The sequence below is a fragment of the Oncorhynchus kisutch genome, linkage group LG7 (genome assembly GCF_002021735.2).
Source record: "Oncorhynchus kisutch isolate 150728-3 linkage group LG7, Okis_V2, whole genome shotgun sequence".
Classification (NCBI taxonomy): Eukaryota; Metazoa; Chordata; class Actinopteri; order Salmoniformes; family Salmonidae; genus Oncorhynchus; species Oncorhynchus kisutch.
In genome coordinates, this window is record NC_034180.2 from 44,855,477 (window position 1) to 45,143,834 (window position 288,358).

The window sequence follows — 288,358 nt, forward strand, 5'->3', positions numbered from 1 at the left end:
TACCCCACTCTTCCCTAGTGCTTACCCCACTCTTCCCTAGTGCTTACCCCACTCTTCCCTAGTGCTTACCCCCTCTTCCCTAGTGCTTACCCCACTCTTCCCTAGTGCTTACCCCCTCTTCCCTAGTGCTTACCCCCTCTTCCCTAGTGCTTACCCCACTCTTCCCTAGTGCTTATCCCACTCTTCCCTAGTGCTTACCCCACTCTTCCCTAGTGCTTACCCCCTCTTCCCTAGTGCTTACCCCACTCTTCCCTAGTGCTTACCCCCTCTTCCCTAGTGCTTACCCCACTCTTCCCTAGTGCTTACCCCCTCTTCCCTAGTGCTTACTCCCTCTTCCCTGGTGCTTACCCCACTCTTCCCTAGTGCTTACCCCACTCTTCCCTAGTGCTTACCCCACTCTTCCCTAGTGCTTACCCCACTCTTCCCTAGTGCTTACCCCCTCTTCCCTAGTGCTTACCCCCTCTTCCCTAGTGCTTACCCCACTCTTCTCTAGTGCTTACCCCACTCTTCCCTAGTGCTTACCCCACTCTTCCCTAGTGCTTACCCCACTCTTCCCTAGTGCTTACCCCCTCTTCCCTAGTGCTTACCCCACTCTTCCCTAGTGCTTACCCCCTCTTCCCTAGTGCTTACCCCCTCTTCCCTAGTGCTTACCCCACTCTTCCCTAGTGCTTATCCCACTCTTCCCTAGTGCTTACCCCACTCTTCCCTAGTGCTTACCCCCTCTTCCCTAGTGCTTACCCCACTCTTCCCTAGTGCTTACCCCCTCTTCCCTAGTGCTTACTCCCTCTTCCCTAGTGCTTACCCCACTCTTCCCTAGTGCTTACCCCACTCTTCCCTAGTGCTTACCCCACTCTTCCCTAGTGCCTACCCCACTCTTCCCTAGTGCTTACCCCCTCTTCCCTAGTGCTTACCTCCTCTTCCCTAGTGCTTACCCCCTCTTCCCTAGTGCTTACCCCACTCTTCCCTAGTGCTTACCCCACTCTTCCCTAGTGCTTACCCCACTCTTCCCTAGTGCTTACCCCACTCTTCCCTAGTGCTTACCCCACTCTTCCCTAGTGCTTAAAGTTGCTGTCCAACCATTGAATAAGCTACATTTAATTAGTGTTGCACATTTGTCAGGCTAAATAGATTATACAGCTCTATAACGTTTGTTGTTGTACCAAGTATATTAAATTATGCAAAAGATAGTCACAAGTGGTCAAGTCTGAGTCCCCACTGATATAGTCCAAGTCGAGTCACTAGTCATGAGTCCGAGCCAAGTCCGAGTCCTGTACTAGAATACTACAACACTGCTTTGAGATATTATATTTTATTAATCAGTGGTTTTATCCATCTGGAGTGGGCTTACTTCCTAGTTACTTCTGACTAATGTACTCTTTAATCAACCTTTTTCAGAGAGGGGCAGACGCTCAATGTGTATCTTGCCATCTAGTAGAGGATGAGTGTAATTGGATTGCAAACTACTTATCTTGAACAGATGCTGTTAATGTCCCCCATGCACTGTTTTTCATGAATATGAGTACATCAAGCCCTACCATACCTGACCCTTCGAGAGGGGAAACTAAATGGGTAGTGTATTTCTCACAGTAATTTCTCAATGCATCCAAGGGCCTTTTAGACTTCATTTTTAAGTATCCCACTATTATACATATTATTTAAAAAAATTATAAGATTCCCCATAAATTACAGCAAAGAGCCGGAGTGGGGTAGGTATCCAGATGGATTCCCTGAAATCTGTCTTCAATTGCTCTCAACTAATTTCGTATTCCAGTCGAATTCTGATTAGCTGATCTAGCAATTTAGTGAGCTGCATGGTGCAACAGAGCACTTGTTCCCTCTCTTGAGTGCAACCTCAAATCAAAATCAAATAGAATTGTATTTCTCACATGCTTCAAAAACAACAGGTGTAGACTAACAGTGAAATTCTTACGGCCCTTCCCAACAATTCAGAGAAAATGTAAATAAATACTAGAACAATTATAATAGGAGGAATAAATGCACAATGAGTAACGATAACGTGGCTGTATATACAGGGTACCAGTGCCGAGTTGATGTGCTGTGGTACTAGGTAATTGAGGTAGATACACAATATGTGGACACCTGCTCGTTAAACATCTCATTCCCAAATCATGGGCATTAAGATGGAGTTGATCCACCTATGTTGCTATAACAGCGTCCACTCTTCTGGGAAGGCTTTCCACTAGATGTTGGAACATTGCTGCAGGGGCTTGCTTCCATTCAGCCACAAGAGCATTAGTGAGGTTGGGCACGGATGTTGGGCAATTAGGCTTGGCTCAGAGTAGGCATTCTAATTCATTCCAAAGGTTTTTGATGAGTTTGGGTTCAGGGCTCTGTGCAGGCCAGTCAAGTTCTTCCACACTGACCTGGACAAACCATTTCTGTATGGACCTCACTTTGTACACGAAAAGAGGAAAGTACATGCTGAAACAGGAAAGGGCCTTCACCAAACTGTTGCTGCAATGTTGGAAGCACTGAATCATCTATAACGTCAATGTATGCTTTAGCATTAAGATTTTCCTTCGGTTGAACTAAGGGGCCTAGTTTGAACCATAAAAAATACCCCCAAACCATTATCCCTCCTCTACCAAACTTTACAGTTGGCACTATGCATTGGGGCAGGCAGTGTTCTCCTGGCATCCGACAAAACCAGATTTGTCCATCAGACTGCCATATGGTGCTCGTCTGTGGAGATTGAATTGCTGTGTACATTGCTTATATACCTGTTTGCAACAGGTGTGGCTGAAATCGGTGAATACACTAATTTGAAGGGGCACCCACATATTTTTGTATGTACAGTTGAAGTCGGAAGTTTACATACACCTTAGCCAAATACATTTAAACTCAGTTTTTCACAATTCCTGACAATTAATCCTAGATCACCACTTCATTTTAAGAATGTGAAATGTGGGAATAATAGTAGATAAAATTATTTATTTCAGCTTGTATTTCTTTCATCACATTCCCAGTGGGTCAGAAGTTTACATACACTCAAGTAGTATTTGGTAGCATAGCCTTTAAATTGTTTAACTTGGGTCAAACATTTTGTTAGCCTTCCACAAGCTGTCCACAATAAGTTGGGTGAATTTTGTCCCATTCCTCTTGACAGAGCTGGTGTAACTGAGTCTGGTTTGTAGACCTCCTTGCTCGCACACACTTTTTCAGTTCTGCCCACAAATGTTCTATAGGATTGAGGTCAGGGCTTTGTGATGGCCACTCTAATACCTTGACCTTGTTGTCCTTATGCCATTTCGCCACAATTTTGGAAGTATGCTTGGGGTCATTGTCCATTTGGACCCATTTGTGACCAAGCTTTAACTTCCTGACTGATGTCTTGAGATGTTGCTTCAATATATCCACATAATTGTCTTTCCTCATGTTGCCATCTATTTTGTGAAGTACACCAAACCCTCCTGCAGCAAAGCACCCCCACAACATGATGCTGCCACCCCTGTGCATCACGGTTGGGACAGTGTTATTTGGCTTGCAATCCTCCCTGTGTCACGTTTCTTCAAAATCGAACCCAGAAGCAGACCAGGACAAGGAGAGTAGGAAGAAGGTGAGTATTTATTTACAAGTGAATGTGAGTGGGTAGATAAATCCAGGTGGCGTAGCGGGCAGCGGTGGTGAGTTGATGGGAGTAAATAGTTGGATCCAATGGGGAAGCGGAATCCTCTGATGACCAGGCGGGAATGGGGTAAATGATCCGGGTGAGTAACTGAAGACAGAACAAACGGAGGTAAGTTGAAGGCAAGCAAGACGTACAAAACAACAAAACAAATTCTATCCAACTTGAGGCTGATACTATGGCACAACATACTGTTCATGGCTAACGATCCGGCAGGGAATGGATGTCAGGTCAGAGCTTTTGAAGGGGAGAGGTGATGATCAGGACAGGTGTGCAGATTACTGATGGGATACAGGTGCGGGTGAACATCGATCTCCCAACAAGCTAATCTGCCCGGCAACCAGACAGGGTGCGTTCCAGGACACCGGAAACACACTCCAGGACAGAAACACAGGCAAACACAGACTCAGGAAGCGGGGTTCGTGACAGTACCCCCCCTCCGACGAACGCCACCGGGCGGACTACCTAGAGCGCCAGGGTGGAGGCGGTAGAAGTCACGAAGCAGGTCGTCATCAAGGATCTGACGCCGAGGAATCCAACTCCTCTCCTCTGGACCATATCCTTCCCAATCCACGAGATATTGGAAACCTCGACCCCGCCGTCTGGAATCCATTATGCGGCGCACCGTGTAGGCAGGACCACCTCCGATCATCCGAGGAGGAGGAGGACGAGGAGGAGGGGGCAACAGAGGACTGATGAGAACCGGCTTGAGGCAGGAGACATGAAAAGTGGGGTGTACTCGAAGCGTTGCCGGCAATTTGAGTCGGACCACAACAGGGTTAATGATTCTCTCCACCACAAACGGACCAATGAACTTCGGTGACAGTTTCCTCGACTCAGTCCGTAGAGGAAGATCCCGTGTAGCCAACCAAACCTTATCTCCGATGGTGTAAGCGGGAGCAGGAATACGGCAACGATTCGCCTGGATCTGATACCGGTCAGAAACTCTAAGGAGAACCTTCCTGGCCCGATGCCAGGTCCGGTGGCAACGACGAATGTGGGCCTGGACAGAAGGAACCGAAAGATCCCTCTCCTGAGAAGGAAACAAGGGAGGTTGGTATCCGTACAGGCATTGGAAGGGGGACATCCCAGTGGCAGATGAAGGAAGGGTATTATGGGCATACTCGACCCAGGGTAATTGAGATGACCAAGAGGTGGGATCAGAGGAGACAAGACAACGCAGCGTGGACTCCATCTTCTGGTTGGCTCTCTCCGCCTGACCATTAGATTGTGGGTGAAATCCAGAAGTGAGACTGACTGTAGCTCCAATGGCCAAACAGAAGGATTTCCAGACAGCAGAGGTAAATTGAGGACCACGGTCAGAAACAATGTCACTGGGCAATCCGTGGACCCTGAAAACCTCCCTAACAAGGATCTCGGACGTCTCCGTGGCAGATGGAAGCTTGGAGAGAGGGACAAAATGAGCAAACTTGCTGAATCTGTCCACAATGGTCAGAATGACCGTGTTCCCAACAGAAGGGGGCAATCCCGTGACAAAATCCAGGGCCAGATGCGACCAAGGTCGCCGAGGAATAGGTAGGGGGTGAAGAAGCCCAGAGCTGGGCCGATTGGTACTTTTGTTCTGAGCACAAACAGGACATGCGGCAACAAACCCCATGGCAGGCCACCAAAATCGTCTGCGCAGTAGCGCCATAGTCCGAGCAACGCCAGGGTGACAAGCTATCTTGCTGACATGGGACCACTGAAGAACAGCAGAACGGACCGACTCAGGCACGAACAACCGACCGGGTGGACCGTTACCGGGGCCGGGCTGCGTCCGAAGGGCCGCCATCACATCCTCCTCAATCTTCCATGTAACGGCTCCCACGACAAGGTTCTGGGGAAGAATCGTCTCAGTCTTGGCCCCACTCTCATCCGTCTTGGAGAACATCCGGGACAAGGCGTCCGCTTTGCCGTTCTTCGACCCAGGTCGGAACGTCAGGGAAAAATTGAAGCGTCCAAAAAACAAAGCCCACCTGGCCTGACGGGAGTTGAGACGTTTAGCCGATTGCACGTAAGCCAGATTCTTGTGGTCAGTCCAGACCACAAACGGTTGCTCCGCTCCCTCCAACCAGTGACGCCACTCCTCCAAGGCAAGCTTCACAGCGAGAAGCTCCCGGTTACCCACATCGTAGTTTCTCTCAGCTGGTGAAAGACGACAAGAGTAGAAGGCGCAGGGATGGAGTTTACCGTCAGTGGAGCTACGCTGGGACAGGATGGCGCCCACCCCCACATCAGACGCGTCCACCTCAACAACAAACTGACGGGAAGTGTCAGGTTGAGATAGAATCGGCGCGTTGGTGAATCGGCTCTTCAAGTTCAGAAATGCTCGGTCTGCCTCAGGAGTCCAACAGAATATTCTGGTGCAAGACGTCAGAGCAGTTAAAGGGGCGGCCACCCGGCTGTAATCACGGATAAACCTCCGATAGAAGTTCGCAAATCCCAGGAATCTCTGGAGCTGCAATCTCGTACCGGGCCGGGCCCAATCCCGAACCGCCCGAACCTTCTCTTGGTCCATCTTGATCTCACCCCTGGAGATGATGTACCCGAGGAAGGATGTAGTGTGGGCGTGAAAATCACACTTCTCTGCCTTCACAAACAGACGGTTCTCCAATAACCGCTGCAGAACCTGTTTAACATGCTGGATGTGGCTGGAAAGCTCCTTGGAGAAAATCAGGATGTCATCCAGGTAAACGAACACAAACAGACCGATCATATCCCTCAGCACGTCATTCACCAAACTTTGGAACACTGCTGGAGCGTTGGAAAGTCCAAACGGCATCACCTGGTACTCGAAATGTCCCATAGGTGTATTGAATCCAGTCAACCACTCGTCCCCCTCTTTGATCCGAACCAGATGATACGCATTGCGTAGATCAAGCTTCGTAAACACAGTAGCACCCTGTAAAGAATCGAAAGCGGAGCTCATCAAGGGCAAGGGGTACTTGTTTTTGACCGTAATATCATTCAACCCCCGATAATCAATACACGGTCGAAGAGAGCCATCCTTCTTACTCACAAAAAAAATCCAGCTCCCAGGGGTGATGATGAGGGACGAATGAGACCTGCAGCAAGAGACTCCTTTATGTAGGTCTCCATGGCTTCCCGCTCAGGTCGAGAAATACTGTATAACCGTCCCTTGGGAAAGGCAGCTCCAGGGAACAGCTTAATTGTACAATCATAAGGTCGGTGGGGAGGAAGTGACTGAGCTTTCTGCTTACTGAACACCTCACCCAACTCATGATATGTTTCAGGAACCAGGGACAAATCAGGAGGAGCAGACTCACTGACCCGACTGGGGACAGCATGAGAACAGGCAGTCCTGAGGCAGTTAGCATGGCACTCAATGCTCCAACTAGTCACCTTACCAGTCACCCAATCGAACGAAGGATTGTGTTCTCTTAGCCAGGGGTATCCAAGAACCAGAGGAACATGGGGGGAAGGCAAAATGAAAAAAGAAATAACCTCTGAATGATTCCCCGACAACAACATCTTAACCGGTTCGGTCCTCATAGTGATCCGTGCCAGACTACTGCCGTTCAGAGTGGTTGCTTCAATGGCTTCCGGTAGTTGCTCCTTGGAAAGCCCCAGCTGTTCCACTAAGTCGGCATCAATGAAGCTGTCATCGGCACCTGAATCGATGAAAGCGTTAATCGCTAAACTCTGATTCTTATTTATGAGGGTAGCAGGAAAACGAGGTCTGACAGGGCTCTTGAGAGGTTGAAACTGGCTCGCTAACAAACCTCCCAAACTTAACGAGCCGAGCAGTTTAACGGGCGCTGAGGACAAACGGAGATGTAATGTCCCGAGCTACCACTTCCTGACCCGAATGGTAACCGAGTCTCAGATTGATTAGATGGACACCACTGCTTCTCCCTCCTTCTCTCTCGGACTCTATTATCTACCCGAATAGCTAAGGTAACCAAACTATCTAGGTCACTAGGCTCTGGATAGGAGATCAGCTCGTCCTTGAGTTGCTCCGACAACCCCTGGTAAAAAAACGCTTGTAGTGATTCCTCATTCCAACCACTCTCCACAGCCAATGTTCTGAATTCTATCACAAAGTCTGCCACACTGCAAGCTCCTTGGCGAAGAGTGAACAAACGTTTAGCTGCGTCCTTACCTCGGACTGGATGGTCAAAAAGCCTTCTCATCTCTCCCGTGAATTCCTGGTATGAAGCCATGCAGGTCTCCTGTCGTTCCCAAACGGCTGAAGCCCATTCCAGAGCTCTTCCACGCAGCAGTTCAATAACAAAGGCTATCCTAGCCTTGTCAGTGGCGTAAGAATGGGGCTGCAGATCAAACACTAACCCACACTGCATAAGAAACGAACGGCATCTTCCCAAATCCCCTTCATATTTATCAGGCGTCGGTACCTTGAGATGGGTGAAACAGGTGGTGAATGAATCGCCGGCAAACTGAGCTGATCCTGGATTTGTGTCAAGCTAGCAGATAAATTCTGGATTGCACCCGCTATCTCCTGTAGCGTCGTCTTGTGTTGTCCCAGTGTCTTCCCCTGCTGGGTAATGGCATGGCAAACGGAATCCAGGTCCGCTGGGTTCATCCTTGGCCGGATCGTTCTGTCACGTTTCTTCAAAATCGAACCCAGAAGCAGACCAGGACAAGGAGAGTAGGAAGAAGGTGAGTATTTATTTACAAGTGAATGTGAGTGGGTAGATAAATCCAGGTGGCGTAGCGGGCAGCGGTGGTGAGTTGATGGGAGTAAATAGGTGGATCCAATGGGGAAGCGGAATCCTCTGATGACCAGGCGGGAATGGGGTAAATGATCCGGGTGAGTAACTGAAGACAGAACAAACGGAGGTAAGTTGAAGGCAAGCAAGACGTACAAAACAACAAAACAAATTCTATCCAACTTGAGGCTGATACTATGGCACAACATACTGTTCATGGCTAACGATCCGGCAGGGAATGGATGTCAGGTCAGAGCTTTTGAAGGGGAGAGGTGATGATCAGGACAGGTGTGCAGATTACTGATGGGATACAGGTGCGGGTGAACATCGATCTCCCAACAAGCTAATCTGCCCGGCAACCAGACAGGGTGCGTTCCAGGACACCGGAAACACACTCCAGGACAGAAACACAGGCAAACACAGACTCAGGAAGCGGGGTTCGTGACACCCTGTTGTTCCACCAACCATAACAATGGTCATTATGGCCAAACAGTTCTATTTTTGTTCCATCAGACCAGAGGAGATTTCTCCAAAAAGCATGAACTTTGTCCCCATGTGCAGTTGCAAACCGTAGTCTGGCTTTTTATGGCAGTTTTGCAGCAGTGGCTTCTTCCTTGCTGAGCGGCCTTTCAGGTTATGTCAAAGTAGGACTCGTTTTACTGTGAATATAGATACTTTTGTACCTGTTTCCTCCAGCATCTTCACAAGGTCCTTTGCTGTTGTTCTGGGATTGATTTGTACTTTTCACACCAAAGTATGTTATTATTGTATGTTATTACTATTGTTTGTTATTACTATTGTGGAGGTCTACAGTTTTTTTTCTGAGGTCTTGGCTGATTTCTTTTGATTTTCCCATGATGTCAAGCAAAGAGGCACTGAGTTTGAAGGTAGGCCTTGAAATACATCCACAGGTACACCTCCAATTGACTCAAATGATGTCAATTTGCCTATCAGAAGCTTCTAAAGCCATGACATAATTTTCAGGAATTTTCCAAGCTGTTTAAAGGCAAAGTCAACTTAGTGTATGTAAACTTCTGACCCACTGGAACTGTGATACAGTGAATATTAAGTGAAATAATCTATCACACAGTAGATGTCCTAACCGACTTGCCAAAACTATAGTTTGTTAACAAGAAATTTGTGGAGTGATTGAAACACGAGTTTTAATGACTCCAACATAAGTGTTTGTACACTTCCGACTTCAACTGTACATACAGTACCAGTCAAAAGTTTGGACACACCTACTTATTCAAGGGTTTTTCTTTATTTTTACTATTTTCTACATTGTAGAACATCAAAGATATCCAAACTATGAAATAACACATATGGAATCATGCAGTAACCAAAAAAGTGATAAACAAATCCAATTATATTTTAGATTCTACAAAGTAGCCACCCTCTTGCAATTTCTCAACCAGCTTCACCTGGAATGCTTTTCCAACAGTCATGAAGGAGTTCCCACATATGCTGAGCACTTGTTGGCTGCTTTTCCTTCACTCTGCGGTTCAAATCATCCCAAACCATCTCAATTGGGTTGAGGTCGGGTGATTGTGGAGGCCAGGTCATCTGATGTAGCACTCCATCAGTCTCCTTCTTTGTCAAATAGCCCTTACACAGCCTGGAGGTGTGTTGGGTCATTGTCCTGTTCAAAAAACAAATGAGAGTTCCAATAAGCGCAAACCAGATGGGATGGTGTATCGCTGCAGAATGCTGTGGTAGCCATGCTGGTTAAGTGTGCCTTCAATTCTAAATTAATCACTGTCACCAGTAAAGCACCCCGATACCATCACACCTCCTCCTCTATGCTTCACGGTGAGAACTACACATGCAGATATTATACGTTCACCTACTCTGCATCTCACAAAAACACAGCAGTTGCAACCAAAAATTTGAAATTTGGACTCCACCAGTCTAATGTCCATTGCTCGTGGTTCTTGGCCCAAGCAAGTCTCTATTTCTTATTGGTTTCTTTGCAGCAATTCCACCATGAAGGCTTGATTCACGCAGGCTCCTCTGAACAGTTGATGTTGAGATGTGTATGTTACTTGAAGTCTGTGAAGCATTTATTTGGGCTGCAATTTCTGAGGCTGGTAACTCAAATGAACGTGTGGTTTTTGCGACTGCGCTTGAAGAAACGTTCAAAGTTCTTGAAATGTTCCGTATTGACTGACCTTCATGTCTTAAAATAATGATGCGCTGTTGTTTCTCTTTGCTTATTTGAGCTGTTCTTGCCATACTATGGACTTGGTCTTTTACCTTCTGTATACCTCCCCTACCTTGTCACAACACAACTGAATGGCTCAAACACATTAAGACGGAAAGAAATTCCACAAATTAACTTTTAACAAGGCACACCTGTTAATTGAAATGCATTCCAGGTGAATACCTCATGAAGCTGGTTGAGAGAATGCCAAGAGTGTGCAAAGCTGGCATCAAGGCAAAGGGTGTCTACTTTGAAGAATCTCATTTTGATTTGTTTAATGTAGACAATAGTAAAAAAAAAACTGGTACTGTAGGTAGGGATAAAGTAGGGATAAAGTGACTAGGCAACAGGATAGCTAAACAGTAGCAGCAGTGTATGTGATGAGTGAAAAGAGTTAGTGCAAAAAAGGTTATACCTGAGTAATGTGAAACTTTGATCAGGATCCTTATTACCTATAAAAGCCCAGTCCATTCAGTGTTGCATTGCCTTTTTCCATCTATAGTGCTTTCCCCCATCTATATTAGACATGATAGACTTAAAGGAGACACACAAAAAAACTCAGTAATCATAAAGAGAAGTGAAATGAATGATAATGTATTTCTTCATCTGTAACCCCTTGGTGGGCTGCTTTGTCTGGCCTTGGCCCATCCTCTGTGTTGCTACTCCCCTCTAGTGGTCACTCTCCAATCCATGCTGTGTGTGTGTGCCAAATTTTCTGCTTAGGTCAACATGTTGAATGTTGGTCAGGCACTTTGTAAAGCATTAAAAATGAAGTCTTAATGTTTATATTACATTAGCTCTACAAACTCTCACAAGAGACACACAGACCACTAAGCAGTCTCTCTTCTTCCTCTCTCTCTCTCTCCATAGAATGTATAGCACCAGGGAACTCTAACCCTCATCACCATTAACATATAGAGTCTTTATTTAAATCCCATTTTATTTCCCATCCATTTAGAAGAGTGATGCCGGTGGGCTGCAGAGATTGCGAGGAGCGCGAGCCTGATTGAGCTTCAATTTGATCGTTTAATCTGATTGCGGGGTAAACAGTGGCCTGATGGATACGATCTCATTACAATTGGAAAGTGAGGGTTTAATTTCCTGTTCTATCTTTGTTAACGTCAGGGACAGCAGGTCGTCAATTGCATTAAGCAATTAAATGTAACTAAATGTAATCTAAAAATGTAATCTACGTAATCTCCAAAATATTTATTTATCATGAGAGGGCCATAAACAATAACTAGTAATTCTGCCTACTTCAAGAAAGGTTCAAATCTCCACTTTCTGGTAAAAATAGTTATTAATTGCTGAGGTGTAGTCACTTTTGAGGACACAAGCTCAAACACAGTACAAATATGATACAGATATGAAAATATGAATATTCCTATTCAACAAAACTGTATAAATAAGGTTTGAAATTATATGCTTTCTAAATATAGTATAATCAAACTATAAAACAATTTCACCTTCCATATAACTATGTTTAGAGTTAGAGACAATCTGCATATTTGCTAAAGGTCTCTTTTGACACTGGCAATTTCTCGGGACCCCCGCAAAGTTTGGACCCCCCCATCCCCCTCCTTCCCCGCCATGAAAAAATGTGTATTTAATGCATCAGCCACTCACAAAGTGTCCATGGTTCTGAAATCAGATCATGTGGTTCTAGTGCTTGTAGAAGCCTTTATCTTTGCTTTATTGGATATATTATTTATTGTATTTATTATTATTATAATTATAATTATTATTATGGATCCCTATTAGTTCCTGCCAAGGCAGCAGCTACTCTTCCTGGGTTTATTATGGATCCCTATTAGTTCCTGCCAAGGCAGCAGCTACTCTTCCTGGGTTTATTATGGATACCTATTAGTTCCTGCCAAGGCAGCAGCTACTCTTCCTGGGGTTTATTATGGATACCTATTAAATCCTGCCAAGGCAGCAGCTACTCTTCCTGGGGTTTATTATGGATCCTTATTAGATCCTGCCAAGGCAGCAGCTACCTATTAAATCCTGCCAAGGCAGCAGCTACTCTTCCTGGGGTTTATTATGGATCCCTATTAGATCCTGCCAAGGCAGCAGCTACTCTTCCTGGGGTTTATTATGGATCCCTATTAGATCCTGCCAAGGCAGCAGCTACTCTTCCTGGGGTCCAGCAAAAATTAAGGCAGTAATATACACTATAATAAACATTTGAAACATTTCACAACACATTAAGTGTGTTCCCTCCATCCACTACTACAACACAGAATCCAGGCGTGCGTGTGTATAATGTGTATGTTACAGCATTTTGATTTGACAACGCGAAACGTTCTGGATCTTTGAACTAAGTGCCAGGTCTAAATTAGGGAATGTATTGTTCTCCGTTCCTGTAACAGATATGTGGTTGATTTTGATCTTCTCCATTTTTTTTGGTAGCAAGTTTAGTAACATGAGTTCATGTGTAAATAGTTTGTGTTTTCCTTTTATGATATAGCATTTTCATTATGCCACATTTGTCTCGATTATCTTTGCATCTTGCATGGTTGTTTTTTGTGTTTTTCCCCCAAGTTTTTTCCTTTATCAATTACATATGGTAATGATTTGAGTCACTTCCTGTGAGAGTTGGGATTGACACCTGTTTGTCCACTATTCTTTGTTGTCACCATGATGAAGGCTGTTGTAGCCGCAACTCTTCTGTGTTTTTGTTATACTTGCCATGCATAAGTCATAAAACAATAAAGGATTTTTCATTTTTCAACTACATGAGAGTTCCTTGATTACTTCTGGAAGTGTGTTTTGCACAAAGGCTTTTCCAGCATTGTTCACTATCCAGTATCAACACATTTTTGTTCTATAGAAGTTCATCCCAAGATCAAAGAGCACCTCATGGATTAACTACAAACCAAATAAGTGCTCTTCTTGTCATGGTAAGTATGGTTCCCAATCAGAGACAACGATAGACAGCTGTCCCTGATTGAGAACCATAACCGGCCAAAACATAGAAATACAAAATCATAGAAAACATAGAATGCCCACCCCAAATCACACCCTGACCAAACCAAATAGAGACATAAAAAGGCTCTTTAAGGTCAGGGCGTGACACTTCTTCTGTGTCTCTGGGAAATTCAAACATTGCAGATTGTAAAATGAATTTTCAATGCAACAGCATACTACTCAGTAACCAATAACCTTTTATTATATATACAGTATACGGTGCATTCGGAAAGTATTCAGACCCCTTGACGTTTTCCACATTTTGTTACATTACTGCATTAATCTAAAATGAACTAAATAGTTTTCCCCCCTCATCAATCTACACACAATACCCCATAATGACAAAGCAAAAACAGGTTTTCAGATTTTTTTAAACGGAAATATTGCATTTACATAAGTATTCAGACCCTTTACACCTTTGGCAGCAATAACAGCATAGAGTCTTCTTGGGTACAAGCTTGGCACACCTGTATTTGGGGAGTTTCTCCCATTTCTCTCTGCAGATCCTCTCAAGCTCTGTCAGGATGGATGGGGTTGTGTGCTTAGGGTTCTTGTCCTGTTGGAAGGTGAACCTTTGCCCCAGTCTGAGGTCCAGAGCGCTCTGAAGCAGGTTTTCATCAAGGATCTCTCTATACTTTGCTCCGTTCATCTTTCCCTCAATCCTGGCTAGTCTCCCAGTCCCTGCTGCTGAAAAACATCCCCACAGCATGATGCTGCCACCACCATGCTTCACCGTAGGGATGGTGCCAGATTTCCTCTAGACATGAGGCTTGGTATTCAGGCCAAAGACGTCAATCTTGGTTTCATCAGACCATAGAATCTTGTTTCTCATGGTCTAGGAGTCCTTTTGCCAAACTCCAAGCGAACTGTCATGTGCCTTTTACTGAGGAGTAGATTCCGCCCGGCCACTCTACCATAAAGGCCTGATTGGTGGAGTGCTGCAGAGATGGTTGTCCTTCTGGAAGATTCTCCCAACTCCACAGAGGAACTCTGGAGCTCTGTCAGAGTGACCATCGGGTTCTTGGTCACCTCCCTGACCAAGGCCCTTCTCCCCCGATTGCTCAGTTTGGCCAGGCGGCCAGTTCTAGTCTTGGTGGTTCCAAACTTCTTCGATTTAAGAATGATGGATGGCACTGTGTTCTTGGGGACCTTCAATAATGCAGAAATGTTTTGGTACCCTTCCACAGATCTGTGCCTCGACACAATCCTGTATCGGAGCTCTACGGACAATTCCATCAACTTCAAGGCTTGTTTTTTTTTTTAAATAAAGTGGTGATCCTAACTGACCTAAAACAGGGAATTTTTACTGGGGTTAAATGTCAGGAAGTGTGAAAAACTGAGTTTGAATGTATTTGGCTACGGTGTATGTAAACTTCCGACTTCAAAGGTATTTCTATTTTTATGTTTTAATAAATGTTTTAATGTCTAAAAACCTGCTTTCACTTTGTCATTATGGTGTATTGTGTGTAGATTGATGAGGATTTTATTTTAGTTCATACATTTTAGAATAAGGCTGTAACAAAATGTTGAAAAGGTCAAAGGGTCTCAATTTTCCGAATGCACTGTACAACTGTACTGTAGGCCTATAGCCTACCTTAGCAGGCTTAGCAGTCCTCACGCTCTCTCAAGCTTGGGAAAAAACAGTCTATTAATGCCAAATAATACAACCAGTCCACCATCAAAACAACAGCTCACTAGGGATTATTTAATAATGCAGACAATGCAGATAGCCTACTAGCCTATCTATAGCTATATACAGTATTTAGCTGGTAGCCTATTTATGTTACATATTGAAACTCGGACTCCACGCTGTAAGGGCAATTCGTCTCATCTCTCTATGTTTACCAGTGTTCACAGAAGGGGGGGTCGCTCTCATGAGCGCCGCTGGGTATCTGGCATTCGGCAGCTTGGTTTTCTGGGAGAGGAGGAGGAGTGGAAGGAGGGCCGAAAATCTCACTAGAGCAACTATCTCTATTCTCAAGGGGAGGAAGAAGAGGAGGAGCAAGGACACTGTCATTGCCGGGCCTGGTAGTGAGGTCTCTGTCAGGACTGTAAGGCTGCTAGAGCCAGCTTCTGCATAAGGCCTACTAGCTTCCAGCTGCCATGGTGTTTTATCAGTCGAGGACGATGTAGTAGCTTTGCTGATGTTGAAATCTTCAGTAATTTGACACGAGCTTGATCAGATAAAACATTTGGAGGGCGTTTTTGTGCACCACTTGGTCTTGCCTTTTGTTTATCGATCTTGAACAACTCACTCACTCTCCATCCCAGTCCCAGATGATTAAAAACAAATTCAATTGATAGCCAATTAGGTGAGGAGGCCGAGGCGAGCTACTGCCGGCACCGCTGAGTAATAGACTAACTAGATGCATGCCAACTATATCATCTGTCTGAGTTACCTACTACCATGTAGATTGGACAACACAAACACTTTGCTTGCTACATGTGAAAAAAAGTGCTTTTTGTTTAAAATCGATGATATATTTTAGATTACTTTGATAAAGTTGGCAATAAATTGATCACTGATTGTGCTAGAGGGATGAAACCACTCTCACCTGCTGCACTTCAAAGTAAGGATTCCAGTTATGTGCTTGGTCAGGGGCTCTGACATATGATTCAGCCAGGAGTTGATGGACAGTTGGAAAGACAAATTAAATGGAGGGACATACCAGCTTCCAGCTTCAAGTGGTGTCAGATTTCACATCCTACTTCAGACAGGTGGAAGAGATATACAGTGTCCATGAGAACCAAGGCTACCGCTCAAACCAAGCCTTTTCTACGGTGTCTACAGACAATTTTAAAGCTGAAATGTTGGTCGGAACCGGTACCAGAACCACGTAAGGGGACTTTGCATGTAAGAGGTTTTAAGGGCCTTCGCTTCCTGGCTAGGCATTCGGCCTTTGGCTCACGGAATTAGTCTTGACACAAATCGGAATTAGTCTTGACACAAATCTGCAGCCAATTTGGGTTCTTGGGGGCTGTAAATGTGCCTAGCCATTGTAAATGTACACTGACTTAATGGTTAATGGATATGAAGTAGATTCGAATGAGGCAGGGGTTGTAACACAACTAGCTAACTACTAACGTAATTCACTTATCTTCTTGTGTCGTTATCGAAATAAATGAATCCACTAGGAAAATTTGCCAAATGATTCACAGAATAGAACAGCAGATGTTTGTGATGTGTTGGTATCCATCATGTATGAAATATGGAAAAACACTGAGGCTTCCATGTTCTGACTACATATCCATCCATACTAAGAAACCCACAATAATAAACCTGTCAACACTGGCGACTGAACCCAGGAGCCACTGCTGTCTCTCTCTCACACACACACACTGAGTGATAGTCATCACAGTCCATCTCCTCAGAGACCGCACCTCATCTGTCCATCACTCAGACACATGCGCACGCACAAACACACACACGCACAAACACACACACACACACACACACACACACACACACACACACACACACACACACACACACACACACACACACACACACCTTGACTTTGTCCCATTTACATGCTTAACACGAGCTAATATCCCCTTCTCTAGGTCTAAGGAGGAACACATTTACAGGCACTTCCATTTACAAATGGTGCTGTCTCTAGACAGCCTTGTTTGTCTGTGTGTGCTCCGTTTGTAATCCCCAGTAGAGGCATATAGTGGAGCAGAACAGAGCCCTAAACCCTGAAAAAAGGTGCTATCTTAGAACCTTAAAGGGTTATTTGGCTGTCCCCATAGGAGAACCCTTTTGAAGAACCCTTTTTGGTTCAAGGTAGAACCTTTTCTACAGAGGGTTCTAAACTCAGCAAAAAAAGAAACCTCCCTTTTCAGGACCATGTCTTTCAAAGATCATTCATAAAAAGACTAACTAAGACTAATAACTTCACAGATCTTCATTGTAAAGGGTTTAAACACTGTTTCCCATGCTTGTTTAATTAACCATAAACAATTAATGAACATGCACCTGTGGAACAGTCGTTAAGACACTAACAGCTTACAAACGGTAGGCATTTAAGGTCACAGTTAAGAAAACTTAGGACACTAAAAAGTCCTTTCTACTGACTCTGAAAAACACCAAAAGAAAGATGCCCAGTGTCCCTGCTCATCTGTGTGAACGTGCCTCAGGCATACTGCAAGGAGGCATGAGGACTACAGATGTGGCCAGGGCAATAAACTGCAATGTCCGTACTGTGAGACGCCTAAGACAGCGCTACAGGGAGACAGGATGGACAGCTGATCGTCCTCGCAGTGGCAGACCACATGTAACAACACCTGCACAGGATCGGTACATCACTTGCGGGACAGGTACAGGATGGCAACAACAACTGCCCGAGTTACACCAGGAACACAGAATCCCTCCATCAGTGCTCAGACTGTCCACAATAGGCTGAGAGAGGCTGGACTGAGGGCTTGTAGGCCTGTTGTAAGGCAGGTCCTCACCAGACATCATAGGCAACAACTTCGCCTATGGGCACCGTCGCCCTATGTCCACCGTTGCTGGACCAGACAGGACTTGCAAAAAGTGCTCTTCACTGACGAGTCGCGGTTTTGTCTCACCAGGGGTGATGGTCGGATTCCCGTTTATCGTCGAAGGAATGAGCATTACACTGAGGCCTGTAGTCTGGAGCGGGATCGATTAGGAGGTGGAGGGTCAGTCATGGTCTGGGGCGGTGTGTCCCAGCATCATCGGACTGAGCTTGTTGTCATTGCGGGCAATCTCAACGCTGTGTGTTACAGGGAAGACATCCTCCTCCCTCATGTGGTACCCTTCCTGCAGGCTCACCCTGACATGACCCTCCAGCATGACAAAGCCACCAGCCATACTGCTCGTTCTGTGTTTGACTTCCTGCAAAACAGGAATGTCAGTGTTCTGTCATGGCCAGCGAAGAGCCCGGATCTCAATCCCATTGTGCACGTCTGGGACCTGTTGGATCGGAGGGTGAGGGCTAGGGCCATTCCCTCCAGAAATGTCCGGGAACTTGCAGGTGCCTTGGTGGAAGAGTGGGGTAACATCTCACAGAAAGAACTGGCAAACCTGGTGCAGTCCACGAGGAGGAGATGCACTGCAGTACTTAATGCAGCTGGTGGCCACACCAGATGCTGACTGGTACTTTTTGATTTGGACCCCCCTTTGTTCAGGGACACATTACATTTCTGTTAGTCACAAGTCTGTGGAACTTAAGTTTATGTCTCAGTTGTTGAATATTGTTATGTTCATACAAATATTTACATATTTTCCTGAAAATAAGCGCAGTTGACAGTGAGAGGACATTTCTTTTTTTTGCTGAGTTTACATGTAACCCAGAAGGGAATCAAAAAGGTTTCTCCTATGGGTGACAGCTGAAGAACCATGTTTGAAACCTTTTTCTTAAGATGTGAAGTTGTGTGTGTCCCTCAGACACAGGAATGGTATCTTTAATACAACAAATAAAAAAAGAACTCCTCTTCAAGACGATGGATGGAGACACTCAGTCCAAAAATGTGCCATTTTGTATAGCTAATCTCGTGCTATTCTACACGTTTTGCAATGAGGCTGAGGGAATTGAGCATTTTTAAAGCAAATTTCATGCTATTCTACATATTTTCCAATGAGGCTGAGAGAATTTAGTATTTTTAAAGCTAATTTCATGCTATTCTACATATTTTGCTGTGAGGCTGAGAGAAAATGTTGCAGTTTTACAGCTAATTTCCTGTCATTCTAAACATTTTTGGTATTGGAATATGCTATCTGTGGAGGTTGGTGACACATTTTTGGGGTTTGTGGTATGTCAGTGCCTCTGAGCCTGTTGGGATTGTGTAGTCTCCTGCCGCATCAGTTTGTACCAGGAGAAGAGGCAGGGCACTGGAGAGTTATACCCCCAGTGCATGATCATTACCATGCTAAATTTATATTGATTGCTGTAGCTTAAGAGCTAAACGTGAGTTATTCCCCGGGCGCTGTGGCCGTGTACATGTACAATACCGCGGTAGAGCTGGTAATCCAACTGCCAAATGTCCAACGCGTTTGGCATAGATATGGGTGTAGATATGGGTGTATTATACAGTACCGGTATGAACCTGTTCCCCCCACCCATCCCCCACCGTGGCCTTCCAGCAGTGATTGTAAGTGGATGATTTGCCATAGTACATAATCCTCACACATGAGAGTGGTAGTACAGTAGCAGAGTGGAGAAGGGAGGGAGGTGGTGGAGAATGGGGTAGGAGGAGGTGGAGAAGGGGTAGGTAGAGGAGGTGGGGGTGGGGGTGGAGAAAGGGGTTGGAGGAGCTGGAGGAGTTAATACAAGATGTTTCCAAGCTTGTCCCAGTATGCGCTCGCTGGGCTCCCCTATCCTCCTGCGGGCAACTCTCATCACACATATGCATATTTGCTTGCCCTTGACATTATCATCAGCAGATGTGCTGAGGCCCCGAGGTAAGGTTGAAATACTGCTGAGGCTTTAGAGACTGAGTGGCCTGCTTCAGAGAGTGTCCGAGGGCTAAATACTCGCTGAGAGACGGAGGAGAGGGAAGAGAAGAAGAGGGAAACCTCCGAAACCGAACCCAGCTGAGCTCCTCCGGGGATGGCAGTAATTAAACAGTGATTAAATGAAGGTGCGATGCGGGCAAAACGCTGGTTGATTGACAGACAGCCTGCCTCTACTCTCTCTCTGTAGTCTAGTCAATGGTCTAGGTTCTGTGGTCTAGGGTCTGTGGTCTAGGGTTCTGTGGTCCAGGGTCTATGGTCTAGGGTCTGTGGTCTATGTTTCTGTGGTCTAGGATTCTGTGGTCTAGGATTCTGTGGTCTAGGGTTCTGTGGTCTAGGGTTCTGTGGTCTAAGCTTCTGTGGTCTAGGGTTCTGTGGTCTAGGGTTCTGTGGTCTAGGGTCTGTGGTCTAGGGTTCTGTGGTCTAGGGTCTGTGGTCTAGGGTTCCGGGGTCTAGGAACTATGATCTGTGGTCTAGGGTTCTGTGTTCTAGGGTATGTGGTCTATGGTCTGTGGTTCTGTGGTCTAGGGATCGGTGGTCTAGTGTCTGTGATATAAGGTTCTGCGGTCTAGGGTTCTGTAGTCTAGGTTCTGTGGTCTATGGTTCTGTGGTCTAGGGTCTGTGGTCTAGGGTTCTGTGGTCTAGGGTTCTGTGGTCTAGGCTTCTGTGGTCTAGGGTTCTGTGGTCTAGGGTTCTGTGGTCTAGGGTTCTGTGGTCTAGGGTTCTGTGGTGGAGGCAGAGCAACTCACCAATGACTATTGGAGCATTCGTTTCCAATGATCTCCAATTACTCTTCCATTCAGATTTAAACGATCTATTCTGGAAAACAGTTTTCTTTAACTGTGTCGGGTCGACGGATCAGTGAACACCTGATACTGCAGAGACCGCTGTGTTGTAGGGAACTGAGAGTACATTGAAAACCAAATATTCATTTAAACAGAATGTATACAGGCCTTGTGTCTCCAATGCTATCAGTGCTCTTTCAGATAAACTCACAAACTACACAGAACAATCACTTGGAAGAATGCCTTTACAGAATTCGCCTTGAGAATACGATCAGTGGTTACTTCAGATAAACTCACAGAGTACAATCACAAGCCATTGCCAGTGATGTTGGAGTGCAGTACACTCACTCTGAATCCAAAACGACCACTGGACTCGTTGCTTTCTCTGCAGTCTGGAGTAGGTCAGTTTTAGAAACGCCTTATAAACACTCTCCTCCATGAGGAAAATGCCAGAAATGATTGTCGACTCCTTAAACCCAAAACAAATAGACAGACAGGAGCTGGAGAAAAACACCAATAAAAAACACTTTTACAAAACAATCAGAAAAATCGAGACACTGAAATTGCCTTTGGGTGGGAGGACTAGGTGCGAGAACTAGGATTCTCCACACGTCCTCTTTCCTCTGTCACCAGGCTGCCTCAGGACCTCAGGCAGTGTATGGATTTTTATAAAGCAGGTCTGGTGCTTATGAAACTACATACTGAAGGTCCTTAAACAATCCTTTAAGTTGTCTGATGGTAAAGAAGGTCCTCTTAACGTGTAATACAAATTCAAATAGCTCTATATGGAGACGGATTATGGGGCAGGCTGAGAACGGGGTCTACTTTGAAGGATGACTTGGAGATGACAGCTATTGATTAAGTGTCCAATGAGAGGCACGCATAGGAATGGCTAGCCAGCACACAGCTCATGAAAGAATCCTATGCAGGCTCAGTAAACAGATAAAGCCTGGCTCGAGCAGCTACCTTATGAAAAGATGCCAGCATGTTTATGTGCAATAGTGAGGATAAACACTTCTTCAGGTTTTTCTGTATCCTTTCTTTGAAAGTAACTTGTAGTTTTATGTTTACTGACAGCACAATTTAGATCATGTTGAAGTTGCACAATATTATATGCAACTCTAGGTCCATTGTTTAGAAGATAGTGCCATAGCTGCCACACGAACTTGAAAAACAAAGAAAGTGTATTTTCTGAATGTTTTGTCGAGTCCATCGTTTCAGAAGCCCTCATCTAGCCACAAAGTAAAACGTTTTGCACAACATTCTAAAGCCTGAGTCCATTTCTAATTGCTTTAACAGCAGCAGCACAGTGGGGCACCTGACCCTTACCTACTCTGACGCTGCCATCAGGGTGATGAGGGAGGATGTTCTCAAAGATAACATGCAAATCTAATTTCCAGGTGAAACATAGCGGGACTCGGAGAGGAGCAAGTCTCTGAAGCATGCATTATTGGGTCTCAATGCGGTTCTCAGAGTTTGTGATGATGCCATGCGAGGCCAACTGCTGTCTTAATAGCAACAGCGCTGCCAGCCTGAATGACCTCATCATTCTTGACATTTACCACAGTGCTGAGCTGCACACCCTCTCTCTCTGTCTCTTTGTGTCTCGCTTTCTCTGCCTCTCTCTCTCTTTTCACAGTCAACAAACACTTTTGCCCGGATTCCTATCAGTTGTGTAACAGCGCCCCAGAAGAAGAACCTAAGAGCTGAGGGGGACTTTCTTTCAGGAAAAAAAAAACAGATCTGTGCAGACTGCCGTCTAACAAAGGTATCTGAGACTAATCTCAAAGGAAATCTGTCAAGTCCTTGCACATAATCACCGGATGAAAGCTTTCATAGATATGCAATTGCTGGGGCTAATAGCCATTGCTAAAACCTGGCTCAGCTCTCATTATCCATAGGATCCGCTGGCAAGCTGTTGCGTGAAAAGAGTGCAGGGGAGTAAGTCAAATCCGTACATTACCTTCCGAAGACTACAGCCCTTCTGAGAGCACTATCTTTGATGAGGTGGTCGTGAAATCAGTGGGATATTCAAAACATGGGTTAAGCTATGTGCTGGGTAAATCTTTAATCAAGAGATGTTCATCTCAGTTCATCCTATTTAATCTCAAATGTGCATCTCGTGTTTAGCTCAGGTGAAATGTACTTAAAAAAACATGAATGAAAAATAGTGTAATAATCTACACAGACTAGCTAGCTACATGATGGATAACAAGGATTGATGCAAAGAAACCTTGAGCAAAAGGAAAACGGGAAATGCTTTGAATACGCAGTTTCTCATATGGGAATAGCATTGTTAAAGGTGCTATTTGACTTGATTAGTTCTTGATATTTCTATTCATGAGTGAAACCGGTGCTAGATAACCACATTGACACAATGTAAATATAGAAATATGTATAAATATGCTTATTTATCCCTGGGCTCAGATAAATATATATGGGCAGAGGAAATGCCTGAATGGACAATGTCTCCACACAGGGCACAGCCTGCTGGTAAGAACCTGACAGCAACATCAACATAACCTTCATTATCGCTGAGAAATGCTCATCACAACGGCTCCATAAAACCCAAAGTCTCACACAGAATGAGAACTGGGGGGAGATGAGGTGCGGGAGACCATTTCTCTTGACATTCACGACGGAAAACTCATCAGTCATGCTGTCAGAGGCAGTGGACTGGGCTACTTTGGGATTTATGAGGAATAATGATAGGTTGGACATGGCTGTAAGCCTGCGCCTTTACCTTTGGTACAGAGCTATTGGGAGAGTTGTGTATTGAGGCACACGGTCTGGGTAAAACCCCATTTCTTTTGTCAGTGACCCTTGCACTGATTTCTCATCCAACCTCTCTCCACGTTTTGGTGTTTGGATGTTCTCTGTTGGAGTTGTAGCTGAAAAAAAAAAAGGATATTTCCGCCTCACATGATAAAGTAGTAAAGTGCTGATAAGTATATTCAAAATAGAAGGGGGGGTGACTTTATCCTTTCTTTTGATGCATGTTCAGGTTTTGCATTTATTTTTTAATCTTACATTTATTGTCTACAAAACAGATGATCAATGTTGGTAACCATTGGCGCCAATCTCTTCTTTTTTACAACAGAAAAACCAACAGCATTTCACAAACTCTGATAAGAGCTTTTTTCAAAATTTCCTTCAAGGACGTGACTGTCAATGAGAGATGGCTCTAGTGAAATTGGAAACATTGTTACCATTTTCGGACAAACTACCATCCATGTAACGAGTAACCATTGTGATAATATGAATACGGTCAAGATAAAATACCAACTCCAATGTCATTTGAAAGTGGATTTCAATATTGTTGTGTTAGGGATAACATGGCCAAACTGTACAAAAGGCACAACTATATGTTAAGGATTTATTGAAGAAGGCCCTCACGGGGTCCCTATGGAACCCTAATGCAGGGATGTCCTCCAGCACCACATTATTAGTCAATTTCAGGATACTCTGGATTATCAGGTTTGTTAATTACTATTCTTAATATATCTTCCAAGTGTGCCAGAACATATAGCCTAACTACCTAGTTCATCCTAATGAAATGTTCGACATACATTTGCATCCTATATATAACTGTTTTATTGGATTGTCTGAGTGCAGGGTTGGGGTTTTATGTGGTATTTTACAGTGGCTACAGGTACTTCTAAGTGTTGTGAAATTAGTGGGCAGAGAGGTTGGGGCAATTTCAAATCAAGTGCATCAGTGAGGCCCCTTGAAGCTCAAGGGTGCTTTTATCAGAGGAGAAATTAAGCCATAGACTTGTTACATAGGAGAGAAAATGGTGGCTAGACAGTGACATTATTACCTTAAAACGCAGATGAACACTTGATCACTTCTGTCTCATTCTGCTCTGGGAAATAGAAAGGCAGAAACAGCCAATTTCTCATTTTGACCAGAGGGAAAAGCAGAGTTATTGTCAAGTATAGGCTAATTTAAGGAGATACTTTTGAGATGGGGTTTAGTCAAATAAAAATAAGTGCCTCTGTAGTGTTTTGGTTAACGGGTAGCTACTCAAACCAATATTATTTAAGACACTGAGCATATTCATAGTCTTATTTTACATGCCAATGATTTAAAAAATAAAATACTTTTCCTCATTATATTATCATGTTTTGTCTAAATGTACCCCTCATACTTTGACTAACTTTAATAATGTCACTTTACTTGTATGTATATACTGTATTCTATACTATTCTACTGTATCTTAATCTATGCCGCTCTGACATTGCTCGTCCATATATTTATATATTCTTAATTCCATTCCTTTACTTAGATTTGTGTGTATATGTTGTGAAATTGTTAGATATTACTTGTTACCGATATTGCTCCACTGTCAGAACTACAAGCACAAGCATTTCGCTACACCATCTGGTACATTACATTACAGGTACATTACTTGCTGTGCTATAAATGCAAAAGTTGGAGCAATTTTAAAACAAATAATAGGCTAGGCCTTTTCCTTAAGTTGACAATTCATTGCTCAATTGTACCTGTATGCACTGCTGTGAGAACCCTGTCCTCTAAAAGCCCATATGTTGTTTTTGTTGTTGTTTTCCTCTTGTTGTTTTGAGCCAGGGTTCAGTGACACCATATTGCTTTGGCCCAGTGCTAACTTTGAGCAAAGTCAGCAAATTTCAGCACTGCGAGCACGTACACACACACACACACACACACACAACCAACCCATTGCTTTTTCAGCTGGAAGTACACAGGAGAGCAAGGCATTTTTCAATGCATTTAGATGAGACCTTTAACAAAGGTCTCTAATGCAGATATGAGTGATCCCGGGGAGAAGCTATTGGGGCGAAACTGGCTGATGGGAGGATGTCACTCTGTGCATGAAAAATGATGGATCCCATTTGTAAAGCTGTTCTTCTCCAGCCCCCGTCGCTGGGCTTTCACAGAACTGTGCCAGTGGTCATTAAAACAGGAAGCACCCCAATAACTTTGCTGGCGAATAACAAGTGAACTGGTTAAATTGGCACTTTGTCATTTCATCTGCGAATTCACAGAGGACAGATAATTCAATGACGACAACACAGATTAATATCGTGGCCTTTTCTGTTTCATCTATCATTCATTTGTTTTATTCCCCAAAGGAGAAAAAAGAATATATGCAACCAATATCAGACAAGACTGCAGCCTTTCAAGGATATTTGACAATATGGTGTGCATAGATCTGTCGGTTTAGGGGCGCCATTGATGCTACTGTAGTGTTTGTCCTTGTTACGATGACTGTAGAATAAAAATCCTAAAACACACAGAAATTCACTACACTCGCCAAAGGGCCAGAAGACATCAGTATTACATTACAGAACTCCTGCAGTAGCTACAGTATATAGAACTAGCCTGAGCTCCAACTTGTGCTGCAGTTCTTAGGTTTGTTATCGGTTATTTGGTTGATATAACACATTCATCACAGGGTTAAGCTGTTGGGAATAGAGAACAAAACAAAGAGCTGTAGCTACATGTCCAAAACAATATTGCCGAGACCTTAGGAAATGTTCCTAAAACTTCAGGTCCAATGTCCAGCAACAGCTCTTATACACAGATGCAGGATCCTAATTTGAGGCAGTTTGTTACAACAGGAAAATAATCCTGCAGCAACTGGAAATGGGGAATTATTATGTGGACTCAAATGTATATATATTTTTTGTAGTAGTTGATACCTTTTTCATTAGGGCAAATCAATTCTGACATTTTAAAGTGGAAATTACAAACTTTAGAAGCCTTTTTAAACCTTGAATACACTCCAAGTTTGTATTTCCTGCTGTGTAGGAAAATGTTCAGCAACAAAATATTGATCAAATTAAAGTCCTACAGTACATCTGTAGCCCTACATGCTGACACTGTGGTGTGTAGGATGGAGTGGATTTTGGGACGCCTCTTGGTCTGCTACTGTTTAACGCTGTGCCCTTGAGGAGAAGAGGTACATTTTCTAAGTTAATTACATAATGAGGCCAATTAAACATTAGAGGGCTCAGGTGAAATAAGGGCCACCTCAGAGCTTGCAGCTAAATTAGCCTGATTTCCCCCTCTGGCCAGGGAGACTGCCCAATCTCAGCTGCCTGTTACAACCTCCACTAATCACTGCGAAGCTAAAACTGTCAAATATGCCTGTATGGATACTGACATACTGTTGATCTTATTAATGTATGTATCCTGGAATATAAATGCTGTTGCCGTGGTTTATAGGTGTAAATGTAAAGATTATTATCAGGGCTGATCCGGATTAACGCCTGTTATGTTTTAGAACCATCTTAAAAACCTCGACCATGTCTTTGACCATGGTCATAACCAACGCTTAAATCCATAATAGTTTTAGACACTTTAACAAGACGTGTCATAAACAACCACTTGACTGAATAATTATCCCAAGAGGCACCTATTTTTTAAAGAAACCCCTTCAAGGGTATAGCCTCCTCATATCATTTGGGGTGTTTGCTGACAAGAGTGGCTCTCTGGTAGAGTGCACTCGGAGGGCCTACAGGTGCATAAATCACTTCAGCTGCACTTATGGACAACCCCCTAACGAGAAGGACTGGAAGGGCCAAGGTGAGAGATGGTCAGGGTTACACACTGAAGGAGAGGACCATGGGTAGGATATGTAATATATCCATATTGTCCTGCTGTCAACCACTCCTCTTGGATAAAGGAGCACTAAAACAGACTGGATGGATAAAGTGGGAGGCCACTATTTTGAAAACACTTCTGTTCTATCCTGTCCTTATCATTTGACAACAACCCCCTAAGAGGCAAATAAGGATGCGAGCACAGCATTACATTAAAATATGAATACACCAAAGAGATATAGGGCTGTAAAGAAAGGATATTTCATCAAAATCATCAGGGCTTTATAAAAGGTCCATTGCCCACTTTGTGTATCCGTTAATCTGGATATTATGGATTTATGAAGAGTAAGATGGACAAGGAAAATGACAGAGGACACATTTTACCAGATCATATTGCAATGATTTGTTAATCAAATGCACGGAGACAGTGGGAAATATAACGCAGGGACAAAACCATCACTGTGATTTACACTTAATCCTTCATTATCGCGCCTTTGAAGTGACCTCGCCGGGCATGTTCCCACAGTGACCCAGAAGCACTCTCGCCGTTTGCTCATTAAACAGGATGAAATAGAGCCGGCGCGTGGAGTGCTGCACGACTTTGATGTCTCCACACGTCCAGCACCCAGCCAAGGCGAAAACATTGTGGTTTTTAATCAATTATGGCATTCACCTTTGGGGCAATACATTCATTAGATCTGTTAGGAATAGCTAAGGGACGATATTCCGATTGCATGCTGAGATTGAAATGAAGGTAATGGTGGTAGTGGTTGGGGGTAGGCATTCTAGACAAAGATGGCAATTTCACAGAGCATAGCATATCATATGACCGCCTGGGGCTGGCTAAATTTACATATGCACCCCACAAAGGAAATATAGCTGGGGACTTGGGATATCATTTATATATGCTGTGTGATTTATAGGCCTTAGATCATCGCCGAAAATCTAGCGTAGATCTCCTAAAGAGGTCTACACATGCTGCAGGTAAATGATAGCTGTTATAAAAGTTTATCACAGTGATTCAATGAAATGAATCTATCAAAAACACATTATGCAAAATGGTAGCCAATCAGAGGTATTATTGGGAGGGAGTGAAAATGTTAACAGCATGCTGAGCAAGGCAACAGTCTAACCCTTATGGTGAAAATCAGTCAAAATGCTCACAGAATTAAGAGGGTATCATGCAACATTCTACATATTGTCAACACCAAATAGAATATGTAAACATGTGTTATATAGCATAACAAGTACAGTTCATAGTACTAGTGGTTTTAAATCAATCCATTTGTCTCAGCATTTTAAATCCACCTCTCAACCTGCATTTTGCACAATAACTTTTCTATTGAATGTGTAAGAGAATCCATCAGTGAACTATCATGTGTTTGAGCACTGTATGTCCTATACAGCCTACTATAGCCAACTCTACTATCTCCCCCCAAAAGGAGTGACCACTCCTGCAGTTAGTTACTAACACTCCACAGATGCAATGATGTGGTAGACTAAGGCTACTGTAATGTCCCCCAGGCCCAGCAATGTCAATCAGCTCTGACAAGCAGGCTGGATGTTAATATAGTCTATGTGTGTACTGGATGACACACAGAGGAACAATAATGACCATCTACCCTTGGAACACCGGCATCAATGCATTTTACTAAGGACAGTAACTCTGAGATAGCCTGCCCTGCGTTGAGAAAAAGGAAGGAAGAAGAGGAGAGAGAGAGAGAAAGATAGAGAGGGAGAGGGAGGGAGGTCATTTGGACCAGTGGCTCCCTCTGCAGACTTTAATTGTCCCTCACAATGAAATAGGGGAGGGGACTATGGATCTTTCTTCGTCCGTTCGTATGTACATTTGTTCATACGCTTGTTCGTACGTTTGTTCGTACGTTAGTCACATGATATCGTAGACAGAACTGATAAACTAAATGTCAAGATTCAACATATAGACTGGTTGGTTGTATAGCAACAAAACCGATGCAAGCACAACTATGGGGCAAAACAGACGAGGTTGTATTAGATTATTGACAACATGTAAACTATATTTAGTCTCCAATGTTTATTGAAAACATAAATATATTTGCACAATGAGCACTTGTCTCTCAAATACATTGAGACAGTTGTTGGTTAGCTAACTAGCTAGTTTTAGCCATATACAGAACCAGTCAAATGATTGGACACCTACTCATTCAAGGTTTTTATTTTAATTTTAAATTGGACTATTTTCTACATTGTAGACTAATAGTGAAGACATCAAAACTATGAAAAAACAAATATGGAATCATGTAGAAATCAAAAAGTGATACAAATATATTTGAGATTATTCAAAGTAACCACCCTTGCCTTGATGACAGCTTTGCACACTCTTGGCATTCTCTCAACCAGCTTCATGAGGTAGTCACCTGGAATGCACTTTATTTAACAGGTGTGCCTTTTTAAAAGTTAATTTGTGAAATGTCTTTCCTTCTTAATGCATTTGAGACAATCAGTTGTGTTGTGACAAGGTAGGGGTGGTATACAACAATAGCCGTATTTGGTAAAAGACCAAGTCCATATTATGGCAAGAACAGCTCAAATAAGCAAAGCGAAATGACAGTCCATCACTGCTTTAAGACATGAAGGTCAGTCAATATGGAAAATGTCAAGAACTTTGAAAGTTTCTTCAAGTGCAGTCACAAAAACCATCAAGTGCTATGATGAAACTGGCTCTCATGTGGACCATCACAGGAAAGGAAGACGCAGAGTTACCTCTGCTGCAGAGGATAAGTTCATTAGTTACCAGCCTCAAAAATTACAGCCCAAATAAATGCTTCACAAGGGTTCAAGTAACAGACACATCTCAACATCAACTGCTCAGAGGAGACTGTGTGAATCAGGCCTTCATGGTCAAATTGCTGCAAAGAAACCACTACTAAAAGGCACCAAAAATAAATAGAGACTTGCTTGGGCCAAGAACCACGAACAATGGACATTAGACTGGTGGAAATCTGTCCTTTGGTCTGATGAGTCCAAATTTCTGTTACGGCTTTCTAGTTGTGATGAAGGAGAGTCGGACCAAACTGCAGCGTGTCGATTGCGATCCATGTTTATTTAAACAAACGTAAACACGACTAAACACGAACACTACAAAACAATAAACGAAAACTGAAAACAGCCTATACTTGTGCAAACTAACAGAGAGTACAGATAGGACAATCACCCACGACAAACTCAAAGAATATGGCTGCCTAAATATGGTTCCCAATCAGAGACAACGATAAACACCTGCCTCTAATTGAGAACCATTCCAGACAGCCATAGACTTTGCTAGATAACCCACTACGCTACAATCCCAATACTAACACCAAAACCCCAAGACAAAACACACCCCAATACAAAAACCCCATGCCACACCCTGGCCTGACCAAATACATAAAGATAAACACAAAATACTTTGACCAGGGCGTGACAATTTCAGATTTTTTGTTCCAACCGACATGTCTTTGTGAGACGCAGAGTAGGTGAACGGATGATCTCCGCATGCGTGGTTCCCACCGTGAAGCATGGAGGAGTTGTGATGGTGTGGGGGTACTTTGCTGGTGACACTGTCAGTGATTCATTTAGAATTCAGCCCAATTGACATGGTTTGGACCGCAGAGTGAAGGAAAAGCAGCCAACAAGTGCTCAGCATATGTGGGAACTCCTTCAAGACTGTTGGAAAAGCATTCCTCATGAAGCTGGTTGAGAGAATGCCAAGAGTGTGCAAAGCTGTCATCAAGGCAAATGGTGGCTACTTTGAAGAATTTGTTGAACACTTTTTTGCTTACTACATGATTCCATCTGTGTTATTTCATAGTTTTGATGTCTTCACTATTATTCTACAATGTAGAAAATAGTAGAATAAATAAAGATAAACCCTTGAATGAGTAGGTGTGTCCAAACTTTTGACTGGTACTATAAGAATTGACAAGAAATCAGTCAAAACAAGACATGGTACCAAGAACAAGATGAAACCATATAGCTGAAACGAGTCACTTACGATTCCCCACATTTCCGTTTTTTGTCATTGTTGGTAGCTATCTGGCCATCAGGTGTATCTCACTGATCATCCCTAAAGCCAACACCTCATTTGGCCGCCTTTCGTTCCAGTTCTCTGCTGCCTGTGACTGGAACGAATTGCAAAAATCGCTGAAGTTGGAGACTTTTATCGCCCTCACCAACTTCAAACATCTGCTATCTGAGCAGCTAACCGATCGCTGCAGCTGTACATAGTCTATCGGTAAACAGCCCACCCAATTTTACCTACCTCATCCCCATACTGTTTATATTTATTTACTTTTCTGCTCTTTTGCACACCAATATCTCTACCTGTACATGACCATCTGATCATTTATCACTCCAGTGTTAATCTGCAAAATGTTAATTATTCGCCTACATCCTCATGCCTTTTGCACACCATGTATATAGGCTCTCTTTTTTTCTACTGTGTTATTGACTTGTTAATTGTTTACTCCAACTCTGTGCTGTCTGTTCACACTGCTATGCTTTATCTTGGCCAGGTCGCAGTTGCAAATGAGAACTTGTTCTCAACTAGCCTACCTGGTTAAATAAAGGTGTTCTCAACTAGCCTACCTGGTTAAATAAAGGTGTTCTCAACTGGCCTACCTGGTTAAATAAAGGTGTTCTCAACTGGCCTACCTGGTTAAATAAAGGTGTTCTCAACTAGCCTACCTGGTTAAATAAAGGTGTTCTCAACCTGCCTACCTGGTTAAATAAAGGTGTTCTCAACTAGCCTACCTGGTTAAATAAAGGTGTTCTCAACTAGCCTACCTGGTTAAATAAAGGTGTTCTCAACTAGCCTACCTGGTTAAATAAAGGTGTTCTCAACTAGCCTACCTGGTTAAATAAAGGTGTTCTCAACTAGCCTACCTGGTTAAATAAAGGTGTTCTCAACTAGCCTACCTGGTTAAATAAAGGTGTTCTCAACTAGCCTACCTGGTTAAATAAAGGTGTTCTCAACTAGCCTACCTGGTTAAATAAAGGTGTTCTCAACTAGCCTACCTGGTTAAATAAAGGTGTTCTCAACTAGCCTACCTGGTTAAATAAAAGGTGAAATAAAAAAATAATACAAATAAAAATCACAACAACTGCCCCATTGAAGCGTGCTCATAATGTTCGTGACGTTGTCAGCAAACCAACAGTGGCACTATAACAGGCATATGTTTATATCTCTTGATCTGTTTGACTCAGAGCGCTGAAATATGACACAAATGCTCAGGGATATGAGTCTAGCTTATCCACATAACATCTCAAACACCACTGGCCTGATTCTGATGAAACTTGGTTCAATAATAGGTCTTCTGATAGAGATGCAGCGTTTACAAAACTACACTGATTGGCCAAAGGGGGACGCTGTATTATTCGTAGGGGAATACATATTTACTGTTGCCTTGTTAGGACCAGTGTCTCCCTCTGCAGACATCAGTAGAAGCTGAGCAAGTCAAACGGTGGTAGTATGCCTGTGAATATCTATGTCTTCAAGACCACCACTCTCCTGGCAAAATGCACCGTCTAGGAACCCTAAAGGCAAACGTTTATCGAGCCTCACCTGTTTGAACTTGATGGCCAATTAGGAGGTGCACGCGGCCCACCACCCACATTCATTGGACCACATACTTTGGTGGCATTCAGCAGGACACAATGTTTTGGAACGTTCAGATATAATTGTGCTATTTAGAACAAACATGCATCTCTGACATGTAGAATAAGGAATCACGTTGGCTCTATTTGTGGTATTTCTATCTGCAATGTCAAGAATGTTTTCATACTGAACATGGCCCTGGTTTGCTACAGGTGGAACTTCAAAAGGATCATCATATATTTAGGAGGGTTACTGTCTCATGTATATATTGTGATGTATATTTGTCGCCTATCCACTTTCTATGGATAGGTGGAATGTCCTTGAAAGATCTAATTATATTTATTACAATACTACCTCCCATGATTCCCAATGCTACTAACTAGCCATACTAACACCAGTTTTAACTTCTACCATAAGGTAAAGTTATTTGAGGAAGCAGAGAAGTCGCCGTCTCCCCACACACCCCTCCCTCTCTCCCGTCGCTGTACTCCGCAATCTGGGGATGATATCATCTAGCCTTTTTCCATTTGGGTTTATTTATAGACCATTTCCTCATCACAGAATAATCAGTACATACTGTAGCTGGCCCAATGATACTGTCTCTCTCTCAGACTCACATCTTATCACACTGGGGGCTTTTAGCTGAGCCTCCAGCCATTAGCAGTAGCTCGCCGGATGAAAGAGAGCGATGGAAAAAAGAAGTGGCTCCTGGTGGCTCTGGATGATGTCAGTTGACTGGGACTGTAAGACCGTACGACCGCCTGCTAGGACCACTTTAGGCCCTTCAGAGAGCTACTGTAAGACCGTACGACCGCCTGCTAGGAGGACCACTTTAGGCCCTTCAGAGAGCTACTGTAAGACCACCTGCTAGGAGGACCACTTTAGGCCCTTTAGAGAGCTACTGTAAGACCGTACGACCGCCTGCTGGGAGGACCACTTTAGGCCCTTCAGAGAGCTACTGTAAGACCGTACGACCGCCTGCTAGGAGGACCACTTTAGGCCCTTCAGAGAGCTACTGTAAGACCGCATGCTAGGAGGACCACTTTAGGCCCTTCGGAGAGCTACTGTAAGACCGCCTGCTAAGAGGACCACTTTAGGCCCTTCGGAGAGCTACTGTAAGACCGCCTGCTAGGAGGACCACTTTAGGCCCTTCAGAGAGCTACTGTAAGACCGCATGCTAGGAGGACCACTTTAGGCCCTTCGGAGAGCTACTGTAAGACCGCCTGCTAGGAGGACCACTTTAGGCCCTTCAGAGAGCCACTGTAAGACCGCACGCTAGGAGGACCACTTTAAGCCCTTCGGAGAGCTACTGTAAGACCGCATGCTAGGAGGACCACTTTAGGCCCTTCAGAGAGCCACTGTAAGACCGCACGCTAGGAGGACCACTTTAAGCCCTTCGGAGAGCTACTGTAAGACCGCCTGCTAGGAGGACCACTTTAAGCCCTTCAGAGAGCTACTGTAAGACCGCATGCTAGGAGGACCACTTTAGGCCCTTCAGAGAGCTACTGTAAGACTGTAAGACCACATGCTAGGAGGACCACGTTAGGCCCTTCAGAGAGCTACTGTAAGACCGCATGCTAGGAGGACCACTTTAGGCCCTTCAGAGAGCTACTGTAAGACTGTAAGAGTGCCTGCTAGGAGGACCACTTTAGGCCCTTCAGAGAGCCACAGTAAGACTGTAAGACCACATGCTAGGAGGACCACGTTAGGCCCTTCAGAGAGCTACTGTATGACCGCATGCTAGGAGGACCACTTTAGGCCCTTCAGAGAGCTACTGTAAGACCGCACGCTAGGAGGACCACTTTAAGCCCTTCAGAGAGCTACTGTAAGACCGCATGCTAGGAGGACCACTTTAGGCCCTTCAGAGAGCTACTGTAAGACCACATGCTAGGAGGACCATGTTAGGCCCTTCAGAGAGCTACTGTAAGACTGTAAGAGTGCCTGCTAGGAGGACCACTTTAGGCCCTTCAGAGAGCCACAGTAAGACTGTAAGACCACATGCTAGGAGGACCACGTTAGGCCCTTCAGAGAGCTACTGTAAGACTGCATGCTAGGAGGACCACTTTAGGCCCTTCAGAGAGCTACTGTAAGACCACCTGCTAGGAGGACCACTTTAGGCCCTTTAGAGAGCTACTGTAAGACCGTACGACCGCCTGCTGGGAGGACCACTTTAGGCCCTTCAGAGAGCTACTGTAAGACCGTACGACCGCCTGCTAGGAGGACCACTTTAGGCCCTTCAGAGAGCTACTGTAAGACCGCATGCTAGGAGGACCACTTTAGGCCCTTCGGAGAGCTACTGTAAGACCGCCTGCTAAGAGGACCACTTTAGGCCCTTCGGAGAGCTACTGTAAGACCGCCTGCTAGGAGGACCACTTTAGGCCCTTCAGAGAGCTACTGTAAGACCGCATGCTAGGAGGACCACTTTAGGCCCTTCGGAGAGCTACTGTAAGACCGCCTGCTAGGAGGACCACTTTAGGCCCTTCAGAGAGCCACTGTAAGACCGCACGCTAGGAGGACCACTTTAAGCCCTTCGGAGAGCTACTGTAAGACCGCATGCTAGGAGGACCACTTTAGGCCCTTCAGAGAGCCACTGTAAGACCGCACGCTAGGAGGACCACTTTAAGCCCTTCGGAGAGCTACTGTAAGACCGCCTGCTAGGAGGACCACTTTAAGCCCTTCAGAGAGCTACTGTAAGACCGCATGCTAGGAGGACCACTTTAGGCCCTTCAGAGAGCTACTGTAAGACTGTAAGACCACATGCTAGGAGGACCACGTTAGGCCCTTCAGAGAGCTACTGTAAGACCGCATGCTAGGAGGACCACTTTAGGCCCTTCAGAGAGCTACTGTAAGACTGTAAGAGTGCCTGCTAGGAGGACCACTTTAGGCCCTTCAGAGAGCCACAGTAAGACTGTAAGACCACATGCTAGGAGGACCACGTTAGGCCCTTCAGAGAGCTACTGTATGACCGCATGCTAGGAGGACCACTTTAGGCCCTTCAGAGAGCTACTGTAAGACCGCACGCTAGGAGGACCACTTTAAGCCCTTCAGAGAGCTACTGTAAGACCGCATGCTAGGAGGACCACTTTAGGCCCTTCAGAGAGCTACTGTAAGACCACATGCTAGGAGGACCATGTTAGGCCCTTCAGAGAGCTACTGTAAGACTGTAAGAGTGCCTGCTAGGAGGACCACTTTAGGCCCTTCAGAGAGCCACAGTAAGACTGTAAGACCACATGCTAGGAGGACCACGTTAGGCCCTTCAGAGAGCTACTGTAAGACTGCATGCTAGGAGGACCACTTTAGGCCCTTCAGAGAGCTACTGTAAGACTGTAAGACCACATGCTAGGAGGACCACGTTAGGCCCTTCAGAGAGCTACTGTAAGACCGCATGCTAGGAGGACCACTTTAAGCCCTTCAGAGAGCTACTGTAAGACCACATGCTAGGAGGACCACGTTAGGCCCTTCAGAGAGATACTGTAAGACTGTAAGAGTGCCTGCTAGGAGGACCACTTTAGGCCCTTCAGAGAGCTACTGTAAGAGTGCCTGCTAGGAGGACAAGTTTAGGCCCTTCAGAGAGCCACTGTAAAACCGTGACTGTAAGACAGCCTGCTAGGAGGACCACTTTAGGCCCTTCAGAGAGCTACTGTAAAACTGTAAGAGCGCCTGCTAGGAGGACCACTTTAGGCCCTTCAGAGAGCTACTGTAAAACGCATGCGCGTGTCACAAACACACACGCGTGCACTCACACAATGCAGGTTTCTTTCTAAATGTAATCCCTTACAGTTACTAGTTACTTGTCCAAAATTGTAATCAGTAAGGTAATTTTTGGATTACCCAAACTCAGTAAAGTAATCTGATTAATTTATGATTACTTTCCCCTTAAGAGGTATTAGAAGAAGACTCGCTCAGGTGGAACAAACTTAAACTTGTGCTTTTTTTCAATGCTGAATTGAATGTCATTGAGAAAACTGAAATGTTTCATAATGTATTTTTTTCTAAACATCCTTTCTGAATTTTAAAGTGATCCAAGAAGTAATCGTCCAGTTTTTCAAAAGTACCTGTAATCTGCTGGTAACGTAACTGATTCCAGTTATATTTTGTGTGGAATTGATTAAATGTAATAATTTACTCCCCAACCATGCACGCAAGTACTACAACTATATCTTGATCCATCATTTTTTTCAATCTTGATACTGGTTTATCCTTTGTTGCTTTCTAAAATGTCACTGCTGCTAGTTAGTGGACCTACACATTGACTGAAGCCAGAGAGAGTAGGATATTGATGCATAGCTACGGGAAATAGGGGTGCTGAAGCACCCCCTGACAATTAAATAAATTATAAATAAATTAAAAAACATATTTATATATACGTAATTATAAACTGGGTGGTTCCAGCCCTGAATGCTGATTGGCTGATGACAGCTGTGGTATATCAGATCGTATACCACAGGTTGTAAGGTTCTGTATTTATTTTCTTAGTCAACCTTGTGTTCTGTTTCGTTGTGTTCTTGAACGTAGCCCTGTCTTTCCTTTTTGTTCATTGATTTCACCTGTGTTTGTTACTCACCTGGTCTCATCAGCTCCTTATTTAGTTCAGTTCATTCTGTTTGTGCCTTTGTAAGGTATTGTCGGTTTTGACTCTACTAAGCCTTATCCTAGCTCGTTCGTGAGAACCCGTTGTAGCCTTCAGTCCTAGTTTTGAGTCACCTGTCTGTTTGCCTACCTGTGTATGAACATTGCCTGCGACCATGATTCCGGCCTTCTGTGAAGGTGAAATAAACACCTGCCGCACTCTGAGCGTGAATCTATAACTTTTTCTCCCTGAGTATTCATTACACGGGTATGTCAAAAGAATTATTTGTACTGCTCTAATTCTGTTGGAACCAGTTTATAACAGCAATAAGGCACCTCGGGAGTTTGATATATGGCCAATATAGCACAGCTAAGGGCTGTACCCAGGCACTCCGCATTAGGTAGTTGGGGAACTGTTAGATTACTTGTTAGATATAACTGCACTGTCAACTAGAAGAACAAGCATTTCACTACACTCGCATTAACATCTGCTAACCATGTGTATGTAACCAATAAAACTTGATTTGATTGTCGTGCCTAAGAACAGCCCTTAGCCGTGGTATATTGGCGATATACCACACCTCCTCGTGCCTTATTGCTTAACTATATATACAAAACAACCCACAAAATGAGAGAACTAGGCCTTTATTACTCCTGTATGAGCGGAGAAAAGAACTCGACGAAAGCACGACCAATCCAAAATATCTTCCCGCGGGCGGCCATGTATTACTGAGTGAATCAGTCACCCAGTGATCTGTTTAAGTAAATGCCTTGGTTAGATGTTGACTCTAACAAATGTGTTGCCCTTAGTTTTTTGTCACGATTCTATTTCTTGTTATCCTGCTCCAAAATCCCTTTCATTTCAAACTTGAACAACCAAACATTCTGTCAGGATGTCTTCAAACTGTTCCCTACGGAGCAGTTCCTTGACTTACTGGATCAACTCAAACAAGGCCTTGAACCCTGTCACAGAATAGTTGGTTGTCCAAAAACACACAAAGGAAGTGGATAGCTACAGTAGGTAGCATGTCTAGGTACAGTAGGTAGCATGTCTAGGTACCCTGTAGACTATAAGAAGACTGACACGTCATTGACAGACAGGGTATAGGAGAGTTAGCCACACCACACACTGCTTGACACTCAAAGTAATCCTCCCATTGATCCTGATCAATTATTCATTTATTTGTGCTGGTCTTGCAAAAAGAAGCTTGACTGGAGTGCGAGACTGCAATGCATTTTGCAGGAGCTCTTTGATCCATTACTCAGAGTTTGAAGCTATTGTAGTGTTCACAGTGCCGTAGCTTGTTGTGGATAGACTGTGTGGCACTGAGTATTACGGGTCAGCTGTCAACATGATTCTTATTTTATAGTCATAGGAGATATGCTTTAAAGTTGCAACATGAGCTAACTGTGAAAAAAGGGGCTCTCAAAACAGCTGTTGTCTCAAATTTGACCTCCATTATAGTTCAATGTGGCGTCTATTTATTTTGTATTTGATGACAGTGAAAAGGCTAATGGATGCTCAAATGGGACTTTAGATGGGCTCTTCCAGCTCACAAAAAAGTGAAAAGACTTGAAAAGAAGTAATGCCTTACCTCCAACCACTGAGGACATAAGGAATAGAACAACCCATGCACAGCATGTTATTCATTTGGGGCGGGAAATAGTGTAAGTCAGTACAAAATACAAAATTACCACAGGAGTCTTCATTTGATGTGTAGATATAATCTATAGCTTTTTCCACATTGGTGTTGGAAAACTGCTCTAAGGTGGTTTCCTTTCTCTGTCCGCTAAGTATTGCTCAGGACAGTGTCAGGAAATACATATTTACAACATACACAGGGGTGTACAAAATATTATGAACACCTGCTCACTCCATGACATAGCATTCACCTGGATTCACCTGGTCAGTCTATGATCCCTTGATGATGTCACTAATTACATCCACCATCAGTCAGTGTAGATGAAGGGGAGGAAACATATTGAACAGTTTTGTTTAAGCCTTGAGACATGGATTATGTATATGTGCCATTCAGAGGGTGAACTGCCAAGACAAAAGATTTAAGTGCCTTTGAACGGGGTATGGTAGTAGGTGCCAGGAGTGTCAAGAATGGTCCAACCAAAGGACATCCAGCCAACTTGACCCAACTGTGGGAAGCACTGGAGTCCACATGGGCCAGCATGCCTGTGGAACGATTTCGACACCTTGTAGAGTCCATTTGCCCCGACAAATTGAGGCTGTTCTGAGGTCAAAAGGGGAAGTGCTACTCAATATTAGGAAGGTGTTCTTAATGTTTTGTGCACTCAGTGTAGGTTACTCTGCACTCAGGCAAACACCACCGTTTCTATCTCCCTCTCATGTTACATGGACAAATTAAACCAGTGCCCTGAGGGTCAATACCAGCAGCTCTTATTCTCCCCATCAAGGTGCCTCTGTATTTTACTAGCCTTGACTGAGAGGAATGAAATTTGCTTGATCCCCTCGACCACTTCAATATCATTAGTTTTTAGTTGATTCCACCGGATTTTAATCAGCATAGTAATTCCTCTTCACAGGAGGCTAAGTCTCTCTCAAGAGCGGTTACACTGTCCACTAGGCCTGCTGAGGCACCAGCCCAAAAATAATTAATCAGAAAAAACACCAAAAATAATTGATCAAAAGTGCTTCTGTGTAACCCGCCAAGGACCTTTGCTTCTTAATAATTAAACTCTGCAATTAGGCATTTTACCATGCGCTCAGTGTGAGGCGTCATGCAATATTCATAGACCATACATAATTATGCAATACAGTCTGTGGAATAAGAGGCCTTATATATCCACGGTGGGGCTGTCAAGACACAAACATTTTTATTTGGTTTAAAACACTTTTTAATCTCGTACGTGGGGGTCTCGTAAGGGGTACGCTGTCCTCGACCGCTCCTGTTACTACAGGACTTTCTGATTCTGGCTCTTAGAATTCTGTATAGGGCAAGAGAAAACAGAGAACTGATACATTCAGAACCACAGGATCCACCCACATCAAAGTGCATCCAAAAACACAACCAAGCCATACGTTGTTACAATAGGTTTACCACAGTCTGTCAACAGGAGAAAAAAAATAAAATGGCATTCAATTAAAATGAAGGAACAGAGATGGGGCTGACGTCGGAGATTCATTGTATGATACATGATACATAATGCTCATCGCAGCATGGTAGCTAAAGTCTTGAAGGCCCTTGATGGCACCTGGAGACCATTTATTTATTTATTTTTATGTTATTGAATCTTTATTTAACTAGGCAAGTCAGTTAAGAACAAATTCTTATTTACAATGATGGCTTACCAAAAGGCAAAAAGCCTCCTGCGGGAACGAGGGCCAGCTCTTTTGCAATAAAGAGCTATAACAGTAGACACAATGGATGGACACACTGGACAAGGTTGGCTTTCATCTTGAGATGCGGTTCAAAGCGGACCGCGAACAGAGCAAACTGGCAATCAAGGTTAACGTGTAACTGGCCAGTGGTGCACTTCACAGGGACCCGTCATCACAATGGTAGCTAAGGTCACACGCAGACATCCCCTCTCTCCTCCTCACATCACAATGGTAGCTGAGGTCACACGCAGACATCCCCTCTCTCCTCCTCACATCACAATGGTAGCTGAGGTCACACGCAGACATCCCCTCTCTCCTCCTCACATCACAATGGTAGCTGAGGTCACACGCAGACATCCCCTCTCTCCTCCTCACATCACAATGGTAGCTGAGGTCACACGCAGACATCCCCTCTCTCCTCCTCACATCACAATGGTAGCTGAGGTCACACGCAGACATCCCCTCTCTCCTCCTCACATCACAACGGCAAATTCTCCACACACGGTTTTTGGAACTTTTTATTTTTCCATGTTGAAAACATACTGCTAGTGGAGCTGCATTGAAGGGCCTTTCATGCCATGTATATGATGAATGGGAAGAAGTATTCAATTCCATAGGGATATTATTTGCTCTGACCAGTACTCAACTTGGATGAATGAGCATGTTGTGAAATGGACTGTGTGTTCAAATACCCATGGAACATGCAATTACCAGTGTGTCACAAATAACATGAACTCTTTTGTGGAATGGCTTCACAACAATTTGATATAGTCGCTGGATATTTTACATATGAATGGCACCAACAATGTCTGTAAATGTAATGCAGACTGGAATTAATAACATATAAAATGCCAACATAAGCACACAACCTACCTCTGACTGAATAAATGGCATTTTGGTCTGGAAACTGGTCACTTTTTTCTTTTTTCTGTAGAAAAATAAAGGGAAAAGGACTGTTACAATCATTGGAGAATTAACAGAAAACCAGTTTTTATACTGTAAAATGTTATACTGTAAAAAACTACATGTTTTTGTCTCAAATAAACAGTACCATCATGACCTTCGATGAATATGACACCCTGAACACCGATGTGATTTACATAAATACGAGTAAAAGTGAAATAGGCGTAAAGGTCGTCATTCGAGACTACTCACGGGTCCAGACAAATGATTTACTACACATTCATTTGGTTGTGTGGAATAACTTATGTGACACACAACTGCATGTAGTGTGTGCATGCAAGGGAGACAATATACCATGACTGCACACATCTCATATCGTCAATCAATCACAATGCTTTATAACTTCTGTCAGAAGCTCTAATAATCACCATCCATAGACAGACCATTGTTCATGTTGCCAATAACTTTTGAAGGAGAATCTCCAGCAAAATTAACACTGTAGTGTCTACTGTTACACACAGAAACCCAGGACAGAATGCACTAGTAGAGGCCATATACCTAATCCAACCCGGAAGCAAATAAGAAAAAGCACTTTGAAGGTATATTTACATTTGCTGAACTGAATAAAGTTTCCTATTTGGGTCATTCTTTAATTGCGGCGGACTTGCGTCCCTTGACTTTGAAACCATGAAAAACACTTTAAAATTACAAATAGTTCAAATCAAATCTTATTAGTCACATGCGCCGAATACAACAGGTGTAGACCTTATAGTGTCACGGTCGTCGTATAGAGGAGACCAAGGCGCAGTGTGGTAAGCATACATAACTCTTTTAAGAAAAGAACGAACACTGAACAAAACTATACAAAACGAACCGTGAAGCTATATGGCTAGTGCAGACAGGCAACTAAACATAGAATAACAACCCACAAAATACCAAAGGAATATGGCTACCTAAATATGGTCCCCAATCAGAGACAACGATAAACAGCTGCCTCTGATTGAGAACCAATCTAGGCAACCATAGACATAAACACCTAGACATACGATAAACCCTAGACAATACAAAAACTAAACAAACCACCTTGTCACATCCTGACCTAACCAAAATAAAGAAAACAAAGATAACTAAGGTCAGGGCGTGACATACAGTGAAATGCTTACTTACGAGCCTCTAAACAACAGTGCAGTTTTTTTTTAAATACGGATAAGAATAAGAGATAAAAGTAACAAGTAATTAAATAGCAGCAGCAAAAAAGAACAATATATACAGGGGGGTGCCGGTACAGAGTTACACATCGTACATGTTTTGGCTTATATTGATAAAACATAATGTAAGTCCTTTATACTGCAAAATTGTATGCTTATGCATTGTTTAAAGTACTTGGGGTAAGCAAATTGGCTTGTCCCTGTAGTGATGTGTAAAGACATGTTTTAGGCATTTAGAGATATCTATATATTATTTTTTATATTAGAAATGGAACAAAATAATGTAATAATAATTTTAAAAAATACAAAATAAACAATGTTTTAAGTGAGAAGAAGTAGCTATTTGACTGAAGCCAAAAAAGATAGGAAATTCACATGAACAACCCAATGCCTAATCCGCTAATACTTAAAGTTTTCCAGCACACAGCTTTGACCTACTACAGTAGCTATGCTGGTCTATTACTTAAAACAATGGGTATGCAGGTTGCTTAGGAGTCAAACATTCTCAAACAGCCGAAATCAGACTCTTAGAGGAAGTGCACCCACATATTCTTCACGCACCATACCAATCTCATTCCGCTACCTTTTTCAATATATATATCTTTTTTATTACAGTGGGGCAAAAAAGCCACGAATTGTGCAAGTTCTCCCACTTAAAAAGATGAGAGAGGCCTGTAATTTTCATCATAGGTACACTTCAACTATGACAAACAAAATGAGGAAAAACAATCCAGAAAATCACATTGTGGGATTTTTTATGAATTTATTTGTAAATTATGGTGGAAAATAAGTATTTGGTCACCTAGAAACAAGCAAGATTTCTGGCTCTCACAGACCTGTAACTTCTTCTTTAAGAGGCTCCTCTGTCCTCCACTGTATTAATGGCACCTGTTTGAACTTGTTATCAGTATAAAAGACACCTGTCCACATCCTCAAACAGTCACACTCCAAACTCCACTATGGCCAAGACCAAAGAGCTGTCAAAGGACACCAGAAACAAAATTGTAGACCTGCACCAGGCTGGGAAGACTGAATCTGCAATAGGTAAGCAGCTTGGTTAGAAGAAATCAACTGTGGGAGCAATTATTAGGAAATGGAAGACATACAAGACTACTGATAATCTCCCTCGATTATTGAAATGTACCTATGATGAAAATTACAGGCCTCTCATCTTTTTAAGTGGGAGAACTTGCACAATTGGTGGCTGACTAAATACTTTTTTGCCCCACTATATATGAAAACAAGCTTTACCTTCATACTTATAAGGCCATCATGTTTTTTAATATTGTAGTAATGTAGTGCCTGCCTTTATTTCCTTAAACCTTTTGATTTAGCAATACATGTCAGTATATTTGATATTTTTTGGGTCAGTAGGTGCCCAACATAACACCAGGTGTTGGTGGGTTGGACACAGTCACTCTTATATAGAGGTATATAGAGCCTGTCTGCATTCCTGATTTCTGTAACCGTTAGCTTACCCATGTAATATTTACATAAGCTCAGAAACACTTGGTCTGTAAACATGTTCCTGTTTTATCAATTGCTGTGCTGATCAATGGGCAGTTTATTAACTCTGTTAAATTAATATGTAGCTTACAGGTGAGTGTACTTGTATTTATTTTTGCAATAAAGATGGTGAGGCTACAATAATACTTATTTACAATAGGCTTTTATGTAAAAATACATACAGCCTAATGATATATACAGTATACACATGATTTTAATAGCAGGACAATGTAGTCCATTATTCCACTGAAGCGTATGAATGAGGCTGTTTGAATACTAAGCAAACTGCATACACATTGTTGTAATAGTCCAACATAGCTACTGTAATAGGTCAGAGATGTGTGCTGGAAAAACTTGGTAGAGCATGGGCATACTTTTTGTTTTTAATTTCCATGGTTTTTACAGGGGTAGGTGATTATGCAACATTATTATACAACATAACACAGCAATACTGTCACGTTCTGACCTTAGTTCCTTTGTTTTGTCTTTGTATGGTCAGGGCGTGAGTTGAGGTGGGCAGTCTGTTTGTTTTTCTATGTTGGTTTTTGTGTTCGGCCTAGTATGGTTCTCAATCAGAGGCAGGTGTCGTTAGTTGTCTCTGATTGAGAATCATACTTAGGTAGCCTTTTTCCACCTGGGTTTTGTGGGTGCTTATTTTCTGTCTTTGTGTTACGTGTGTATGTCACCAGACAGGACTGTTTCGTTCATTCATTTAGTTATTTTTGTATTGATTCAGTGTTCAGTGCTTTCTTAAAATGAAACTTATGAACACTTACCACGCTGCACCTTGGTCCTCCTCTCTATCTCCAGATGACATCCGTTACAAATACAAGTAAAGTAAAAAAACAAACACAATGACAAATGACAACAGAAATAATGTCGTTGCTAGTAATTAATAACAGCTGATTTTCTAGAGAGAAGCGAAAAACCTGAATTTAAGCCAATATGGAGTAAACTGGAAAACATTTCCCTGATCTCTTTAAAAATAAAAACTCCTGAAAAACACACAAATAATCAACATGTAGCCTACCCATTAACTATTTACATAGGGTTATGTTTTTTAAAGAACAAACACTTGTTCCCTGTTGAGTCTGACGTTTATCTCAACGAGTAGCATCTCAAAATACGGAAATAGAACCATCAAATCACAAAGTAATTTCCGATAAAAAACATATCAATAAAATATAATGTCCAATCGATGACACTAATCGTGGATACTATGACTTGCCTAGTTAAATAAAGGTTAAATAAATACAAATCAGTGCTTAACACAACACATACAGTGCATTTGGAAAGTATTCAGACCCCTTGTCTTTTTCCATATTTTGTTACATTAAAAAGCCTTACTATAAAATTTATTAAATACATTTCTCATCAATCTACACACAATACCCCATAATGAGAAAGCGAAAACATTGTAATGTATTAAAAATAAAAACAGTAACACCTTATTTACATAAGTATTCAGAACCTTTGCTCTGAGCTCAGGTGCATCCTGTTTCCATTGATCATCCTTGAGATGTTTCTACAACTTCATTGGAGTCTAACTGTGGTCAACTCAATTTATTTGGACATGATTTGGCACACACCTGTTTATATAAGGTCCTACAGTTGACAGTGCATGTCAGAGCAAAAACCAAGCCAAATCAAAAACCACCGAGACAGGATTGCGTTGAGGCACAGATCTTGTGAAGGGTACCAAACCATTTCTGCATCATTGAAGGTCCCCAAGAACACAATGGCCTCCATCATTCTTAAATGGAAGAAGTTTAGAACCACCAAGACTCTTTCTAGAGCTGGCAGCCCGGCCAAACTGAGCAATCGGGGGAGAAGGGCCTTGGTCAAGGAGGTGACCAAGAACCCGATGGTCACTCTGACAGAGCACAAAAGTCCCTCTGTGGAGATGGGAGAACCAACTCTGCAGCACTCCAGCAATCAGGCCTTTATGGTAGAGTGGCCAAACGGAAGCTACTCCTCAGTAAAAGGCACATGACAGTCCGCTTGGAGTTTGCCAAAAGGCACCTAAAGACTCTCAGACCATGAGAAACAAGATTCTCTGGTCTAATGAAACCAAGATTGAACTCTTTGGCCTGAATGCCAAACGTCACGTCTGGAGGAAACATGGTACCATTCCTACGGTGAAGCATGGTGGTGGCAGCAACATGCTGTGAGGATGTTTTTCAAAGAAAGATGAACGGAGCAAAGTACAGAGAGATCCTTGATGAAAACCTGCTTTAGAGTGCTCAAGACCTCAGACTGGGGGGCGAAGGTTCACTTTCCAACAGGACATCGACCCTAAGCACACAGCCAAGACTCTGAATGTCCTTGAGTGGCCCAGCCAGAGCCCGGGACTTGAACCCGATCAAATATCTCCTAGAGATGTAAAAATAGCTGTGCAAAGACTCTCTCCATCCAACCTGACAAAGCTTGAGAGGATCTGCAGAGAAGAATGAGAGAAACTCCCCTGTGCCAAGCTTGTAGTGTCATACACAAGAAGACTCAAGGCTGTAATCGCTGCCAAAGGTGCTTCAACAAATTACTGAGTAAAGGGTCTGAATACTTATGTAAATGTGATATTTCAGTTATTTTTACAAAATAACCCTTTTTTTAAGTTTTTGCTTTGTCATTATGGGGTATTAAGTGTAGATTGATGAGGGGGGAAATTAAATGATCAATTTTCGAATAAGGCTGTAACGTAACGTGGAATAAGTCAAGGGGTCTGAATACTTTACGAATGCACTGACTGCCACATTAGGTGGTTTGGAGAGCAAGGCATAAAGTGACACAAACTGCTCGGTTACTTGGGATACACTAAGGGGACAGCACTGGTGCAGCAGATGCGAGGATGTTTCCCGGGACAACGGTCTTCTCTGATATCGCGCAGAGGAGTAGCTGGATGTTCCAGTGTGTTGAGAAGATAAGTGCATAGAGAGGGCCCGGCGCTCTCTGTCAATCAGTTGGTTTATGCATATCAGGGAACACAATCCGCCACCCTGTCATTAAGCATTGTGTCCATGGGATGGACCATAGGGGTGGAATGCATCAGACGGATGAGGGCAAAGACGTATTCCTTGAAAGTTGGTCTCTCCTGTCTCCACTGTTCTCTCCTCCGTAGTAGCAAGTTGGAGAAGGGCACTGGGTAAACAAATGTGCGCATAAAATCTGAGAGAAATACGATTTTTGTGCATATGGAACATTTCAGGGATCTTTTATTTCAGCTCATTAAACATGGGACCAACACTTAACAAAGAAGGCTATATTTTCTATTTACAGTGCCTTGCGAAAGTATTCGGCCCCCTTGAACTTTGCGACCTTTTGCCACATTTCAGGCTTCAAACATAAAGATATAAAACTGTATTTTTTTGTGAAGAATCAACAACAAGTGGGACACAATCATGAAGTGGAACGACATTTATTGGATATTTCAAACTTTTTTAACAAATCAAAAACTGAAAAATTGGGCGTGCAAAATTATTCAGCCCCTTTACTTTCAGTGCAGCAAACTCTCTCCAGAAGTTCAGTGAGGATCTCTGAATGATCCAATGTTGACCTAAATGACTAATGATGATAAATACAATCCACCTGTGTGTAATCAAGTCTCCGTATAAATGCACCTGCACTGTGATAGTCTCAGAGGTCCGTTAAAAGCGCAGAGAGCATCATGAAGAACAAGGAACACACCAGGCAGGTCCGAGATACTGTTGTGAAGAAGTTTAAAGCCGGATTTGGATACAAAAGATTTCCCAAGCTTTAAACATCCCAAGGAGCACTGTGCAAGCGATAATATTGAAATGGAAGGAGTATCAGACCACTGCAAATCTACCAAGACCTGGCCGTCCCTCTAAACTTTCAGCTCATACAAGGAGAAGACTGTTCAGAGATGCAGCCAAGAGGCCCATGATCACTCTGGATGAACTGCAGAGATCTACAGCTGAGGTGGGAGACTCTGTCCATAGGACAACAATCAGTCGTATATTGCACAAATCTGGCCTTTATGGAAGAGTGGCAAGAAGAAAGCCATTTCTTAAAGATATCCATAAAAAGTGTTGTTTAAAGTTTGCCACAAGCCACCTGGGAGACACACCAAACATTTGGAAGAAGGTGCTCTGGTCAGATGAAACCAAATTTTAACTTTTTGGCAACAATGCAAAACGTTATGTTTGGCATAAAAGCAACAGCTCATCACCCTGAACACACCATCCCCACGTCAAACATGGTGGTGGCAGCATCATGGTATGGGCCTGCTTTTCTTCAGCAGGGACAGGGAAGATGGTTAAAATTGATGGGAAGATGGATGGAGCCAAATACAGGACCATTCTGGAAGAAAACCTGATGGAGTCTGCAAAAGACCTGAGACTGGGACGGAGATTTGTCTTCCAACAAGACAATGATCCAAAACATAAAGCAACATCTACAATGGAATGGTTCAAAAATAAACATATCCAGGTGTTAGAATGGCCAAGTCAAAGTCCAGACCTGAATCCAATCGAGAATCTGTGGAAAGAACTGAAAACTGCTGTTCACAAATGCTCTCCATCCAACCTCACTGAGCTCGAGCTGTTTTGCAAGGAGGAATGGGAAAAAATGTCGGTCTCTCGATGTGCAAAACTGATAGAGACATACCCCAAGCGACTTACAGCTGTAATCGCAGCAAAAGGTGGCGCTACAAAGTATTAACTTAAGGGGGCTGAATAATTTTGCACGCCCAATTTTTCAGTTTTTGATTTGTTAAAAAAGTTTGAAATATCCAATAAATGTCGTTCCACTTCATGATTGTGTCCCACTTGTTGTTGATTCTTCACAAAAAAATACAGTTTTATATCTTTATGTTTGAAGCCTGAAATGTGGCAAAAGGTCGCAAAGTTCAAGGGGGCCGAATACTTTCGCAAGGCACTGTATTTACTAGTATGTCTGTCCCTCGGTTTTGTCATTGGTGTTACCGACTTGAAAATGACTCATTACAAAGATATACAAGGACCTTAAGCATTCCCTTCAGTGGCAAACTGTTATAGGTATCAAGTATCAAGGTAAGACCCAGATGTAGACACGTCGAATAATCAATGGTTTAATAATCCAACAGGGACAGGTCAAGGCAGGCAGGGTTCAGTAAACAAGAGGTGTGGCAATGGTACCAGACGGCAGGCAGGCTCAGGGTCGGTAGAGGTCAATAATCCAGAGGTGGGGCAAAGGTACAGGTTGGCTGTTAGGCCTGGGGTCAGGGGCAGGCAGAGTGGTCAGGCAGGCGGGCTCAGAGTCAGGACAGGCAAGGGTCAAAACCAGGAGGGCGAGAAAAAGAGAGACTGGGAAAAGCAGGAGCTGAGAACAAAAACGCTGGTTGACTTGACAAACTGGCAACAGACAAACAGACAACACAGGTATAAATACACAGGGGATAATGGGGAAGATGGGCGACACCTGGAGGGGGGTGGAGACAATCACAAAGACAGGTGAAACAGACCAGGGTGTGACAATAGGGGGAAGGAGTCTATATTAAATAAATTATTAGGTAATTACACCCTTTTAGTATGTCATACGTTTGAGGAGTCCATTGACAATTTGGTGTAACTTGCTGTTAGTCCATTTAAATTAACAGAAATTACATTGTGAGCAAAATGATTCATCATATAAATTTAGTAAATAATTTTTAAAGGGTTAATGATTTCAGCATCATTTAAGAAACTCCTCAATAACCAAACATTTCTCAGGTGTTGCCATCATTCGTGTTACACCTACTGGTGGCACAATGTTATCATAATGGTTAACATTATTTAAAGTCATTAAGATGCCATATTAGTTGATGTAGAATGGGAAGATGTACCCAAATACATTTAAATAAAGAAAATGAGAAAAAATATGTATATTTTTCCCAAAATGGCATGCCCAAATGCTACCGCAATTCAAGAACAACCCATTTCTACCAACTGAAAAATTCCCATTGAGGACAAATATTTGCACAGACAGACGTATAGTTTTTGATACAAAGCAGTCAGGCAGTGTTGGATTTCCCTTACTGTTACAGTAGATCCCATGTATTTCCTGTATTTAAAAAAATGACCCTTCACTGCACTTCAGCTCTGAAGTGGTTGTGGCATAGAGCTACTGAACAGATCTGTTGATGTTGTGAATATCGGGCATACAGTAGCCTACAGCTGAACCATTCCATCCCATTGAGAAATAAGGACAATAAACAGCAATGTGCATACGTATAATAAGGACGAGTCTGGAGTTCACAATGCCAATGATGAGAAGTCACGATTCCAAGGACCCCTAACGGGAATATCTCCATTCCAAACAGAGAGACAAACCTAACAGGACATAATTCCCATCTCTCTCATCATGCCAGACCTCCAGTCCAGTCAATATAAAACAAACGTGAATATAAAGAAACCATTTGAGATGAATGGGGATGAGATTGCTTCTGTAAATTGCCTTGTGTGCTGACAGCGCGGCTACATGTGAGTGAGATGGGCGCCTGCTGTTAGCAACACAGGATGTAGTGAAGGTCTTGGTACCCGTGACAACCTGTACTACCTCAGATCAGGGACAGAAAATAACCACATCGAAGGACCCAGACTTTCTCTCTCCCTTTAGCCACTTAAGGAATTCTCACGGGACGGCAAATGCTGGAACACATCTGGACCACTGAACGGTCTTGCTCCTACAGCCTATGTGGCCAAATAGAGAAAGTTATTTTAACTGGGAATGAGGCACATCATCCGACATAGGAGAGTTTCATGTTCTGTCATGGTACCGTTAGGTCTCGTTCTGTCGTGGTATCGTTAGGTCTCGTTCTGCCGTGGTACCGTTAGGTCTCGTTCTGCCGTGGTACCGTTAGGTCTCGTTCGGTTACGGTACCGTTAGGTCTCGTTCTGCCGTGGTACCGTTAGGTCTCGTTCTGTTACGGTACCGTCAGGTCTCGTTCTGCCATACCGTTAGGTTTCCATGACCGAGCAGCCGCACACAAGTCTAAGATTAACATGCGCAATGCCAAGCGTGGTGTAAAGCTTGCCGCCATTGGACTCTGGAGCAGTGGAAATGCGTTCTCTTGTGTGAATCATGCTTCACCATTTGGCAGACCGACGGACAAATCTGGGTTTGGCGGATGCCAGGGGAACGCTACCTGCCCCAATGCATAGTGCCAACTGTAAATATTGGTGGAGGATAAATAATGGTCTAGTGTTTTTTTTTCTTGGTTCGGTATATGCCTCTGAGTTCAAGTGAAGGGAAATCTTAACGCTACAGCATACAATGACATTATAAAAGATTCTGTGCTTCCAACTTTGTGGCAACAGTTTGGAGAAGGCCCTTTCCTGTTTCAGTAGGACAATGCCCCGTGCACAAAGCGAGTTCCATACAGAAATGGTTTGTCGAGATCGGTGTGGAAGAACTTGACTGGCCTGCACGAGCCCTGACATCAATCCCATCGAACACCTTTGGGATAAATTGGATTGCTGACTGCGAGCCAGGCCTAATCGCCCAACATCAGTGCCCGACATCACTAATGCTCTTGTGGCTGAATGGAATTAAGTCCCTGCAGCAACATTCAAACATCTAGTGGAAAGCCTTCCCAGAAGAGTGGAGGCTGTTATAGCAGCAAAGGGGGGACCAACTCCATATTAACGCCCATGATTCTGGAAGATGTTTCGATCAGCACATGTCCACATACACTACATGAGCAAAAGTATGTTCTATGTGTGCTATTTCTATGCTTCCCGTACTTAAGTTTTGTTTTTGCATCTTTTACTTTTGTATACCAGCTTCAAACAGCTGAAACAACAACATTTTTGGTTATGGAAAATATATTTCACAGCAGTTTAGATGATAAAATGATTCTCTGCACAATACTAGCTTATTTTGGCACAAACTGAAATTAGGCAAACTATTAGAGTTTTAGCAAACAGGAATTTGCTGAGCGATTTCTGTAGAGTGCAACTTTAATACTAAAATCAACCTCTCAACCACAAGGTAACCATAAAGTACGGTAGCTCTCCCAGATGTACAGAGCTGCAGTTGAGGATTAGGTGACATGACAACGGGGAAACCGGGTAACTCTGAGAGTATTCGTTGTCTCTCTATGGTTTCTTATGGTCGCATTATGTTCAATTGTGTTGTGGAGGAAACGTGGGGCGATTAGCTTGTGGTGCTACTATGCTTTGATTAACCTACCCTTGAAGAACTTGGACATCCGTGACCGTATTCCGCACAGATTTGAGGACGACACTGCCTCCACCTCCTCTTTAGTCTCCTGGAACACAGGCACATAAATCAGTTCCTCATATCATATCCAGTCAGATTCAATGCATACGGGCCGCATTCACTAAATCTGTCAAGTTACTACTCCAAATCATCTATTTGACTCCTAATACTGCGGTATATCTCTAGCACTCTCTGTTTATTAATCTAACATTCCGAGACTGTAGTGTGGAGGAGAAGTTTAAAACAGACATATCGAGTGGGAATCCCAGAGTGTCTTCTTTGTGCTCCTACAGTATCTCAGAACAGGAAACAAGGATAAACAGCCAGTGTTTTTCCTCCCTGGTTCAATGGCCCTTTGAAGAATAGCAGAACATCTCAGTTTGATTAATGGCTGTACACTGTCTAATGAACAGTAATTGAATGGTAGAATGCAGCGGGCCCTAAGAGCCCCAAAGGAATACCCTGGTTGCTGCAGAAGCCAGTGACATTGTCTGGGGTTGATTATAGTTGACCTTGCATGAGAGGAGAAGCTTTACAAATAGCGAACCTAAGAAGCTAGGGGAATAGTAGGCAGGAAAACAGGACAAGACAAATGAAAAGGAATTGCATTGGTAAAGAATAGTGGAGGTCGATGGCAAGATCGATAACTATTTGATTTCTTATCACAAAATTCTTAAGAGGAAGACGACTGATAAAACATGCCTAGTCCTATTGGCATTTCTAACAATATTAATTAAGAAAGAATGCTTAGCTGACCGGCTGATAAATCAGCCAATATCGTTAAATCAAACAAACGATTGTTAAAAACAGACAATTACACAAGCTCATTCAACTCTACCTTTGTTCAACATGCATGAACATTCAGCGGACCATAACTATTTCTACATCGTTTCTAGGCTAAAGGAAAACTGTATATAAATAAAGAGAACACATTTGACAGTATGTTCAACTGAAGGTGTTCCAAAAGACCCATCAGGAAACAACTCATGTCAATTTAACGCAATGATCATGTTTGAGATCGACTTCATTGCAGTCGGCGTCTGCACAATGACTGATCTACAAATCACCTTGGATTCGAAATAACTGCTCGTTATTATTTGTAGATCAGTCAGTCGGCTCAGTCTGTGATTGGCTCAAGCTCTCAAACACGAACAAACTACTTTAGTAGTTAGGCCGTCATTGTAAATAAGAATTGGTTCTTAACTAATTTGCCTAGTTAAATACAAAAAATAAAAAGAAGATTGTTGCCCTGTTCTGGCCTTCGCATCTGTCTATTGCAGAAGTCTGTTGTCATGCCCAAGAGACATTGTGTGTCACCATTTGGCAGACAGACAAACATGCTGATTCTAATAACACTTTATGTTGTCTAGCGGAGGTCCTTCAAATATTACCTCTACCTTGCCACTGTAACTATTCACTATTTAAATCCAATGCAATGAATCATTTAAACTGAGGGGGAAGAGGTTTTGGCTGAGAATGCAATCATGTAATTGAATTTGGTCATCAATATATATGGCATGAGAGGTATTTCACAAGCGTGGCCAGACTGGGATGTAATCTATTTCAAACTCAGCTCAACTATGAGTCATAGCCATAGTGTTTTATTATCATTCACACTAGATGATGAAGAAGCAGGACAGACTGAAACACTCTGCTTATCTTCATAAGGAGACTGGGAGAGAGAAAGGGAGAGAAGTAAGTAATATGAATGTTGTTTGGCCAGAATATCAGCTCTGAGTTTGACTGCTATCAAAGCTTCCATAAATAATATTGATAATATAATCTCCAATAAAAATCTCAGCCCATAAAATGTAGCTACAAAACACATTAAATATATTCACCAGGGGTGACATTAATATGCTTCGGGTTTTCTCTAATTACGACAATAAACTTCATGAAGTCAAACCTTGCTTTTAAAGCAGCAATTCCCTGTGCTAACACTAATAAAATAAAGTATATTTTTTACTGCTATAGTGAATTTCATCCAACCCTATTTCAAACCACTCACTGTAGATGTATCTATTGAATTTTGGACAGAAGTGTAAATACCCCAATTACAATTAGACTGACTTCGTGTCAGCTGCAGCAAGTCAAGTCAAACGTTGTTTGGTGCAGTGGTGGTGAGATAACGCCACAAATTAGCTGAGTCCAGATATCATTATTCCCCATTATCTAATGGTCATTCCAAGAATCTATAGCCATTCTGATTCAGCAATATTCATTCATGAGTAAATGCGATAAGTAATGAATAAAGCTAGTGATCTTTAACAGGGTCCTTAACAGGGTAATAACTCCCCCGAAGTCAATAATGATTTTGATAAGAATATCTTTATTACAAATGTGCATACCACTGCAAGAATCATCATCACACCAAAACATCTCACTAAAGTGTGATTACAATAGGCTGAAATGATCGTTTTCATTAAACAAAATGTTCACTGTTATTGATTGCCTAAATAAGACTCAATATCTTCTCATTTCCAAAGCTGAATGCAATTACATGGAATAGTAATATCACCCAAGTATTGTGTACGTTCATCACTGTTATGAGGCTCCCCATTTTAATTCCTTTAAAGTTTATAAGACCAGAACACGTGTGTTAAAATGAGTACAATTTCTAGAAACAATACGATACCAGGCCAAGTGTCACGATACCGAGTAGTATCGCAATACCGTGGTCAATTTGTTTTTGTGGCCTAGCATCCTGTTCGCCCTGTTCCCCGGACGTTTGCTCATGTTTTCTAAACACTCTTCAAAATTCACACTTACAGTGGGGCAAAATAGTATTTAGTCAGCCACCAATTGTGCAAATTCTCCCACTTAAAAAGATGAGAGAGGCCTGTAATTTTCATCATAGGTACACTTCAACTATGACAGACAAAATGAGAAGAAAAAAATCCAGAAAATCACATTGTAGGATTTTTTATGAATTTATTTGCAAATTATGGTGGAAAATAAGTATTTGGTCAATAACAAAAGTTTCTCAATACTTTGTTATATACCCTTTTTTGGCAATCACAGAGGTCAAACGTTTTCTGTAAGTCTTCACAAGGTTTTCACACACTGTTGCTGGTATTTTGGCCCATTCCTCCATGCAGATCTCCTCTAGAGCAGTGATGTTTTGGGGCTGTTGCTGGGCAACACAGACATTCAACTCCCTCCAAAGATTTTCTATGGGGTTGAGATCTGGAGACTGGCTAGGCCACTCCAGGACCTTGAAATACTTCTTACGAAGCCACTCATTCATTGCCCGGGCGGTGTGTTTGGGATCATTGTCATGCTGAAAGACCCAACCACGTTTCATCTTCAATGCCCTTGCTGATGGAAGGTTTTCACTCAAAATCTCACAATACATGGCCCCATTCATTCTTTCCTTTACACGGATCGTCCTGGTCCCTTTGCAGAAAAACAGCCCCAAAGCATGATGTTTCCACCCCCATGCTTCATAGTAGGTATGGTGTTCTTTGGATGCAACTCAGCATTCTTTGTCCTTCAAACACGACGAGTTGAGTTTTTACCAAAAAGTTTTATTTTGGTTTCATCTGACCATATGACATTCTCCCAATCTTCTTCTGGATCATCCAAATGCTCTCTAGCAAACTTCAGACGGGCCTGGACATGTACTGGCTTAAGCAGGGGGACACGTCTGGCACTGCAGGATTTGAGTCCCTGGCGGCGTAGTGTGTTACTTTGGTCCCAGCTCTCTGCAGGTCATTCACTAGGTCCACCCGTGTGGTTCTGGGATTTTTGCTCACTGTTCTTGTGATCATTTTGACCCCACGGGGTGAGAAAGCGTGGAGCCCCAGATCGAGGGAGATTATCAGTGGTCTTGTATGTCTTCCATTTCCTAATAATTGCTCCCACAGTTGATTTCTTCAAACCAAGCTGCTTACCTATTGCAGGTTCAGTCTTCCCAGCCTGGTGCAGGTCTACAATTTTGTTTCTGGTGTCCTTTGACAGCTCTTTGGTCTTGGCCATAGTGGAGTTTGGAGTGTGACTGTTTGAGGTTGTGGACAGGTGTCTTTTATACTAATAACAAGTTCAAACAGGTGCCATTAATACAGGTAACGAGTGGAGGACAGAGGAGCCTCTTAAAGAAGAAGTTACAGGTCTGTGAGAGCCAGAAATCTTGCTTGTTTCTAGGTGACCAAATACTTATTTTCCACCATAATTTGCAAATAAATTCATTAAAAATCCTACAATGTGATTTTCTGGATTGTTTTTCCTCATTTTGTTTGTCATAGTTGAAGAGTACCTATGATGAAAATTACAGGCCTCTCTCATATTTTTAAGTGGGAGAACTTGCACAATTGGTGGCTGACTAAATACTTTTTTGCCCCACTGTATACAACACATTGAATTCAACTTCACACTATTCGGTGTATAATGGAATACTGCATATAACGGCTGATTTTCTCATATTTGAAAAGGCCTACCTGTGATTTCACAGCACATTTCAGACATGGAATGCAACACAATGTACTTCATAGGGAAAAAACGAATAAAAACAATGAAAATAAAAACGTAAATATTTAGTACAAAACAAATTTTGTACACATCAGAGGATAAAAAAACAAAAGAATAACAATAAAAACTGAACTACTAAATAACTCCCTAAGGACAATTTGGCTGGAGGATTGGAAGGATCAATATACATGCATAATGATCTGCATATCATTGTCAGTGAGGGGAAAACACTGCATGAAACCTTTACTCTCCAGTCAACATTGACACACTGTCTCCCTCATTCTCATGAAAACACACCAATCTCTCTCTCCCACAAACACACACACTGCTCCCTACTTTTAAAATGTTGGGCACCAAACAGAATTGAAGGAGCAGCAGAATAAATAGATTTTGATATAGTTTAGTCTTACATTAGGCCTATATGAATCCTACCTTTTGAAGCACATCTCATGAGTAGCAGACCCTTTTCCTTTCTTCCTGTGTAAATCAAATGTGCCTAAAACTACTGTCAAGTTACCAGGTTGTTAGCTAGCTAGGTATCATGACTGAACAATGGTGTTTGTTATCAACCAATAATTAGCGACCCAGGATTAGTTTTAAACAGCCTGCGACATGGTTTGTGAAATTATATAAAATGCATGCGACTCCCGATAAAAATAAAAGAAGGCCACTCAGGTAATATGGGTCATGTTTTAACCTCTCTGAGGGGATGCTGAGAGAAGCAGGTGAGTGAGGGCTGGTAGTGGATGCTGAGAGAAGCAGGTGAGTGAGGGCTGGTAGTGGATGCTGAGAGAAGCAGGTGAGTGAGGGCTGGTAGTGGATGCTGAGAGAAGCAGGTGAGTGAGGGCTGGTGTGGATGCTGAGAGAAGCAGGTGAGTGAGGGCTGGTAGTGGATGCTGAGGGAAGCAGGTGAGTAAGGGCTGGTAGGGGATGCTGAGAGAAGAAGGTGAGTGAGGGCTGGTAGGAGATGCTGAGAGAAGCAGGTGAGTGAGGGCTGGTAGGGGATGCTGAGGGAAGCAGGTGAGTAAGGGCTGGTAGGGGATGCTGAGAGAAGCAGGTGAGTGAGGGCTGGTAGGGGATGCTGAGGGAAGCAGGTGAGTGAGGGCTGGTAGGGGATGCTGAGAGAAGCAGGTGAGTGAGGGCTGGTAGGGGATGCTGAGAGAAGCAGGTGAGTGAGGGCTGGTAGGGGATGCTGAGAGAAGCAGGTGAGTGAGGGCTGGTAGGGGATGCTGAGGGAAGCAGGTGAGTGAGGGCTGGGCTGGTAGGGGATGCTGAGGGAAGCAGGTGAGTGAGGGCTGGGCTGGTAGGGGATGCTGAGAGAAGCAGGTGAGTGAGGGCTGGTTGATTACAGTTGCCACGTGATGTGCGCATGAAAGTGAAGTGGATATTATTAGACCTGCTCATACAACAGACTAGTTAGTGGCTGTTGCTTCAATTCAACTGAATCTATAAACAAAACTGACTTCATAAACATTTTCTAACAGGCGCCAGCAGGTTCTTAAATCGGTAGGGCTGAAAAAGTTGGTTGTATATCAAATGAAACGGTACTACGGCATTTAAAAATGTTGGTATCATAATGTTTTGGTACCGTGATATTACCGTGCTACCGGTATACCATGCGACACTAAACCACACATCCATGCAGAAACACAGCGCTCTAACTTTTGTTTATGACCTACATAATAACTAGAATATGCGAGGGACAAGGATCTAACACAAGTTATATAATAAGATGGGCCAACGCTGCATTTCCCCAGTCTAGTAGGCATCACTCTGTTCATTCTGCTAGCAGGAGATAAGCTCAGTGTGTGTTGTGTGTGTACCTGTGGCTCAGGTTCCAGCGGCGACTTTAGTCCTCCGTCTCTGGAGCTGGTCAGACCAGTGCCTCTACCTGACTCCCCGCGACCAGACGAGGGGGCCGAGGCCTGGAACACACACACACACACACAGAAAACTCTTGTTAAACCCCTATCAACACTACCATTCAAAAGTTTGGGGTCACTTAGAAATGTCCTTGTTTCTGAGAGAAAAGCCCATTTTTGGTCCATTAAAACAACATCAAATTGATCAGAAATACAGTGCTAATGTTGTAAATGACTATTGTAGCTGGAAACGGCAGATTTTTTATGGAATATCTACATAGGCGTACAGAGGCCCAATATCAGCAATCATCACTCACTCCTGTGTTCCAAAGGCACATTGTGCTAGCTAATCCAAGTTTATCATTTTAAAAGGCTAATTGATCATTAGGAAGCCCTTTTTGCAATTATGTTAGCACAGCTGAAAACTGTTGTTCTGATCAAGGAAGCAATAAAACTGGCCTTCTTTAGACTAGCTGAGTATCTGGAGCATCAGCATTTGTGGGTTCGATTACAAGCTCAAAATGGCCAGAAACAGAGACTCTTTCTTCTGAAACTCGTCAGCCTATTTTTTCTAAAGAAATTAAGTTCTCGTACAATGCTATGTACTACTACCTGCACAGAACAGCGCAAACTGTCTCTAACCAATAGAAAGAGGAGTGGGAGGCCCCGGTGCACATCTGAGCAAGAGGACAAGTACATTAGAGTGTCTTGTTTGAGAAACAAACGGCTCAAAAGTCCTGAACTGGCAGCTTAAATAGTAACTGCAAAACCATCTCAACGTCAACAGTGAAGAGGCGACTCTGGGATGCTGGCCTTCTAGGCAGAGTTCCTCTGTCCAGTCTCAACGTCAACAGTGAAGAGGCGACTCTGGGATGCTGGCCTTCTAGGCAGAGTTCCTCTGTCCAGTCTCAACGTCAACAGTGAAGAGGCGACTCTGGGATGCTGGCCTTCTAGGCAGAGTTCCTCTGTCCAGTCTCAACGTCAACAGTGAAGAGGCGACTCTGGGATGCTGGCCTTCTAGGCAGAGTTCCTCTGTCCAGTCTCAACGTCAACAGTGAAGAGGCGACTCTGGGATGCTGGCCTTCTAGGCAGTTCCTTCATCCAGTGTCTGTTCTTTTGCCCATTTGAATCTTTCTTTTTATTGGCCAGTCTGAGATATGGCTTTTTCTTTGCAACTCTGCCTAGAAGGCCAGCATCCCGGAGTTGCCTCTTCAATTCCATTCCATGCATTAATTCATGAATTAATTCCCTTCGTTCCAAAATGCCATACACTGTCCACGTGGCAGTCCAGTCCACTGACCTTCCTGGATGCATCAGAGCCTTGGAGGAAGGCTTTGTAGGGACTCTGGGTCTCACCGGCCGGCCTAGAATTCCTCCGGACATACTGCTCTTCCTCCGGGACTACCTTGGCCTCAACCTGGGCAGGGAAAGGAAGGGGAACCATGTCTTAACTAATTACCGCTCAACATACATCTGTATTACTGGTCTTGTCGTCTGTTGATGGTCAGTTACAACTAGCCATACGCATATGCTACAGGTATTGCAGATCATGAAGGTTGTTTTTTACCTGGTCAATTGGCAGGTCCACCATCACTCTGCCATCTTCCTGGACCTCAGCTGCTCCCACAGTTTCACTTCTTTTGTCTTTCGCACGGAACACACTGCCTTCTAAGAAAAGTGATTGATCACAATTACCTCCTCTTTTTCCTTCTCTTTCCCATTTGTCCTTCACATCAGAAGTGATCATGTCAAAAAATTAATTAATTTAGAGTGCAGGCCAAGTGTAAGCCAAGACTTCTCCGCTACAGGTTTGTCCTCCCTGTGTGAGGATATGTTCCTACAGCAGTTTCTGACAGTGACTCTTGATGCATTTGAGTAATGCACACCACATTGTCCTTTGGTAGTAAATAAATATAATTGTGTCTGTGTTTAAAATAACATATGGACCAAGAGCCATTTGAACTTTGTTCAGTAACTGTGTGTTGCCACCAACTACAGTAGGACGTCACCAAATTGAAGCATGTTGCAAGGTGTGACGGTGTTGGATTTCACAGAGTGCAGCGGGGATCAATCCTTCCATATCAAGTTCAGAAAAAAAGCCAGTGATGAAAATCTGCTGCCGAAAGCTTTGCCTCCTCTCTTGCGATTGACAGCGAATGCTTGCCAACAGTGCTCCGAGCCACTGCCTGATAGGCCCTGATTGTCCCTGTGCGGTAAGAGTGATGTGTGTGTGTGTGTTTGCATGCATGCATGCTTTTGTGTGTGAGGCCAGATTGATGTAGTTAAGAGGAAGCCTATGGATTTTATTCAACCATTAGTAATGAGTTAATGAGGAGGAGGGTTCTTGCCCCCAGGGGATGATCAAGTGTCCAAAAAGTGGCCAGAGACGTGTGAGAGGAGCTCTCTCATAACCAGGTCTGCAGGGGATGTAGACAGCCAGTCAGGCGCTAATGCGCTGTCCCAAACGTGATTGGAGGAAAGGAAATTCAACTCCATCACATAGGATACTGCTGGCTCAGCTGTAATGTGTGATGTGAAATGATGGCAGGATGCTAAAACGGTGGCAATTACTCATTGTATGATGTCATGGTATATCTCTGGTCCGGACACTGTAAAGAGACACCGGCATAATAACTATTGAACAGTTGAGCGTCTAAGGCCACTGGTGCAATTACTATGTATCGTATAGCTTACGTATCACAATCAGACTGTGTAATTGCCGCAATGCTAAATACCATCAATCTAACAGAGGATTTTGTCAGCTTTATGATCTCTCCGCTATATTATTGTGATGAATAACTTATGATTGTTTTGATTCCCCCATCAAGAGAAAATACGAAGCATTTTCTTTTCCTAGCATAGTTAACAAGGCTTTTCTGGATCCATTTTCAACAAAATGGCCTGATTGAATGAATCTATGATTTAGAGCACTGGATGGTGTTTGAAGTTTCGTTCGGTTTAATATTCACAGCGTAAAGAGTTACATTCTTCCTAAGGCTGAAAACCTGTTCTGTTCCCCTGATGTACGAAGTCGATTTTGGAGAGCAGGTTGGGAATTCAAAGAAAGCTCTTCACACTTCCACATGCCTCTGCTTTCTCTGTATCCACACATGCACACACCGAGTGCTAAGAAAATCTTCCCTTCAACAAAAACAACAGGTTCAATTGATATCACAGAGAGCGAGGAACAGAGAGGGGGAGCGTAGCGAAACAGTGATACACACATGAAACATTGGAAGACATTTCTATAGGAAATGCTCTACTTACCGCCCGTTGTGTAAAGAAGTGGGAGTCTGGACACCTGCCTCTGTTGTTTGGCTGTCTCTCTCTCCTTCTCTGGCTTGGCGTAGAAGTAAGACTCTGTGGCGTTCTTGGGATGGCCCCTGGCTGTGTGCTCAAGGTCATCTCCAGAGCCTGTGTGAGCAAACTACACAAAGCAAAGACCATGGATCGAATCTGAACCGAAGTCCATAGAAGTTTTTTTTCACACTGAGATGTATCTATTTCTTGTTATTTTCAAAGGCTAAAACATGTTGTGTTACATGTCTAATGTGCTTTAGTACAAAACTTGTACCCCCTTTCCTTTCTTCCCCTCTTTGTTTTTTACATTTTCCATTGACCTCAATGTTTCATGAGCTGATATGCTTTGTGGCTCCCCAGTGACTCCCACTGTATTGAATTCATTTGGTTCCAATACATCCCATGCAGAACCTATCAATCACTGGGGAGCACAGCAAACTAATAATTTATTGATGAAACAGGGCAGCCATGAATTTCTAACGGCATTCATCTTATTTATCAAGCCAGATCAAACAATGAAAATCCCAACAAGCTTAAAGGGAAAGGGAGTTGCAGGGAATAACTTATTCTTAGAGAAGACGGCAGACGGTTATTGATTAAAAAAAAGGGCTGGGGAGCTGGGTGGGAGAGGGAGGGAGGGAAGTACGGGGGGAGGGAGAGAGACAGAGGAGAGAAAGGGGGGGGGTGTGAGTGGGAAGCTGAGTTCAGAGTGATGCTTGAGACAGTAGGCTGCTCAGACTCTTTGTAGGTAGCAAGGTGAGCTCTGTCTCCCTCTGAAAGGAAAAGGAAGAGCAGACATCATTTTTTCAGATTTATTTTTGTTCAGCCTGATCCCAAGGCTGGTTGGAGGGCCAGTGTACTGAGCTCAAGCTTCCACACAACAACACACTCCGGGCAATGGTGTTTGCCATCCTGTTAACATGTGGTTTGGGGAATAGCGCGGCTGTGTTTTTTCTACTTGTTTGCTTTCTTTAATGCAGAGGCCAAGTTTGTGTTGATGTTGTTTTGAATTTATACAGCTGTTGGTGGGCTAGAGACAAAAATAAAACAACATGAGAAGACTGCTGCAGGAAAGTTCAAAGAGTGATGTACTGTAGCTTGTATTGAAAAGACCACAACCAAATCTTACAACCCATCTGAAATATAAAAAAAGGTAAACACTTTAATCTTTAAAGCCTTGTGGAGAAAAATGCTAATTCTTTAAATCAGCAGAAAAAGAGCCCTTCTCAAGGACAGAGAGGAGGGGCACTCCAGTGCAGTTAAGAGCTCTGGGAGTACAGTACAGTACAACTGCAAAATTCAGCCATGTAAAAAGCTGCTGAAGTCATTGCTGCTGCTACTTTTTCCGCTGGCATTACACATCTTCTATGTCCTGTGGGGCGACAGTGTCTATCTGGCCCCGCCGAGACCTGAGTCGTGTGGAATCAATGTTGAGTAGGACCCAAGAGGGCGGCTGGCGTGTAATCTCTGGCCCTCTCAAAAAGCAGAGTGTAGGAGTCAACGGGAGGACAGTACGATATGATAGCGGGGGCCGGCATGAGAGAGTGCCAGCAGCAGCCAACCTCCAACCACCGTATAGGATCAGAGCCAGAGCCACTCCCAGTGGCTGGTCCTCAGTGGGAAGACAAATTAACAGCAGGCGACTAGGGTGTAACGCTTCCCACTGGGCATCACCACTTCCTCAGAATCAGGTCACATGGGATGGGAACGATACAGTTGGAAAGGGGTGACGATGTCACCTGATGATGTCAGCGGAGCACTCTAGCTCCTCTCTCCCTCAGTAGTCCGCTGAGTTCTTCTCATATGGCCAGGTGACTGCGTCTACTGGCGCCGGTGTGACGTCACTTATGTTACTGTGCTCAATGGACCTCAATGCAGGAAATACATTTTTCCAACCAATCCTGTTTTCTGGTCATCATCACACATAGACAACAAGCTCAGCATCTAGGCTGCCAACGGGGACACACTGTACTGCCAATGCCACATGATGCAAGCAGAGTCTTCAGTGCAGACTTCAGTAACTACTCTGCCCCTGTACAGTACTAAATGACTGAGACGCTCTGCTGGCGCAGACAGACACCATGCTCCATGCTCACAAAGCAAGGTTGCAGAGCCCCGAGAAAGGTTACATTTTACACCAGCCTACAACGGGATGTTACAGAGATTTTACAGGCATTTCAAATCAGGTCGCTTGTCGCTTTGTGAGGTCAAACCAAAATGAATGAGGAACACAAAACCTATAAACGTATGTGTATCAGTAAGCTAAACAGCTGACAGATCTAACTACAGTGGACAATTTCTCTGCCATTAATCTTGTTTCTGAAACGTCCTCATTAACTGGTCAAATCATATTTACGAATTCATGAGGGGTAAAGTGATGAGGGAGCATAAAAGTATGGTAGCGTTTCCAGTCAATGAGTAATAATGGATGAGCTGGCTGATGGTCGTCACTAGTTACCACAAACACAAGTCATAATTATGGCTAAACTCTGACTATTTCTAAAATGTATCTTCTTAAAATTAACCGTAACCACGCTGACAACCTTATGCCGAACCTTAAATTAAGACCAAAAAGTATTCATGAAATTTTACAATAGACAAGTTTGACTTTGTGGCTATGGTAACTGGTGACAACCCTGGCTGAGGGATAGAGAGGGCATAACAGTGTCTCTGCTTCCCCCTTCTGGTATATAATAAAAGGACATTCTCCCTCTGTGTAGGTCAATGAAATATGGCAGATAATAACAACAGAATTACACTGGTTGGTGGAATGAACAGTGCAAACTGCTCTTTGTGGATTCCATCCTGCATTGAAAAACTGACACAAGGCCTCCCGAGTGGTGCAGCAGTCTAAAGCACTGCATCAGGGTGCTTGAGGTGTCACTACAGATCCGGGTTCGATTCCAGGCTGTGTCGCAGCCGGTCGCGACTGGGAGACCCATGAAGCAGCGCACAATTATGGGAGGGTTTGGCCTGCTGGGATATTCTTGTCCCATCGCGCTCTAACAACTCCTGTGGCGGGCCGGGCACATGCACGCTGCCTCGGTCGCCAGGTGTACGGTGTAATCTCCGACACATTGGTGCGGCTGGCTTCCAGGTTAAGTGAGAAGTGTGTCAAGAAGAAGTGCGGCTTGGCAGGGTCGTGTTTCTGAGGACTCATGGCTCTCGACCTTCGCCTCTTCCGAGTCCGTAGGGAAGTTGCAGCGATGGGACAAGACTAACTACCAATTGGGGAAAAAATACATAAATTGACACAATTATGCAGGACCACTTATGTTGTTTCCAAAAGCAAAAGGAGCTCTGGTAACTCAATTCACATTTCTGCTGTTACTGACCTTTTTTTTCTTGCCATTTCAATCCCGTTGATAAAGCATTATTATAGTTTGAAAACAAGACAGCACTTCAAGTGTTAAAGCTGCAATGGGATACCTGACCTGACTTTTTGGGAGACCTGACAAAATTCACATAGAAATGTGACTTCTAGATCTGTCATTCTCATTGAAAGCAAGTCCAAGAAGCGGTACAGCTGTTCTATGTGAGCTATTTCTATGCATTCCATTTTTAAGTTTAGTTTTTGAGTCTTTTACTGTCGCTTTTGTTTACCAGCTTCAAACAGCTGAAAATACAATATTTTTGGTTATAGAAAATATATTTCACAGCGGTTCAGATGGTACAATGATTCTCTACACTATACTTGCTTGTTTTGTCATATAAACGGAAATTAGGCAAACTATTAAAAAAATTGCAACCAGGAAATGGCAGAGCGATTTCTGCATAGTGAATCTTTAAAAGAAATGGAGCTTTTTCTATATCAGAAAAAATGTACACATGCCATGCTGTTACTGTCACCTTTCTTAGTTAGAAAAATCAGTTGTCAGATATCTCCCTGTATAGCCTGATCTCGAACTGTCTGCTGAGTGTGCATGTTCTCTTCTTCTTCTTCACTTGTTTGTAAGTACGTGGCGCTCATCTTGGGCCCTGTGCATTTCTCATATCACTGCAATGCGTTTCAACGTCTACTAATCAGCATACAAATTGTCCTGGTTCTAGAGGAATTCCATTTTTTTTTGATTTTTTGTCAGCATGGTCCATTGGTTAATATGTTCAGTCTATGAGACTCGCTGTTACTTGATCAAACGGCCAGGCTCGTTCTGTTACCTATCAAAGTGGAAGGCAATGGTAACTCAATGCCTCCCCCACACGGCAAGGCTCATGAACAACACACGCTGGAAATCTTAATTGAAATGCTGTACGCAACAGAAAACGTTTACATTGTTCACTGTTCTATGCGTGAAGACAATTTCCAGTCACACTGTACAGTATGTCCTTGAAATAAAATTATTGCAGGATAAACTGATCACAGCTTTTTCCTACTTCAGGGTGATAAAACATGATATTTTTCTAATGGAACTCTTTACTGGAGGTCTTTCTTTCTCGCTTCTCCTGGACTGAAACTAATGATTTCATGGGGGGAGTTTAATACAAGCATCTACTGTATGTGGTATATACTAGTATACCTTTGCTGCACAGTAGGCCTACTTACTTTTGCATGTTTGCCTTTCCTTGTGGGAACAGGGACTGGGAGACTGTCATTGTTGATTCTAAGGAAAATCTACTAATTAGTAAGAAGAACACCATAATCTGAATGAAACCAACAGAATGAAACCATAAACTTGAATTCTTTCTTTTTCTGGAGAGGAATACATCGTTTTTCTTACGCATGATGACTGTTGTCCCGAATGATTCCTCTGCTGGGGACCCACTGGAAGTATGGCGAGAAGCGGAACTTCTCAGCTCCCACAGCAACATAGTACTGGTTGTTCTCTAGCTCCTCTGGCCCAAGTAAAGTAGTCCCATCTAATGTGCACAGTCTAGTTATCATAGAAAAATTATCATTAACATGTATTTGTTATGGATCGCAAAGCAGCATCTACTCTTTCTGGTGTCCAGCAAAATTAAGGCAGTTATACATTTTAAAAACATTACAATACATTCATAACAGATTTCACAACATATTAGGTGTGCGCCCTTTCAATATTTAAATGGTACGAAAAGCAACACTAATTATGTGATTATGTAAATCATAAATGAGGTCAATGTTACAAGTTGGATGACTTTTCATTTAATTTAAAAACATTATGATCTATAACATAATAATAACTAATAATATTATTAGTTATTTCCTACCTGTACACAGCACCAGTGCGCAGATGTACCCTCTCGGTCACCATGGCCAAGACACTTTCCCAGTTTGTGAGAGTATACTTTGGTATCAGTATCCGAGCTGGAGGAACCAACACATCTCCATTGGTAAAAACACTACAAAATACAAAAACACATGAAACTCAGTACCATTTTATGGGCTTGCGATTTTAACATGGTTATGATCATTGACATTTTCAACATCAGAAATGTTGTAGGACTAGCCTACATAAATTAATTGAATCTAACAAAGTAGAATAAATAACATCTCCTTAAGTATTATGTGACAAGAAACATTTCGGCCTACTTAGTTTTGGCATTTATAGAATGACAAGACAAGTGAAAAGAGTTAATGTCTATTTTGTATTCCCTACATCCCATTGCAAACAGCACAATATGATTGTAGGACACTTGAAAACACAAACTCACTTGATAGTGCATGACTCGTTTATTATTTTCCTCCAGCGAGCAGAAACAACTATTCTACTGTGAACTACAGGTCGGATCTGTAATTTCAAACAACAAAAATAAAAATGGTTATTGCATTACATGGTTGTGTGAGTGTAACATTGATAGCCTAGGCCTATCTTTCAGAGGTGCTCATGCATTCCTTTACTGACAAAGAAATGGTGTGGCCAGTATGGTATCAAATATCAGTTCCATTGTTAAAGTTAAAGTCGAAAGCAATTAGGCTAATTAGTAATTTGCAACAAACATACACATGGATGATTTTCAAAAAGCTTTGTGATAAAACATTTAAAAAAGCAAAAAGATGAGGGTATAGTTAGTGGCCTTACCTGCTCATTCTTCTTTTTCTGTGGTTTCTTCGTTGTTATATGGTAATAACTAGAATGAAAAACAGTAGATTACATTACAAATTACATGCATTTTGGTTTAGCTAGTCATTAAACATGATTATTTATGGCTGGCTGCACCAGCAACAACAACAAGGCTGTCTAACAATAACATCAGTCTTATAATTCCCGGCTAATTACAGTGTACCTACTCAAGCTTTTTGAAACGCTCTCCTCCGGCTGCAACATATCTCTCCCCGTGCTGCAAGTTGACGAGGTCATGGATTTTGTGCCCTTCCCTTGGAGTGTAAACATTTCGGACCGCTCCAAAAGGAGCCTCAACCCCACGCGTGACAGAGCTCAAAAAGCTGTCAAACGTTGACATCTGTCGTTGATTTATAACAAACTTTCGTCCAGGGAAAAAAGCATCCCCATTCCTGTAGACAACAATAGTTTTTGTTGGAGGTTGAGGGAGCACCGCTCTACCTGAAGTCCCAGACATGTTAATGTGATCACAACCGTGGCAGACAACGGTCCAGAACAGAGGTCAAAATGGCAAGAGTTAGCTAGTAGTTAGCCAGCTAACGTTAGCTAGAGAATTAGATTTTTCTCGCAAAGAAATAGATATCTGAAGATGAGACAGACGTCCACTTGGGTGCGCATCCTATCAAGAAGCCTATCCTTCGTTACAGATGTTTCTGGTCAACAAACGTGCTGTTGTTCCTCGTTAACCGTGTTGTTTCTGTTTTCAAAGCTGTCTAGCTAGCCTTGTGGCTACCACCAATGTAATTTATGTTGTTGGATGTGTTTCCAAGGAAACCTGTGGGGGGAAAGGGCGCGTTCTCCAGAAATGCTTGGTGACCCATGGGCCACATACAATGATACAGTATATCAAGTAGGATCCCGCAAAAGGGACCCCATCAAGCACAACAAGCATATGCTTCAGTATTCATTCATCTATTCATTTTGTTAATCTTAAATTCATTTCTAAAGTTATTCTTTAAAATGCTCAATGACATTTAAAGGAGAGAAGAAACAATGTGTGACAGATAATTTCTCCATAATATGTGCCATCATGGCATGGTTTATTGGGCCCTCAACTTCTGTAGGCACTTGAAACACTCATGTGTGTTCAGTTCATAATGTGGTCAAATGTGGTCAAATGTGGTCATTGCTATTACTTTGGTCTTTCAGATCAACCAAAGTGTTAACTGAATACTACATTTCACCAATCAGATGTAGCAGTAGGACTATCTGCCTGAAATCACAAAATGTCTGACCAAATAGCCTACCAGTTTGAATTGCATTATAGATTACAAACGTATGCAATCTTAACTGTTAAACTTCTTGCAGACTTTTGATTACATTTTTTAAATGACTGCATGTGGATGAAATCCATAATTACATTAATAGGTGGGAGTTTTTCCACAAAGCATCACCCATGGACATGGTTATGACTTTTTCCACCCGAATAACCTGGCAATGTTTCCCTCCCCTCAGTCAGTGCTGTCCAAATTGTTTACTGCAGAGGTAACCAGAGATTTCACCACTACAACAGCAGCTAATTGGTTTTTGCCAGACACTCTCCTGGTCAATGGGATGCATAATTCATCATCTCTGTGTTCATTATTCATAGCTTAAGGGACAACTCATACTGTGCTTTATCAAAGAACTGTGCCATGCATATACAACATTGTACTGAATTTGTGTTTGGTTTACAATATGATTTCATTTTAGATGCCCTGTTGAATCTTTAAAATAGTGTTGAGACAATCTCGAATTAAACAATGATAAACCTTTGCCTGGATTCTAGAAGTTAAATGGATAAGAGTATCAACGTTCAAGACTTCAAGGAGAAATAGAAACTAGGTACAGTTCAAGTCGGAAGTTTACATACAGTTAGGTTGGAGTCAACCATTCCACAAATGTCTTGTTAATTAACAAACTATAGTTTTGGCAAATTGGTTAGGACATCTACTTTGTGCATGACACAAGTAATTATTCCAACAATTGTTTACAGACAGATTATTTCACTTATAATTCACTGTATGACAATTCCAGTGGGTGAGAAATGTACATACATTAAGTTGACTGTGCCTTTAAACAGCTTGGAAAATTCCAGAAAGAAGCTTCTGATAGGCTAATTGACATAATGTGAGTCATTTGGAGGTGTACCTGTTGATGTATTTCAAGGCCTACCTTCAAACTCAGTGCCTCTTTGCTTGACATCATGGGAAAAACAAAATAAATCAGCCAAGACCTCAGAAAAAAAATTGTAGACCATAAGTCTGGTTCATCCTTGGGAGCAATTTTCAAATGCCTGAAGGTACCACGTTCATCTACACAAACAATAGTACGCAAATATAAACACCATGGGACCATGCAGCCGTCATACCGCTCAGGAAGGAGACGCGTTCTTTATCCTAGAGATGAACGTACTTTGGTGCGAAAAGTGCAAATCAATCCCAGAACAACAGCAAAGGATATTGTGAAGATGCTGGAGGAAACAGGTACAACAGTATCTAAACTAAGCAAAAAAGGAAAGGGCCCTTTTTCAGGACCCTGTCTTTCAAAGATCATTCATAAAAATACAAATAACTTCAATTCTAAAAAACACCAAAAGAAAGATGCCCAGGGTCCCTGCTCATCTGTGTGAACGTGCCGTAGGCATGCTGCAAGGAGGCATGAGGACTGCAGATGTGGCCAGGGCAATAAATTGCAACGTCTGTACTGTGAGATGCCTAAGACAGCGCTACAGTGAGACAGGACGAACAGCTGATCGTCCTCGCATTGGCAGACCACTTGTAACAACACCCGCAAATGATCGGTACATCAAAACATCACACCTGCTGGACAGGTACAGGATGGCAACAACTGCCCGAGTTACACCAGGAACACACAATCCCTCCATCAGTGCTCAGACTGTCCGCAATAGGCTGAGAGAAGCTGGACTGAGGGCTTGTAGGCCTGTTGTAAGGCAGGTCCTCACCAGACATCACAGGCAACAACGTCGCCTATGGGCACAACTCCACCATTGCTGGACCAGACAGGACTGGCAAAAAGTGCTCTTCACTGACGAGTCGCGGTTTTGTCTCACTGGGGGTGATGGTTGGATTCACGTTTATCGTCAATGGAATGAGCGTTACACCGAGGCCTGTACTCTGGAGCGGAATCGATTTGGAGGTGGAGAGTCCGTCATGGTCTGGAGCAATGTGTCACAGCATCATCAGACTGAGCTTGTTGTCATTGCAGGCAATCTCAACGCTGTGAGTAACAGGGAAGACATCCTCCTCCCTCATGTGGTACCCTTCCTGCAAGCTCATCCTGACATGACCATCCAGCATGACAATGCCACCAGCCATACTGCTCGTTCTGCAAGACAGGAATGTAAGTGTTCTGCATTGGCCAGCGAAGAGGCCGGATCTCAATCCCATTGAGCACGTCTGGGACCTGTTGGAACAGAGGGTGAGGGCTAGGGCCATTCCCTCCAGAAATGTCCAGGAACTTGCAGGTGCCTTGGTGGATGAGAGGGGTAACATCTCACAGCAAGAATTGGCAAATCTGGTGCAGTCCATGACAAGGATATGCACTGCAGTACTTAATGAGCTGGTGGTCACACCAGACACTGACTGTTACTTTTGATTTTGTCCCTTTGTTCAGGGACATATTATTCCATTTATATTAGTCACATGTCTGTGGAACTTGTTCAGTTTATGTCTCAGTTGCTGAATCTTATGTTCATACAAATATTTACACATGTTAAGTTTGCAGAAAATAAATGCAGTTGACTGTGAGAGGACTTTATATTTTTTTGCTGAGTTTATATCCACAGTAAAACGAGTCCTATATCGATATAACCTGAAAGGCCACTCAGCAAGGAAGAAGCCACTACTCTAAAACCGCCATAAAAAAAAGCCATACTACGGTTTGCAACTGCACATGGGACAAGGATCATACTTTTTGGAAAAATGTCCTCTGGCGTGATGAACAAACATAGAACTGTTGGCCATAATGACCATCGTTATGTTTGGAGGAAAAAGGGGGAGGGCTTGCAAGCTGAAGAACACCATCCCAACCGTGAAGCACGGGGGTGGCAGCATCATGTTGTGGTGGTGCTTTGCTGCAGGAGAGACTGGTGCACTTCACAAAATAGATGGCATCATGAAGAGTAAAATTAAGTGGATATATTGAAGCAATATCTCAAGACATGAGTCAGGAAGTTAAAGCTTGGTCGCAAATGGGTCTTCCAAATGGACAATGACCCAAAGCATACTTCCAAAGTTGTGGCAAAATGCCTTTAAGGACAACAAAGTCAAGGTATTGGAGTGGCCATCACAAAGCCCTGACCTCAATCCTATAGAAAATGTGTGGGCAGAACTGAAAAAGCGTGTGCGAGCAAGGACGCCTACAAACCTGACTCAGTTACACCAGCTTTCTCAGGAGGAATGGGCCAAAATTCACCCAACTTATTGAGGGAAGCTTGTAGAAGGCTACCCGAAACGTTTGATCCAAGTTAAACAATTTAAAGGCAATGCTACCAAATACTAATTGAGTGTATGTAAACTTCTGACCCACTGGGAATGTGATGAAAGAAATAAAATCAAAATAAACCATTCTCTCTACTATTATTATTATTCTTAAAGTAAAGTGTTGATCCTAAGTGACCTAAAACAGGGAATATTTTCTAGGATTAAATGTCAGGAATTGTGAAAAACTGAGTTTAAATGTATTTGCCTAAGGTGTATGTAAACTTCCGATGTCAACTGTATGAGGAGATTACTCAAAGCTGTATTTGGTGACCTTGTCTGAAGTCAGTTCCATCACATATAGTCTGCACTCAGCTCTATTGAGACTGAGTAGCCTACCTGTCAGTCTGAAATCTGGACCTTCCGTGACATTCCGGTAACCTTCCTCCAGTCAGGATCCTTCTGGATAGTGCTATCCGGAATCCTTGAGACATCCCTACACTAAACCTAACCCTTACCCTAAAGCAGCAATCAACAGTAGAAGCAATAACACATACTCCCTGTTTGTTTCAGTAAAAGCTGTGAGATGGGGATGGAGAAATGTAACCACTCAAATAAACAGGGCTATGGATGCAAGGACTGACCATGCATGATATCAAAATTATAGTTTTAACCATGTTTTGAGGCTATATAGTGTTTGTTTATATTTACTTTGTTTATAGACATTGGAGTAAATCAAGCTCATAGTTTGGGTTCTGATGGTGTACGACAGTTGAACTCAGCTCAAGAGGCATTTATAAGTTATATCCTTCAAGAATCAATAGGTGCATATAATCAATTTATAAGTCCAAAAATAGATGTAGCAATTGCTGGTTAAGACACTGCGGCGCAGGCGCAAGATATGGGTTGGAAAACATTAATCAATGCAGGGATGGGATATGCCACTGTACTCCAAATGTTACCTTAATCCTCACTGATACAGTGCCAGTGTAAAAAGTATTCAGACCCCTTGATTTTTTTCTACATTTTGTTACTTTACAGCCTTATTCTAAAATGTATTTTAAAAATCCTCAGCATATACACACACACAATACCCCATAATGACAAAGTAAAAACTGGTTTTTAGAAACATGTTTTTCAGCGGCAGGGACTGGGAGACTAGTCAGGATCGAGGCAAAGATGAACGGAGCAAAGTACAGAGAGAACCTTGATAAAAACCTGCTCCAGAGCAATGTACATCTGCACTGTAAATCGGCACTGTTGTCCTGTGTGGCTCGGATGGTAGAGCATGGCGCTGGCAACGGCAGGTTGTGGGACTGATTACAGTGGGGGACCAGTACGTAAATGTATGCACTGATTACTGTAAATCGCTCTGGATGTAAGAATGGCACCTGGCGGGATGGCTGCAATTTTACGGGCTCCTAACCAACCAATTACTCACCTCAACGAGTCTGATGCGAAGGATATAATGTTGCTCCCAGACAAGGCCCAAATCCCTGTCATTCACACAAAGAAAAAAAGGAAATACAGGGGGCGGAGATCAGGGTGCCTTGTGAGAATTTGTCGGTGAGTGGGTAACCCGCCTCTACCATCCGTTATATTGGACATCGTGCAATCACTGGAAAATAAACTGGATGACCTCCATTCGAGACTATCCTACCAACGGGACATTAAAAACTGTAATATCTTAAGTTTCACCGAGTCGTGGCTGAACGACGACACAGAAAATATACAGTTGGCTGGGTTTTCCGTGCATCGGCAGGACAGAACAGCTAAGTCCGGTAAGACGAGGGATTGGTATGTGTGTCTATTTGTCAATAACAGCTGGTGCGCAATGTCTAATATTACGGTAGTCTCGAGGTATTGCTCGTCTGAGGTGGAGTACCTCATGATAAGCTGTAGACCACACTATGTACCAAGAGAGTTTCTTTATTTTCCATAGCTGTCTAATTACCAGCACAAACTGACGCTGCCACTAAGACCGCACTTAACGAGCTGTATAAGGCCATAAGCAAACGAGAAAATGCTCATCAAGAAGCGGCACTCCCAGGGGCCGTGGACTTTAATGCAGGCAAACGTTTTACCTCATTTCTGCCAGGATGTCATATGCAACCAGAAGGGGAAAAAAAAACTCTATAGCACCTTTACTCCACACACAGAGACGCGTATAAAGCTCTCCCTCGCCTTCCATTTGGAAAATCTGACCATCATTCTATCCTCCTGATTCCTGCATACAAGCAAAAACTAAAGCAGAAAGTACCAGTGACTCGCTCATTACGGAAGTGGTCAGATTTTATTTATTAATTATTTATTTACCTTTATTTAACCAGGTAGGCAAGTTGAGAACAAGTTCTCATTTACAATTGCGACCTGGCCAAGATAAAGCAAAGCAGTTCGACAGATAAAACGACACAGAGTTACACATGAAGTAAAAACAAACATACAGTCAATAATGCAATGGAAGAATGTGCAAAGTAGAAATAAAAATAATGGGGTGCAAAGGAGCAAAATAAAAAAATTAATTAAACAAGTCTATATACAATGTGAGCAAATGAGGTGAGAAGGGAGGTAAAGGCAAAAAAGGCCATGATGGCAAAGTAAATACAATATAGCAAGTAAAATACTGGAATGGTAGTTTTGCAATGGAAGAATGTGCAAAGTAGAAATAAAAATAATGGGGTGCAAAGGAGCAAAATAAATAAATAAATTAAAATTAAATACAGTTGGGAAAGAGGTAGTTGTTTGGGCTAAATTATAGGTGGTCTATGTACAGGTGCAGTAATCTGTGAGCTGCTCTGACAGTTGGTGCTTAAAGCTAGTGAGGGAGATAAGTGTTTCCAGTTTCAGAGATTTTTGTAGTTCGTTCCAGTCATTGGCAGCAGAGAACTGGAAGGAGAGGCGGCCAAAGAAAGAATTGGTTTTGGGGGTGACTAGAGAGATATACCTGCTGGAGCGTGTGCTACAGGTGGGAGATGCTATGGTGACCAGCGAGCTGAGATAAGGGGGGACTTTACCTAGCAGGGTCTTGTAGATGACATGGAGCCAGTGTGTTTGGCGACTAGTATGAAGCGAGGGCCAGCCAACGAGAGCGTACAGGTCGCAATGGTGGGTAGTATATGGGGCTTTGGTGATAAAAACGGATTGCACTGTGATAGACTGCATCCAATTTGTTGAGTAGGTTATTGGAGGCTATTTTGTAAATGACATCGCCAAAGTCGAGGATTGGTAGGATGGTCAGTTTTACAAGGGTATGTTTGGCAGCATGAGTGAAGAATGCTTTGTTGCGAAATAGGAAGCCAATTCTAGATTTAACTTTGGATTGGAGATGTTTGATATGGGTCTGGAAGGAGAGTTTACAGTCTAACCAGACACCTAAGTATTTGTAGTTGTCCACGTATTCTAAGTCAGAGCCGTCCAGAGTAGTGATGTTGGACAGGCGGGTAGGTGCAGGTAGCGATCGGTTGAAGAGCATGCATTTAGTTTTACTTGTATTTAAGAGCAATTGGAGGCCACGGAAGGAGAGTTGTATGGCATTTTTTTTTTTTTTTTTTTTTTTTTTTTCACCTTTATTTAACCAGGTAGGCTAGTTGAGAACAAGTTCTCATTTGCAACTGCGACCTGGCCAAGATAAAGCATAGCAGTGTGAGCATACAACAAAGAGTTACACATGGAGTAAACAATTAACAGGTCAATAACACAGTAGAAAACGAAGGGGGGGTCTATATACAATGTGTGCAAAAGGCATGAGGAGGTAGGCAAATAATTACAATTTTGCAGATTAACACTGGAGTGATAAAAGATCAGATGGTCATGTACAGGTAGAGATATTGGTGTGCAGAAGAGCAGAAAAGTAAATAAATAAAAACAGTACGGGGATGAGGTAGGTGAAAAGGGTGGGCTATTTACCAATAGACTATGTACAGCTGCAGCGATCGGTTAGCTGCTCAGATAGCTGATGTTTGAAGTTGGTGAGGGAGATAAAAGTCTCCAACTTCAGCGATTTTTGCAATTCGTTCCAGTCACAGGCAGCAGAGTACTGGAACGAAAGGCGGCCAAATGAGGTGTTGGCTTTAGGGATGATCAGTGAGATACACCTGCTGGAGCGCGTGCTACGGATGGGTGTTGCCATCGTGACCAGTGAGCTGAGATAAGGCGGAGCTTTACCTAGCATAGACTTGTAGATGACCTGGAGCCAGTGGGTCTGGCGACGAATATGTAGCGAGGGCCAGCCGACTAGAGCATACAAGTCGCAGTGGTGGGTAGTATAAGGTGCTTTAGTGACAAAACGGATGGCACTGTGATAGACTGCATCCAGTTTGCTGAGTAGAGTGTTGGAAGCCATTTTGTAGATGACATCGCCGAAGTCGAGGATCGGTAGGATAGTCAGTTTTACTAGGGTAAGCTTGGCGGCTTGAGTGAAGGAGGCTTTGTTGCGGAATAGAAAGCCGACTCTTGATTTGATTTTCGATTGGAGATGTTTGATATGAGTCTGGAAGGAGAGTTTGCAGTCTAGCCAGACACCTAGGTACTTATAGACGTCCACATATTCTAGGTCGGAACCATCCAGGGTGGTGATGCTAGTCGGGCATGCAGGTGCAGGCAGCGACCGGTTGAAAAGCATGCATTTGGTTTTACTAGCGTTTAAGAGCAGTTGGAGGCCACGGAAGGAGTGTTGTATGGCATTGAAGCTTGTTTGGAGGTTAGATAGCACAGTGTCCAAAGACGGGCCGAAAGTATATAGAATGGTGTCGTCTGCGTAGAGGTGGATCAGGGAATCGCCCGCAGCAAGAGCAACATCATTGATATACACAGAGAAAAGAGTCGGCCCGACAACCCTCCAGCTTGCCTGGAGGGTTGTAACAAAATATATATATATGTCCGATTGTCTATTCAGATAGCAGCCGGTAAGACAGCTAACGGTTAGCAGGCCGCAGATGGGCGTTCAGGTAACGTCGCGACGGAGGAGCCAGCCGAATAACTCCTTCGGGTAGATAACGTCGGCAGTCCAGTTGTGAAGGCCCGGTGGGGCTCCGCGAAGGCAGCAAAACGGGTCCGGATAGGCGACTGCAGCCCAGGTGCGATTGATGGAACTCAGGAGTGATTGACGGACCTTTAAACAGGTCAACATTCACTAGGTCGCGGTGCCAGACGGCTCCGGAACAATTGATGTTTGCTCCGGAATCGACGAAGGCCGATAGTCACACGGATAGCAGCCAGCCAGCTGCGAGATCCGGGCATGAATGTCCAGAGAGCAGTCGAAATCCAGGGACATGGAGAGAAAAATTGGTCCGGTATGCTCCGCTCCGAGCCGCGCCGTACAGAACTGGCGATAGACTTTCGAGCCAAAGGATAGCCGATGACCACAAACCGTGGTTAGCTGAACACCAACGACTTGCCAGTAAAGGAGCCAACTAGCTTCTGAACTAGCTTCTAGATTAGCTACTGGCTAGTTTCAGGCCAGCCTCCTGGAGTTTCTGGCTAGCTTCTTGGAGGATTACAGATCTGAGGTAAATAATACTTTTTTATAAATATATATTGGTGAGGCGGGTTGCAGGAGAGTGTTTTGAAGATGAGTTGATGGAAAATAAAAATAGAATGTATGTGAAAAAGTTGTAAATATATATATATATATATATAGGACACGACAAGACGAGGACAAAAGACGTCTGAACTGCTATGCCACCTTGGAGATGACGCGGATGCTACGCTACAGGACAGTTTTGCTAGCACAGACTGGAATATGTTCCGGGATTCCTCCAATGGCATTGAGGAGTATATCACCTCAGTCACCGGCTTCATCAATAAGTGCATCAACGACATCATCCCGAAAGTGACCGTACGTACATATCCCAACCAAAAGCCATGGATTACAGGTAATATCAGCACTGAGCTAAAAGCTAGAGATGCTGCTTTCAAGGAGTGGGACACTAATCTGGACCCTTATAAAAAAAAAACACTATGCCCTCAGACGAACCATCAAACAGGCAAAAAATCAATAAATAAGACTGACTTACTACAATGGCTCTGATGCTTGTCAGATGTGGCAGGGCTTGCAAACTATTACGAACTACAAAGGGAAAGCCTACTAAGAAGGGCTAAATGCCTTTTATGCTCGCTTCAAGGTAAGTAAAACTGAAGCATGCATGAGAGCACCAGCTGATCCGGATGACTGTGTGATCACGCTCTCCATAGCCAATGTGAGCAAGACCTTTAAACAGGTCAACATTCACTAGGTCGCGGTGCCAGACGGATTACCAGGACGTGTACTCAGAGCATGCGCCGACCAAATGGCTAGTGTCTTCACTGACATTTTCAACTTCTCCCTGACCAAGTTTGTAATACCCACATTTCAAGCAGACCTCCATAGTCCCTGTGCCCAAGAAAGCGAAGGTAATCTGTAGCACTCACATCAGTAGCCATGAAGTGCTTTGAAAGGCTGGTCATGGTTCACATCAACAGCATCATCCCGGAAACCCTAGACCAACTCCAATTTACATACCGCCCCAACAGATCCACAAATGATGCAATCTCAATCGCACACCACATTGCTCTTTCCCACCTGGACAAAAGGAACACCTATGTGATAATGCTGATCCCTGACTACAGCTCAGCGTTCAACACTAGTGCCCACAAAGCTCATCACTAAGCTAAGGTACCTGGGACTAAACAACTCTTTCTGCAACTGGATCCTGGACTTCCTGACGGGCCACCGCCAGGTGGTAAGCATAGGCAACAACACATCTGCCACACTGATCCTCAACACGGGGGCCCCTTAAGGGTGTGTGCTTAGTCCCCTCCTGTACTCCCTGTTCACCCACGACTGAGTGGCCAAGTACGACTCCAACACCGTCATTAAGTTTGCTGACGACACTACGGTGAAACGCCTGATCACCGACAATGATGAGACAGCCTATAGGGAGGTCAGAGACCTGGCAGTGTGGTGCCAGGAGAACAACCTGTCCCTCGACATGAGATTATTGTGGACTACAGGAAAAGCAGGGCCGAGCACGCCCCCATCAACGGAGCTGAAGTGGAGAGGGTCAAGAATTAAGTTCCTTCGTATCCACATCACCAACAAACGATCACGCTCCAAACACACCAAGAAAGTGGTGAAGAGGGCACGACAATGCCTTTTCCCCCTCAGGAGACTGAAAAGATTTGTCATGGGTCCCCAGATCCTCAAAAAGTTCCACAGCTGCACCATTGAGAGAATGGCGGTTGCATGGCAACTACTCGGCATCCGACCGTAAAGCGCTACAGAGGGTAGTGTGTAAAGCCCAGTACATCACTGGGGCCAAGTTTCCTGCCAATTAGGACTTATGTACTAGGCGGTATCTGAGGAAGGCCCAAAAATTATCAAAGACATAGACTGCTTATGCACAGCAAGCAGTTCCCGAGCGTCAAGTCTAGCTCCAAAAGGCTCTACCCCATAAGCATAATACTGCTGAACAATTAATCAAATGGCCACCCGGACTATTTACGGTGGTGGAGAAAGTATCCAATTGTCATACTTGAGTAAAAGTAAAGATACCTTAACAGAAAAGTAAAAGTCACCCAGTAAAACACTAGAGTAAAAGTCTAAGTATTTTGTTGGAAATATACATATATATGTATCAAATGTTAAAGTATAACCAATTTCAAATTCCTTATATTTGTTAAGGTTTTCTACTATCTCCTCCTCTGACGAAGAGGGGTAGCAAGGATCGGACCAAAATGCAGCGTTGTATTCTTGATACATATTTAATGAAGACGAAAAAACATACAATACAAAAACAACGTAACGCAAAAACCTAAACAGTCTATCTTGTGCTAACACACAGACACATGAACAATCACCCATGAAACACTCAAAGAATATGGCTGCCTAAATATGGTTCCCAATCAGAGACAACGAGAATCACCTGCCTCTGATTGAGAACCGCCTCAGGCAACCATAGACTTTGCTAGAACACCCCACTAAGCCACAATCCCAAAACCTACAACAACAAAAAAAACATACACAAACACACCACAAAATAAACCCATGTCACACCCTGGCCTGACCAAATAAAGAAAGAAAACACAATACTAAGACCAGGGCGTGACAATATTAAGCAAACCAGATGGTACCATTTAATTTGTTATTTTTACAGTTAGCCAGGGGCATGCTCAAACACTCAAAGATATTTAAAAATTAAGCATTTGTGTTTAGTGAGTCCGCCAAATCAGAGGCAATAGGGATGACCAGGCATGTTGTCTTGCTAAGCATTAAAAATGTAACAAGTACTTTTGTGTATGGATGTATGGAGTAAAAAGCACATTAGTTTCTGTAGGAATGAAGTGTTGCAAAAGTATAAATAGTCAAATTAAGTACAGATTCCCCAAAAAACTACTTAAGTACAACTTAAATTCTTTACACCACTGAATAGTTGTATTAATACCCCCTCCTCCCCACCTTTGTTTTTACACTGCTGCAACTCGCTGGTTTATCTATGCAGTCACTTTACCCCTACCTACATGTAAAAATTACCTTGACTAACCTGTACAGCCGCTCATTGACTCTGTACCGGTACCCCCGGTATATAGCCTCATTCTGTTTTATTAATTTAAACTTTAGTTTATTTTGTAAATTGTTTAACTGCATTTTGTTGGTTAAGGGCTTGTAAGTAACTCACAGTACGGTCTACAGCTGTTGTATTCAGCACATGTGACAGATTTGGATAAGTGTCTGCTAAACTGACAAAATTGAAATACTGCAAAAAATTCAGAAAACTGCCCTTTTCATCCTCATCCTAGCTAGCAGTAGCCATTATGGCACGTCGCATTGAACTACTAAGGAGCTGATACTGCCATTCCAAAATGGCTGTGGTGACTAGCTTGCTGGAGAACGAAAAGGGCAGTTTTCCAAAACATTTGCTGTATTTCAATCAATGTTTCAGTGTGGATAAAAAGGTAACATTGAGTACAGTGGCATTTTCCAACCCATATCTAGCACCAATTCCACAGTGCCATAATGTAACCATCAGTGTTCAGACCTCAGTGCAGCTCAGTGTAAACAAGCATAAGAGTAGGGTCAGAATCTTCTGGCAACATCTCCCCCAGTGTACCACAGGTATGACCACAACTTTATTTTTCTCAGGCTAGAACACAACAATTAACAGGTGCTGGATTGGCAGAACTCCTAAACCTGTTACTGTCAAAAAGGAATACAAATTATTACCAACAAACTGATCTACTTGTGTACTTACATTACCAACATCACACCACTCCTATTCCACAATCAAATTCTCATAAGGCCTTGGAAAGAACCATGGAGGAACATTCCCCAGTGCCACATATGGCTTGGTTATTAGATCCCCGAGATCCTACTCTGCTACCTTGTTTCCAACTCCCCAGCCCAAAACCCTCTGAGACAGTTACACTTGTAAAGTATCAACAGGCACAGTCTTAAAAGCAATCAGCAATCAAAGCATCCATAATCAATTGACGACCTGATGAAAACCAAACTGTGCTAGCATAAAAACTCTTGATTCAGATAGAACTCAGGTGTAATCATTTAGCAAACAATTTACTACGCCCACAAAATGAGTTCCTGTCAGGCCCATACATGGAGTTCTTGCAAAGACACAATTCCAACATACATTTAGATGAGACAGCTATGCCCATATATGGAGTTCCAGTCAGGGGCACCATTCCAACATGAATATTCCCCTATTAAGACTGTCAGCTCCTGACAGAAGGAGATTACCAATGCTGCTCACTCATAATCTATCACAATAAGGTGATGTGTTGTTAGATGGAACTACAGTATAATAGAATTTGAATCTGGTCCTCATTGCAAACGATTACTGTTACAATTTTCTGATCACATGTCATTTTTGTTTCTTACCTTTCAATTGCTCCTTAAGGTAATGGCATCTTTTCAAATGTTTTCACCAGATTACATCATGTGCAGACAGACCTTTTGCTTCTGTTTCTGGTTGAATTTGGGGCTCACGAGTGGCGCAGCGGTCTAAGGCACTGTGCTAGAGGCTTCACTACAGACCCTGGTTTAATTCCAGGCTGTATCACAGCCAGCCATGATTGGGAGACCCATAGGGCAGCACACAATTGGCTGAGCGTCATCCGGGTTAGGGTTTGGCCGTAATTGTAAATACGAATTTGTTCTGAACTGACCTGCCTAGTTAAATAAAATAAGAGGTATGCCTATAGAGTAACATGTTACATATTTTATAAACATTGGTATGAGAGGAAAAGGTCATTATAAGGACTGGATTTTTAAAATTAAATTGTAGATGATCTGCAAGCATCATAAACCTGTTAGTCTATATAAGTTAATAGGTTCACATGCAAGGTATGCCGGTTGAAATTGAATGTGGTGTCAGTATATTATGTTTTTCTAGAAATAGCCACATCTGGTTTGTGTCTATCTTTCCATTTTAATTTGGTAACATTCCCGATAGCTCTATGTGAGGAGATCAACAGTGAACAGTGGTAGGAGTGTTTCACTATTAGCCACTAGGTGGAGGTAACCTACAAAATACACCAGTAGGACAGTTACATAGCGTTTACTTGTAAATAGAAAAATAAATGAACTACTATTAGTATCAGTGATTATGTTGTACATTACAGGCAAATGAGCAATACCAAATCACATATTTCACCATCTGCATCCCTGAGGACACTGTTCTGTTAAAAGGACATACATTTCCATATTTTAGAATAGATACTGCATTCAGTCGTTGAAAGCCTATTGGTGAAACAGACATTATGATATGTCCCAAAATCTTATTTCTTTCTGTTTTTTTGCTGATGAATATCCCATAACATACCAGAAACCATTAATTATCTGGATAATGTCAGCTACATGAACTCTGCACCATCATTGAAGTCAAGGCACATGGCAGAAGTCAAGACATCTGACAGACCTCACAAACACTTTCAAGCCCATCCCCAACTACTCTATGCCAACCTACATAGCTAGCTTGTCTATTGTTCCTGTAAGTGCACTTTCCAAGAAATTACTTTTATAAAAAGATAACAGACCAACAATATGAACATACTACAAGACATGTTTGTGTATTTTCCAACATGTATTGGGTAATAGTAAATACATTTTGCATCTACAGTTACTCACTACTTTGTTGACTTTGCATGGTCCATATTAAAAGTTGCTGTAGCCATTCAATGCAAAGGTTTATAAAAACAGCATCCATTCAATTCAAACTTTCAAGTCAAAAAAGCAGAATTCTGGAAAAACTGAGAAGAAACCTTGTTTTTACACAACTATATACACAGTATTCTATACACAATATTCTAAACTGTACAATGATATTTAGCACTGGTGGGTGATTAAACAAATGCAGCTGTGTCAAAATAATGTTTCATACTGAACATCATCTGTATAACTATAAAAGGCTTCTCTATAATTATAGCCTCTCTCTGTCATGCAGCTCCAATGAGGCCTTTGCCCTTCCAACTCACTACCACTCTCAAAATTCCCCTCAGACAATGTCCTTGTCAAACTCACACACAAAGTACATGGTGGGATGGCAGGCCACATCTGTCCAGTCCCCCGCCGCCATCATCTCAGCACAGTCCTCGTCCCTGTAGGCATTGTTGGGTTCTCCTTCCCTCCACTTGCTGAATGTGCTCATGGGGGAGCGATCCACGTAGGTGAAATGGCCCTCACGGTCTATGTCATTGATGCCAATGTACACCCGGCTCAGGCCCGCCTCAGTGATGTACCCAGCGATGGCTGCGTTGGCCCCCTCGTCCTTGGGCATGGCCAAGTGTCCACCCCTTCCCTGACAATAGACCTCTGCATCGGTGTAGCGTTTCTCCTCCTTGACCAGTAGATAGACCTTACTGTCGGTCTCTTTGATGCCGGCGACAGCTGCAGGGGAGGGCAGTGCTGAAAAATGAGCACTTGTATTTCTATAATCACACTGACATATATACCCAGCATTCACATTGTGGAATGGAAGCAAACAAAGCCAAATGGTCATAGATGAGAGTGATACGGAAAGGAAACTGATGTCTTTACCTCTGCGTTACTCTTTGGAAATTCCTAATTCAACATTCATATTTTACTATAAACTAGACATCCTAAAAGCGTACCAGTTTTGATGAACTTCATCTCATTGGATAACTGGGCCACTAGGATGTCCATCTCACCAATCATCTTCCTCAGGGGTGTGCATTCACATGGAACACCTGATGAGATAAAAGGAATGCATATTTTCCATACTCTTGGTGGACTTATTGTTAACTAGACCTGTACTGTTTCCCCAAACAAATACATGTTGTACCTGGATCACCATTCAGGCCCATTGGCCCAGGATCCCCCATATCTCCTTTTAAACCTGAGTGTGGAAACATTGTCAAAGTACATGGGAAATATGGTAATGCATCCCAAAACACTGTTGTAAATGCATGATCTTCTGTTTTTTTATTCCTACCTTTGATTCCACAGGGGCCCATTTTCCCATAACGTCCTATAATACCCTTATGTCCTTTAACTCCAGTATGTCCTGCAGGGAAACATGTGTTACTGTAACTAGGTTTTTGTGACTGATTTCAGAATCAAATGAATAATTGGGTTAAATAACAAAGCCTCCATGTGAGAATTTAATCTATCTTCGATGTCAGCCGCATCATTCATCATCAACAGCTGCAGTCAGCACCTGTCAGTGATTCAGGGGATTCTGGGTAACATTTCTCACACAACCTCTGACCTAAAGTAAACATTTTGTTGCTCTGGACTGCCAAGCAGCGAAGTAATCAGATCACAACATCCTGTAGGATAAATTCTTGTCAGTGCATACTGTGATCTTTACCCTAGTTTATAGACAATAACTGTCCAATTAAATAAACTCTAGAATCATGTTCTTAAGGGAAATTGGATTATTTTAAACCATTCTGAACCAAATCTGTATGGTTTCGTCTCTTGTAAAATACATTTGTCCACAAATATAATGAGGCACCACAATGAGAAGCCAAAGGGTTATCCAAATACCTTTTCCAAAGATCAATCAGAAGGGGTGTTTAAACAGATTTTCATGACAACCAAATTCTCAAACTGCCCTCAGCATTCTCTGAAACTGTAAAAATGACCACTCATACATTTAAAATCAATATATTTCTCAAGTTTCCAAAGCCTTCATAGATGAGTCATCAACATTTTGTGATATTGTGAGGGATGAAGCATAGCACCTGTACAGAGAGAATACTGCACATTGTATTTGTTTCTATTTTCAATGATGGATGCTTACCCATCTCCCCTAGTGGACCCAATCTTCCTGGTCTCCCAGGTGCCCCTTTCTCTCCCTTTTCTCCTGGCTCTCCTGTCAAATGGAGAGAAAGCTTCACGGATTAAAAAAAGCTTCATGAATCAACAACCTCACAACTCTGGAATAAGTGTATAGAGTACCACAGTCTGAGTCCTAATACCCATAAAACCAAGCGGTCAAACAGGGAAATGGTTACAATCGTTTTTCCACCATTCATTTTTCCCACAGGGGATTTGAGAAACATTTAAATTAGGGCTGTGTTTCGTGCATGCTTACCCTGGTGTGATGTTTTGATAACCGTGTAAATCTCTCTAGGACAAGGTGACTTATCAATATATTCTCCTATACTTACACCCCAAAAATGAAATGCTCATTAGCTGCTAATGTGGCTATCATAAAGAACTACAAATGCCATGTTGAATCGAGGCAAAGGTAAGAATCTCTGGATTGACTATCTAATGTTAGCTAAATGTAGTAATTAATAAATTGGCTACATTTCTATAAATTGACAATTCTGTGAACTATCTTGTGCAAGTTTGAAATTGATACAATACCTGTTAGCAAAGGTGTCAGCTAGAGATGATGTGCAGGGATTTGTAGTTTTGATGTATACTTTGATGCTAAAAAGTATTTTTGAATCAGTGTAAATAGAGACGAATATATTGATAAAAGTCACCTTGTTTGAGAGAGATTTACACGGATATCAAAACATCACACCGGGGTAAGACTACACAAAACACAGCCCTTATTTTAAGCTTTAAAAAAAATATACACTGTATGGGGAAATGTAACATTGGAAAAACAATTGGAACCATTTCCCTGTTTGACCTCTAGGTTTTATGGGTATTATGACAAGTCTACTGTGGGGCTCTACTGTGTCTACAAAACATTAGGAACTGGATCCCTTATTGATGTCACCTGTTAAATCCACTCCAAACAGTGTAGATGAAGGAGAGGAGACAGGTTAAAGAAGGATTTTTAAGCGTTGAGACAATTAAGACATGTATTGTGCATGTGTGCCATTCAGAGGGTGAATGGGCAAGACCAAATTTTTTATTAAGTGCCTTTGAATGGGGTATGGTAGAAGGTGACAGGGGCACTGGTTTGAGTGTGTCAAGAACTGCAATGCGGCTGGGGTTTTCACACCTAACAGTTTCCTGGGTGTATCAAGAATGGTCCACCAACCAAAAACATCCAGTCAAGTTGAAACAACTGTGGAAAGCATCGAAGTCAACATGGGTCAGCATTCCTGTGAAACGCTTTCGACGCCTTGTAGAGTCCATGCCGAACGAATTGAGGCTGTTCTGAGGGCAAAAGGGGGGTGCAACTCAATATAAGGAAGGTGTTCTTAATGTTTTGTACACTCAGTGTATATGCCTTTGAGTCCTGGGACGAGGATCTGGACGGAGCAGGGTTCATCTGACATGTGCTGTCCATGAGTTGACTCCATCAGGGTCAGCCCCAGCAGAGTGATAAGAACACAAGGCATCAGCTCCTCTGCTCTCATCCTGCAACATGGACGGGTTGATGGACTGAAAGACATTTAATTAGATATTCACTGACTGGCAAACACACACACAAACAGACACCAGGAGAGCCGAGGTAAGACTGATTGGCAGACAATTGAGAAAATACAATGTCATGGTTGGCACCGTGGTACAATTATTGCAGATATGAGCAATGATTCTTCAGGCCTATTTGATCGTTTGCTTTCATACAGTACATCACAACAACTGATTTTAGACCTCAAATCAACTATCACATCACTCAGTACAAAACAATGTGATTGAGAACTTTTCTTGACCTATGACCAAATGTTCTTCCCAGGCTTAAATTCCCTTACAGTGCCTTGGGACATTCCAGATGAAACAAGAAAGTGTTGTGACAGATCGCATACATACAAACAACATTCCCCCCACCCCACAAATTGTTTTTTTTACCAAGCTTGCTTTGTCATGGCATACACAGCAAATCATGTGGGCCTGGAGTCACATCAATAATTCTACATTTAACCTACCTTTTGTGTTGTTTTCCAGATTCCAAAGCAGCAAGTAGCTTCAGTTTGAAGATTTTCCCAAATTGTCCTCGTGAGTTTTAAGAGGCTTGCACACTGGTGGTCTTTTCAAAGGATTTCATTTTTCCTCCTCAGGACCATAGAATGTGTGTGAAAGGCCTTCCATAAACAGTTTCACAGATAAAGCCAGGGGCGGCTGGGGTCTCAGAGATAATTGGATGGGAAAGTGTGGGGGTCACTGACGTCATCCACATCTGGGGTGTATTCATTAGTCCGATTCCGTTGCAAAATGTTTGGTCTGCAGCAAAACGTTTTGCAACGGAAATTGTTTACCGTTTACTCTTGGAACCAAACGGAAGCAAACGGAACAAACGGGGAGCGACCAATATGAATTTGTCCACTAGAAAATATTGTCTTCATTTCAAAACGCGGCTTCTGAAGCATAGAATCAACGTTGAACGTGACTAGATTTGAGTTCATTTTACATGGTCCGGTGCTCCTGATGAGCGGAGTTGGTCGTTATCGACCATGTTATTGGTTCTTAAATGGACTCTCTACCCACGGACAGGTGGTCACAGGTGTTCGTGCGAATCATTTTGGTCATATTCAGCATTGCAGATATGTTCTGGGATGAAAAAAGGCTAGTATTTGCTAGATGAATGAAAGAACAGTCAAAGTTACGTCATCCAGCAATAATATCTGTGAACGTAATGCAACCCAAGTCAAGTTAGCGAGCAAACTGGCTAGCCACGTTTGTCTTAGTCTTAACTAAATGTTTGCATGGTTTGTTAATCCCAATAAAAAAAAATGTTTTGGTTATTGTTTGTGTGTGAAAGTACGTAGTGTGGTGGCTGTAATGGATTTGGATATCCTCAATTTAAGATATGTTTTAATGTCCATCAGTTTCTGTCTGTAGTGCTGACTGACACGACTTTGTGCAAATAGACAGTTGACAATAGGAAATGCCAATTCCCTGCATATTGAGTCTGATGACAAGATGCCATGGTATGTGTTTCTTGCTTTCTCGTTAACAATCTCATGTCAATATGTTTATTTATTTATATACCATCGACAGTGGTGAGTACTTCTTGGTTAGCCAGGTACTCTCTCCAGGAGTGGTTGTCCAAAGCAGAATCTTCCAACATGGATTTGCCTCTGCTGTAGTTTCTCAGAATAATACCCAATGATGAAATATTCCCTTATTTAAAACATAATTATCGGTTTCAAACACACTCTCAAATCTATAATGTATTATAGGAATGACTGTGTGCTACATCTTCAAATGGAGGAATAGCCCAAGGGAAAAAAAATATCTCCTAGAAAATGCAGGTTAATTGCTACTTCACTGTCATTTCAGAAAAAGCCTACTGTAGAGAAAATCTTATCCTTGACATAATGTTTATTGTTTTGACGTAGGTGTGCCTATGCCTTCCCAGGTCCACCAATGGCTGTGCCCCTGCCCAGTCATTTGAAATCCATAGATTAGGGCCTAATACATGTATTTCAATTGACTGATTTCCTTGTATGAACTGTAACTCAGTAAAATCATTGAAAAATAATGTCAAAACACCCTCTTTACCCCAGGGCACACTGGTTCCTGGCAGTCATCTGCTTTCCTGGAATAGATGACCCCCAGCATGAGCCTGTGTCTCCAACTTGACTGGAGGAGGCAGAGAGTGACCTAGACAAGGGGTTCCTGATGAACTACACCTCCACCAACCCCATGTCACTGTTCTTCAGCCCCGCGGGCAGCAGCACCAAGGTTCGGCCAGGCCCAGCGGCTCCAGACTGCGACTTCACCAAAGAGGAGAGGGGAGGAGAGGAGCTGTGGTCGGCCATGAAGAGCTCAGTGTGTGCCCCACCCCCACGGGTCCATGGTCTGAGTCTGATAGAGAATCAGCAGCAGTGTCTCTCAGGTGAGTGAGGAGGAGACTACAGTCTAGTTGATCGTTAACTCGGCATTGTAAATATAGTTTGATTTAGCCACATCAGTGTCTGGTGAAGTTGGGAAGAATGGTAAGCATTTTGTCCTACTGTTGATTTATGTTTTAGATGATTGCAATGAATCTGAAAGGGAAAATGATATATTTTCCTTTTCTCCTGACCAGGATTCAAATTAGTTCAATTTCCAGCATAATTATATATATATATATATATTTTGTTTATTATCTAAATAAATCAAGTAGTTCACTTGGCCTTTACTAGTCCTGTATAAACAGACCAATATAGCCTTCTGTAGCGCATCCCCAAAAAAACTAAAGCACCGCAATACATCTGTTTATTGCAGAAATTGTGCATAGTATACGTTGTATTGTAATGCTGGTGCGTTAAAATAATCTAGTCAAGTTTAATGAATTACAGTGTCCGCTAATCCAAGTGTAGGCTGTGAAACAATGTAAATAGAGAAGACTACAATGTGGTCAGCGGTAGATCAAAATAGCAGCACAAAGTCTCTGGGTGTAAAGAGGAGTTGGCCATGGTGTTGTCATTCAAGGTCCTTTATTTACCCTGTTCATAATGAGCACAGGAAGGTTGCATTTTGGCTTCTGCTCCGATGGATGAAGCCAAGGGGGAACACATGCAGCACACAGACTCCACGGCTACAGACCTACCACAGATCTGATTTGCAGTGGTGTAGTGCTATTTAGATTTCTTTTTTAGATGAGGGGGCGCAAACAATATGTAAATTATGTCATAATTTCCTCAAAGTTTGTGCCGACAGATGTAGCCTATCATTGCAGGGCTCTCCAACCCTGTTCCTGTAGGGTGTAACTCCAACCCCAGTTGTAACTAACCCCATTCATTTTATCAACCAGCTAATTATTAGAATCATGTGTGCTAGATTAGAGTTGCAATGATGGTAGCAAGATTGTAGATCTCCTGGATTAGGTTTCCAGATCCCTGTAATATAAAATGAATCTTCCAATTGCAATGTCTGCCTATGCCCACATATTCTTTTTATATACTCAAACACCAAGTTAGGCATACCTATAGGCCATCATCACTGTCAATCATGAAGTATAATTATTAATGTTTTACCTGTGAAACTGTATCAGTATGCCAATCATTTGATTGGGAATAGCCAATGCATTTGATTGGGAATAGCCTATGCATTTGATTGGGAATAGCCTATGCATTTGAGTGGGAATAGCCTATGCATTTCGATCATCTTGAATAACTGTTTCGTGAGCGAAGTAGAGTAGATGGTGTTAACAAACTATTTGCCTTTTTTGTATTTTGTTTAAATCAAAGCATATATCCTGTCTAGTTGTGTGTGATCTGTTCACCTGTCTTTGTGCCTGTCTCCCATCTCCCATCATTTATCCCCTGTGCATTTACACCTTTGTTCTCTGTATGTTGTCAGTTCGTTTTGATCGTCAAGCATACCAACGGTTTTCCCTTTGCGCTTGTCTGTTTCTAGTTCCTGTTTTGACCTCTGCCTGCCCTCAGACTGCCTGCCGTTCTGTACCTTTTGGACTCTAATCTGGATTACTGACTTCTGCCTGCCCTTGACCTGTTGTTTTGCCTGCCCCTGTTCTAGTAATACACTTTTGTTACTTCGACACTGTCTGCATCTGGGTCTTACAACAGGCCTACATGCCCTCAGTCCAGCCTCTCTAAAATCCCTGAGTGGTTGCCTTCCTCTCCATCAACAGAGTTAGGAAGGACACTTGTATCTTTGTAGGGACTGGGTGTATTGATACACCATTCTCAAAGGGATATTCAATATCTGCTTTTTTTATTTAAACAAATAAATAATCATTTAAACCCATCTGCCAATATGTGCCCTTCTTTGCAAGTCATTGGAAAACCTCCCTGGTCTTCATTGTTGAGTCTGTGCTTGAAATTCACTGCTTGACTGAGGGATCTTACAGATAATTTTATATGTGGGGTACAGAGATGAACACTATTGCACACAGAGTGAGTCCATGCAACTTATCTGACTTGTTAAGCACATTTTTACTCCTGAACCTTTTTATGCTTGCCATAACAAAGGGGTTGAATACTTACTGACTCAAGACATTTCAGATTTTCCTTTTTTTATTAATTTGTGAACATTCCACTGACATTATGGGGTGTAAATCAGTGATACAAAATCAACATGTTTTCAATTCTGTCTGTAACACAACAAAATGTGGAAAATGTCAAGGGGTGTGAATACTTACTGAAGGCACTGTAGCACCTTTAGTTCCTGTGTCTCACTGGATTTCAGTTTTTTATTTTTTATTTCACCTTTTATTTAACCAGGTAGGCAAGTTGAGAACAAGTTCTCATTCACAACTGTGACCTGGCCAAGATAAAGGAAAGCAGTGCGACAAAAATAACAGAGTTACACATAAACAAACGTACAGTCAATAACACAAAAGAAAATAAATATTGAAAAATCTATGTCCAATGTGTGCAAATGTAGGGAGGTAGGCAATACATAGGCTAAAGTAATTATTACAATTCAGCATTAATACTGGAGTGATAGATGTGCAGATGATGAATGTGTAAGTAGAGATACTGGGGTGCAAGAGGGTAAGTAATAATATGGGGATGAGGTAGTCGGGTGTGCTATTTACAGATGGCTGTACCTGTACACAGCCAAATCTGTTCTTGTATATATGCCAACTTTTAAAAATGTATATTAAAGGCATTTTTATATATTTTTTGGGGGGCTGCACTTGTGACTGTTTGTTTATTGGTTGATAGGATGGTGATATGATTCTTCCCTTATTGTCGCATCACAGTAAAATCACTTAGAAGAATTTCAGTGCAGATGGAGCTTTGTTCTAGAAAAGGCTCCGGTGATTCTTACTGTCCTGTTCAAAAATATGTCGGAGACATATGAGTCTGAATTATAACATGTTTTGTACCTTTTCGAACGTCTCTTCAGAGGGAACCTTTTAGCTTGAATTCTTCTAGCACTTGAATTATTTGTGAGGGACACATTGTTGGATTGCCAATCTGTTGAGCAAGAAGCCTAGCATCTGGAGTGAATTAATAATGAATGTTAACTTTAGATGAAATGTCCTAAAAACACTTAAAGATCAGTGAGCATTATTAAAGTGAATGTTTAAGGACCAAGTTTTGTTTAGTGGTCCTTTTATGAAGCAGATGGGCAACAACCTGTTTCCTATGCAAAAACGACTTTTGCTACGTTGAGTTCAAACCACTTTAGGAGGGATATTAATTTAACTGCAGTTTCATCATGTGCTCTGTCTAGTCCCTTGGTCACTCCCATCTCTGGCTGGGGGATTCCCTAGTCTAGCCTGGCTTGCATGACAGTCTGTGGGCTCAACCGAGCCAATGGGAGCTCAGCCTCAGATGTACTGCTCTATTAATCTGATTAAATTGTTCCTCTGGCACAGCCTCCATGTAACAGCTCAGCTCTCCAGTTATGTCACAGTCCCTCCCTGAAAGACGATGCTTCCTTTTCCTTCTATTCTCAGCCTCATTTTGACCTTTTATTTCACCTTTATTTAACCAGGTAGGCCAGTTGAGAACAAGTTCTCATTTACAACTGCGACCTGGCTAAGATAAAGCAAAGCAGTGCGACAGCAACACAGAATTACACATGGGATAAACAAACGTACAGTCAATAATACAACAGAAGATTTGTGTGCAACTGAAGTCAGGAGTTAAGGCCACTCTTCCTTGGGTCGTTGTCAATAAGATGTTCTCACTGACCTCAATCAATTGGACAGAGGTTCATTCCTCCAATGGTTTACCCTTGTGGTCAATTACCCAGAAAATGCGACTTGCAGAAAATATAGGCCTAAACAACTGTTTGGCCAGCATTGTGCTGTATTAGCTGTGCAGTTGTCTTTTATGTGTGAACTGGACACTGAGGACAGGACTATAGCATGAGCAAAGAAAGTAAACATGTAAATGTTGCATGTCATGTTTACACGCGTTCTACCTATGGGAAATGTGATACAATGGGTATCAGATGTCCAAATTAGATTTACAAACCCAGTGTTGACTTTCAATGGGGGATAGGATGTCTTCATAAAGTTTTAAATGACTAGCCTCAAATATTTATGGGTCTGAAGTTCGCATGTTTCAATAAAGGTGTGTAACCATTGATGTTGTATGCCAATTTGCTGCAGTCTCATCTGCCCTCAGTGCTTTAGTTCCATCCTCATCTGGTGAAAAGGGGAAGCATACAATCATTTAAAAGCAATCCTATATAAACATTAAACAATGATATGCATTACTTTTATTGTTATCAAGTGTAAATAAATATCCTTCAATATAAATAATCATCAATCTGCATTCGTATTCAAATACTATCCAGTCATGTTACAACTAATATAACTTATACCTTTTTAATGCTACAGGTATGATGAGGAGAATGACGATGGTTGTTACTGTACATGGCTGCACCTGCACTTGGAAAGTTCGTTCCCCGTGACGTCATCTCTGCCTCCCAGCTGGTCTGGACTGAAGTCTGCTCCGCTCTGGGAGGCTGCCTGCTGCTGTGTTTAAGTGCTGGACGGAGTACCAAGAGAAAAAGCTCGGATATTGTCTCAAGGATATTCTGTATGTGGGAAATTGAACCCGTTTTCGTTGAGCCACATCAAGAACACAGACGTAACATTTGAGAGATACATTGTTGTAAGTCCCTCACTTTTTAGATATCTTCGAAAACAATATAGCTAACTAGTATGCTGCACTTGTTAGCTCGTGGCTAGCTGGGAGGGGGGCTAGCTATATGTTATGATGGAGTGAACACAGTTAGCTAACAGTGAGAGATCGCTAGCTACAGCAACTATTAGTCGAAATAGTGATACAATATGCATTCATTTGTATTTTGCTTTGCATAGGCTAAAACAATTTACAGTTGGTCTAGTGACATGTCGGTAACGTTTGTTCATGATGTCACCGCGACAACTTTCATTCTATTGTCGGCCGAGATCACACTTTGTCGGTGCTCCAAATACCATACAGTAAGGTAATTTGGGGAAAATGTCTTTCAGCGCTCTCCGATCCTGTTCCTGGAGACGAACGTCCTGTAGGTTTTTGCTCCAACCTTAATCTAGCGCACCCGATTCTAATAATTAGCTGGATGATAAATTGAAACAGGTTAGTTACGACTCGGGTTGGAGCGAAAACATCCAGGAGGGTTGCTCTCCAGGAACAGGTATGGAGATCCCTGGTCTATTTACTGACAGAAATAAGCAACGTTTGGTATGGTGTGTGTAATGGCTATCCTTAGGCATTACACTAAGAGAAATAGAGAAATAGGTGGGCAGAATTAATTAATGAAATAGAAAGGGTGTGTTTTGCCCTACTGTCGGGGCAAAACTCACCCTTCTATGGAGCAAAGTGCATTGTATTTACACATTTGAGTAATTGACTCCTAAAAGCTAAAGTGTAGGTATCTTATTTTAAATAAATAAAATATCGGAACCAAAATGACATTGCACATCTCACTGAATATTCTCGCCATGATGAGGTTTTGATGTATGACCCTTTTTTGCTCCACTGGAGGGGGGATGTTTTCCCCAAACATACTCACATGAAATTGTACTACTTTATTAAAAGCAGATTACAATTTTTTCCTCTAAGTGGATATTTTTATTTTAACACAAATAAACCCATCCATTTAAAAGTGAATTTAGTAAATGTTAACCTTGCAAGCCAGGCAACTAAAAGTAACTTTCTAAGCAATGTTTTGGGTCGATGCCAGCTAACTGGCTAGCCAGTTCAAATAATGACGTGTATAGCTGACAATGTCATAACTTTAGATACTTTTTATTCATTATTGCAGATATTATTGTGGGTGTAGCAAAATGGTTATGTTCCTAGCTCCAGCAGTGCAGTAGTATTTAACAATTCACAACGATACACATATCTAAAAGTGAAGGAATGTAATTAAGAAATATAAATATTAAGACGAGCAATGTACAATATAATACTGCTTTACTCATCTCATATGTATAAACTATGTAAACATTATTAAAGTGACTAGTGTTCCATTTATTAAAGTGGCCAGTGATTCCATGTCTATGTACAGTGCCTTCGGAAAGTATTCAGACCCCTTGACTTTTTCCACATTTTGTTACTTTACAACCTTACTTTAAAATGGATTAAATAGTTTCACCCCCCTCTTTAATCTTCTCACACTACCCCATAATGACAAAGCGAAACAGGTTTATAGATTTTTTTTTTGCAAATGTATTAAAAATAACAAATATAACTAATTTACATAAGTATTCAGACCCTTTGCTATGAGACTCGAAATTGAGCTCCGGTGCCAAGCTTGTAATGTCATACCCAAGAAGACTCTGGGCTGTAACCGCTGCCAAAGGTGTTTCAACAAAGTACTGAATAAAGGGTCTGAATACTTATTTAAATGTCATTTTTCCGTTGTATTTTATTTTATAGATAAGGGAAGAAAACAATTTAATACGTTTTATATTAAGGCTGTAACAAAATGTGGAAAAAGTCAAGGGGTCAGAATACTTTCCGAAGGCACTGTATATAGGGCAGCAGCCTCTAAGTTGCAGGGATGAGTAACCGGGTGGAAGCCGGCTAGTGATGGCCATTTAACAGTCTGATGGCCTTGAGCTAGAAGCTGATTTTCAGTCTCTCTGTCCCAGCTTTGATGCACCTGTACTGACCTCGCCTTCTGGATGATAGTGGGGTGGTTGATGTCCTTGATCTTTTTTGCCTTCCTGTGACATCGGGTGCTGTAGGTGTCCTGTAGGGCAGGCATTGTGCCCCTGGTGATGCGTTGGGCAGACCGCACCACCCTCTGGAGAGCCATGCGGTTGTGGGAGGTGCAGTTGCCGTACCAGGCGGTGATACTTCCCGACAGGATGCTCTCAATTATGCATCTGTAAAAGTTTGAGGGTCTTTAGGGGCCAAGCCAAATTTCTTCAGCCTCCTGAGGTTGAAGAGGCGCTGTTGTGCCGACTTCACCACACTTTCTGTGTGGGTGGACCATTTCGTATGGTCAGTGATGTGTACGCCAAGGAACTTGAAGGTTTCCACCTTCTCCACTGCGGTCCCGTCGATGTGGACAACGGTGTGCTCCCTCTGCTGTTTCCTGAAGTCCACGATCAGATCATTCATTTTGTTGACGTTAAGGGAGACGTTATTTTCCTGCCACCATTCCGCCCTCACCACCTTCCTGTAGGCTGTCTCGTCATTTTTGGTAATCAGGCCTACTACTGTTGTCATCTGCAAACTTGATGATTGATTTGGAGGCGTGCGTGGCCACACAATCATGGTGAAAAGGGAATACATGAGGGGTCTGAGGATCAACGGAGAGGTGATGTTTCCTACCTTCACCACCTGGGGGTGGCCCATCAGGAAGTCCAAGACCCAGTTGCATAGGGCAGGGTTCAGACCCAGGGTCCCGTGCTTAATGTTGAGCGTGGAGGGTACTATGGTGTTGAAGGTTGAGCTGTAGTCAATGAATGTAGTGTAGTGTGAGAAAATTAGTGGGTCTAGGGTGTCCGGTAAGGTTCAGGTAATTTGATCCTTAACTAGCCTCTCAAGGCACTTCATGATCCCATAAGTGAGTGCTACGGGGCGAATGTCATTTAGTTCCGTTACCTTTGCTTTCTTGGGTACAGGAACAATGGTGGACATATTGAAGCATGTGGGGACCGCAGACTGGGATAGGGAGAGATTGAATATGTCCGTAAACACTCCAGCCAGCTGGTCTGCACATGCTCTGAGCCGGCAGCCTTGCGAGGGTTAACACGTTGAAATGTCATACGTTGGCCACGGAGAACAAGAGCCCATAGTCCTTGGATTTGGGCTGCGTCGGGGGCACTGTTTTTCTCAAAGTGGGCAAAGAAGGTGTTTAACTTGTCTGGGAGCAAGAAGTCGTTGTTTGCGACATGTCTGGTTTTTCCTTTGTAGTCCGTGATTGTCTGTAGACGCTGCCACATACGTCTTGTCTGAGCCGATGAATTGCGACTCCACTTTGTTTTTGATTGCCTTACGGAGGGAATAACTACACTGTTTGTATTTAACCATATCCCCAGTCACTTTGTCATTGTTAAATGTGGTGTGCGCCACAGTTTTCTGTGAATGCTGCAATCTATCCATGGTTTCTGGTTTGGGTAGGTTTTAATTAGAGGTCGACCGATTATGATTTTTCAACACCGATACCGATTATTGGAGGACCAAATAAAGCCGATACCGATTATTGGAGGACCAAATAAAGCCGATACCGATTATTGGAGGACCAAATAAAGCCGATACCGATTATTGGAGGACCAAATAAAGCCGATACCGATTATTGGAGGACCAAATAAAGCCGATACCGATTATTGGAGGACCAAATAAAGCCGATACTGATTAATCCGCCGTTATCGTTTATTTTTAATGTATTTGTAATAATGACAATTACAACAATACTGAATGAACACTTATTTTAACTATTTTAACATCAATTTCATCTATTTACCCTCAAGTAAGTAATGAAACATGTTCAATTTGGTTTAAATAATGCAAAAACAAAGTGTTGGAGAAGAAAGAAACAGTGCAATATGTGCTATGTAAGAAAGCTAACGTTTCAGTTCCTTGCTCAGAACATGAGAACATATGAAAGCTGGTGGTTCCGTTTAACATGAGTCTTCAATATTCCCAGGTAAGAAGTTTTAGGTTGTAGTTATTATAGGAATTATAGGACTATTTCCCTCTACCATTTGTATTTAATTAACCGTTGACTATTGGATGTTCTTATAGTCACTTTAGTATTGCCAGTGTAAAAGTATAGCTTCCGTCCCTCTCCTCGCTCCTCCCTGGGCTCGAACCAGCAACACAATGACAACAGCCACCACATCGAAGCAGCGTTACCCAAGCAAAGCAAGGGAAACAACCACGCTAAGGCTCAGAGCGAGTAGCGCGCGCTAACTAGCCAGCCATTTCACTTCGGTTACACCAGCCTCATCTCGGGAGTTGATAGGCTTGAAGTCATAAACAGAGCAATGCTTGACGCACAATGAATAGCTGCTGGCAAAACGCACGAGAGTGCTGTTTGAATGAATGTTTACAAGCCTGCTTCTGCCTACCACCGCTCAGTCAGATACTTCGATGCTTGTATGCTCAGTCAGATTATATGCAACGCAGGACACGCTAGATAATGTCTAGTAATATCATTAACCATGTGGAGTTAACTAGTGATTATGATTGATTGTTTTTTTACAAGATAAGTTTAATGCTAGCTAGCAACTTACGCAAATGCAGTAAGCCAAGGTAACAGGCAGTCTCCTTGTGGAGTGCAACGAGAGAGAGGCAGGTCGTTATTGTGTTGGACTAGTTAACTGTAAGGTTGCAAGATTGGATCCCCCGAGGTGGCAAGGTGAAAATCTGTCATTCTGCCCCTGAACGAGGCAGTTAACACACCGTTTCTAGGCAGTCATTGAAAATAAGAATGTGTTCTTAACTGACTTGCCAAGTTAAATAAAGATGTAAAAAAATAAAATATGGCCCCTAAAAATACCGATTTCCGAAAGTTATGAAAACTTGAAATCGGCCCTAATTATTCGGCCATTCCGATTAATTGGTCGACCTCTAGTTTTAATAGTCACAGAACCTCATCCCCTATACACTTCCTGATGAACTCAGTCACCATATCCGTGTAAACGTCAATGTTATTCTCAGAGGCCACATGTAACATATCCTTTCTAGGGCAGGCGTTCCGCTAGCAGAACCCCTTGACAACATTCCGCTGAAAAGGCAGCACAGTGCGTGAAATATGTAACCTTCACACATTAACAAGTCCAATACAGCAAATTAAAGATAAACTTCTTGTTAATCTACCCATCGTGTCCGATTTCAAAAAGGCTTTACAGCGAAAGCACAAAATATGATTATGTTAGGTCAGAGCCAAGTCAAAAAAACACACAGCCATTTTTCCAGCTAAAGATAGGAGTCACAAAAAGCAGAAATATAGATTAAATGAATCACTAACCTTTGATCTTCATCAGATGACACTCATAGAAAATCAGGTTACACAATACATGTATTTTTTGTTCGATAATGTGCATATTTATATCCAAAAATCTCAGTTTACATTGGCGCGTTACGTGCAGTAATGTTTTGATTCCAAAACATCCGGTGATTTTGCAGATAGCCACATCAAATCCCAGAAATACTCATAATAAACATTGATAAAAGATACAAGTGTTATTCACAGAATTAAAGATGGACTACTCCTTTATGCAACCGCTGTGTCAGATTTAAAAAAAAAACTTTATGGAAAAAGCATTATCTGAGTACGGCGCTCAGAGCCCAATCCAGCCAAAGAAATATCCGCCATGTTGGAGTCAACAGCGTTTTCCTCAAATTTGCTCTGTTAAAATCCTCAGCTGCAATAAATGTGTCCTCATGATATGTGGTTTCCAGTTTGCATCATTATTTACAAGGTAATGATGGTGAGTTTACAGAAAATAACTAATGTTATGAGTGTGTCGGAATAAAAGTAGGTAATTCTATCTGAACATTTTAGAACTCCTGCACTGTCTCATCACAGATGGATTTGGTCTTGTTGCTGTAGCAGCCCAGTAACCACGGCAGATATGGATTTTTTAGGGGGGGGCCTCTAACTAAAAAAAAATTTTTTTGGGGGGGTCAAGGAGGCCTATATTCAATATCATTGAATTAGAACATTTTGACATTTCCCCAGAAACCCATGAATGCATTAATGCACACATTTTAAAATCAAACAATACATTTGGGTAAAAACTAAGTAATCTAACTACATAACATAATAGTAATAATTTTGAGTGGTAAATCTCTTGAGAAACTGAGTACATTTTAAGATGGCATAGTCGTCTGTGGTGCTACAGATTTGGGACTTATTTAAAAAATCAAATACAATTTTATTGGTCACATACACATGGTTATTGCGAGTGTAGGGCAGTGCTTGTGCTTCTAGTTCCGACAGTGCAGCAATACCTAACATGTAATCTAAAAATTCCACAAGAACTACCCAATACACACATCTAAGTAAAGTAATGGAATAAGAATATATACATATGAATATACTATGTAAAATGTTTTTATCAATATTTGCATAGAAGCATCACTCCCAGCATGTCGTGACTGTGTGGAAGGACATCATATAGGCACTGCTGTTAGTTTGAGAATATAAAATTATCATCGACATGATTTCTGATCACGGATGCTTCTGAAACTATATTTTTCCTCCTTTTCCGTGATCGAGTGTATATATACTGGACAAAAATATAAAAGCAAAATGCAATAATCTGTTAGATATTACTGTTTGAGTTCATATAAGGAAATCAGTCAACTTAATTGCATTAAGCCCTAATCTATGGATTTTACATTACTGGGCAGGGGTGCATCCACTGGGGAGCCAGGCCCAGCCAATCCAGAAATATTTTTTTTCCCACTAAAGGATTATATTACAGACAGAAATACTCCTCAGCACCACCCACTTCAGACGATCCTGCAGGTGAAGAAGCCGGATCTGGAGGTCCTGGGCTGGCGTGGTTACACGTGGTCTGCAGTTGTGAGGCCGGTTGGACGTACTGCCAAATTCTCTTAAATGATATTTGAGGCAGCTTATGGTAGAGAAATAAATGTTACATTCTCTGGCGACAGCCCTGTAGTCAGTATGTCATTTGCATGCTCCCTCAACTTGAGACATCTGTGGCATTGTGTAGTGTGACAAAGCTGCACATTTTAAAGTGCCCTTTTATTGTCCCCAGCATAAGGTGCACCTTTGTAATATTAATGATTTTTAACCGCTTCTTCATATTCCACACCCGAGGTTTGATGGATTATCTTGTCAAAGGAGAAATGCTTACTAATAGGGATGTGCACAAACTTTGAGAAAAATAGGATATTTGTGCTATAGAACATTTTTATTTATTTTTTGACCTCATGAAACATGGGACACTTCATGTTGCGTTTTTATATTTTTGTTCAGTGTATATTTTTCAGCTGCCAGGACACATCTAAACAATTCAGCTGCAAGGAAGACTCGATTTGCTTATTCAACTATCTGTCAAGAACTGGGTGCTTTGTAACTTGCTTACTGCTATGATTGGATAGAGTGAGGCCGTAACTCTGTTCCTTTTCAGTTCTCCTCACATCTCTCTCCATCACTCATATCACTTTCTGAAGCTACTATGAGAACTAGCTCAAAGGCAATGCACATTTATAGCTTAGTAGAAAATGTCATATCTGACAAGGAGAGCAAGTGCAGAGCAATATTTGCCCGACTTTAATAGCGGCTCGGGTTATTGGTCATTCTCTAGTTGCGACAGTCGCAGAGACGTTAAGTTATTTCATGTCTGCAACAAGGAAACTGACAGTTGCAGAGACTGTCTAAAGACATTTCAACGTAGTAAAAATGAAATGTTTTGACTAGCGATACTTGTCGTATTCTAATTGTCTACAGACATTTCGTTAGACCAAGTATAAACCGACCTAACGTCTCTCACAATGCTATAGCTTGCTTTCTAACTACAGACGCTAGCTGTATAGCTAATGCCTGCCATTTGTATAGCTAGGTTATTATTGGGCTGTTTAGTGATAGTTCAGGGCTAAAGGTAACGTTATCTAACTTGACGTTATCTGCTGTTATTTGGTAAATATAGCTAGTATTGGATTGATAAATGCTCCAAAATTTGACTAAATATCCATCCGTATAATGTCAACATGATTAAAGTTGTCAGGCAAGAATTATGCATGTGTACACATTAAATGTATTAGACATAATAAAGCTAGCTAGTTTCAGCCAATGGCTGTTGGACAAAGCTAGGAAGTAGGAACTAAATGTGCTTGCCATGATGCTTCACTTACCATAAAATAAGCATCACAAAAAGATTGAAGTGGCATAATTCTGGCTTGTTATCAACAGCAGTCTGTGTCTAGAACCATCAAAATGTTTACGCTTGGAGACCTATGTCCTCATGCACCAGGCCAGCATTTACCAAACTCTGTTCTGGGGACCGCAAGGGGGTGCAGGTCTTGGTTTTTGCCCTAGCACTACACCTCTGATTCAAATAATGACCTCATCAAGCTTTGTTGTGAATCAGCTGTGTAGTGCTAGGGCCAAAACCAAAACGTCCACCCCTTGAGTTTGGGAAACGCTGCGCTAGGCTAATTCATAATGTGCTTAATGAATGCTCTCTGTTCTGTACAATAACAGATTTTACTAGTATGCCCCTCGTTCTCTGATGAGCCATGTATGGGCTCCTTTAGGTTGTAATGCTTGCTTGGCCACTGACACACCCGGCACCACTGTACTCCTCCCTACATCCGGTCAGACTGCAGCAGAGCAGATATCCCAATGTATTTTCCATATCCTCTCTTCTATAGAGGGAACAGGAAGCTAGAAGTAGGCAGGAGGTATGTGTGTTCCAGGAAACACACCTTAACCTTTGAACCCTGGTCTCCTCCATGACCGCACTGGTGTCTATGTCTGTGCATCTCTCCTCAGACTGTTTTTTATTTTCAAGGGCTGACTGCTGACCACACCTTATTACACTTCAACAGTCTTCACAAATATCTCACTTCTGTTGGGGCTTAGGAGCCATAAGAGGATTACATGTTCGAGTCGAAGCTAACCACATGGGACCTGTATTAGGTGGCTGGTTTGTTGTGATGATTAATTTGATAAGCAGTGTCTGTTACTTTGGTGTAACAGACACTATCAATATGGCATAAGCAAAGAACACAAAATTATGCACTGATTATATAATGTTATAATGTTATAGCGTAGCATCTCTGAATTTAAACATTGTGCCCATTTTTTTTAAGTAATAATAATTATGATTCATACAAAATGCTCCTCTACTGTACTGTTTGATGTTGAAGTCTGCTTGTGGCTAAAATTTCAGGTTTGTCAATCTTTAAAGAGCACAAAATATGTAGCTTATTTCAGGTGTGGCATATCATACCTCACTAGGGTAGGGGGCACTATTTTCACTTCCGGATGAAAAGCGTTCCCAAAGTAAACTGCCTGCTACTCAGGCCCAGAAGCTAGGATATGCATATAATTGGTCGATTTGGATAGAAAACATTCTAAAGTTTCCAAAACTGTTAAAATAATGTCAGAGTATAACAGATCTGATTTGGCAGGCGAAAACCTGAGAGAAATACATCCAGGAAATGGGATTTTAAAAATGTTTGTAGTTTTCTATCGAATGCTATTACAGTATCCTTTGACTTAGGACTCAAATTGCACTTCCTATGGCTTCCATTAATGTCAACAGTCTTCAGAAATTGTTTCAGGCTTGTATTCTGAAAAATTAGGGAGTAAGACCACTCTGAATGAGTGGACCCTACAGTGTCCCAGAGCTTTTTCATGACCGAGAGCGAGCCTTTCTTGTTTACCTTTTATATTGACAGCGTTATTGTCCGGTTGAAATATTATCGACTATTTAGGCTAAAAACAACCTGAGGATTGATTATAAACATCGTTTGAAATGCTTCTATGAACTTTACGTATACTATTTGGATTTTTCGTCTGCCTGTTGTGACTGCGTTTGAGCCTGTGGATTACTGAACAAAACGCGCAAATAAAACAGAGGTTTTTGGATATAAACAGGGACTTTATCAAACAAAACAAACATTTATTGAGTAAATGGGAGTCTTGTGAGTGCAACCATATGAAGATCATCAAAGGTAAGTGATTAATTTTATCTCTTTCTGACTTGTGTAACTCCTCTACTTGGCTGGTAACTGTTTGTAATGATTTGCCTACTGGGTGCTGTTCTCAGATAATCGCATGGTATGCTTTCACCGTAAAGCCTTTTTGAAATCTGACACCATGGTTGGATTAACATGAAGTTCATCTATAAACCGATGTATAACACTTGTATGTTTTATGTATGCTTATTTATGGTTAAGTATTTGGAGCTCTGTAATTTCACTGGATGTTGGCCAGGTGGGACGCTAGCGTCATTTTGGGGAATATTCAGAGGTGGAAACTTTCTGTGGGAATTAACGGAAATATATGCAAATTAATATCATTTAAATGTAGATGTTTTTTGCATTGGATATATTTACCATATCATATGGAGACAGAAACATAAAGCTTTTACCTTATCATACGTAGACATAATTGCAAATTATTAAATCCTTTCAATGGAAATCATTTAAGTTCAATTTGTAACTAAATAGTTTTTTAAAAATGAGTTGACTCTTCACATGAAGAATGATTTCACTGAACAACAAAAGGGAATATTGAATGATCCCCAATGAGCCATCGCATCTCCCAAAAACATTTTCAACATACATCTGTAAAATGATGGTCTAGAAAATAAAGCTTTGGTTGTCTTCCTCTCAGGCTTCCATGTCTTCTCCCTGGACCTCTTCAATGTCCACCTCTTGAACATCATTGTCAGGCTCAAAAAGCGTCAAATTTGCCCGTATGGCCACCAATTTTTCAACCCTTGTATTGGTCAGCCTGTTGCCTGCTTTGGTGTGTGTGCTCCCAAACAAGCACCAGTTGTGCTCTGAGGCGGCTGATATTCGTGGAATTTGGAAGATGATGGAGGTAACAGGGGAAAGAGCATCTGACCCACAATGTCCCTTCCACCAGGTGGCTGATGAGATTTGTTGGCACGACTGCCATATTGCATCTCCATCCCAAAGCCCTTGCTTGGAAGTGTACTTCGCCAGACTGCCAAAAACCTTGCCCTCATCCAGGCCAAGGTGGTGAGACATGGTAGTGATGACACCATAGGCCTTGTTGATCTCTGCACCAGACCAAGTGCTCTTGCCAGCATACTTGGGGTCCAACATGTACGCTGTGGCATGTATGGGCTTCAGGCAGTCTTCACACTTTTTGATGTATTTCAGAACTGCAGGTTCCTCTGCTTGGACCAATGGTGAAGTGGGCAGGGCAGTACGGATTTCTTCTCTTACTTCTGGCAAGTGGCAAGCAGAGTCTGAACATCAGACAGGGTGGCATCGTCTCTCTCAATCCATGCAATGGCTACTGCTAAAGTTTCAGGCTGCTTACCACTCTCTCCCAAAATACACCGTCCAGGATGATCCCCCTGAACAAGGCAGTTAACCCACTGTTCCCCGGTAGGCCATCATTGTAAATAAGAATTTGTTCTTAACTGACTTGCCTAGTTAAATAAAAACATTAAAAAAGATGGGCCTGTCCATATCGGCAGACTGTGATATGGCCATTTCTTGGAGAGACTCCTTGCCCTCCAGGAGACTGTCAAACATGATGACAACACCACCCCAAAAGGTGTTGCTGGGCAGCTTCAATGGTGCTCTTATTCTTCTCACTTTGCTTGGTGTGGTAGATTGCTGCTATAACTTGCTGATCCTTTACATACCTAACCATTTCTTTGTCTCTTTTGTAGAGTGTATCAATTGTTTTCAGTGCCATGATTTCCTTGAGGAGCAGATTCAATGCATGAGCAGCACAGCCAATGGGTGTGATGTGAGGGTAGGACTCCTCCACTCTAGCCTCTAGTGACTCCCCATCCCGCATGAGGGAGCGTAATCATCGACCGACACTAATTAGCATAACTCAACGGACATAAATATTCCTAGAAAATATTCATTCATGAAAATCACAAGTGGAATATATTGAGACACAGCTTAGCCTTTTGTTAATCAACCTGTCATCTCAGATTTTCAAAATATGCTTTACAGCCAAAGCTAGACAAGCATTTGTGTAAGTTTATCAATAGCCTAGCATAGCATTTTGTCCAGCTAGCAGCAGATTAAATCGTTTACCTTTTGAGCTTCGGATGTTTTCACTCACGAGACTCCCAGTTAGATAGCCAATGTTGCTTTTTTCCAAAAATATTATTTTTGTAGGCGAAATAGCTCCGTTTGTTCTTCACGTTTGGCTGAGAAATCGCCTGGAAATTGCAGTCACGAAAACGCAAAAAATATTCCAAATTAGCTCCACAATATCGACAGAAACATGGCAAACGTAGTTTATAATCAATCCTCAAGGTGTTTTTCAAATATCTATTCGATAATATATCCACCGGGACAATTGGTTTTTCAGTAGGACCGATTGGAATAATGGCTACCTCCTGTATTTTACACGAGAATCACTCAAATCAAATCAAATGTATTTATATAGCCCTTCGTACATCAGCTGATATCTCAAAGTGCTGTACAGAAACCCAGCCTAAAACCCCAAACAGCAAGCAATGCAGGTGTAGAAGCACGGTGGCTAGGAAAAACTCCCTAGAAAGGCCAATACCTAGGAAGAAACCTAGAGAGGAACCAGGCTATGTGGGGTGGCCAGTCCTCTTCTGGCTGTGCCGGGTGGAGATTATAACAGAACATGGCCAAGATGTTCAAATGTTCATAGATGACCAGCATGGTCGAATAATAATAAGGCAGAACAGTTGAAACTGGAGCAGCAGCACAGTCAGGTGGAAGTTGAAACTGGAGCAGCAGCATGGCCAGGTGGACTGGGGACAGCAAGGAGTCATCATGTGACCAGTTGCGCAATGTAGCAGCTTACGGGTATTCTTCAACATAAATGTGTAAAACTATGTCACAATGCTGTAGACACCTTGGGGAATATGGATAAAAAGTAATCTGGTTGATAGCCCATTCAATGCTCAATAGGGACGCATTGGAACGCAGCCCTTTCAAAACATGAGGCACTTCTGGGTTGGATTTTTCTCAGGCTTTCGCCTGCAATATCAGTTCTGTTATACTCACAGACAATATTTTTACAGTTTTGGAAACTTTAGTGTTTTCTATCCTAAGCTGTCAATTATATGCATATTCTAGCATCTTGTCCTGACAAAATATCCCGTTTTACTATGGGAATGTTATTTTTCCAAAAATGAAAATACAAGATGCTAGTCACAAAAGGCTAGACCAAGCCACCTTCATGTTCGCAGCATTGTCTGTCACCAGTGCAAATACCTTCTGTGGTCCAAGGTTACTTCCTTCAGCTCATCTGCAATGTAGAGACTGGTGTGTCTGTTGTTCCTTGTGTCTGTGCTCTTGTAGATTACTGGTTGAGGGGTGGAGAAGATGTAGTTAATTATTCCTTACCCACGAACATTCGAACACCAAACAGAGATGATTGCAATACAGTCTGCTTTCCCTATAATTTGCTTGACTTGCACTTGAACTCTGTTGAACTCTGCATCCAGCAAATGAGTAGATAAAGCATATCTGGTTGGTGGGGTGTATGCTGGGCGAAGAACATTCAGAAATCTCTTCCAATACACATTGCCGGTGAGCCTCAGAGGTGAACCAGTTGCATACACAGGTCGAGCAAGACATTCATCGGCATTTCTCTGACTACGTTCCTCCATTGAATAAAAAACACTTCTGATTTCAGGACGGCCATGAGCTGTTGCTATTGATAAGGTGTCTGATTTATCATTTTCACCTCAAATAGAAGTAGAGGGACTTTTGTCAGAGGTTGTGAGTGCTGAGGGAACTTTATGCACTTGGCCAGATGATTTTGCACCTTTGTTTGTATTCTTCACATATGATTTGGCACAGTATTTGCAAATGTACACAGATTTTCCTTCTACATTAGCTGCAGTGAAATGTCTTCACACATCAGTGCCCGTGGCTTTTTCCTGTAAAGATTAGAAACAAAAGGAGATAAAAAAAACAAATACAATACCATGTACAGGTAAATAGTTAAGCAGTTAAACAACTCATTTTGTAAGATACATGTTTTAAAATTGAACATGTATGGAAACAGGTGAATTAACACTCAGTTAGGCTCAAGCAAGTTAAACACACTTTGCTGTAGGCTACTATTTACTAGTTAACAAAACTTATGTATGTCATATAAAATATATTCACCCACCCAGTATTGTAATCAAAACTTACCAGAAAGCATGTAGTCCTTGGCTCAGACAGTATAGTAGTGTGGGCTCAATAGCATCTCATTAGTGTGCAAGATCTTGAGAATCAGCTGTAAATGTGATGGAAGAATGCACTGCATGCAGAGGGTTGCAATTCCATTGAATTGGGGATAGTTTAACCAAAATATGCCATAAGATCTAGAATTGCTTTATGTATCTCACAAAAAAGGTTAACTGCTATAAGCTAGCTTTTTTGACGAATTTAAGCAAAATTCCCCAAATTCCAGTACTTAACTTCCCATGGAAAATTTACAGAACGATTCCAGAGTTTACTGGAAAGTTTCCGACCCGTTGCAACCTTAATCATGACTTTTTCTGATTCACGCCCCTACATTTTTGTTTTATGTACTGTATCTGTGACCAACAGATACATATCTGTATTTCCATTCATGTGAAATCCATAGAATAGGGCCTAATGAATGTATTTCAATTGACTGATTTCCTAAAATGAACCATAACTCTGTAAAAATCTTTGAAATTCTTGCATGTTGCGTTTATAGTAAGTGTTGGGGTTCGTTTCCATGTTCCTTGTCAATCATTGGCTCTTTGGTGAAATTAGCATTATGACTATCTTTAATTAAATAATTCAAAACCTTTTATAAATGCAATTAAAGACAGGAGTTGACAATCAGGAACATAGCACGCATGTTCTGCAAAATAGAAAAGGTCTCAAGTTGCTTTTATTAAACCGAAGTCCAACCTGTGACTGCCTACATTATTACCGTTTACTCATGAGACCAACACCATGCCTACACATCTATATAAACAAGGCTTTTAGTGTTATCTAAAAGCTTAGCAGTAATTGTCCAAGTTGATTTATAGTGGAATGTCTGACTCGTCTTATCTCCTACACTCCCCTGCAGAGTTCTGTCACACTTTTCTCAGAGTGGAGAGAGGCGGAGAGAGAGTAGAAAGCAACTGTGTAACAATATTAAAACCTCATAATGTATATACATTGTTAATCTATAGTCTAGGAGGGTCTTATAACCCCTCCCCTTCTATTACTACAACATCAATTATTCTAATGCATCAATCATTTGGTACAGCCCCAATCATGACCCCTAGGGGAACTCCTGACATAAGTAATTGGTTTGAAATCCTCTTTGGCCGTTGGCTGACAACAGCAACAGCAGCGAATGGCTTTTTCCTAACTTAAAATATCCATGTGAGAGAAGTTGATGAGTAAACGAGCCGGTTATCTCAGCACTTTGATTGCACCTCAATCCCACAAACTAATTGGATAGCAGAGCCATGGTCTGTTCTGTATGTATACCCTACGCCATAGGATTAGGCCTACCACTTAAAGGCTTGCAAAGTGTACAGTAAAGCTATCAGCACTATCACATGTGTTGGTTGTGCTTGTTGATGTTTTGCATGGAGTATGAATGTGGAGGGCCTTAGCATGTTCATTTTTGCACCAACATTTTATTGGCCTATTTTTTTTTACCTTGTCAGCTCGGGGATTTGTTCTGGCAACCTTTCAGTTACTAGTCCAACGCTCTAATCTCTAGGCTACCTGCCGCCCCGGTATACAGTGCAGTCAGAAAGTATTAATAACCCTTCCCTTTTTCCGCATTTATGTTACAGCCTTATTTGAAAACATTTATAAAATGTATTTTTTCCCCCTCATCAATGACAAAACAAAAACAGGTTTTTAGAAATACCTCATTTAGATAAGTATTTCAGACCCTTAGCTATGAGACTGCAAATTGAGCTAATGATCAATGTTTCCATTGATCATCCTTGATGTTTCTACAACTTGATTGAATATACCACAGGTGGACTCCAATCAATTGGACATGATTTGGAAAGGCACATTCTCATCATGTGAAATCCATAGAATAGGGCCTAATGAATTTATTACAATTTACTGATTTCCTTATATGAAGTGTAACTCAGTAAAATCTTTGAATGTCTTGCATGTTGCGTTTTTATATTTTTATTTGGCATATTACGCCACATCTGGTCAGCTCGTCATTCAGTCAGGTGACAGCCCGCTTGGAGTTTGCCATGGTACCTAAAGGACTGACCATGAGGAACAAGATTCTCTGGTCTGATCAATGCAAAATTGAACTCTTTCACCTGACTGCCAAGCATCAAGCTTGTAGCGTCATACCCAAGAAGACTCAAGGCTATAATCGCTGCCAAATGAGCTTCAGCAAAGTACTTAGTAAAGGGTCTGAATACTTACATAAATGTGACATTTCAGAAATTGCCAAAAAAAAAATGAAACAGTTTTTGCTTTGTCATTATAGGGTATTGTGTGTAGATTGATGAGGAAAAATAATATAAATTTATTTTAGAATAAGGCTGTAAAATAAAATGTGGAAAAAGTTAAATGGTCTGAATACTTTCCGAATGCCCTTCATGGTTCTTATGTAAGAACAATGGTGCAACTTTAATACAAATGTTATTTTATAACAAATGCACTTTCTCCCGCTTTGGATAGCGGTCCCTGTCCACAGTTCTGAAACATCAGTGCACTGTTGAATTTTGTCGCCTTTTTCTTGTTGCTATGTGCGTAATGGCAAAGTTAACCAGCATTTTGGTGTTGAGAACAATGCAGTGGAGGCAGCAGCAAGTTGAGGAGCCGAGAAAACAGCCCTTGCCTAAGAAAAGTGAGGAGCGAGGAAACCCCAACTTAAATAGGTCTGTAATCAACAGCCGAACTTAAATGTGCCTGACTTTATAAATCATCCATGTATATCTACAGAAATAAGACCTGCTTTGGTTGCATGTTTGCGTGTTTGTTTAAAAGCCGACTGATAGCATGTGCTCCAAAGCCTCACATGTTGGATAAAGCATTTTCACAAATTAGTCTATTTTTAATCTTTGCTATGCTGTAATAAAGGCTTTACACACACTATTACTTATAATTTATTTAGTGTTTACATTGTTACAAATGGTCAGAAAAATATTGTAATCTAACAGTACCTGTATCACACAATACGTACTCAGCTCTTGCTCCTATACCCTCCTGTTATTATTATGATCATCATTATAATAAATAATGCCATCATTCATAGGCTTAGTATAGCAGCATTGTATAACCACCATTGAGCTGTAAGCCTAAGAGTGCATCCTGTTTAGCTGTACTAATGGCATAACTTACCTAGGCCTATATGTAAATATATAGGCTACTGTATCAATTAGGGCTGTCCCCCCCCACAAAAAAAGGTGTGTGTGTGTGTATATATATATATATATAATATAATATATATATATATATATGTATATGTATGTATGTGTGTGTGTATATATATATGTATATGTGTAGACCGAAAGTCGTTGGTTCTTTCGATTCAATTGATTGATTAAAACTTTTAAACTTTTATTTTTCTATATATAGACACACCCTGTGTCTTTTAAGAAAATCTAAAATATTGTCTGATGCTGTTTGATGAAATAAGACACAAATTACTCAAGAGGGAGCAAGAGATCATGATAACCAGAAGTGTCAAACCTGACCCAACCATCCTCCTGCTAGCTTTTGCAGATTCTGCCATTACTCTCCTGAAGTTGCCGGTAATAGGCTACATGAGGAGTCGGCAACCTTTCTCATGTGGAATGCTAATTTATCTTCCCATTTCTACCGATCTGCGTACCAGTTATGGTTTTCATATGCACATTTTCATGGAACAGTTACATTTTTAATAACGTCTTCGTATCTCATGTGGTTAATCAAAATTCTATCCAAATGTAAATTAAAATTATACTTTTAAGGTTTAACTTCTATTGCCATTGCCGACTATGTAAAAAATAATCTACATAAAGCCAACAAATATCCTATCACATTGTTGCAGACAGGCCATGTGTAGCCAAACTTGAAACATTGTATCAACTTGGGTCCTGCCCAAAGCTAGCACTAGTGAACTTGCGTTGTATAAAATATTCTTGGTCCTCAAAGTTTCCAGCAACAGTGAGTTTGGGACAGGCACAGCTGTAGGCTATTTTGCGCAAGGGATGAGAGCTCATTGGGCAGGCCTATTTTATGACGCTTCCACTGGATCAGAGCGTTACATTTTTCCCTTTCATGCTGAGTGGTTATTGAAAGGGAGAGAGCTGGAAAGATTTTTCAAATACATTGAGGAAAGATTGTCCTCCTCAATTGATGTAAAAACGGACTGTGTTTGCTTGTGCTATGAGGTGAAGAAAACAACATTATTTTGAGAAGCTCCACAGGTCATTAGTGATGGCGCGTTAAGCCAATCAGAAATACTATCAGATCCCCAAATGGGCTCCCCAAGTAGGTATCCTATAGGCCTACTTCTATGCGTAATCAGGTGCGCCTCCTAACTCATAATTGACAGTAGCGCTCCAAACAAAAGAAAATGACTACACTTACAAAACTCGTAAATGGAATGAAATTAACCAAAACTTGTTTCTCAGAAGTGTAGCATAGGTTGTGTGCTCTGCAAACAACGTGTCCACTCTGACAATGACAGCGGTAAAATACTGGAATAATAATATATTGAATGGATTAACAGAAATTACCAAACAAACATTGTAGATTAGAAATGTATAGGAATTCAAGCTAAATGTAGGCTAGTTCTGGTGATGCATGTAATGGCGAATTGATAGACTAATAATCAAGGCAAACAATTCACACAATGAAGTTATGAAACAATGAATGTGCACAAATTGGCGGGAGAGAGCGCATTCCGGAGGGAGACGTGCATTTTAGCCACACTCCCCTTCTTAGACTGTGCCATCCACATGGCCTCCGCAATGGATTAGACTCAGTCTCCTCAATTGATTAATTCACTGAGCATGAATCAGACAGGTGTCTCCTGTGCCTTAAAATAAATAAATATACATAGTACCAGTCAAAAGTTTGGACACCTACTCATTCAAGGGCTTTTCTTTATTTGTACTATTTTCTACATTGTAGAATAATAGTGAAGACATCTAAACTATGAAATAACACATATGGAATCATGTAGTAGACAAAAAAGGGTTAAACGAATCAAAATATATTTTATATTTGAGGTTCTTCAAAGTAGCCATCCTTTACCTTGACAGCTTTGCACACTCCTGGCATTCTCTCAACCATCTTCATGATGTAGTCACTTGGAATGTATTTCAATTAACAGGTGTGCCTTGTTAAAAGTTCATTTGTGGCATTTATTTTACTTAATGTGTTTTGAGCCAATCAGTTTTAGTAAAACAATTTTAGTAAAACACCAAGTCCATGTTATGGCATGAACAGCTCAAATAAGCAACGAGAAATGACAGTCCATTACTTTAAGACATGAAGGTTAGTCAATCCGGAAAATGTCAAGATCTTTGAAAGTTTCTTCAAGTGCAGTCTCAAAAACCATCATGATGAAACTGTCTCTCATGAGTAGCGCCACAGGAAATGAAGACCCAGCGTTACCTCTGCTGCAGAGGATAAGTTCATTAGAGTTACCAGCCTCAGAAATTGCAGCCCAAATAAATGCTTCAGAGTTCAAGTAACAGACACATCTCATCAACTGTTCAGAGGAGACTACATGAATCAGGCCTTTATGGTCGAATTGCTGCAAGGAAACCACTACTAAAGGACACCAATAATAAGAAGAGACTTGCTTGGGCCAAGAACCACGAGCAATGGATATTAGATTGGAGGAAATCTGTCTGACGATTCCATCCACTGTGTCTTTGTGAGACGCAGAGCAGGTAAATGGATGATCTCCGCATGGGTGGTTCCCACCATGAAGCATGGAGGCAGAGGTGTGATCGTGTGGGGGTGTTTTGCTGGTGATATTGTCAAGAATTTATTTAGAATTCAAAGCACACTTAACCAGCATGACTACAACAGCATTCTGCAGCGATACGCAATCCCATGTGGGGTGTGCTTAGTGGGACTATCGATTTGTTTTTCAACAGGACAATGACCCAACACACCTCCAGACTGTGTAAGGGCTATTTCACAAAGAAGGAGAGTGTTGGAGTGCTGCATCAGATGACCTGGCCTCCACAATCACCTGACCTCAACCCAATCGAGACGGTTTGGGATGTGTTGGACTGCAGAGGGAAGGAAATGCAGCCAACAAGTGCTCCGCATATGTGTGAACTACTTCAAGACTGTTGAAAAAGCATTCCAGGTGAAGCTGGTTGAGAGAATGCCAACAGTGTGCAAAGCTTTTTTCAAGGCAATGGGTGGCTACTTTGAAGAACCACTTCTTTTGGTTACTACATGATTTCATATGTGTTATTTCATAGTTTTGATGTCTTCACTATTATTCTACAATTAAGAAAATAGTAAAAGTAAAGAAAAATCCTTGAATGAATAGGAGTCCAAACTTTTGACTGGTACTTTTTATATCGAAGGCTATGTGTTGTATAACATAATTTGGGATTTTTTGATCTTCGGTACATAACATTTATTTTATTGTAGGGCTCATAAAATGTATTTTATTGTTGGGCTAATTTTGCATCAGTATTTAATTTAAAAACTCTAATCAAATCTAGACATTTATATGCTTTAGAATGAGACTTCCAATTTTTGCAGGAAATACCGGATTAACAAGGAGAGAAGAAATGTAGTGTTGGGATGGAACATTTTTAAAACGCCAGGAAAATATTCAACCCTAGTCCTGTCTTCTCCCATTGGCAAATCCTCATTTTGGAGAGATGTGTAGGTCCTGTCCTTTCCCAATGGAAAATCCCAATTTACAGGAACAGTCATTCATGAAGGGAATAACAAGATAATGGAAAGCAATGCACACTAGGGTTGCACGAACTCACATGGTTGGATGAATTTTGTCATTCATACAATTGTGTTTATAGGCTTCTTGTTTATCTGGAGGAAGTATGGAACATAGCATATTTATTAGATCAGGGATGTACAGAAGGTAGACCTGTCTATAGATGAATAGCTTCGTAATACTTTATTAAACTTGTCCTAACCCACAATGGAAAACTCAGTATTTTGTTGTTGGCATACATGTTATAAGGCTTCTATTTCCTGACTCTTCTCTTCATGTAGTGCAGAGCCCACCAGGTAGCTGTGGTTAGCCATGGAGGATGGTAAGCCAGTGTGGGCGCCCCACCCCACCGATGGGTTCCAGCTGGGCATGATTGTGGATATCGGAGCTGACACCCTCGCCATCGAACCACTCAACCAGAAGGGCAAGGTCAGTTAGATTCGGCACAGTTTAGAACACGTGTCGATCCCATTCCATGGACGGCAGAGGGCCTGCTTTCCCCCCCCCTCTCTCCTCCCTTGTATTTGATTGATCATTAAAGGTCATTAATTAGTTAGGAACTCGTCTAGGTCATAGTTGGACTCCAATTTTAAAGGAAATATCAAAAACCGACACACTCGACTCTGCCCTCCATGGAATGAGTGTCTGTTTTATGTTTTGTATTATAACTTACTCATCACACAACCTTCATTTTGCTCTCTCTCCCCACACACGTTCCAGAGCTATCATTGGGTCAGTAGCTGAATAACATAATATATATTGTAATGCTAACCTCTGAACATTTGGTGCCAGTGTGGGTTAGATTATTGGCTGGCACACTGCAGCCATGAAGGTTCCCCTTTCAGAAAGACCTGAATCAAGACAAAAGATTTAAGTGCCTTTGAACGGGGTATGGTAGTAGGTGACAGGCGCACCAGTTTGAGTGTGTCAAGAGCTGCAACACTGCTGGGTTTTTCATGCTCAACAGTTTCCTGTGTGTTTCAAGAATGGTCAACCACCCACAGGACATCCAGACAACTTGACACAACTGTGGGAAGCATTTTGCGGACAGTGTTTAATTTAAATCAGGACTGGGCTAATCCTACTTAAATGAATTCAGATAAGCAATGTCTCAGAAAGCCATTTTTTTAAACTTCAGATTAATTAGTTCTAGGCTAGAGAGTCCCAGACTAAGGTAAATAGGGACTAACCAGTTAATCTTTTTGAAGCCTGATTAGATTAATGATGTGCACTTGGTGCTGACCTGAGGATGTTAAAAAAAAAAAAAAAACAGGAATGGAATGCTAATACATAAGCATTGTGTGGAATTGGAGCAAGTCACCTAAACCAAACAATGGACAGAGGTAAAATATATTTTTTTAAAGAATTTCAGTGACTTTGAAAAAAGCCTGTGTAAGCGAGTTCTCAAACCACCCAATTATGGAGAACAAACCGCATGATTCAGCAACCCCCCCAAAAAATATATAATAATCCCTGGACTACCATTTGTAATGAATTCAACTCAAATGAAAAAGTAAACAGGACGCTAGAACAACTGCCCACTTTTCTGCCCAAAATTGTTGGCCCACTTTTCAAATCAAATCACATTTTATTAGTCACATGCGCCGAATACGACCGGTGTAGACCTTACAGTGAAATGCTTACTTACAAGCCCTTAACCAACAATGCAGTTTAAAATAATACAGATAAGAATAAGAAATAAGAAATAAAATTAACAAGTAGTTTTAAAGAGCAGCAGTGGAGCAGCAGCAATGTGGAGACTATATACAGGAGGGTATCGGTACAGATTCAATGTGGAGACTATATACAGGAGGGTATCGGTACAGATTCAATGTGGAGACTATATACAGGGGGGTATCGGTACAGATTCAATGTGGAGACTATATACAGGGGGGTATCGGTACAGATTCAATGTGGAGACTATATACAGGGGGGTATCGGTACAGATTCAATGTGGAGACTATATACAGGGGGGTATCGGTACAGATTCAATGTGGAGACTATATGCAGGGGGGTTTCGATACAGATTCAATGTGGAGACTATATACAGGGGGGTATCGGTACAGATTCAATGTGGAGACTATATACAGGAGGGTATCGGTACAGATTCAATGTGGAGACTATATACAGGAGGGTATCGGTACAGATTCAATGTGGAGACTATATACAGGGGTGTATCGGTACAGATTCAATGTGGAGACTATATACAGGGGGGTATCGGTACAGATTCAATGTGGAGACTATATACAGGGGGGTATCGGTACAGATTCAATGTGGAGGCTATATACAGGGGGGTATCGGTACAGATACAATGTGCGGCGGCACCGCTTAGTTGAGGTAATATGTACATGTAGGTAGAGTTATTAAAGTGACTATGCATAGATGGTAACAACAGAGAGTAGCAGTGGCGTAAAAGAGGGGGGCAATGCAAATAGTCTGGGTAGCCATTTGATTAGCCATTTGATTGATGTTCAGGAGTCTTATGGCTTGGGGTAGAAACTGTTTAGTAGCCTCTTGGACCTAGACTTGGCGCTCCGGTACCGCTTGCTGTGCGGTTGCAGAGAGAACAGTCGATGACTAGGGTGGCTGGAGTCTGACCCTTTTTAGGACCTTCCTTTGACACCGCCTGGTGTAGAGGTCCTGGATGGCAGGAAGCTTGGCCCCAGTGATGTACTGGGCCGTTCGCACTACCCTCTGTAGTGTCTTGCGGTCGGAGGCCGAGCAGTTGCCATACCAGGCAGTGATGCAACCACTCTTGATGGTGCAGCTGTAGAACTTTTTGAGGATCTGAGGACCCATGTCAAATCTTCAGTCCCCTGAGGGGATATGGGTTTTGTCGTGCCCTCTTCACGACTGTCTTGGTGTGCTTGGACGATGTTAGTTTGTTGGTGATGTGGACACCAAGGTACTTGAAGCTCTCAACCTGCTCCACTACAGCCCCGTCGATGAGAATGGGGACATGCTCGGTCCTCTTTTACAAATCAGTCACTTTGAAATGTTAGTTTTCTTGTGTAACACAACACAGTGGGGCCTAAATGTATTCGTGTGACAGAAATATAACACAAACATTATCATACGTAATTACTAGTATTTTTCCTATATTGTCTTTTTAATTTCTTGTGGAAAAACATACAAATCTACTTAAAGAAGACAAATGATGTTGCTCGTAAGGAGTGTTTCAAGACTGGTGGCTGTCCCACAGTAAGACCAGAGACAGATGAGCTGGGTTACTTGTTGACCGGGATCATTGATAGCCAGCAACCCCTGGAAGGTATCCCCGATGATGTTCAGATGGGGGACACATTCATTCAACATGTGCCATCTCATGACTGCAGGGAATATGTAATGTTGTCAGTCATCTCTTGCATTCCCATAATAAAAAGTATCTTATGAACTCAACTCTTGAAGAAAATGTTCTCTAATGCAGCCATGTAATCATTTTCTAGAGATAGATCACCATAGCTTTGTCTTAAACAGCCAACTTTCTGGGACATAGACATGTCTTATATGGGCAGAAAGCTTAAATTCTTGTTATTCTAACTGCAGTGTCCAATTAACAGTAGATATTACAGTGAAAAAATAGCATGCTATTATTTGAGGAGAGTGCACAACAACAACACACTTACCACGGCAACTGGTTTTATACGTTCACCTCTGAAGGTAAATAATGTACTTACATTCAGTGATCTTGCTCTGATTTGTCATCCTGAGGGTCCCAGAGATAAAATGTAGTACAGGTTTGTTTGATAAACATTTATTTTATGTGCAAAGGTAGGAACTGTTTGAACCAGTTTGAACCGCTGCTGTCTCTGGCTCCACACCCACACCTCCGGCCATCTAGATGTGTGAAAGTTAATATATAAGCTAATGATTACATTCCTGGGAGTGTGTAAATGTACATTTTTTTTTATTACCATAGCATTTTTGTATGTTCTCTATATTTATGGACTTGAACATGTATCAATTGCCCAATTTGGCAAATTTAGGCCAATTCCTGGCAGACTTCATACAAAATATTGTGCAGTAATGTAATTCTTTACTGGATCAGTCTGAAAATGTGCACGCACACTGCTGCCATCTGGTGGCAAATCTAAATTACACCTACAGTATAGTCCTCTCTGAATGTATGGCCTTTCTCTTGCATTTCAAAGATGGAACAATAAAAATAAACATGTTTTTTTGTTCATATTATCTTTTACCAGATTTAATGTGTTATTCATCTACATTAATTTCACATTTCCACAAACTTCAAAGGGTTTCCTTTCAAATGGTTTCAAGAATATGCATATTCTTGCTTCAGGTCCTGAGCTACAGGCAGTTAGATATGGGTATGTCAAATTGAAAGAGAAAAAAAGGGTTAGATCGTAACAGGATGAAGGTCAACCCGCTACATCTGCAGTAGCTAGGAGGGAAGATTGTGTCACTAACCTGGGCTGGCAACAAAGACAGAGGCTGAGCATGCATGAGAAACTAATGGATTGAAAAGAAGAGATGTATATGGAAAAGCATGTCCTTTTGTGTCGAGTTGGCTATGAAGGATGAGAAGAGAAACATGAAGCAGCAACAGTACCAATGTTCTACTCAAACCAGAACCAATTCTGGGTCCTGATATTTCCATTTTGTGAATTAAAAACGTCTTCTTTTTTTTATATACCTATCCATGGCCATTGTTTGCTTCAATCGCTTGAGCTATCTTTGTTGTGAGAAGTGCAGCATAGCAAAAGCATCTCTGCAGGTTTGTCCATTGCTGTTATTGTCTGCCTCAACCATGGGAAGATCTGGGTCTTCCTCTTCAATGCGAGGATCTGGTCATCCATGCTGTTTGAGGTAATTGTCAAGCACTGCTGTTGCAATTATGACAATACAGCAGCATCTTGGTTGAAAGAGCAATGTGTTTCTGAGACTCTACTACACCTTTTTTGCAGATAGGAGCATGGTTGTACCGTTTTTTCTCATGTCCTATTGCATAAAGATGAAATTGGTCTGTGCATACCCCTAGTCACCAAGTATGATTCCACTATTGTCCTCCTTCAAGCTGAGCATTCAAAGAGGAGTTGCACTCGTCCAACGTGCAATAGTGTTGGAGAACTACAAATAGATTTTATCCTAAACAATTCTATAGTTTGCTCATGTCTATAACTGCCCTTCTGTCTGGCCTTGGTGGTGCTTTTTGATCTTCATTGAAATAGTCCAGGTAATCCATTCTCCTCCATTGCCAAGGTCAACCTGGCGGCCAACATCCATTAATCTGAAGTTAAGCCTGCCTCTGGCCAGGTTTAATTTAAGCCTTCACTTAGATCTAGATTAACTCTAATTGTCCTTCTGGAAATCAGACTTTTTAAATCTAGACTAGGGCAAGTCTGAGACTATTTTAAACCATGTCTGAGAAATGCAATTTCAGATAATCCAGTTTAAAATTGGAATTTTGTCAAGGATCCTGCTTAATCTGTGTCCGCAAAACAGCCTCCCAGTGTATATCTCCATGTTTTCTCTAAATAAGCTTTGTTTGTTTCTTTACTGATTTCAATGAACTGTTGTCTATTGTCCTTGTCTGCCATTGAACTATGATAAAGTCATTGTTGGGTGATTTTAATATACATGTTGACAAAGAGACTGACACCAAAGCCCATGAATTTATGAATCTTTTGAGCTCTTTGGACTCTTTATCCAACATGTTACTAAGCCCACCCATAACTGGCCATACTGGACCTGGTTATTACCATGGGGCTTTAGACATTCTCTATTGTTGATGTTGCTTTATCTGATCACCGCTCTGTATTTTTTTACAACCATGTTGCCCATAGCACGGGTTAGAACTGAAAGCATTAACACTATCTTACCTAATGAAGTTGCTACAGATTATGAGTGCATCAACTAGAGGTCGACCGATTATGATTTTGGAGGACCAAAAAAAGCTGATACCGATTAATTGGCCGATTTAAAAAAATATATATATATATATAAAAAATATATTTTTTAAAATGTATTTGTAATAATGACAATTACAACACTCTGCGTGCAATGAACGCAAGAGAAGTGACACAATTTCACCTGGTTAGTATTGCCTGCTAACCTGGATTTATTTTCGCTAAATATGCAGGTTTAAAAATGTATACTTCTGTGTATTGATTTTAGGAAAGGCATTGATGTTTATGCTTAGGTACACGTTGGAGCAACGACAGTCCTTTTTCGCGAATGCGCACCGCATCGATTATATGCACTGCAGGACACGCTAGATAAACTAGTAATATCATCAACCATGTGTAGTTAACTAGTGATTTATGTTTGATTGATTTTTATAAGATAAGTTTAATGCTAGCTAGCAACTTACCTTGGCTTCTTACTGCATTCGCGTTACAGGCAGGCTCCTTCTGAGCCAGGTGGTTAGAGCGTTGGACTAATTAACTGTAAGGTTGCAAGATTGAATCCCTGAGCTGACAAGGTAAAAATCTGTTGTCCTGCCCCTGAACAAGGCAGTTAACCCACTGTACCTAGGCCGCCATTGAAAATAAGAATGTGTTCTTAACTTCTTATGGTATAGGGGACGGTTGCGTCCCACTTGGGCAAAAAACAGGGAAATGCTACTTCTCTGATAGAGTTCAGTGTGTCAAATCGGAGGGCCTATTGTCCGGACCTCTGGCAGTCTTTATGGTGGTGCCACAGGGTTCAATTCTCGGGCCGGCTCTCTTCTCTGTATACATCAATGATGTCGCTCTTGCTGCTGGTGATTCTCTGATCCACCTTTACACAGACGACACCATTCTGTATACTTCTGGCCCTTCTTTGGACACTGTGTTAAGTAACCTCCAGACGAGCTTCAACTGCTCTCAGCCTCCAACTGCTCTTACATGCAAGTATGTCACGCCCTGGCCATAGAGAGGCTTTTATTCTCTATTTTGGTTAGGCCAGGGTGTGACTAGGGTGGGCATTCTAGTTTCTTTATTTCTATATTTTCTATTTCTTTTCTTTTTTTTTGTTGCAGAATGTGGTTCCCAATCAGAGGTAGCTGTTTATTGTTGTCTCTGATTGGGGATCACATAAGTTGTCATTCTCCTTTTGGTGTTTATGGGATGTTGATTTTTGTTAGCTCTGTGAAGCCTACAGAACATGACGTTCGTTATTATTTTTGTTGTTTTTGTTTGGTGTTCTGAGTAATTAAATAATCATGAACACTTACCACGCTGCACCTTGGTTTCCTTCCGACAATAAACGTTGCAAAGTTAAACTAAATGCATGCTCTTCAACTGATTGCTGCCCGCACCAGCCCGCCTGTCCAGCATCACTACTCCACTACTTGTGGACAAACTCCACTACTAGTGGACAAATACCTAGGTGTCTGTTTAGACTGTAAACTCTCCTTCCAGACTCACATTAAGCATCTCCAATCCAAAATTAAATCTAGAATCAGCTTCCTATTTCGCAACAAAGCATCCTTCACTCATGCTGCCAAACATACCCTCGTAAAACTGACTATCCTACCGATCCTCGACTTCGGCGATGTCATTTACAAAATAGCCTCCAACACTCTACTCAACAAATTGGATGCAGTCAATCACAGTGCCATCCGTTTTGTCACCAAAGCCCCATATACTACCCACCACTGTGACCTGTACAATCTCGTTGGCTGGCCCTCGCTTCATATTCGTCGCCAAACCCATTGGCTCCAGGTCATCTAAAAGTCTCTGCTAGGTAAAGCCCCACCTTATCTCAGCTCACTGGTCACTATAGCAGCACCCACCTGTAGCACGTGCTCCAGCGGGTATATCTCACTGGTCACCCCCAAAGCCAATTCCTCCTTTGGCTGCCTTTCCTTCCAGTTCTCTGCTGCCAATGACTGGAACGAACTGCAAAAATCACTGAAGCTGGAGACTCATATCTCCCTCACTAGCTTTAAGCACCAGCTGTCAGAGCAGCTCACAGATCACTGCACCTGTACATAGCCCATCTGTAAATAGCCCATCCAACTACCTCATCCCCATACTGCATTTATTTATTTATCTTGCTCCTTTGCACCCCAGTATCTCTATTTTAATTCCAATATTGTAATTACTTCGCCACCATGGCCTATTTATTGACTTACCTCCCTTATCTCACCTCATTTGCACACACTGTGTATAGACTTTTCTACTGTATTATTGACTGTATGTTTGTTTATTCCATGTGTAACTCTGTATGTGTCGAACTGCTTTGCTTTATCTTGGCCAGGTCGCAGTTGTAAATGAGAACTTGTTCTCAACTAGCCTACCTGGTTAAATAAAGGTGAAATAAAATAAATATTGGTCAACTACCAAACATACAGAATGATGCAGCATGGGTACTGACCAAGACCAGACAGAGCACACATTACATCGGTTTTAAGGTCTCTGCATTGAGTTGACTGCCTGTGAGTTTTTAAACTTAATTTCAAGATACTTCTATTGGTTTTTAAATCAATCACTGATTGTGCACCCCAATATATGTCAGACATGCTTTTAAGTTGTGGACCCAGTAGGTCCCTCAGGTCCTCTGGCACAGGCCTTTTAACTATCCCAAAGCCTAGAACCAGGAGGCATGTAGAGGCAGCCTTTAGTTATTATGCCCCCAGCCTCTGGAATAGCCTGCCTGAGGGGAGCCAAAACTGTGGACATATTAAAAATATCTTAAAACACTTTCTTTTTGCTTTTAATCATTCAGTTTAGTTTATTCTTTTGTTTCTTTATCCTCATGTTTGTCTAGTAAATAGTTTTTGTTTTAATATTTTTTTTAAATTAGTTTTGTTCTGTGAAGCACATTGCACTGCATTCCATGTCTTAAATGTGCAATCAGACAAGCGAAATTCCGGTACAGGGACAAGGTGGAGTCACAATTCAACGGCTCAGACATGAGATGTATGTGGCAGGGTCTACAGGAAGTCACGGACTACAAAAACAGCCACGTCACGGACACGTGAGTTAAACATTTAAGCTTGTTAACCCTCGCCAGGCTGCTGGCCAAGACGGCATCCCCAGCTGATTCCTCAGAGCATGCGCAGACCAGCTGGCTGGTGTGTTTACGGATATATTTAATTGCTCCCTATCCCAGTCTGTTGTCCCCACATGCTTCAAGATGGCTACCATTGTTCCTGTACCCAAGAAGGCAAAGATAACTGAACTAAATGACTACCGCCCTGTAACACTTACTTCTGTCATCATGAAGTGCTTTGAGAGGTTTGTCAAGGATCATATCACCACCACCTTACCGGCCACCCAAGACCCACTTCAGTTTGCATACCACCCCAACAGGTCCACAGATGACTCAATCGCCATCACACTGCACACTGCCCTATCCCATCTGGACAAAAAGTATACCTCTGTAAGAATGCTGATCATTGACTACAGCTCAGCATTCAACACCATAGTACCCTTCAACATCATCAAGCTGGAGGCCCTTGGGTCTCAACCCCGACGTGTGCAACTGGGTCCTGTACATTCTGACGGTCTGCCCCCAGGTGGTGAAGGTAGGGAACAACATCTCCACTTCGCTGACCCTCAAGATTGGGGCTTCACGAAGGTGTGTGCTCAGCCCTCTGCTGTACTCCCTGTTCACCCACGACTGAGTGGCCATGCACCACTCCAACTCAATCATCAAGTTTGCAGACGACACAACAGTAGTGGGCTTGATCACCACCAACAACGAGACAGCCTACAGGGAGGAGGTGAGGGCACTCATGGTGTCAGGAAAACATCCTCACTTAACGTCAACAAAGCAAAGGAGATGATCGTGGACTTCAGGAAACAGCCGAGGGAGCACCCCCCTATCCACATCGAAGGGACAGCAGTGGCGAAGGTAGAAGGTTTTTTTTAAGTTCCTGGGCGTACACATCACAGACAAACTGAAGTGGTCCACCCACACAGACAGTGTGGTGAAGAAGGAGCAACAGAGCCTCTTCAACCTCAGGAGGCTGAAGAAATTTGTCTTGTCACCCGAAACCATGACAAACTTTTACAGATGCACAATCGAGAGCATACTGTCGGGATTTATCACGGCCTGGTATGGCAACTGCACCGCCCTCAACTGCCTGGCTCGCCAGTGGGTGATGCGGTCTGCACAACGCATCACCGGGGGCAAACTACCTGCCCTCCATGACACCTACAGCACCTGATGTCACAGGAAGACCAAAAAGATCATCAAGGACAACAACCATGCGAGCCACTGCCTGTTCACACTGCTATCATCCAGAAGGCGAGGTCAGTACAGGTGCATCAAAGCTGGGACCGAGAGATTGAGAAACAACTTCCATCTCAAGACTGCTAAACAGCAATCACTAACTTTGAGAGGCTGCTTCCTACATTGAGACTCAATCATTGGCAACTTTTAATAAATGGATAACTAGTCACTTTATACAATGTTAAATAACACCACTTTAATAATGTTTACATATCCTACATATCTCACATCACATGTATATACTGTATTTTATACCGTCTACTGCACCTTGCCTATGCCGCTCGGCCATCGCTCATCTATATACTTATATGTACATATTCTCATTCACCCCTTTAGATTTGTGTGTATTAGGTAGTTGTTGGGAAATTGTTAGATTGCTTGTTATATATTACTGCACTGTCGGAACTAGAAGCACAAGCATTTCGCTACACTCACATTAACATCTGCTAACCATGTGTATGTGACCAATAAAGCTTGATTTGATTTGTGTATATATACCACATTTCAATCATCAATAATGTAATGAATGCATGGCTCATGAAATTATACCTTGGCTAAATATAAGCCTTCCACAACCATAAGACACACTAATAGTTACATTTTATTCAAATGGTTTAACCTGCTTTTTTTTCAATCATTGATCTGGTTTTTAAGTCAGTCTATGAAAATGCCCTTTTTGCTACAAATCTAACCAGAACCATCCATAATGCACATTCCCTAATAATGACTAACTTCTTGTAGCAGGCATTATAGAAAATTAAATCTCTCAAGCACAAGGCCATGTGCTAGTGAGTAGCCAGCTAATCTTTTTATATTTGAAGTTTTAGCTAACTTGGATCTGTTTGCTAGCTCACAAGGAAGAACAGTTGAATTGTTATGAACACACCTTTCTGTCTGTCTCCAACTGTTTGAACAACATGCTAGCCTGTCCACTTTGTTCAAATGTTGAAATCAAGTGGCCCATCTTATTTCTCAGAATGAGAACGAGTTGCCAATTCCTTATATAATTGTGTTTTATGCTTATTGCACATTTATAAAAGACTAGACAGCTAGTATAAGTCTTTAGCTAAAATGCTGCTAGCACTATGTAGTACCGCAATGCCGCATGCGACAAACTGAGTATTAATTTTCTAGAATCATTGATTTTCCTGTTTTAATATTGTCTACTCTGTGCACACTTTGAGGAGTTGAGACATAAAAAGGGTATCGTTAACTTTTTAAACTTCTCTATTACAGTGAGACATTATTTTAACGTGTTTGTGTCCATATGACCGATTTTTCTGTTGGACAAACCTCAAATGCAAATGGTGTGTTGAAACTGCTCGTCAGAGAGGAAAAGTGATATCTCATCTTTGTTGTTTTGCTTTGTGTGTGTGTGTGTGTGTGTGTGTGTGTGTGTGTGTGTGTGTGTGTGTGAATGGGCAGGAGGAGTGAAGGAGACGAGAAAAAAGCCATGAGAACTAATGGACATAAATGCTCATAAAATAAAACTGGATTCTTGTGATACAGGCATTTTGAAATATCACTCTAAATCACAAACTATATCGCCCAGCCCTAACCTGAATTACAGAGATGTATAAACCGATAATATGTCAAACGTAAGCAATATGAGAGCATGTAAAACAGCCCTGCGTTGTACCAGTGTCACTAACATAGGCAATCAATAAGTCATGTGAGCAGGAGCAGCAGGTGTGGTGATTGTGTTACTGGGAGGGAAAGATCATTAGAGGAAAAGGAGCCACCTGTTGCACTACACCTTAGGTCACTCCCCAGTGCATTGCTTTCACTGAATGAGCCTGATATTCACAACAACAAAAGCCTGTATGGTGTATAGCAAGCTAACAGCAGAGTAGTTAGTTAGCTAACTCTTAGTGCCCTCCCTGGTTATAGTTATCCTTAACCTGTTACAGTCTAAGCCCTGTCTGTGGGAAGGGGGGGTTCTACTAAGCTATATGGAATTGTTTTAAGGTCATACCAAGACCCCTTGAAATGTGTATATATCTCTATAGATATATATATACAATCTATTTAATAAATGTTGATTTGGCCTTATTGCTATTAGCCCATACAAACGCATTGAATAACAGGTTCACTACATGGAACAACAGGTAAAATAAAATCTAAAGGAAGTTTGTTCTGAACTGTATTATGGCTTGTATCTGAGAGATATCAGGAATGTATTAATTTTGTACATGTTAAATACATTTTTGACACTAAACAGTCTCCAAAATATGTATACTTCCATAAAAAATGTTCAGCTGGTACTAGGGGCGGCAGGGTAGCCTAGTGGTTAGAGCGTTGGACTAGTAACCGGAAGGTTGCAAGTTCAAACCCCCGAGCTGACACAAATCTGTCGTTCTGCCCCTGAACAGGCAGAACGACGAACCCACTGTTCCTAGGCCATCATTGTAAATAAGAATTTGTTCTTAACTGACTTGCCTAGTAAAATAAAGCTAAAAAAAAAAGGGGACCTTTAGACCTTCAGAGTCTTTTGAGGGCTGTGGGCGTCCTAGAGAAAAAATAACTGATATGTTCACGAGAGTCTCACCTTTCCACAGAGGAATTAGTCTGTAGCCCAAACTGTTTGGACCCTACAGACAGAAGTTGGCAGATCGGCTTTACCGACTTCAGATGAGTCCCAAGATGCTTGAGGGGGTCGTAGAGCAAATCGTGTTTGTTAGAGTCTCACCCTTCCATAAAGGGGTTATAATACCTTGTAGGCCAAACAGTTTGAACGCTACAGACAATTTTGTGAGAATACTGCTTTTCAGGATGTCTCATTGTCTGACAAACACTGCTCTATCTCTGTCACCTTCCACCATAGATATCTCCAGTTTAACTGACAAATATGTAAGGAACGTTTTTTTTCTTCGTTTTTTTTCTGCTAATTAGATATCCGTTGGGGGCTCGGACATCGACTCTCAGTATTATATATATATATATAAGCCAGAAACCGTTATGAGCTGGTTAACAGCAAAACAGGTCCTGGACCAATCATCAAGTTTGTGGACGACACAACAGTGGTAGGCTTGATTACCAACAACGACGAGACGGCCTACAGGGAGGAGGTGAGGGCCCTCGGAGTGTGGTGTCAGGAAAATAACCTCACACTCAACGTCAACAAAACTAAGGAGATGATTGTGGACTTCAGGAAACAGCAGAGGGAACACCCCCCTATCCACATCGATGGAACAGTAGTGGAGAGGGTAGTAAGTTTTAAGTTCCTCGGCGTACACATCACAGACAAACTGAAATGGTCCACCCACACAGACAGCATCGTGAAGAAGGCGCAGCAGCGCCTCTTCAACCTCAGGAGGCTGAAGAAATTCGGCTTGTCACCAAAAGCACTCACAAACTTCTACAGATGCACAATCGAGAGCATCCTGTCGGGCTGTATCACCGCCTGGTACGGCAACTGCTCCGCCCACAACCGTAAGGCTCTCCAGAGGGTAGTGAGGTCTGCACAACGCATCACCGGGGGCAAACTACCTGCCCTCCAGGACACCTACACCACCCGATGTCACAGGAAGGCCATAAAGATCATCAAGGACGACTGCCTGTTCACCCCGCTATCATCCAGAAGGCGAGGTCAGTACAGGTGCATCAAAGCTGGGACCGAGAGACTGAAAAACAGCTTCTATCTCAAGGCCATCGGACTGTTAAACAGCCACCACTAACATTGAGTGGCTGCTGCCAACACACTGACTCAACTCCAGCCACTTTAATAATGGGAATTGATGGGAAATGATGTAAAATATATCACTAGCCACTTTAAACAATGCTACCTAATATAATGTTTACATACCCTACATTATTCATCTCATATGTATACGTATATACTGTACTCTATATCATCTACTGCATCTTTATGTAATACATGTATCACTAGCCACTTTAACTATGCCACTTTGTTTACATACTCATCTCATATGTATATACTGTACTCGATACCATCTACTGTATCTTGCCTATGCCGCTCTGTACCATCACTCATTAATATATCTTTATGTACATATTCTTTATCCCCTTACACTTGTGTCTATAAGGTAGTAGTTTTGGAATTGTTAGCTAGATTACTTGTTGGTTATTACTGCATTGTCGGAACTAGAAGCACAAGCATTTCGCTACACTCGCATTAACATCTGCTAACCATGTGTATGTGACAAATAAAATTTGATTTGATTTGGACCAGTCACTAAGGGATACAGGGGCTCATTGAGTGTATTTCACTGAGCTCATTAAAGCCACAGCTCTGCCCAGCATAATTCTCTGTCAGAGCAGTATCCTGGCTATGTCTTGTTAGCGGGAAGTTTTGTACCCATTTTTGTTTGGGCTGGCAGCTAGATGCTGTGGCTCAAAAAGCTCAAAAAGCTAGGTGCTGTGGCTCAAAAAGCTAGGTGCTGTGGCTCAAAAAGCTCAAGCTTATTTTCACGTACATGCTGTTTGTGCCAGTGGGGGACACACACACACTCGTAGCACTCATAAAATGTACTGGGCAGGAGGGTGTGTTTAGCCCTGCACGGTGTGTGTAGGGTGTTGTAAATAATGTTCTGTTCCCACAGTAACAGTACAGAGCCGTATCTAAACTCATAGCACTAGCCAGAAACACACACACAGCTCATATCCTGTTTCCCTCCCACCAAATTATTTATCAGCCTGCCATGTCCCTCCCATTGTTTCTCTCACAAGCAGCTTGTTCCTTTCAAAGTTTTGCCATTACCTCAGACTGTATAGTAGCCTACTGGGAGAATATCAGAGACTTAATTGATGAACTTGACAACAAACACTCAAACGTTGATTTTTGTTACTATGCTAATGCATTGCTAATGACCAGGTTAAAGTAGAATGTTTTCTGTAGGCCCTTATGACACATGATTAAATGGACTGGCTATTCAAGTACACGACAATTGGTGCAAGACTTCTCATGAGAATGTTTAGATGTTAATGTTAGTATAACAGAAGTGCTTTTGATGTTGCAGACCTTTCTGGCTCCTATGAACCAAGTGTTCCCTGCTGAGGAAGACGTCAACAAACATATGGAGGACAACTGTAAGTTCATACTCACAACTTACACGGAACCCAAACCGGCTGCACGCGTGCGCCATTGTGCTCCATCGTGCATACATTTATTTTGTCCCCCCAAACCAAACGTGATCACGACACGCAGGTGAAAATTATCAAAACAAACATCTGAACCAATTACATGAATTTGGGGATAGGTCGAAAAGCATTAAACATTTATGGTAATTTGGCTAGCTAGCTTTCACTTGCTAGCTAATTTGTCCTATTTAGCTAGTTTGCTGTTGCTAGCTCATTTGTCCTGGGATATAAACTTTGAGTTGTTATTTTACCTGAAATGCACAAGGTCCTCTACGCTGCCAATTAATCCACACAAAACGGTCAACCGAATCGTTTCTAGTCATCTTTCCTCCTAGGCTTTTTCTTCTCTTGACTTTATATTGCGATTGGCAAGTTTCATAAATTAGGTGCATTATCGCCACTGACCCCGTTCATTTTTCAGTCACCCACATGGGTATAACCAAAGAGGAGATGGCACGTGGTTACCTGCTTCTATAAACAATGTGAAGATGGGAGAGGCAGGACTTGCAACGCAATCTGTGTCACAAATAGAAGTGACTTCTATTTTAGCCCTTGGCAACGCAGACGCTCGTTGGCGCACGTGAGCAGTGTGGGTGCAATAATTGAATAATATATATTTCAAAGTGTATTTTGTACTCAGCCTGTTAGCCTAGTGGATAAGGCCATTGGGTCAGTAACTCAAAGGTTGCTGGTTCAAATCCCTGAGCCGACTAGGCGAAAAATCTTTGATCAAGGGCACATTGCTCCTGTAATTGCTCCTGTAAGTTGCTTTGGATAAGATCGTCAGCTAAATTACTAAAATGTAAACAACTTTCCTTTATCCTCAAGTTGATATGGACTTAAGGTTTGTGTATGTAACTTTTTAAAGGATGCTTCCTCACGAGCGACTTTTGTTTTTCTTTCAGGTTCTCTTATGTACCTGAATGAAGGCACGCTCTTAAACAACGTCCGAGTGCGGTATAGTAAAGACAAGATCTATGTAAGACATTCCAAATCAATGGTACATTAATCCTAGTCCTTGAAGATGAACCTCTCTCTTCCTGTAAGAGACATCTGGTGATCATAGGCCTAGTTTCTAATCAAGTTGTGAAAATGTTGGTGGTTCTCAACTAGAGGAACTAGGACCCCTGGGATACCTGGCCTATCCACAAGGGGTACTTGAGAAGACTCATGAGACAATAGATTGGTCAAATTCATGAGGGTGTACAGCAGGAAAAGCAACATGTACTTGGTGGTACAGTAACTGAAAAAGGTGAAGAACCACTGCTCTATCTAATGTGATGATTTTTTTTGTAACAACACAGACATACGTCGCCAACATCTTGATTGCTGTGAACCCTTACTATGACATCCCCAAACTGTACGTTCCAGAGACCATCAAGTCTTATCGTGGCCGGTCCCTGGGCACTCTACCACCTCACGTCTACGCAATCGGTGAGCGCACATATCTATTATTACAACAATGGCTGCTATACTGCCTGGTTTCTGGACATAAATATAGTCTGTTTAAAGCAATGGCTATATTTGAGTTACATTTCAACTAAGGCTAGGTGTTGTCAAAGCATCATATCCATTACATGATTGATGATTTTTCAGCGGACAAGGCCTACCGGGACATGAGAGTCCTGAAGATGAGCCAGTCTATCGTAGTGTCTGGAGAATCTGGGGCCGGGAAGACAGAAAACACCAAGTTTGTCCTCAGGTTTGGGCTAAAGGACCACTATGATTGTGTTAGTTATTACAGAAAACCATACTAATCTTAAAGGTAGACTCAACAAGATTACATTGCATGCACAAAGTAAACACTGGGGCAATTTCCACAACAACTTAGAACGCTTAAGCTCGAGGCTAAACTTCGCCAATGTTTTGGTCCTGTATAGGGCTGTGACGGTCATGAAACTTTGTCAGCCGGTAACTGTCATGCAAATGACTGCTGGGCTCACGGTAATTGACCGCTAATTAACATAAACATGTTAAGCATCTCCAGGCCTCCACTCATACAAGCAGCAGATGCGTGCCTTTGGAACATCTACTTTTAAAAATAGACTAATAAATCAATTTAACACAGACTTTCACAATATATCCAATATCTAGTTCATTTAGCAGACAAGATATGCTTATAAATCCTGTGTCATTTATTTTATACTATGATTTTGTAGTAAGAAGAATATAACTTACTTTCTGACTTTATTGGCCCCATGGGGAAATTTTGTTGCAGTGTCATGTACACATTTAAAGTGGCGTTTAAATACAAAACAAGATTGACAATACAACTTTCATAATAGTTACGCACCAATAAAAATAATAATAGTAAGAAATAAAACTTTCTTTTTTTAAAGAAGAAAAGACTAGCCTGCTGGACTTACAGGGTCAATGGGAACATTCGCCCGAGCTATTTAGGAGGGATATCACACCTGGCACAAATTATTGTCTCGTTCTGTTTTTCCTGCTGAGGTGCCCTATACCTGCGCCCATCGGGGAGTAATTCAAAGTCCAGGTACAGCGGGTGGCTTGGGTCTAAAATTATTTTGTGAGCCTTACGGAGGGCCCTGACCTTAAAGATCTCATCCAGGCCTGTATGTTTGACTCCAAGTACCTTGCTTGCTGTGGTAATAATCCTTCTCAGCATGGTTTTCTGGCTGACAGTGGCATTGCCAAACCAACAAACAATACAAAAAGTTACAAATAATTGATCTTAGCTGAATGAAGTAGAATATATATTTTTCCTATTCCCCAGCGAGTGAAGTGGCTATTTGAAATAGGTCCTATATGCTAGATTGGGTTATTTGGTAACGTTAGTTGTGAATTATACAAACCTTGGGGCTGCATGAATCAACTATATTTATGATTTGAAAAAGTTGCAAAAAAGCTTGTGCTTTGTTCCTGGCCTCAGGCTTAATATGCTGTTCTCTGAAATGATCATATTCTCACCCATCAAACTATTCTCAATTTAATCTTATATTAGTAAAGGCATGAAATTTGATTTAGAATGTCCCATTATCAAATGGGCAGAAACAGTGGCAGGGGGAAAAATGCATGTCGTCCATATGCACTTGAATAGTGAATGGAGGCTGCGCCTTCCCGGTTCCTTTTTCAATCATGCCGTGTATGCTACTCTGGTTTTACAGTGGAGCAATGTGCTTAATATTAGTAGCTAAGAAATGCATATAGTAGCAGTAGAAAGCTGAGACCATCCTCTTTTTAGTGGCAACCATCAAAATTCTACTTTCACAAGTGATTGCATATAGAAATGTCTGGGGTTATAAGAACCCTTATTTCACTCTATGCATCAACCACTGTTTGAGGAGTAGCCAGCCTCTCACTGTGCGACAGGTGATATTCTGCCCAAACTCTGCATGCCATGGGCTCTCCAACCCTGTTCCTGAAGCTACCCAGTGCTTAATTTGGGAAACCAAGTGAAATCTATTTGGGAACATCGATAGTAACATGTTTTCACAACAAAACAAATGTCATTAAATTGTTGACAGTCCCTCGCTGCACGCTGGAGAAAGGAATGAAGGAGAGAGAGGAGGAGATGGAAACACACAGTGGCGAGACATTCTGTAGCTAAATGTAATGTCAGCCTAATAATTATGGAAATTCCTTATTACTAGACTATCCAAAATCAAATACAAATTCACTGTAATTGTAGGCTAACTAGCCTACTCTGTAAGCCGCCCTGAACAATCAATGTACCAACAGCATCGCATAGGCCTGTGTTCTCCCAGACTAATGGGTAGAAAGTTTGGAGCTTAGCCTCCCTGTCCTTCCAGTATGCATAATATTACAGTCCATACTCAAAGGCGATTACTTGAGTTTGTTTTGTGCTACAATACATTCGGAAAGTATTCAGATCCCTTGTCTTTTTCCACATTTTGTTACGTTACAGCCTTATTCTAAAATAAATTATATTTTTTTCCGTCATCAATCTACACACAATACCCCATAATGACAAAGATTTTTTTTTTTGTTGAAATGTTTGCAAATAAAAACAGAAGACCCTTAGACTCAAAATTAAACTCAAAATTAGACTCAAAATTAAGCTCAAGTGCATCCTGTTTCCATTGATCATCCTTGAGATGTTTCGACATCTTGATTGGAGTCCACCTGTGGTAAATTCAATTGATTGGAGATTATTTGAAAAGGGGCATACCTGTCTATATAAAGTCCCACAGTTGACAGTACATGTCAGAGCAAAAACAAAGCCATGAGGTTGAAGGAATTGTGCGTGGAGCTCCGAGACAGGATTGTGTCGAGGCACATATCTGGGGAAGGGTACCAAAGCTTTTCTGCAGCATTGAAGATCCCCAAGAACCCAGTGGCCTCCATCATCCTAGAGCTGGCCACCCGGCCAAACTGAGCAATCGGGGAGAAGGGCCTTGGACAGGGAGGTGACCAAGAACACGATGGTCACTGTCAGAGCTCCAGAGTTCCTCTATGGACCATCGCTGCAGCTGTCTACCATTCAGGCCTCACTAAAAGGCACATGACAGTCCGGTTGGAGTTTTCCAAAAGGCACCTAAAGGATTCTCAGACCATGAGAAACAAGATTCTGTGGTCTGATGAAACCAAGATTGAACTATTTGGCCTTAATGCCAAGTGTCACGTCTGGAGGGCACCTGGCACCATCACTACGGTGAAGCATGGTGGTGGCAGCATCATGCTGTGTGGATGTTTTTCAGAGTATGGGACTGGGAGGCTAGTCAGGATCGAGGGAAAGATGAACAGAGCAAAGTACAGAGATGTCCTTGATGAAAACCTGCTCCAGAGCTCTCAGGACCTCCGACTAGGGAGAAGGTTCACCTTCCAACAGGACAATGACCCTAAGCACACAGCCAATACAAGACCGGAGTGACTTCGGGGAAAGTCTCTGAGTGTCCTTGAGTTGCCCAGCTGGTGCCCAGACTTGAACCCGATCAAACATCTCTGAAGAGACCTGAAAATGGCCGTGCAGCGATGCTCTCCATCCAACCTGACAGAGCTTGAGAGGATCTGCAGAGAAGACTGAGAGATAAAACCCAAACACAGGTGTGCCAAGAAGACTCCACGTTGTAATCGCTGCCAAAGGTGTTTCAACAAAGTACTGAGTAAAGGGTCCAAATACTTTTCTATTTTTAATACATTGCAAACATTTCTAAAAACCTTTGTCATTTGTGTGTAGGTTAATGGGGGGGAGACTATCAATTTATTGGAATAAGGCAACAAAATGTGGTAAAAGTCAATGTCTGAATTTTAAAAGTTTGTTTATCTGTTATTTTACCAGGTAAGTTGACTGAGAACATGTTCTCATTTGCAGCAACAACCTGGGGAATAGTTACAGGGGAGAGGAGGGGGATGAACGAGCCAATTGTAAACTGGGGATTATTAGGTGACCGTGATGGTTTGAGGGCCAGATTGGAAATTTAGCCAGGACACTGGGGTTAACTCTTACGGTAAGTGCCATGGGATCTTTAATGACCTCAGAGAGTCAGGACACCCATTTAACGTCCCATCCGAAAGACCGCACCCTACACAGGGCAGTGTCACTGCCCTGGGGCACTGGGATATTTTTTTAGACCAGAGGAAAGTGTGCCTCCTAATGGCCCTCCAACACCACTTCCAGTAGCATCTGGTATCCCATCCAGGAACTGAACGGAACCAACCCTGCTTAGCTTCAGAAGTAAGCCAGCAGTGGTGTGCAGGGTGGTATGCTGCTGGCAATACTTTTCGAATGCCCTGTATAGGCTAGACCAAATGTACTGAAGATATCTTAAATATGTTTTTCTACATTGCGTAATATGCGGTAGTCTATTAGGCTATGTATTGTATAAAGGCACAATCATTATCTTAATTCAGGCTTTTCTTTCGGGCTTGGGCTATAGGCATGTGCATAAGCTCTAATATGGGTCTGGGTGTTCTACATGCAGAAACTTAAATGTTTTGAATTAATAATCACCTTTGAGAAAGCTGTCCATTTTGTTGTTTGGAATTGAAATAAGATCCACAACAACCATTTCTTCCACTGTTCTAATTCTCAGAGTAAAACACTCAACGGACATTATGAAAGCTTAACCAAGTTTAATTCTTCCCAGAGGGTCAGTACAGCTGCATTCAGACAAGCACTGATATTTAACCGTTCCTCATAGGCTGAGTCCCCTCCTACCCGTCTGTACAAACATTGTTCTTTACTGCTAGGCAGGACAATAGTATACTTTTTATTTTTCCCATAAGGTGACCTGACCTCAACCCCCCTCCATCTTAATCCATGGCTTCCCTGCATTCAACACATTCCAAGCTTAGTTCCACACACTATATACCTTTCTCCTATAACCGTTAACTTCTGGTGTAGACCCTCTAAACCTCAGCACTCCATCAGTGACATGAATAAGTAGATTTCATATTCTCTGAACCCATCACCACTCAGTTTCAACCTGTTGCACTTTTTTCTTCAAGTTGATCGATCACAGGTCAAACAATATAGCAGTGAATTTCAAAAGGTTAATACTGTTTTGATAATTGTTTGATGTGATTTTCAATTATATTTGCATTGATGTCAGAGTGATTTAGAGACAATGGAGCACTGAATACCGACCTGGTGGTTGTTAGCGAGTTGGGTAATACCAACGTATCAGAGCCATACAGAGCACATAGGAGTAGATTACCGGGACTCAACGGTCAGGTGAAATTTGACTGCAGTCATGAATCGTGACATCCGGTTTGGGGGTAATATGGTCACCGTAACAGCCCTAGTCCTGTAGCTACCACTTTGAAACTGCATGAAGAGCACATACACATAATACATTGTGTAACTGTGTGAGTGAAGCGTTACAGTTCTTTGCCATGTAATCTAGTTGATTCTACCTTTAACCAAACTTAGCATGTTGTGTATAATGACATTGGTTGTCAATGAGTAAGCCATGTTTTCTGTAGTATACCTCATGTCCAAACATTAACAACAATGCTACAGTATATGAAGTTAGTCTTCATCTGACATTCATCCCATAGATATTTAACAACGTCATACGGCACCGGGCAAGATATTGATGAGAGAATTGTTGAAGGTAGGATTTAACATATAACTTCCTAATCATACTTTCTCTTCTGAAGTTGAAGAGATCCCAAATACTTATTTTGTGCTTGTGAATTTCAGCAAACCCCCTGCTAGAGGCGTTTGGAAACGCCAAGACAGTCCGGAATAACAACAGCAGTCGTTTTGGAAAATTTGTGGAAATCCACTTCAATGAAAAGGTTAGCCATCATTTTCTGTGGAAAAACATTTTTTCGTCATAAGGAATTTCAGTATTTTGGTCAAATTCAATGTACGTAATGCATTGCAGTGTGTTGGCCAATTTAATTGTTGCTTCATCTGCCCACATTTTATGTGTGCATGCATCCGGCGTGTGTCTGTGTGTGTGTGTCTGTAACAGAACAATGTGGTAGGTGGCTTCGTGTCCCACTACCTGCTGGAAAAGTCAAGGATCTGCATGCAGAGTAAAGAGGAGAGGAACTACCACATCTTCTACAGGCTGTGTGCCGGAGCCTCTGAAGACATCAGACAGAAGCTGCACCTTGACTCCCCTGACAGCTTCAGGGTCAGACACACACACACCACACACACACACCACACACCACACACACACAGAGAGAGAGAACACGACCGGTGTATCACTGAAGAGTGTAACCAGAGAGTGACAAGTCTTTGCATACCAAGTTGAGAGAATGGATGGATGAGTCCTTTTGAAAGAGTGCTGCAAATAGACCTGTTCCACATGCCTCACTGAGTTCTTTGAGAGAGGGAGGTCATCTGTTCCTCTCCCTGCCTAATGGTTGCCTGTTCCTCTCCCTGCCTAATGAAGCAACACAGATCCAAGCTGCCAAATTCTTCCACCGTGAAGCAAATTGTGTCAATGGAAAAACTCCATTGAATCGTCAGTCGTGTCATTGGTGGACATTTTCCAGTGTTTTTTTTCCTTTTTTGTTGTACATTTTCCACTAAAAAGTATGAGTTGGCACACACCCAGAGACAACTATTTAGTGTAGAGGTGCTGACTAATGGCAAATTAACTGTATGCTATAAAAATAACTAGTTGCCCACTATATTACAAGCTCCCAGTAATTTATTGGGTAAACCACCAAAGTTTTGGCATCACTGTGTCTTCATTTTTCCTCTTGACATAATCTTACTGCCAAATAGTGTAAAAGTAGTCCTAGACAACAGAGGCTTTCCACCATGTTCTCAACTGACCCAAATACAGGCCTATGTCTGGTTAGTAGTGTTACGCTATTCTCTACATGACCACGAGATGTCATGTGTGCTATATCCAACTAACTAAAGTCTGTTACTTGTTTGAAAGTGGAGAGAGACTGCACCTACTTAGTATTTGTTAGGCATTTCTCTGTTCCAGCTGAGCCCCCAGTGTAACTAAGCGCATGTTTGTGAATATGGGATTTGTGATGTAATAGAACTGTGATTGGTGTTCTAGAACTAACACACTAAAGGTGTTAGGGGATTACCTCAATTCTTTGGTTAATTTCACCTGCGCTCTAAACAGCGCTATAACAATGCTTCAACAACTATAGTTGTTGTTTTGGGTATTTTTCACAGTACGATTATATCAAGTCTCCACGGAGACAGTCACATCAACAGAGGCAATTAATTCCAAAGCTATTAAAACCAAGCCAACCGTGAAGCCACTTTTACATAATAGATAGTTCATTGAACATGACAAAAAGCAATGCCACTCTTTTTGAATTTATTGTTACTCTACAAAATTAATTAATTACTAAATTAAACAAATAATTTATTAGCATCAATACTGGAGTTGAGAGAGCAGAGATACTGGCTGAGGATAGGTATACACGACCAGACCTGCTATGAAAAAGCACTATTATCCCTAATGCTACCTCATTCACTTGGCACATAAGCCACTTTTACTCTCTTGTTCCAAGTCGTCGTCAGTCTCATTCAAGTCATATGTTCTGCCGACGTCTATATCTCTCAATTTTATAAACATATCCCACATAGTTTGGCTTATATGGTTTGTCTACACTTACGTTATTTGTTGAATGCTAATTGTTTGTGTGTGTTCTCCTTTGTCTTCGTAGTATTTGAATCGAGGATGCACAAGATACTTTGCCAGCAAGGACACAGACAAACAGATCATGCAGAATCGCAAGAGTCCTGAGGTACTGTACCTTTCAGCCTATTCTGTTTTACCTCTCTCAGGGCCTTCACAGCTGGTAGTGCTTGATTTATTCCAAATCATCTTGGCCACAAATGGCTTTGAATTGAATGTGAATATGAACTTTAAGGACAGAGTAGTCATTTATTTAGTCGTATAAATATATAGACTTTTTGGGCCAGGTTTTCATGCAAAACTGTATCAAGGTTTGTCTTCAGAAATAAACATCTTGCGTTGTAAACCTTATTGTACTGTACGCTCACTGAACATTGATATGAGAGAAAGCTCTTAAGTAAATTATTGCACGTATGGAAATTGGGCAAAAAAAATCCAAATCAAATTAGAATTTGTTGTTTCAGAATTAGTTGAGGTCTGTGTTTTTTGATTAAATTATGTCAGATGTGAAAATAATTCTAATTTTGCCCGTGCAGGAAATGTGATTCATTGTGTTGTTAACTCTCATAAGAATAACGCACCATTTTTGTCCCTCGGGTGTGTTACCCATACATTAATTTCACTGTGTAAAGTAGGAACATGTATCATGGTTTGCTTATTAAACATGTATTGTGCACAAAAAAGGAAAAGAAATAGAAACATTGGCACAGGTGAAAGTCTGGCCAATCTCTTTGTAGGCTATGTGTGAATGTTATATGTTATATTCCTATGTAGACCTGTTTGATTTGGTCTATGTTTTTACCTTTTTGACAATTAACCAAGTGTACCTTTTCACAGCTTCTACTCATTGTGTTGAGAGAGCAATGATCTCATGACACTTGGCGTGTTACTAATCAAGGTTGTTGTGCGTCTCTTTGCCCTGCCTCGGGTCAATGTAATGCAGGATAATAAGGTGATGACGCTTTCTGTAGGAGACGCTCCGTGTATTATTCACGATGTAAACCCTGAGGAGAGACTCAGCTTCACATGCATGGGATTGTAGTGCAAGCAGGACCTTATGCAGAGCATGTTTCTTTATCAATGTGCATGGATGGAGTTTTGCCATTTTTTCTTTGTTGTCTAGTTTCTATCTGGCTCAGAATGTCACAGTGTGGTGTATTCTCAGTCTAAATGGATATTGTTACAGATACATACTTATGACTGGTCAGTGGAAATGTTTTAATATTTAAGCCAATTTCCTGCGATTCTACACATTTCTCCATGGAGCTGAGAGAAATGGTTTCAGTTTTATAGCTAATGTCGTGCCATTCTAAGTGTTCTTTGCTCAAACATTATAACAAAATCAGTACTATATATACATTTATTTTTTTACATGTTCAATTCTCCCCGACTGTCTCGCTTTTATTTTGGTGATTGCTAGTTCTGAAAGATTATATTATTTAAAAAAAAAAATATATATATATATATATATATATATATATAGTTCCATTGTCTTTTCTACATAGTTTATCTGGTTTTAGTCTTAGTCTACACTGAAAGTGTTTTTCCATCCCAGATATATATTTTTGGTGACTATTTGGGATTTCAATAGTAGAAAGATCCCTGCTGTAGTAGTATTGAACAACGTAACACTGTGACATTCGCTTTGGTGTGCCTCTGTTTCTGCTTCCTCCAGCCCTCCTTCAAACCAGATCACAAATCCACTGTACTTTTCTATACCTCTGCTTATATCTGTCAGTGGTGGATTTCAAATTTCTGATACTGGGATAGTGAGAGCGAGCATTTCATATGTCCGTGTGAAACAGGTAACGCAGAGATGCGGTCTTAAGGGCAGATATTCAGAAGGCGGCCGAAAGTTCTGGTGCAAAGGTGTCCATATTTATTCACAGTGTTCAATAGTGCTAGCGGCGATTAATATTTACAAAACAGGTAGACAATAGACTTACTTCTCAAAACAAAATAACAAACTCCAGGTGGCCTAGTGGTTAGAGTGTTGGAATAGTAACCGAAAGGTTGCAAGATCGAATCCCCGAACTGACAAGGTAAAAATCTGTCGTTCTGCCCCTGAACAAGGCAGTTAACCCACTGTTCCTAGTCCGTCATTGTAAATAAGAATTAGTTCTTAACTGACTTACCTAGTTAAATAAAGGTTAAAAAATGTTTTATAATAACATGCACTAAGCTTAAAACAGGCTTACCCTGTAGCTTCCATAGCTCTTACAAGTTGTGGGTGTACCTGGCTCAAGGAGCCTAACCACTTGAATTCTAAAACAGAACTTAATTACTCTCCAAAACAAGCCCAAGGTACACTTCCTGGAACATACCAATATGTAGGGCAATAGAACACTAACACCTGGCTAATACAAATGTACCTGGCTTCCTCGTAATTACCTCTTTACAAATATTCTGTCTAAAACAAACGTGACCACTTCCATATACACACACGCTCCTGACGCCCAACCCAAATGACACAGACGGGACACACGGCACTCCGACACAATGTGGGAAGTATGAACAAAGGAAAACATTAACAGAATGAACTAAACAGAGTTTCTAGCTCGTGGGTGTTAACGATGATTCTCTGCACAGAAACAGCGTTTCACTCTTGAGTAGGCTATAGACCGGTAAATTACTGCATTGATGTGTGCAACAGATTATATTAAACTACTTTTTCCATACAAGCATTTTCCTTCCGAACTGGGCATAAACTACACTGAGGGACAAAACATTAGGAACCCCTGTAAGTTTCCATGACAGACTGAACAGTGAAGGCTATGATCCAAGTGAAGGCTTTGATCCAAGTGAAGGCTATGATCCAAGTGAAGGCTATGATCCAAGTGAAGGCTATGAACTAACTGAAGGCTATGAACCAAGTGAAGGCTATGAACCAAGTGAAGGCTATGAACCAAGTGAAGGCTATGAACCAAGTGAAGGCTATGAACCAAGTGAAGGCTATGAACCAAGTGAAGGCTATGAACCAAGTGAAGGCTATGAACCAAGTGAAGGCTATGAACCAAGTGAAGGCTATGAACCAAGTGAAGGCTATGAACCAAGTGAAGGCTATGATCCAAGTGAAGGCTATGATCCTTTTTGATGTCACCTGTTAAATCCACTTCAAATCAGTGTAGATGAAAGGGAGGCGACAGGTTAAAGGATTTTTAAGCCTTCAGACAATCTAGACATGGATTGTGTATGTGTGCCATTCAGAGGTTGAATGGGCAAGACAAAACATTTAAGTGCCTTTTGAACGGGTTATGGTAGTAGGTGACAAAACGCACCGGTTTAAGTGTGTCAATAACTGCAACGCTGCTGGGTTTTTCACGCTGAACCATTTCTCGTATTAAGAATGTTCCACCACCCAAAGGACATCCAGCTAACTTGAAACAAAGCATTGGAATTGACATGGGTCAGCATCCCTGTGGAACGCTTTTGTCACCTTGTAGAGTCCATCCCTGGTGAATTGAAGCTGTTCTGAGAGCGAAAGGGGATGTAACTCAATATTAGCATGGTGTTCCTAATGTTTTGTACATTCAGTGTATATTTAAGTGATAATGCCCGAGAAACCGGTGTTTGGAGGATATATTGGCATAAGTGTTGTTATGCCTGAGACGTTCTTATCACTTGCTAGCTAGCTAGCCAACTACAGCTAACTTACAAAAAGTGCAGCCAGAATAAAAGTAGCTGCATTTGTTTAAGCTGTTTTCTAGTGATGTTTTTTGGATACATCCATAACAATGAGCTAATAAGGCTCGATTTCACCTGGCATAGATATTGAGCTTTACTCGTCAGGACATTGTTGCTCAGAGGAGCTAGCCAACAACACAGCTAACACAATCCCTTCAAACTGAAGCTGGAAAGACTGCAAACTAGCTGCACTTCGTTTCACCTTTTTTCAATTGACATTTCTTTGTATAGATCCATAAAAATTATGCCAGATGATTAATGATTTCGACCGGCTGAGAAACGCTGCCTGCCTGTCTGTCTGTGTGTGTCTCGTCCAGACTCCCGACACGTTCATTACTATGAGACAGCTGGAGATCGAATTTGAATATTGAAACAATGTTGCAAATGCCGGAGAGACAGACAGCAAGGTTTATACAAATCTCTGGTGTTGAAAACTAAATGTTAGTCTAAAAGAAATGTGAGAATGTGTAGATGCTTTTTATAGTGGAGATGTTTATACAGTGCCTGGCTGTGCTTATTGCACGATCAGATGGAACAGAGTAAATAGGCATTTTTAACGTCATAGCTTTAGCCGGTGGTAACTTGTGGAATAGACACCGGCTGGAATGCGGTTTTAACCAATCAGCATTCAAGATTAGACCCACCCATTCTTTAAACTGTAGCTTACTGCTAACAAAGAACTATAAACTGTAGCTTATTGCTAACAAAGGACTGTATACTGCTAACAAAGAACTGTAAATGTAGCTTACTGCTAACAAAGAACTATAAACTGTAGCTTACTGCTAACAAACGACTGTATACTGCTAACAAAGGACTGTATACTGCTAACAAAGGACTGTATACTGCTAACAAAGGACTGTATACTGCTAACAAAGGACTGTATACTGCTAACAAAGGACTGTATACTGCTAACAAAGGACTGTATACTGCTAACAAAGGACTGTATACTGCTAACAAAGAACTGTAGCTTACTGCTAACAAAGAACTGTAAACTAGCTTACTGCTAACAAAGAACTGTAAACTAGCTTAATGCTAACAAAGGACTGTAACTGTAGCTTACTGCTAACAAAGGACTAAACTGTAGCTTACTGCTTACAAAGGACTGTAAACTGTAGCTTAATGCTTACAAAGGACTGTAAACTAGCTTAATGCTAACAAAGGAGCTAAATAATAATATAGTCATGTGCAAAATAATGCTTCTAGAAAGAAAAGGCAAAATGCATAAGGGAAATAGAATGAGCTATTTTAATGTAATGACAGATTACACAATGTGCGCGTTCGTGAAGAGTGGGCATAAATCCACTTCGTCCCAGGAAGTGAAGCCTACTGTATCACTGCAGACTTGTTCATACAGTAGGATAGTTTGCTGTGTGTGTGATGGCTCTCACACGACTAATGACAGCCTACAAGGGACCAGGACTTTTCCCATAGTCAGGCCACATGATGCTGGAAAGACTCCTGACCTAAACTAGTACAGGGCCTGTATTCACAAATAGTGCTGATCTAGGATCAGGTCCCTAGCACACCTACTCTGAGACTCTTTGTGAATACGGGCCCAGGTGCAGTATCCTGACTCTCCAGTCTCACCTTCTTCCAGCATGTGAAGCTGGGTGCCCTGAAGGACCTTCTGCTGGATGACCAGGGAGACTTCAACAGGATGTGCGGGGCCATGAAGAAGATTGGCCTGGACGACACGGAGAAGCTGGACCTGTTCAGGGTGGTGGCCGGGGTGCTGCACCTGGGCAACGTCGACTTTGAGGAGACTGGGAGCACATCGGGTAAATCAAGTTACCTACACAACCTCTCTCTTAAGGAGTTTTCACACATAGCTCAGAGGTATAGTTTGATTCAGTTTGGTTATTTATTACATTAAATAATACATCGGTTGGTTTCACATTGCCAAATGTCAAATAAACTAAAACACCTAAACAAAACCACGTGTCCATGCTAGTAATTTGTTTATTGGCCAAAAATACATCTATGAAAAAGTTAAATCCATCAATGACTGTCAAGAAGAATCACTTGTGTGTCCCGAACATCGTATTACTTTCGCTTTGATCTTCCAACAACATGCGATGTGAATAGGTTATATTCAGCAGCCTATATCCCTGCTCATAAATGTGCTGCTATACTCAGAATGTTTCAGCCATATCAAGATATGATGCTGCGTGCATTTCATCAAATGCTTGCAGTCAAACAACCAATAATAGTGCATGACTGGTTTTTTTCCCTTGTGTTTTTTACGAAACTCATTCTCACCTGCAACGAACCCCGGTACGAGTTGAATCAAACTGAGACCACCCTTTTGAGCAAACCATGGTGCGTTGTTTACTGCGCTCCCGAGCGTGGATAGTGTGTTCATACCAGCCCAAACAAACTGAAATAAGGGGGGAATTTGGTAAACCGCTCCAAACCAGTTTGGTGTGAAAGCCCCATTAGTGTAGCTCTCTCGTCTCCTCTAGTCTCGTCTCCTCTAGTTTCGTCTCGTCTCCTTCCTCTAGTCTCGTCTCCTCTCGTCTCGTCTATTAGAATGTCCCCGCAGATACACATATAGGCACAGAGTTCTCCCACGCCACCTTGCGCGACCTCTCCTCTACACTACTCTCTTCTCGTCTCTTCTCCTCTACACTACTCTCGTCTCCTCTCCTCTTCCCTCCTTTCCTCTCCTCTCTAGTCTCTCCTCCCCTCTAGTCTCTCCCCTCTAGTCTCTAGTCTCGTCTCCTCTAGTCTTGTCTCCTCTAGTCTCTTCTACTCTAGTCTCCTCTCTTCTCGTGTACACTACTCTAGTCTCCTCATCTCTCCTCTGGTCTCTTCTCTCCTCTGGTCTCGTCTAATCTAGTCTATTCTACTCTCTTCTATTCTAATCTCCTCTCCTTTCGTCTACACTACTCTCGTCCCTTCTCGTCTACTCTCCTCTTATCTCGTCGACACTACTCTCCTCTTGTCTCCTACTCTCCTTTCATCTCATCTCATCTACACTACTCTCCTCTCGTCTACTCTCCTCTCCTCTACTGTTGACCCACCCTATTCCGTACAAATTTGCGCAACCACTGCATTCAAATGAGGCTGCAATGAAAACTAATGGAACTGTAGAGACTGTGTTGGCATCAAAATTTGATGCCAACACAGCATTGATTGACATGGTAATGGTTCGATAGTATTGGAGAATTGTTGAAAAAAACGGACCCCTCCTACGCTGTACGTTAAATTGTGACGTGTCATGACGTAACGTACAGCACGCATAATGCAACTAATTCTGTGTCATACAGCCTCTCTCCACCAGGTGTAGTGCTTCTCTCGCAGATTAAAAACAAAACAAGACAGGGACAGGAACAGGGTAAGGCGGGGTTACCTAGTCAATTGTACAACTGAATGCATTCATTTTTTGCATCATCACTGCAAGCCATCATGACTCTTAAAAGTCGCGACAGCCGCTGTTTACTTCTGAAGATAAATTTAGCGCCGCCCAAAAACCTGATTCAAATTCGACACAAACCTTCAAATAGATATGTAATGACACATTATATAAACTCTTTATAGTGTTATAAATGATACATTTTAGAGGTGATAAGTTGGACAGATCGGGTGAAAAAAGCCGTTTCCCCACACGGCTAATCTCCCCTTTTCATTATCACGCAGTCGGTTTTGCTACCCAACCCGACATTTTTTTAAACCTGACCGAGCTCATTGCCTTCTTCAATCATCCAGAGATGGGCAGCATGAAGGTCTCCTCATTGATTTTGCTGGAAAGGGGAGAAATTGTGCTTTACAATGTTATTCATATTACAGTTGACCTGGAAGTATTTTGGGGGCGCTAAAATAAGGTCAATTGTACATTACTGCGCTGTAGTCTCCTCTCCTGTAGTCTCCTCTATTCTCCTGTAGTCTCCTCGACTCTAGTCTCCTCGGCTCTACTCTAGTCCCCTCTACTCTAGTCGCCTCTAGTGTCCTCTTCTTTCCTCTCGTCTACACTACTCTCCTCTTGTCTCCTCTCCTCTACTACCCACCCCTTGCTGACACATTCTTCTCTGTCGGGTCTCACTGTCCCACTTTGGAAGTAGACCCATTGAAAAGAACATGCTCAACTGAAACCACTCTCCTATAATGTAACTGACCCAGAAGTGCTGAAATGCATCTGACAGATAGGAAAAGTCATGATTCAAGCTGAAGATGGATGATGTAATAGAGTACTGCCTGGAGAGCAGATATTACCTGGAACATCGCACGGTGCTCTCGCTCCTCTGAAATGGATACATCTGCCCATTTCCCTCCATCACACCCTCTTCCTGTCTTTGCAGGACATTATCTAGGCCGACTTCACTGCCTGCAATGAAGCCATTACGTCTGCAGAATGTGTGGCGTGTGTTCACCGTGAGATGCTGTATTCAAGCACTAGGCAGCAGAAAGAAAGAAGTAGAATCCATCCGAAATCCAATTGAAGTGGCATGATGGAAGTTGCCCGCTTCTTTGTGTGCGCACCAATCATTTCTGTGTGTGTGTGGTGCGTATGCGTGTCTACTTGTGTGTGTGTTTCCAGGTGGCTGCATCCTGATGAACCAGTCCAGTCCGACACTAGCCTACTGTGCTGACCTGCTGGGTTTGGACCAGGAAGACCTGAGAGTCAGCCTCACCACCAGGGTCATGCTCACAACAGCAGGGGGCGCCAAAGGAACAGTTATCAAGTAAGAATACCTCTAAATTAGATGAGTATATTTGATTGGTTTCTCGCAGTCATAGACTGAATTGTACACCAATTTACAATCAAAGACCATAAAATAGTAAAATCCTAATTGATTGTAAATCCACTACTGCTGCACTTAACATCCTGCCCTTATCTACTAGTTTAGGCCAGGGTCAACGTTGTGGTGTGGTGAAGAAGATTAGCGCTGAATTCCAATTTCATACCCTTCTCCCCACGGATACACTTTTCACTCCCCTCAAGGGTTTCAAAGTGTCGGGGGAATGGGCCAGAGGGAGTTTCAACTGTTTCAGAATTCAGTGCAGGGCTCTGGTATGTGGAGCTGAGAAAAGATGAAAGATTACACTTTTTGTTGGCCAGCCATGAAAATACCGTATTCCCATACAGTGACTGTGTGGCGTAATGCTCTGTCTTGATGCTACGTATGTTGACGTCTCCCCATTACGATGGACCCAGTCAGTAGACAGGCTAAAGATGGGCTAATCGTATAGGCTACATCTATACTGTTTACAGTAATAGTCCTGTTGGCTCTTAAACCCATTTGGGCCGTGCTTAGCAGCCCTTATTTATATAGATGGATTGCATAAGAGGGGAAGGCTTAAAACTTAACTAAGACTGGTGCATTGTGGATCTAGTCTTGAGTATGCCATAAAGCTGTTTATGTGACGTAACCCATAGACACAATTCAACTCTCCATTCAAGTTCATGTGGAATGAGCACTCAATAATTTCAATATCCTTACTCAATATTAATTTCTGGCCATTCACAAACTACTATTTGTTTGTATTTGTATACACTCAGGGCTCAACGAACAAATTGAAAATCTAAGCCCTGGCGGTAGCGCTATAGTAGGTAAGGGGGGGGGGTTTAAAATATTTTTGCTAATTTCACAACCAGAATTATGGGCGCAGTAACTGACGCGAAAGGGCTGTCTTTTGATGAAAAAACAAGTTGAAGGTGTGTCGGGGCTTGACCCCTCACTGGCCAATTAGAACGTGCTCCATGGCTAAATACAATACATTCGGAAAGTATTCAGACCCCATTACTTTTTCCACATTGTGTTACTTTAAAGCCTTATTCTAAAACGTATTAAGTAAAGCATTATCCTCATCAATCTACACACAATAACCCATAATGACAAAGTGAAAACAGGTTTAGAGAAATGTTTACAAATTCATTAAACATAAACCAAAAAATACCGTATTTACATATCTAAGTATTTAGACCCTTTGCTATGAGACTCAAAATTGAGCTCAGGTGCATCCTGTTTCCTTTGCTCAGCCTTGAGATGTTTCTACAACTTGATTGGAGTCCACCTGTGGTCAATTCAATTGATTGGACATGATTTGGAAAATGCACACACCTGTCTATATAAGGTCCCACAGTTGACAGTGCATGTCAGAGCAAAAACCAAGCCATGAGGTTGAAGGAATTGTCCATAGAGCTCTGAGGCAGGATTGTGTCGAAGGTCCAAGAACACAGTGGCTTCCATCATTCTTAAATGGAAGAAGTTTGTAACCACCAAGACCCTTCTTAGAGCTGGCCGCCGGCCAATCTGAGCAATCAGGGGAGATGATCCTTGGTATGGGAGGGGACCAAGAACCCGATGGTCACTCTGACAGAGAGCTCCAGAGTTAATCTGTGGAAATGGGAGAACTTTCCAGAAGGACCATTTTATTTTGTATTTATTTTATTGAACCTTTATTTAACTAGGCAAGTCAGTTAAGAACAAATTCTTATTTACAATGACGGCCTACCAAATGGCAAAGGCCTCCTGCGGGGACGGGGGCTGTGATTTAAAAATAAAACAATTTAATAAAAATAGGACAAAACACACATCACAGTGAGAAACAGCACAACACTACATAGAGACCTAAGACAACGACATAGCATGGCAGCAACACATGAAAACACAGCATGGGAGCAACACAACATGACAACAACATGGTAGCAACACATGGTGGCAGCACAAAACATGGTACAAGCATTATTGGGCACAGACAACAGCACAAGGGGCAAGAAGGTAGAGACAACAATACATCATGCAAAGCAGTCACAACTGTCAGTAAGAGTGTCCATGACTGAGTCTTTGAATGAAGAGATTGAGATAAAACTGTTCAGTTTGAGTGATTGTTGCAGCTCGTTCCAGTCGATAGCTGCAGCAAACTGAAAAGACGAGCGACCCAGGGATGTGTGTGCTTTGGGGACCTTTAACCGAATGTGACTGGCAGAATGGGTGTTGTATGTGGAGGATGAGGGCTGCAGTAGATATCTCAGATAGGGGAGAGTGAAGCCTAAGAGGGTTTTATAAGTAAGCATCACCCAGTGGGTCTTGCGAAGGGTTTACGGGATGACCAGTTTACAGAGGAGTATAGAGTGCAGTGATGTGTCATATTAGGAGCATTGGTGGCAAATCTGATGTCCGAATGGTAAAGAACATCTAGCCACTCGAGAGCAACCTTACCTGCCGATCTATAAATGATGTCTCCGTAATCTAGCATTGGTAGGATGGTCATCTGAATCAGGGTTAGTTTTGCAGCTGGGGTGAAAGAGGAGCGATTACGAAAGAGGAAACCAAGTGTAGATGTAACTTTAGCCTGCAGCTTTGATACGTGCTGAGAGAAGGACATTGTACCATCTAGCCATACTCCCAAGTACTTGTTTGAGGTGACAACCTCAAGCTTTAAACCCTCAGAGGTAATAATCACACCTGTGGGAAGAGGGGCATTCTTCTTACCAAACTACATGACCTTTGTTTTGGAGGTGTTCAGAACACGGTTAAGGGTAGATAAAGCTTGTTGGACACTAAGAAAGCTTTGTTGTAGAGCGTTTAACACAAAATCCTGACTGTATCATCTGCATATAAATGGATGGGAGGGCTTCCTACTCCCTGAGCTATGTTGTTGATGTAAATTGAGAAGAGCATGGGGCCTAGGTTTGAGCCTTTGGGTACTCCCTTGGTGACAGGCAGTGGCTGAGAGACAGCAGATGTTCTGACTTTATACACTGCACTCTTTGAGATAGGTAGTTAGCAAACCAGGCCAAAGACCCCTCAGAGATACTAATACTCCTTAACCGGCCCACAAGAATGGAATGGTCTACCCTATCAAAAGCTTTGACCAAGTCAACAAAAATAGCAGCATTGCTTATAATCAAAGGCAATGATGACATTGAGGACATTAAGGTTGCAGTGACACATCATAACCTGAGCAGAAACCAGATAGAATACTATAGACATGAAGAAAGCCAGTCAGTTGATTAGTGACAAGTTTTTCCAACACTTTTTATAAACAGTGTAAAATAGAAATAGGCCTAGAACAGTTAGGATCAGCTTGATCTCCCCCTTTATTTAAAGGACACACCATGACTGCCTTCCAAGCAATGGGAACCTCCCCATAAAGGAGAGACAGGTTAAAAAGGTCAGCGATAGGCTTGGTGATGATAGGGGCAGCAACCTTAAATAAGAAAGGGTCTAAACCATCTGACCCAGATGTTTTTTGGGGGTCAAGTTTAAGGAGCTCCTGCCTGCAGGGAGAAACTTTGTAGCGGGGCAGGGGGAAAAGAGGGAGGAGCATCGGGGCTAGAAGCATTAGAAGGGGAGGGAGATGAGGAAATGTTGGATGGGCAAGGAGGCATGGCTGAGTCAAATAGGAATCCTGACTTAATGAAGTCGTGATTTAAAAAGCTCAGCCATGTATTTCTTGTCAGAAACAGCCATATCAACATTAAGGGACATGGGCAGCTGTGAGGAGGAGGGTTTATTCTCCAGGTCTTTAACCGTTTTCCAGAACTTCTTGGGGTTAGACCCACAGAGAGAGAACTGCTCCTTAAAGTAACTAACTTTGGCCTTCTGGATATAGCCTGAGTGCACTTATTTATCATTTGCCTGAGCGAGAGCCAGTCAGTCTAAGTATGCGTGTGCCGAGCCTTTCGCCAAATGCAATTCTTGAGGTGGAGTAACTCTGCAAGATCACGGTCGACCCAGGGGCTGAACCTGTTTTTTAATTCTAATTTTGTTAACAATGTCACTGAAAATATCAAAAAAGAAGGTCCAAGCGTATTCAACAGAGGGAATCAAGCTGATTCTATACCATTTTACAGAGGCCAGTTCATGAAGGAATGCTTGCTCATTAAAGTTTTTTAGCAAGCGTCTACTGTATGACAAATCAGGACAGGTCGTTTCACTGAACAGCCATTATGAACACAGGCTGTAAAACAGTGATCACTAATTTCATTACAGAAAACACCAGACTGATACCTATCAGGATTATTTGTGAGGATAACATTGAGGAAAGTAGCATTTTCTTGGTGTGTGGAGTCATACCTTGTGGGATTGGAAATAATCTGAGAAAGATTTAGGGAGTCTCATTGCTTTAGGACTTCGTCAGGTGGTTTAACCATTTCTGCAGCACTCCACCAATCAGGCCTTTATGGTAGAGTGGCCAGACGGAAACCACTCCTCAGTAAAAGGCACATGACAGCCCACTTGGAGTTTGCTAAAATGCACATAAAGACTTTCAGACCATGAGAAACAAGATTCTCTGGTCTGATGAAACCAAGATTAAACTCTTTGGCCTGAAAGCCAAGTGTCACATCTTGAGGAAACCTGGCACCATCCCTACTGTGAAGCATGGTGGTGGCAGCATCATGCTGTGGGGATGTTTTTCAGCGGCAGGTACTGGGAAACTAGTAAGGATCGAGGGAAAGATGAACGGATCAGAGTACAGAGAGATCCTTGATGAAAGCCTGCTCCAGAGGGCTCAGGACTTCAGATTGGGGAGAAGGTTCACCTTCCGACAGGGCAACAACCCTAAGCACACAACCAAGAGAACGCAGGAGTGGCTTCGGGAAACAAGTCTCTCAATGTCCTTGAGTGGCCCAGCCAAAGGCTGGACTTGAACCGGATCTAACATGTCTGGAGAGAACTGAAAATAGCTTTGCAGTGATGCTCCCCATCCAACCTGACAGAGCTTGAGAGGATCTGCATAGAAGAATGGGAGAAACTCCCCAAATACAGGTGTGCCAGGCTTTTAGCGTCATGCCCAATAAGACTCGATGCTGTAATCGCTGCAAAAAAGGTGATCCAACAAAGTACTGAGTAAAAGGTCTGAATACTGAATACGTAAATGTGATATTTCCAGGGGGGTTTTAACATAAATTTGCAGCATAAATAAACTGCTTTTGCTTTGCCATTATGGGGTATTGTGTGTAGATTGATGAGGGGGGGGGAAAGTATTTATTCAATTTTAGAGTAAGGCTGTAACATAACGAAATGTGGAAAAAGTCAAGAGGTCTGAACTTTCCGACTGCACTGTACAGTCTGGTTACTTCCTATTTTGTTAAATAGCCTACAGAAACAAAATAAAACATGTAGGCCTATCCCATATTTGCTAAATATGCTGAATATGTTAGAATTACTTTTGAACAGTAATTGCATGGCTTCAATATGGAAATATATTGTTAAAATGGCATGCACACTGATATATAGGCCTACTGTAAAATGTGTTATGTCTGAGCTATGGACAGGCCAAACATTTTCAATAAGCAAAATTAAATTCACTTTTGATAAGATCTAAAAAGACAGTGAATAATTCTAATAAAACGAAACAATTTGTTTTAAATAGGCTGTCTAAATACAGTTACAGGCACCATAATTACTCCTTGTACGCATATAATATTAGGCGTAGACTATGTAGGATTTTACACACATTCAAACTTTTATTATAGGAGCTGGAAAAAGAGGCAATATATAGAGACGGGGAACGTCCACTCATCGTTACTGTTTCCAGATAGACAGGTAAATTGACGAAGCTGGCGTAAGGGCTGGGAAAATGACAGTTTTTACACAATGAAATTGCAAACTAACGCGCATTTGACATGTGTGCCTCCTTAACGCCAGCCGAGAATAGAGTCTACAGTGTTCCTAGACAGATATTTCAAAGCAGAGGTCCTAGGAGGAAACAGCCCAGTGGTGCTGTATTGATACCATCCAAGAGTAACAGGGCTGGATTAATATTTCAACAGGCCCAGATGCAGCCTGGCCCCAGTCTTTTCTCACCATGAATAATGCAGCTGTATCTGAGGGGGAGGGGAGGTAGCCTGGTGCCTTGAAAGCAGGTGGATTTTAAATGTTTTATTTCAACTTTATTTAACTAGGCAAGTCAGTTAAGACCAAATTCTTTACAATGACGGCCTACTGGGAAACAGTGGGTTTACTGCCTTGTTCAGGGGCAGAACAACAGATTTTTACCTTGTCAGCTCTGGTATTCGATCCTTTCGTTTACTGGCCCAACGCTTTAACCACTAGGCTACCTGCCACCCCGGAAAGGGGGCTGGGCCTTGTCATTTGGGCCCCAGACACTTCGCCTTTTCCTGGGGAGGTTGAGAATGAGGGGGGAGGGGGGGTGTGAGTGGAGTGGCTGGTGTCTTTGGATCTGAAATGGAGTGGCTAAGGTCTCTATGGAGAACCATTTTAAGGAGGCTGATCGTGAATAGATTATAGATGAGAATATGTTGAGGACTGGGGTGGAAAGTAAGCAGAAATGGTATCTGGGCCTGACTTCAACAGGTCAAAGCTTTGCTCTGAACCTGCTGCTAAAGCTCTAAGCCTGTTCAGGAGAGAAAAAACAGCAGGATACATTTTTAATAGTTTTCCAGTCCACCTTGTTAGATACCAGCCACGAGACTGGGTGCAGGATGGGGAGCACTACACCATAGCTGAACTTGTTCAGTTCAGAAGAACTATTCAACCACTTTGAATAATTGAAGCCAAGTGGTGTTGTAGAGTGCTATGGTAATGAGAGTGAGCCAGGGTTCAGGGAGTACAGTCACTTCTAATAGCGTCTCTTTTGACCTCCAGACCTCCTTGTCTTAGAAAATAGCACACTTATACCATCCTGTAAATACTAATTCAGAAACAACTCCAACTTTCTTTGCACATTAACCTGGTGTGAGAAATGGCTGCATTGATTAAAACTGTGTATGTCTATTAAGAAGTAGCCTTGTCACAGTTTTGGCTTCTCAGTGTCCCGCTGTCTTTTCCCCCCAGGGTGCCTCTGAAGGTGGAACAGGCAAACAATGCCCGGGACGCCCTGGCCAAGGCCGTGTACAGCTGCCTCTTCGATCACGTGGTCAGGAGGGTCAACCAGTGCTTCCCCTTCAACACCTCCTCCAACTTCATTGGGGTGCTGGATATCGCTGGTTTTGGTAAGTATGTCGTTCTAGAGCAGTGAGTTTCTCTGTTTTTTTCCCCCTCTGTCTGTCTATCTAGCCATCTGACCATTCATTTATCTGGTAGGCTTTTGTTTCCTGCATGGCCTCACATAAACTATTATCTTTCTAAAAACTTTACTACCTGACTTAATTGGATATATACAGTACCAGTAACTGCCTGAAGAAGAGCATTCTTCATTCCAACGCTGGACGTGGCAGATCATTTACACTTTCATGTCCCCCCCCCCCCCAGAGTATTTTGAGCACAACAGCTTTGAGCAGTTCTGCATCAACTACTGCAATGAGAAGCTGCAGCAGTTCTTCAACGAGCGCATACTTAAAGAGGTGAGTGATTGATGGAGACTTGTGGGGGGCGCGGTGGTGGGTTGCTAGGGTTCTTTAAGCTCTGGACTCCCACTGAAGATCCAGGAGGATGCGATCTCTCCACAGACACACACAGCCTGTGCGATCTCTCCACAGACACACACAGCCTGTGCGATCTCTCCACAGACACACACAGCCTGTGCAATCTCTCCACAGACACACACAGCCTGTGCGACCTCTCCATAGAAGAGTCACTCTACACGTTACATTCATTATAATGGTAATGTTTCTGTCTGTGGAGATGAGTGTTTCTCTTTTCTACTGGGGACTCCTGTTTTATTCATTGATTTGCAAAGGTCTCCAATTAACAATTGATCATTTTAAGGAATTTTCACAACGTTTGAACTAGATAAACAAGAGATTTGTGTCCGTTGGCCTGAAATAATCCAGATATATAAAGAAATAAAAAGCCATTTTCAGTACTTGATTCAGTAAGTCATGAGTGTTGCTAGATCTACACTAAATCCAATGTTATTTGTCACATGCACCGAATACAACCGGTGTAGATCTTACAGTGAAATGTTTACTTACAAGCCCTTAACCAACAATACACTCTCCCTATTACGAGGATGAAAAAAGATCTGAGCCAGCATCAGTGGTTAGGAGAAACATCTTCCTACTTCAGTGTTGGCTTGCCACTCTTTCTGCAGGAGCAAGAGCTGTATCAGAAGGAGGGACTGGGAGTCAGTGAAGTTCATTATGTCGACAACCAGGACTGTATAGGTGGGTGCCACTGCCAAACCATTTTCACCTTACTCCATAGAGACATGTTTTTGTTTACAAGCAGACGTCACGTTTGAGTGATGCGCACTCATTCTTGCGTCAAAAAAACATGTAGTAGAATAGCAATATGCAGATGTCGGGATGGGACCTTGACAAACTTAAGTGAGTGATGACCATGAAACGCAAGACGGATGACTATAGCTATGATCAGCTGGTATATTATTCTTCTGGTTTTATATAGCTCTATTTGGGATATTTTACCTTGCCTTGCTGGCTTGGTATTTGTATTTGTTATTGATCCCTATTATCTGTTGCCAAGGTAGCAGCTACTCTTCCTGCGGTCCAGCAGAATTACGACCGTTATATATTTCACAAGATTTAATTTTGGATCACATTTCAGAACAGATTTTCATAACATTTCATGACAGATTTAATTTCAGACTACATTTCACAACACATTGAGGTAGTTTGCTAGGTATTCCATCCTCCGAAGACATCTGCAATGTTGTAGACGATAAACATCTGATTACGTGTTTGTTAACTAGAACTGCATTTGAAGTTGGATGTTGTTGTATTGACTCCGTAAACACGCCCCTTTCTGGGTCAGAACTGCGCTCACGACTTCTCATGACACAGCTGGCAGGGAAATGGGCCTATGTATTAATACACAGATCTTGTTGTGTATTTCTTCTGCAGTAAACTGTGAAGCCCATTGAGATGTCTGCTATATTTCATTCTATGTTGGAGCTCTTACATAACCCCAAAATATTTCTAATATTGCACTTACAGTATATCTACATAGATTCCAGGATTTTTCCCAGAACCTGGTTCTCACACAATCTATCTCAACTCATCAGGGTGGGAAGTCTAACTCCCCAAGAGCAGCTTCTAAACTATTTGGCTGTTTTAATATATGAGACAGCACACTGACAACAAGTCTCTAGGTGATGCATACTGTACCTGTACTGTAAGCTTCAGGGTCAAACATAATGTAAGGACTGGCTTTAGAAGGAAAGAGATGGGATCTGTTTCTGGACTGGCTATATAATGAAAGAGATGGGATCTGTTTCTGGACTGGCTATAGAAGGAAAGATATATGGGATCTGTTTCTGGACTGGCTATAGAAGGAAGGATATATGGGATCTGTTTCTGGACTGGCTATAGAACGAAAGAGATGGGATCTGTTTCTGGACTGGCTATAGAAGGAAAGATATATGGGATCTGTTTCTGGACTGGTTATAGAAGGAAAGATATATGGGATCTGTTTCTGGACTGGTTATAGAAGGAAAGAGATGGGATCTGTTTCTGGACTGCTATAGAAGGAAATATATATGGGATCTGTTTCTGGACTGGTTATAGAAGGAAATATATATAGGATCTGTTTCTGGACTGGGTTTAGAAGGAAGGATATATGGGATCTGTTTCTGGACTGGTTATAGAAGGAAGGATATATGGGATCTGTTTCTGGACTGGCTATAGAAGGAAAGATATATGGGATCAGTTTCTGGGCTGGTTATAGAAGGAAAGATATATGGGATCTGTTTCTGGACTGGTTATAGAAGGAAAGAGATGGGATCTGTTTCTGGACTGCTATAGAAGGAAATATATATGGGATCTGTTTCTGGACTGGTTATAGAAGGAAATATATATAGGATCTGTTTCTGGACTGGGTTTAGAAGGAAGGATATATGGGATCTGTTTCTGGACTGGCTATAGAAGGAAGGATATATGGGATCTGTTTCTGGACTGGCTATAGAAGGAAAGATATATGGGATCAGTTTCTGGACTGGCAACAGAAGGAAAGAGATGGGATCTGTTTCTGGACTGGCAACAGAAGGAATGAGATGGGATCTGGGTCTGGCTAGGGGTGGCCTCTAAGAACCAAACAGAAGGAGAGGCAAGGAGAATTGTGAGTGTGCACGTTGTAGAGATTGGAGTGGAAATCTCCAGCAGCAGGAGGAAATATAGAAACATGATTGACTTGAATCCCTGTATGTTTAACATGCTGGCCAAACAGCCCGCGCATGTTGATTTTGTACCCCCACACCAGACACGATAAGGACACGTATGTTGAAATATCAGAACAAACTCGGAACCAAATATATTAATTTGGGGACAGGTCGAAAGCATTAAACAGTTATGGCAATTTAGCTAGCTACCTTGCTGTTGCTAGATCATTTGTCCTGGGATGTAAACATTTGGTTGTTATTTTACCTGAAATGCCCAGGGTACTCTACTCCGACCAATTAATCCACAGATAAAACGGTAAACCAAATTTGTTTCTCGTCATCTCTCCTGCTTCAGTCTTCTTTTTCTTCTTTGGACTTTATATGGCGGTTGGCAACAAACTTTACGGTGCATCACTACAACCAATTTTAAGCTGCATTACTACAACCAACTGGAGTGTGGACGTCAGTTCATCTTACTTGGGTAATATGCTCCTAAAAACCAATGCGGAGATGGGAGAGGCCGGACTTGCAGCGCGTTGAGTGTCACAAATAGAAGCAAGTTCTATTTTAACGCCTGGCCACGCAGACGCTCGCGAGCAGTGTGGGGGCAGTGATTGAATAACATGTATGTCTACATTTATTTTGCAACACCCGTGGCGTGTCCGGTCTGGTCAGCATGTAATGTTGAAGGCTCATACAAGACATGAGATACAGACTGACAGAGAGACTGGCAGAGGTGCAGACTGACAGAGAAGTAGCCCTCCACAGAGCACTCGCACTTTCCAGAAACTGAGATTGGCTAAAACAGTTTGGGCTCATTCCCTACTGCTGTGGGCTTAACAATATAACTTATCCAGTGCTAGTGACTTGAGGGCACCACAACATGTGGCTCCTCATTAAACCAGGAAGAATCCATAGCTGAGGACTCTGAATGGAACCGGTCCGTGTAATGAGTGACTGTCAGTGTTCTTTGAACCCCCTGACTTGGGGAGAGAGACTGAGAGACTCAGCTAAGCTGCCTGTGTTTTCACAACCCCACCTCCAGTGAATGGGATAAAACATCCCATTGGTTGCAAGGTGAACCATTTTAGATTTGTATATCAAACAGAGTTATGATTATTCAGCTGCCAGGTTAACTGGCAGCCATGAATAACGTTTATATGACTTGCAAATTACCTGCTTGGATGTCCATTTAAATATATCATCAATCTCCCCCCAATTTATGCACAGGTGCCTAATAATGCAAATGTATTGGTGTGCCTCTGTCAGATCCTATTCCAAACATCATGAACTGAATTAATAATTCACTGGGACGTATTATGATGAACATCTGGATAAACAAGGCATTGTGCCTCCTATTTCAACACCCGACACCTCAGGCCACATCGCACAGTGAAACCAGACATCTCAGACCACACCGCACAGTGAAACCAGACATCTCAGACCACACCGCACAGTGAAACCAGATGGCTCAGGCCACACCGCACAGTGAAACCAGACATCTTAGGCCACACCGCACAGTGAAACCAGACATCTTAGGCCACACCGCACAGTGAAACCAGACATCTCAGACCACACCGCACAGTGATACCAGACATCTCAGACCACACCGCACAGTGAAACCAGACATCTCAAACCACACTGCACAGTGAAACCAGACGGCTCAGGCCACACCGCACAGTGAAACCAGACATCTCAGGCCACACTGCACAGTGAAACCAGACATCTCAGGCCACACCGCACAGTGAAACCAGACATCTCAGACCACACCGCACAGTGAAACCAAACATCTCAGGCCACACCGCACAGTGAAACCAGACATATCAGGCCACACCGCACAGTGAAACCAGACGCCTCAGGCCACACCGCACAGTGAAACCAGACATCTCAGACCACACCGCACAGTGAAACCAGACATCTCAGGCCACACCGCACAGTGAAACCGGACGCCTCAGGCCACACCGCACAGAGAAATCGGACGCCTCAGGCCACACCGCACAGAGAAATCGGACGCCTCAGGCCACACCGCACAGTGAAACCGGACGCCTCAGGCCACGCCGCACAGTGAAACCAGACGCCTCAGGCCACGCCGCACAGTGAAACCAGACATCTCAGGCCACACCGCACAGTGAAACCAGACGCCTCAGGCCACACCGCACAGTGAAACCAGACATCTCAGACCACACCGCACAGTGAAACCAAACATCTCAGGCCACACCGCACAGTGAAACCAGACGGCTCAGGCCACACCGCACAGTGAAACCAGACATCTCAGGCCACACCGCACAGTGAAACCAGACATCTCAGACCACACCCTACAGTGAAACCAGACATCTCAGGCCACACCACACAGTGAAACCAGACGGCTCAGACCACACCTCACAGTGAAACCAGACATCTCAGACCACACTGCACAGTGAAACCAGACATCTCAGACCACACCGCACAGTGAAACCAGACATCTCAGACCACACCGCACAGTCAAACCAGACATCTTAGGCCACACCGCACAGTCAAACCAGACATCTTAGGCCACACCGCACAGTGAAACCAGACATCTCAGGCCACACCGCACAGTGAAACCAGACGCCTCAGGCCACACCGCACAGTGAAACCAGACATCTCAGACCACACCGCACAGTGAAACCAAACATCTCAGGCCACACCGCACAGTGAAACCAGACGGCTCAGGCCACACCGCACAGTGAAACCAGACATCTCAGGCCACACCGCACAGTGAAACCAGACATCTCAGACCACACCCTACAGTGAAACCAGACATCTCAGGCCACACCACACAGTGAAACCAGACGGCTCAGACCACACCTCACAGTGAAACCAGACATCTCAGACCACACTGCACAGTGAAACCAGACATCTCAGACCACACCGCACAGTGAAACCAGACATCTCAGACCACACCGCACAGTCAAACCAGACATCTTAGGCCACACCGCACAGTCAAACCAGACATCTTAGGCCACACCGCACAGTGAAACCAGACATCTCAGACCACACCGCACAGTGATACCAGACATCTCAGACCACACCGCACAGTGAAACCAGACATCTTAGGCCACACCACACAGGGAAACCAGACGGCTCAGACCACACCGCACAGTGAAAGACAGACACAAAAGTTGTCCATGTTCCCGGGGAAAGGGAACCTTGATTCACCGACCGCTCCTCTCTGGAATAGGATAGAATATAACTTTATTGTCCACACCGTGTGGACATTTTGAATATGGCTTCACACAGTGACATTGACAAACTTTTAAAAACGCTGATGGCATTACAACATTAGGAGCGCAGGACATTTAATTTCCCTCTTTAGGATCAATAAAGAACTTTCTTATCTCAATAATTGGACTTGAACTGAACATGCTGCTGACTGCATCCGTAATAATGCATCTTATTTATTCCCATAGACCTGGTGGAAGCCAAGCTGGTGGGCATCCTGGACATTCTGGATGAAGAGAACCGCCTACCACTGCCCAGCGACCAGCACTTTGCAGAGGCCATCCACAGCAAGCACAAAGACCACTTCAGACTGACGGTGAGAGCTTTGGGTAGAAGTTGCCTGCAGGCACGTATCTGGGATCAGTTTACCCATCCTGGATCCTAACTTGAACCGTTTATATTGAAAAATGCTAAACTGACCTTGGTTCAGCTTTTAGTCAACTGATACTGCCTTGTCTAACTAGATCTTCATTCCTAGGGGTCAGAATGGTATTATAATAGACGTTCTGCTACTTTTTCTATGTGAAACACGAGAACTATTGTGAACCAGCAGCCCCATTCCCTTAGGGAACTTTTGTTCCTTTTTCTATACATTTTTAACAGGTGTAAAAATCCTGTTTGAAATGCTGCATTGGTATCAATTCAGACCAAAGGATTAGACTGGGTCGGCTGCAGATGTTTTTAGGTGATATTAATCATCCCTTTCATATTGAAAAGAATATTCTCTCAGTTGTTTATGGTTGTATAATATTAATCATAATGCCATACCACCAGAGCTAGGTGAGGATCCTTTTATAAATAGTATCCACGCACAATGTAAAATCATACTGTTAGCGCTGGTCATGCAAATTGATGAGGGTCTTATAGACATGTACACACACCAACACACCCACATACACACACATTCACACCAACACGTACACATGCACACACACACACGTACACGCACACACAACGCACGTACACACACAAACCCACCAACACACATACAGACACACCAACACAGACATACACACACACCAACATACACGCCAACACTAACCCACATACACACTTACACACATTCACACACACACCAACACAAATTCACACACACACACACTGACGCCTGCACACACACACACACACACACTGACGCGCACACACACACCGACATAGAGACACACACACACCGACACAGCAACACATATATACACACACCAACACATTATGTAAAGAGGGTATAATATATTATGTTGCTGCTGTCTCTTCAGGTTCCTAGGAAGTCCAAGCTGGCTGTCCACAGGAACGTCAGAGATGATGAAGGATTCATCGTCAGACACTTTGCCGGAGCAGTGTGCTACGAGACGGTAACCGTCACGCACGTCGATGGTTACATGCCGATTTGCTCTTGGATGATTGGTTCATAACACTACGTCAACCTGTACTCCGTTATATCTCAAACATGGTGTAACCATTAAAAGAAAATAAGTTAATAAATAAGTTTTATAAATGTTTTCATTACAATATACAGCTGCTGCTGGTAATAGTCTTCTCAGCTAGTCTGTTAATGAAATGTTTTGTGTGTGTGTGTGTGTGTGTGTGTGTCTGCAGACCCAGTTTGTAGAGAAGAATAATGATGCTCTCCATATGTCCTTGGAGAGCCTGGTGTGTGAGTCCAAGGATAAGTTTGTGAGGGAGCTTTTTGAGAACTCCAACAACAGCAAGGACTCCAAACAAAAGGCTGGCAAACTCAGCTTTATCAGTGTGGGCAACAAATTCAAGGTGAGGAAAGAGACTGTAGCAGCATTTGGTTCTGAGATGTCACTATGATTTTAAAATGAATTCTTCTAGTTCAAGTTAATTTGTGTAAGTGTTTTTTCGGGTCGTCCAAGTCCAAACAGTGAAAATACATTTTCATGATGGAAAAACTTTCATGTGTAAAAACTTTCAGTGTATTTTTTAAGAATATAATCTTTGAGAACTAAAAATCACCAAAATAAAAGACAGTGAGGGAGAATTGAAAAAATTTATAAAAACAATGAATTTATCAGTATAGGTTTTATGTTTGAGCAAAAGAACACAGCATTAGCCAGAATAATTAAATCGCAGGAAATGTGCTTTAAAACGGCAACATTTTCTCTCAGCAGCATGGCAAAAGTTGTAGAACTGCAGGAAATGTGCTTTTAAACTGCAAGCATTTCTCTCAGCTCCAAGGAGAAATTGAAGATTTGCAGGAAATTTGCCAAGATGGGGGCCTCTAAAGTTGTCTCAAATTCAGTCCCTTTTTGATCCAGAATAAGACCCTGGTGTTTAGTTTGTAGTCTAATTATTTTCCCTATTGCTTATTTCAGATGTTTTCTGACACAATATTAGAGAAAACTGTGTACAATTTCCTACTTTGACCTTTGAACTTCTAACCCCTTTCCTCTCCCTGCCGTTCTCCTTGCCACTCTTCTTCCATCCCTCCTTTCCTGTAGGCCTCTTCCAGTCTCCCACCTCTTTTCCTGAGAAATCCTTCCTTTGTGGAAAAAGTTGGATAAATACAGCTAGAGAAAGGGTATGATAAAGTTAGAAAGCAGCACAGGGCTAGAAGTAAGTCACGAAGAAGCATAGCATCAGCCAGGGACAGAAGGTAACTTGTCTCAAATCAAATTTTATTTGTCACATACACATGGTTAGCAGATGTTAATGCGAGTGTAGAGAAATGCTTGTGCTTCTAGTTCCGACAATGCAGTAATAACCAACGAGTAATCTAACCTAACAATTTCACAACAACTACCTTATACACAACTACCTTATACAAGTGTAAAGGAATGAAGAATATGTACATAAAGATATACAGTGGGGCAAAAAAAAGTATTTAGTCAGCCACCAATTGTGCAAGTTCTCCTACTTAAAAAGATGAGAGAGGCCTGTAATTTTAATCATAGGTACACTTCAACTATGACAGACAAAATGAGAAGAAAACAAATCCAGAAAATCACATTGTAGGATTTCTTATGAATGTATTTGCAAATTATGGTGGAAAATAAGTATTTGGTCAATAACAAAAGTTTATCTCAATACTTTGTTATATACCCTTTGTTGGCAATGACAGAGGTCAAACGTTTTCTGTAAGTCTTCACAAGGTTTTCACACACTGTTGCTGGTATTTTGGCCCATTCCTCCATGCAGATCTCCTCTAGAGCAGTGATGTTTTGGGGCTGTTGCTGGGCAACACAGACTTTCAACTCCCTCCAAAGATTTTCTATGGGGTTGAGATCTGGAGACTGGCTAGGCCACTCCAGGACCTTGAAATGCTTCTTACGAAGCCAGTCCTTCATTGGGCGGTGTGTTTGGGAGCATTGTCATGCTGAAAGACCCAGCCACGTTTCATCTTCAATGCCCTTGCTGATGGAAAGAGGTTTTCACTCAAAATCTCATGATACATGGCCCAATTCATTCTTTCCTTTACACGGATCAGTTGTCCTGGTCCCTTTGCAGAAAAACAGCCCCAAAGCATGATGTTTCCACCCCCATGCGTCACAGTAGGTATGGTGTTCTTTGGATGCAACTCAGCATTCTTTGTCTTCCAAACACGACGAGTTGAGTTTTTACCAAAAAGTTATATTTTGGTTTCATCTGACCATATGACATTCTCCCAATCTTCTTCTGGATCATCCAAATACTCTCTAGCAAACTTCAGACGGGCCTGGACATGTACTGGCTTAAGCAGGGGGACACGTCTGGCACTGCAGGATTTGAATCCCTGGTGGCGTAGTGTGTTACTGATGGTAGGCTTTGTTACTTTGGTCCCAGCTCTCTGCAGGTCATTCACTAGGTTCCCCCGTGTGGTTCTGGGATTTTTGCTCATCGTTCTTGTGATCATTTTGACCCCACGGGGTGAGATCTTGTGTGGAGCCCCAGATCGAGGGAGATTATCAGTGGTCTTGTATGTCTTCCATTTCCAAATAATTGCTCCCACAGTTGATTTCTTCAAACCAAGCTGCTTACCTATTGCAGATTTAGTCTTCCCAGCCTGGTGCAGGTCTACAATTTTGTTTCTGGTGTCCTTTGACAGCTCTTTGGTCTTGGCCATAGTGGAGTTTGGAGTGTGACTGTTTGAGGTTGTGGACAGGTGTCTTTTATACTGATAACAAGTTCAAACAGGTGCCATTAATACAGTGGAGGACAGAGGAGCCTCTTAAAGAAGAAGTTACAGGTCTGTGAGAGACAGAAATCTTGCTTGTTTCTAGGTGACCAAATATTTATTTTCCACCATAATTTGCAAATAAATTCATAAAAAATCCTACAATGTGATTTTCTGGATTTTTTTCCTTCTCATTTTGTCTGTCATAGTTGAAGTGTACCTATGATGAAAATTACAGGCCTCTCATCTTTTTAAGTGGGAGAACTTGCACAATTGGTGGCTGACTAAATACTTTTTTGCCCCACTTTATGAATGAGTGATGGTACAGAACTGCGTAGGCAAGATGCAGTAGATGGTATCGAGTACAGTATATACATATGAGATGAGTAATGTAGGGTATGTAAACATTATATTAAGTGGTATTGTTTAAAGTGGCTAGTGATACATGTATTACATAAAGATGACAAGATGCAGTAGATGGTATAGAGTACAGTATATACATATGACATGAGTAATGTAGGGTATGTGAACATTATATTAAGTGGTATTGTTTAAAGTGGCTAGTGATAAATTGATTACGTCAATTTTTCCATTATTAAAGTGGCTGGAGTTGAGTCAGTATGTTGGCAGCAGCCACTCAATGTTAGTGGTGGCTGTTTAACATTCTGACGGCCTTGAGATAAAAGCTGTTTTTCAGTCTCTCGGTCCCTGCTTTGATGCACCTGTACTGACCTCGCCTTCTGGATGATAGCGGGGTGAACAGGCAGTCATCCTTGATGATCTTTATGGCCTTCCTGTGACATCGGGTGGTGTAGGTGTCCTGGAGGGCAGGTAGTTTGCCCTTGGTGATGCGTTGTGCAGACCTCACTACCCTCCACGACATCCCCGATGCACTTGCTCATAAACTCACTCACCGAATCAGCATATTTGTCAATGTTGGTGTTTGACGCAATGCGGAACATTTCCCAATCCACGTGATCGAAGCAATTTTGAAGCGTGGAATCAGATTGGTCGGACCAGCGTTGAACAGACCTGAGTGCGGGAGCTTCCTGTTTTAGTTTCTGTTATAGGCAGGGGGCAACAAAATGGAGTCGTGGTCAGCTTTTCTGAAAGGAGGGCGGGGGGGGGGGGGGGCTTATATGTGTCGCGGAAGTTAGAATAAAAATGATCCAGGGTTTTACCAGCCCTGGTAGCACAATCGATATGCTGATAGAATTTAGGGAGTCTTGTTTTCAGATTAGCCTTGTTAAAATCTCCAGCTACATTGAATGCAGCCTCAGGATATGTGGTTTCATGTTTACATAGAGTCAAATAAAGTTTGTTCATGACCATCGATGTGTCTGCTTGGGGGGGAATATATGCGGCTGTGATTTTTATCGAATAGAATTCTCTTGGTAGATAATGCGTTCGACATTTGATTGTGAGGAATTCTAAGTCAGGTGAACAGAAGGACTTGAGTTCTTGTATGTTGTTATGATCACACCACGTCTCGTTAATCACAAGGCATACCCCCCCGCCCCTCTTCTTACCAGAAAGATGCTTGTTTCTGTCGGCGCGATACGTGAAGAAACCAGGTGGCTGTACCGACTCCGATAGCGTGTCTCGAGTGAGCCATGTTTCCGTGAAGCAAAGAACGTTAGTCTCTTATGTCTCTCTGGAATGCTACCCTTGCTCGGATTTCATCAACCTTGTTGTCAAGAGACTTGACATTGGCGAGTAGTATGCTCAGGATCGGTGCGCGATGTGCCCGTCTCCGGAGCCTGATCAGAAGACCGCTTCGTCTGCCCCTTTTACAACGCTGTTGTTTTGGTTCGCCGGCTGGGATCCGATCCATTGTCCCGGGTGGTGGGCAAAACACAGGATCCGCTTCGGGAAAGTCGTATTCCTGGTCGTAATGATGGTTGACGTTGCTCTTATATCCAGTAGTTCCTCCCGACTGTATGTAATAAAACCTAAGATTACCTGGGGTACCTATGTTAGAAATAACACGTAAACAAAACAAAATACTGCATAGTTTCCTAGGAACGCGAAGCGAGGCGGCCATCTATGTCATTGTTGATTGTTTCGATAACCCAATACTGCATCAGTAGATGCGCACACACAGCACCCATTCCTGTTTTCCTATCATACTCCTCCACCACCTGTCTTCCTGTATGGTCTGTTTGTGTGTGGGGATGCTTGAGTTGACGCTTTTATTAATAATTCATCACATAAGACATGAAAAAAGTACCTGAGTGTAGCATTGTAGAGATTACAACCAGATATGCTTTTATTAATAAAACATCAAATAACATTAGAAAAGTTAGGCAATGTGAGGCAATCTATTGCAATGCATTGCTGTGAGGAAGGGAACATAGGTAAGTTTGATTTCTTTATTTGAATATGTTTTAAAATATTAATCTCTACTATCACCAGTGAAACATTGCCAAGTTGTGTCTTACATACAGTCATTCTCTTGTGTTGCATAAAAGTATCTACATAGCACAGTTTCAGTAAATGTTTTATATAATTTACGAAAACATTCAATTTAGTTGAAGTGGCTTCTGCAGATCTTTTTTGTCTTTCTGTGTGCTGTTATCCCTCACCTGTCTTACTTTCTATTGGGTATGTCAGCATTATAACTAATGTTCTTTTCAGTTTTAAATGTGCAACGTCAAATATATTACCAATTTGTTTGTAAGTGCTCCTAAGGACCTTGTTGTGCAGTGTGGTGGGACTCAGACTAAGTATTAAACATGCCTCTTTTTCTGCCTGCCTTCACAGACCCAGTTGAATGTACTTCTGGAGAAGCTTCGCAGCACTGTGAGTATCTGTGTCGCCATATCTGATGTCCTCTCTCTCACACTGGTAGTCATCAACTGGCCTCAGATGGCATCTGATAGATATGTTTTACCTGTCTTTCAAAGGGTTCCAGCTTCATTCGCTGTGTGAAACCCAACTTGAAGATGGTGAGCCACCAGTTTGAAGGAGCCCAGATTCTGTCTCAGCTGCAGTGTTCAGGTATTGGCTAGGAGAGGAAGAACATACTCGCAGAACTATTATTAACATATTCACGGGGGGAAAAAAGTTTTATAATGCAGTAGTTCATTATCCATTATAAAGATTACTGCGGATACACACACATACACAAACACCATTCTCTCCCCTTTCCTCACCAGGCATGGTGTCAGTGCTGGACTTGATGCAGGGAGGCTTCCCCTCCCGAGCTCCCTTCCATGAGCTCTACAACATGTACAAGCAGTACATGCCTGACAAGCTCACACGACTGGACCCAAGGCTCTTCTGCAAGGTGGGTGGCTCCCCCAAGATCAGCATTCCATTTCATATAAACCTTGTATTATTCAGATGTTTATACTTTTAGAAGACTTTGACTGGGGTTTTTTGTTCTTGTTCCTCTGCAGGCTTTGTTCAAAGCGCTGGGGCTGAATGAGAATGACTACAAGTTTGGTTTGACCAGAGTGTTCTTCCGCCCTGGGAAGGTAAGCACTGCTTTCAGCTCTCTTTTTAATGTGCATGAATGTCATACGGGCCAAATGACCTAGAGTAATTCTCTTGATGTCCTGCTTCGTGGTCAGTTTGCGGAGTTCGACCAGATCATGAAGTCGGACCCGGACCACCTGGCAGAGCTGGTGAAGAAGGTCAACCAGTGGCTGGTCGTCAGTCGTTGGAAGAAGGTCCAGTGGTGCTCCCTTTCTGTCATCAAATGTACGTCAACACCCCTGACTCATACTCACACTGAGCTGGACAATGTACTGTCGAACAATAGCACTCCTCCTAGTTAACAATAATAATGGATTTAGTTGTTAGGGACCGATACAATGAAAAGATTGACACGTTGCACCCTCGTGCTTTAGGTTGAGCTAATTTGCAGCGTTATGTGTTAGGTTGCGCTAATTTGTAGCATCATGCTTTAGGTTGAGCTAATTTGTAGCGTCATGTTTTAGGTTGAGCTAATTTGCAGCGTTATGTGTTAGGTTGCGCTAATTTGTAGCATCATGCTTTAGGTTGAGCTAATTTGTAGCGTCATGTTTTAGGTTGAGCTAATTTGCAGCGTTATGTGTTAGGTTGCGCTAATTTGTAGCATCATGCTTTAGGTTGAGCTAATTTGTAGCATCATGCTTTAGGTTGAGCTAATTTGTAGCGTCAGTCCCTACATGGGCTTTAAAATGGTGGAAAAGACCAAACTAACTTCTCAAACAAAACAGCCAATATAATGAAAAGGGTTCAAATGATTTCTGCTGAGTCAGGAGTTGTTTAACTTTTCATAACTTTACATAATTTTGCCTCTACTTCTTCACAGGGCAAGAGGTTGAGAAATAGTTTTTTTCCCCTCCATTTAGTCAAACACTGATTACCACACGCCGGCAGCTGTATTCTACTACCATAGTTCTTATGTTTCACATTTCTATTGCTCGAGGCAATCTTTCACACTAAAAGCAGTTCCTTGGACCATTACCCTCCGTGCCAAGTTATATTGATTTTCCCTCCCATTTAACAAAGTGCAGCACCGGCAGTGCTTATTAGGGTAAAGTATCAAATCAATGATATCACGTTGTAAGTAATAACTGTAGACTGCCTCGGCCCACCAGTTACCTGCTTTTTTCACCGTCAGGATATCCCATATCTGAGGATATATGCATTGTGATGGCTGGCTGCTCTTCCATTTTATTTCCCCCCCCAAAATTCAAATTTAATATCCCTATTAAGAGTTGTGTGTGGCTTTATCTCTGTGTGAATTGGCCCAATATCAAGTCAAATCAAATTTTATTTGTCACATACACATGGTTAGCAGATGTTAATGTGAGTGTAGCAAAATGCTTGTGCTTCTAGTTCCGACAATACAGTAGTATCTATCAAGTAATCTAACAAATTCACAACTACCATATACACCCAAATGTAAAGGGATGAATAATATGTACATATAAATATATGGATGAGTGATGGCCATGCGGCATAGGCAAGATGCAGTAGATGGTATAGAACAGTATATACATATGAGATGAGTAATGTAGGATATGTTGACAATAATACATTGACTAGATTTGACAATTTATTCCCCCCCCCAGTGAAGGAGAAGATGAAGTATCGTGCCTCTGCCCTTGTTAAGATTCAGAAGACCGTCCGCATGTGGCTCTGTAAGAAGAAACATAAGCCACGGTGGGTGTACACACACACACACACACACACACACACACACACACGCCTGCGCGCACAAACATTATCTTTGTTTAAAAGTGCTTCACACTCTGTGCCTTTTGATGGCTTCTCCACATTCTGCAGTTAGAAGTTCAAATCAATCTGGAGAGCTCAGCCGTGACTCGTGGCCGGTTCTGTCACCGTATTGCATTTGGAAAATATATATTGCTTTGGTGAATGCATCCATCCGGGTGATGGCTTTTTGAATTGTTTTGTTATCATGATATTCTGACTGTATGTACGTGTGTATGTGCACGTGCGAGCGTGCTCACACTAACGTGTGTGCGCGTGGGCTCATACGGCCACAGCGTCGACGGCATGGTGAAGGTGCGTAACCTGAAGATGCGTATGGAACGCTTCAACGAGGTGGTGGGTGCTCTGAAGGAGGGCAAGCAGGAGATGGCCCAGCAGGTCCAGGAGCTGGGGGCCTCCATCGACACCTTCATGGCCAATATCAAGGTGAGGAGGTCTTTGATCAGCTTCCCATGCCCCATTCCTTACCTTAAAGGTTCCAATGCACCTGTTTTTATCTCAAGATCAAATAATTTCTGACTAACAATTAAACACATTACTGTGATTTAGTTTTCAATTCAAATGGTCAAAAATAGCTTCTTAGCAAAATTCTAGGAGTGTCTGGGAGTTGTTTGAGTGGGGATAACTGAAAACTAGCTGTTATTGGCAGAGAGGCTTTTCTTCTTGGTTTGTAACTAATTTACTGCCTGGTAAGGCCAAAACAGGCTGAAATGTCAGACGGTCTTTTCAAACAACTCTTATACTGAAAGGGCATTAGCATAATTTTCACAATTTCACAGTATTATTTCAACCTCAGTGTGTGTAAATACATATAAAGCACAGGAAAATCATGTTTTTGGACTGTACTAGGACTTTAGCCATTAGTGGGGAAAATATCAAACGGACCCAGGTCTATGGCAGAACAATTTGTTTCTTGAGTGGATGGTCAGGGGGCCGGAACATAATTACTAAGAATTTGTATACTGCAAATTGACCACAAGAAGCCCAAAGAGATATTTGCCTAAAACATCATTTCAAACCTTGCTTAATTTGTATACACATATCACTCTATTATGCATGGGAATACTTTGCAACAGATTTCCAAAATTAAAATAACTTGGAGCTAGTTTGCTTGTGTTTTTACAAACTTTTATGTCGAACAATAAAAATTGAAATTGCTCAGAAAACTTGGGCGAAATTCAGCCGGGGGCCTCCAGTTTAGGAACACTGGTCTAGGGCCATCTTCATCCTACACCAAGGAGGCCAGGGTGACTCCGGGTGCATTCATAAATTCGCTCTCGGAATAACTAATGAATTTACGAACGCTCAACACCCCGTTGAATATGACCGGTGTTTGTAAACCTTGGCAAAAAAAACATCATTCAATTGTTGCCAGCAGCACAGTTACAGTCACCAATGCTCTGGATAACATGAGAACAGCCTAACCAGCTCTGCTAGGGTAAGAAAAATATCCAGAGTGAGGTGTTCTCTCATTTATGTCTGGAAGTAGCTATCAAGCTATCTAACTTTAGCCAGTTCGCTTGGGAGCTTGATTGCCGTTGTTAGGTCAGAACGCTTGGTTCAACCCTACTCTTTGGCCAGATCGTCCAGTGTGGCTCTGAACACTCCGAGAGCGAAACGCTCTGAAATTCCGAACGGACAATCTGACAGCGCTCTGAATTTACGAGAGTGAATTTACGAACACACCCTAATATGTCTTAACTTTCTAATCTAATCCCGCTGATCTCATCACATCTCTCTCTAATCTCATTTCATCTCCCTGTCATCTTGTCAGGGAGCCATTTCCTGTTTTGATCCATAATCCTTTAAAATGGCTAAATATGGTAATGGTTCTCCCCTCTATTCTTCTGCTATAAACATCAGTCGGTATATGGTAAGGGATTTGTATTTATTATGGATCCCCATTAGCAGCTACTCTTCCTGGGGTCTGACAAAACTAAGGCAGTTATACAATTTTAAAAACATTACAATACATTCATAACCGATTTCACATCACTCTAAGTGTGTGCCCTCAGGCCCCTACTCCACTACCACATATCTACAGCACAAAATCCATGTGTACGTGTGTGTGTGTGTGTGGTGCTTATGTTATCGTGTGTGTGTGTGTTTTGTGTTGCTTTACAGTCCCCGCTGTTTCATTTCTCAAATGAGTTGCCAAACTTTACATCATTTTGGCTGTATTTCTTCAGGGAAAGAGGTTGAGAAATACTGTGTTTTTCCTGTCCATTTAATCAAACACTCCCCTCTCTCCCTCTGCTAGAAACATCAGTCTCCACTCGGGAGACTAGATGACTGGCATCCGAGCAGAACATTTTCCACATCAGCAAATGTTTCTAGTCTCCTCTTTTTGTCTCCCTCGCTCCCTAGTTCAGTCACCTCTGTGCGTCTGCCCGTTAGCCCATTGGCATCTGCTCTGTGTTCACCAGCTAATGATGCTATTCCTAGCCCTTTATGACGCACCTAGTGTAGCATCGCTAAGGGCCTAGCGTAGCATCGCTAGCTGAATTATACAATAGTCATAAACAATAGCTGTCAGTCAGCTTGTGATTTCCCCCTGTGGTGTCTGTCTGAACCACGTCAGGGAAATCAATCCACCCTATACCCCCCACTGATAGACAGGGTGTGACACCGAGGTGACCAGGGCAGCAGTGGTAGCAGGTGGCGGTGGGGCTCTGAGTCGATGTCTCTCTGGTTAGCTTATTGAATAGATCTGGAGGGTGTCACAACCCTAAACAGACAAGGGGATTTCTGCCAGGCCCACTGCGGAGGGCTGCCCCTCTCACTTCCTGGAATCGGACAGTTTTAATTACACCACTTGTATAGGAAACAAGGATTAAATGAGAAAAAGTTTAATTAAATGAGATTCTGGGATATTGGGAATTGGATGTTACTTTTGGCATATTCCCCATACACTGAAAAGACTATCTCAAATGCCTGTGTTAGTCGGTGCGCTCAGCAGTGTTAATGGGGACGGTAGTAGCACATATTGGGAATCATAACCAATGATTAACAAGGTTTAGTCTATGAAGGCATATGTTGTCTACATTGTATTCAGACCCCTTGACATTTTCAACATTTTGTTACTGAACAGCCTTATTCTAAAATGGATTATATCGTTTTTTCCCCTCATCAATCTACACGCAATACCCGATAATGACAAGGCAAAAACAGTTTTTTAGACATGTAAAAAAATGTAAAAAACATATCACATTTACATAAGTATTCAGACCCTTTACTCAGTACTTTGTTAAAAACTTCTTATGGCTGGGGGGCATTATTGAGTAGCTTGGATGAATAAGGTGCCCAGAGTAAACTGCCTGCTCCTCAGTCCCAGTTGCAAATATATGCTTATTATTTGGATAGAAAACACTCTGAAGTTTCTAAAACTGTTTGAAACATGTCTGTGAGTATAACAGAACTCATATGGCAGGCAAAGTACCTGAGAAAAAATCCATCCAGGATGTGGGAAAGCTGAGGTTGGTCGATTTTCAACTCAGCCCCTATTGAAGTTACAGTGGGATATTGATCATGTTGCCCTTCCTAAGGCTTCCACTAGATTTCAACCGTCTTTAGAAATGTGTTTGATGCTTCTACTATGAAGGGGGGCTTAATGAGAGGGGAATGAGTCAGGTCTGGCAGCAGTCACGCGCTGGTCACGCGCATTTCACATGAGAGGTATCTCCCATTCCTTTGCTTTTCTGAAGACAAAGGAATTCTCCGGTTAGAATATTTTTGAAGATTTATGTTCAAAACATCCTAAAGATTGATTCCATACATCGTTTGACAAGTTTCTATGGACTGTAACGGAACCTTTTGACATTTCGTCTGCAACTAGTGAACGCGCTTTGAGTTTTGATTTGTTTACCATACGCGCTAACAAAAGTAGCTATTTGGACATAAATGATGGACATTATCAAACAAATCAAACATTTATTGTGGAACTGGGATTCCTGGGAGTGCATTCTGATTAAGTTATTTCTGACTTCTGTTGACTCCAACATGGAGTATATTTGTATTTGTTCTCTGAGTGCGGTACTCAGATTATTGCATGATTTGCTTTTTCCGTAAAGCTTTTTTGAAATCTGACACAGCGGTTGCATTAAGGAGAAGTGTATCTAAAGTTTCATGCATAACACTTGTATTTTCATCAACACTTATACTGAGTATTTCTGTAAATTGATGTGGCTCTCTGCAAAATCACCGGATGTTTTTGGAACTACTGAACATAATGCGCCAATGTATACTGAATTTTTTTTATATAAATATGAACTTTATCAAACAAAACATTCATGTATTGTGTAACATGAAGTCCTATGAGTGTCATCTGATGAAGATCATCAAAGGTTAGTGATTAATATTATCTCTATTTCTGATTTTTGTGACTCCTCTCTTTGGCTGGAAAAATGGCTGTGTTTTTCTGTGGCTTGGCTCTGACCTAACATAATCGTTTGTGGTGTTTTCACTGTAAAGCCTATTTGAAATCGGACACTGTGGTGGGATTAACAACAAGATTACCTTTAAAATGGTATAAAATACTTGTATGTTTGAGGAATGTTAATTATGAGATTTCTGTTGTTTTGAATTTGGCGCCCTGCACTTTCACTGGCTATTGTGGTATCGATCCCGTTAACGGGATTTCAGCCCTAAGAAGTTTTAAAGCACATTTGGCAGTGATTACAGCCTTACAGTCTTCTTGGGTATGACGCTATAAGCTTGGCGCGTGTGTTTGGGGAGTTTCTCCAATTTATTCTCTGCACATTCTCTCAAGATTTGTTTGGTTGGATGGGGAGCATCACTGCATAGCTATTTTCAGGACTCTCCAGAAATGTTAGATCAGGTACAAGTCCGGGCTCTGGCTGGGCCGCTCAAGGACATTCAGAGACTTGTCCCAAAGCCACTCCAGCGTTGTCTTGGCTATTTGCTTAGGGTCGTTGTTCTGTTGGAAGATGAACCTTCGCCCCAGTCTGAGGTTCTAGCCAAAGAGTTCAATCTTGGTTTCATCAGACCAGAGAATCTTGTTTCACATGCTCTGAAAGTCCTTTAGGTGCCTTTTTGCAAACTCCAAGTGAACTGTTTTGTGCCTTTTACTGAGGAGTGGCTTCCGTCTGGCCACTCTACCATAAAGGCCTGATTGGTGGAGTGCTGCAGAGATGTTTGTCTTTCTGGAAGTTTCTCCCATCTCCACAGAGGAATGCTGAAGCTCTTTCAGAGTGACCATCATGGTGGTTCCAAACTTCTTCCATTCAAGAATGATGGAGGCCACTGTGTTGTTGGGGACCTTTAATGCTGCAGAAATGTTTTGGTACCCTTCCCCAGATCTGTGCCTTGACACAATTCTGCCCCGGACCTCTACGGACAATTCCTTCGACCTCGTGGCCTGGTTTTTGCTCTGATATGCACTGTCAACTGTGGGACCTTATATAGACAGGTGTGTGCCTTTTTCAAATCATGTCCAATCAATTGAATTTACCATGGGTGGACTCCAATCAAGTTGTAGAAACATCTCAAGGATGATCAATGGAAACAGGATGCACCTGAGCTCAGTTTCGAGTCTCACAGCAAAGGGTCTGAATACTGATGTAAATAAAGTACTTCTGTTTTATTTTTAATACATTTGCAAACATTTCGAGGAAACCTGTTTTCACTTTGTCATTGTGGGGTATGGTGTGTAGATTGATGAGGAACATTTTTTATCTCATCCATTTGAGAATAAGGCTGTAACGTAACAAAATGTGGAATAAGTAAACTGGTCTGAATACTTTCCAAATGCACTGTATATGTTTATAATACTGACCATGACATACTGTATGACAGACAGGTCTAAATAATTCTGGTTTTAGCCTATTGTTTTTTGGGGGAATAGGCCTAGGACACCACTCCTATGACCTTTGACCTATGCCCCCTCCTTTAGGCCACAGTGATGACCAGGAAGGAGATTGACCAGGAGTACCAGGGGCTGGTGAAGAGCTTGGAGCAGCTGCTCTCCTCCATGCAGAAGAAGAAGCAGGAGGAAGACGAGATGGAGAGGCTGCGGCGCATCGAAGAGGAGATGGAAAGAGAGAGGAAGAGGAGGGAGGAGGACGACCAGCAACGGCAGCAGGAGGAGAACGACAGAAAGAAGTAAGGGGGGGATCGGAACATAAATGGGCTAGCACTGGGGTGGGCTATTTCTGTAGTGGAGGGCTTTTGGATCTAGTGTGTTAGTGCTGGGCCGGAATAAAAGCCTGCACGCTTTGCCATATAAGAGCATTAAACACCTCTGTCGTCCCTGCCCCCTCTCATTAGGAAATCAGAGATGGAGCATAAGAGGAAGCAGGAAGAGGAGGAGAGGAAGAGGAGGGAGGAAGAAAAGAAGATTATGCAGGTTTGTGACCCCAATGAAGTGACCTTTTTGTGGAAAAGGAGAGCTTTGTTACCCTTCTCCTCCTACAAGACACTCCAACACTGCCCACTTCATTACATATTGACCCTTTTGCCTGATAGTAGTCTCTTGCTATGGAGCAGCCTGTCGTCTCTTACTATGGAGCAGCCTGTCGTCTCTTACTATGGAGCAGCCTGTCGTCTCTTACTATGGAGCAGCCTGTCGTCTCATACTATGGAGCAGCCTGTCGTCTCTTACTATGGAGCAGCCTGTCGTCTCTTACTATGGAGCAGCCTGTCGTCTCTTACTATGGAACAGCCTGTCGTCTCTTACTATGGAGCAGCCTGTAGTCTCTTACTATGGAGCAGCATGTCGTCTCTTGCTATGGAGCAGCCTGTAGTCTCTTACTTTGGAGTAGTCTCTTACTTTGGAGTAGTCTCTTACTATGGAGCAGCCTGTAGTCTCTTACTTTGGAGTAGTCTCTTACTTTGGAGTAGTCTCTTACTTTGGAGTAGTCTCTTACTATGAGCAGCCTGTAGTCTCTTACTATGGAGCAGCGTGTAGTCTCTTACTATGGAGTAGCCTGTAGTCTCTTACTATGGAGCAGCCTGTAGTCTCTTACTATGGAGCAGCCTGTAGTCTCTTACTATGGAGCAGCATGTCGTCTCTTGCTATGGAGCAGCCTGTAGTCTCTTACTTTGGAGTAGTCTCTTACTTTGGAGTAGTCTCTTACTATGGAGCAGCCTGTAGTCTCTTACTTTGGAGTAGTCTCTTACTTTGGAGTAGTCTCTTACTTTGGAGTAGTCTCTTACTATGAGCAGCCTGTAGTCTCTTACTATGGAGCAGCGTGTAGTCTCTTACTATGGAGTAGCCTGTAGTCTCTTACTATGGAGCAGCCTGTAGTCTCTTACTATGGAGCAGCCTGTAGTCTCTTACTATGGAGCAGCCTGTAGTCTCTTACTATGGAGCAGCCTGTAGTCTCTTACTATGGAGCAGCCTGTAGTCTCTTACTATGGAGCAGCCTGTAGTCTCTTACTATGGAGCAGCCTGTAGTCTCTTACTATGGAGCAGCCTGTAGTCTCTTACTATGGAGCAGCCTGTAGTCTCTTACTATGGAGCAGCATGTAGTCTCTTGCTATGGAGTAGTCTATGGAGTAGTCTCTTGCTATGGGGTAGTCTCTTACTATGGAGCAGCATGTAGTCTCTTGCTATGGAGTAGTCTATGGAGTAGTCTCTTACTATGGAGTAGGCTCTTACTATGGAGTAGTCTATGGAGTAGTCTCTTACTATGGAGCAGCTTGTAGTCTCTTACTTTGGAGTAGTCTCTTACTATGGAGCAGCCTGTAGTCTCTTGCTATGGAGTAGTCTCTTACTATGGAACAGCCTGTAGTCTCTTACTATGGAACAGCCTGTAGTCTCTTACTATGGAGCAGCTGTAGTCTCTTGCTATGGTGTAGTCTCTTGATATGGAGTAGTCTCTTATCATGGATCAGCCTATAGTCTCTTGCTATGGAGCAGCCTGTAGTCTCTTACTATGGAGCAGCCTGTAGTCTCTTGCTATGGAGCAGCCTGTAGTCTCTTGCTATGGAACAGTCTGTAGTCTCTTGCTATGGAGTAGTCTCTTGCTATGGAGTAGTCTCTTACCATGGAGCAGCCTGTAGTCTCTTACTATGGAGCAGTCTCTTACTATGGAGCAGCAATGGATTGATTTCTTCCCAGTCGTGTTTGTTGTACTGATATCTCTACAAATCTCATCTGTATATATGTAAGTATATTATTTTCTTCCAACCTAATGCATGCCATTTAGCAGACGCTTTTATCCAAAGCGACTTAGTCATGAGAATCGAACCCACAACCCTGGCTTTGCAAGCACCATGATCTACCAACTGAGCTACACTACTGTTCCCGCTGAGTGAAAGTTATTTGCTCCCCCGTCTCACAGGGAGACCGCCAGGGCCTTGGCATTCGTCAGAATCCCCAGTGGGTCATCGCTGGCTGATGATGGATCACTCCTGCTGACTTTCTCCTTCCCAGACCTACCCTGCTCCCTCTAGACTGAGTCCTCTGCTTTCCTTCTGCCCTGTATTCCCCCTCCTGTCCTCCCCTACCCTGTATTCCCCCACCTGTCCTCTCCTGCCCTCTCCTACCCTGTATTCCCCCTCCTGTCCTCTCCTACCCTGTATTCCCCCGCCTGTCCTCTCCTACCCTGTATTCCCCCTCCTGCCCTCTCCTACCCTGTATTCCCCCCTCCTGTCCTCTCCTACCCTGTATTCCCCCCTCCTGTCCTCTCCTACCCTGTATTCCCCCTCCTGTCCTCTTCTGCCCTGTATTCCCCCTCCTGTCCTCTCCTACCCTGTATTCCCCCGCCTGTCCTCTCCTGCCCTGTATTCCCCCTCCTGTCCTCTCCTGCCCTGTATTCCCCCTCCTGTCCTCTCCTACCCTGTATTCCCCCTCCTGTCCTCTCCTACCCTCTATTCCCCCTCCTGTCCTCTCCTACCCTGTATTCCCCCTCCTGTCCTCTCCTACCCTATATTCCCCCTCCTGTCCTCTCCTACCCTCTATTCCCCCTCCTGTCCTCTCCTACCCTCTATTCCCCCTCCTGTCCTCTCCTACCCTGTATTCCCCCCTCCTGTCCACTCCTACCCTGTATTCCCCCCTCCTGTCCACTCCTACCCTGTATTCCCCCCTCCTGTCCTTCCTACCCTGTATTCCCCCTCCTGTCCTCTCCTACCCTGTATTCCCCCTCCTGTCCTCTCCCACCCTGTATTCCCCCGCCTGTCCTCTCCTGCCCTGTATTCCCCCTCCTGTCCTCTCCTACCCTGTATTCCCCCGCCTGTCCTCTCCTACCCTCTCCTACCCTGTATTCCCCCGCCTGTCCTCTCCTGCCCTGTATTCCCCCTCCTGTCCTCTCCTACCCTCTCCTACCCTGTATTCCCCGCCTGTCCTCTCCTGCCCTGTATTCCCCCTCCTGTCCTCTCCTACCCTGTATTCCCCCCTCCTGTCCTCTCCTACCCTGTATTCCCCCGCCTGTCCTCTCCTGCCCTCTCCTACCCTGTATTCCCTCTCCTGTCCTCTCCTACCCTGTATTCCCCCTCCTGTCCTCTCCTACCCTGTATTCCCCCACCTGTCCTCTCCTACCCTGTATTCCCCCTCCTGTCCTCTCCTACCCTGTATTCCCATTCTCTACTTTTCTCTTCCTTCCTACCTTCATCCCCCTTTTCTTCTGTATTGTATTGCCATATGCTGTTCCCTCTTTCTCTCCTCCTCTGCCCTCTATTCCCAGCCTCGGGCCCCCTTTTCCCCCTCCTTTCTTCCCTTTTCCTCTCATTCTTCTTCTGTTCTCAACTCTCCATCTCCATCAATCCTCTTCCTTCCTCATTTATCACATTTTACCACAAGTACATACAGTAGCCGGCCACCCCTGTGCCGGTGGTTCGACATTTTTGCAGAATGGGGTGTATTTTGTTGGCCTCTGGTACATTCTAATGGCTTGACTCCATCTGAAATACACATTGAAATTATTGAATACTTTATCAAGTTTATCTCATAGATTGGAAACAATAGTTGTGGTATTGTGTAGAAAGACATTACTTTAATATTTATATTTTTTTAATATTTTTGGGGGATCTTGTCTAGGCCTATTTTTAGGTTATATTACTTGTTAGATATTACGGTTAAATGTTAAAAAGGTTTAATGTTCTCTCACTTAGAAAAATTGTCCTGGTCCAATCAAATCAAATGTATTTGTCACATACACATGGTTAGCAGATGTTAATGCGAGTGTAGCGAAATGCTTGTGCTTCTAGTTCCGACCATTGCGATTAAAGTCTTTACAGTTTTACTGTAAGAATGTATTGCCACCGATGTTTGTTCTCTAAATTATGTATTTTATTAATAACCTTTTAAGGATCGTACCCCCCTTTTTTCAAATTTTTGCCAAAAATGACATACCCAAATCTAACTGCCTGTAGCTCAGGACCTGAAGCAAGGATATGCATATTCTTGACACCATTTGAAAGGAAACACTTTGAAGGTTGTGGGAATGTGAAATTGATGTAGGAGAATTTAACACATTAGATCTGGTAAAAGATGATACAAAGAAAAAAACATGCATTTATTTTTTTGAACTATCTTTGAAACACAAGAGAAATGCCATCATGTATTATTCCAGCCCAGGCACAAATTAGATTTTGGCCACTAGATGGCAGCAGAGTATGTACAAAGTTTTAGACGGATTCAATGAACCATTGCATTTCTGTACAAAATGTTGTATCAAACAATAGCATGGTATTCTTTCATTGTAATAGCTACTGTAAATTGGACAGTGCAGTTAGATTAACAAGAATTTAGACATCTGATATGGGCAGAAAGCTTATGTCCTGGGAATTGTTTTTGTTGATTACAACCTCATGCTAATCACATTAGCCTACGTTAGCTCAACCGTCCCGTGGGGGGGGGACACCAATCCCGTGTTAAAACATTGTGTTTCCCTCTCAATCACACTTTTTTTTTATAGGAAAACCACTCAATTTGATTTTCTAAGTTAACAACAATGCTTAAACCACATCAGGAGACCACTTTTGACATCTGGGGATTTATTTTTATTTTTGGTGGACACAAAGTACCGGAGGATGGCTGGGCAGTGGGCCGAAGGGGGGCTAGGCCCCCCATCCGGAAGTTAGAGAATGGGTTTTTCAAAAACCTGAAACAATTTTTCCAGAGCCATAATCATTATGCTGTATTTTCCTTTTTTTAAATCAACTAAATGTGCTTCTATGCATCTCTGTAAAATCTGGGTAAAAGATTGAAAGGAATGTGAGTGTTATTAACTGCTTTTCTAAAGTCTACCAACCTTGCCAGCAGGCATACCAACTACAGTGGGGCAAAAAAAGTATTTGGTCAGCCACCAATTGTGCAAGTTCTCCCACTTAAAAAGATGAGAGAGGCCTGTAATTTTCATCATAGGTACACTTCAACTATGACAGAGAAAATTTGAAAGAAAATCCTGAAAATCACATTGTAGGATTTTTTATGAATTTATTTGCAAATTATGGTGGAAAATAAGTATTTGGTCAATAAATTCTTGTTTACAATGACAGCCAAACCCGGACGATGCTTGGCCAATTGTGCGCCGCCCTATGGGACTCCCAATCACGGCCAGTTGGGATACAGCCTGGATTCGAACCAGGGTGTCTTGTGACGCCTCTAGCATTGAGATGCAGTGCCTTAGACCGCTGGAGCCCCTCAACCCACCAGCCCCCCCTTTTTTCCCCTGCCCTCCTATTCTTTCCCTTTTTACCCCCCTTTGCGTCTACCTCTACCCTCCTATTATCGCCTTGGTGATTCTCTCCTGGAGGTCACCACCACTACACGGTCTCTAATCTACCAGGGGTAAAGGCCCAGGCCTGATAAAAGCTCCCAGCTCAACCTACCTCAAAGGTTTCCTCTGCAACTTCTCTAGAACAGCAAAAATCTGTTTCTCCCTCCCCAGCTTTCTTTGCTGCCTACCTAAACAGCCCTCCGATAAACAGCCCTCCGATAAACAGCCCTCCGATAAACAGCCCTCCGATAAACAGCCCTCTGATAAACAGCCCTCTGATAAACAGCCCTCTGATAAACAGCCCTCTGATAAACAGCCCTCTGATAAACAGCCCTCTGATAAACAACACTCCGATAAACAGCCCTCCGATAAACAGCCCTCCGATTAATAGCCCTCCGATAAACAGCCCTCCGATAAACAGCCCTCCGATTAATAGCCCTCCGATAAACAGCCCTCCGATAAACAGCCCTCCGACTTTTTCATAATGTCTTAAGAGTTCCCACTGACCTTTAGTCTCTGATTTAAGTTGTTTTTGCAGTTGTCTGCTGGGTGCCCCTCTGTCTGCTGGGTGCCCCTCTGTCTGCTGGGTGCCCCTATGTCTGCTGGGTGCCCCTCTGTCTGCTGGTTGCCCCTCTGTCTGCTAGGTGCTCTTCTGTCTGCTAGGTGCTCTTCTGTCTGCTAGGTGCTCTTCTGTCTGCTAGGTGCTCTTCTGTCTGCTGGGTGCCTCTCTGTCTGCTGGGTGCCTCTCTGTCTGCTGGGTGCCCCTCTGTCTGTTGGGTGCCCCTCTGTCTGCTGGGTGCCCCTCTGTCTGCTGGTTGCTCTTCTGTCTGCTAGGTGCTCTTCTGTCTGCTAGGTGCTCTTCTGTCTGCTAGGTGCTCTTCTGTCTGCTAGGTGCTCTTCTGTCTGCTAGGTGCTCTTCTGTCTGCTGGGTGCTCTTCTGTCTGCTGGGTGCTCTTCTGTCTGCTAGGTGCTCTTCTGTCTGCTAGGTGCCCCTCTGTCTGCTGGGTGCCCCTCTGTCTGCTGGGTGCCCCTCTGTCTGCTGGGTGCCCCTCTGTCTGCTGGGTGCCCCTCTGTCTGCTGGGTGCCCTTCTGTCTGCTGGGTACCCTTCTGTCTGCTGGGTACCCTTCTGTCTGCTGGGTGCCCTTCTGTCTGCTGGGTGCCCCTCTGTCTGCTGGTTGCCCCTCTGTCTGCTGGTTGCCCCTCTGTCTGCTGGGTGCCCCTCTGTCTGCTGGGTGCCCCTCTGTCTGCTGGGTGCCCCTCTGTTTGCTGGGTGCCCTTCTGTCTGCTGGGTACCTTTCTGTCTGCTGGGTGCCCTTCTGTCTGCTGGGTGCCCCTCTGTCTGCTGGGTGCCCTTCTGGGTGCATTTCTGCGTCGTCTAGATGCGAAATCACAGGGAGAGACTCATAGCAGCTGCTACAACCAGGATAATAATATCTAATCAGGCCTTACCACACAGCAGGTCATGTTATTGCCTAAGTTCTCCTCCTGTCACTCAGGGCTAATCGAGGCTCCATCGCTCCCCAGGACAGAGACTGATGGGGTAGATGTGGCCCGGCACAGCCCCTCAGCCCCTGGCCCTGCTCTAATGTTTGGCTACAGAGGTCTCTGGATTTCTCCCCTGAAATGTGTGAGAAGAACAACATCCGAGTTGTTTATTGGCTGTGTTTGAAGATTAAAAGTGGTGTGTTCGGGTAAATCACTATGAAAATGTGAATCTATGGCATTTAATAAATACTCTTCCTAACTTTTTTAAATTTCAACTTTTTGAAAGTCGAGGGTTTGTGATAATGATAGTCTATTCTTTGCTCTAGTGATGCTTCGCATCAATAGCGGTTTTCATATAGGAATTGTATGCCCTGTAGATGAACGACTCATGATGATGCGATGGGGATGTTGAGAATTATGATGCAGTGACGATGATGAACGTGTGTTTGTGTTCAGGCGGAGATGGACATCCAGATAGCGCTGGAGCGGGAGGAGGACGTCCAGCGATCGGCCTTGTTGGAGCAGGAGAGGAGAGACAGAGAGCTGGCCATGAGGATCGCCCAGAGTGAAGCCGAACTCATCAACGACGAGGCCCAGATGGACCCCAGTCTGCGCAGGTACACATACAGATATACACACTTATCTGTCCATCTATATGTTAGTATGATTATATTGTCACGTGTCAATACTCAAGGTTGTTGTTTAACCCAGAAATGTTTTAATAGGAGCTGAAAGGATTCAACACGTCAAATAAAAATAGCTGTTGTATTTCTTAGGTCCATAAGGAGACTACACCTGTCCACTGCATGCATGTGTAACCTCTTTTCTCCTCCTCTTGTTCTCCCCTCTCCCAGCAATGGGTCTTTCTCAGGTCTCTATCCAAACACAGTGAGAGCCATGTAAGACATTAGCCAATAGCTTATCCTCCTTCTTCCAGTAACCTAACACAACCCATTAATCCTTCATCTCAACATCATCTAATCTTTCATCAACCTAGATCCAGGATTATACCAGCCCATGCAAAGCCATCATAAACAATACGCTAATTATCTAATTCTTCACATTGGATAGAACCAAATAACACTGCGTTCCAGTCATGATTCAATCCGCCATTGTGTTCCCTGCCCAGGGCATGAATCAACAGGGCCAGGGGATAAGCACGTACACTGCGTTCCAGTCATGATTCAATCCGCCATTGTGTTCCCCGCCCAGGGCATGAATCAACAGGGCCAGGGGATAAGCACGTACACTGCGTTCCAGTCATGATTCAATCCGCCATTGTGTTCCCCGCCCAGGGCATGAATCAACAGGGCCAGGGGATAAGCACGTCTGATAATTAGCCTGTGGAAACATATGACCATGACCACTGCGTGCCAAATCTAAACAGGAATGTATAATAGGTCTGATGGTTATTCTGTTTCCCCAGTCTAATCATACAGTATCCTCTGTTTGCAGTGCTGATGGACATCAACATCTTCAGGCATTCACAATGTATATTCTATGGCTTTTGTCATACATTGTATTTGTTCTTATTGACTTGGAAAACCATTTTATTTTCCATTCCTATTGTATCTTTGATAGCTAGCTTTGTACAATTACTTGAACAAACACACAATGCTCATTCCCCTCTGTAAACTAATCAACTACACAGTTGAGATGTACTGTAGAACTAACTCCTAACCACCGTTGGTGACAGGACTTAATAACTAGTTAGTTAGTACTCAGTCTTAACACTCTTGTAATGATATCAGTAGCACCTACCGTCATAGAGATGATAGGTTTAGTCACGGTTAGTTACAGTTGGAACAGAGGAGTATTGTATTTGTGTTTCCTGAACACCTGGCCTACAGGTACCTGTTCACCCATCAAGTGACTTCTTCACACCTGGTCACTGAGGGATACAGTTAAGCATATTCCACCGCTCACAGGTGTCAACACTCCACAAGTGTCACAACAGTGTGAGACTGTCACAACACACGCTGACATCACGTATCAGATGGCTGCACAGACAGCTCTTAGTGGAAGCCTCCCTGGTCTCCGTGACTAATGGGGAATACTATTATACTATGGATACAGGTAACTGCCAAAATAAGTGAAACACCAACATAGTGTATTTTAATAGGGCGAACAGCTTCAATGTGCCTTGGTATACAAGTGTCTAGAACTCTTTTGGAGGGATGCGACACCAAGATGTATTGTGTGCTTTGTTGATGGTGGTGGAAAACGCTGTCTCAGGCGCCAGTCCAGAATCATCCATAAGTGTCAAATCTGGTGACTGAGACACACACACTTTAAACCCCCTAGGCTCCTTTAAGACCCCTCTTTCAAAGTCACTGAGATCTCTTCTTCTAGCCATGGTAGCCAAAACAATGGGCAACTGGGCATTTTTATACATGACCCTAAGCATGATGGGATGTTAATTGCTTAATTAACTCAGGAACCACACGTCTGTTGAAGCACCTGCTTGCAATAGGTCGTTATCAATAAAACGTCACCATTTTGCATGGAATAATACAAAATATATATCTGACTATGCTCTTTAAAAGAGGTGATGAAAATAAAACCAAATATTTATCAGATTAAACTCCTATGAAAATGGCACGTTGTTATCAATGGTTTCAGCGGAGCTAGGGATCTCCTTGCCCCCCAGCAGCCAAATTGAATGCTCTGCACCATATTGAGACGTTTTATTGATAACAACCTATGTACTTTGTATCCCTCATTTACTCAAGTGTTTCCTTTATTTTGGCAGTTACCTGTGTATGAATATGTATGATTCAGAGACCATGTTCAGTCATTTTTGTACACTGGTATTATTGTGTTTATAGGAAATGGCCCTGAAAGTGTCAACTTCTGGCTTGGTGGTAATGGCGATAAATGGTTTGTTGCCAGATACACACACGATCACCAGAATCATCCAAATTAATCAAACAAATAATTTCAGAAAATCATTGTTTTGTTCGTTATAAAATAGTTTAAAATCCTAGTGAACAATAGGAAATGAAGACATTTTTGCTACGGGTGTTATCTTGTTAAATGTATTGAATCTTGAAATCAGATTGTGTGTGTCTATTTTAGGATAAAATCAGATTTTGTTTCCGCTGTGGTTTGACAACAGTTATAGCACTTTGAACACAACTAACTTCCTTAAAGGCATGACATCCATCAGAGTTGCTCGTCTCATCTTCAGTAGGCATTCTTTTGTAAGCCCTTGTTACAGTAGCTCTTAATCCCTCCAATGTTGGCCAACACCCCTCAGAGTCTCTATCTCACCATCAATCCCTGGTACACCAGGAGCACTTTGAGGGGGTGACATGTCAATTATCCAGCACTCAGCCCCACGAGCTGCCACCACCACACACTCCACTCTCTCTCCCTGTCATCTTTCTGTCGCTCTATTATCTGCCCAGGCTGGCCCTCCTCCCACGAGGTTAGCTTATTGTCAGCTATTGGATTAGCACCAGAACACCCAAGGTTCCCTCTACAGCAGCCCAAAGCCTTGGCCCATAGACACCCTTACAGACCCTTACAGACCTGGAGGGCCACCCGTAAATAGGGGCCAAGTCCTGCCTGCCGGGTTATTGATTTAGAGGTCTCAGCAGGGCGCTGCAGGAGGGTAGGGAAAGGCTGCAGACGGTTTAAGTAAGCCCAGGAATAAACTGATTCAGGGTGGGTGGTAGGGCTGACCCCAATTTGTCGACTGGTCAATTGTTTGGTCGATAGACTGTTGGTCGACTAATTCAAAGTTTTTCTTTATTTTACAATTTTCTACATTGTCAATTAATAGTGAAGACATCAAAACTATGAAGTAACACATATGGAAAAGTGTTAAACAAATCAAAATATATTTTATATTTGAGATTCTTCAAATAGCCACCCTTTGCCTTGATGACAGCTTTGCACATTCTTGGAATTCTCTCAACCAGCTTCATGAGGTAGTCACCTGGAATTAATTTCAATTAACAGGTGTGCCGCCTTACAAATATATTTTTGGAATGTCTTTCCTTAATGCGTTTGAGCCAATCAGTTGTGTTGTGACAAGGTAGGGGTGGCATACAGATCATAACCCTATTTGGTAAAAGACCAAGTCCATATTATGACACGGGCAGCTCAAATAGGCAAAGAGAAATGACGGTCCATCATTACTTTAAGACATGAAGGTCCGTCAATCCAGAAAATGTAAAGAACTTTGAAAGTTTATTCAAGTACAGTCGCAAAAAGCATCAAGCGCTATGATGAAACTGGCTCTCATGAGGACCGCCACAGGAATGGAAGACGCAGAGTTAACTCTGCTGCAGAGGATGAGTTCATTAGTTACCAGCCTCAAATTGCAGCCCAAATAAATGCTTCACAGAGTTCAAGTAACAGACACATCTCAACATCAGCTGTTCAGAGGAGACTGTGTGAATCAGGCCTTCATGGACGAATTTCTGCAAAGATACCTCCTCTAAAGGACACCAATAATAAGAAGAGACTTGCTTGGGCCAAGAAACACAAGCAATGGACATTAGACTGGTGGAAATTTGTCCTTTGGTCTGGAGTCCAAATTGGAGATTTTTGGTTCCAACCGCCATGTCTTAGTGAGACGCGGTGTGGGTGAACGGATGATCTCTGCATGTGTATTTCCCACGTAAAGCATGGAGGAGGAGGTGTTATGGTGTGGGGGTGCTTTGATGGTGACACCGTCAGTGATTTATTTATAATTAAAGGCATACTTTTCCAGCATGGCTACCACAGCATTCTGCAGTGATATGCCATCCCATCTGGTTTGGGCTTATTGGGACTATCATTGGTTTTTCAAAAGGATAATGACCCAACACACCTCCAGGCTGTGTAAGGGTTATTTTACCAATACATTAGAGTGATGGAGTGCTGCATCAGATGACCTGGCCTCCACAATCCCCCGACCTCAACCAAATTGAGGTGGTTTGGGATGGGCCGGACCGCGGAGTGAAGGAAAAGCAGCCAACAGGTGCTTAGCATATGTGGGAACTCCTTCTAGACTTTTGGAAAAGCATTCCTGGTGAAGCTGGTTGAGAGAATGGCAAGAGTGTGCAAAGCTGTCAAGACAAAGAGTGCCTATTTGAAGAATCTCAAATATATTTTGATTTAACACCTGTTTGGTTACTTTTTGATCCCAATTGTGTTTATTCATAGTTTTGATGCCTTCACTATTACTCCACAATGTAGACAATAGTACAAAAAATGTAGAAAAACCCTTGAATGAGTAGGTGTCTCCAAACTTTTGACTGGTACTATGTATAAAACAAATATATCGTTTTTTGGGGCACACGAGACACCTGTCTTATTCGCGCCCATCTCTGTGAACTAATCCGTTGTGGAGGCCCGAGACTAATCCGTTGTGGAGACCGAGACTAATCCGTTGTGGAGGCCCGACACTAATCCGTTGTGGAGGTCCGACACTAATCCGTTGTGGAGGTCCGACACTAATCCGTTGTGGAGGCCCGACACTAATCCGTTGTGGAGGCCCGACACTAATCCGTTGTGGAGGCCCGACACTAATCCGTTGTGGAGGCCCGACACTAATCCGTTGTGGAGGCCCGACACTAATCCGTTGTGGAGGCCCGACACTAATCCGTTGTGGAGGCCCGACACTAATCCGTTGTGGAGGCCCGACACTAATCCGTTGTGGAGGCCCGACACTAATCCGTTGTGGAGGCCCGACACTAATCCGTTGTGGAGGCCCGACACTAATCCGTTGTGGAGGCCACGGGAATGGCACAGTCAAAGAAGCGGAGTGTTGCTGAGATGTACAATTTTCATCTCTCCAGAATGCGAGAGCTCACGCAAATTTGTGCACATTAATTTTTTAATAACTTTATTGTGTGTTAGTGTCTATCAATTCTCCATTACATATATCACCAGTAGTACATTTACCATTAATTCCTATAATTTCTGTTCTACAATGTTTGTTTGTTTACGGTTATTTCTGTTAAGGCATTCAATTTATTATTATTCCAGTCTTTTACTGTTCTCACTGTCGATGTGGACACATTGTTTGTAGAGTGCACAACCTATGCTACACTTTTGAGAAACATTTTGGTTTATTTAATTCCACTTACATATTTTGTCAATTTAGTCACCGTCTTTTGTTTTGAGCACTCCTGTCAATTTTGAGTAAGGACACGCACCTGACTACGCATAGAATTAGGCCTACAGGGTACCTGGCCCGCTTGCAAATGTAGGCATATAAATCTTTCCAGCTCTCTGATCCAGTGGAAATGTCATAAAATAGGCCTACCTAATTACTTTTTATCCCTTGCGCAAATAGCCTCTAGCTGTCTTTGTCCCGAGCTCACTGGCCCAGAATATTGTATAATGTTGCAAGTTTGCTAGCTCCGGCTTCTGGAGGGACCCAAGTTAATGGATACAATGTTTCAAGTTTGTTGCAATGTAGCCAATGTGATTTATAGAATATTTATTTTTATCAGGATATTTTTTCCCTGCAGGCTACAATGTTTTTATTTGTTGACTTTATAGGATATTTTTACGTAGTTGGAAATGGCAATAGAAGTTACTTTTTAGGTTTGTATAATTTTCATTTAGATTTTGATAGAATTTTGATAAGCCACATGACAATGATTTTGAGATACGAAGACGTTATTATAAATTAAACTGTTCCACAAAAATGTGCATATGAAAACCCTAACTGGCATGCGGATCGGTAGAAATGGGAAGATAAATTGGAATTCCACATGAAAGGTTGCCGATTCCTCGTGTAGCGTATTACCAGCAACTTCAGGAGAGAAACAGTAGAACCTGCGAAAGCCAGTAGGAGAAGGAGGATGGTCAGGTTATCTTGATTTCTGGCTCCCTCTTGAGTTATTTGTCTTATTTCGCGAAACAATGAGCTCAGTGCATTTATAGTTTATTTTAGTAAAACACATATGGAAAGATACACATTTTAACATTTTCACTAGACTTTCTCTTTTTTTTAGTAGGGGACAGCCCTAGTGGATGGGGACTAGGGAGGAGGTTTTAGGGGGAAATGGGCATATACATGCAGTCCGGCTACCCTCAGACAGATGTCCCCCTTTTTTCCCCAACTTAGCACTTGATAACTTCTCTGATTGTTACCAATAGTTTAGTGTCTGAACATGACCACAGCACTATGGTGCGCCAATCCGAGCTGGGATTCCAGACGTCCCACTCCTTGGACCTGTCAGATGTTCAATTACAATTCAATGGAGTTCCTCTCTTCTCTCCCTTGCTTGCCGAGACTGCAGGGGTTCACAGGTGCAGGCACTCAAAGCCGGTGGCGTGAAGAAGTACGACCTGAGCAAGTGGAAATACGCCGAGCTGCGGGACGTCATCAACACCTCGTGCGGTAAGACTTTCTCCCCAACCCCTCTCACCACTACCAGCCCTGAAGGGCTACTAACAGCATGGGGCCCCATCCATTCACTATGCTACTCTGAAAAAGCCCTGGGAGAAACAGGCAAGGTGTTGAGCTCTCGTGGAGATTCTTGATCCTGCTCTGTGCACCTCCATCAATCACGCCATCATTAATTCAGCCCCTTTGTTAATAATTGAACATCTGGCCGTGTTTTCAGTAATGTAACCTCTTCAAAAGTGTAGTATGTTCTTTTTCTTTTCGCCCCGCTCTTGAGTTTCCTGCCTTGGTGTGATTTCTCCTATAGTTTTCAGGGACAGCCAAAGGGTAATTTCGAGGAGATTGCAGCCGGGCGAAACTGTCTACCAAGGCTGACGGGAGAGTGTACGCACAGCTGCTACGTTAATAAGGATGCAGTCCGGTGGCAGACGATGAAATGATTACCATTATGGTGGATTACAGTGTTTTGCTCGCTGTAGCAGCTTCAGTAGTTAAACATGGAGGAGAGTCCTACCGTCTGTCTGAATCCACATGTAAACAGATGAATAGGCCAGCTGGCAGTTAGGGAGTGCTCCGGACCAACAGTTCTGCTAATAGCCCGATTAATTTAGTTCACAGCCCTGAAGTTCCCTATATGAGTGGATGGGAAACTGGCTAATTGTCTAATGCATTAATTGTGAAGGAAATTAAATCTGGAGGGTTGTAACGATTTTGTTACGTTCTCCACGGCCCTTTTGAATTATTTACACCCGTCCTGTTGCAGCTTTCTCTCACCAATTTGAATGTTTGTCGTTTCCTGACCGGTGCAGATTAAAACTTGAGTATTACCTTGAATATTATTACATGTGTACCTAGTGATGGGCACCGATATGGAAAATCTGTGTCGATATCATTTGCATTTTCCCATATCGATATATCTGTTTTATAAAAAAACATTGCAACGACTGTGTGTGAGTGTAGACTTACCTGTCCATTGGGCCAGTTGTGAATGTTCAAACTATATCGATATAACCAACATTTTATTGGTAAAGGAGGTATAGAAAATACTCCACTTGATTCACAGAAATTATACTGAACAAAAATATAATCGCTACATGCAACAATTTCAAAGACTTATAGTCACCAGTCAGTATCTGGTGTGACCACCATTTGCCTCATGTAGCGAGACACATCTCCTTCACATAGAGTTTATCAGGCTGTTGATTGTGTCCTGTGGAATGTTTTCCCACTCCTCTTCAATGTATATGTGAAGTTCCTGGATAATGGCAGGAACTGGAACACGCTGTCATATGGGTCGATCTAGAGCATCCCAAACAGGCTTAATGTGTGACATGTCTGTTGAGTATGCAGGCCAACTGGGACCTTGCGACATGGGGCTGTGCATTATCATGCTGAAACATGAGGTGATGGCGGCAGATGAAGGGCATGGCAGCAAATGAAGAGCATCACAATGGGCATCAGGATCTTGTTACGGTATCTCTGTGCATTCAAATTGCCATCGATAAAATGCAACACCGTACACACTGTCGACACCGTACACACTGTCTGCCATCTGCCCGGTACAGTTGAAACCGAGATTAATCTGTGAAGAGCATACTTCTCCAGCATGCCAGTGAAGGTGAGCATTTGCCCACTGACGCCAAACTACAGTCAGGTCAAGACCCTGGTGAGGTGACGAGCATGCAGATGAGCTTCCGTGAGACAGTTTCTGACAGTTTTGTGCATAAATTCTTCGGTTGTGCCAACCAACAGTTTCATCAGCTGTCCGGGTAGCTGGTCTCAGACGATCCCACAGGTGAAGAAGCCGGATGTGGCGGTCCTGGGCTGGCATGGTTATACATGGTCTGAGGTTGAGGCCTGTTGGAGGTATTCCCAAATTCTCTAAAATGACGTTTGAGGTGGCTTATGGTAGAGAAATTAACATTTGATTCTTTGGAAACAGCTCTGGTGGATATTCCTGCGGTCAGCATGCCAATTACATTCTCCAACTTGAGACCTCTGTGGCATTGTATAGACACAGGTGCACCTGTGTAATAATGATCATATTGTTTAATCAGCTTCTTGATATGCCAAACCTGTCAGGTGGATGGATTAGCTTGGTAAAGGAGAAATGCTCACTAACATGGATGTAAACAAATTTGTGCACAACATTTTAGAGAATTTTTTTGGGGGGCATATGGAAAATGTATGGGATCTTTTATTTCGGCTCATGAAACATGGGACCAACACTTTACATGTTGCGTCTATATTTTTTTTCAGTGTATATTTTATAAAGGTGGTATAGAAAATAGTCCATATTTGTTTCACGGAAATTACATTAATGGTGGCATAAAATAGAAGGGCCTACTCCTACCTTAAGCATGTTTAATTTACTGTTGTCATCCCTGTGTAGATATTGAGCAGCTGGCGGCATGCAGGGAGGAGTTCCATCGCCGTCTCAAGGTCTACCATGCCTGGAAATCCAAGAACAAGAAACGTGACACAGCTGCTGAGCAGAGGGCCCCCAAATCTATCACTGACTACGGTGAGTGAGATTCCCTGTCCTGGGATGCTTCTACTGTAGACTGCACTCCTCAACCCAGGATTGTGTTCAGACATTAACACGTTCTGGCTTAACCCCGCTATCACAATTTGTGTCCATTAAGGACTCTGCGTTTTCTACAGTAGCATCCTTTTTTATCAGTTTCTTTCATCTGTTTTTTATTTCTTTCTGCACGATATTCCCGAAACTTCGCTACTTTTTCAATACTAGAACATGTTAAACAATACTTTTGTTAAATGTGTTTCACAGATCAAGTCTGTCTATCAGAGCAGCCAATGTCCCCCTTATAGGTCAAAAGCACCGTGCCTGCTCCACTTAGCCTGCACTGGGAGTCTGCATCATGTTAGCTCCTCCCTCATGCTCCACTTAGCCTGCATCATGTTAGCTCCTCACTCATGCTCCACTTAGCCTGCACTGGGAGTCTGCATCATGTTAGCTCCTCACTCATGCTCCACTTAGCCTGCACTGGGAGTCTGCATCATGTTAGCTCCTCACTCATGCTCCACGTAGCCTGCACTGGGAGTCTGCATCATGTTAGCTCCTCACTCATGCTCCACGTAGCCTGCACTGGGAGTCTGCATCATGTTAGCTCCTCACTCATGCTCCACTTAGCCTGCACTGGGAGTCTGCATCATGTTAGCTCCTCACTCATGCTCCACTTAGCCTGCACTGGGAGTCTGCATCATGTTAGCTCCTCCCTCATGCTCCACTTAGCCTGCACTAGGAGTCTGCATCATGTTAGCTCCTCCCTCATGCTCCACTTAGCCTGCACTGGGAGTCTGCATCATGTTAGCTCCTCACTCATGCTCCACTTAGCCTGCACTGGGAGTCTGCATCATGTTAGCTCCTCACTCATGCTCCACTTAGCCTGCACTGGGAGTCTGCATCATGTTAGCTCCTCACTCATGCTCCACTTAGCCTGCACTGGGAGTCTGCATCATGTTAGCTCCTCACTCATGCTCCACTTAGCCTGCACTGGGAGTCTGCATCATGTTAGCTCCTCACTCATGCTCCACTTAGCCTGCACTGGGAGTCTGCATCATGTTAGCTCCTCACTCATGCTCCACTTAGCCTGCACTGGGAGTCTGCATCATGTTAGCTCCTCACTCATGCTCCACTTAGCCTGCACTGGGTTCTGCATCATGTTAGCTCCTCACTCATGCTCCACTTAGCCTGCACTGGGAGTCTGCATCATGTTAGCTCCTCACTCATGCTCCACTTAGCCTGCACTGGGAGTCTGCATCATGTTAGCTCCTCACTCATGCTCCACTTAGCCTGCACTGGGAGTCTGCATCATGTTAGCTCCTCACTCATGCTCCACTTAGCCTGCACTGGGAGTCTGCATCATGTTAGCTCCTCACTCATGCTCCACTTAGCCTGCACTGGGAGTCTGCACCATGTTAGCTCCTCACTCATGCTCCACTTAGCCTGCACTGGGAGTCTGCATCATGTTAGCTCCTCACTCATGCTCCACTTAGCCTGCACTGGGAGTCTGCATCATGTTAGCTCCTCACTCATGCTCCACTTAGCCTGCACTGGGAGTCTGCATCATGTTAGCTCCTCACTCATGCTCCACTTAGCCTGCACTAGGAGTCTGCATCATGTTAGCTCCTCCCTCATGCTCCACTTAGCCTGCACTGGGAGTCTGCATCATGTTAGCTCCTCACTCATGCTCCATTTAGCCTGCACTGGGAGTCTGCATCATGTTAGCTCCTCACTCATGCTCCACTTAGCCTGCACTGGGAGTCTGCATCATGTTAGCTCCTCACTCATGCTCCACTTAGCCTGCACTGGGAGTCTGCATCATGTTAGCTCCTCACTCATGCTCCACTTAGCCTGCACTGGGAGTCTGCATCATGTTAGCTCCTCACTCATGCTCCACTTAGCCTGCACTGGGAGTCTGCATCATGTTAGCTCCTCCCTCATGCTCCACTTAGCCTGCACTGGGAGTCTGCATCATGTTAGCTCCTCACTCATGCTCCACTTAGCCTGCACTGGGAGTCTGGGCCCCATCATGTTAGCTCCTCACTCATGCTCCACTTAGCCTGCACTGGGAGTCTGCATCATGTTAGCTCCTCACTCATGCTCCACTTAGCCTGCACTAAGAGTCTGCATCATGTTAGCTCCTCCCTCATGCTCCACTTAGCCTGCACTGGGAGTCTGCATCATGTTAGCTCCTCCCTCATGCTCCACTTAGCCTGCACTGGGAGTCTGGGCCGCATCATGTTAGCTCCTCACTCATGCTCCACTTAGCCTGCACTGGGAGTCTGCATCATGTTAGCTCCTCACTCATGCTCAACTTAGCCTGCACTGGGTGTCTGCATCATGTTAGCTCCTCACTCATGCTCCACTTAGCCTGCACTGGGAGTCTGGGCCGCATCATGTTAGCTCCTCACTCATGCTCCACTTAGCCTGCACTGGGAGTCTGCATCATGTTAGCTCCTCACTCATGCTCCACTTAGCCTGCACTGGGAGTCTGCATCATGTTAGCTCCTCCCTCATGCTCCACTTAGCCTGCACTGGGAGTCTGCATCATGTTAGCTCCTCACTCATGCTCCACTTAGCCTGCACTGGGTGTCTGCATCATGTTAGCTCCTCCATCATGCTGCACAGAAGTTAACACACTTGAATAATGCAACACAGCATGTAGAACTGTTGAAACTATTGGCAAAACAATGTCCTTACCAGCTAGAACACGTTACAATGCAAGAAGATACCGTTAGCTTCCAGCTTTGTAGGATAACTTCCCTTACTAGAACATCAGTACTTTGTAGGATAACTTCCCTTACTAGAACATCAGTACTTTGTAGGATAACTTCCCTTACTAGAACATCAGTACTTTGTAGGATAACTTCCCTTACTAGAACATCAGTACTTTGTAGGATAACTTCCCTTACTAGAACATCAGTACTTTGTAGGATAACTTCCCTTACTAGAACATCAGTACTTTGTAGGATAACTTCCCTTACTAGAACATCAGTACTTTGTAGGATAACTTCCCTTACTAGAACATCAGTACTTTGTAGGATAACTTCCCTTACTAGAACATCAGTACTTTGTAGGATAACTTCCCTTACTAGAACATCAGTACTTTGTAGGATAACTTCCCTTACTAGAACATCAGTACTTTGTAGGATAACTTCCCTTACTAGAACATCAGTACTTTGTAGGATAACTTCCCTTACTAGAACATCAGTACTTTGTAGGATAACTTCCCTTACTAGAACATCAGTACTTTGTAGGATAACTTCCCTTACTAGAACATCAGTACTTTGTAGGATAACTTCCCTTACTAGAACATCAGTACTTTGTAGGATAACTTCCCTTACTAGAACATCAGTACTTTGTAGGATAACTTCCCTTACTAGAACATCAGTACTTTGTAGGATAACTTCCCTTACTAGAACATCAGTACTTTGTAGGATAACTTCCCTTACTAGAACATCAGTACTTTGTAGGATAACTTCCCTTACTAGAACATCAGTACTTTGTAGGATAACTTCCCTTACTAGAACATCAGTACTTTGTAGGATAACTTCCCTTACTAGAACATCAGTACTTTGTAGGATAACTTCCCTTACTAGAACATCAGTACTTTGTAGGATAACTTCCCTTACTAGAACATCAGTACTTTGTAGGATAACTTCCCTTACTAGAACATCAGTACTTTGTAGGATAACTTCCCTTACTAGAACATCAGTACTTTGTAGGATAACTTCCCTTACTAGAACATCAGTACTTTGTAGGATAACTTCCCTTACTAGAACATCAGTACTTTGTAGGATAACTTCCCTTACTAGAACATCAGTACTTTGTAGGATAACTTCCCTTACTAGAACATCAGTACTTTGTAGGATAACTTCCCTTACTAGAACATCAGTACTTTGTAGGATAACTTCCCTTACTAGAACATCAGTACTTTGTAGGATAACTTCCCTTACTAGAACATCAGTACTTTGTAGGATAACTTCCCTTACTAGAACATCAGTACTTTGTAGGATAACTTCCCTTACTAGAACATCAGTACTTTGTAGGATAACTTCCCTTACTAGAACATCAGTACTTTGTAGGATAACTTCCCTTACTAGAACATCAGTACTTTGTAGGATAACTTCCCTTACTAGAACATCAGTACTTTGTAGGATAACTTCCCTTACTAGAACATCAGTACTTTGTAGGATAACTTCCCTTACTAGAACATCAGTACTTTGTAGGATAACTTCCCTTACTAGAACATCAGTACTTTGTAGGATAACTTCCCTTACTAGAACATCAGTACTTTGTAGGATAACTTCCCTTACTAGAACATCAGTACTTTGTAGGATAACTTCCCTTACTAGAACATCAGTACTTTGTAGGATAACTTCCCTTACTAGAACATCAGTACTTTGTAGGATAACTTCCCTTACTAGAACATCAGTACTTTGTAGGATAACTTCCCTTACTAGAACATCAGTACTTTGTAGGATAACTTCCCTTACTAGAACATCAGTACTTTGTAGGATAACTTCCCTTACTAGAACATCAGTACTTTGTAGGATAACTTCCCTTACTAGAACATCAGTACTTTGTAGGATAACTTCCCTTACTAGAACATCAGTACTTTGTAGGATAACTTCCCTTACTAGAACATCAGTACTTTGTAGGATAACTTCCCTTACTAGAACATCAGTACTTTGTAGGATAACTTCCCTTACTAGAACATCAGTACTTTGTAGGATAACTTCCCTTACTAGAACATCAGTACTTTGTAGGATAACTTCCCTTACTAGAACATCAGTACTTTGTAGGATAACTTCCCTTACTAGAACATCAGTACTTTGTAGGATAACTTCCCTTACTAGAACATCAGTACTTTGTAGGATAACTTCCCTTACTAGAACATCAGTACTTTGTAGGATAACTTCCCTTACTAGAACATCAGTACTTTGTAGGATAACTTCCCTTACTAGAACATCAGTACTTTGTAGGATAACTTCCCTTACTAGAACATCAGTACTTTGTAGGATAACTTCCCTTACTAGAACATCAGTACTTTGTAGGATAACTTCCCTTACTAGAACATCAGTACTTTGTAGGATAACTTCCCTTACTAGAACATCAGTACTTTGTAGGATAACTTCCCTTACTAGAACATCAGTACTTTGTAGGATAACTTCCCTTACTAGAACATCAGTACTTTGTAGGATAACTTCCCTTACTAGAACATCAGTACTTTGTAGGATAACTTCCCTTACTAGAACATCAGTACTTTGTAGGATAACTTCCCTTACTAGAACATCAGTACTTTGTAGGATAACTTCCCTTACTAGAACATCAGTACTTTGTAGGATAACTTCCCTTACTAGAACATCAGTACTTTGTAGGATAACTTCCCTTACTAGAACATCAGTACTTTGTAGGATAACTTCCCTTACTAGAACATCAGTACTTTGTAGGATAACTTCCCTTACTAGAACATCAGTACTTTGTAGGATAACTTCCCTTACTAGAACATCAGTACTTTGTAGGATAACTTCCCTTACTAGAACATCAGTACTTTGTAGGATAACTTCCCTTACTAGAACATCAGTACTTTGTAGGATAACTTCCCTTACTAGAACATCAGTACTTTGTAGGATAACTTCCCTTACTAGAACATCAGTACTTTGTAGGATAACTTCCCTTACTAGAACATCAGTACTTGTAGGATAACTTCCCTTACTAGAACATCAGTACTTTGTAGGATAACTTCCCTTACTAGAACATCAGTACTTTGTAGGATAACTTCCCTTACTAGAACATCAGTACTTTGTAGGATAACTTCCCTTACTAGAACATCAGTACTTTGTAGGATAACTTCCCTTACTAGAACATCAGTACTTTGTAGGATAACTTCCCTTACTAGAACATCAGTACTTTGTAGGATAACTTCCCTTACTAGAACATCAGTACTTTGTTTGTGATAATATGCAAACCATAACGCAAAATATGCTGATTTCAAAGCTGATTGCCACCAAAACTTTATTTATTCACTTCATCAGTCTCTTTCTTCCAAAGATTATCTATTGAACCAACTGTGTGTGTGAATAGGGCTCTGACGGGCCGTCCCTCTCAATGACGTTCTTACTGGTTAAAGAGACAGGGCACACTTTTCTAAGAGAAGATATTTCTATGCAAATGTTGATCAGTACAACACAAGTCCCAAATGGAAGGGAAACAGATTGTCATCTGAAGCCCCATGAAATCAGCCAAAACAAGCTCAGTAACTCAATGCATGCACAAACTACTATTGAATATGCATTCACCTGTATTGTGAATAGGCCTTGATTTACCCAATTTATCAATAGAGATTTACCATTCAAATAAATGATTACTGTTATGTAGTTAGATTGGTTAAAAAACAAAGTAAAATTGAGTGTATGATTTATATAGCCATGTATGCATTAATTAATCTCTAAAACATTTTGATGTAACCTTTTTCAAATGAAATGATATTTACTCGAAAAGATGCCCAGCAATTGTAGGGGGAGCAGAGTTATCTGTCTGGATCAAGTGCCATTCTGTCACTTTGGTTAATATGCCTTCTTTTTTTTGCTGTGGTATCAGTTTGGTATCGAGTATCATGATGGTATCGAGTATTGTGATATTTAAACTGAATCGTATCAAAGTCAAAATACTGGTATCATGACAACACTACTTGACTTTTAAAATGGGAAATAGTCATTTGCGTTCCTGTCGTATTAACATGGAATAGAAGCAAGAAAAAGCAGCAATGCACCAGTGAGCCCTAGACGGTAAAAACAGGGGTGTCTCCATGGCGTCATCTCTTCTCATGATGATGGAGGAGGATTAATGTACATTTTATAAATAACCCACATGTTCTTTTCAGACATTCACTTAGTTTTCTAAAAAGCCTCGCTCTAAAACCTACTGTAGCTCCCGTCCAATAAGACTCAGCTGCCACAACGCCTCATCGGGTTTAGTGGTGCACTACCATGAACACTCGCTCCAACCAGCCAAGCATGATATATTCACCTCAGACCCGGAAACCAGCCAGGCATGATGGGTTCACCTCGGACCCGGAAACCAGCCAGGCATGATGGGTTCACCTCGGACCCGGAAATCAGCCAGGCATGATGGGTTCACCTCGGACCCGGAAACCAGCCATGCATGATGGGTTCACCTCGGACCCGGAAACCAGCCAGGCATGATGGATTCCCCTCGGACCCGGAAACCAGCCAGGCATGATGTGTTCACCTCGGACCCGGAAACCAGCCAAGCATGTTGTGTTCACCTCGGACCCGGAAAACAGCCAAGCATGTTGTGTTCACCTCGGACCGGAAAACAGCCAGGCATGATGCATTCAACACCCTCCAAACTCATCATTAAGCTTGAGACCCTGGGTATCGACCCCAGGTCTTGACCCCGCCCTGTGCAACTGGGTCCTGGACTTCCTGATGGGCCGCCCCCAGGTGGTGAAGGTAGGAAACAACATCTCCACTCCACTGATCCTCAACACTGGGGCCCCACAAGGGTGCATTCTCAGCCCCCTCCTGTACTCCCTGTTCACCCACGACTGCAAGGCCATGCACGCCTCCAACTGAATCATCAAGTTTGCATACGACACTACAGTGGTAGGCTTGATTACCAACAACGACGAGACGGCCTACAGGGAGGATGTGAGGGCCCTCGGAGTGTGGTGTCAGGAAAATAACCTCACACTCAATGTCAGCAAAACAAAATAGATGATCGTGGACTTCAGGAAATAGCAGAGGGAGCAGCCCCCTATCTATCTACATTGACAGGACAGTAGTGGAAAGGGTGGAGAGGTTTAAGTTCCTCAGCGTACACATCACGGACAAACTGAAATGGTCCACCCACACAGACAGCGTGGTGAAGAAGGCGCAGCAGCACCTCTTCAACCTCAGGAGGCAGAAAAAATGTGGCTTGTCACCGAAAATCCTCACAAACTTTTACAGGTACACAATTGAGAGCATCCTGTCGGGCTGTATCACCGCCTGGTACAGCAACTGCACCGCCCACAACCGCAGGGCTCTCCAGAGGGTGGTGCGGTCTGCACAACGCATCACCGGGGCAAACTACATGCCCTCCAAGACACCGACAGCACCCGATGTCACAGGAAGGCAAAAAAGATCATCAACGACAATAACCACCCGAGCCACTGCTTGTTCACCCCGCTTCCATCCAGATGGCAAGGTCAGTATAGGTGCATCAGAGCTGGGACAGAGCGATAGATTGTTAAACAGCCACCACTAGCACAGAGAGGCGGCTGCCTACCTACAGACTTGATATCATTGGCCACTTTAATAAATGGACCACTAGTCACTTTTAATAATGTCACTTTAAGAATGTTTACATATCCTGCATTACTCATCTCATATGTGTATACTGTATCCTTCACTATCTATTCTTTACTGTCTATTACATCTTAACTGCTCTGTCACTGCTCATCCATATATTTTATACCTATATATTCTCCTCCCATTCCTTTACTAGATTGTGTGTATTAGGTTTTGTTGTGGAATTTGTTAGATATTAGGTTTTGTTGTGGAATTTTTAGATATTACCTGTTAGATACTGCTGCACTGTCAGATCTAGAAGCGTAAGCATTTCGCTGCAATCGCAATAACATCTACTAACCATGAGTATGTGACCAATAAAATGTGATTTGATTTGAAAACAGCCAAGCATGATGCATTCATCTCAGCCTCGGAAACCAGCTAAGCATGATGCATTCACCTCGTACCCCAAAAAACACTTTTAAAGTAAATATATTCTTTACGCACATGAAAGCTACAGTCTCCTTTGTTTGCCCTTCATTTCTTTTTCATCCCAGGAACAGACAGATTTAGTTGCTTTCCCTGTATTTGCATATGTCTCTATTGATGTGAAAGCTTTCTCGAAGGTCCCATTTACTTTGCCTTTGGTTTGGCTTCAGGAAGCAAGTTCTTGAAAGTCTGCCTTGTAAGCAGCTTACCTGGCTTCCCCCCATGGCATGTGTTTGTGTATTTTATCTCATCTTTGATGTCTCATATTTTCAGAGTTTCATGTTTTTGCTTACTTCCACCACCCAAAGATTCACCCCTTCAACTCAGTCATGGTCTTAACTTCAGAGAGGAAATTGCTTCAAACATTAATGGACTCTTCTCTGTATAAAATTGTACATTTTAGTCATTCAGCAGACGCTCTTCTCCAGAGTGACTTACAGTAGTGAGTGCATGCATTTTCATACTCTTTTTCCATACTCGTCCCCCGTGGGAATCAAACCCACAACCCTGGCGTTGCAAGTGCCATGCTCTACCAACTGAGTCACACGGGACCAATACAGGATTGTTCCTCTTACGAAACAAAAACACCCGTAATTCCAAATGTAATCACATAATATCATATCTGGCAGTATAATGACGTCAAACCCGCCACATTACAGCCCAACAGAATCCGGCCGTGGCCACCCAGCAGCAGGAGATGGCCATGAACCGCCAGCAGCGATACTTCCGCATTCCCTTCATCCGGCCCGCTGACCAGTACAAGGACCCCCAGAACAAGAAGAAGGGCTGGTGGTATTCCCACTTTGACGGGCCCTGGATCGCCAGGCAGTTGGAACTGCACCCAGACAAGCAGCCCATCCTGCTGGTGGCAGGTGGGTCCCTCCAGCTGGATCAGCTTTGATATCTTCTGGATATGTACATTGATGTGTTTGAAACTCTAAGCGCAGTATGTATTAGTGCATGTTTTAGTTATTACATTTAGTTGGTCAGTAATTATGAGTGTGTCAAGTAGATGGTTTTGTGCGTGTGTCCTGAAAATATCCCTATTCAATGATATATATTCTCTGTATGCATTCTCCCTACCCTATTAAATCCTGTTTTGACTGTCAGTGTCTCTCTATCTCTCTCCCTCCCTCCATCCTCAGGGAAAGACGACATGGAGATGTGTGAGCTAAGCCTGGAAGAGACCGGGCTGACCCGGAAGAGAGGGGCTGAGATCCTGCCTCGGCAGTTTGAGGAGATTTGGGAACGCTGCGACGGGATCACATACCTGCGAAACGCCATCGAAAGCAAGCAGGCCAGGCCCACGTATGCCACAGCCATGCTACAGAACCTCCTCCAGTGAACCAGAGGGACCACCCATGTCCATAGGCTCAGTAGGAAGGCAATAAATAAAGGGAAAAGAGCAGAAGCACCCTCTATCATAGCAGCCCTTCAGGCTAATGCAGGGTCTCCCAAACCAAGGGGTACATGTTTTGGTTTTTGCCCAAGTACTACACAGCTGATTCGAATAATCAACTGTGTAATGTTGGGGCTAAAACCAAAACGTGCACAGATAGCCCAGCGTTTCCCAAAATCAGTCAACGCTTTTAGTCATCTCACCGAGGGCATTTCAAAGTTTTACTTAGTTCTTTGTTGTGTTTTTTAAAAGTAGATTTTTGTCATTTTTGTGGGTTTTGTTTATTTTGTTGTGTGAAAATAAAGACCAATATACATCCCATTTTCATGCAATGGCTACGTTTAAATGAAATCTTTACTTCGAGGCCTTAAAACTATTTGATATTATTGAGACACGTTTCAAAGCTGCACTTCCTTGTTTCATTGCTAAATGAAAACGAAGCACTGTTGGAACTGTTATATTTGATTGAATAAATGTTACAATATTTGGCTTTATGGGCTCTGGGAATAACTGATTGTGTCAACATGTTATGTTGTATAATTAGGATTTCGGGTTTACCTTTTCAGCATAAAGCAGGTCATAAGTAGTGTTATTGTCCAAATAGAACAGATTATTTGTTGCTGCAGTGTTGCTGGGAAATGTTACATTTAGTTACTACACTTTCTTTGTATTTTTTATACTGTATCTACAATAACATCTTAATTTTAGCTAATACTGAATTATGCATGTCATTGTTAACCCACAACTCTCATAGATTAAGTGGAGCACAAACCACTTTGGGGTGCTGTGAAAATATACACTTTCCGAATATCTTCAATTTTTTTGTTTTTGTCACAGTTGGAGAAACAGGAAAAAGTATCTGCACACATCCAGTCAGATGCAAATGTAATTTAATTATAGCTGAGCTTTCCCGGCAGCCAACCTTCATCAGAACATATCTCCACAAACAATAGTGGGACAGAGAAGGCCACACAGTGGTAGAGTCTACCTATTATCTATGAATATGTCATGGTGAAAGAAACCTCAAGCACTATATTTGTAGGCTATGGTGACACAATATATTCTCATCTAAGAACTTCTCATTTAAGAGGCCCAGTGTAGTCAAAAACAAGATTTGCCTGTGTTTTATACATATTTCGAAGATACAATATGAGGTTGTAATGATACTGTGAAAATTCTGATAATGTGTAAGAGATGTTTGAAAAGACCGTCTGAAATTTTAGCCTGTTTTGATGGGATGTACATGTGGCCTTCAATGGAGAATTAGTTAATAGTCCAGTAAGAAAGTGAGTTCCAAACCTCTCTGCCAATAACAGCAAATTGTCAGTTTTCCCCGACCACTCCCAGATAGTCCTAGCTAAATTCTTGCTTAATAATTGCTCTTTGCTAAGAAGCTATTTTTTTGTTCATTTTTGACCATTTTAATTGAAAACAATTACAGTAAGGTACTAATTGTTACCCTGAAATGAATTTAATAGTGAGACAAAAACCGCTGCACTGGACCTTTTAAAATAAGTTTATACATTTTTTCAATCATAGGATTTGTAGGCATTTGTAAATGTATTTTCATTGAGGGAACTCCCAAGCGCTTTCTGTTCACCACTAATATAAAATGCAATTGTCAAACTATTTTAAATAGATGGGTTGGTTTAGCAACAAAACTGATGCATGCACAGCCAATGGGGCGAAACAGACGGTGTTGGCTTAAATTGTTGACAACATGTAAACTATATTTCATCTCCAATGTTTATTGAAAACATAAATATGCACAATGACCACTTGTCTCTCAAATACATTGTTAGTTGTTGTTTAGCTAGCTAGCGAATTCTAGCCATATTATTATTGACATTAAATCAGTCAAAACAAGACATGGTACCAAGAACGAGATGAAACGAGCCACTTACAATTTCACACAAGGTAGTTTGTCATTCTTGCTAACAATCTGGCCGTCCAGAATCACAATAAACACTGCTGACAACTGCCCCATGGAAACCCGCGTACATCTTTTTCGTGATGATGTCAGCTTGCTGCTAACCCATCTATAACCATGTTGAAAGTTTGTAACGTTTGTACATGTTATTTTGTCCTTCAGGTTTGATATCTAGATTACTTGACTCCATTTGCTGATATTTGACTTTCTTATGAGTCCGTCATCTCATTGTGGACCAGCAGTTATCATTTATTAACAATTTAATAATGAGAGTGATATCCTTGTTTATTTTCTGTATAGTGAAATAATGTTGACATTACACGTTCCTCAGTGTAATCTTTGTAGCTATTTTTCCATTTCAGATTTTACTTCTATTGTATGCTGATTGTTGCACTGCAATATAGGAAATAAATGTAGTCTACCTTTTATTGTGTATACTGTAATTAATAGCAAGACTACTTCTATTTGTACTTCCTAAACGGCTGATGACTGTTTGTTTGATCCAAGTGAAGAGCAGTAAAGAGCCAAAGACTATGAATGGATATTCTAATAATCATCATCATAAAATAACAATACTTTGACAATGTTGATGGAAAATTCATTGAAATACATTTTGATTGTGAGCAATTTAATGAAATAACCAATTGACCCCCACAAATTAAGATATTGTAGGAAAATACTTTATTTTTCAATATTAAATGTAAAAGGGTGGGGGGGGGGAAGCCACCAAGTGTGTTTTTGATCTTGTACTCAAAACACACGTGATTGGTGGAAATGTGTAGTACAGCAGTATACTGTAGTACTGACTTTCTCCACACCGATGTATTGCTACATTTTGCATCTACACAACACTATGCTAAAATAACACACGGGAATACTGCTTTAAACAACATGAATGAAGTTAAAAACGTTAACATTTACATTCATTTTCTTTTTTGGGACACTGAACAAAGGTTAGAATAACATTAAAGCAATATCTCATCTAAGGTCATAATACCACCATGTATATCAATTTGTAAATAAATACCTCATTGTGAGGAAAGAAAAACACCCTTTGTCAAGGATATACAGTATCTGAAAAACATTCCTAGCCTTCAATATACACTGAATATACAAAACATTCCGAACATCTGCTCTCTCCATGACCTAGACTGACCAGGTGAATCCAGGTGAACACTATGATTCCAAATTGATGGCAATTGTTAAATCCACTTCAATCAGTGTAGATGAAGGGGAGGAGACAGGTTAAATAAGGATTTTCAAGCCTTGAGACAAATTGTGAATGTGTGTATGCCATTCAGAGGGTGAATGGGCAAGACAAAATATTTAAGTGCCTTTGAACAGGGTATGGTAGTAGGTTCCAGGCGAGCCAGTTTGTGTCAAAAACTTCAACGCTGCTGGGTTTTTGCTCATTAGTTTCCTGTGTGTATCAAGAATGGTCCACAACCCAAAGGACATTCAGCCAACTTGAGACAACTGCGGGAAGCATTGGAGTCAACATGGGCCAGCATCCCTATGGATTGCCTTCGACACCTTGAAGAGTCCATGCCCTGACGAATTGAGGCTGTTCTGATGGCAAAAAGGGGTGGGTGCAACTCAATGTTAGGAAAATACTCTGTGTATAAATAGATGGGTATACCTTAACACAACCTTCTAGTCCAGCATGTAATATCCACACGCCGTCTGCAATATGCATCCAATCCTAGGTACACTTCTCCATGTATGTAGTAATTCCAGTAAGATCCAACTCCAGGTACACTTCTCCATGTATGCAGTAATTCCAGTAACATCCAATCCTAGGTACACTTCTCCATGTATGCAGTAATTCCAGTAATTGATGAGTCCACTGCCATGACGTGAATTTCCAAGAGACAAGATATATTTCGAGTATACCGCTCAAGTTCAAAGCAACCAAGAATCTTGGTGCCAAGAAATTAGCCATCAAAGAACAGTTACCTCAAAGCATTCGTTTTCTGATGCCCTTAACAGGCAACAGGTTCGGTACTCATTCGGTGGTCGCCACGTCTGAAAAGTGGACATGTGGAAAAAAGGGTATATCAAATGTTATTTCATGTCAGAAATTGCACGTAACATTTGTAATCATATTGACACATGAAATATACCCTAAACAGTAGTAAATTATATAAATATATATATATTATATATTATATATAATATATATATTATATAAAAACGCAATTAAAATAGTTAAACAGTAGATACTTACCGGTATGTCATTATTAACACCCACTTTAAGAAAGATTCAGAAGTGCTAAATGTGAAATTATCCCTTAATGACTTTCAAGCTGCTGATTATAGCGTCCAGATTAATTACATATTATTTAACTATATTACAAACAATACATGTTATGAATGTTTATAGGTTATCTTGCACACAATCATTTGAATCATTTCATTTTAGCATGCAGTGATATTGCAATTATCATTTTTATTCCTATTAATAAGTAATTATGCTCATGTTAGATGGACAATGTCACTGCCAGTGATTTACTTTGACATTTTCTAAATCATAATCATGCTCAACAGCATTAGAAACTATGGTTTGGTTAAGTAGTAAATCAGAATCAACCTTATCAACTGATGTCTTACCTTCTAATGCTTTGAAATGCTTTTCCTAGAAAGTATTTAATACAATATATAAACATATTGGACAACTGAGGTCTACGCAGAGTTGGGGAGTAACTGATTACATGGAATGTGATTACAAAAGAACAGTCGCTGAAATCAGTTGTGTTACCAGAAAAAAATATTGTAATCAGATTAGATCATTTTGAAAAATGATATGATTGCTTCTTGGATTACTTTTACGTTAATGGTTACAATTTTGGACAAGGTAGCAAGCAACTGCAATGGATTACATTTAGAATTTAACCTACCCAACCCTGCGTCTACCCTTAGACAATATGACACATTCAAACTGAGCCCAAGATCTGAATTTTCACCCCTACCTCGTTGTGTGGTATACAGTGATGGAAATCTACCATTTCAGAGACTAGCTTGTCGGGTCTGGTTGTGTAGAGCTGTCTGGGGATCTGGGGAAAAGTATCAGATAAACACAGCTTTACACTGTTCATGGGTCACAAGGAACACACTAGAAGCATATTAAAGGGGTATGCAGGCATGCGTTTGGCACTAAATATAATATCAAGGGAAGAAATCATTGAGGGTGAAGGTTGGGTAATATTAGTGCTCCAGGGAAGATCGTGAGTTTGACTGGACATCTACAAGGTTCTATTACTCATTCACCAGCATGGTTTGACATGGAGTATCCTGTTGACAGTCATCTACTGTAATAGTCTTCAAATGTATGACCTCAAATTAACCAAGGATCTTTTGAGGTATGTTGATCATGACTCACCACAATGAATCTCTACAGAAAATCACTTTAATACAATATATATATATATATTATCTGGTCAATTATGTGCAGGGGAATTTAAATACATACACATAGATTTTAGGAATTGATAGACAGTCAGATATTTAATCTCTACATTATCATTAAGGGTTCATCCAATTTCATGGATACTGAATAATGAGGATACTATAGAATGGGTTTAGGGTATGAAAGTATACCTCACTGTACTATGGAGTAGAAACACTTTCCTTCAGAATTTGCTGAAGGAACTAACCAAAGAAAAAAATGAGCGCAGAAGAGCTGATCATTCGAAGTAAAAGCAAGGAGAGCTTCTTTGGCGATTCAAAAATAAAGATTTAATGAAGAAAAGTACTGTGATTTACCTGTGGTGCATTTTCGAAACAGAACAGATAATATTAGAAATGCTCAGAACGCACCATGTTTCAGCCGACTGGTCTTCCTCAATGCATTGTCCTCTCTCATGTTTCAGCCGACTGGTCTTCCTCAATGCATTGTCCTCTCTCATGTTTCAGCCGACTGGTCTTCCTCAATGCATTGTCCTCTCTCATGTTTCAGCCGACTGGTCTTCCTCAATGCATTGTCCTCTCTCATGTTTCAGCCGACTGGTCTTCCTCAATGCATTGTCCTCTCTCATGTTTCAGCCGACTGGTCTTCCTCAATGCATTGTCCTCTCTCATGTTTCAGCCGACTGGTCTTCCTCAATGCATTGTCCTCTCTCATGTTTAAGCCGACTGGTCTTCCTCAATGCATTGTCCTCTCTCATGTTTCAGCCGACTGGTCTTCCTCAATGCATTGTCCTCTCTCATGTTTCAGCCGACTGGTCTTCCTCAATGCATTGTCCTCTCTCATGTTTCAGCCGACTGGTCTTCCTCAATGCATTGTCCTCTCTCATGTTTCAGCCGACTGGTCTTCGTCAATGCATTGTCCTCTCTCATGTTTCAGCCGACTGGTCTTCCTCAATGCATTGTCCTCTCTCATGTTTCAGCCGACTGGTCTTCCTCAATGCATTGTCCTCTCTCATGTTTCAGCCGACTGGTCTTCCTCAATGCATTGTCCTCTCTCATGTTTCAGCCGACTGGTCTTCCTCAATGCATTGTCCTCTCTGAGTGTTTTAAGCCTTTGTTATGTGATCTGTTCTGGAAGTTTTTAAGATGTACCACAGAACCTATGTAAGTACTTTACTTCATTAAAGCTTTACTTTTAATCACAAAGAAGCTGTAATTTGTATTGTTTTGTCAGCCCTGTTCTTACTATGGCCAGGATAGAAGGTTTTTTCTTGTGAATCGAAATTATTATTTGTCATAAGCGGAATTAGTAAACATTAGGTGATGTTTGCATAAGGTTTGGATTAGTGGTATTAGTTTGTTTAGAATATGGAGCCAATTGAGCTATACAGATTACCTCAATACTTAGATGTATATTTTCAATAGCGCGAAAAGCTTCTTGCTCTGATGTTTGAGAAGAACCAGCACCACTACTCGAGGGTGCTGGTGTACTTATGCTGGATACTTGAGTCAAGATGCCATCGTCATTTTCAAAAACAGGGTTCACTCTCAATGTGTTCTCAAAGGCATAGGGAGCAATTGTATGCCTATAACACAAAGGAGATAACAAGATCGTAATAACCAAGCTATAAAACAACAACTAGCTATTGTAGCAAAACTCTAAAACAATTAAAAAGGTTATAAAAAAAGGCCTGCTTACACCAAAGTCACAGTCTTTCGGTTCCCGAAACATTTCTTGTTTATGAATACCAAGATGCCTATGATGGCACAAACCAAGGTGAGGCTTCCCACCAGGCAGGCTATGAAAATGGCTGGATCTACAGGCAGTGACACCAGCTCATTGCAGCGCACTCCGTGATAGTGCCAATATTTCCCTACAGGACATCTAAAATGTTTGAGAGAAAACAGGATTAGTGTCAACCCCATTGGCTATACTTCCTTCTACTACAGTAAAACAGGATTGGTGTCAACCCCATTGGCTATACTTCCTTCTACTACAGTAAAACAGGATTAGTGTCAACCCCATTGGCTATACTTCCTTCTACTACAGTAAAACAGGATTAGTGTCAACCCCATTGGCTGTAGTTCCTTCTACTACAGTAAAACAGGATTAGTGTCAACCCCATTGGCTATAGTTCCTTCTACTACAGTAAAACAGGATTAGTGTCAACCCCATTGGCTATAGTTCCTTCTACTACAGTAAAACAGGATTAGTGTCAACCCCATTGGCTATAGTTCCTTCTACTACAGTAAAACAGGATTAGTGTCAACCCCATTGGCTATACTTCCTTCTACTACAGTAAAACAGGATTAGTGTCAACCCCATTGGCTATAGTTCCTTCTACTACAGTAAAACAGGATTAGTGTCAACCCCATTGGCTATAGTTCCTTCTACTACAGTAAAACAGGATTAGTGTCAACCCCATTGGCTATAGTTCCTTCTACTACAGTAAAACAGGATTAGTGTCAACCCCATTGGCTATACTTCCTTCTACTACAGTAAAACAGGATTAGTGTCAACCCCATTGGCTGTAGTTCCTTCTACTACAGTAAAACAGGATTAGTGTCAACCCCATTGGCTATAGTTCCTTCTACTACAGTAAAACAGGATTAGTGTCAACCCCATTGGCTATAGTTCCTTCTACTACAGTAAAACAGGATTAGTGTCAACCCCATTGGCTATAGTTCCTTCTACTACAGTAAAACAGGATTAGTGTCAACCCCATTGGCTATACTTCCTTCTACTACAGTAAAACAGGATTAGTGTCAACCCCATTGGCTATAGTTCCTTCTACTACAGTAAAACAGGATTAGTGTCAACCCCATTGGCTATAGTTCCTTCTACTACAGTAAAACAGGATTAGTGTCAACCCCATTGGCTATAGTTCCTTCTACTACAGTAAAACAGGATTAGTGTCAACCCCATTGGCTATAGTTCCTTCTACTACAGTAAAACAGGATTAGTGTCAACCCCATTGGCTATAGTTCCTTCTACTACAGTAAAACAGGATTAGTGTCAACCCCATTGGCTATAGTTCCTTCTACTACAGTAAAACAGGATTAGTGTCAACCCCATTGGCTATACTTCCTTCTACTACAGTAAAACAGGATTAGTGTCAACCCCATTGGCTATAGTTCCTTCTACTACAGTAAAACAGGATTAGTGTCAACCCCATTGGCTATAGTTCCTTCTACTACAGTAAAACAGGATTAGTGTCAACCCCATTGGCTATAGTTCCTTCTACTACAGTAAAACAGGATTAGTGTCAACCCCATTGGCTATAGTTCCTTCTACTACAGTAAAACAGGATTAGTGTCAACCCCATTGGCTATAGTTCCTTCTACTACAGTAAAACAGGATTAGTGTCAACCCCATTGGCTATAGTTCCTTCTACTACAGTAAAACAGGATTAGTGTCAACCCCATTGGCTATAGTTCCTTCTACTACAGTAAAAAATAAAAAAAAGTATATCTCAATATGTCAAAAATGGCTTTCAGATTCAACAAAGCCCTAGGGCACGTGCTGGAGCATTGTTGAATCCGAAGAGCTCTTGAAGAATTTCATATATCTTTTTTTCGTGCAAGACAACATCAAGAAGAGCTATGTTGCTAGTGTTTCAGTTGGGGGAAAGTGAGGACCGTAGCTTTCTGTTTGGCCGGTTAGCTCGTGGCTACCTGCAGGTGGCTCCATGACCCTGGATGATGTCACAAAGGCCCCCGTTGAAGCAGTATTCTTCCTCCAAGTTACAAATGCTCTGGCAGGGCAGACCGTCCGTAGTGCTGTAACCAGGGTCACACAAACACTCAGCCTCCTGGGTCCAACTGTTTACCACACATTGGGAGAACTCATTGCAGGCCAAGAACTTGCAGGGATCTGCTTGGTCAGCTGAAATGAGCAAGAGGATAATTCATTCGCATTAATGAAATGCTGTTCACCTCTCTCTCTCCCCGATTTGTTCCTTCATTGTCCTCGCATGCAAAGGACAAATGGTCCTATGTTATCGGAGATCCTTGGGATGTCCATACCCCACATTGAAGTTGAAATGAAACGGTTAAGGTTAGGGGTTAGGGTAGGAACGTCCCAAGGATCCCGGATAGCACTGACCAAGGAGAAACTGGAGGGCACGTTGATTGATGTGAAAAAAGGTGTCTGTTTTAAATAAGGTGCAGGTAATGAGGTTTTTGCCAGGGAAGTGCTTGTGAGACTAGAGAGTAATGATTTTTGACATCATCTGCAGAGGACAATGCAGTTATGCTGCTGTGCCATTCTTTTGGCCTTTCCAGATTGAGCATTCTAGAAGTATAATTAATCCTCCGGGACCCCATCATTTAGATAGGAGCTGTTTCTGTCTATGACAGTGAGCACATTCTGAGGCCAATATAGAGATTGCTTACCAGGTTCTATGTCCAGGTAGCGACTGTCAATCTCAATGTCTAGTCGTTTGGATGCAGTGTTGCAGAAGTCTTCTAGCACACAGTGAACGGCCTGTGTCAGGTTATGTGGCACATCTTTTTCTACTTTCATCTTGCTGTTCACCACAACACTACCATTCCTGAAGTTGAGGATTTCCAATTGCTTAAATCCTGTCAAATTAGATTGCAGATATGGGAGAAGCTGGAAAAGAGGGGAGATTAACTAAATGAATGGGTATATTGCACACATTTGATGCTTCAGCACTTCCCTTTCATTCACATGTGGGATTCCACTCTCACGGTAATTTGACTAGTAATTCTGTTGACATTCAAAACTAAACTAAACTGATTTGATTCGCTTTTAGCTTTAAGGAGGAAATGGTATTGGTTGGCATGGTAGTCCTCAAGGCATCATTATGGCAAACACCATTTAAATGAGAAAACTATGTAATGGCCATTGTTATGGTGATTTGGGACAGAGTACGCCAATTTGGCATACAGTATTTTACATGAAAGTAATCTTAAAAGCATCACCAATGCCATCCCCATGAAGGACTAGTGAATTAATATGGGTATAAGAATTCAAATGAATAGATTTGAATTCAAATGAATGTTTTATCCAATATTTCTCTCTCTTCTCACTGAGTTTGGAGTCATTTAAACAGAAGTGCACATTTTTTTACTGCTAAAATGTATGCATACATAATCTCATTCATCACAATAAAACCATGCAAATTACAGGCTTGAAATGATCAACATTGCTAAATGTAGCACAAAACCATGCATTAGTTAGTATCCCTTCTGTGAGAAGTTAGTTAGATCCAAGTTAAAAGAGAAAAGGTTAGAATGTAAGAAACCGACCAGGCCATTGAGACCTGTACAACGACAAATCTGTCAACAAAAATCTGTCCATGAAACAAATACAAAAACCAACAATACAACCGTTTTCAAATCCACCAGAACAATCTTCAAATCTGTCAAATTCTCTATTCTAGCCATATCTATGGCATCTCTCCATTTACCGAGTCCATTGAAAGTTTCTGATTGGCAATTATAAAAATGACCTTGACTGCCAGCAAGAATAATAGACTGAGCATCACTATTATAGCTGCTCGCTCGTCTTCAATAGTAAGGTACCTGCATTTAGACAAGCGAGAACTACAGGAATACCAAATACTGTGAGAAGGAAACATGATGGTGCTTTAACGCAGCTGTTCAATGCCTGTATACCAAGAGTTAAGAGGCATTATGGAGCTGTATCTGATTGGGTTACTTCACTTATCACCAGGGCCAGGTCAATATGGCTGAGTCTACACAGGCAGCAAAATTCTGATCTTTTTTATCTCACTAATTTGTCTTTTGACCAATCAGATCAGCTCTGAAAAAGATCTGATGTGAAAAGATATGATGTGATTGGTCAAAAGACCAATAAAGACCAAAAAATATCAGAATTGGGCTGCCTGTCTAAACACAGCCTATGGGCCTCATACAACCTCATTCACCTCGCAGAGCACCATGCTCCATACTGTAGTAAGGCCCCCAGCAAACGTGCTGCTAGCAGGGGTATTGCTTAGGTACATCCACGTGCCTCAGCATTTCAAATCCAACAAGTTCGCAATCCTCACTGTTGCTGTAGTCTTAATGCCCTGCTTTGCACAAACTAGGTGCGTATAGCAATAACCTTTCAATGTTCATTTGAGTAAATAACATAATATTTTTACAGTACATTATGTCATCAAAATACAGTTTTTCTTAGTATTGAGTTCATTCAATTGTGTACACAAACTTCCAGGATGCATGACAAACTCGCTTAAACTGGTCTAGATGTTACACGTGTATCTACTGGTTCTTTTTTGGATGTCCTGGTGAAACCACCCTACCATATTCTCAATTATTGAAAATGTTTTGCAGTTAACATTTTCTAATCAAACAAATGGGTAGTATTTTTTTATGAAGTTACTTAAACCTCCTTTTCCAATGTTATTGGTTGCTACACAAACCAGTAGAGACAGGAGTAAAATAAGTAGAATGACAACGGGGGCTCTAGGATACATCACAAATGGGGTACGACGTTTAACAGAAATGGATTTTTCGTTTAAATGGGCCTGAACTGGAACTACCTAATGAAATTAGTCAGAACTTGCCATAACTGGCATTTACATTGACTGACCAAGTGTTGCTTTCTATTGAAATAATTCAAACGTTTGTTGACCTTTGTCTTGCTAGCCCATTTAAAGGACAGTTAAGCTATTATGAAAACATACAGTAGTAACTATACTTACAAAAACTATTGTGAATACTTACCAATTCAAACTTCTGACCACATTCGTTTTTGGCAGAAAACATTCTTTTGCAGAATAATTGGACACACTGGTTAATGTTGAACACCTGGTTTGGGCAACCACTTAAGATTGGAGATGGAGTATGGATGTTTTTAAGATTGGAGATGGAGTATGGATGTTTTTAAGATTGGAGATGGAGTATGGATGTTTTTAAGATTGGAGATGGAGTATGGATGTTTTTAAGATTGGAGATGGAGTATGGATGTTTTTAAGATTGGAGATGGAGTATGGATGTTTTTAAGATTGGAGATGGAGTATGGATGTTTTTAAGATTGGAGATGGAGTATGGATGTTTTTAAGATTGGAGATGGAGTATGGATGTTTTTAAGATTGGAGATGGAGTATGGATGTTTTTAAGATTGGAGATGGAGTATGGATGTTTTTAAGATTGGAGATGGAGTATGGATGTTTTTAAGATTGGAGATGGAGTATGGATGTTTTTAAGATTGGAGATGGAGTATGGATGTTTTTAAGATTGGAGATGGAGTATGGATGTTTTTATTAGATATGTAGCTGATTCAAATTACAAGACGTCTGGTTAACTTTATTGGATGCAGCTGTGTAACTCTACCTTTTTATCAAATTATAAAATAACTTAATAGTGAATTAACTTTTTGCCTAGTTAAATTGAATGAAATATTCTAAAAGTAATGCAGCAGAAGTTCACAATTTTCTAATAGATAAATCCAGGAATTGTCCTGCATTTTGTCCTGCACCACAACATTGCAATGCATTAAATGCATAGTAGAAAGTGATTGTGACACAAGTTTGTTCTATAGTATTCCAAACTTTTGTGCTGTGAATTTCGCTACACCCGCAATAACATCTGCTAATCATGTGTATATGACCAATACAATTTGATTTGGTTTGATTTGAATTAGTATGAGCTGACAGGCTTATGTTTTTATCTATTTTATATCACAATATCAAGTCAATCTTACATAACCAACATGTTCCATTTCAAGACTGCACCAGTAGATTTCTGCCCTCCAGTACTCCCGCTTCCGTTCTACTCTGCAGTGTCTGGATCCCTGTTAGTAAGAGCAGGAAATCCAATTTGTATTGATATCCATCCCATGTTAAAGCCCGAGGACGTTACATAACACAAAGTTAAGGCACTTCTGTGGAATTCAAGAACATTTCCCACTACCAAACTCAAGCTAAGCCTTAAAACCAAATATAGATGTCGGATGTAGGGCAAGTTGGACGAGATTCATAACATTAGCTGCAATTGCAATTGGTATGAATGCAGATATCTAAAAGAAAGCAGTGTTTATCTTCGTTGGGCTTAAGTGATTATGGTTTGTACTTGAGGAGGCAGGGTTGTCCCAAATAGCAATGGTAATGCTGAACGTAAACAATGTGATGACGTACCAATTCCTTACAACCTATTTGTATTGGGAGGAAAGCTTGTTCTCTCTTGTGCTCTTGAACCGATTGTACCACCCATGCTATTACCTATAATCCTGCCTATATCCTGTAAAGACGTACCTGAAATCTCATACTGTACATGTACAGCTGAAGTCGGAAGTTTACATGCACTTAGGTTGGAGTCATTAAAACTCGTTTTTCAACCACTACACAAATGTCTTGTTAACAAACTATAGTTTTGGCAGGTCGGTTAGGACATCTACTTTGTGCATGACACAAGTCATTTTTCCAACAATTGTTTACAGACAGACTATTTCACTTATAATTCACTGTATCACAATTCCAGTGGGTCAGAGGTTTACATACAATAAGTTGACTGTGCCTTTAAACAGCTTGGAAAATTCCAGAAAAATATGGCTTTAGAAGCTTCTGATAGGCTATTTGACATAATTTGAGTCAATTGGAGGTGTACTTGAGGATGCATTTCAAGGCCTACCTTCAAACTCAGTGCCTCTTTGCTTGACAACATGGGAAAATCAAAAGAAAGCAGCCTCAGAACAAGCCTGGTTCATCTTTGTGAGCAATTTCCAAATGCCTGAAGGTACCATGTTCATCTGTATAATCAATAGTACACAAGTATAAACCACCATGGGACCACGCAGCCGTCATACCGCTCAGGAAGGAGACACTTTCTGTCTCCAAGAGATGAACATACTTTGGTGTGAAAAGTGCAAATCAATCACAGAACAACAGCAAAGGACCTTGTAAAGATGCTGGAGGAAACAGGTACTAAAGTATCTATATCCACAGTAAAACGAGTCCTATACTGATATAACCTGAAAGGCAGCTCAGCAAGGAAGAAGACACTGCTCCAAAACCGCCATAAAAAAGCCAGACTACGGTTTGCAACTGCACATGGGGACAAAGATCGTACTTTTTGGAGAAATGTCTCTGGTTTGATTAAACAAAAATAGAACTGTTTGGCCATAATGACCATCATTATGTTTGGAGGAGAAAGGGGGGAGGCTTGCAAGCCGAAGAACACTGTGAAGCACAGGGGGTGGCAGCATCATGTTGTGGGGGTGCTTTGCTGCAGGAGGGACTGGTGCACTTTACAAAATAGATGTTATCATGAGGCAGGAAAATGATGTGGATATATTGAAGCAACATTTGAAGACATCAGTCAGGAAGTTAAAGCTTGGTCGCAAATGGGTCTTCCAAATGGACAATGACCCCAAGCATACTTCCAAAGTTGTGGCAAAATGGCTTAAGGACAACAAAGTCAAGGTATTACAGTGGACATCACAAAGCCCTGACCTTAATCCTATAGAAAATGTACGGGCAGAACTGAAAAAGCGTGTGCGAGCAAGGAGGCCAACAAACCTGACTCAGTTACACCAGCTCTGTCAGGAGGAATGGCCCAAAATACACCCAACTTATTGTGGAAAGCATGTGGAAGGCTACCCGAAACGTTTGACCCAATTTAAATAATTTAAAGGCAATGCTACCAAATACTAATTGAGTGTATGTAAACTTCTGACCCACTTGGAATGTGATGAAAGAAATAGAAGCTGAACTAAATCATTTTCTCTACTATTATTCCAACATGTCACATTCTTAATGTAAAGTGGTGATCCTGACTGACCTAAGACAAATCATTTTTACTAGGATTAAATGTCAGAAATTGTGAAAAACTGAGTTAAATGCATTTGGCTAAGGTGTATGTAAACTTCTGACTTCAACCGTATATTCGTGCACACAAAAACACAATTGACTTATGTTGAACTAGGCTGATTGAGACCACTAAAAAGTACTCTTGTAAAATGTGTGTGGTGCCTGTGCTAACCAGCATTACCTAAAGGCTCTTACTCAGTGATAAACCCCCTGAAGGTAACATTGTCTATAGTAGTCTATTGGGTTCTATGATTCAGACCAACCTGGGGCTGTCCACATACAATTAGCAATGAGGGAGTTTAGCGAGTCTCACCCCACAACTGTACAAAACACGGAGACTTTCCTGCTTTAGCAATATCAACAACTTATTCAGTTTATCCACTTCTACAGTCCTACTCACACACGCGGACACATAAGTAGCCAACATATGAAAATAATATTTTAATGTGGCTTGTGTTTTTTTAATAACTACCCAAAATTACCAAACATTCCTTTACCACAATGCCTCTTTCAAATGCATGTAGCAAGCTAAAGCAAGCATGCACACTAGTCAGAATTTAATACAAACATTGTGATGCATAATGAGAACAAAAGCCTACAGAGCACAAGATCAAAATGATTCCAAGCACATTTCTAAGCTGTCCACAATAGTTGGATGTTCCTAAAAAAACACAATGGATGTAAATAATTGTCTCACTGTAGTTTTTAAAGACTTAAACCTGGATATTGATAACAACATCTTATCTCTCGTCTTCTTGCGTAAGTGATAAGAGAGCACACACTGCTGCCCATATGGACATAATGCCACCCATATGGACATAATGCCACCCATATGGACATAATGCTACCCATATGGACATAATGCCACCCATATGGACATAATGCCACCCATATGGACATAATGCCACCCATATGGGCATAATGCTACCCATGTGGACATAATGCCACCCATATGGACATAATGCCACCCATATGGACATAATGCCACCCATATGGACATAATGCCACCCATATGGGCATAATGCTACCCATATGGACATAATGCTACCCATATGGACATACTGCTACCCGTATGGACATACTGCTGCCCGTATGGACATACTGCTGCCCGTATGGACATACTACTACCCGTATGGACATACTGCTACCCGTATGGACATACTGCTACCCGTATGGACATACTGCTGCCCATATGGACATAATACCACCCATATGGACATACTGCTGGCCGTATGGGCATAATGCCACTCATATGGACATACTGCTATGCGTATGGACATACTGCTGCCCATATGGACATACTGCCGCCCATATGGACATACTGCCGCCCATATGGACATACTGCCGCCCATATGGACATACTGCCACCCATATGGACATACTGCCACCCATATGGACATACTGCCGCCCATATGGACATACTGCCACCCATATGGACATACTGCCACCCATATGGACATACTGCCACCCATATGGACATACTGCTGCCCATATTGACATACTGCTGCCCATATCGACATACAGGGCAATCGGAAAGGATTCAGACCTCTTGACTTTTTCCATGTTTTGTTATGTTACAGCCTTATTCTATATAAAATAATGTTTTTTCCTCATCAGTCTACACACAATACTCCATAATGACAAAGCAAAAACAGGTTTTTAGAAATGTTTGCGAATGTATTACAAATAAAGAACAGAAATAGCTTATTTACATAAGTATTCAGACCCTTTGCTATGAGACTCGAAATTGTGATCAGGTCCTGTTTCCATTGATCATCCTTGAGATGTTTCTACAATGGATTGGAATCCACCTGTGGTAAATTCAATTGATTGGACATGATTTGGAAAGACGCACACCTGTCTATATAAGGTCGGACAGTTGACATTGCATGTCAGAACAAAAAACAATCCATGGGGTCAAAGGAATTGTCCTTAGAGCTCCGAGACAGGATTATGTAGAGGCACAGATCTGGGGAAGTGTACTAAAAAACGTCTGCAGTGGGCCTTCCAGGTGGCACAGTGGCACCACCACAGACTCTGGGTTCGCGCCCAGACTCTGTCGTAACCGGCCGCGACCGAGAGGTCCGTGGGGCAATGCACAATTGGCATAGCGTCGTCTGGGTTAGGGAGGGCTTGGCCGGTAGGGATGTCCTTGTCTCATCGCGCACCAGCGACTCCTGTGGCGGGCCGGGTGCAGTGCGCGCCAGCCAAGGCTGCCAGGTGCACGGTGTTTCCTCCGACACATTGGTGCGGCTGGCTTCCGGGTTGGATGCAGTGCGGCTTGGTTGGGTTGTGTATTGGAGGACGCATGACTTTCAACCTTCGTCTCTCCCGAGCCCGTACGGGAGTTGTAGCGATGAGACAAGATAGTAGCTACTAACAATTGGATACCACGAAATTGGGGAGAAGAAGGGGGTAAAAATTCAACAACAACAAAAATGTCTGCAGCTTTGAAGGTCCCCAAGAACACAGTGGCCTCCATCATTCTTAAATTGAATAAGTTTGGAACCACCAAGACGCTTCCTAGAACTCAAGAGCTCTGTCAGAGTGACCATCGGGTTCTTGGTCACCTCCCTGACCAAGGCCCTTCTCCCCCAATTGCTCAGTTAACCTTCTCCCCAGTCGGAGGCCCTGTGCCCCTAGAAACGGATGGCCAAACTGGGCAATTGGGGGAGAAGGGCCTTGGTCAGGGAGGTGACCAAGAACCCGATGGTCACTCTGACAGAGCTCTAGAGTGTGGCCAAACTGAGCAATTGGGGGAGAAGGGCCTTGGTCGGGGAGGTGACCAAGAACCTGATGGTCACTCTGATGGTCACTCTGACAGAGCTCTAGAGTTTCTCTGTGGAGATGGGAGAAACTTCCAGAAGGACAACCATCTCTGCAGCATTCTACCAATCAGGCCTTTATGGTAGAGTGGCCAGACGGAAGCCACGCCTCAGTAAAAGACACATGACAGCCTGCTTGGAGTTTACCAAAATGCACCTAAAGGACTCTCAGACAATGAGAAACAAGATTGAACTATTTGGCCAGAATGCATCATGCTGTGGGTATGTTTTTGGGGGATGTTTTTCAGATGTTTTTCAGCTGCAGGGACTGGGAGACTAGTCAGTATCGAGGGAAAGATGAACAGAGCAAAGTTCAGAGAGATCCTTGATGAAAATCAGTTTCTAGAGCGCACAGGGCCTCCTACTGGGGAGAAGGTTAACCTTCCAACAAGACAACGACCTTAAGCAAACAGCCAAGACAACGCAGGAGTGGCTTCAGGACAAATCTCTGAATGTCCTTGAATGGCCCAGCCAGAGTGCGGACTTGAACCCAATCAAACATACTCCCTATCCAACCAGACAGAACTTGAGAGGATCTTCAGAAAATAATGGGAGAAACTCCCCAAATACAGGTGTGCCAAGCTTGCAGCGTCATACCCAAGAAGACTTGAGGCTGTAATCGCTGCCAAATGTGCTTCAACAAAGTACTGAGTAAAGGGTCTGAATACTTATGTAAATGTAATATTTCAATTTTTTTTTATACATTTGCAAACATTTCTAAAAACTGTTTTTGCTTTGTCATTATGTGGTATTGTGTGTAGATTGATGAGTGATTTTTTAAATGCATTTTAGAATAAGGCTGTAACGGAACAAAATGTGTAAAAAGTCAAGGGGTCTGAAAACTTTACAAATTCACTGTATACACCATTTCATACCTGAAACAGCCATTCTTAACTTTCTTTACCTTATTACACTTTGGCAAATCTTGGTGGACAGACTTACAAATTCTATACACATCCGTAGACATGGTTTATTATGAACAAACCTCATTGCCATTAGCTAGCTCGTATCACCATATGAGACCCAGATAAACCAAAACTTGAGCCGAATGCACAGAATTAAGGCAAATGTCACTGTCTTAGACAAAATCAACAACATAGAACAAAAAAATTGTTGAAAGACGAACAGACATGAAAGAAATCGTTATATCTTTACATTGATTACTAAAAGTACATTTCAGTAACTGCAGATACAGTACCAGTCAAAAGTTTGGACACACCTACTCATTCAAGGGTCTTTCTTTATTTTTACTATTTTCTACATTGTAGAATAATTGTGAAGACATGTGTACTGGGTCATTGTCCTGTTGAAAAACAAATGATAGTCCCAGAAAGCGCAAACCAGATGGGATGGCGTATCGCTGCAGAATGCTGTGGTAGCTATACTGGTTAAGTGTGCCTTTAATTCTTAATAAATTACAGACAGTGTCACTAGCAAATCACCATCGTACCTCCTCCATGCTTTATGGTGGGAACCATACATGCAGAGATCATCCGTTCACCTACTCTGCGTCTCACAAAGACACGGCGGTTGTAACCAAAAATCTCAAATTTGGATTTCCACAGGTCTAATGTCCATTGCTTGTGTTTCTTGGCCCAACCACGTCTCTTCTTATTATTGGTGTCCTTGAGTAGTGTTTTCTTTGCAGCAACTCCACCATAAAGCCCTGATTCACGCAGTCTCCTCTGAACAGTTGCTGTTTTGATGTGTCTGTTACTTGAACTCTGTGAAGCATGTATTTGGTCTGCAATATGAGGTGCAGTTAACTCTAATGTAATTCTGGGTCTTTTCCTGTGGCTGTCCTCATGATAGCTAGTTTCATCATAGCTGATAGCTAGTTTCATCATAGCGCTTGATGTTTTTTTCAACTGCACTTGAAGAAACTTTCAAAGTTCTTGACATTTTCCACATTGACTGACCTTCATGTCGTTATGATGGTCTGTCATTTCTCTTAACTTATTTGAGCTGTTCTTGCCGTAATATGGACTTGGTCTTTTACCAACTAAGGCTATCTTCTGTATACCACCCCTACCCCGTCACAACACAACTGATTGGCTCAAATGCATTAAGAAGGAAAGACATTCGACAAATTAATATTTAACAAGACACACCACCTGTTTATTGAAATGCATTCCAGGTGACTACCTCATGAAGCTGGTTGAGAAAATGCCAAGACTTTGCATAGTTGTCATCAAGGCAAAGGGTCGCTATATATAGATTTGTTTAACCCTTGTTTGGTTACTACATGATTCCATAAGTGTTATTTTATAGTTTTGATGTCTTCACTATTATTCTACAATGTAGAAAAGAATACAAATAAAGACAAACCCTTGAATGAGTAGGTGTGTCCAAACTTTTCACTAGTACTGTATGTATCATTTAGCCAAACACCGTTGACAAATGAGTCAGTGGTTGTAGAGATGTTAATTTTTGTCAAGTGCTACTCGCAGGCAAATGTTAGTCAATGAAAGTAAATTCTAAGATAGATTCTAATACATGTTTGAGATATGTACAGAACATTTAGAAAATAAATAGGCCATGCTCTCTCTGAGACATGAAAGAAATAGTTCCAATATGGAAATACCGGTATTGAAGCTAACGTCCTCTGTCTCCCAGTCCCAGATTTACTGGCTCCAGGATTTGGCGAGTCTCTGGGCTCAGAGAACTGGTTCTAAGTAAAACAAAATGTAGCCAGTTTTTTATATGGACAGGTCTTCTGATGAACTCTGAGAACTCTACCCCAATGTACTTGGCTGTTAACATATAGCACCAGTATGGTTTAATTAATTAATTAATTAATGTAATCAGGCTTACATCATCACTTGTCTAGTTTCAAAAATAGCCCCTACTCACTTGGGGCTACTTAAATGTTCACTTCACTTCACACATCCAACCATTGCTTAATGCACAATTAGCTTATCAAACAGTTTGAAACAAGAGCTTGCAGCTAAAAATACAGGTATGACAACAAGGCATGCAGAGAGATAATATCGAGCACAAATATGTGTTTACCTACCAGCTGAAGAAAGGTATTCTCCAATGACCTGTACTCAGGAGAGCTTTTGTTGAACAGGTCCTCTGAAAACATCATGTTAGTGACTCGCAAACTAAAGAACACCACCATTTCTTTGGCTTTTCCAGTACTGGCCATTAAAGGAGTGTTCATGTGTGTGAGTGCTGGGGGTGCGGTGGACTCAAATGGGCCTTCTAATCCACTGCCAAACTCGTCCAGCGTATTGGCGGCTTCTGTACCGTCCTCTACCTTTTCTACATCCTCCTGTATGTCCGAGTCATTAGAGATATCCATGTCCGTCTCAAGTGGTTCCTCATCTTGGAGTGTGTCCCATCCTTCTGAAGGTCCAGGGGGAATATTTGCTGAGGGGACTTCCTCAGGCTCTGCTTGGATGACATCACCCTCAGATAAAGGCATGTTTGGTGATTGTGTAACAGTGGTGAATGTTTCGATGGATGCAGGTTCTACGTGTAGAGATGCTGTAGTGGTGATCATTTGATTGTCTCCGTCTGGTTGCTTCTCTAAAGCCGCCTCAGTAGTTGTGGGTCCTTTTTAAATAAAATAAAAAATATCAGAAAATGACATACAAATCCATTTCAATCAAAAAGATTGAAATTGAAATCAAAAAATGCTTCCATAAATTTTGCCACTTGGTTTATAAGCAGAACATTACCTTCATCTTCCTTAGGTTCAACAGTTGGGAGGGTCTCCTCAGCATCTTCCTCAGGGGGGAAGAGAGTAATCATTTTGGTGGTAGGCTGTTCTGTAACAGCCGTTCTTGTAACTGGTGGCCAAACCCAAAGGTAGTCCTCTGTCGCATCCACAGTCTTCTCTATATCAATTGTCTGCTCTGTAGCATCCACTAGAGGCTGTTCTACCTCAATCGTCTTCTCTGTAGAATCCACTGCAGACTCCTCTACATCAAGTGTCCCCTCTGTAGCCTCTACCTCAGATGTCTCTTCTTTAACATCCACTGCAGGCTCCTCTAGGTCAAGTGTCCCCTCTGTAGCCTTTACCTCAATCATCTCCTCTGTAATATCCAGCGGCTCCTCTACTGCAATCGTTTCCTCTGTAACATCCACAGCATGCTCCTCTACCTCAATTGTCTCCTCTGTAACATCCACTGGAGGCTCCTCTACTTTAAACGTCTCCTCTGTAACATCCACTGCAGTCTCCTCTACATCAAGCGTCCTCTCTGTAGCCTCTACCTCAATAGTCTCCTCTGTAACATCCACTGCAGGCTCCTCTACATCAAGCGTCCTCTCTGTAGCCTCTACCTCAGTCGTCTCCTCTGTAACATCCACTGTAGTCTCCTCTACGTCAAGCGTCCTCTCTGTTGCCTCTACCTCAATTGTCTCCTCTGTAACATCTGCTGCAGGCTCCTCTACCTCAGTCGTCTCCTCTGTAACATCCACTGCAGGCTCCTCTACCTCAATCGTCTCCTCTGTAACATCCACTGCAGGCTCCTCTACCTCAATCGTCTCCTCTGTAACATCCACTGCAGGCTCCTCTACCTCAGTCGTCTCCTCTGTAACATCCACTGCAGGCTCCTCTACCTCAGTCGTCTCCTCTGTAACATCCACTGCAGGCTCCTCTACCTCAGTCGTCTCCTCTGTAACATCCACTGCAGGCTCCTCTACCTCAGCCGTCTCCTCTGTAACATCCACTGCAGGCTCCTCTACCTCAATCGTCTCCTCTGTAACATCCACTGCAGGCTCCTCTACCTCAGTCGTCTCCTCTGTAACATCCACTGCAGGCTCCTCTACCTCAATCGTCTCCTCTGTAACATCCACTGCAGGCTCCTCTACCTCAATCGTCTCCTCTGTAGCCTCTACCTCAGTCGTCTCCTCTGTAACATCCACTGCAGGCTCCTCTACCTCAGTCGTCTCCTCTGTAACATCCACTGCAGGCTCCTCTATCCCAAGCATCTCCTCTGTAGCATCTACCTCAAGCATCTCATCTGTAGCCGCCACTGGAGACAACTCTACTTCTTCTGAGGGAGGACCCTCACTAAGTTCCTCTTGGGGAGAATTGGGAGTTACTTCAATGGCAGGGGAGGCAGTGGTAGCCTCGGTGAGGAGAACAGTAACTGAGTCACCTAAGGGCACAACAGTGAGTTCCTCGGGTGTGTCTGTAAAATCTTTAAGAAATTCCTCTCCGACAGCAACAGTTGGTAAGAAACCTTCAGTGTGCCCAACAACCTCCTCTAGTAAGGTCTCCAAGGTAGTCGCTTCCAACTCATTGCGTAGAGAAACAGTGGGATCTGAAGGGAAAACATAAAAGTTAGCGTTTCTTCAAAGATTATATCCCAGTTGACCTGAGCTTTAAATGAAGCTTACCAGGTTCAAAACTGAGTGTTTGTATGTCCACAGGCAGGGATGTCTCTTCGCTCAAGGCCTTGGAAACCAGATCCTTCAGTCTGTGCCCGTTTGTGTAAATAACTGTCTCTGTGCCTGGTTCTAGAGTGGTTTTAGATTCTGTGTCATGGTCTTCTCCATTCGTCTCAAACACCACAGCATAGCGGACTGACACATCATCAGATCTGTCAACAAAGCAGAGCTTATATTAGGGAAATAGTATGTATTTCTGACAGCTTTTATTATCTAAGCATTTTAGCAAATATAGCAAATGCCAAAGTTTGAGGGACCTCTGACTAATGGAACACTGTTTTATTATTCCTTTGCTAATGAGACAGCATTACTCTGCGCAGAGAGTGTGTATGTCTAATGGAGCCTGTTCAATGGAATGAAAGATTTGGCTGACTTGTTAGTACTTTCACAGTTCCTTGAACAACCTACCTAAATTCAACCAACCGAAATCCCAAAACACGAAGATCTTTATACCCAGGAAGTTTGTCAAAAACGTGAACCATCTGTGGAGAAAATACATTTTATGGTTATGTTTAGGTAACACATCTTTCTTCGATTCATGCAGTGTTCTCTCTGGGGCAATAATCATTGTAAGCAAAATAACATCACACGAATGGAAAAGATATAGCCAATACAGAAAAATAACTTTCATTATATAATGGCTCTCACTGTAGGATCATCTATGTGCCGTCAACAGACTTGCATTTTCTTTAGGAATCATTCATGAGCTTTACTTACACACTTTATCTTTCTGGAGTTACAATTCCAACTCAGTCTTTTGATGTTGCCCAATACACTGCTTGATTTACCCTTATCGTAAGCTTCTTAAAAATCACAAGCTCATTTGCTCACAAGCTCATTTTGGGCTCCCGAGTGGTGCAGTGGTCTAAGACACTCAGTGCTAGAGGCGTCACTACAGACCCTGGTTTTGTTCCAGGCTGTATCAAAATCGGCCATGATTGGGAGTCCCATGGGTCGGCGCACAATTTGCCCAGCGTCGTCCGGGTTAGAGTTTGGCTGGGGTAGGCCGTCATTGTAAATAAGAATTTGTTCTTAACTGAATCGCCTAGTTAATTAAAGGTTCATATTAGAAATTCTAGACTAGGAAAAGGCATAAATAGTCATTCACAAATGTTGTATGCCTGCAAAATATATTTGCAATCCTTTCGATACTGTTTTTGCTGAAGGAGCTTGTGATTATCTCAAATCACTGCTCACATTTTCCTCTGTGCCTATGAAAATCAATATGCAATGAGGCTTCTTAAGGATTGTTCCACACAAGGCATACCTAATTATGTAGCCAACAATCAGTTCTTCAATAAAAAGTATTACCTTAAGAATGTGATTTAAAAAATAAGAAAAGAATCCTTTAGAGTCAAATTCTTACATGTGTGAATGTCTTAGTAATTTATCACACCAGGTTTCAAACCTGAGTCATCTGGGGGACTCAATACCTATGTTAGCCCATTGAGTTAAAGCCTAGGCATTGGCTCTGGGAGCTAAAATGAGTCAACAGGCCTCAGTCAAGTTTAGTCATTGTGTAGTTCACTTAAACCCATCTCTGCAATAAAGGCTTATGTACTTGTTCATACTTAAGACTGTTCACCTCACCGTATCATGGAGATTGCGTGTGATGTCATGGTACTGGGGAGCTGCAGGGTCTCTCAGAAGAAGTTCACTGTAGCCAGGGTCAGCTATGGTGACACTGAACTCCACTATCTGCTCCTCAATAACCACCTCATCTGGTACAATGTTTGGAATCTCTGTTATCTGTGGAAAACAAAAGCAGCATTGCATTGTCATTTTCAACGGCCATCATTGAAACCATCAGCATTCATTGAAGACTATAAAGCCAAGGCAAGGTAGCTCTCAGAAAATATGATTTAACTTACGTCCCCTGCTTCATCCGGAATGCTAAACAGTTCTGATGGAGTTTTCGAGCCTACAAAGAAAGCATTGTGCATTAATTCCAGAATGTTGTATTATTACATTTAACACACTGTATGGATGAATGTGGAGTACTTACATTTCTCAACCTCAGTTCCTCCAGCTGTTGGTACTTCACCACTGGAAATCAAGAATAGATGTTTTACAACATTTACAATCAAACTGAAATGTACAAAAGGTCAAAAGGGGGTTTCTGGCTCTCTAGGCCTTGGTCCAGAATCCTACCATGATAATCCTGTCACCCAAGTTGTTTGGGTGCTGAGATGCACAGAGAAGGTGGGTCAGGTCAGAGTTGTATGTCAACTCAGACCACCAGATGTACAGGCTCCAGGCAGTTTAGAGAGCTGAGGAGGGTTATTTGAGTTGACCTGTTTTTGCCTTCTACCAATTACGGTAAATCAAATCAAATTGTATTTGTCACTTGCGCCAAATGCAACAAGTATAGATAGACCTTACCTTGAAATGTTTACTTACAAACCCTAAACCAACAATGTTGAGTTTTGTTTTTAAGTAAAAAAATATTAGAAAAATAAATAAATAAAATAAAACCATATAAATAAAAATAACACAATAAAATAACAATAATTATCCTTGCCACAACAGTGTGTTTTTTTGGTCATGATTACTTTTTACTACTATTTAAACCTTTCTGAACAAATGTTTAGAGAAGCTTGTCTAGTCTCTGGAGATAGCATTTTAGAACTTTGTAGTGAAATCTAAAATAACAATGGGGTATGAAACATAGATTTTAAATGTTTTTAACATCTATTTTGTTTTCAAACACCATATTAAATTAGAATACAATTGATAAAAAAAGGTAGTCAGTTGAAAATTCATGCCGGAAGGGTGTTGAGCATTAGTTTAAATTAAACATTGTAGGCCTACTTTTTGTGATATCTCCAAATAACATCTAACATTTCTCCAACCTTTTATCTACCTACGTACCTTTCTTTCTGGATCTTCTCCTGTTCAGCAACTCTCTAAAAAACAAACCGACACCCACATTTTAAATATAGAATAACATATCTCCATCACTGTTATTATCCCTCAATCTTACTATTGTTACTATGATGCATGGCAATGCATGAAGGTTTTAGTACTCACTCTGGCCACCATGTCAATGTGTTCCTGGGTACTACTGAAGTTCCTGGCCACCTCATCCAGACAGAGAGAGCCATGCTGGCAGGCGTAGGTCCAGTGTTTGTACTCCTCGGAGTTAGGAACCCTGTCCAAGAAGATACGGAAGGCCTCCCATATCGCTTCCTGACAAACTACAAGTATAGTCAAACATATCAGAACAGCTAAAGACCTGTATGAGATCAATTCTTATCATATAGACTAAATGGCAAGTCAATATTTCGCATCTCATTATCATATACGTGTAAGACGAGACTCAACAATGGAATCATTATGGCCTAGGTTTGGACAAACAATTTTGTCACATACCGTTAATATGATTGAACAGCTTTGAATAATGTATCAGTTAAATGTCACTTCATAATGTGGGAATGAAATGTACTCGTCCCTAATGGTCTGGAATGTTTGAAACGTGAATCACAAAAAGCCCTAAAGCTTTTGTTGTATTTATTTATGTTATGAGGAGCAACAACCACTTGAATTATCAAATATGTTTATGCCTTCGAGACATTCTCTTGCATTTTCATTTCATAAAGTGAAGTTATTATTTCCATGAGATATTCACTGTTTGAATACCCTCACCTCAATGTCACTCCATCCCTGAATTTAGCCAGTCACTCAACAGAATCTATGCATGAAATCTGCAAATGCATGACTTTCCGAGGGCTTATGAGAGGATTTAAGTGAACATCTACAGTACCAGTCAAAAGTTTGGAAACACCATCTCATTCAAGGGTTTTTCTTTATTTTTACAAATTTCTACATAGTAGAATAGTAGTGAAGACATTAAAACTACGTAATAACACATATGGAATCATGTAGTAACTAAAAAAGGGTTAAACAAATCAAAATATATTTTACATTTCAGATTCTTCAAAGCAGCCACCCTTTGCCTTGATGACAGCTTTGCACACTCTTGGCATTCTCTCAACCAGCTTTATGAGGAATGCTTTTCCAACAGTCTTAAAGAGTTCCCGCATATGCTGAGCACTTGTTGAAAGTGTTCAAGTGTGCCTTGAATTCTAAATTCTAAATAAATCACTGACAGTTTCACCAGCAAAGCACCACCACACCATCACACCTCCTCCTCCATGCTTCACGGTGGAAACCACACATGGAGAGATCATCCGTTCATTGTGTCTCACAAAGACACAGCGGTTGGAACCAAATATCTCAAATTTGGACTCATCAGACCAAAGGACAGATTTCCACAGATCTAATGTTCATTGCTTTTGTTTCTTGGCTCTAGCAAGTCTCTTCTTGTTATTGGTGTCCTTTAGTAGTGGTTTCTTTGCAGCAATTCGACCATGAAGGCCTGATTCACAGTCTCCTCTGAAAAGTTGATATTGAGATGTGTCTGTAACTTGAACTCTGTGAAGAACTTATTTGGGCTGTAATCTGAGGTGCAGTTAACTCAATAAACGTATCCTCTGAAGCAGAGGTACCTCTGGGTCTTCCTTTCCTGCATCTGTTTATGCACACTAGGTAAGACCTGGGCGGCCATCCCCTATTTTGGCTAGCGCGCCAGGTGGTGCTAAAGGTTAGGTTAGAAGTGGGAAGGCAGGCAAGGTAGGAGAGGGGATTCCTTAACTTTTACTTTCTTTGCTTTGGTTCCATCCAGACCCTTTCCCCACATTACCGTGTGTTAGGAATAATACATTCCCTGTAAACTGTATTTTTCTCTGTGTCGGTCGTCCTTCCCCGCACCTATGATCACATACAATTTTTTCACTCCACGGGAGTTGAGATGTTGCGGGGTGTTGCGTTCCCTCCTCCAAGAGGTGTACGTAACATAATGGGGGTTCATCCGGGATGATTAAATCCACAGGACCCCGCTGCTCTGAGCTCTCTGTAATGGGTGATTAGGGTGTGGTGGTAAGGTCGTGAGTTTGGGTGACTTGTTCAGTTTATGTGTGTTCAGTAGGCTGCTGTGTACAAAATGGCTGCCTCAGCCATCTTCAAGTTTATTGAAGCTCCCTCTGTTAATCGGTAGGTGGGGTTGCCTAGAGTAGACTTTGCGCCATAGCTGACCGTTATGGTCTTCGTCCCTGAGAAAGCCCTAAAGGCTGAGCTTTTGGTGCTAGTCAGTGAGGGTTTCGTGAGAACCAATTTTCTCGTTGAAAGATGAGGAGAGGGCGGCTTCAGGAGAGGAGATGGGAAGACATAACGATGCCAAGTCGGATGGTGCGGAGGAAGGGGTTGCTCGTAACCCCTTTACATTGTCCTGATTTGACCCTTTATCTTCTGCTTCGGTAATTCTGACAGGACCGCTAGGCTAAAGGTGAGGCTGACCCGTTTGGAAAAGGAGCTAAAGGATAAAGAGTGCGTTAGACAGCTGAAATTTGACTTAGAAATGAGGAAAATGGAAATAGAAGCCGACAAGGTGAGGATCCGACAACTGGAGCTAGACTCTGGCTCCAGTGTGACTCCACAACCTGCCCTTCATCAAGCCCACTTTGAAGTGAGTAAAAATATTGCTTTAGTCCCTCCATTTCGGGAGTCGGAAGTTGATTCCTATTTCTCTGATGGAACCAAAGCAAATGTGACCGCTGCATTGCGGCCTATGAGTTGGTGCCTGAAGCTTGTAGGCAGCACTTCAGGAACCACAAAAAAAACATACTTTTGTTGGGTTTGCTAGGGACAAAGAGTCTCTGTTTAATCGCTGGTGTTCAGCCAGCAAAGCTAACACCTTTGCTGATATTCGGGAGTTGATGCTGTTGCTTGATAGAATTGTAGTTCATTTAAATGAACAGAAAGTGGCGACATTGGCCCAGGCAGCAGTGTTGGCAGATGAGTACGCTCTGACACACAAGACTGTGTTTGGTGCACCTCGTTTTGAAGGCTGAATGATTACGTCATCAGTGCCTCGTTCAGGTCGTTTTCCTCCAAAGACCCTAAGCCTTCGCACAAAATCCGTGAATGTTTTAACTGTCACCAAAAGGGTTATGTGATTGCGGACTGCCTGGTTTTGAAAAAGAAACCGGAACAGTCCCTATCACCATCCCCTAAATTAAAAAGCATGTATTTAGTCCAGTTTGTGGCTCGTCCGTTGGACCAACTTATTGATTCAGCATTTGGGAAACTGAATCCTGTCTATGCTCCGTTTCCTTAACTGGAAAACAAGCTGATAAAAAGTCCATACAGATCTTACGAGACACCGGGGCGGTGCAGTCAGTAATTGTTACTGATGCTTTACCCTGGTCCCCTGAAATATTGTGGCTCGCATGTCATATTACAGGGGATAGAGACAAAAACCATACCTGTACCATTACCTGTACCATTACACTGAGTCCACTCAGACTTGGTAACAGGACGTTTCCGTGTTGGTGGAGTGTCTACACTGCCAGTAAAAGGAGTCACTTTGCTACTAGGGAATGATATCGCTGGTGGTAACGTGACTCCTGTGTTAGAAGTAGTAGACAACCCAGAAATCAAAACTGCAGATGATAAATTGGTTCAAGCATTTCCCCATGTTTTTCCTGCTTGTGTGTTAACGAGGGCACAATCTCGCAAGCTGGCAGATGTGGTGGATTTGTCTAGTTCCATTAATGAGCATATTGAGGTAGAAGACATTGCACCGAGTATGCCTTCTGCAAGGCCAACAGTTTCTACCCCCATAAAAACTAAGGCAGGGGGAAACAAAATTGCGCCCCAATTACATTACATTCTTGTGTCCGTCACCCTCGAGAAGGTGATTGAATGTCAAAAGGGAGACACCAGTCTTCGCAAATGTTTTGCTTTGGAAATTTCCATTGAGGAAGTAAAACTAGGGATATCTCCTACTTTATGAAAGCAGGAGTTTTGATGCTTAAATGGACAGCTCATAACACAGTTAATGACTGGAGTGAAGTGTTTCAAGTGGTTGTTCCTACACTGTTCCGACAGCAGGTGCTGTCACTCGCTCATGACCAGGCATGGTCTGGACATTTAGGGATCACGAAGACTTATAACCGAGTCCTTTTTTCTGGCCAGGTTTGAAGTCTGATGTTGTCCAATTTTTTAAAACATGTCATGTATGTCAACTCACTGGGAAAGCGAATCAAACAGTTCCTCGTGCGCCGCTCTGCCGATTCCTGTGATGGGGGAACCGTTTGATTGAGTGATAATCGATTGTGTAGGTCCGTTCCCGAAAACCAGGTCAGGTAACCAGTTTTTACAACAATAATGTGCAGTGCTACTCGATACCCAGAGACTATCCCTCTCCGTACAAAAACGGCTAAGCCTATGATGAAGGCACTAGTTACAGTTGAAGTCGAAGTTTACATACACTTAGGTTGGAGTCATTAAAACTCATTTTTCAACCACTCCCCAAATTTCTTGTTAACAAACTATAGTTTTGGCAAGTCGGTTAGGATATCTACTTTGTGCACGACACACGTGATTTTTCCACAATTGTTTACAGAGATTATTTCACTTATAATTAACTATATCACAATTCCAGTGGGTCAGAAGTTTACATACACTAAGTTGACTGTGCCTTTAAACAGCTTGGAAAATTCCATAAAATTATGTCATGGCTTTAGAAGCTTCTGATAGGCAAATTGACATTGAGTCAAGTGGAGGTGTATCTGTGGATGTATTTCAAGGCCTACCTTCAAACTCAGTGCATCTTTGCTTGACATCATGGGAAAATCAAAAGAAATCAGCCAAGACCTCAGAAATAAAGTGTAGACCTCCACAAGTCTGGTTCGTCATTGGGAGCAATTTCCAAACGCCTGAAGGTACCACGTTCATCTGTACAAAAAACAGTATGCAAGTATAAACTCCATGGGACCACGCAGCCGTCATACCTTTCAGGAAGGAGATGCGTTCTGTCTCCTAGAGATGAACATACTTTGGTGCGAATAGTGCAAATCAATCCCAGAACAACAGCAAAGGATCTTGTGAAGATGCTGGAAGAAACGGGTACAAAGTAGTCCTAAATTGACATAACCTGAAAGGCCACTCAGCAAGGAAGAAGTTACTGCTCCAAAACCGCCATAAAAAAGCCAGACTACGGTTTGCAACTGCACATGGGGACAAAGATCGTACTTTTTGGAGAAATGTCCTCTGGTCTGATGAAACAAAAATAGAACTGTTTGACCATAATGACCATCGTTATGTTTGAAGGAGAAAGGAGGAGGCTTGCAAGCCGAAGAACACCATCCCAGTCGTGAAGCACGGGGGTGGCAGCATCATGTTGTGGTGGTGCTTTGCTGCAGGAGGGACTGGTGCACTTCACAAAATAGATGGCAAAATGTTGTGTATATATTGAAGCAACATCTCAAGACATTAGTCAGGAAGTTAAAGCTTGGTCGCAAATGGGTCTTCAAAATGGACAGTGACCCCAAGCATACTTCCAAAGTTGTGGCAAAATGGCTTAAGGACAACAAAGTCAAGGTATTGGAGTGGCCTTCACAGTGGCCAAGCCCTGACCTCAATCCTATAGAAAATTTGTGGGCAGAACTGAAAAAGTGTGTGCGAGCAAGGAGGCCTACAAACCTGACTCAGTTACACAAGCTCTGTCAATAGGAATGGGCCAAAATTAGCCCAACTCTTTGTGGGAAGCTTGTGGAAGGCTACCCGTAACATTTGACCCAAGTTTTAAACAATTTAAAAGCAATGCTACCAAATACTAATTAAGTGTATGTAAACTTCTGACCCATAGTGAATGTGATGAGAAAAATAAAAGCTGAAATATATAATTCTCTCTACTGTTATTCTGACATTTCATATTCTTAAAATAAAGTGGTGATCCTGACTGACCTAAGACAGGGAATTTTTACTAGTATTAAATGTCAGGAAAAGTGAAAAACTGAGTTTAAATGTATTTGGCTAAGGTGTATGTAAACTTCCGACTTCAACTGTAAATTCTTCTCCACGTTTGGACTCCCTAAAGTAATCCAAACTGATCAGGGAACCAACTTTATGTCAAAACTTTTCTCATGTGTTAAAGACGCTGTGTATTTCCCATCCGCTAAAGGTTTTGAAGGCGCATGTCCTATCTCCTACACCCAGTAGCGCCCAAAAAATGTGTTGGATTGTGTCAGTAAGTTGCGGGAGAGACTGCACGCCGCATGCGTGTTAGCACAAAAGTCTTTCTCCTCGTCTCAAAAAACGCATGAAATTACATTATGATAAAGAGGCTGTTGGCTGTTCTTTTGCACCAGGGGATCAAGTATTAGTTTTGTTGCCATTCCCTGGCTCATCTCTGTTGGCACGTTTTTCTGGGCCATATCTTGTGGAATAGAAACTCAGTGACACCAATTATCTGATAAAGACCCCAGATCGTAGGCCTTCTTCCCATTTGTGCCATGTTAACATGCTGAAAGCGTATTAAATGAGTGACTCTCCAGACAGCTCCTCAGGTAAGGCAGTCCTGCCCGCCCTCTCCAGTGTGGCTTCGGTGGTACTGAAGCCTGGCTGGGACTTAGATAAGGAGAACGGGTTGGAGTTACGCCATACGTTACAGCAGTGTGAACACTTATGTAATTCAGCAATGCTGAAAAAGTCCCCCTCGCAAATGGAACATTTGGATAACGATCAAACTAATGATCTTATCTTATTGATAAATATTTTTCTCAATGTGTTTCAGGACGTTCCAAGTCGCACATCCATCTTGGAACATGACGTGGATGTGGGGAACGCTGCTCCTGTACGTCAGCATCCGTACCAGGTTAACGCTAAGAAAAGGGAGGTAATGAAAAGTGAGGTAGCTTATTTATTATAGAATGACATGGCAAACCCAGTAACAGCTCCTGGAGTTCCCCGTGTATTATCATTCCTAAGCCTGACGGCACGTCCCGCTTATGTACGGACTATCGTGGCGTAAATACCGTTACAAAGTCTGATTCTTTTCCTTTACCTCGCTTAGATGACTGCACATTGATAGAATTGCCTCTGCTTTTACGTAAGTAAGTTAGATTTGCTTAAAGGTTATTGGCAGGTGCCTCTGACCTCTCGAGCTTCTGACATCTTGGCTTTCGTTACACCTGATAACTTAGTACAATATACTGTGATGCCCTTTGGAATGTGTAATGCAACTGCTACTTTTCAGCACCTAGATAGCATTGTGTTTGCGAATGTGCAAAATTGTACTGCTTACCTTGTGGTGATTAATTCGTCTACTTGGTCTGATCATCTCGCCACCTTGAAAAGGGTGTTTCAGCGGTTGGAGAATGCTTCTTTAACCCTCAATTTGGCAAAGTGTGAGTTTGGGAAGGCTACTGTGACTTACTTAGAGAAGCAGGTGGGATGAGGTCAAGTGCACCCAATAACTGACAAAGTGGAAGCAATTGTTGCTTTTCCTGCTCCCACGACCCGCCGCCAGTTGCGCAGATTGCTGGGGATGGTAGGGTACTATCGTACGTTCTGTAAGAGTTTTTTGACGGTAGTACCTTACATCTCTGCTTAGTCCCAAAGTACCAATTATGTGGTCCCCGGAATGTAACTATGCTTTTGAGTCCGCCAAAGTCCTACTTTGTAGTGCCCTAGTGCTTGTCGCCCCCAACTTTGACAAACCTTTTTAAGTTGGAGGTAGACGCTAGTGTAGTGGGGGTGGGTGCGCTTTTCTTGCAGGGAGATGAGGGAGTGGATCAGCCCGTCAGTTTCGTCTCCCGTAAGTTCAACTCGCGTCAGTCAAAGTACTCCACCATTGAGCAAGAGACTCTGGCTTTATTGCTGGCCTTACAGTTATTTTAGGTATTTGTGGGCTCCAGTGCCTTGCCTGTTCTGGTCTTCACGGACCATAAATCCTTTAGTGTTTTTTTGGGGCAAATGTACAATCAGGAATGACGCCTTATGCAGTGGGCTCTGATTGTACAGGGATACAATTTATAGATTCACTATGTGAAGGGTTCGGCAAACGTGGTTGTCGAAGCTCTATCACGGGTTTAGTAACTGGGGATGCGTGTTGGTTTTTGTTGTTGAAAACTGGGAGTTTGCAAATTTGGGGTGGACGTGTTACATTCCCCAGTTTTTGTGTGGTTGTGGGTTTGTATGTGTGTCTATTTAAGGAAAGGGCTTCCTGGATTCCTAAAGCAGCTGATTGGTCGGCCCCATCGCTGATGGGAGCTCTGACCCCTCCCTCTCGTCAGGGGATACAGCTGTTTCTTCAATTACCAACTCCTCCAGCTTGATAAAAGCCAGTGTTCCTTCCTCAAAGAGTAGAGCTTCTTTTTATGTCCTGTGTTGGTTTTTGTGAGGGTCAGCAAAAGTGTTTTTGATATTATTTTGTGGCCACTCCTTCAGAGTATTGGAAGGGGAATGAGTTTTAAGGCAAGAGGCCTGCAGGCATACATAACTTGTAGTATTTCATCTGTTTATGCACACTAGGTAAGACCTGAATGGCCATTCCCTGTCTTGGTTAGCGCGCCAGGTGGTGCTAAAGGTTAGAAGTGGGAAGGCAGGCAAGGTAGGAGAGGGGATTCCTTAACTTTTACTTCCTTTGCTTTGGTTCCATCCAGCCCCTTTTCCCCACATCACCATGTGTTAGGAATAATACATTCCCTGTAAACTGTATTTTTCTCTGCCTCGGTAGTCCTTCCCCGCACCTATAATCACATACATTTTTTTCTCCATGGGAGTTGAGATGTAGCGGGGTGTTGTGTTCCCTCCTCCAAAAGGCGTATGTAACACAAGTCAAACTTCTCCGACATTGTAAAGTCTCAACCATAACTTAGAAGCCCGCAATTATTTACTTAAAAATCATACAATGTGATTTTTTGGATATTGGTTTTAGATTCCGTTTCTCACAGTTGAAGTGTACTACCTATGATAAAATGTACAAACCTCTACATGCTTAATAAGTAGGAAAACATGCCAAATTGGCAGTGTATCAAATACTTCAAATACTTCTCCCCACTGTATGTGATATTTTCCTGTTCCCATTAGATCCACACCCTTAAACTCAGCAAAAAAAGAAACGTCCCTTTTTCAGGACCCTGTCTTTCAAAGATAATTCGTGAAAATCCAAATAACTTCACAGCTCTTCATTGTAAAGGTTTTAAACACTGTTTCCCATAATTGTTCAATGAATCATAAACAATTAACCTCTCTAGGCTAGGAGCAGTATTTTCACGTCTGGATGAAAAGTGTGCCCAATGTAAACTGCCTGCTCCTCCGGCCCAGAAGCTAGGATATACATATCATTAGTAGATTTGGATAGAAAACACTCTGAAGTTTCTCAAACTGTTTGAAGGATCTCTGTAAGTATAACAGAACTTATTTGGCAGGCGAAACCCCGAGGACAAACCATCCAGGCAAAAAATCATTTGAGGTCACTCTCTTTTCAATAGGCTTTCTATGTGGATCTAGATTTCTAAGGCACTTGCTTGCAGTTCCTATTGCTTCCACTGGATGTTAACAGTCTTTAGAAATTGGTTGATGTTTTTCCTTTGATAAATGAAGAAGTAGGGCTATTCAGAACGAGGGTCGAGTCTAGTGAACTGTTATGGTTGGGGCGCACGACCTGAAAGCTCGCTCCACTTTGTTTTTATCCGCTATTGAATGCAGTTTATGCCGTCTTAAATTTTATTGATTATTTTAAAATTGTATTTAACATTTAATTTTATCGAAAGTTGTTTGAAATGTTTGGACGAAGATTACAGGTAACTTATTAGATATTTTGTAGTCATGTTGCGTGAGTTGGAACCAGTGTTTTTCTGGATCAAACTCGCCAAATAAATAGACATTTTGGAGATATAACGATGGAATTAATCGAACAAAAGGACCATTTGTGATGTTGATGGGACATATTAGAGTGCCAACAGAAGAAGCTCTTCAAAGGTAAGGCATGAGGTATATCGTTATTTCTGAGTTTTGTGTTGCGCCTGGCGGGATGAAATATGATTGTCTGTGTTTGTTTGATGGGGTGCTGTCCTCAGATAATCGCATGGTTTGCTTTCGCCGTAAAGCCTTTTTTAAATCTGACAACAAAAAGTTAAGCTTTATTTTGACATATTGCATGTGTATTTTCAAGAATGTTAAATATTTACAATTCTGTAGTTTGAATTTGGCGCCCTGCATATTCACTGGATGTTGGTCAGGTGGGATGGTAGCTTCCATCTAGCCGAGAGAGGTTAATGAACATGCACCTGTGGAATGGTCGTTAAGACACTAACAGCTTACAGACGGTAGGCAATTAAGGTCACAATTATGAAAACTTAGGACACTAAAGAGGCCTTTCTACTGACTCTGAATAACACCAAAAGAAAGATGCCCAGGCTCCCTGCTCATCTGTGTGAATGTGCCTTAGACATGCTGCAGGGAGGCATGAGGACTGCAGATGTGGCCAGGGCAATAAATCGCAATGTCCATACTGTGAGATGCCTAAAACAACGCAACAGGGAGACAGGTTGGACAGCTGATCGTCCTCGCAGTGGCAGACCACGTGTAACAACACCTGCACAGGATCGGTACATCCGAACATCACACCTGCGGGACAGGTACAGGATGGCAACAACAACTGCCCAAGTTACACCAGGAACGCACAATCCCTCCATCAGTGCTCAGACTGTCCGCAATAGGCTGAGAAAGGCTGGACTGAGGGATTGTAGGTCCTGGTTTTCACCAGACATCACAGGCAACAACGGCGCTGGACCAGACAGGACTGGCAAAAAGTGCTCTTCTCTGATGAGTCTCCGTTTTTTCTCACCAAGGGTGATGGTCGGAATCACGTTTATCGTCGAAAGAATGAGCGTTACACCGAGGCCTGTACTCTGGAGCAGGATCGATTTGGCGTTGGAGGGTCCGTCATGGTCTGGGGCGGTGTGTCACAGCATCATCGGACTGAGATTGTTGTCATTGCAGGCAATCTCAACGCTGTACGTTACAGGGAAGACATCCTCCTCCCTCATGTGGTACCCTTCCTGCAGGGTCATCCGCACATGAACCTTCAGCATGAAAATGTTCATTTCCTGCAAGAAATTAATGTCAGTGTTCTGCCATGACCAGCGAAGAGCCCGGATCTCAATCCCATTAAACATGTCTGGGACCTGTTGGATCAGAGGGTGAGTGCTAGGGCCATTTCCCCCCAGAAATGTCCGGGAACTTGCAGGTGCCTTGGTGGAAGAGTGGGGTAACATCTCACAGCAAGAACTGGCAAATCTGGTGCAGTCCATGAGGAGGAGATGCACTGCAGTACTTAATCTCTCTGGGATATGTGGGACGAGTCCCAACTGGCCAAAAGCCAGAGAAAATGCAGAGCGCCAAATTCAAATAAATTACTATAAAAATCTAACTTTCATGAAATCACACATGTAAGATACCAAATTAAAGCTACACGTGTTGTGAATCCAGCCAACATGTCACATTTCAAAAAGGCTTTTCGGCAAAAGCAAACGATGCTATTATCTGAGGATAGCACCTCCGTAAACAAAGAGAGAGAAGCATATTTCTACCCTGCAGGCGCGACACAAAACTCAGAAATAAAAATATAAATCATGCCTTACCTTTGACGAGCTTCTTCTGTTGGCACTCCATTATGTTCCATAAACATCACAAATGGTCCTTTTGTTCGATTAATTCCGTTGATATATATCCAAAATGTCCATTTATTTGCCGCATTTGATCCAGAAAAACACTGGTTCCAAATTGCGCAACGTGACTACAAAATATCTCAAAAGTTACCTGTAAACTTTGCCAAAACATTTCAAACTACTTTTGTAATATAACTTTAGGTATTTTTTTAAGTAAATAATCAATAAAATTGAAGACGGGATGATCTGTGTTCAATACAGGAAGAAAATAAACTGACGCTACCTTTCTGGTCACATGCCTCTAACAAACAGTACACTTGAAGTGACCCTCGTTTTGAACAGGGCTACTTCTTCATTACACAAAGGAAAAGGAAAAACCTCAACCAATTTCTAAATACTGGTGACATCCAGTGGAAACGGTAGGAACTGCATGAAGGTCCCTTAGGAATCTGGATTCCCAATGAAATCCCATTGAAAAGAGAGTGACCTCAAATAAAAAAAATAAAAAACTGAATGTTTTTTCCTCTGGGTTTCACCTGCTACATAAGTTCTGTTATACTCACAGACATGATTCAAACAGTTTTAGAATCTGAGTGTTTTCTATCTAAATCTACTAATAATATGCATATCTTATCTTCTGGGGATGAGTAGCAGGCAGTTGAATTTGGGCATGCATTTCATCCGGATGTAAAATACTGCCCCCTGTCATCAAGAAGTTAATGCAGCTGGTGGCCACACCATATACTGACTGTTACTTTTGATTTTGACCCCCCCCCACCCCCCTTTGTTCAGGGACATGTTATTCCATTTCAGTTAGTTACATGTCTGTAGAACTTGTTCAGTTTGTCTCAGTTGTTGACTCTTATGTTTATACAAATAGTTACACATGTATAGGTTTGCTGAAAATAAATGTAGTTGACAGTGAGAGGTATTTCCTTTTTGCTGAGTTTATATGCCGTTTAGCAGACACTTTTATCCAAAGTGACAGTACTTTTTAGCACATGTGACCCCAGCAGGAATTGAACCCACAACCTTCGCGCCGCTAGCACCATGCCCTTACCTCTAAGTTTGTAGTAGGCCCGATGGTTGGAGATGACCTCCTTCATCTTCTCTTGAGGACATATTTTCACCCCCGTGGTGAAGAACGTCGACCTCTTCGTCCGTTGCCTGTCCAGGTCCTTTATCATTTTGACATTGGTGGTGTGTTTGACTGGTCTTAGACTCTCTAGGAAGTGTTTGTATTTGACATCTCGGATTCCAAACAAGTCTTGGACCTGTAGGTCTGCAAAAGACACATTAGAAATGGTTATCTTTAGCATCCCTCTTTGGCCAAATATGCCTAAATATAGTGTAGCCTAGCGGTTAGAGTGTTGTGCCGATAACCGAAAGGTCGCTGGATCGAATACCTAAGCCGAGAAGGTGAAAAATCTGTCTGTGCCCTTGAGCAAGGCACTTAACCCAAATTTTCTCGAGGGGCGCCGCACTACTATGGCTTACCCTGTAAAACAACACATTTCACTGCACGTAGCCGTGTATGTACTAAGTCTAATTTTGGAAGCACAATGGAACTAGTTCATGTTGCGTTATACAGAGCATCTTCAAAGGAAGTCAAGAGCAAGTGTTTTATTGAAAGTCATCAATGCTCAGCATTTGTTTTGAATGACATCATATCCTTGTACAGTGACTCAACACAAAGCTATAGCTCAGTGGTCCTTTGTGAATGACATAGTTTGACAATAACAGGTTAGACCACCTTAACTGTAACAATTATGACTGACCAATGTTATTTCAGTCCTTCAGATCGTTGCCGTATTAGACATATCCCCAATTGCTGAAATGCTATATATGACCTAGCTGGCTTTACTCTATTCAGGAAACACAAGATCTCCACTTCCCCCGTTTCACAGTCTCGTCCGTCGCAGCAGGTAGTGCCAATGTGTTGTGAAAGAAAATTAGGCCAGCGAATACAGTCACTCCATTCAAAGAGAGGCTTTGTTAAAGGGGAAGTGCAGTAAATAATGGATTGTCCTGTGTTTTATATATATTTTTCAATGAGGTTGGAATAATAGTGTATTATGAACTGTTTGAAAAGACCGCCAAAAACGTCAGCTAGTTTTGCAGGCATGGGGTTTTGGCCTGCCTGGCGACATCACCAGGCGGTATAAGTTAATAGACCAATAACAAATAGTTTCAAACTTCTCTGCCAGTAATAGCTTGTTTTCAGGTTACATATTCCTCCCAATTGGCTCATCCAATCTGGTCCCTCATTCAGACCACTCTCAGACAGTCCTAGCTAAATACTTGCTTGAGAAATTTCTTTTTGCTAAGAAGTATTTTTGGTAATTTTTTGGTACTTAATTGTGTCCCAGAATGATTTGATTTTGAGATAAAAACGGTTGCATTTGACCTTTAAAGACATTAAGTCCCATGCGCAATGAGTTCCTAACAGAGGCTAGGGGCTTCATCTGATCTGCCTGCCATGTCTCGGGATTAGGCAGTAGAGGCCACAAAGAAATCAGTGTAAACGATATAAACACTTATACTTTGACCTCAGGGAGGTGGCCAAAATGTGCCTTGTTTGAGAGATTACCATGTATAAGCTCAGTTAGAAGAGTTGGTCGGTAGACAGACACTGCTAATCCACTGCAATGGCAAGGCTGTTTGAAATGGTAATTCCCAAAACTAGCTTGTTTAGTCACAACATTATAGTTTGTGTCTCTCACTGTCCAGTATCCGGATATCCAGTTCCCATTGTCACAGAAACATTGGGTTAATTGAAGTGTGATATCATACACATACCAACCGTAATAAGGATCCATGTTTAATTTGATCAAAGCTGCCGCCGGTCCCAATTTGGCCCGTTACAGAGAGATTTATGACAAGAATGTGATCCATTGTTTGTCTCAAGGTGGGACAATGCCCAATGCCAAGGTGGGACAATGCCCAATGCCCCCCCCACCACCACCACCACCACAACCACCCAAACACTCAACCCCAACTGGACACTAATAAACTTCAACGTTCAAATGCAAGGTTCAGAATGGGGACCATTAACCACAAAACCCAGACTTATTGTCCAATTAGGGAACATTTTGAAAAACAAATAACACACAATGTGAAATGTGCTCAGTGAGGAATGAGTATTCTGAAATGCACATAGGCTAGCATGAGGGCTTGCAGGGGAAATGTCCCCTAATGCGGAGCACCACAGTGAGGGCCTCACAGAACAGAGCTACAAGGCAGAAAAGATTAGTGTCCAGAGCCACTGAGAACAGAATGCCTTTGTTTCTTTTGGGATAATGAACGGACCAAAGACACAATCCAGCCAAAATCTGGACCCAACAGAAGTCGGCTAATAGAAAAGTTTTGTAGAATTTTAGTTAATGTGTCCATAGGGATCAACTAGCTCAAAGTAGCCAATAGTGACTTGTATAATATGGCCTAAAAGTTTTCCCTCCAGGTTTATTACATTTTATAGGAATGTATATTCAAATCAATGCAAAAAAAACACATGGATTCAAGTTTGACAGGTAGGATGAGCTGATGCTGTATTTGCTGGCTAAAGCAGCTGTAAATGCCGTTGCCCTTGATTGAGTGTAGGTCGAAGTCAAGTGGCTCACACTGCTCTCTGTGGAAGTCCTCCTACGCAATGCAGCACGAAGGTCAAAAACTTTATCAAAATACACTTTGCTTTCAAGTTGGTTCCATTCAGTTCTGCAGTATGAATAAACTTTTAATGAGAGATTTGCATATAGTCAATTTGTCAAAATTGCCATACCATCACAATGGTTCTGCCTTCTGATCTGACCCATCAAGAATGTACTGTATTCAAGCATGCACACTATATCTCCATCATTGTGAAAGAACACAACTGTATTTTCACTTCAATTACACTGTGAGACAGGAAACAAAACAACAAGCCAGACAGGTCCCTGGTGTGAGAGCTTACCTTTGATTCGAGGGGCTGCAAGTGTAAAGAGAAATAGGGTGAGGAACAGTCCCGTTCTCAAATGCATGATGGAATAGTTTAGGTCCTTTCAGAGCCAAAAAGTTTTAATTTGGAAACAAAAGGAAAGTCTCTGAAAACCTTTATCTCGAGTCCATGACGAAAAATGTATTGTCACTGTTGACAAAGTCTCTAGGCTCTAGAGCCAAAAGAAGGGTTGTTCACTAATGTCTTGGCTCCAGTTAAGTTTTAGCAGATGGAGTTAGAATCCTGGAGTTAGAATCCTGGTTTGATCATTGAGTGAGTCAATGATCCCTGCAGACCTGGACGAAGGATTGAAAAAGGTGCCAAGGTGAGGGGGCTTGGAAAGGAACTCCAAGTTACTCCACTGTCGGTATAAGTGTGACAATGGTGACGAGATTCAAAAAGCAAGCTCCATTTCGGAAATAATCTGTTTACCTTCTGCTCGCTCAGCGTAATCCCTCCCTGGCCACGTGGTGGTGACCTAGCCTCAACCTGTTAGGGCCCTTATGGAGCCTCATCTGTCAGTCAGTCAGCAGGGCCCATCGACTTACGGCCCTATAGTGGCCAGTCAGTGTCCCTGTCACCCTGATCCTCAGTCTCTCAGCTCCCAGACCAGGCTAGATTTTCTGTGCCGTTCACACAATGCTCACTCTGTTCAGGCTAGCTCAGACCAGATCCTCCTCGATGTGCCAAATTTACAGGCTGCCAATCAAGGCTGCTGAGCTGTAGGATATTTTTTTTTTTAAGGAACCCAGTCTGGCTTTAAACGTACTCTTGAAAGTGATAATACTAGAATGCACAAAATGCAATTTCGAAATTGGGTAGTGCATCATCAGTTCCTCTTGTCATGTTAGTCATTGCATACCTTTCAAAATTCCAAATCAACTAGCCCATGTCAGCTGTTTTTTTATTTCGGTTATTTATCCCATAGATTTAGTTGTACTTTTTTATTATATTACGATAGACATGGCAAACTGTATAGAATTGCAAGAACATTTGCCCTTAACAAAATGTATAGAATTGCAAGAACATTTGCCCTTAACAAAATGTATAGAATTGCAAGAACATTTGCCCTTAACAAAATGTGTAGAATTGCAGGAAATAAGCTTTAAAACTGCTAAATTCTCTCCACCAACAAGAGTGGTGTGAACAGTTTGTGTCATCAACAGTGCTTGTGTCCATAGAAATGAACATGACGCGTGCACACAGGGGGGGGGGGACGTTCCCCAATGATGGAAGGGGGCCCCGTGTGAAAAAGTTTGCGAACCCCTGGTCTACTGGACATCCACCTCCCAGACTGACACAATGTGCTTTATCCCTGCTCTGGGAAGGTGGCAGAGCTGCTCTGTTATTGTTGCTTCCTCCTCCCTCCTGTTAATGGGCTGGTGTGGACCTGAACCCTGAACTGTACTGTGGTGGTTTCCACTCAGCTCCCCAAGCCGACAAGAGGATTACCAGCCCTAGCCTGTTATAAAAATGTTACTGCCGTAAATAAGCCTCTTCTGGACAAATCCATCCAGGGGAACACTGAACTTTGACCGGGAGGCGCTTTCGACTACTTGTGCTGCTTTGTAACTGTCAATAAGCCAATATTATATGAACCAATATTACAGCTACAAGACATTTTATAGAAGCTTCACATAATGTGATTTACTTTTTTGTCAGGATATGCTATGGGAAATTGCTACCAAAATGCAATTTCACAGATCTTACACATGTACAGTGGGACAAAAAAGTATTTAGTCTGCCACCAATTGTGCAAGTTCTCCCACTTAAAAAGATGAGAGAGGCCTGTCATTTTCATCATAGGTACGCTTCAACTATGACAGACAAAATTAGAAGAAAAAAAATCCAGAAAATAACATTGTAGGATTTTTAAATGAATTTATTTGCAAATTATGGTGGAAAATAAGTATTTGGTCACCTACAAACAAGCAAGATTTCTGGCTCTCACAGACCTGTAACTTCTTCTTTAACAGGCTCCTCTGTCCTCCACTCATTACCTGTATTAATGGCACCTGTTTGAACTTGTTATCAGTATAAAAGACACCTGTCCACAACCTCAAACAGTCACACTCCAAACTCAACTATGGCCAAGACCAAAGAGCTGTCAAAGGACACCAGAAACAAACTTGTAGACCTGCACCAGGCTGGGAAGACTGAATCCGCAATAGGTAAGCAGCTTGGTTTGAAGAAATCAACTGTGGGAGCAATTATTAGGAAATGGTAGACATACAAGACCACTGATAATCTCCCTCGATCTGGGGCTCCACGCAAGATCTCACCCCGTGGGGTCAAAATTATCACAAGAACGGCGAGCAAAAATCACAGAACCACACGGGGGGACCTAGTGAATGACCTGCAGAGAGCTGGGACCAAAGTAACAAAGCCTACCATCAGTAACACACTAGGCCGCCAGGGACTCAAATCCTGCAGTGCCAGATGTGTCCCCCTGCTTAAGCCAGTACATGTCCAGGCCCGTCTGAAGTTTGCTAGAGAGTATTTGGATGATCCAGTGGAAGATTGGGAAAATGTCATATGGTCAGATGAAACCAAAATAGAACTTTTTGGTAAAAACTCAACTCGTCGTGTTTGGAGGACAAAGAATGCTGAGTTGCATCCAAAGAACACCATACCTACTGTGAAACATCATGCTTTGGGGCTGTTTTTCTGCAAAGGGACCAGGACGACTGATCCTTGTAAAGGAAAGAATGAATGGGGCCATGTATCGTGAGATTTTGAGTGAAAACCTCCTTCCATCAGCAAGGGCATTGAAGATGAAACGTGGCTTGGTCTTTCAGATTTTCTGGATTTTTTTTCCTCATTTTGTCTGTCATAGTTGAAGTGTACCTATGATGAAAATTACAGGCCTCTCTCATCTTTTTAAGTGGGAGAACTTGCACAACTGGTGGCTGACTAAATACTTTTTTGCCCCAATGTATTTACCATTAACAATTAATTGTACTTGCTTTATTACGTTTTTTTATTTTTAAGGTGTCATTAGCAGATGCTCTTATCCAGAGCGACTTACAGGGGCAGTTCGGGTTAAGTGCACATGACAGATTTTTCACCCAGTCAATACATATCTTGCAACCATCCAAAATACCATTGCATGTCAAGTTTAGTATAGTACGTTGGCTTTAGTCTGAAATTAACTCTAAGTAAAAAGTAAAGAGATTAAAAATTGCTTTGGTAGAAAGCATGCTGAGTGTACTGGCGATCACCCTTACTGCCTGTGGGGTAAGCAGGCTCTAGCAGGTATCACCTAGTTAAAGTGATCATCCATGTTTGTGTGACAGTGGGATGAGAAAGCTCCAGGGGAGGCTCACTGTCCACCACAGAGGGTGAGTGATCAGCTACATTCAGCACAGGATTCACCCATTCACACACTGGATTCACCCATTCACACACTGGATTCACCCTTTTACCTCACCGGATTCACCCATTCACCCACTGGATTCACCCATTCACACACTGGATTCACCCATTCACCCACTGGATTCACCCATTCATACACTGGATTCACCCATTCACACACTGGATTCACCCATTCACACACTGGATTCACCTATACACCCATTCATACACTGGATTCACACACTGGATTCACCCATTAACCCCACTGGATTCACCCATTCACCTCACTGGATTCACCCATTCATCCACTGGATTCACCTATACACCCATTCACCTAACCGGATTCACCCATTAACCCCACTGGATTCACCCATTCCCCTCTCCTTTGGTTACGTTTTGAGATAGAGATGAGGTTCATACAGTAGTTAAGAGACGGTTTAAGGTTAGCTTTAGTATTAGGATTAAGGTGAAGGTTAAGGTTGTTGGGTTAGGGTCAAGGTTTGTTTGTGCCTAACCTAAAACCCTACACGGAGAAATGGACATGTTGAAATATGTAGGAAGACATGAAATGTCATAATGCCCATGAAAACAGAAGAGTTCATCCTCTTTCAGCTCTATACCAGGAACAGTAATAATTATGTTGTACAATAGAGACAAAACAGACACAAAACACACCTGGTTGACTGAGCTGTAATGTTGAGCACTTTGAGATGTTACACTGTAGAGCAATGAATCCTTCCATGTCCTGCTTGTCCTCCTAACGGGACAATGACTTAAATCATTGCCCAATTAGAGGGGTCTGCTTTATTTACGGCAGAGAGGAAGCATTACTCTGACCAGCTGCCAGAAGTGATTACTTTACCAGACTTGAGGCCATTTTGTGAGGCTGCTGCCACTATAATAAAGGAATGACTGACCACACTGCATATTAACCGCGTGTGTACGCGTGCACACGCATTTTCTGTGTAGAGAAACAGAGTTGATCATAGGAACGTGACTATACAGTGAAATCAAAGAAAGGGAACGCTCTCTCATACTGATGCTCTGAAGCTGTGTCTTTCCCAATAAAGACCCTCTACTGCACTGCAAAAAAAATACATGATCTAAGGTAAGGATCTGTAAGGATCAGCTAAACATTAGCAGCTAAACATGGGAATGGATCCCAGGGAGAGATACTGTACCGTACCATACCAACATGGCTGGCATTAGTACTTTATCTTGTTTGTTGAAGTTAAGCCTATTTCTCTACCATGAACCTTCTGGATAAGATGAGCTCTGCACTACCTCTTTGCTGGTTGTTAGTGCAGGTAGATGCGGCCGCTAGACTCCTCTGAGGTCTAATATTAGAGAGATGGACAGCGGCTTCTGTCGTAACTTTCCATTTTAAGACAATCCTCTCAGCTCCAATTAACAGGCTCCTCCAGTGAGGCCTGGCCACTCTGCTGAACCAGCACTAGTGAAAGCCGTAATGCGTCTTCTCATGCCACAGCCCAGCTCATCACCTAGTTCGGACAGACATTGGATGTTCTCACCAGTAATCTTTGATGCTGCTCGTAGTAGTTTCGCTCAATGTCTCATTTATCAAATAAGGCAGCTGTTCAGCCACCATTGACACCATCCAATTTAACGGTTTGTGGACGTCCTGGGAACTTACCGACATTCCTTGAAATCCTTGTGGTAGAACACCTTTCAAGTATTTTCTGAAAAGAAGCATTTAAAAATAAGCCATGCAAGTGCTTTTTAAAAACAAGCCTTTGAAAAGAAGGCTTTAAAGTGCTTTGATGTAAATGGTGCTATTTTGCTTCCATTGGTCCTGGGGCCCTTGTTAAGGTAAACGGCATCATGAACTTCACCCATTACCAGGACATTTTAGCCAAAAACTGGATGCCTTTGCCAGGGGACTGAAACTTGGCCGCAAGTGTATCTTCCAGCAAGACTACAACCCCAAGCACACATCAAAATGTACCACAAAATCAACATTCTTCCACCCCATTCTCCGGATCTGAAACCCATTTAAAACTGAAAACAGTGGTTTGAATTGAAGAGGGCAGATGAATGATATCAAGGATCTGTAAGGATTCTGTTTGGAGGAGCGGTCTAACATTTTAGATTAAGGCTCTGTGCCATTACCCTCGCAAGGTAAGGTATTGAAAGGTATTGAAAACAGTGGAGTCAATCATTTTTACCCCTTCTTTTTGAGATTTGTTTTCATTACTTGTTAAACAAAATATATTTCTCTGAGAAATTGTATGCATATAAAATAATATAATTTCCCAATTTTTGAGCATACAGTATAACTCAGTATTTGAATTATTTATTTTATACAGTTATTTTTGCTCATCTTTATCAACGGTGTCAATAATTTTAGACCCCATAATACATTGACCTAATACATAATACATTGATGTAAATTAGTACATAGACACAATATAGGCTTCTATGAGTACTTTTTGAAAAGAAGCCTTTCAAGTAGTTTTTGAAAAGAAGTCTTTCAAGTGATTTTTGTAGGCAATGTTCTATATATTTTAGGACTTATAATGTATGGAGTGTTTTGCTTGGCAGACAAGGGTATTGGTTGGAGAGCTAGACAGACGGTTGTTAAGCGTTTAGCTCCCTTTCTTCTCCTGTTTAGGCTATGCCAATTAGGTCTTTAGGTTAGGTTGGATGTGTGATTAGAAAATAAATTGGAATACATGCAAAGCATAGCATGATTTTATTTGAAGCCATTTCAATATGTCTATCATGGTGAGAAATTATTATTTTTATGTTAATGGTTACAATAATCTAGGCCTACTTGCTACTGCCCCTTATTCCACATTCTGCAGTCATTACAGTAAATCACTCCACCACTCATTGCACTGGAGCCATTGATGATGGTCAGCGCTAAGGTGTGCCAAGTGGCCACCAGAGGGCATAGTGCCAGTGTACGCTACAGTCTTTATAGTGGTCAGTGTGTACAGTAAACCTAGAGTTGTAGATGTTAATGGTGAACTAAGTTCCCTAGTTGCCTATACACCAGATATGGAGGATAAACAAATAACTCACAGAAATAAACCTTTTATAGTTTCTGATCCCTTACTTTTGAAATTGTGAAAAACCCATGACCCATACTGTACATGATTATTATTCTCTGAGTGTAATGACTGCTTGTGTAAAGCTTCATTGTTTTACACTGCAGGTTCAAAAGACAATGATTCCCCCCAATTGACCCACTGACTGCTTCCGACTCAGTCGATGAAACCTTTGAAGTTGATAAAGTCTTTGATCACATCAACACTAATAAAACATGAGAATTCACCATTAAGATCTTAATTAGGCACCCCAAAAAATCAGACTCTAGCCACCCAAGTCATAGACTGTTTTCTCTGCTACCGCACCTTAAACAGTACCCAGAGCGCCAAGTCTAGGCACATAAGGCTCCTTAACAGTTTCTACCCCTCAAGCCATAAGATTGCTGAACAATGAAGGAAATGTCTACCCGGGCTATTTGCATTGAAAGGCCACTATAGTGTCCTAAATTTTCATAACTGTGACCTTAATTGCCTGCAGTCTGTAAGCTGTTAGTGTCTTAACGACCATTCCACAGGTGCATGTTCATTAATTGTTTATGGTTCACTGAACAAGCATGGGAAACAGTGTTTAAACCCTTACAATGAATAACTATGAAGTTATTTGGATTTTTATGAATTATCTTTGAAAGACAGGGTCCTGAAAAAGGAACGTTTCTTTTTTTGATTCGTTTATACAGTACCAGTCAAAAGTTTGGACACACCTACTCATTCAAGAGTAGTTTATTTTTTACAATATTCTACATTTTATAATAATAGTGACCACATCAACACTATGAAATAACACATATGGAATCATGTAGTAACCAAAAAAGTGTGAAACAAATCAAAATATATTTGAGATTTGAGATTCTTCAAATAGCCGCCCTTTGCCTTGATGACAGCTTTGCACACTCTTTTTCTCAACCAGCTTCATGAGGTAGTCACCTGGAATACATTTTAGAAGATAGCCCTATTTGGTACAAGACCAAGTCCATATTATGGCAAGAACAGCTCAAACGAGCAAATAGAAACTACAGTCCATCATTACTTTAAGACATGAAGGTCAGTCAATCCAGATTATGTCAAGTGCAGTCGCAAAAACCATTAAGTGCTATATTGAAACTGGCTCTCATGAGGACTGTCACAGGAATGGAAGACACAGAGTTACCTCTGCCGCAGAGGATAAGTTCATTAGAGTTACCAGCCTCAGAAATTGCAGCCCAAATAAATGCTTCACAGAGTTCAAGTAACAGACACATCTCAACATTAACTGTTCAGAGGAGACTGTGTGAATCAGGCCTTCATGGTCAAATTGCTGTAAAGAAACCACCACTAAAGGACACTAATAAGAAGAAGAAACACGAGGAATGGACATTAGACCGGTGGAAATGTGTCCTTTGGTCTGGAGTCCATGTCTTTGTGAATGGATGATTTCTGCATGTGTATTTCCAACTGTAAAGCATGGAGGAGGATGCGTTATCGTGTGTGGGTGCTTTGCTGGTGACACTGTCAGTGATTTATTTAGAATTCAAGGCACACATAACCAGCATGGCTACCACAGCATGCTGCAGGAATACGCCATCCCATCTGGTTTGTGGGCCTGTCATTTGTTTTTCAACAGAACAATGACCCAACACAACGCCAGGCTGTGTAAGGGCTATTTTACCAAGAAGGAGAGTGATGGAGTGCTGCATCAGATGACCTGGCCTCCACAATCCCCCGATCTCAACCAAATTAGGATGGTTTGGGATGAGTCGGACCGCAGAGTGAAGAAAAAGCAGCCAACAAGTGCTCAGCATATGTGGGAACTCCTTCAAGACTGTTGGAAAAGCATTCAATGTGAAGCTGGTTGAGAGAAAGCCAAGCGTGTGCAAAGCTGTCATCAAGGCAAAGGGTGGCTACTTTGAAGAATCTCAAATATTAAATATATTTTGCTTTGTTTAACACTTTTCTGGTTACTACATGATTCCACACGTGTTATTTCATAGTTTTGAAGTCTTCACTGTTATTCTACAATGTAGAAAATAGTAAAAATCAAGAAAAACCTTTGAATGAGTATGGCATTAATACATGTCACATATCAGTTTGCAAACAATGTAAAAAACAATATATGTGTTTGAGTAAATAAAGCCTTACACAAACATGGTCTCTTTTTTGTTTTCTTGAGTAAGGCAGTTCCAAAATGCAGGTGTTTTAGCCTGCTGTCAATGAAGCATGATTTGTGCCACATTCAAAACAACTATTAACTTGGTGGACCACCTCGCCACCTTCCTGTTCAAGTGAGCCGAACACAACAATATGAGTCCAAAAATGTCTTGTATGCTGCTTCATAAATTATGTAATATGCCAGTGAGATATGTATACTGTAGCTAAGAAAGTAATACTAAGTGTATGTTGTGTAGTAAGATGTTTACCCCTCTTAATTTTGCCTACTGTTCTGACTGTTCTACTGTAGCCTATCACCTCTTTTAGAGAAATGTAACCATTGAATATTGTAAGAGCTTTCATTGTCTGCTTATATGCCCCTTTATTTACCTATGGTTCTGACTTGGTGTACAGGGAGAGCACTGCAAGAATGTCCCATGTTCTGAATTCTGTTGCTTATCAAATAGTCCGTCCTAGCTCGCTCATTGTCTTAATCGAAATTACAGATTGCCTCTTATCCGCTTGTCGTCCCCTTATGCCATAGTTTGTTCATATCAATTGTCACTAGAAACCACATTTGTTTAAGCAAGTCAGCTTAATCAGCTATGTTTTTTTAAAGGCAGTAAATGAGGCTGAATGAACTGTTTCGCTGCCAGACAAGGCTCCGCTGATAGCCAGGTGTATCTGTGGAAAGATGTCGGGACTGCTGTTGGGACTCTGCTGTTGAACCAGCTTTATGAGGCCCTAACAGTTTGTGGGAACCGTCTGTCACCGTTATAGTGCAATGATTGTATTGTTCAGTGTTGTGTTGTGTAGTGGCTTTGCTAGCATGCATTCCACTTCTTTTCTTTTTGCCCCACCAAGATTTACAAGCTAAAATCGGCACTCTATGTACTAATTTACGCCAATGTATTATGGGGTCCAACATTATTGACACCCTTGATAAAGATGAGCAAAAATTACTGTATAAAATAAATAATTCAAATAGTGAGTTATATTGTATGCTCAAAGAAATTGGGAAATTATATTATTTTATACAAATACAATTCCTCAGAGAAAAATATTTTGTTTAACAAGAAATTAAAACAAATTTCCAAAATGACTGACTCCACTGTTTTCCATACCTTTCAATAGCTTACCTTGCGAGGGTAATGGCACTGAGCCTTAATCTAAAATGTTGGAGAACACATTGGGAAGGATCTTAGACCACTCCTCCATACAGAATCCTTCCAGATCCTTGATATCATTCAATTGCGCTTATGGACTGCCCTCTTCAATTCAAACCACTGTTTTCAGTTTTCATTGGGTTTCAGATTGGGCAAAATGTTGATTTTGTGATAACTGTTGATGTGTGCTAGAGGTTATTGTCTTGCCGGAAGATCCACTTGAGGCCAAGTTTCAGTCTCCTGGCAGAGGCATCCAGGTTTTTGGCAAAAAATGTCCTGGTACTGGGTGAAGTTGACCTTAACAAGGGCCCCAGGACCAGTGGAAGCAAAATTGCCCCATAACATCAAAGATCCGGCACCTTATTTTGCAGAAGGTATGGGGTTCTTTTCTGCTTATGCGTTCTCATTTCAACGCCAAACCCACCACTGGTGTAAGTGGCAAAAGAGGTCTATTTTCATGTCATCCAACAAATGTAAACGCTTGGAGTTCGCTAAACAGAATTGGCACTTGGATTGGAACCGGTGCTTTGATCAGATTACATAAAAAAGGTGTCAATAATTTCAAGCCCCACTTGTATCTGCGTCAATAAGGTAACCTTGAGATGCAGCAGTTTCAATGAGCCATGTTGTGATTTGTCAAGACTGTAGTCTGAAGTTTCAAAACTCAGGGCCCCAGAGGGAACACTTCTGGTTTACCCAGGGGAGAAGCAATTAACCTTGATTAATACACTAATCATCCATATGCCCTGAAAATGTTCAGTACGAAAATTGTAAGCAATGGAAATTGCTTTGGATAAGGGCAGCTGCTCTGTAAATGAGTAATATAATGTCTGTCACAGAGTTCTAGTTGACGCTGTAACATGTCCATCCATGTCGTCCCTATCTGGGTTGGCTGCATACACCTCCACTGAATGCTGATGTCCAGGGTTGTTCGGTGGAAATGTAGGCTACTAAGGCCCGGCCACTGTCTATGGCACTGAGAGAGAAGGACTTTGTGGGTGAATCAGGAAACAAACATTTCCTGCAGCTGTCAGATCTTAAACTGACCCATTTCATTACAGGAGGAAAATAATCCTGCAGCAGGAGTTTTTGAAAATCTAAATAGATATTTTGAATCGCTGCCAGGGGGCAGATGGAAGCGGTGTTTGCTTACAACGCAGAATGGTACCTACATTGTACCTTTACTGCAGGACCATCAGATGAAGTAGCCTTAGACTTAGCGCAGGCTACAGCGCGTCTCGTGTGAATTCTTATGTGGGTTATAATAATTTGACATATTTGTAGGGGGGTAGATGTATTTTTTGTTAGGGAAAATCCATATATTTTTGGGGATCAATTGTTTTATCATTAGTTCAAGACAACCAATAGATAGAATAAATTATTGGTGGCCTCAGTGCCTGTGGGGTCCAAACACGTACTGTATGCCAGAGTCGACATGGGTTCGAATCCGGTCCACTGCCCTTTGTCTCCACCTCCCCCTATCTTCCCCGTCTTTCCAACACTGTTCTATCTTTTCAATGAAAGCAAAAAAATTAAGAAATTATTTACGAAAATCATTGGGCAAATAACAGTTAGATTGTGAGCGCACATCCAAAATAAAACATGATTAGTAATAATACAAGGTAATATAGGCTAAATTGATTCATGCACAGACCTACAGATGTAGGCTCTTAACTTGATCACACACTTTAGGCTTCTAAGTTATTAATTTACACTTTGAAATTTCAGACTTGATTGCCGTACGAAAAATGTATCAATCCCTACAAAAATGTACATTAATTATAATCCACATAATAATTTACATTTCCTGTTGCTGCAGGATTATTTTCCTGCTGTATCAAACTGGCTCAATTACGATCCCATGTCTGTAACAAGCAACAGTAGATGGCATGCTAACTGATTGCACGAATGAAAGAGAAAACAAACAAAGAAATAGAAAATAGACTCTATATGCTGTGCTTCAGGTCAGAGATTTCGAGGCGGAAATTATAAACTTCAAAGGACTTTAGGACTTTCAAATTCTTTGCAATTTTGCCCTTTCACATTTGAGTGGAGGAGTTCATACATCAGAAAGTAAAATATTTTCTTAATTTATATAGTCAATTGCATTTATTTCAATGTAAAATGAATAGTGTGATACTTTACGCATCAAATAAAAGTGTCTCAGCTCAACCAAATAGTCTTTGGATAAACATCTTGACAGCTTTATGAAATTGAATATTAAAGCCTCACAGCAAGGACAACTTCAACTGCTGGCATCAAACTGAAAGTACAGTAGGCCTATGTTACTTGTGCCGTCGCATACCAGCTTAGCAATGGCAATCTCACGTATTATAAGGGCCATCCTCACCAAAGACCATAACTACAGAGCATTCGGAAAGTACTCAGACCCCTTCCTCTTCTCCACATTTTGTTACATTACAGACTAATTCTAAAATTGATTAAATAAATACAAATCCTCATTAATCTACACATTATACCCCATAACGTATAAAAAAAACTCAAACAGAAATACCTTGTTTACATACAGTACCAAACAAAAGTTTGGACACACCTACTCATTCAAGGGTTTTTCTTTATTTTTACTATTTTATACATTGTAGACTATTCGTGAAGACATCAAACTATGAAATAACACATATGGAATCATGTAGTAATCAAAAAAGGGTTAAACAAATAAAAATATATTTTGCCTTGATTTGTAATCACCTGGAATAATTTTCCAACAGTCTTGAAGGAGTTCCCACATATGCTGAGCAAATGTTGGCTGCTTTTCCTTCACTCTGCAATCCAACTCATCCCAAACCATCTCAAATGTGTTGAGATCAGGTGATTGTGGAGGCAAGGTCATCTGATGCAGCCCTCCATCACTCTCCTTCTTGGTCAAATAGCCGTTACACAGCCTGGCATTGTGTTGGGTCATTGTCCTGTTGAAAAATGAATGATTGTCCCAATAAGCGCAAACCAGATGGGATGGCGTATCGCTGCAGAATGTTGTGGTAGCCATGCCTTGAATTCTAAATAAATCACAGACAGTGTCACCAGCAAAGCACCCTCACATCTCCTCCTCCATGCTTCATGGTGGGAACTACACATGCGGAGATCATCCGTTCACCTACTCTGCTTCTCACAAAGACACAGCAGTTGGAACCAAAATCTCAAATTTGGACTCATCAGACCAAAGGACAGATTTCCACCAGTCTAATGTCCATTGCTTGTGTTTCTTAGCCCAAGCAAGACTCTTCTTCTTATTGGTGTCTTTTAGTAGTTGTTTCTTTGCAGCAATTTGACCATGAAGGCCTGATTCACGCAGTCTCCTCTGAACAGTTTATGTTGAGATGTGTCTGTTACTTGAACTCTGTGAATCATTTATTTGGGCTGAAATTTCGGTGGCCGGTAACTCTAATGAACGTATCCTCTGCAGCAGAGGTAACTCTGGGTCTTCCTTTCCTGTGGTGATCCTCATGAGAGCCAGTTTCACAATCGTGCTTGATGGTTTTTGCGACTGCACTTGAAGAAACTTTCAAAGTTCTTGACATTTTCTGGATTGACTGACCTTCATGTCTCTAAGTAATGATGGACTGTCATTTCTTTTTGCTTATTTGAGCTGTTCTTGCCATAATATGGACTTGGTCTCGTACCAAATAGGGCTATCTTCTGTATACCAGCCCTATCTTGTCACAACACAACTGGTTGGCTCACACGCATTAAGAAGGAAATAAATTCCACAAAGTAACTTTTAACAAGGCACACCTGTTAATTGAAATGCATTCCAGGTGACTACCTCATGAAGCTGGTTGAGAGAATGCCAAGAGGCTACTTTGAAGAATCTCAAATATATAATATATTTTGCTTGGTTTAACCCTTTTTTGGTTACTACATCATTCCATATGTGTTATTTCATAGTTTAGATGTCTTCACTATTATTCTACAAAGTAAAAAATAGTTTTAAAAAATAAAGAAAAACCCTTGAATGAGTAGGTGTGTCCAAACTTGACTGGTAATGTAAGTTTTCAGACCCTTTGCGTTGAGACTCAAAATTCCATTCATTATCCTTGAGATGTTTCTACAACTTGACTGGAGTCCACCTGTGGTAAAATCAGTTGATTGGACAGTATTTGGAAAGGCACACACCTGTCTATATATGGTCCCTCTATATACAGTCCCACAACCAAGCAATGAGGTTGTAGGAATTGTCCGTAGAGCTCTGAGACAGGATTGTGTGAATGCACAGATATGGGGAAGGGTACCAAAACATTTCTGCAGCATTGAAGGTCCCCAAGAACACAGTGTTCTCCAACATTCTTAAATGGAAGAAGTTTGGAACTAACAAGAATGAGCAATCGGGGAGAAGGGCCTTGGTCAGAGAGGTGAACAAGAACCCGATGGTCATTCTGACAGAGCTCCAGAGTTCCTCTGTGGAGATGGGAGAAACTTCCAGAAGGACAACCATCTCTGCAGCACTCCACCAATCAAGGCTTTATGGTAGAGTGGCCAGACGGAAGCCACTCCTCAGTAAAAGCCACATAACAGCCCACTTGGAATCTCAGACCATGAGAAACAAGATTCTCTGGTCCAATGAAACCAAGATTGAACTCTTTTGCCTGAATGCCAAGCTTCACGTCTGGAGGAAACCTGGCACCATCCCTACGTTGATGCATGGTGCGGCAGGTAGCCTAGTGGTTAGAGCGTTGGGCCAGTAACCGAAAGGTTGTTAGATTGAATCCCTGAGCTGACAAGGTAAAAATATGTTGTTCTACCCCTGAACAAGGCAGTTAAACCACAGTTCCAAGGCTGTCATTGTAAATAAGAATTTCTTCTTAACTGACTTGCCTAGTTAAATAAAATTTTAAAAAATTTATTCTCTGCAGATCCTCTCAAGCTCTGTCAGGTTGGACGGGGAGCATCGCTGCACAACTATTTTCAGGTCTCTCCAGAGATGTTCGATCGGGTTCAAGTCAGAGCTCTGACTGGGCGACTCAATGACATTCAGAGTCTTGTCCCCAAGCCACTCCTGCATTGTATTGGCTGTGTGCTTAGGATTGTTGTCCGGTTGGAAGGTAAAACCTTCGCTCCAGTCTGACGTCCTGAATGCTAGGTTTTATCAAGGATCTCTCCGTACTTTGCTCCGTTCATCTTTCCCTCAATCCTGACAAGTCTCCCAGTCCCTGTGTGACCGATGTGAAATGGCTAGCTAGTTAGCGGTGGTGCACGCTAATAGCGTTTCGATCGGTGACGTCACTCGCTCTGAGACCTTGAAGTAGTGGTACCCCTTGCTCTGCAAGAGCCGCAGCTTTTGTGGAGCGATGGGTAACGATGCTTCGTGAGTGACTGGTTGATGTGTGCAGAGGGTCCCTGGTTCGAGCGAGGAGAGGGACGGAAGCTATACTGTTACATTGATGCTGTTGACCCGGATCACTGGTTGCTGCGGAAAAGGAGGAGGTCAAAAGGGGTGTGAGTGTGACCGATGTGAAATGGCTAGCTAGTTAGCAGTGGCGCACGCTAATAGTGTTAACATCAGTGACGTCACTCGCTCTGAGACCTTTTGTGGAGCGATGCTTCGTGAGTGACTGCTTGATGTGTGCAGAGGGTCCCTGGTTCGAGCGAGGAAAGGGACGGAAGCTATACTGTTACACCTGCCACTGAAAAACATCCCCACAGCAAGATGCTGCCACCACCATATATTTATTTTATTTAACCTTTACTTAACTAGGCAAGTCAGTTAAGAACAAATTATTATTTACAATGACGGCCTACCCCGGCCAAACCCTAACCCAGACAATGCTGGGCCAATTGTGTGCCGCCCTATGGGACTCCCAATCACAGCTGGTTGTGATACAGCCTGGAATCAAACCAGGGTCTGTAGTGACACCTCTAGCACTGAGATGCAGTGCCTTTGACCACTGCACCACCGCTGCACCACTTGGGAGAATGGGAGAAACTCCCAAATACAGTTGTGCCAAGCTTGTAGTGTCACACCCAAGAAGAATCAAGGCTGTAATTGCTGCCAAAGGTGCTTCAACAATGTACTGAGTGAAGGGTCTGAATACTTATATTTCAGTTATTGTTTTTTTTATACATTTGAAAAAAAATCTTAAAAACAGTTTTTGCTTTGTCATTATGAGGTATTGTGTTTAGATTTATGAGGGGAAAAAACGATTTAATCCATTTTAGAATAGGGCTATAATGTAACAAAATGTGGAAAAGGTCAAGGGGTCGGAATACTTTCCGAATGCACTGTAATTTGACAGATTATCCACAGCCTAACTATAAAACATGGCATAGCATCCACACTGGAGGAAAGTTTATAGTTCTAGAGGAGGCCTACATCTGTCAATCAACTGATGTCCCAAATGAGCTCATTAGATCAGCCAGGGAAACGCAAACAGTAGCCTATAATCAATCGGGTTTCACACCTTTAATTATGTGACAATGGATATGCTGTATTTAAAATGTATTGGAATATATTCAAATAACAAGTGGCCTATTACAACCATTGATGGCACTAGATTATTGCCAGCTGATGTCTCGTTAAACCATCAATATGTTCTAAATTCACACTCACAGCTGATCTCAATTGTAGCCATTATTGGTCACCTCATTACCTCATTACCACCTTCTGGTTGCAATTATCATCAGATCAACGTAGTCCTTTTTGAACAGACTAAGGACGATTTATCTATTTGAATACAAGTATTTCCTGGCTTACCACAGCAAATCTACTGTGGCAATATACCCGACACTTTGTATGAATAGAAACAAATTTTGGTGTAGCCTAATGTTATTATTTTATTTGTTTTCCTATTTATGTTATCCATCAAATTCAACTGTATTTAAAATACAAGTGACTGGTATGGCAATTTATCAAGATCGGGGGTAAAGTATACCTGGACTGTCCATATTTGAAATGTGTAACTGAGTCAAGTCAATCGGGGAGTTTGAGTTATTTTTGCCAGAAGGGTGACCTGGTAGACCTACATGTGCGTGCTGAAGGTAGCGGTCCTAACCACTAGACCACCCCAGACCACAATTGAACAGAATTTTGAGAGTTGATTCATAACCTTAGGTTCGCTAGAAACCTTAAGATGTCCTCTTTTTCAATAACATATACTGTAGATCTCAAAAATCATGGGCAGAGTCACTCTTTTTCATGCTCCATTGCAGTCCATTCCATAGGCTACCTCACTTTTCTCAATTTCATCTGGTCTTCACATCTGATTTTATAGGCCAGTGTGCAGTTAGTTTTGATAGGCTACAGTAGGCTATAGTTCCATATATATCCATATCCTGTATATTTATTTTTTTTATTTTTTATTTCAACTTTATTTAACCAGGTAGGCCAGTTGAGAACAAGTTCTCATTTACAACTGCAACCTGGCCAAGATAAAGCAAAGCAAGTACGACAAAAACAGCAACACATAGTTATACATTAACATACGTACAGTCAAGAACACAATAGAAACATCTATGTACAGTGTGTGCAAATGTAGAAGAGAAGGGAGGTAAGGCAATAAATGGGCCATAGAGGCGAAATAATTACAATTTAGCATTAACACTGGAGTGATAGATGTGCAGATGATGATTTGCAAGTAGGGATACTGGGGTGCAAAAGAGCAAAAGGGTAAGTAATAATATGGAGATGAGGTAGTTGGGTGTGCTATTTACAGATTGGCTGTGTACAGGCTGTGTACAGGTACAGTGAATAGTAAGGGTAGCAGGGTAGCCTAGTGGTTAGAGCGTTGGACTAGTAATCTGAAGGTTGCAAGTTCAAACCCCCGAGCTGACAAGGTACAAATCTTTCGTTCTGCCCCTGAACAGGCACTTAACCCACTTTTCCTAGGCTGTCATTGAAAATAAGAATTCTTCTTATTCTTCTTAGCAAGTCGCCTAGTTAAATAAATGTGAAAATAAATCAAATCTGCTCTGACAGTTGATGCTTAAAGTTAGAGAGGGAGATATAAGGCTTCAGTGATTTTTTCAATTCGTTCCAGTCATTAGCAGCAGAGAACTGTAAGGAAAGGTGGAAAGTGTTGGTTTTGGGGGTGAAAATACTTGCTGGAGCGCGTACTACGGGTGGGTGTTGCTATGCTGACCAGTGAGCTGAGATAAGGTGGGGCTTTACCAAGCAAAGACTTATAGATGACCTGGAGCCAGTGGGTTTGGTGACGAATATGTAGTGAGGGCCAGCCAACGAGAGCATACAGGTAGCAGTGGTGGGTAGTATATGGGGCTTTCGTGACAAAACGGATGGCGCTGTGATAGACTACATCCAGTTTGCTGAGTAGAGTGTTGGAGGCTATTTTGTAAATGACATCGCCGAAGTCAAGGATCGGTAGGATAGTCAGTTTTACGAGGGTTTTACGAGGTGTAGCCTACTGTACGGCTGCATTTCTGGTAGACTTGACTCTAGTAGAGACCTATATCTATCTTGTGTTATTAAGGTTGTTGATGTGTGTGGATGCATTTGAGATACCTTTATGTACATTTGAATGTTGCAGTAATAGGATCTATATGCCTACATTAGCAGTAGGAAATATATTCATATTTTGTCTGGTGCTTTAGCGATTGAGCGATCTAAATAGGGAGGATGATTTTGATAGCTGGCACTGGTCTGAATGTCTCGACTGCCCCTGCATGGAGAGAAAGGAAACTGCAGGTTTTCAGTAAATGTATTTCATTCGTGATTTTGTGATTCGTAGGAAAATTTGATGTGATCAAATTAAGATTCCGGCATCTGTATGTGAACATTAGCAGCTATTACTTGTCGGACATGTTGCTTTGGTTTGGTAAACAAAAAGAGTCTCTTTTGCAGTAATGGGTCTAGCCTACTTCCTGAAAAAGACTACAAATTATTGGTGTTGATTGGCTGTCATAATGCCGACGCTCTTGTCTGCGTCCTCGTCCATGATATAAAGAGTTCACTCAAAAACTAATTCTGATTTTTTAATTGGAATGAGGCAGAAGACAATTATTTTTAGAGTGTTAAAACCCATGAGAAAAATTAAGTTATGTTTGCCTCAATAACAGTTATGCGGGAAGTCTCAGAAATTGTATATACCATCACAATTACACAGAAATTATGCTTAGCAATTTTACCATACTTTAATCTCCACATATTGGACTGAATCATATCTAATTGGCAGTGAGAATTGCACATTAAATATCTCTATGAGTATATGGCTAGTAAAGGATAGACAAGTTAGTGTGTGAAAAAGTCATGGCTGTGCTCAAGTTTGATATTCAGTGATGATGTAATCAGCCTACCTTTACACATCCTCTCAATCTACCCTCAACTAATTTACTATTACTACTAAAAATGTTTGTTTTTTTAAACTATAGACATGCCAGTCTTTTCACAAGTTCTTATTTTTATGTAGTCTTCAAAGAAGGCTTTTTGGATCAGTGTGAAGCAAAGAAAACATATTTTGTTTTAAACAGAGCAGCTCTACGAAATCAGAACACCAGAACCCCTGCAGAGAGAGAAAAGTGCATCTAAATAATGTATTCTCTCGAAGATGGGGCAAAAACACAGTCTTCAACCTGACTTCCAAAACAGTATATCTCTGATGTCTCCTCATGTTTGGTGTGCTAAAGAATGCAAACATAAACACTAAGTGCATTATCAACACTAAGTGCATTATAACCACTAAGTACATTATAAACACTAAGTACATTATAAACACTAAGTGCATTATAAACACTACGTGCATTCATGTTACATAATATGACCCCAAAATTTGGTTAACCTTCATGCTGAAAAATTGCATCAATATCCCAAATAAGATGAAGTGGTTTAAAGAGAGGGAATGCAAAAGGACAATAATTCTCCATAATAAGGCCAATCAAACCAGTGGGAGAGAGATTGAGTCCATTATACTGTACCTCTAAAGAGTTAGATGAATGGGTCTGACCAAGATAACATGATAATAGCTCTCATGGTAATTTTGGTGGCAGACTGTGTATAAAGAAATAGTCTAGCCTCCTAGTCTATCTGCCCCTGGTGATGGAGATATTAAACAGATGAAATCAACTCTGTCTGTACAATAAATATTATTCAGAACTGTTACAACTGTTAGCTCACAAGAAATGTTGTCCTCATTGAGAAGTTGAGCTATTTTATTTATTTGTGATCACCAGTTATCGGAAACGGAGTCTTGGTTTGCAATTATTGTCAGAGTGATGTGAACATCAACAAATGTTGCAAGCTATTTATTGTTGTATTTGATACGGTTGTAAAGAAGTAGCAAGGTACACAGTACCGCAAAGCCTTCAGCATCGTGAAAGGGCAACATTTCATTATATAAATACCCCTACCGGTATTTATATCCAAACATATTTGTTGATAATAAAATCCAAGAGATTAATACGATTAATCTTAAATGTGGCCCAACTCTTTGCCCGTGGCAGTTCTTTGCTGCTGTGGTGAGCTGATGTAAAAGGCTGTTTCAGTGCTGGGAGATGGGAGTGTGATTGATGCTGGCTAGCCCAGGAAATAAGAAGCTTTTTATATTCAAACATCTTGGTTTGTTGACAGTGAAATCCAATAGATTAATAGGACATCTCTACACTAAATGTGGCCAAACTCATGCCCATGGCTGTTCCTTTAACTTTCCACCCTGGCTGGTAAGCAGACGTACTCTAAAAGGTAGAGAAGTACCGAATTTCTGAGATGGGTGAATGTGGCACTGGTAACCCAGCAAAAATGGAGGCCATTTATCATGTTCCCCACAGGCAGGACTAATTTACCCAGCAGGCAGGGGGAGGCAGATGCCAGACAGCTGACAGCCCATCAGGGCCATGGTTTTGGTTCTCTCCCAGAAGACAGAGATGCTCCGAGGCACTGAGGCTCGACGGCTTCAGACCAGCTTCAACCCACAGGGGAGCAGTACATAGCCTGAGAGAGGCACAGCTAACTGCTCTACTGTGTATCAGTACAGTATGGCTGTTGGCTACATGGCTGCATCAGTATAGACAACACTCTTAGCCATGCTCTTATGTGATGCTTTCATTCTCATTTAGCCTTCCTTCATCTCTCACAAGGTGCTTTTGAAGTTATATGTATTGTATTCAATCGGGTTCACTCTAGGTAGGAGAGGTGTTCAGGGTTGCTTGAGAGACATTCAGGGACCTGTTAGCTAGCTCCCTGAAGCATGACCTTGAATGGGGGACAGTCGACGGAAATGGCATAATTTCTTAATCCTGAACTGAGCTAGCTAGTGGAAGAAATCTGGCCAATTGCCAATTGAGTGTAGTTCGCGTTTTTGGGGTGGGTGAACCCCGACGACGGGGCCTTTTCAAGCATCCGAAAACGACATTTGTTTCTAGTGACCAGCCTGGATTGCATGCCTGTGTGTGTGTGTGTGTGTGTGTGTGTGTGTGTGTGTGTGTGTGTGCGTGGGGGGGGGGCATATCTGATGGAATGGGGACAGGAGAGTGGCAGCGTGACAGCAGAGAGTTGTAGCTTATCAAGCCATCGTACACTCAGCACACATCAGATGAAATACACTTTTTCATCATGCTCAAATTGTGTCCAACGACTACAATAATTTCTGCTATTTATCTCAACTGTAATGTCTTGACAATAACAGATACTTCATTTTGTGTCAAGTCAGTCGTGAACACATTTTTGGAGGAACTCCGGCTGATTGGTGAAGACTAGGCTAGACTTCTGATTAAGTGTCACAAAGCATAACTGCACACGTCCATTATTGAAGCTGGAGTTGCAAGGAATCAGTTTACGACTGAACATTTATTAAAAAACCGACAAGTTCAATTTCTTGCTGTTACTGACGGTCTTGAACTCATTAATCAACACAGCGTAGCCTTCATCTCCAATGAAGTATGTTAGTGCACTTATCTTCACATAAAGTATGAACATTTTGTTAGCTATGTTAGCTTGAATGAATGCAAGCAGCACTTGAATGCTACATTCAAGGAAAGTTATAACCAAAAATGAATTCCTCTTAAATGTTTTGATGTTTCAACAAAACACCAATTTATCCAAATACCAGTTGGAAGATATCAAACAGTGTAACCTTGTTTATTGAACAGATCCCCATCTGCATCTTAAAAGGGTACAATTACTTTTTGTCTGTCGATAATTATTCTCTAATAGCTTCTGTGACATTTGTGCTAATATCACAATGAGAGCATTCCTGGTTTAATACATTTCTTGGGGTTGATATCAAAAGGTTAATGGAAAATATGTGAATTGTCAGCGATGTGGAGAAAACGCTCATTTAAATTCCTCAATGCTCTTATTGATCCAAAATGTCATCATGGTCCAAGATTTGTTTGTCGTCTCTGGGGTGTTTTCATTCTAATGCAGTGCAGGAGGATATTCAAATGTTATAAAAATGTTGCAAGGTACATACAATCATCAGCTAACAGAGAATTATCCTTAATCACCTCGTTCAATGTCATATTGGGCTTTGTACATGTTTACTCATTCAACGTGGCATCTATCGTACAATCATTTCTGCTTATACAGCCATTATTTCCTTTCCTACAACAGTATCTTTCAATCCTGAGGACCTACAGAGATTTTGTTGTAGCCCAGGACTAACACACCTGATTAACTAATCATCTAGCCCTTGATTAGTTGAATGAAGTTTGTTAGTTCCAGGTTAAAACAGAAGCATCCCTTTTGGTCCTGAAGATCATGATTCAAAGAACTCTGTCCTGAACCACCAAACTTGAAAAAAAAAAGTATTTCACCTTTATTTAACTAGGCAAGTCAGCCTCTTTACTGCAAAAACCATATCCATTCACAGTGCATCTCACATACCATGCCATGGGAGTATGATACTGCATGTGCACTGTTGCAGAAAGGTGATCATTACTGCCTCAGAGAGAAATGTTCTGTTCTGTCAAAGAAATGTTCAGTCTGGGGCAGGGGGGAAGCTGCGAAGGGCTTCCCAGGACAGAGGCTGCATTCTAGGCTAAAAACAAGCCCAAGGCAGGGAGAATGTGGGGACAAGGCTGGACCGGTGCTGTGTGAACCAGGGCTGAAAGAGATTGAACGTGAAAGGGCACTCACCATGGGGGACAGCTGCAGTGCAAATTTCAGCACAGGGGCCACAGCTCCACTGACTGGGTCATATCCCAGGATTAGAGTGAGACATTCACACCAGAGAGTGTAGGCTATACATGATATTTGCCAGTTGCCATTTTTGTCCCTGGACAGCAGTTGTAAAATAAACTGTAGAATATGATGTTTGAGGAGAAAAGTCTGCTTCACTTATTGAATGTGAACATTGAGGGGTTTTGGATATTTTGGGGCTCAACCATTCCTAATTCTCTGGCTATAATACTGTAAAATATAATAATAATTGTAAACAAGGTGATTCAAATTTCAAAAGATAATTTAAGCTTTCTTAACACATACGCAGTAAAAGATGCCAACTGAGCACATAGATATTAAGTCAAAGGATAAGAGTGATCCTATGTAGGTGTCACGTTGGCATGAAGAGATTAAGGAGACAGATGCAGGAATGCGTAATAAGGGGTTTTATTAAGCCCCAAATTACAGTGTGCCGTGTAAGGGCAGTGGGACGAAGACCAAACAAACACATACACAAAACACAGGGTTGAAACCCAAACAAAAGATCGAGGAGTACCTCGAATAAATACACACGCGCACAATGATTAACACACGGGATGAGACCCGTAATCATCTGCACAATCCACAAGGGAACGAAAGCCCAAAACACACAGCACAGGTAACAATAATCGACAGGACAATGGTAAACAATGGTAAACCAAGGGCACACATATACAATGACTAATTACTGGGAATAGGGGACAGGTGTAGGGTCAGTTGCCGTTGCCGAAGTTGCGGCGGTGTTGGATGGAGCAGTTGCAGTGGCGTCGGACGGATCGGTTGTGGCGGCATCGGATGAGCCAGTTGCAGCTGCTGAAGTTGCGTCGTCAGATGGACCCATTGTGGCGGCATCGGACGGCCCAGTTGCAGCTGCTGAAGTTGCGTCGTCAGATGGACCCATTGTGACGGCATCGGACGGCCCAGTTGCAGTGGCGTCGGACGGATCGGTTGTGGCGGCAGAAGTTGCGGCAGCGCCGGACGGACTAGTAGCAGCGTCGTCGGACGGGCCATTCCCACTGTCTCCCATAATGGTTGATTATTCATTTTAGGTTCTAGATAGCACATTTTTTTGAAGAGTGTATACAAAACAATAAGAACTCCTTCCTAATATTGAGTTGCACCCACACCCCAATTTTGCCCTCAGAACAGCCTCAATTCGTTGGGGCATGGACTCTACAAAGTGTCGAAAGTGTTCCACAGGGATGCTGGTCCATATTGACTCCAATGCTTCCCACAGTTGTGTCAAGTTGGCTGGTTGTCTTTTGGGTGGTGGACCATTCTTGATACACACGGAAAACTGTTGAGCGTGGAAAACCCAGCAACGGTGCAGTTCTTGAGACAAACCAGTGCGCTTGGCACCTACTTGCCAAGTTAAAAATATTGATGTCACTTGTTAAATCCACTTCAATCAGTGTAGATGAGGTTGAGGGGACAGGTTAAAGAAGGATTTTTAAGCGTTGAGATATGGATTGTGAATGTGTGCTATTCAGAGGGTAAATGGGCAAGACAAAATATTTAAGTGCCTTTGAATGGGGAACCTCATCTACACTGATTGAAGTGGATTTAACAAGTGACATCAATATTTTTAACTTGGCAAGTCAGTTAAGAACAAATTCTCATTCTCAAGTCAGTTAAGAACAAAATGACAGCCTAGTAATAGTGGGTTAGCTGCCTTGTTCAGGGGCAGAATAACATGTTTACCTTGTCAGCTCAGGGATTCGATCTTGTGACCTTTTGGTTATTAGTCCAACGCTCTAACCACTAGGCTACCTGCCACCCCAATAAGGGATCATAGATTTCACCTGGATTCACCTGGTCAGTCTATGTCATGGAAAAAGCAGGTTATTCTTAATGCTTTGTACTCTCAGTAGATATCACCGTCAAGAGCCAGGGTCATTTTCCATCTATTTGCTGTTGATTAAATGGTTATGCTATGCTCTAAACAATATATAGAGTTAATCTAAAATGTCAAAGAAATGGTGAGCTATAAGATAAAGAAATGGTGAAATGCACCGGAGCGTTCTCAGCCATATGGTTTACATCTTGGACCATAATGTTTTATTTATTGTGTTTTCCAAGCCCAACAAAGCGCCTCCAAGTAGGGTTATGAGGTGTGGCTCTACCATGAGGCACGTAGACAACACTAATGAATGAGAAAGAAAGCCTGAAATCACACCAGCAGTCCATTTGTCACTATTTGGTTGCGAGAGAAACCAAATTTGGGTTTTTAGTGTGGTATCTGGTTTCTCCTGGATAGAAAATGGAAAGAAATAAGCCCATGATTGGAGTCTCAGCAGCTATTGACGCTGTGTAGTAGATGTGCTTTTCTATTGTAAGATGATAGCTATTGACTACTCTTGTGATTTATGTTGCTTAATGGTCGTCCCAAACAAGTCACAAATAGCTATTTTGATGTCCTATGAATCATTCCACAGAGCATTATGTCTAGAACATTGTTTTGTTTCTGTGACTTTCATGTGATGTCATTTCTTTTGTCGTTCTCTGTCATTGCCATTTGGAGATTACGTGTATCATTTGTCCACATTATAAAACCAGTATTCCCTGCTTTAAAGGGGAAATCTGTGATCGCTACATCTATTTTTGGACTTGTAAATTCATGATATATACCCACTGGTTCTTGAAGAATATAACTTATAAATGCCCAATCATTCCAAAATATCAGCTTGCTTTATTATATTGTTTGTAAACAAAGTGATTGTAAACAAACACTTTATAGCCTTACAACATGGTTGAAAATGTATTTGTTATTTCATGGATGGTCAGTCCTTGCATCCATAGCTCTGTCTATAATTTTGAGAGTGGTTACAATTTCTCCTGCCCCCATCCCTCAGCTATTTACCATATCAGTGCCGGGGGCGTTCGCTTGGTTATTGTTTGAACAGCAGATTGCCCCTTTAATGTCATGGGTAAATTATTTACTAGTTTTAGTCAAAGTCAATGGTTATTAGAGCCAGAAGTTAATTTTTGACAATAGCTTTGCAAGGCAACAGTAGCTTTGCAAGGCCATTGTGGGGTGATGAATGCATAGGTCTCAGAGGACAAAGAAGGTGTAACAATTAACTGTTAATAAAGCTGCATACAAGATAAGAATATTTTATGGCTTCATTTCACCCCTCGTCCTTATTGATCATTCTACCGTAACCTCTATGCATATGACTAGTTCTCTATCGAAGCCCTGAACCAGAACACTGAGCTATAGAACATATATTAGAACATATAGCTGTAAGGTATTAGCATTGGCTGTCAATAACAATGTGATGTACTATGTTGCTTAAAAAAACTAAGTATAACATGTCTTTAAACCTTCCATCTTACTTAACAACAAGACTAGTGCATCAGAGCTTTACCCTACGCTATCTAGGTCAACTATCATCCCTACTCAGTTTCTGAGCTTTGTGACAAACATGTTCCCCTTAAGATATCATTTGGTTGAATTAATATTCGTTCCGAATATATTCCTAGGGTGTAAAATGGGCATGATTTTCCATACACAAAGGCGCTGGTTTTGCATTCCTCCCCAACCCTAACCAATCTTAACCAATCCCATTTATTACCTAATCACATTTGTTTCTGCTCTTGTTAAGTCAGAGCTTTCTGCAGTGATTCGGGAGATTGAGTTGAAACACAAATGGAGACGACAGCCGAAGAGAGTCCATGTGTTTGTCCTTCTGTCTTGAAAAACCTTGGCCTCAGGCCTTGTAAGTCATCCTATTCATGTCACATCCTTGGCAATACAAACATGCTCCTGGTTGTACTGCCCAGAGACGTATCTATTTGAACAGCTGTGACCCACTCCTGTTGATGTCATTGCCAGCCCAGCAGAAAAATGTATTCTGATTTCCAATTTCTGAAGGGCACACTACATTTTGCATGGCACATCATTATAATGTTAGCCCACAGTTAGCCCAACCCACCTTATTGTATTGGCAGGCAACCACATGCCCATTTATTCAACCTGAAATCATTACAACTTCACCCACATAATGTAGATCCATATGAACTTCTCATTGACAACGTAAACCCTATGGGAAAACATTTGCCTTGAACCATAGGGGGAAATATTTGCATTCAGTGCTTATCCTCCCAGGACACGTTCATCGGTCATGCGTGATGAGCCTGGTGAAAATCCACGAGTGCGCTGCTGTGCTGCTCTGCTCTGGTGCTCTGCTGTGCTGCTACGCTCTGCTGCTCCGCTCTGCTGCTCCGCTCTGCTGCGCTGCTCTGCTGTGTGTTTGGCTATTGGTGCATGACAGAGGAGACACAAGTGTAGCACATCCACTGACAATGGTGCTGCTCTGCACTGTAGAAAATCAAGTGTAAGAGGTCAGAGGTCAAGGGATGGCAAGGCGCGGCGGGTGATAGCGGCGTTTGTGTGTTTGCATGACTGTGATCACCACATCAAATGGTGCACTCAGATGGTGGACTCTACACTGTAATAACACCATATGATACTTCAAATTTGTAGATTGCTTTCTCTAATAAATGTTTCTCTCATGGAACAGTATTTCATTGCAGAAGCTTTTATTTTACAGCATTTCATAATGCAAAAAATGATTTCCGAATATGTATGGCAAGCCTTAGGCCTTATTGTAGAACACAATGTTTCACAAATCAATGCCAAGAGGTTTGATTAATTGTCTGTATCTTGATATGGTTCTCTTATGTAATTCAAGACAGTCAATTATTTTGTAGCTGATGCTAGCCAGAACAAACAGAGACATGTGTGCACTTAAATGTATCAACATACAGTTCAAATACACCAACACATACAGACATACACTGTTAAACACTACATGTTTGTTCAGTAAAATTGAATGTGTTCATCAGCTGTCATGTCTATTGGGTAAATATCACCCACAATAAAACCAGTCTGGGTCTGTGTTTGACATTCAGGTTATATGAATCCTGGCTTTCTTCCTTGAAACCCCAATAAAAGATTTCCTCACCCAGTCAAGCAATTAACTTTGTGACTATCCCAGGGATTCAGCTTTGACAGGCTCATTTAAAAGTTCTAAAGAACATTGGTCGACTTGTAACTCAAGACTTGTTCATGAGCCAAGGTTGAGCATCAGTTGATCTATAACAGGTATTCCCAAACTGTACCCCCAGGGGTATGCGCAATGCCGTCGGGGTTACGCCAAATAAAAATGTGATTCACATTTTAAAAAATAAAAAATAAATCGCATTTTCAACAGTCCATTTATATTTTCCAAAGGGGATATACATTTGGGCGAGTTTTTTTTCTCGCCTGAGTAGCCTCGTTTCACTGCCTAAAATAAAATTAAACCATCTTGTGTTTAGCGAAATAACAACACAATGCCAAATACAAATAGCCGAGTCAAATAATTAACCACCAATCACATTAACAGTTACTCTCTCCCGGGAATTCCACTAACGGTCCATATGTAGCCAAACATAGCTGCTGCTCATGTTGGTATCTGTACTGATGGCTCAAAAGCCATGACATGGAGACATAGTAGAGTGGTAACACGCGTGCAAACAGTTGCTCCCGACACCACTTGGGTACACTGCAGCATCCACCGAGAGGCTTTTGCTGCCTGACAGCTTGATATACATTTAGGACACTACAGTGAAAAAGGTTCACTTTGTCCAAGCAAGGCCCCTGAACTCTCGTGTATGTTCTGCACTATGCAATGACATGGGCAGGTGCCGTGTAAAGCTTTTACAACACTGGTTATCAAGGGACAAAATATTGACAACGTTTTTTTTTTAATTGAGAGAGAGCTTAAAGTTTTCTTTACTGACCATAATTTTCACTTGATGATAAAGAGTTTCTCACATGACTGGCCTGAAACTATATTCAATGTGCGGGACAAAATTGAGGCTATGATTAAGAAGTTGGAGCTCTTCTCTGTCTGCATTAGTAAGGACAACACACCGTTCTCTCCAGCATTGTATAATGTTTTGTGTGCAAATTAACTCAAGTTTACGGACAATGTCAAATGTGATATAGCGAAGCACCTGAGTGAGTTGGGTGCGCAATTACGCAGGTACTTTCCAGAAACGGATGACACAAACAACTGGATTCATTATCCCTTTCATGCCCTGCCTCCAGTCCACTTACCGATATCTGAACAAGAGAGCCTTGGCGAAATTGCAACAAGCGGTTCTGTGAAAATTTAATTTAATCAGAAGCCACTGACAGATTTCTGATTTGGTCTGTGCTCAGATGATCCTGCCTTGGCAAATCGCGCTGTTAAGACACTGATGCCCTTTGCAACCACGTACCTATGTGATAGTGGATTCTCGACTCTCACTAGCATGTACACTAAATACAGGCACAGACTGTGTGTGGAAAATGATTTAAGACTGAGACTCTCTCCAATACAACCTAATATTGCAGAGTTATGTGCATAATTTCAAGCACACCATTCACATTAACCTGTGGTGAGTTATTCACAATTTTCGATTAATAAATTAGGTTTTATATGTAAGATGGTTAAATAAAGAGCTAAATGATTGATTATTATTATATTATTATTTGTGGCCTGGTCCTATAAGAGCACTTCGTCACTTCCCACGAGCCGGCTGTAACAAAAACTCACACTCATTCTTATGTCTAATAAATGTATCGCGTTGTGTGTCTTTGGCAGGCTTACAATTATGGCAAAAAAAACTACATTTGAGAGTGAGCTGACGCTAGTGCTAGAGGGGGTATGTGTTTGGGAACCACTGATCTTTAACATGCTAATAGTAAACCAATAGTCAACCAATACAGTTCGATCGTATCATAATCCTTTCCATCACTTATCCTGATAGAATAAATACAGTAGCATCCCTTATTTCCATGTGACAGTTTTACAAAGAAAACGAAATTATAATTCGGCCTATGTACACACATGTGTATGCAAAACAAAAACAAAAAAAACACAATCTCATAGCTAGCCAATGTACAGAAATAATGCTTTTAGCCCAGTCTGGTTTGGAGAGCTCTACGGCCTACTAATGGTGCAGCGGATATGAAATGCATTAGGGTCAGTCACCCTGGGAATAACGCGCAATGCGCCGCGCGCCAACATATTCCCCAAATTGAAGACCTTGCAAAACACGAACAACAAATCTGAATTTTCCAACTGTGATTTTGTGCAGTTGTGTTCACAATGTATTATAATCGGATCAAGTATAGCTGTATTACATATTAAACCTGCATTTGAGGATTGCGCAACGTTGGCGAGTTCGTAAAAATGTAGGTCCCCAAAAGGTCATCATTATGCAAACGCTTATCGCAAGCTTTAAACCCAACAATGCATGTATCAATATCAATGTACTACCTAAAATAACATAAGGTAGAACAAAAACACCCCAGAAATAGAAATAAGAAGAGCCCGAGAAGTAAGTGAGCTATATACAGGGTCATTTCCAGTACCATATTTACAATGTGCAGAGATACGGGTATGATAAACGTGTTCAATATTTTTTTTGTATTCTATAGAACAATAATGCAAACAAAATAGGGCACAGAAGATATCTTTTCAGGATCTGCAACATCTGAAGCACAAGAGTTTATGGAAAGCTTTTTTAAAGTCGTCATTGGACATGGTATATATAATTGGATTGATTAACGAGTTGAGATAACCAAGCCAATTGAAAAAGTCAAACAACTCGGGGTAAAAACAAGTTTCACAGGTGGCCACCACCAGGGTGTAAATGAAAAAGGGTAACCAGCATATAATGTATGCGCCTAAAATTATTCCCAATGTTTTGGTCGCTTTCCTTTCCCTAGCGGCTGAGATTCTTTTTTTCTCCAAAAGTGCGTCAGACACGGTTACTTTCACTTGGTTCTCACTTGCCGAGGAACCCGTGTCACCGGAGTGGGTATCATGTCTTCCACACTGCAAAGGTGATGTCGATGCCACAGATCCAGGGGAGTTCGTGACCAGGCGCGCTGAAGTAAGTCTCTTCCCTACCTTTTTGGGTGACTGTTTCAAAATGATCTTACGGGCTTCCACATATATTCTTCCATAAAGCACGATAAGCAGCAAAGTGGGGATGTAGAATGCTCCAAACGTGGAGTAAATAGTGTAGAAAATGTGGTCCGTGTTGACATTACATTCAGTCAACTCCTCTGCCTTCACCTGGCGCCAGAAAAGCGGAGGTAGAGAGATGCAGATTGCGATGACCCAGGCAGTCGCGATCATCCCCGCCGCGCGCGCTGGCGTGCGCTTTTTGGAATACTCAACGGCGTCTGTTATTGCCCAGTATCGATCCAAAGCGATTACGCATAAGTGAAGGATAGAAGCAGTGCAACATGTTATATCTGAGGATAACCAAATGTCACATATAACTTGTCCCAATGTCCAGGTGTGACTCACCGTGTACAATACGCATATTGGCATCACCAAAATGGACACCAAGAGGTCCGTGACAGCTAGAGACGCTATAAGAAAGTTTGCTGGAGTGTGCAGTTTTTTCGACTGATAAATCGTTGCAATGACAAATGCGTTGGATAAAGTAGTGGCGAGTGTGAAAACGAAGAGAATCACTGCCAAACTGGTTTGATAAGCTACACTCTCTTCATTTTCCTTCAGCTCTGAAGATTTTGTCACATAGGTATCGTTGGTGAAATTCATTATTAGTCCATATATTGCAGGAGTTGGCTCGAGGTGACCTGTGGTGTTTTTCTCCATCACTGATTTATCACTTGAAACAGTGTGGTCAGTTCTTATATCGCCAAGTCTCCAATTTTTTCTTAATTCATTTCAATCAATCTAGTAAAATATTTTGGGAGAGGAAAGTATTTCTGTCCGTTTCTTCTTCATTTTCATTCATTGTAGAAACGACCCAATTATAATGTTGGATGTAAAATTGTTGATTTTGAAGTAAATATCCAGCATGTTATCTGGAAATGTATAGCAACATCTGTTCTCAATGAACAGTTTAGCTATCTAAACAAAACAAATGGTATATAGAAAGTTGATATCAAAATATATATTGATACCAATGAAAGAACAATGACTTGCAGACATCTGTCAAATGTTGCAACTGCTAGCTTCCCATTTGCATTGTAATCCTTCCCGCCTGGAATTGTCTTGCAGACTGCATCAGTCCTTCTCTAGTTGAATGGTGATGAGACCTCCACCCTTGGTTTTATACAGCTGATGCTGCTGCCTGCCTCTGACAGGCGTGACAGTAAACATGCAGCTTTGATCACAATGATTTTACTGGAGAGGAGAGCACATCTCCACTGGGTCATAGTGCTCTGTTTTCTGCCTGTCAATATGAGTCATGGATTCCTTTTATGTCATCAATATCCATGTTACAAGACATACATTGGACCTGAACAAAACATAAATATAGGCTATTAGAGATCAAAACATTTCAACATATAGTAGACCCATCACTTCCTATGTCTGTCAAATCGTTGGCAACTCATGGTCTAAGTAAAATACATTGTCAGAGTTATTGTAGACCTACTGTATATTGCATTTAGACAATACATCAATCATTCATTTAATTTCCAACATGTACATTAGGCTACATTGGTGCTTGAGCTATCTTCCATGGTTGTGCTAATATATTATGGATTGGGAGACTGCAGAGCCATTTTTTATATAAAAATGATTCATGTTCTCCAATGAAAGAGGAGAAGATTCCTACACTAATGTGCACTGTAAAAGGTCATTAGTTTCCGCTTACTCAATTTTTATTGTCAACACTTTGCCTAAAACATTTGAGTAACCCAACTGTCGATACTTACAGTAATAAAGTGACATCACCACCCGTATGGTTATATTTTTAAGTTGTAAATACTTGTGTTTTGTGTTTTATTAACTTTTTGCAACACTAAATTGCATTATGTATTCTGAACTATAACGATTGAAGTTACTTGAACACTACATATTTGTTGTAGTGAATGTAACATTTATGGTCCTTAAATGATTAACCTTCATTACACATTTCTTGAAGTGTAAGTAGTTTTGATTTCTAATTTTCAGTGGTGGTGTCATAACGTTTGTTTTATGTATTTCTGACGTTTTGTCATTTTAACCCACCTTAGTAGGCATTGTTGAACCCTGTTCTCATTCCTCTAGCAGTAACTGGAGGTAGATCTGTGAGTACTACAGGATGCCGCATTAGCCTCTGTCATTAAGTGTGGTGCACATGACCTTGTTGATGGTGGCAATGGCTTGTCTGATTATTGAATGTCAAATTTCCACGACGGTTTTGATATCCATTCATCATAATCAATTACACCTCATAGCACAACAAACTGCTTCGTACTATTTTAGAAATATACTTTGCTTTCTTCAAACGCGCATAGAACATTGTGAAAAAGTATCATAAAGTGTACAGATGCTGAATTACCCACAATCCTCTAAAAATAGTGTCACATGGCACTATTGAGTATTTATAACTTACAAAAACTGAGTACTTCTATATCAGCACAACACAGATAAAGGAAGTGTTTTTTACTCAAATGTCAATGTGTCTGACTACTACTTTATTATTTTAAGTAAAGACGTAATACAATAGAATCATGTAAGAACAACTTATTTATTAAATGTTAGATTGACTTAAAAATATTAAGTAATCATAACTTGTAAAAACTCTAACTTTAGATTAGCAGAACACAAATACATAGTTATACTGACTCAATAAACTGATATTTGTTAACAGTACTCAAAAACATTAAGTGATAAGAAATATTATTGACATTTGTTAGTACCACTTTTATGATTTGAGTTCTACTGACAGTTGGAGATGTTTGAGTAACCACTACTCAATGTCTTTAATGAGTTAGACAGCTACTTTTTACAGTGTGTAAAAGTGTAGTCATTTACTTGGCAGGGAGTGTTCAGGTGTGACAGTATTCCCAGTGCAGGCAAGTGTGAAGGTGAAGTGTATCTCATCCATCGTATCCTGTGCACCAGAGTGTACAGATTTTACTTTAAGCTTGTCTTGGTTGGATCCTATTGGAGCTTTTACAGCTTGAGTCAGGCAAAATGGAGAGGGAATCAAATAAAAAATAAAATAATATATATATATATATATATATATATATATATATATATATATATATATATATATCGCAAAACATCATTATTTTCATGGTCTTTCCAGTGTCTGTCAGGACAGAAACTAGATAAAAAATATTGTTTGGCAAATGATACACATGCTGGTCATTTGCATATGTGCTGTACCTACTTAAGGACAGGTAGAGACCATCACTGACCAGCATTGATGATACTACACTGAACAAAAATATAAACAGAAACATCAACAATTTCAAAGAATTTACTGAGTTACAGCTCATTTAAGGAAATCAGTCAATTGAAATACATTTATTAGGCCATAATCTATGGATTTCACATGACTGGGAACACAGATATGTATGCAGCCACAGATACCGTTAAAAAAAGGTAGGGACGTGGATCAGAAAACCAGCCATTTGCCTCATGCAAATGTTGTCTATAGCTTATGCCTGTCCATACCATAACCCCACCGCCACCATGGAGAACTCTGTTCACAACATTGACATCAGTACATCACTAGGGCCAAGCTTCCTGCCATCCAGGACCTATATAATAGGCAGTGTCAGGGGTAGGCCAAAAAATGGTCAAAGACTCCAGTCACCCAAGTCATAGACTGTTCTCTCTACTACCGTACAGCAAGCAGTACCGGAGCACCAAGTCTAGGACCAAAAGGCTCCTTAACAGCTTCTACTCCCAAGCCATTAGAGTGCTGAACATTTAATCGAATGGCCACATGGACTATTTACATTGACTGGGCTGGGGGTGAGAGAGAGAGAGAGACAATCTAGGCAGGGGGTGAGAGAGAGAGACAATCTGGGCTGGGGGTGAGAGAGAGAGACAATCTGGGCTGGGGGTGAGAGAGAGAGACAATCTGGGCTGGGGGTGAGAGAGAGAGACAATCTGGGCTGGGGGTGAGAGAGAGAGAGACAATCTAGGCAGGGGGTGAGAGAGAGAGACAATCTGGGCTGGGGGTGAGAGAGAGAGACAATCTGGGCAGGGGGTGAGAGAGAGAGACAATCTGGGCTGGGGGTGAGAGAGAGAGACAATCTGGGCTGGGGGTGAGAGAGAGAGACAATCTAGGCAGGGGGTGAGAGAGAGAGACAATCTGGGCTGGGGGTGAGAGAGAGAGACAATCTGGGCAGGGGGTGAGAGAGAGACATCCTGAGCTGGGGGTGAGAGAGGGACAACCTGAGCTGGGGGTGAGAGAGGGACTGGGAGTAGCTGCACTTGTTGTCAGATTGAAATTGTTGTTTTGATTGCTCACCATTGCACACTTTCCTTACTTTCAGAGTAATTTGATATATGAATGCTTTTCTGAGTGTTTTGGTCAGTTTCTCCATAATTCTAAATGTTAAGAGTAATAACAGCAATCAGGTTGGTAATAATAAACATGCCCCAGGGATCGCTGTGCCCTTTTAGAACTGATTAAATTGATTCATATTACAGTTTAGTTCTATTTGCTTAATCATTTGTGGAGACATAAAACACCATGTCAGGCAAAAAGAAAGGTCTTGGAAGCAAACTATCCAGCATTAACCTTCTTTTGACATTTTGATATTACATTTCTTCCAATACGACATGGAACTTTGGGCCTGCAACAAATATTTATAGTGCCTGTAATATATTTTTGATAGGGGGCATATCCAATTGACTGAGGCATAACTAATGTACTTTTCTTCTAAGTAAATATCTCCATAAATGACAGCTATCAGCTTTTAAATGATGGTTTAGGATGGATATTATTGACATATGGTATTTATTAAGACACATTATTGATATTTTTCACACGCCACTGCCTGTCAGTGCTGCAGATGAGGATCTGAAGATCAATTCCATCCAGCACATTTAGGACCCATGAATATGAATTATATAAATCAGTCATGCAACAGGACAGACTGTCCTTCATCACTGTAGATGTAGGCTCAATAGGCAGCAAGTAGCAATATTGTGTAGCAGACTTGGGTTCAAATAGTATGAGTTTTACCTCAAATTCTTTTCCTACATCTGATTGAGCTCGTTTGACGCAATGGAACCAATGGAATAGTCCCAGAAGTGCAAACCTGTTACCACAACCACCTGGCACTCCAGGCAGGCTCAATCAAACGCTTAAAGTCAAACTTTGTTAATTGACATTTATCGATTGAAGGCCAACTTTGAAGGATACTAGGTAGCCTCAAATGACAAAAGGATGGATTGATCTGCTCTTTCAAGCAGTGCTTATTTAACAAGACCAATTTCTCTGTTCTCAGCTGTCTGTCAAGTGGGAAATAATATTTCTGTTTCTTAACTTTTAGTTCAATGGTTCAGAGCTCATTTCGATTTCCTTTAGTCCAATCGCCTGTTCAAACTCTGGTTTGACATATAACAAAACCAGATTGTATCGTGGCAAACTATCCAATGGGAACCTTTTGGGGGTTTGTTCCTGGAAGACAAAGTGGTATCAAATAAATCATAGTTTGTCCGGCTTAGTTGTCACATTTCAATGAGGCACTTCAATGGGTTATCGATTCATAAGCGTGTATACGCTGGCTCAGTGCGGAGAACTTAACGTTATATTCTTCACACTTGTTTGACTGTCTGCGGTGAGTCTTAACTGTCAATACAATGTAATAAACAGGGGTATTTGGATTATTGCCAACTCAGCGATGAGGTCATAGACTCCGATATCCAATCTTTCACAATTTTGTCTAAAACGATCACTCTATACATATTGTCATGAGGACCTCTGCCCTTTTCATCAATATAATCTGGTTGTGACAATTAAATGCTGCTTCCAGGCAATGTCAAGGTCAACTGACTGTAAATGGGAGCTAGATGCAGATGAATGAATTAAGCACCCTAATATTTATATGGTAGCACACTGTAGAAGAAGCACTGACACCCTTTCAAAGTGACATTATCAAAAGAGGTGCCTCTTTGAGTGGGAAACCATAGACTTACCGGTATTGTAGCCCCCCTGGGAGACATGGCTATCCTGGAAAACATATTTAAACTTTCTTGATTGATTATGCTCGTTAGAGTTTCCCTGATTGAGGTTAGGTCAGTAGCGTTTTTAGAAGAGGTTATGGCTTCAGGGAACTCGTGTGTGAGGTTCCGAGTGTTGTATTATTCTCTCTATGAAGTTACTGTAGTACTTTATACTGTAGTTTGAACAAATTGGTTGCTGCCAGGATCAAATTGTAAATGTTATAGCACATAAAATATGTTAATCTGTGACCAGATTGTGACTAATTCATGGAATCCATCCATAAAATAGATACATAATGTAGATCGATGTGATACATAACATATGCTTGCAATGTTTCCACCCCATGAAACTCCTACCATTTCTTATCATGCTTTCAATCCTTCATCACATCAAATGCAAAACACAGGGGTCCAGCGAGTGTCTGTACCTTGGACATGACAGAGCGCCCCTACAGACAAACGTCAATTGGATGTTGAGAGAGGGAACTTGTCTCGTCCTCATGGTCAAAGTGAGATGAGTCTGTCATTGCTTTGCCCTCTGGGTAGACTACGGGCACAACTGTTCCTCGGGTATCTCTTCCTACTCTGTGACTGAAAAGGTTGATGCGATCAATATTCTCCATAAGCATCTGAAAGATGAGATTTTAACCATTCGTCCCCACACCCGTGACAGACATGTTTCAATCTAAGAAGACTGGTGGGAGGATTTGCTTTCAGGAGAGAAAAGTGTTGTTGTTTTTCTAAAAGGGGAGAATGCAGTAGATGTCATTTGTACTTCTGAGTAACTACCATGTTGTTCCAATGTAGGTCATTGCACAGTACGTTTCAATGACAAATTCTGTTTGTAAATGGCACCAATGAAGGTGATTTGGTTTGCTTGAAAACATCAAAGAAAGATAGGTTCCTTGTGTGACATTTTTTCATCTGAAGTAGGAATACGGTGATATTTTACATCACCTAGTGATGTATTCATGAGTGAAAGACTGGCTTTTAAAATGTAATCATTGATTTTGTTTAAAAAAACTCATTACCGAAGCTAATTTCCAAGACAATATGTGACGTACCCTGAGGGAAATGTTGCATTCATCGCTCTTGTTCTATTGCCTCTCTTTTATCCAATGTAAAAGTGTGGCTCTGTGTCTGACCTCTAATCATAGAGAATGGAAGAATGTGGCTCTGTGTCTGACCTCTAATCATAGAAAATACAATGGAGAATATGGATAATTTCTTCAATAGTGCTCCAATTCATGGTGCGTTTTGATAATTGGGGGAAAAATAAGTGCTTTTTTGACATGATTTACATCGAGAGAGAAAAAAAAAGTGAGGGATAAATGCGGTGTTAACTACAAACATTACTTTAATGGTACCATTATATCTGAGGAAATATAAATGTCTTATTCATGGGTAAAAACATAGTTGCAGCTGAAGCCGACCAAATATGACAATACAATGACAGAGAAATCAACAAATTCTTCTAGTGTCTTTGAACGATGTTGATTTAGTTTCAAGTGTAAACCAAGAGAAACATATCTGAGAATGACTTTTCTTTATCATCTGACCGCCCTGCCAGCCAGGACCACATAGTCTATATCCAGAATTGCACCCGGATCCAGTTGCCTGCAGGGTTCCACTGTGCACCCAGGCGAGGCTCAGTGTATAAGCCTCTTTGTGTCCTGCATAGTGATTGTGCCCTCAAACCATGAGACATCTGTGGCATTGTGTTGCGTGTCTCCAGTACAAGGTGCACCTGTGTATTGATCATGCTGTTTAATCAGCTTCTTGATATGCCACACAGGTCCTGTGGATGGATTATCTTGGCGAAGGAGAAATGCTCACTAACAAATTTGTGCATTTGAGAGAAAGAAGCTTTTTGTACGTATGGAAAATGTATGAGATTTCTTTTCAGATCATGAAACATGGGGCCAACACTTTCCATGTTGCGTTTATACTTTTTACTTTTGTTCAGTATATTTTCATTATAAAAAATGGATTATTGAAAAAATTGCATACATCAATGCTCAAATTCAAAAAATAACAATGGCAACAGTAGCAGGAGCTTGGCCCACTGCATTTGATCTAGCAGCAGAAGGATGATATCACCTCTGCATTACCTGACACCTTAGACCCACTGCAATTTGCATATCGCCCCACTAGATCCACAGATGACGCAATCGCCACTGCACTGCACACTGCCCTATCCCATCTTGACAAGAGAATGTAAGAATGCTCTTAATTGACTACAGCTTAGCCTTTAACACCATAGTACCCTCCAAGCTCATCATTAAGCTCAGGGCCCTGGGTCTGAACCAAGCCCTGTGCGACTGGGTCCTGGAATTCCTGACGGGCCACCCCCAGGTGGTAAAGGTAGGCAACAACACCTCCACTATGCTGATCCTCATCACAGGGACCCTACAAGGATGTGTGCTCAGCCCCATCCTGTACTCCCTGTCAACCCATGACTGCGTGGCCACGCACGTCTCCAACTCACTCATCAAGTTTGCAGATGACACAACAGTTGTAGGCCTGATTACCAACAACGACAAGAAAGAGTACAGGGACGAGGTGGGGGCCCTGGCGGAGTGGTGCCAGGAAAATAGCCTCTCCCTCAATGTCAACAAAACAAAGGAGCTGATAGTGGACTTCAGGAGACAGCAGAGGGAGCTATCCAAGTCGACGGAGCTGTAGGGGACAAGGTGTACGACGTACAAATGACTGACAATCTTCAATGTCCACCCACCACAGTGTGGTGAAGAAGGCACAACAGCGCCCCTTCAACTTCAGGACGCTGCAGAAATTTGTCTTGGCCCCTAAGTCCCTCACAGACTTTTACAGATGCACAATTGAGAGCGTCCTGTCGGGCTTCCCCGCCTGGTATGGCAACTGCACCATCCGCAACCTCACGGCTCTCCAGAGGGTGGTGCGGTCTGCCCAATATTTACTTCACAAAAAAAGTCAATTAGTTATGCCTCAGTCGATTGGATATGCCAAAATATCAAAAATATATTACAGGCACTATAAATATTTGTTGCAGGCCCAACTTTCCATATCATATTGGAAGAAATGTAATATCAAAATGTCAATAGAAGGTTAATGCTGGATTGTTTGATTCCAGACCTTTTAAAAAAAACTAAACTGTAATATGACTCTATTTTATCAGTTCTAAAAGGGCACAGCCCTTTATTACCAGAGTGATCGTTGTTATTACACTTAACATTTTGAATTATGGAGAAACTGACCAAAACACTCAGAAAAGCATTCATATATCAAATTACTCTGAAAGTAAGGAAAGTGAGCAATGGTGAGCAATCAAAACAACAATTTCAATCTGACAACAAGTGCAGCTACTCCCAGTCCCTCTCTCACCCCAGGCCCAGGTTGTCTCTCTCTCACCCCAGGCCCAGGTTGTCTCTCTCTCACCCCAGGCCCAGGTTGTCTCTCTCTCACCCCAGGCCCAGGTTGTCTCTCTCTCACCCCAGGCCCAGGTTGTCTCTCTCTCACCCCAGGCCCAGGTTGTCTCTCTCTCACCCCAGGCCCAGGTTGTCTCTCTCTCACCCCAGGCCCAGGTTGTCTCTCTCTCACCCCCAGGCCCAGGTTGTCTCTCTCTCACCCCCAGGCCCAGGTTGTCTCTCTCTCACCCCAGGCCCAGGTTGTCTCTCTCTCACCCCAGGCCCAGGTTGTCTCTCTCTCACCCCAGGCCCAGGTTGTCTCTCTCTCACCCCAGGCCCAGGTTGTCTCTCTCTCACCCCAGGCCCAGGTTGTCTCTCTCTCACCCCAGGCCCAGGTTGTCTCTCTCTCACCCCAGGCCCAGGTTGTCTCTCTCTCACCCCAGGCCCAGGTTGTCTCTCTCTCACCCCAGGCCCAGGTTGTCTCTCTCTCACCCCCAGCTCAGGTTGTCTCTCTCTCACCCCCAGCTCAGGTTGTCTCTCTCTCACTCCCAGCCCAGATTGTGCCACAATATCTAAAGGCATATTTGTACTTTGAGCATAGGCAGAAGTCTAACTAATGAAAAGTACACTTTCATTTACAAAGGATCAAAGGATTTTCACATGCATCTTGAGGGCTTACCAACTGGGCACATATGTCAGTTCAATGTCTATTTTTTATCCTCAGAAATCTACACACAATACCCCATAATAACAAAGCAAAAACAGTTTTTTTTGTGCAAATTCTTAAAAATAAAAAGGGAAATACCTTATTTAAATAAGTATTGAGACCCTTTGCTATGAGACTCGAAAGTGAGCTCAGGTGCATCCTGTTTCCATTGATCATCCTTTTGATGTCTCTACAACTTGATTGGAGTCCACCTGTGGTAAATTCAATTGATTGGACATGATTTGGAAAGGCACACACCTTTCTATATAAGGTCCCACAGTTGATAGTGCATGTCAGAGCAAAAACCAAGCCATGAGGTCGAAGGACTTGTCCGTAGAGCTCCAAGACAGGATTGTGTCAAGGCACAGATCTGGGGAAGGGTGCCAAAACATTTCTGTGGCATTGAAGGTCTCCAAGAAAACAATGGCCTCCATCATTCTTAAATGGATTAAGTTTGGAACCACCAAGACTCTTCCTAGAGCTGGCCGCCTGGCCAAACTGAGCAATCGGGGGAGAAGGGTCTTGGTCAGGGAAGTGACCAAGAACCCGATGGTCACTTTGACAGAGCTCTGGAGTTCCTCTGTGGAGATGAGAGAACCTTCGAGAAGGACAACCATCTCTGCAGCACTCCACCAATCAGGCCTTTCTGGTTGAGTGGCTAGATGGAAGTCACTCCTAAGTAAAAGGCACATGACACTGGGGTGAAGGTTCACCTTCCAACGGGACAACAACCCTAAACGAACAACCAAGACAATGCAGGAGTGGCTTCCGGACAAGTCTTTGATTGTCCTTGAGTGGCCCAGCCAGAGCCCGGACTTGAACCCAATCTAACATCTCTGGAGAGACCTGAAAATAGCTGTGCAGTGATGGTCCCCATCCAACCTGACTGAGCTTGAGTAGTGCTCAGACTGTCCGCAATAGGCTGAGAGAGGCTGGACTGAGGGCTTGACCTGTTGTAAGGCAGGCCCTCACCAGACATCACCGGCAACAGCATCGCCTATGGGCACAAACCCACCATCGCTGGACCAGACAGGACTGGCAAAAAGTGCTCTTCACTGACGAGACGCGGTTTTGTCTCAGGGGTGATGGTCGGTTTCCAGGGGTGATGGTCGGATTTGCGCTTATCGACGAAAGAATGAGCGTTACACCGAGGCCTGTACTCTGCAGTGGGATTGATTTGTAGGTGGAGGGTCCGTCATGGTCTGGGGCGGTGTGTCA

The 288,358-nt window shown here is 42.1% G+C and overlaps 6 protein-coding genes and 1 long non-coding RNA gene across 15 annotated transcripts; 1 reads left to right on the plus strand and 6 right to left on the minus strand.

Moving 5' to 3' along the window:
- Window positions 1-40,365: 40,365 nt before the first annotated feature.
- Window positions 40,366-82,810, minus strand: LOC109893979 (doublecortin domain-containing protein 2). 2 transcript variants are annotated; one of them, XM_031829161.1, is made up of 14 exons: window positions 82,027-82,810; window positions 68,546-68,770; window positions 68,337-68,385; window positions 67,969-68,045; window positions 67,525-67,656; window positions 67,056-67,208; window positions 66,881-66,938; window positions 62,305-62,464; window positions 60,605-60,705; window positions 60,338-60,454; window positions 58,999-59,100; window positions 52,679-52,757; window positions 41,769-41,823; window positions 40,366-40,501 (listed from the first exon to the last, which is right to left on the minus strand). In XM_031829161.1, exons 1-13 carry the CDS (start codon window positions 82,035-82,037, stop codon window positions 41,807-41,809), a joined length of 1,281 nt encoding a protein of 426 aa, XP_031685021.1. In that variant the 5' UTR covers window positions 82,038-82,810; the 3' UTR covers window positions 40,366-40,501; window positions 41,769-41,806. The 2 variants fall into 2 exon arrangements, with proteins under 2 accessions (XP_031685021.1, XP_020342782.1); XM_020487193.2 differs by lacking the exon at window positions 68,546-68,770 and having other exon boundaries at window positions 82,027-82,804.
- A 134-nt stretch (window positions 82,811-82,944) lies between these two features.
- LOC109893980 (collectin-11-like) lies at window positions 82,945-88,348 on the minus strand. 6 transcript variants are annotated; one of them, XM_020487196.2, is made up of 7 exons: window positions 88,088-88,348; window positions 87,448-87,578; window positions 86,053-86,124; window positions 85,240-85,311; window positions 85,090-85,143; window positions 84,899-84,994; window positions 82,945-84,692 (listed from the first exon to the last, which is right to left on the minus strand). In XM_020487196.2, exons 2-7 carry the CDS (start codon window positions 87,575-87,577, stop codon window positions 84,283-84,285), a joined length of 834 nt encoding a protein of 277 aa, XP_020342785.1. In that variant the 5' UTR covers window position 87,578; window positions 88,088-88,348; the 3' UTR covers window positions 82,945-84,282. The 6 variants fall into 6 exon arrangements, with proteins under 6 accessions (XP_020342785.1, XP_020342784.1, XP_031685023.1 ...); XM_020487195.2 differs by having other exon boundaries at window positions 87,448-87,602; window positions 88,088-88,342; XM_031829162.1 differs by having other exon boundaries at window positions 82,965-84,674; window positions 88,088-88,337.
- Window positions 88,349-94,481: 6,133 nt separating this feature from the next.
- LOC109894652 (unconventional myosin-VI) lies at window positions 94,482-206,377 on the plus strand. 3 transcript variants are annotated; one of them, XM_020488278.2, is made up of 33 exons: window positions 94,482-94,687; window positions 115,871-116,018; window positions 130,754-130,823; window positions 131,780-131,853; window positions 132,179-132,308; window positions 132,471-132,576; window positions 137,859-137,914; window positions 138,004-138,101; window positions 138,281-138,445; window positions 139,959-140,039; window positions 145,212-145,392; window positions 148,152-148,296; window positions 155,362-155,519; window positions 155,779-155,870; window positions 156,560-156,632; window positions 162,010-162,137; window positions 163,075-163,170; window positions 163,415-163,585; window positions 168,696-168,734; window positions 168,839-168,932; window positions 169,091-169,221; window positions 169,334-169,411; window positions 169,508-169,637; window positions 170,999-171,089; window positions 171,437-171,587; window positions 177,073-177,281; window positions 177,447-177,525; window positions 184,785-184,945; window positions 185,183-185,227; window positions 191,576-191,676; window positions 194,075-194,206; window positions 203,655-203,867; window positions 204,141-206,377. In XM_020488278.2, the coding sequence occupies exons 2-33, from the start codon at window positions 115,902-115,904 to the stop codon at window positions 204,338-204,340; spliced, it is 3,795 nt and encodes a 1,264-aa protein (XP_020343867.1). In that variant the 5' UTR covers window positions 94,482-94,687; window positions 115,871-115,901; the 3' UTR covers window positions 204,341-206,377. The 3 variants fall into 3 exon arrangements, with proteins under 3 accessions (XP_020343867.1, XP_020343868.1, XP_020343869.1); XM_020488279.2 differs by having other exon boundaries at window positions 115,876-116,018; XM_020488280.2 differs by lacking the exon at window positions 185,183-185,227 and having other exon boundaries at window positions 94,484-94,687.
- Window positions 206,378-207,835: 1,458 nt separating this feature from the next.
- On the minus strand, window positions 207,836-211,309 carry LOC116374706 (uncharacterized). The gene is made up of 3 exons (XR_004210663.1): window positions 211,126-211,309; window positions 209,294-209,377; window positions 207,836-208,349 (listed from the first exon to the last, which is right to left on the minus strand). It is a non-coding gene; the product is annotated as an uncharacterized LOC116374706 (long non-coding RNA).
- A 2,091-nt stretch (window positions 211,310-213,400) lies between these two features.
- Window positions 213,401-215,285, minus strand: LOC116374596 (interphotoreceptor matrix proteoglycan 1-like). Its single transcript, XM_031828084.1, has 3 exons — window positions 215,280-215,285; window positions 214,125-214,344; window positions 213,401-213,615 (listed from the first exon to the last, which is right to left on the minus strand). Exons 1-3 carry the CDS (start codon window positions 215,283-215,285, stop codon window positions 213,401-213,403), a joined length of 441 nt encoding a protein of 146 aa, XP_031683944.1.
- A 10,016-nt stretch (window positions 215,286-225,301) lies between these two features.
- Window positions 225,302-228,239, minus strand: LOC109893805 (interphotoreceptor matrix proteoglycan 1-like). Its single transcript, XM_031828085.1, has 4 exons — window positions 228,166-228,239; window positions 227,707-227,909; window positions 226,041-227,630; window positions 225,302-225,915 (listed from the first exon to the last, which is right to left on the minus strand). The coding sequence occupies exons 1-4, from the start codon at window positions 228,237-228,239 to the stop codon at window positions 225,302-225,304; spliced, it is 2,481 nt and encodes an 826-aa protein (XP_031683945.1).
- A 45,347-nt stretch (window positions 228,240-273,586) lies between these two features.
- LOC109893982 (5-hydroxytryptamine receptor 1D-like) lies at window positions 273,587-278,149 on the minus strand. The gene has a single exon (XM_020487199.2). It carries the CDS (start codon window positions 277,733-277,735, stop codon window positions 276,581-276,583), a length of 1,155 nt encoding a protein of 384 aa, XP_020342788.1. The 5' UTR covers window positions 277,736-278,149; the 3' UTR covers window positions 273,587-276,580.
- Between the last annotated feature and the right edge of the window lie 10,209 nt (window positions 278,150-288,358).

Excerpts from the sequence above, each read along its gene's own strand:
- LOC109893979 (XM_031829161.1), bottom strand. Across the intron at positions 67,209-67,524 it reads CGCACTGGTGCTGTGTACAG|ACTGTGCACATTAGATGGGA; the intron begins GTAGGAAATAAC and ends TATGATAACTAG. Across the intron at positions 60,455-60,604 it reads TGGACCTGCCAATTGACCAG|GTTGAGGCCAAGGTAGTCCC; the intron begins GTAAAAAACAAC and ends TTCCCTGCCCAG.
- LOC109893980 (XM_020487196.2), bottom strand. The coding sequence starts at position 87,577 with ATGAGAGCAGAGGAGCTGATGCCTTGTGTTCTTATCACTCTGCTGGGG. Across the intron at positions 86,125-87,447 it reads CCTCGTCCCAGGACTCAAAG|GAGAGCCAGGAGAAAAGGGA; the intron begins GCATATACACTG and ends TCCATTTGACAG. Across the intron at positions 85,144-85,239 it reads GGGCCCCTGTGGAATCAAAG|GTTTAAAAGGAGATATGGGG; the intron begins GTAGGAATAAAA and ends TTCCACACTCAG.
- LOC109894652 (XM_020488278.2), top strand. The coding sequence starts at position 115,902 with ATGGAGGATGGTAAGCCAGTGTGGGCGCCCCACCCCACCGATGGGTTC. Across the intron at positions 171,588-177,072 it reads CCTTCATGGCCAATATCAAG|GCCACAGTGATGACCAGGAA; the intron begins GTGAGGAGGTCT and ends CCCCTCCTTTAG. Across the intron at positions 203,868-204,140 it reads GCCCATCCTGCTGGTGGCAG|GGAAAGACGACATGGAGATG; the intron begins GTGGGTCCCTCC and ends CTCCATCCTCAG.
- LOC116374596 (XM_031828084.1), bottom strand. Across the intron at positions 213,616-214,124 it reads CTACCTGGACATAGAACCTG|CTGACCAAGCAGATCCCTGC; the intron begins GTAAGCAATCTC and ends TGCTCATTTCAG.
- LOC109893805 (XM_031828085.1), bottom strand. The coding sequence starts at position 228,239 with ATGGTTCACGTTTTTGACAAACTTCCTGGGTATAAAGATCTTCGTGTT. Across the intron at positions 227,910-228,165 it reads TTTCGGTTGGTTGAATTTAG|ATCTGATGATGTGTCAGTCC; the intron begins GTAGGTTGTTCA and ends CTTTGTTGACAG. Across the intron at positions 227,631-227,706 it reads AACACTCAGTTTTGAACCTG|ATCCCACTGTTTCTCTACGC; the intron begins GTAAGCTTCATT and ends TTTTCCCTTCAG.
- LOC109893982 (XM_020487199.2), bottom strand. The coding sequence starts at position 277,735 with ATGGAGAAAAACACCACAGGTCACCTCGAGCCAACTCCTGCAATATAT.